This window comes from Gymnodraco acuticeps, unplaced genomic scaffold, assembly GCF_902827175.1.
Source record: "Gymnodraco acuticeps unplaced genomic scaffold, fGymAcu1.1, whole genome shotgun sequence".
In the NCBI taxonomy this organism is placed as follows: domain Eukaryota; kingdom Metazoa; phylum Chordata; class Actinopteri; order Perciformes; family Bathydraconidae; genus Gymnodraco; species Gymnodraco acuticeps.
This window is the reverse complement of record NW_022990764.1, coordinates 970053-1228257: the sequence shown is the minus strand read 5'-3', so window position 1 is coordinate 1228257 and position 258205 is coordinate 970053. Positions and strand designations below refer to the sequence as shown.

General features: G+C 41.2%; 10 protein-coding genes and 1 non-coding gene across 22 annotated transcripts; 5 read left to right on the top strand and 6 right to left on the bottom strand.

The window, feature by feature from the left end:
- Positions 1 to 801: 801 nt before the first annotated feature.
- On the bottom strand, positions 802 to 47902 carry galnt13 (UDP-N-acetyl-alpha-D-galactosamine:polypeptide N-acetylgalactosaminyltransferase 13). Of its 5 annotated transcripts, none has more exons than XM_034232375.1 (13): positions 47705 to 47902; positions 41543 to 41833; positions 32614 to 32782; positions 30310 to 30476; positions 23893 to 24100; positions 22375 to 22545; positions 21638 to 21755; positions 20872 to 21052; positions 18211 to 18350; positions 16412 to 16510; positions 15545 to 15697; positions 12210 to 12417; positions 802 to 4562 (listed from the first exon to the last, which is right to left on the bottom strand). In XM_034232375.1, the coding sequence occupies exons 2-12, from the start codon at positions 41682 to 41684 to the stop codon at positions 12232 to 12234; spliced, it is 1734 nt and encodes a 577-aa protein (XP_034088266.1). In that variant the 5' UTR covers positions 41685 to 41833; positions 47705 to 47902; the 3' UTR covers positions 802 to 4562; positions 12210 to 12231. The 5 variants fall into 5 exon arrangements, with proteins under 5 accessions (XP_034088266.1, XP_034088265.1, XP_034088267.1 ...); XM_034232374.1 differs by having other exon boundaries at positions 47472 to 47901; XM_034232376.1 differs by having other exon boundaries at positions 15545 to 15679; positions 47472 to 47901.
- Positions 47903 to 51888: 3986 nt separating this feature from the next.
- rprma (reprimo, TP53 dependent G2 arrest mediator candidate a) lies at positions 51889 to 52855 on the top strand. The gene has a single exon (XM_034232417.1). It carries the CDS (start codon positions 52119 to 52121, stop codon positions 52425 to 52427), a length of 309 nt encoding a protein of 102 aa, XP_034088308.1. The 5' UTR covers positions 51889 to 52118; the 3' UTR covers positions 52428 to 52855.
- Positions 52856 to 79574: 26719 nt separating this feature from the next.
- Positions 79575 to 94096, top strand: prpf40a (PRP40 pre-mRNA processing factor 40 homolog A). Its single transcript, XM_034232437.1, has 26 exons — positions 79575 to 79601; positions 81303 to 81431; positions 82826 to 82909; positions 83313 to 83331; positions 83435 to 83454; positions 83551 to 83592; positions 83724 to 83834; positions 84147 to 84267; positions 84527 to 84551; positions 84738 to 84944; positions 85175 to 85280; positions 86731 to 86795; positions 86892 to 87056; positions 87993 to 88101; positions 88239 to 88389; positions 88543 to 88676; positions 89360 to 89474; positions 89736 to 89827; positions 89953 to 90069; positions 90866 to 91003; positions 91161 to 91256; positions 91342 to 91428; positions 92818 to 92911; positions 93008 to 93069; positions 93158 to 93313; positions 93501 to 94096. Exons 1-26 carry the CDS (start codon positions 79599 to 79601, stop codon positions 93588 to 93590), a joined length of 2538 nt encoding a protein of 845 aa, XP_034088328.1. The 5' UTR covers positions 79575 to 79598; the 3' UTR covers positions 93591 to 94096.
- Positions 94097 to 94255: 159 nt separating this feature from the next.
- On the bottom strand, positions 94256 to 145491 carry fmnl2a (formin-like 2a). 4 transcript variants are annotated; one of them, XM_034232434.1, is made up of 28 exons: positions 144845 to 145490; positions 130338 to 130421; positions 126531 to 126611; positions 119308 to 119384; positions 116538 to 116621; positions 115317 to 115472; positions 109078 to 109186; positions 108802 to 108878; positions 107863 to 107956; positions 106526 to 106600; positions 105545 to 105655; positions 105085 to 105234; positions 104420 to 104521; positions 103964 to 104276; positions 103673 to 103864; positions 102995 to 103015; positions 101949 to 102073; positions 101649 to 101851; positions 101103 to 101337; positions 100916 to 100984; positions 100750 to 100830; positions 100539 to 100668; positions 100289 to 100452; positions 100092 to 100193; positions 99302 to 99397; positions 98755 to 98875; positions 97865 to 97984; positions 94256 to 96052 (listed from the first exon to the last, which is right to left on the bottom strand). In XM_034232434.1, the coding sequence occupies exons 1-27, from the start codon at positions 144956 to 144958 to the stop codon at positions 97893 to 97895; spliced, it is 3258 nt and encodes a 1085-aa protein (XP_034088325.1). In that variant the 5' UTR covers positions 144959 to 145490; the 3' UTR covers positions 94256 to 96052; positions 97865 to 97892. The 4 variants fall into 4 exon arrangements, with proteins under 4 accessions (XP_034088325.1, XP_034088324.1, XP_034088327.1 ...); XM_034232433.1 differs by lacking the exon at positions 97865 to 97984 and having other exon boundaries at positions 144845 to 145491; XM_034232436.1 differs by lacking the exon at positions 102995 to 103015 and having other exon boundaries at positions 144845 to 145489.
- Positions 145492 to 148016: 2525 nt separating this feature from the next.
- On the bottom strand, positions 148017 to 151603 carry sumo3b (small ubiquitin like modifier 3b). The gene is made up of 4 exons (XM_034232398.1): positions 151447 to 151603; positions 150041 to 150169; positions 149813 to 149884; positions 148017 to 149150 (listed from the first exon to the last, which is right to left on the bottom strand). Exons 1-4 carry the CDS (start codon positions 151465 to 151467, stop codon positions 149085 to 149087), a joined length of 288 nt encoding a protein of 95 aa, XP_034088289.1. The 5' UTR covers positions 151468 to 151603; the 3' UTR covers positions 148017 to 149084.
- A 274-nt stretch (positions 151604 to 151877) lies between these two features.
- On the bottom strand, positions 151878 to 155706 carry pttg1ipb (PTTG1 interacting protein b). The gene is made up of 7 exons (XM_034232354.1): positions 155515 to 155706; positions 155101 to 155162; positions 154819 to 154927; positions 154086 to 154188; positions 153637 to 153702; positions 153225 to 153271; positions 151878 to 152759 (listed from the first exon to the last, which is right to left on the bottom strand). The coding sequence occupies exons 1-7, from the start codon at positions 155615 to 155617 to the stop codon at positions 152716 to 152718; spliced, it is 534 nt and encodes a 177-aa protein (XP_034088245.1). The 5' UTR covers positions 155618 to 155706; the 3' UTR covers positions 151878 to 152715.
- A 921-nt stretch (positions 155707 to 156627) lies between these two features.
- Positions 156628 to 225782, bottom strand: myo10l3 (myosin X, like 3). Of its 4 annotated transcripts, none has more exons than XM_034232349.1 (42): positions 225500 to 225782; positions 211074 to 211172; positions 197144 to 197302; positions 192886 to 193073; positions 192582 to 192716; positions 191995 to 192119; positions 191860 to 191873; positions 191636 to 191720; positions 191440 to 191484; positions 191013 to 191119; positions 190616 to 190745; positions 189552 to 189670; positions 186959 to 187105; positions 186100 to 186200; positions 185684 to 185750; positions 185046 to 185138; positions 183934 to 184002; positions 182141 to 182223; positions 181925 to 182033; positions 180680 to 180760; positions 178250 to 178374; positions 176107 to 176221; positions 173500 to 173606; positions 168446 to 168880; positions 168309 to 168339; positions 167365 to 168216; positions 166281 to 166404; positions 163793 to 164036; positions 163563 to 163658; positions 163266 to 163359; positions 162766 to 162821; positions 162508 to 162650; positions 162131 to 162325; positions 161821 to 161978; positions 161283 to 161406; positions 160653 to 160950; positions 160337 to 160544; positions 160025 to 160161; positions 159757 to 159880; positions 159221 to 159676; positions 158382 to 158573; positions 156628 to 158284 (listed from the first exon to the last, which is right to left on the bottom strand). In XM_034232349.1, the coding sequence occupies exons 1-42, from the start codon at positions 225518 to 225520 to the stop codon at positions 158180 to 158182; spliced, it is 6396 nt and encodes a 2131-aa protein (XP_034088240.1). In that variant the 5' UTR covers positions 225521 to 225782; the 3' UTR covers positions 156628 to 158179. The 4 variants fall into 4 exon arrangements, with proteins under 4 accessions (XP_034088240.1, XP_034088241.1, XP_034088243.1 ...); XM_034232350.1 differs by having other exon boundaries at positions 167365 to 168183; XM_034232352.1 differs by lacking the exon at positions 191440 to 191484.
- Positions 225783 to 236328: 10546 nt separating this feature from the next.
- glb1l (galactosidase, beta 1-like) lies at positions 236329 to 241810 on the top strand. The gene is made up of 16 exons (XM_034232397.1): positions 236329 to 236530; positions 237104 to 237273; positions 237362 to 237512; positions 237605 to 237665; positions 237752 to 237846; positions 237928 to 238108; positions 238211 to 238269; positions 238363 to 238484; positions 238701 to 238741; positions 238854 to 238972; positions 239076 to 239150; positions 239656 to 239745; positions 239865 to 239978; positions 240117 to 240248; positions 240835 to 241062; positions 241138 to 241810. The coding sequence occupies exons 1-16, from the start codon at positions 236465 to 236467 to the stop codon at positions 241339 to 241341; spliced, it is 1908 nt and encodes a 635-aa protein (XP_034088288.1). The 5' UTR covers positions 236329 to 236464; the 3' UTR covers positions 241342 to 241810.
- Positions 241719 to 246802, bottom strand: ankzf1 (ankyrin repeat and zinc finger peptidyl tRNA hydrolase 1). Of its 2 annotated transcripts, none has more exons than XM_034232394.1 (16): positions 246702 to 246802; positions 246224 to 246372; positions 246004 to 246122; positions 245769 to 245871; positions 245463 to 245674; positions 245258 to 245367; positions 244986 to 245139; positions 244239 to 244461; positions 244042 to 244140; positions 243754 to 243921; positions 243504 to 243638; positions 243107 to 243389; positions 242903 to 243014; positions 242651 to 242818; positions 242513 to 242577; positions 241719 to 242151 (listed from the first exon to the last, which is right to left on the bottom strand). In XM_034232394.1, the coding sequence occupies exons 2-16, from the start codon at positions 246345 to 246347 to the stop codon at positions 242025 to 242027; spliced, it is 2202 nt and encodes a 733-aa protein (XP_034088285.1). In that variant the 5' UTR covers positions 246348 to 246372; positions 246702 to 246802; the 3' UTR covers positions 241719 to 242024. The 2 variants fall into 2 exon arrangements, with proteins under 2 accessions (XP_034088285.1, XP_034088287.1); XM_034232396.1 differs by having other exon boundaries at positions 243754 to 243918.
- A 2868-nt stretch (positions 246803 to 249670) lies between these two features.
- On the top strand, positions 249671 to 249743 carry trnak-uuu. Its single transcript has one exon. It is a non-coding gene; the product is annotated as a tRNA-Lys (tRNA).
- Positions 249744 to 250203: 460 nt separating this feature from the next.
- Positions 250204 to 252118, top strand: LOC117556828 (low choriolytic enzyme). The gene is made up of 9 exons (XM_034232371.1): positions 250204 to 250272; positions 250359 to 250401; positions 250483 to 250542; positions 250648 to 250803; positions 250932 to 251049; positions 251240 to 251418; positions 251603 to 251684; positions 251764 to 251897; positions 251990 to 252118. Exons 1-9 carry the CDS (start codon positions 250213 to 250215, stop codon positions 252004 to 252006), a joined length of 849 nt encoding a protein of 282 aa, XP_034088262.1. The 5' UTR covers positions 250204 to 250212; the 3' UTR covers positions 252007 to 252118.
- Positions 252119 to 258205: the final 6087 nt, after the last annotated feature.

The window sequence follows — 258205 nt, the reverse complement described above, 5'->3', positions numbered from 1 at the left end:
GTAAGGTGAAACTAAACTATGGTTGCAGACAAATTGTTCTATATATTTTCTAAACACTATTCCTTAACCTCATGGGGTTCATTTATTAGGACTTAGTAAAAGACAACTGCTAAGAGAAGACTTTCATACATACAATATAGGTGTCTACAGACCCTATGATTGATTTGGAGAAAAACAACACACATCATTTGAAACCAATAGTTTTAGAAATATTTGTAGTTGAACTGAATAAAATAGGGAATAATAGAGCGTGTAATGGTTTTGAGTCTCTGGGGATACAATATATTTGTACACATATAACTACTGTTTCTGAGCTTAAATTAGTCCATGTTTTATATAGGCTACTGGCGTCTATAATTGTGCAGCCTCCCTGGTGGGAAGCTCTGGATGTGTTGAACCTTTGAGAGCCACAGTGACCCACAGTAAGCCACAGATAAGGTCTCCATTAGGGCTGTTATTTTAAAGCATCTCACCCGTTAATGGACTCCCCTGGCCCAGCTGCAGACCCACTATCTTATCCTCCCAGGCCCAGTTAACAAGCCTGGGTTTGGCTTCCTACAGGTGTGAGACAAGGCCCCTGCTGAGAGTGTGGCGAGACACTCGTGTGTTGTCGGCTCCACAGCAACTATTAATATACCTCTGCAATAGGCGCATTCACACTGCGGTACTTTTCCCACAAAGGTTCATGTGAACTTAGTTAATGTGTACTCTTTAGTTCTCATAAACTAAGTACAGATCGCGTTCATACTGGAAAAAGTCCCTGGGGGTGGATTAGGCAAATGAAGCCGCTGACGTCACTTGTTGGCTACCTTGGTGAGCATTACAAACGTTTATTGAAAAGCATTAGTGAGGTGGCAAAAAAACTGAAAACAATGAACACTTTATATAATGAGAGTTATTATGATAATAACACTTCTCTGTTGTGAAAAAAATGCTTCAATATATTTATTTAGATTTACCATAAACTAAACTGACATAATATTATATTATAGTATATAGTAATACTTTTATGTAGTGTTTATATTTGATTAAATATTAAAGTCGTCATTTTAAGAAACAAGTTAGCTCTGCTTAAAGACCGGAATGTGTTGTTTCACACTTGGTTTTAGTACAGGTTAGACAGAAAAAATATAACCTTTGCAATGTCAATTTTTTCACAGCATGGATTTTAACAGAGGAAAGGTTTTACAGCTGTTGCCCATCTTTATGCTTAACTAAGCTAATCAGTTATGGCTTGTAATTTGACATTTTAGGTACAGTAGGCCTACAGACATGTTAGTTCCCGGCAAGAATGTTTTTTCTCTGAATGTCAAAAAGTGCCTTCAATCAATCATCCATTGAGAGAAATTAATCAACACATAAAGTCATTTACCTAGCAAAACTAACAAATATTAGTCTGAAGATGCGTGCCTTTTTCTTTTTGTCCTTTATTATTTGTTAAATATTAGGGTTTTGGACTTTTTAGTTTAGAGAAGGTTGTCAACCCTTCATGTCCTTCACGTGAATTACCAAGATGCGTGGTGCCTTAAGCTTGCATTGGGACCAACAGGCTTTTCCCTCAATTTAAATGTCCACTTCATTAACAATACTCAACAACAAATTATAGTATTAAATGGAAAGAGTCCTTTTCTGCCTTTTTGTCTCTGATATTTCAAATCTTTTATTACAGAAAGGTGCTATTATTTCCCTTCAAATACCTCTCACTGACATTGTTAAAAAAAACGCCTTATTGACCTGTCAATTGCAAAAGCTTGAAAGACCTATAGCAACAGTAACCAAGAGGGGCAGTGTCCTGCATTCAGGAGAATTTTGCCTCTTACAGTACATTTGAATAAAGCCAGAGTCTGAAAGGTCAAGCCTTCCTCAATAACATGTACATTATAATGTCTCAGAAGAACCTTCATTAGCTGGCAATGGCCAGTACCTTTACAAATACTGAACAAAAGGGGAAGGTAGCATCCTATATAATGTAGTTTTTTTTGTATGCTACTATTAAGGTTAAGGCAAAATGTACAAACAGGTAACATCACTTTGCAACCAGTACATTGAAACAATACAGTCCTATTTTAACACCATGCACTTTGAGATAATGAAAAACAATAAATGTATCTGTGTAATCTGAAAGAGTTGATTGAATTTGAGTCTGGATGCCAAGCAGGTACTTGGCAAAGACTCAGTATTCGAACAGCATTGATAGTATTTCCCCATTAGTTGATCCCTCATGTCCGTTTGCCTGACGCCCTTCAGGTGGTCTGAGGATTTGGCTTTGTTAGTCCGACGATTATTTCCAAAACACACTGCAATTTCGATAGGTAAGTACTGTTTTTTATTACCGTACTCCAAATAAAGCACAGCAATACCTTGTGATCTTTAAACTATTCCATTTTTTTTTTCTCAGAGGAGTGTTCAAGTTTAACCGCATCTTAGAAAAATAATTGGTTCTGTATGTACAACAACAATGGTGATATAAACATGTTAAAAGTATTATACAATAGCATTTGTTGCCTGATCCTTATCAAAAATGTAGTGAAAAACTACATTTGCACATTTTAAACGTTTTGACTATACTGTTACTAAATTATTGATTGAGCATTAATATGAAGGTGACGTATTCATGAGATATGACAGTTATTTAATATCAATTTCCATGTTTTTGCTAGAAATTAAGAAAAATATTTGAGATTCTTTTTGTTTAATCACCAAAGTAAATCAAATGTTTTCTGAAACAAATGATCCAATAACTGAAACAGCTTTCTAAAGGCACACGCAACTATCCTGCTCCAAGACATCATGATTCCTCAGGATTTTGGTAGCAGGAATCTGAGAATGTCATTACTGAAGTTTTCAGATAGCTGTGATAACACTGAGCCGTTACAGTGTTTCAGAACTCAGTCGTTACTATTTAGGGGAAATTTACATTCAGTCAAAAAGCAATTATGTATATTCTACTCATAGCAGAGTCTCTAATACTGTACTCTTAATTACTGTACTTCGAACAGACCCAAAGTGCTGCTTCACATCTTCATATTGTGGTTCCCGTTTCACTTAAATTGAACCTTTTGATTAATCTGGGAGGATGTTATAGTTACACTCTTGTGTTGCATTCTCTTAAATTTAAGACGGTTTAAAAATCTTTAGCTTAATAATTTGTTTGTATCTGACTCATACTGTCTGTTTTACACTATGTTGCCAGAATACCAAAGGAAAATGGAAAAGGTTTTCCCTATCTTATAATAACACCAAAAAAGGCTCCGATATCAGCTAATCCATATGTTATTATCCGCCTATATGACAGCTTATAAGAGGAAACCGGGGTAAGAAATTAAAAAGATATGTTTGAGGTATTTTAGTAATGCACACTAGAGAGCACTGATAAGTAAACCTTGTTTGTTTCGTAGATAACCTAATTTAAGGATGCTGAAAAAACGTTTTTTTCATTAGTTTAAAGTCAAACAAAAATAATACTGTTTTTAAATGTATCCTTTGTGTTTGTTTGACTTTGAACTTCTTTAAAAACAACAATTATGAAGTTCCTCACAGCCATGGACGCTGAAGGTGTGATACCGGCCCTCAAATGTCAGTGCCCAGCTGTCGTGGGACACACCCGTCCAGCTACACAATGTTTCTACAAATGTATGTCCCCAGAATATTTACCTCTTTTTATAAAATGAAAAAATATACACAAAAGCTGTAGTATCCTTATATAGTTATATGATGTAATGTCCTTGCATCACGATGAGAATTCAAATTTCAGCTCGCCTTTAAAACCAAATATTAATGCACAACAGCATTATTGGATTCTTTAACCCTCAAATATCAAGATAGGTTTCAACTCCTCAAATCCAGTATTGGTCCCGGCTCTATAAACAACATCACGTTCTGTTATTGAATGTACCTTAGACACTGATATGAAGAGAGAATGAGCAGCAGTCATGGAAACAGTCTTGAACAAAGCACAAGGAAGGTCATTTCATTTACAGTGCATCACAGAGACGTGCCTTGCTAGATTCTTGTTTTAAATGCTCTTCTATTTTTGTTTTGGTCCAACAGCTAAGCTAAGTCTGAGCAGCACAGTGGACCCAAGGCTAGCAGCTGTCTTGACACAGTGTGAGTGCTTTGACGCAAATGTTCTCCATGCACAGACCTCACACAGCTTTTCTCCCGGCTCGGACCTGATGAGGTCCCCAAAGTCGTGGCTCGTCATGTCGCCTTACCGGCAGGTGCAGCTTCTCTGACACCTGCGGCTAGCTGTGAAAGGAAACGCCCCCATAATGGAAGATAAGCCGCTGATGCCTGGATCTCTGTATTTGTTTATACAGGAAGAGGCGTATGTTGTGCTGTGGTAGGAGCCACCTGGCGGGGGTGAGGAGAGGCTGGTTAGGATAAGGACAGAGCGGCGGGGGGGGGAGGTGAGACAGGGGTCAGACACTCAGGGTCATGTTTCGGAGCAGCCACTGCTGAGAGCGGCTGCCGTTGCAGTCTTTCAGGGTGGGGACCATCTTGTCCTCCTCTGACGGCATGTCCAAACACTGGTTGCTGTTCACGTGCAGCAGGGTGAGTCGCTGGAGAGGGAAAGAGGGAGATGTCAACACGTTAGCGTAGATACATAAACAAATACTTTCAGTTTTTACATTTTTCTGTCATTTCCCCTCAACCTGGAGAAGGTGGAAACTGCTTGGATGTTTAAGAGGAACCTTCAAAGACACACTTCCAAATATTGATTTCCCGTATTTTACAAAAACATTATTTTACCCAAGCAAATGGCCTGAGCTGACACTCTAAGACTGCAGCTGGGGCAAGAAAAAAGCCATAGGCACAATAAGAGAGCAGGATGTTCTGGTTGAGTTAAAGTGAGAGTCGTGCCCATTGTTCAACACAACATGCACTGACGCTGCTTGGAGAATTGGGGCTCCTGTCAGTTGTGAGGCTGTGTCACAGCCACTTTACAGGAAAGATTTCTCTGTGAATCGCTGTTGAGCATCAGAAAATGTCAAAAAAGGCACTAGCCGCAGAGACTAGCTGCATTACATGGACATGATGGATATGTCAAATCGTTGTAGTAAAATGGCATAGCAGTTTCCTGTAGATTTTGGCTTGGAGTTTGGAGTTGGCAGGTTAAATGTTGGATAAAAAGCAAGCAGAGATTGGACTCAGGGGGGCAGTCAGTGTGTGGGACAGAAGACTACAGTAGGAGGAGGCCTATGTCCAAGTAGCTTAAAATATTAGCCACAAGACTAATTTATAGATATGTTATATTATTAACTCTGCAACAACTTATGCGTTGGCCACTTTGAGGCAGCACTAATATTTATTTTAAGTCAGTGACAAACAAGTTAGCAAAGAGATGAAAGACACTATAATTCTCTACAGAGGTGAAGTGAAGCACAGCCTAGGGTGCTTTTAAGCATTCTGATCATGAAAACAACCAAAATAATTTACTTTGTTATGTGCTTCTGTGGGAAACAAAAAGTTATTAAAAGTGACACCATTATTGGTAAAAGTAATAATGTCAGATTAGGTACATTTGGAAATTGCTAGTATTTGTAGTTATTACCAAACAGAAAGTATGGGCAGTCATTTATTTTTGCATAAGGCAAGATACATTGTTCATTTACCTGCATAAAAGTTTAAAATGAGATAACAATCAAAACAGGCACCCTTTAACACTCAACCCCCATTGGGATATAATATATATTTTCTTTATGTCATTAATAACACCTGGATGATCGACAGATAAACTCATTGTCTTATTGTTAGAGCAATATTACTAATACTAACTAGAGAATGCAATTCCTGAAGAAATTGCTAGTGGGAATGCTTTATGCTGAAAAGCTGACGCTAAACTGCTATGCTGAAATGTAATGTGTAAGAAGAAAGTGAAGAATTTAGATTGAAATGATACATGAACACTGGGGGCTTGAATGTGTGATGAGAGAAGAAAAGAAAGTAAAAAGGCTTGGAAAAGCAGCAGAATATTTGACTAACTTGATGGTGAATGATCTGTCGCCATGCCAACGGCATTTGATGACATCCCATAATACGCTTAGATGCGTTGATGGCTGCATCGTTACCAAACCTGTGAAGTTTTGGGCCGTTTGGAGCATTTTCACTGAAGTTATGAGAAAACCGTGTTTCATGGCGAGCATTGTGTTGCCGCCATGGCAACGACATTTGAAGAAATCTCAAAACTGTCCCGTAGATGTCTTCACGGCTGGACTGTTAGCACACATGTGAAGTTTGAGCACTTTTTGAACATTTTCATAGGAGATATAGCGACATCGTCTTTTATGGCGAGGGATGCATTTCCATGGAAACGGCTTATGATGAAATCCCATAATTGACGTAGAGCTGTTGAGGCATGGAGAGGTGATATACAGGTGAAGATTGTGGGACGACCGGACCGTGTCCATTGGAGCAACAGCGACATCGTGTTTTATGGCGAGGGATGCGTTTCCGTTTTTTTTTTTAATCTTTCAAGCTACGAGATGTTTTCCTACGTTTGTCATGAAAAATTATGTCTCAGGAATGTAGGGTTTGGGAATTATGGCAGGTTTAAAAGAAGAAAAAAAATATATATATATATTATATATTAAATCTGTCTTCCACTGTGACACCACGCACTCTAAAATCTGAAGAAGGCCTCTTTACCAAGGTCTGAACAATGTTTAATATCTATAAAAGTAAGAATCAGATTTAAAAGTTGTGTTACACGAATAATGTCAGAAGGATGTGTGACATTTTAAAGTTGGAATGAGGTTTCTGAGTGAAAGTATGAAGGAGCAGTTAGCAGTTGAAGAAGGAGCAGTTAGCAGTTGAAGTTGCATGAAGATTGTTGAAGTCTGAAGAGTTCTCCATTGACTTCCATGTTAAAAATGGGATGTATCTCTGGAATTACGTATGAAAGTTATGAATGATAAAAGTAATAGCCATTGATTCCCAACCGAGCTGAATGTTTTGATGTTTGAACGGAGTTTCTGCGATGTTCAATGTGGGAGAAGAAGCAGCGCAAAATAACCTGGCGGAATAATAAAGAATTTTGTGCGTAGCATAACAGATAGTGGTGCTGTGTCAGCATTCCCACTAAATAATTAAAAATATTGGCTCAGACTGAGGGACTATCTTTTGAGGGATATACACTGAACAAAAATATAAATGCAACACTTTTGTTTTTGCTCCCATTTTTCATGAGATGAACTCAAAGATCTAAAACATTTTCTATATACACAAAATAACCATTTCTCTCAAATATTGTTCACAAATCTGAAAGAATCTGTGATAGTGAGCACTTCTCCTTTGCCGAGATAATCCATCCCACCTCACAGGTGTGGCATATCAAGATGCTGATTAGACAGCATGATTATTGCACAGGTGTGCCTTAGGCTGGCCACAATAAAAGGCCACTCTGAAACGTGCAGTTTTGCTTTATGGGGGGGGGTCTGGGGGGGTCCGAAAACCAGTCAGTATCTGGTGTGACCACCATTTGCCTCACGCAGTGCAACACATCTCCTTCGCATAGAGTTGATCAGGTTGTTGATTGTGGCCTGTGGAATGTTGGTCCACTCTTCTTCAATGGCTGTGCGAAGTTGCTGGATATTGGCAGGAACTGGAACACGCTGTCGTATACGCCGATCCAGAGCATCCCAAACATGACGACGAGCATGCAGATGAGCTTCCCTGAGACGGTTTCTGACAGTTTGTGCAGAAATTCTTTGGTTATGCAAACCGATTGTTGCAGCAGCTGTCCGAGTGGCTGGTCTCAGACGATCTTGGAGGTGAACATGCTGGATGTGGAGGTCCTGGGCTGGTGTGGTTACACGTGGTCTGCGGTTGTGAGGCCGGTTGGATGTACTGCCAAATTCTCTGAAACGCCTTTGGAGACGGCTTATGGTAGAGAAATGAACATTCACGGGCAACAGCTCTGGTGGACATTCCTACTGTCAGCATGCCAATTGCACGCTCCCTCAAAACTTGCGACATCTGTGACATTGTGCTGTGTGATAAAACTGAACATTTTAGAGTGGCCTTTTATTGTGGCCAGCCTAAGGCACACCTGTGCAATAATCATGCTGTCTAATCAGCATCTTGATATGCCACACCTGTGAGGTGGGATGGATTATCTCGGCAAAGGAGAAGTGCTCACTATCACAGATTTTTTCAGATTTGTGAACAATATTTGAGAGAAATGGTGTATATAGAAAATGTTTTAGATATTTGAGTTCATCTCATGAAAAATGGGAGAAAAAACAAGTGTTGCATTTATATTTTTGTTCAGTGTATGTATATTCAAATGTTCATGACCTCAAACACTGCTGATATTCTTGGAGTTTCCTCAGCCAACCTCCCAAATGTATCACCTGCTCCACTCCCCATTTTGCCCTCTCTTTTTAATCAGTCCTGTCTTTTTACTTTTCTCTCATATAAACGAGAAAAGGTAGAACAAAGCCCAAGTGCTTTTAAAATGTCCACACTGGAAAAGCACACCTGTTGTGATTAGTTGAACAAAAGCACCACATTAGCAAGCATATAATACCCTCACCAACCACTGGAGGAGAGATCTCAATGGCCTTGATTAACCTTTTATGTTCATTCCCTCCCAAGTAACACGCTTCCGCAATTTCGCTCCTTACTAGAGTCTTTTTTCCTCAACCTAATAGTTGCACGTGGAGAGGTATAGAAGCTAAGGTTGCATAGGAAAATTATGATGTAGCTGGTATTGGTAAGATTTACTTAAAAGTAAAATGTTAAGTGATACTAAGAACCCATTAAGTGTTCTAATGTCTGTGAATGAAGGGATTCAGAAGAAATCTTGAAAAGAAAAAGAACAAGAGAGTTCCACCAGTCTGCACCCAGTTATCTAGGGCAGTGGTTCCCAACCTTTTTTCCCAAGAGCCCCCCCAAATGACTCCTGTTGGAAGTTGCGCCACACACACACACACGGGGGGGGGGCAACAGCGGTAATTAAAGTTTAAAAGTCTCAAAAATGCTACAACTATACTGTCACAAACTAGATGAATGTGAAGTATTTTGTTAAAGGAGGATGAAAGCGTAATTTAGGAGCACTATTGGAGTGACTTTGATGGTTATTGGACTCAGGATTAATTCATTTGGATTCCCGCTGTATGAAGAAATTAAAGGAGGGATTAAACTGTTTAAAACACATGCTCAAAGTAAGCCGGATTTTGCCGATGTGTTTATGTGGATTCAAAAGTCGTAAATAATCTACAAAATGGAGGAGACCGATCTGATCGGAGCAACTGTGACAAATAATCCAACTGAAACCGGCATGGACAATGACTATGTTTTAAAAATGCGCTTATCCAGAAAAGCCCGGTTTGGATGCTTTACGGGCAGAAGAAACATTTCTATTAAAGAAAGAATTATACATGTTATGCCTTTAATAGCTACTAACTTGAATTGTTATTCAAATTAATCAATTATTTTTTATATTTTATTGTAATGTAGAGACAAGGCTTTTAGTGACAATCATGTATTGCTTTAAAAAATAATAATAATAATAATAAGTCTAAATATGATATTTGGCCTCAGATGATTTGAGGCCTGGCGCCCCCCCTGCGTTTTTTGCCCCCCCCCCCCAGGTTGGGAACCACTGATCTAGGGAGTCATATTCATACTAAGCAGCACAGCATTAAGTTAAATAAACACCCTACAAACATCCCTAAAAACATTGTGTTTTTGGCATTAAAACATGAACACTGGCATGATTTATCTTGTGGTTGAATCCTAATTATTCATTAAAACAAGAATGTACTTTGACTGTTGACAGAATATATTCAGACTAATGAGCACACAGAGACACTCAGCCCATGTTTGATCTTAAGCTATAAAACACAAGGGCATGACATTCCCTGCCTGGATACAAAGAAGTGCGCGCACACAAACACACACACACACACACACACACACACACACACACACACACACACACACACACACACACACACACACACACACACACACACACACACACACACACACACACACACACCACACACACACACACACACACACACACACACACACACACACACACACACACACACACACACACACACACACATCTTTCCTGAAGTACATATTGCAGACCACGCCACGGGACACATTTGTTCAAACACAACAAGAACAAAGAGAGCAGGTGGTGTTGGACCTTACACACCTGCCAAAAAATGAACGAGTAAGAGAAAGGAAGCTCTTCACTACATACATTTTAAGTTTGTTAAGCAGCTTATTTGAGGATAAGAAAAGAAAACCAGAAAAAAATATCACTCCTTTTTTTGCGAATTTGAAATCAATATGCAGTATAATTCTCTTTAAAATGTGTATTCATACTGCATATGGAGGTATATCTAATCTATAAATCATAAGGAACTGGCTTAGGCAATAATGAGAAATCACATTTTTCTTTTATTCAAAGCTACTCTATTGGCAGAGATGACAGAAGAGGACTGTAACAGCAGAGGGTAGAAAAAACATTCCACATTAAATGAAAATACTATAAATGGTGAGGTATTGTCCTTTGCTCATCATTATGTCATGCTTCCTTTGGGGCAAAGAAAGCTCCCGTCTCAGCCTCGCAGCAAACCAACTAGCCTCTGCAAGTCGCTGAGTGTGTGCACAGCTGAGACCGGCTAATTAAATGAGAACGCTTCCTAACCATAAGCCAAGGGTGAGGAACATCATCCTCTTTGTCACCAGGCAGCGCGGTGGACTCGCTGAAAGACAGAATACATCCTGGTTGACGTGATCTTATGCTGAAGGCTGGTCTGCTGTTTTTGTGGGAAATACAAAAAACAGCGGATACCTTTTTTGTCTGGAGTCAGAAAACAGTCTCACTCGCTCTAATGGTGCCCTGCTATTGTGTAGGTGCTCTCCTCTGATGCTGGACATAGGACCTCGGAGTGTAAACAGCAAATCAGGCCATCTAACAGCAGGTCATTTTACTGCCGAAACTCTGACACACACCAGCAGCCATGGAGCTCCTTACCCAATTGACCCTGCTTGCACACAAAAACTGTGGCATGCTACAGTGAAATTGCTCTTTAGCTTTTTGAGAGATACAGGACTCCGTACAGGACTCCAAGGCACAAACACCATATAACAAAGAAAGCGAACTAGGATACAAAGACCGGAAAACTGCAACCCTGACACAGCCAGAAAATCGTCAGCCAAAACATTTTCCTTACAAAAGCATTTAAATAAGCAAGCCGAGTGGTGAAAAGCACCGATAATACGAATTCATTGGTTTTACAAATATGTACATGGCACACAGTGCATACAGCTGCTTCAGGCCAATAGGAGAGTGTCCTGAGAGGCCAGTGCCATGAAAGGCAGGTTCACAATGAAGGATCACTTCAAAAGAACTTGTAAACAATGGTGAGTCCATTTTAATCAGCCCTGCCTGTAGATAATCAGCTAAAAATAAATCATGCCTCCATCTCAGGCATCATTCACCGAACGCTGGCAGGAAAGGGGGCAGCTGCTGGATTTTCACATCAAAATAAAATATTTATGTTGGAAAATAAATGTCAAATGAGATCTAATTTAGCATGAAATCTGGTTAAAGGTCCTCGCTGTTAGCATCTTATACACAGAAACATCGTGATGGGACATCTGTCACTTCTTGATGTGCCTCTGCCCGGTCTTCATACGTTCCCCCTGAAAGGTCAGCGGTAAAAGCTACTTAATCTCCAGGCTGAAGACTTTTCTTTTTGTCGCTGCTTTTAATTGAACTATTCATATCTTAGACTGCACTGTAACTTTTATCCATGTATTTTTTCTTTTAATGTTTATTTTATTAGCTTTTCTTTTTAATGACTGATTCTAAATGCCATTTTCTTAATCTCTTTCATTTTTTGTAAAGCACTTTGAATTGCCTTGTGTTGAAAAGTGCTATATAAATAAACTTGCCTTGCCTTGCCTTGCCTTAATGCTACCTAAAACCATTTCCATGCACATTCTGACTAATACCTGAAAGATCAACAAGAGATCAGAACAACAAGCTCTGCATTCATCCGCCCTCACTGAAAAAAAACAAGAAACTAAACAATCCCATAAAAACGAAAACAACAATCAGCTACAAAGGTGACTATTAAACCGGAACAGGTTGAACTAATCTACTTCTAACAATGCTAATGACAAACTACATCACGACACGCGACTAAACGACCACCACTTGCCTAATTTTTACTAACCTGCTCACCTCAAGCCCTACAGCTAGAGAAAATAATCAGTGGGACTGAAGTAAAGGTGTTGAGCGACTTCCTGACGTGTGTAGTTATGGAGGATCCAGGCCTGTAAGGGACTGCCGTTACAGGACTCCACTGTGGGGCCGTAGGTGCCGTCCTCCAGGCGGCTGATGGTCAGACATGATTGGGTGATGATGTGGAGGAAGGTGTGCTTCTGCAGCAAGCCCGGAGTGATAGGGAGAGATGGTATTGAAGGTAAATCCAAGAGTCATGAATTATTGTTAAATCAATCCATCTGTTCCTCACTGCCCACTTTCAAGTTTAATAACAGGTGATTTGTTCAAATAGAAAAGTTGTGTTGTTTATTTAAGGTGTTTGAATCCTGGACTGACGCAGTTTGATCATGGACCTGTATCAGGTGTACAATTCACAGTATGAAACCATAGATCTTCAATATATATGAATGACTGGTGACTCAGATATCAATACATCTGAGACAAATTAACCAGTGAATTAGCACATCAATAATTATAACTGGTGAAAAAAACTCATTTAAATCTGAGAATTAATTTCAAATTCTGCACAGTACAGATATAAATAGATTGTGTTAAACTATAACAGATGTCAATGAACAGCAATGTTTGTTGTTTTGACATGACCCATTTAATATTCGGTTGAATAAAAAACAATGTATTTTTTGTTGTATGGATTTTGGCATATTGCTGGTTTCCTTTTAAGACATTTTTCTCAATGATTGATTTGGTAATGAGGTTACTTTTGGCTCAGATGTTTTGATATTTGCTCCTCCTTTTTGATTGAAGGATACAACTAATCAAGTGCTGCATTCAAGACTAAGGACACTCTGAAATGTCCAATGAAACAAATATGGACATATCCACATAACCTTTAGATATGTACAACATGACAATGTAATAGTTGCATTTATACTGTCAATGAACAGAATACAAATCATTCACATCTAAATGTTTTTACATCTCTGAATGCGACATTAGTATAAAGGAGTTTTATATTGTGAATTTGATGCCTGAGAAAGATCAGTAATGATAACTTTATATCTCTACTAAACTCAGTGCTGCTCATAGTTTGCAGAAATTAAACTTGTTTCTACCCCACGTGATTACATTCTTCCTAATTTAGATTTTCGCAGAGGACGTGTCTTTGTGGGTGACACAACCTGACAGCTCTCCTTGGCAATACAGTATTGCCGACAATAACAGTAAAACAACTATCAATCTCTACTATGCTAATGTTAATGTTACATGTATATGAAGGATAAACGGAAGGCCAGGATACATTTGTCAGATTATTCTATTTAACATTAAACATTAAAGGTGGGGTAGGTACGTTTGAGAAACTGACTCGAGATACACTTTGTGTTATATTCCATGGAATGCTCTTAACATCCTGATAGCAATGAATATCTTAAGTGCTTTGACAAGAAATCCATAAAAAAATGTCACCTGTGGAAGCCGTAGTACTGTAAAAAGCACGACTAATCATTTTAGCCGGCCCGGCTAAAATAACTGGATGGCCTACCTGCCTGTCAGCCTTCCATCTGTGCACAAATTTATCTCGTGCCCTCATTGGTCATGTGCGCGTTCGTGTGTGTTGGAGGAGGGGCTCTGTAAGGAAGTGGCATATTTTTTCCGGCTGTGTATTTTCAAATTCTAGCGCATTCGAGCTGGTTTCTCCAAAATGACCTACCCCACCTTTAAGTTATATTTATGTGTAAATAAAGGAGAGAGAACATAGCTCGATCCTGGCTGAAACAGCAGGGGAAAAAGAAAGAGGGCAGTCTGTCACAGTCGTGAATGAATAAAGCAGGACCATGGCAGAGACAGGTATTTCTATGAAACTGAAACTGATGAGAAGATGAAATGTTAATGGTTCTGTAGTCACAAAGGATTCAGTCCCTGTCCATCACACTGGGGCTTAAAATAACCGAGGCCACTGACAGCGGTGAAACCCCAATGCTGTTTACGACAGAGACCAGTCCTCTTCGTTTATGAATTATTCAAGTTCTTCCATATTAAGAATGCTCCCAAAGAACAAAGTGTAATGAAGGGATTTCTCCGAGGGTTTGTTCAGTGCTGGGTGGAAAGGCCTCCGGGCCTCCTCACCTTGTTACAACTACATGTCAGCTATAGTGCATCTCAATCACTGATAAATGGCCCTGTATTCAGCTCACTCTTCTCCAACCATCGCCTTATGCTTCAGTAGAGGAAACATGAATTGTTAATATAAAAGTTGCTTTTTGTGATGTACAATCCATAATTGACTATGAGTTATGAGTCAACAAGGGGAGTATTTTAGTCCTTCTTTGAGATCCACATTTTTCTTTTTTATATTTAAGAGCCTTAAATTGACTCTACATTTCATAATGAATGTATCCATAACCAGGAATATAAGGTAAAAATGAATCTGCTGTTTAATATGCAGAATTCATTAGCTTTTTCATTAATCTAATCCTTATTTTCATGCTTCTATTAATAAACGATGAGTCACTTGTTGGATGTGTATGTTTTTGTTTAAGTGTGTCTTACAGGCCATAGGTCTGTTATGTAACACACTATATCAGGATAAAGGTTTGTTATTCTACCTGGCAGGTGTTTTATTATTTTTCCCCATTGAATTTACTTTAATTAGGGTTGATTTAATGGCAGCAATATCTCTATGTATAATGCAATACAGTCAAACAGCAAATGTTCCACTCCATAATGTTGAGTCTTAACTAAATCTAAACATCATATATTTGTATATCGTATCAGACTGCATTCTTTACAGGAGGGGTGTTGTGATGGATTCAAAATAGAATTCATTTTAAAGAACAAATAGAAATCAAACATCCTTTAAAGATTCAACCTCCCCTTTCTGCCAAAAATAATAAACCATAAATCCTCTACTCTAAAAACCACCAACACAGAATTATGGGATAAATCACAACACTGGAAGCACAGCACTCAAACTATGGGGCAATATTCAGGAACGATGACTTGAACAGCTTACCTCAAAATCATATTCCCACTTGCCAACATACTGAGTGAGAGGAGAGAACATGAGAGCAGAGACTCAGCAGCTGGGGTTGACAACTGCTAAAAAACGGACATACAGCGCCATCTGGTGGAAGCAAATGTATATTGCTTCTCCCACTTTGCACTACCCAAACCCTCACGATGACATAGGCAAAACAAAATCATTCACTATTTCCTCCAAGTCCTTTTTCGAAACATCAGTCAATAGGAACCAAAAAATGCCCCCCTGCAACAACACACAGCCTGGTTATGGCATTATTTGGCTGCTAACGGGAATATGAGTCCTACCTCGGCATCATACTCGAACATCTGATTGCCCTTCATGTGGTGACACTTGAGCATGACGACAGGTCCATTGAGGCGGGATACATCCAAACAAAGGTCGTCTGTCCTTATTTCTTTATCCGCCGTGTAAGAGAACACCTGAAAAACAAGAGGCCTCTGTCAGAAGAGGAAGAATCAACGTCATCACTAGGCTTTCTAGAAATGTATATGATCATTGTGTCTTTGATCAAGGGATATTTGAGTGATTTGCACAACATTTGTGATTTTATTTGGATTTAGAGCTTTTGTTGTGCCAAACCTGATTTAGATTGTGTACTGTACAAAAAGAGTGCAGTTTCAGTGATGTATACTCATGTAGTGTCTCGTGTAGTGTAGTTATTCAGAATAGCCCATAACAAGAGTTGCAAGCAAAGAGGGAACACTGTTCAGACGAGAGTACAATTAAATACTTGGCACAAACCATCCTCAAATGCCAAAGACTTCACAATGGCCGACAGCAGTGAACCAAATCAACAAAGGACTAAAGAAACACGAAAGAGAAACTTGGCAAACATCCCAACTTGAATTGTATGGAAAATCTGTGGATTGACTTGAAAGTTGGCAATTCACACATACTTTGCCTCCAGTGTGATTGAGCTCAAGCTTTGGAGCAAAGACAAAAGCTCATGTTTCCAGGATAAAGCAGTATCAAAGGCTTGGCTTTGTCAATGTTAATCCAAAAGAGATTAATCCTACATTCCACTAAGAACAATTCCTCTTTAGGCACATTCCCAGCTATTGTTCATAGGACAATGTGTGTGTTGTTGTACAAACAGTGTTGTAAGACTACAAACAATACATATTTTTGTTTTAATATATTTCTTCACTCACCTGGTTTCCACCCATGCCATGACAGTTGAAAAAGCCAACTTTCTCGTTCTCCTTTCTTCCCATGTTGTCCACACACTGGTTGGTCTCAACATTTCTGATCTACAGGAAGGATTAGAAAAAAAGGTTCTCTAATGTGAAGTTAACTTTCTATGTCTAGTCTGTGTCTTTAATTTCATACGTATTAGCAACCTAACCAAACAGAAGCTAGTCGAGGCCTGCTTAATATTTCTCATTAAAAATGAATAATCTTTTCTACACCCCTATTCTTTTGTGAGTGTTCATTAATGTCCTGTAGTTTATTGCTACCGTTTCAGTTTTAGTTCTTGGTTAAAGCTTTACTTTTTTAGGTTTCTATATGCAAAAACGGCAGACATTTTCTGATTCGGATACGTAATGAACAGTATGTGAGGCTTGTCTTTGTTTATGTATCGTTGTAAAATTAATGTCTTTGGATTTTAGTTTGACAAGTGAGACATTTGAAGAAAGCCGTCTTAGGCTCCAGGAAATCATAGCTGGCATTTTCTATCCTTTTTTTTACATTTTTTCTAGGCAAAATTATACCATAGTAATGAAATGTTTGTTAGTAGAAGCCTCAAATCCTCAATATAATTGATATTGTGTCACCAAGTTATCCAAATTCTACTTTCTATTGTCTTTCCTTGCTGAAATGCAGAAGTGAACTCACTGACTTTACAGTCCACTCAGCTTTCTAATGAAGTCATACATTCTAAGGCTGAGCTGGCTCTATATGTTGCCTGAGCGTCTTAGTATAGCTGTCGTGCAGGAACAGGACGGCGTTCATAATTAAGTTATATCAAACCGAATGGTTCCAGCTGTTAAAGAAAGGCTGACTGTGTTATGGAGGAAGAGAAATCAGCTGGGAGAAGTTAGAGGAAGACGAGAGCTGAGGAGCTGCAGTGGCTAAAGAGAGAGAGGGAGAATCAAGTCGTACTGCAGTACAGCAGAGAAAAATCCCCTCATCCTCAGCTGTATGAATGTTGGAGGATTACAGGCTCATTTCAGTTCTTCCACTGATGTTACTTTTAAATGGCTCCCATCTATTGTACAGGTAGAGCACTGCATGTCAGCACGGAGCCATGGGCATCGAGAGGCAAATCCAGGCCACTTAAAATCTTTTCTGTGTGAGGGGGAACTAACGATTAGAAAGGAACTCAAACTTTCAATATCTTCAAAACAATTAACCATGAATTCTCAAAGCTTAGCTGCAAATTATCGCAGTTCCCACAATCCCCTTTCTCATTTGTAAAAAACCGACTGTTTTATCTCTGCTTAATAGAGTAATACCATTTTTTTTAAAATTATTATTAAAGGTCCTCTGTTTTCAGGTTCTAGAATAAAAAATATTTTCACACATTTTCTGGTTACATCACTGTTTGAGAGAGATTCTGACTCATATTTGGTTTTAATAATTAATATTGGTTCACCCAGCACAACACCAAACTGTGCCATGAGACTATAAAATGTATACATGAGCCTTATCTCAACTACCCAGCATTCATAGCAACAACTGTGTATGTGGCTGGGATCAATACTGCCAGCACGAACATCCCCCTGTTTGTTTATCCTAGGCATTCAATACGAACAGCTGGGGATGTTTGTTTTTATCTTGTTTGGTTCAGCCTTTTGCTGGATCCAGAGATTTTCTGATATATCTCACAGCAATATTTTCTTTCTGAAAGTGCAACCCTGGAGCTACAAGGACACATCTGACTGAATGCAGAGGGAGGCAGTCTGCATCTGATGCATTCATGGAGATCAGAGTACAAGGGAGCTCATACTTCACCAAGTGAGTAGTATCTCCTCGGGATCTGGGAGTCTGGGTAGATGTTCTCTAGATACCAGGAAAACGGTTTGCACTTCAAGGCCTCGCGAAGGTCTCTGCGGGAGGAAACGTCTCCGTAGTCCACACGCATCACGCCTGCAGACAAAATGCCAAGACAAGGATTCAAATATATGCAACACTGAACATCATTAACCAGCGTTAACCTTAGTATTTACGTGTTTTGTCCGGATTATAATTCTGAAAGAGAAAAATAATCCTGTTTTCTTGCACCACCTCGACTAAACACCAGAGGGACCCTTTATTAAAACCTTGCAAACGTACCTGAAAATACTGGCTGTGTGGGTGGACATGGCAGCATTTTCTACTGAGTAACACATCACAACCTACAGTAATTGCTGCTAAGAGGGCTTGTGAGGAAGTCAAATTCTATTTATACACCGTTTTTCTAAAAGCACGTTCTTCAGATATGCAGAAAAAATGCAATTGTGGAATACTGTCTGTCATGATGTATGCAAAAATGAAGATTGCATTATGCATCAGCCCTGATACAACAGAAGACTAAAGAATGATTAGGCAGCGACTGGGCACCGACACTTACAAACACATTAAGCAGATGGTTTCTCCCCAGAGTGCTTCTTGAGGACTCATAGCTTGCATGTAGACAGACACGGATGGCTATTTATCATGAAAGAGTGTGATTGCGATATGACAGAACACGATATTAAACAACAACCGTCATGTTAAGACTTACAGTTTGTTTATCCGTCAAACAGGAGCCTGACAATGCAAACAGCACCTTCTGTCACACTAACAAGGTGTTACACTTTAATCTGGGAAATAGACATTTCAAGGCGAGAGATAAAAGCGAAAACCTGAAGGCCACTCTTCCTCCCCTGCCTCCCAATTTATTCTCTGTGTAGGGTCTGAACATCACATGTTGCAGATGATGAATAGCCTCTTTGATCTTTAAATCACCAGTGCCGAGGAGGGAGATGCACTTTTAATAGAAGCGCTAAATGTGCCACTCCCAAACTCAGCCTGAGCAACATACTGTGTTCCTCTGTGCCAATAAGGGAGGTCTGGCAGCAGCGTGGCCCAGATCATTCTCCCTAATGTCCTGGAGGAACAGACGGCCATTGTGGGGCCACAACAAGCGGAAAGACTCATCCATCACAACCTCTCTCTCTCTGCACACCTGACTGTAGGAGGGTCTAGCGACTGTGTGGAGGAGGAGGTCACAGTTTGAGCTATCAGATCGGCAGATTACGGATGATCCTTTATAGGTTGTCTGGCATCTCAAACTCTTGACCAGAGATTTCCGGGACACCGCAAGCTCCTAAAGGGTAATCACATTACTAAGTCGAAAGATGGAAAGGTACTCATCTTTTAATCTGCACTCTTCTATTGTTCTGGTTGGATATGTGAGAGAGAAGTCTGTGTTAGACAGGAGAGCCTCAATGACAAACTCCAGTTTAGAGGAGCACTCAAAAATGTGTCAGAAGGAGGAATTAATTCATCTTATTTTGGATAGGACAAAAGCAGCAATAAACTCAATGTGAGCCAGAGTAAAAGGAGAAATATAAATTCTTAAATGAGCCAGATAAAAAAAAACAAGAAAATGGAAGAATAAAAGAGAGCAAAAATGACTTTCCTTTTCGCACCAATTTGGTAAATGTAATATCAGTGAGTATGGGAGAAGTAAAGTTGGTAATGAGGATTGTTCATATCTGTGTCTGCACAGCAGTGTGCAATGAATAATAATGACCAAGAGTCTCTTTAAATGATGATGACGATGACGACGATGATTATGAATAACACATTTATTAAATCCCTGAATGAACTATACATTCCCTAAAACTTTTAAATCATACAGAATTCCTGCCAGTTCAGTTAAATCATCCACTGAATAGTCAGTCTCCTGCCCATATCTGTGATCTGCTAACTCCCTCTCAGCATAATCAGGGCTTTGGTAAGGCCTACGGTACCCACTTTGCCCTAAAGATTACCGGGCCTCTGCTCTCCGGCCCCTCAGCTGTGGAGCTTCCTATCTGAGCCTTCAGACCATCTTATTTAGTGACCTCTTTTACAGTAAACCTTGGTTTTCTTCTTAACTGATGGCATTTCAACAATTGTATCATGTTTTATATCTTGTACATGTTTTGGTTACTGATTAGCAGTGGTGGGAGAAGCATTTTTTAAATCTCACTTTAGTAAAAAGGTACAAAAGTATAAGCATCAAAATATACTTGTAATAAGAAGTATCATAATGCAGAATGGCCCATTTTAGAATCAAATGTACTATTTTATTGGATTATAATTATTGAAGCATTAATGTGCTCACACTTTAGTTTTGCAGCTCAGAAAGGTGGAGCTAACTTCAATGTATTTATATACAGCTTGGTATAAACATACAATATGTTATTTGTTGATAATGTTAAGCATTACGGTAGTTATCTGTTATAAGTAAAGTAACTGATGTAATAAATGCATGTAGTGGAGTATAAGTAAGAGAAATACTTAAGTAAAGTTCCTCAAATTTCTACTTAAGTACAGTACTTTTTTTATTGTCACTAGTTTTAAAAAGGTGATCATAAAGTTATTATTACTACTATTTCAGTGGCACATGCACTCAGACACTGGCTCCACTGCTCTGTACCTGGCGATATGATGTAGAAGAAATCTTTGAAATCATCCATCCATACTTCCGCCAGGCGCCTGTTGTTCTTGTTGATGACTTGGCCCGTTCCTCCGGGAAAACTGTATGGGGTGGCCTTCCGGAAAACATGGCCCACGTGTGAACATGTTACAATTTCTAATGAGCCCCCGCACTGCCAGATCTGCAGACAAACACACACACACACACACACACACACACACACACACACACACACACACACACACACACACACACACACACACACACACACACACACACACAGTGTATTTTTATACAGCCCATAGCAGGAAAGCAGATAGATACATTCACATTAATTATGTAGGCAAGGAGAATAAGGCAAGGAAACAAGAGACCATATTATTCCCAAATATCTAGATTTCATGGTCTTACTTATTCAACATTTACTAATAATACTAGATGTGCTTCAAATGTGGAACTAATAAAGAAAGAAAAACTAAACAAAGCATACAATATTAATTTGGGCTGTTAATAATAAACATTTAAAATAAACTTAAAATCTCATTTTTTGTTCTATTTAGAGAGGTAAGGAAATCTCATTTAACTAAACATGCATTTCCAGGATTCCTCTTTCCTTGCATATTTTTCTTGAATCTTTCTCTTGAATTTTAAGTGGAAAGATACCGGTTAGGGAAAAGTGGATACAATAAAAGAGAGTTTGTTGACATGAATGCACTCTGGTGACATGATAACATCGAGATAGCATCCTCCCAGGTCTGTCACTCACTCTGAAAGACATTTCCAGGTTCTCTCCGCCCCAGATATCCATCCCTGGATCGTAGCTTCCTATTTCTTCAAAGTATGTTTTGTATATACAGAATAATCCTCCTGCCATGGTGGGAGTCCTGTAAGAAAAACAAACACAACAATTATGCAATATTGCCTCACTTTGTGCTCTATGTACCTCAGTGCAACTCAGAGGACCGTTATGAATGAACAAAAAAACAATTTGTTTGACAAACGGAAACAAAGCCTGAGAGGGGTAATTACTTTTATCTCTTAATTCATTATATGTTAAAGTCAACAACTAATTAAAGATATTGTTTGTTGCTGTGAGTGGTTCGCATGCAAATTACAAAGTGTGCCTAGCTTTGTGTAGCCAAAAAAAGTCAGTTGTGTTTTTCTATTTTTAAAATAAATGAGCTCACACATACTTCGAGAGTACAACTATCAGGATGCTATTTAGGCAGTTGCTTGCATCAGTGGGATACACAAAGGAAACATATCTATTTCTATCTGCAGGATAAAAATGGTACAAGAGGTGTTTGTGTGAAGAAATCTAACCATCCATGTCTTCTCTGTAGCCTGCTGCTCTCACAGATAAACCCACACTTAGAAAAAGTGTCTCTTCACCTTTCTCTTAATTGTTAATCAAAATACAACAAGCAAGTAGAAAGTCAGACGCACATTTCCCAGAGAAATGATCTAGACTTAGCTTCAAAGATTAAAGTTTTCTTTGTGTACCTGACAGGCAGTGTTCTGTCCCCCTTGCGCCGGTCCATCTCCCGCTGGGGAACAGGGTACCAGCGGAAATTCAGCTTCCAGTTGAATCCACCATAGGTCATATCTGAGCCTGCCATGTATTCAAACGTCTCGTCGCTGATGACATCGATGATAGGGCACACCACTGCTGTCCTGAAAGACACCAGAAATACAGTGTAAGATTCAAAGCTGAGATAAATGATATAGTAAAAGCGGAGTAGAAATATAGGATAAACGTAACAAAAGAAAACCAACTGAGTAATGGTTGGTCTGTTAAAAACAAAAGGGAAGCCACATGCTGTTCCCACCAGACCCTTTATTGATTATTCCACAGATTTGCTTAAACCAACAAAAGTAGTAATGGCAACATTAAAATAGTTTCAAAATATTGAATGTCAATTATCTCAGACAAAGGTAAAGTAAGCTATTACTAGTATAGGATTAACGTTACCACTAGTTTTGTTATGAAGTAATGTTTAACAGTGTATTATGCTATAGTCTAGGTTGGACACTGGCAAACAGTTATTATATAAAAATAAACTGCAATGTCTTTCCTTTATCATAGATCATATGACCATTAAAAAGGTCTAACGAGCACTGTTACTCATCTTTGCATAAGTGACCGGTTAATATATTGGCATTGAATTTCGAGTGTGATCGTGTCACGATAATGAGTATTTCTTCTGATGAAATGCACACCAATGAACAACAACCAATCGCATTTTGAATACTTTTGCAACATCTTGAAAGTGAATGTCAGATTTGGACAAAATGTTACCACAACAAACATGATGTCAATGTATCAACAAAAACAACCCTCTATCAATAATCCTGCTGCAGTAAGCATATCATATGTTCTGCTCTTCATGCGCCCTTTTTTAAAGACATCAATACATCTGCAGCAGCATTCAGTAAAAGTGTAATGGCTCCATAATATAATTTTCTTAGTAATATGATTCTGGTTTCTTCCTCAGGGAAAATGAATGTGTCTGACCTCAGTTATGAGAGGAATCGCCAAGAGAGTCGTTATCAACCCATCCATTCATGTCAATCTCATACACGGACACCGCAGATTCACCCTGTGTTGTTCTGAAAATATATAACTTAACGTTCCGATACCTAACAGCAGCTAAACATGTACGTGTCCACTATAACTTGGACTGTACCAGCGCATACTACCTCCTGATGTAGCAGTGTTAACACAAGTATAAAGCTACAGTAATTGGAGCTAGCTTTTCCTCCGAGGCAGCAGCAGATGATGTTGCAAAATGATTATCTTCCCCTATCCGCAGTGTCGGGGTCAAACTGTGTATTCATAACTGATGGTTTACCGTCCCATCAATATTTAGACCGAGCTCAAGCACATCATGATGCAACTGAAGTGAAATGTGATAATGGCAGTATTATTCAAGCATGTTTCAGGACTGAACAGGGAAAAGATTAGAGTGATTAAAGACGAGACGCTCATAGAAACTGCCCCAGAAAATTACACAACCCTACCTGTCTTCTTTGATGCGTGCCAGCAGGGGCTCCAGCCAGCCCACAGTACACTCGCAGTGAGCGTCCAGGAAGGTGATGACCTGACCTTTGGTAGCGGCCGCTCCCCTGAGCCTGGCTCTGATCAGACCTGAACGCTGCTCCATCCTCAGGATCCTCACCGGCACCTCCAGAGTGCGCACATAGTTCTCCAGCTTCTTCTTCAGGAAGTCTGAGAGAAAACAACAGACACAAAAAATATGTAATCAAGAGCAGATTAACGCAGACAGAGCTGAACGAATAGGTTCATTTCTCTATGAGTCAATCAACTGAAACATTTATAAATTGAATTTGTGATTTTCAGAAATATTGTTGACAAAAATGCCAAAACATTCCCCGGTTAAGGATTCTGAAATACTTGCTAGTTTGAACTGTTGAAAGGGCAAAACAAGAAAACTAAATGAGTCAATTTAGGCTTTTTGAAACAAGTAAATCTATCATTACGATCCCTATTTTCTGGCATATGTTGGACAAAATGGTTAATATATATCCTTTATTCAACCAGGTAAAAATTAAGCTAATACTCTGAATATATAATAGGCTGATTAATCCCAAACAAAAACAGTTGTTATTTGATACTACATTTTGATCAGATCCGTCTATTTATTGTCACCACAGCTTTTTATAGTAGTAAAAAATATATAGTGTTAATTGTTTCTTATATTAAGAGTTTGGTTGTATATTCAGTTTTGTTTTACCAGTATCCTTGAATACAGAGTTAAATATGTGACTTTAGCAGATACTGTATCAGACAGTAACTATAGGTTACTTACGTAACCCCAGTTCTCACTCAGAGTAACATGAAGTGATCTCACTATGGGATGCGCCTCATCGCGGAGCAAACAGAAGCATCAATCTCATTACGCCAATCCTGATTGGCTGGTGATCTTGACGTCAGCGTCAGGGAATTCACCCCCTATAAGTAGCTTGCGCCACGACGCATGCGTCATTCAAAATAAGCACCTCTTCTCGCTTCACCATAGCAAGGAGGGCCATCTGGTGAGACATCTCACTTCATGTTACTCTGAGAACTGGGGTTACGTAAGTAACCTATAGTTCTCATTCATAACACTCCGTTCGATGTCTCACTATGGGAAATTGTAGCTCCCGTATTGTCAGACGAGCTTATCTCGAAAATCACCAAACCAACCAGAACTTAACAGGTAGAGCTCTGACTCAACCAGGTGCCCAGCACTGCTTGAGTCACACTGGGAGCAGAACGTCCAGCCTGTTAAGAGGCGGACAAAAGTGAGCGGCGAGGACCAGCTCGCCGCTGCACCAATGTCTTTGATGGGAGACATCCTGGACAGAGCCCAGGATGCAGCCAGACCCTGAGTCGAAAGAGCTCGCGGACCCGAGGGTGCCTGCGAACTCTGACTCGTATGAGCCCCAAAGAAATTGCTTCCACAAACCAGTGGGAGAGCCGTTGCTTAGTAACAGGCTTGCCCTTATAAGGGTTAGCCCAGGACACAAGGGGTTGGTCATTATGACGAAGCACCCTTGATCTGTCCCTGTACGTGCGTACAGCACGGGCTGGACACGGCAAATCCGGCCGCTGTTCCCCGGAGGAATACAGTGAATACAGGATGCCTCAATGTCAAATGTGGTACCTGAACCAACCGCCTTAAGATAAAGGCAGGGTTGGGCTTCAACCACACTCTGTTTGCCCTGGGGCGAACTGAGTGCATGAAGACTGTACAGATAGTGCATGAGTGCCACTGGCTCGCTTGGCAGCTGCCAGGGTCAGCTTCATGTCACACTGTATTCAGATTGTACCACTCACGGGCCAGGCCCATAGAGCCAAGCGCTCTGGGTGTGGGTGAAAGATCGCCCCCCCCCGCTTGGGACAGTATGTCCCTGCGTAGTGGGAGCTGCCATGGCTGCCCGCACAGCAGCTGATATATCTCCGCTAGCCAGTACATAGCTGGCCAGTGCGGAGCTATCAGGATAAGTGTGTGGCGTTGCTCTCTCACTCTGGCCAGAATTGGGGGTATCAGAGCCAGGGGTGGGAACGCGTACAGAAGGCCCGGGGGCCAATCGTGCGCGAGTGCATCCACGCCTAACGGTGCATTTAGATCGCGCATCGAAAAGAACAGCTGACACTGAGCGTTGTCTTTCGATGCGAACAGATCCACCGCGGCTCTGCCGTAACGCACCCACAGCTGGCTCACAATCCTTGGATGTAGAGTCCAGTCTGCATAAAGTGGTATACCTCTGGACAGTAGATCTGCCCCGAGGTTCATCACTCCCGGTACGTGCGTCGCTCTCAGAGAGAGGAGACGTCTACCGCTCCATAGGATCAGTTTGCGCGCCAGTGTGTGTAACTGGAGAGAACGCAAACCCCCTTGGCGGTTAATATACGATATTGTGGTCGTATTGTCTGTCCTCACGAGGACGTGATGTCCCCTGAGGAAAGGCAGAAAGCGTTTTAGGGTGAGAAACACCGCTAAAAGCTCCAGGTAATTTATGTGCGCCCGCTGGAGGTCTCTGCTCCAGAGACCCCTCACCGGGCGACCTTCATAAATACCTCCCCAACCTGTCAGACATGCGTCCGTGGTGACCACTTTCCGTGAAAGGACAGCACCCATAGGCACACCTCGTACTAGAAAAGTCGGGTGCAGCCAGTGGCGCAGTGCCATTACGCATTTCACAGTAACCATCACTCTAGGTTTAGTTTTAGGGCGGCCACCCAGCGCTGAAACTCCCTCATGTGTAAGCATCCCAGTCGTACGACCAGGATGGCTGACGCCATGAGCCCCAGCAATCGCAGGCATGATCTGAAGAGAACATGTTTGCGCAGCTGGAAAAGAGCGAGACAAGCTCTGAAAGCTTTCACTCTTTCCGCTGACAAGCGAGCTGAAAAGGGCACCGAGTTCAGGTGTAAACCCAGGAAGAGTATAGTCTGCGCGGGGCACAACATGCTCTTCTCTGTGTTTATTATGAAACCCAGGTTGAGCAGGTGCTTTACGAGGACATTTGTCTGCGTAACAGCTTCCTGCTCCGACTGTGCGAGAAGCAGCCAGTCGTCCAGGTAGGTCGCCAGGCGAATACCCTGTTGTCTTAACGGGGCTATCGCGGCTTCCGTACATCGTACAAACACCCTTGGACTGAGAGACAGACCGAAGGGGAGTACTCTGTATTCATAACAGATCCCCTGAAATGCGAATCTCAGATATTTCCTGTGTGGGTAATATACTGGGATGTGAAAATACGCATCTTTCAGGTCGACTGATGTAAACCAGTCGTCTTGTCGCACGAGCCGCAGCAGAGATGTGTGAGTGAGCATTCTGAACTTATATCTTTTTAGATATTTGTTCAGAGCCCTCAAATCAAGTATTGGCCGAATTCCGTTCCCTCCCCGTTTGGGAACGAGGAAGTACTTGGAATAGAAGCCGCCCTGACTCTGCTCGGCGGGTACAATAGATATAGCTCTCTTTTCTAGGAGTGAGAGAATCTCTCTCTCCAGAATATGGGCTGACTCTCCTCGGGCCTGCGAATGCAGAATGCCCGAGAAGCGAGGGGGAGTGACAGTGAATTGGAGTCTGTAGCCCCGTGTTACTGTCTTGAAAACCCAAGCAGATGATGTGAGCATCTTCCACTGCATGCTCCTTAGAGCCAGTGGAGATGTCACATCTCTTCCCCTCTGAGTCTCTATTTGTTGTGTTATGGGGCCCTCTAGTGTCTGAACACAGTGGTGCCCCTTTTCGACAATCCCCACCGACACTGCGCATGCGCATGACGGTGGTGCCTTCACAACCCCAGCCGGCACTGCGCATGTGCGTGACGGTGGTGCCTTTAAAGCCCCAGCCGGCACTGCGCATGCGCGTGGCGGTGGTGCCTTCACAGACCCACCTGTAATCCGCCTTTTGAGAGATGCCGTAGCTGCTCTCAGAAGGGGAACAGTTGACGGGCTGTTTATTGGTTTTATTGTTTTTCTTTTCATTTTTTTGAGCTGCGCCCTCGGCCTGAAGCCTGGATGTGTCAGCGGCAAATGTTTTATGACAGAAAAATCAACAAATGTGTGACATGTGTTTGTGCGGACTTGAGGATGGTGTTGAGGCATCTCTCGAGGCGGCGGGAACACATTTAGAGCTGGGGAACCGTGGACTTCCAGCTCTGTCACAGAGGGGAGAAGGAGGGGCTGTCACGCCGCTCGCTTCTTCTTCCTCGACGCTGGCCGAAATTCTGGGTTGGCTGCGCCTGAGCTGCAGCCGGAACCGGAGATTTTCTAGGCCAGCTCGCCCTCGTCTCCAGCCTGGGCTGGGGACTCGGGGCGGGCTGCGACCTCTGCGTCTTCGGTGTTTTAAACTGAGCCGGGTTCGAGGCAGCTTGGGCGAAGGACTGCTGCTGCGAAGGCAGCGGCTGGACCCTTCGAGGGAGGCAGAGGTGAAGTGCCTCGTCCTCCTTCTTTTTCGACTCACACCTCCTTTGCATGGAGGCGAGAGCGGAGCCGAAAATTCCCTCGGGAACGATGGGCATATCCAGCACATCCTCCTTTTCCCGGTCTGGGAGGTTGGTGAGGTTGAGCCATCTCGCTCTTTCCTGCACCACCATGATCCCCATTGCCTTGCCCGTGGCCTGGACGGCGCAGCGTTGGACACGGAGACAAATGTCCGTGACCGCTGCCATCTCGTCCAGAGTGGCTTCCCCCGGGTTACCCGACAGGTCCTCGCAGAGCTCCGCTTGGTAAGCGGTTAGCAGCGAGGACACATTCAGGGCCCTGGCGGACAAAGCTGCGGCTTTGTAGGACCGTTCAGTCATTGTGGACTGAAATCGGTCCGACTTTGCTGGCAGCGTGGGGTTCCTGCTTGGTGACGGACCCATCCTCGGTAGGCCCGGAGGTGGGCCGCTACCAGCGGTTCCATGGGCGGTATGCGGAGCAGGCCGAGCTTCTCCATTCCGTCACAGTCTAGGGAGGAGGCACCCTGGATTGGGACCTTGTTGCTGAAGGGCCGGTCTCTCCACGAGACCGACACCTCATCCAACATCTCCGGGAAGACCGGAAGGAGTTGCCTCTTCGTCCGCGCTGCTTGGGGAAAATGTTTCCCTTCGTAGCGGGACCTGGAGGTCTCCTTGGCCATTTCAGGCCACGGGATGTCGAATCTGGCCGCGGCGCGTTTACACATGGCCTGCAGGTCCATGCTCAGACAGGGCGAAGCTGGTGTGCTATCGCCCGGGAGAGCAGCCTGAGCCGATGACATGAAGATGTCCTCTTCATGTTCATCCGACTCGGACAGGAGGAACACCGAGGCGTCCTCTTCGTCCTCATCGTAGTCCAGCTCGAGGACATCCTCCGCGGGTGAGACCATGATGAGGTCTAACCGGGAGCCCCAGCTCGGTAAAGCGTGGAGTCCCGTTCCCGCGTGTCTTGCCGTCACCGGGTCCCGGCCTGCCAGGGCGCGGGATTCCGGTTCTGCAGCCATCGCAGATAATGAGCCCCAGACCGACACGGAGAGGGGTTCACTCTCTGCGACGGACGCCCCCGCGTCTTGACTTCCGGCCGGCAGGTCAGTGGACATGGGGGGGGTCCTGCTCCGACAGGCTAGCTTGGCGTTCTAGCCGTCGGCGGAGGCTCTTCACGGTGAAGCGGACACAATGTCCGCACGAGCCGGGGTTGTCGATAGCGCCTCGGGCGTGTTCCAGCCCGAGGCAGGACGAGCAGACCTGGTGTGTGTCTGTGCCCGAGATCTTCAACCCGCAGCCGCAGAGTCGAGCCACCGAGTCCCTGACTCCTCTGGTGTGAGGGAGAGAGGCGTCCATCTTGTTCGCCTCGTGGCGTGGAGAGGATCCGCTCTCAACAGGTAAGTTGGGAGAAAAAAGGTGTTACCACCCTGTCCTTAATCCGAAGAAAAGGACGGTGTGGGTCTTTTATTCCCGGAGAATACTGACTGGTGTGACAGTATGCTCCTTTAATTCTTTCCTCCTCCGTGGGGAAGAGAAAAGAAAAAGCTTCCTCGCTACCGTGGTGTCGATAGTGAAAAAATCAGACCTACCTTACTTTCCGGGGAAAGAGAACGGCGAGGTCGATTTTAATACTAACTGGCGTTAGTATTACCGTCTTCTTGCGAAGCAGAAGGAGTAGCCGGCGAGCGCCCGTCGACCGAAATGGTTATATTTGGGTTCAGTCTGTGGACCGTTAAGCTTGTCCGGCTACTATAGAGATGTGCTCTGAAGCGAGAAGAGGTGTTTGAATGACGCATGCGTCGTGGCGCAAGCTACTTTAGGGGGTGAATTCCCTGACGCTGACGTCAAGATCACCAGCCAATCAGGATTGGCGTAATGAGATTGATGCTTCTGTTTGCTCCGCGATGAGGCGCATCCCATAGTGAGACATCGAACGGAGTGTTATGAATGAGAACTAGTAGAGTGTAGATTACCAACCTCGCTCGCTGGCGTCGTCCACAAGCACGATCTCCGCCAACAGCTGTCTGGGCGAGCGGTTGATGACACTGTGAACCGTCCGCAGCAGGGTGCTCCACGCCTCGTTGTGAAACACGATGACAATGCTGGTGTTCGGCAGGTCGTCTGGGTACAGCTTCGTCTTACAGCTGAGGAAGCAACAGAAAGAAAAGTAAATCAGTTTAAGTGAACATGTTGAGAATTTTACATCACTGAAATCATTTCCTGTAGTATGCTGCCTAGAGTGCCACATTTCAAGACCCTGTAGAGTTTTAGGCAATGATATATTTTGTATTTTTTAGTATTTTCTTTATATATGTAAATAAACTATAACCAGCTGGTTTGAAGGGGGATGCGACACCCCTTGTTATCAAAATGACCAAAATGCATTTCTCTTGTTAACCTGCCCTCTGCCTCACCATGTAGCAGAGAGAGTGCAGGATGAGAGGGGCTGTTTAGTTTAATATTTTTAGTTTAGTCAGTCCCATCTCATTGATCCTATATCTGACTGAGGTTTTTGTAAGTTAGAATACTGTGGCTCTGAAACAACTTACTGTGCTGTGTATCGATAAATCCATGGAGCTGTCTGTGGTGCTGAAGTAGTAGAGGGATTTGGAATCACTAAACCTAAAATATACCCGTTCTGAATTTGGTAGTCTAAGACAACACTGCTGTTTCCAAACTGCTGTCACAGTGGTTCTTTATACCCGCAGCTCTGTATTCTATGAAAAGTGAGTGAGAATCTGAAGGTTTCCTGCCCTATCCAATGCTGCCATCAGTGCAAAAATCTTGTCATAGGAGATTCACTGACAAATATCTCTAAGCAGTAGAAAAAGTAAAACCTGTGTTGACAGCAATGTCAGCAGATCCTCATCTTGATGGGTTGTCTGTCATAGCTTTAGAGTGAAATTGTTTTGAACTTGGGACGACACAGAAGTGGATGATGTTGAATAAAGAAGTACAGAAGTGGAAAAAGTGGACTGCCAGGACAGGAGGAGGGTAGGGGGAGGTGACGCAGGGTGAAAGAAGCCATCGGAGCAGACAACATTTCTAGCTCAGTCCTGTCGAATCAAAGTGACAGCGTACGCCGTAGACTGACACAACTAGGCCAGGAGGGTGCCTTCAAGGCATAGTGTTATCGCCGTTCAGACGCAACGACTGCCAACTCTGCATGACTCCGGATCATTTTCCCCACACACCTGGAGACATTTTGCAAAGCTAAGCTGAGTTCTGTAAGAAACCTGCTGTGAAATGTATACTGAGTGAAGGATGGAGCCATAATGGACAGAAACAAAAGTGTTGCAATAAGCTGAGTGTTCACCTTTTCTCAGTAAATGAGGTCTTCTTTTGCTAGATGCAAGCAATCTCCACTCCATCTTATAATTTGTGTTTTCTTGGTTAGACAAGAATTGCATTAAAAACTGTGGAACTGTGAGAAAAAATAAAATGTTGTGGCTTGCTTTTCATGGTGTTTCTAACTGGCAGAACCTTTTGCATTCAATTAATGAAAGTGCTGAGGAGAACTGGTGTTCACTTGGAATATTTGAACATGAATCACTCGGATAATGTTTCTACGAGAGGTGAATGACGCTGCATATCATCAGCCTGAGATTAATGGGCTCATGTTTCAAACAAATTACTCCTTGGATTTTCATTAAGTGCTCAAGTGGATCTTGAGTGACAGTAAACAGTCCAATTCAAATGTCAGACATAATGGTCAAACCTGAGGGATCTGATGGACTCTGCATTGAAACAGTGCCCATAATTAGAGATGCCTATCCACATTAGATAGAGTTATTAACACCAATAACATCTCATAAAAAAACAGTTTAAGTTGAATTATTTAATCATTAGAATAACATTGTTTTGATAGTTTAGAGCATTTTATCTGCATCACTTGAGAGACTCTTGATCAGAGACAGATCCCTGCACTTCTGAATACTGAAGACTGAACAATTTCCATTTAACCTGGAATACAACTCTACCCACATTAAAGACTAAAATCCAAAGAAATAAGCAGAAAGCATCAGTCAGAAACTACTGTGCCTTGCAATGGGTAACAAAGGAACAATGATTGCAGGAAGCGAAGAAGCAGGTTGAGGGTTGTGTATTGCTGTTCTGTGGATATGTGGATATGTGTGTGTGTGTGTGTGTGTGTGTGTGTGTGTGTGTGTGTGTGTGTGTGTGTGTGTGTGTGTGTGTGTGTGTGTGTGTGTGTGTGTGTGTGTGTTTTAAAGTGTCATTAGTTGTGTTTGCAAAATAGATCTGGAAGACTAGCTTACGCACCCGTCCAGCCTCACGTCAGGCAGACTCCTGTTGAGTGCGATCATGTCGCTGGCCATCAGGTTGAACTGGTTAATCTTAAAGAGCTCCTTCATTTTCTCCTGGTCGTTCTTGGGAATGTTTACTGCCTTGCCCATTTCGCCTGGGCCCTCGTGGCTCCGAGATATCGCCGCTGTAACAAAGCAGAAGCACAGCAAAAGAATATCTGATGAGAAACCAAACACATTTTTCTTTTACATTACATTGCATTTAGCTGACGCTTTTATCCAAAGCGACTTACAATAAGTGCGTTCGACCAGCAAAATACAAACTTGAAGAAAACAGAATCATATAAGTACATCAGGTTTCATAGAGCAAAAACATTTCAAGTGCTACTCAACTGGCTTTAGGTAAGCCAGCCCTTTATTAGTATATAAGTGCTTTGTTAATAGTTCTATCGCTCGAAGTGAAGTCGAAAGAGATGAGTTTTCAGTCTGCGCCGGAAGGTGTGTAAGCTATCTACTGTCCTGATGTCAATGGGGAGCTCATTCCACCATTTTGGAGCCAGGATAGCAAACCCACGTGTTTTTGCTGATGGGAACTTGGGTCCCCTTCGCAGCGAGGGTGCAGCGAGGGTGCAGCGAGGGTGCAGCGAGCCGTTTGGTTGATGCAGAGCGGAGTGCACGTGCTGTGGTGTACGGTTTAACCATGTCCTGGATGTAGGAAGGGCCAGATCCATTCGCAGCATGGTACGCAAATACCATTGTCTTGAAGTGGATTCTAGCAGTTACCGGAAGCCAGTGGAGGGAGCGGAGTTCTCAATAAGGAAGGTGAGGAGTTAATATCAAACAGCATTTGTATTAAATCACTTTGTCCTGTATATACAGTCCATCTTTGATAAGGAAACAATCTGAGAAGAACCAATATGTTGTGAAAGCCCACTTTATTACAAAGGCTCCACATCTCCTGTGTAAATGGGGCTCTGAGTAATAAGTACTGACTGACCTCCGTGACCACAGGCTGTTGGCAGAGCGCCCTGTTCAGACCAGTGGAGAGAAAAGTTGTTGTGGTTTTTTCAAGAACTTGTGTTTGGCAGTATTCGACTAAAGACATTTTTAGTCAACCAACACTCGAAATGATTTTGTCTGCAAATCCAGTAATAATAATAATAATAAATTATATTTATATAGCGCCTTTCAAGGGACCCAAGGTCGCTGTACATGGTGGACAAACAAAACAAACAGACAATCAAAGGGCAAACAAAAAATAAAGGAAGCCGGGGGACCAGGAACGGGCTAGGGCCCGAAGGCCAGGGTGAACAGGTGTGTTTTTAATGATGATTTGAAGATGTCCAGGGAGGCAGCATTACGGATCTCGGCAGGAAGTGCATTCCAGAGAGTGGGGGCCGCAACACTGAACGCCCTGTCACCAACAGTTCGGAGGCGAGAGCGGGAGATGGAGAGTAGGCCCGTGTCTGAGGACCGCAGACCCCGAGAAGGGGTGTAGGGATGGAGGAGGTCCGATAAGTACTGGGGGGCGAGGGTATGGAGGGACTTGTACGTGAGGAGGAGTGTTTTGTAATGAATCCGGGACTTGACCAGCAGCCAGTGTAGGTGGATGAGGGTGGGGGTGATATGTTGCCATGGGTTGGTGCAGGTGAGAAGCCTGGCGGCAGAGTTCTGGACGTATTGGAGCCTGTCCAGGGTTTTGCTGGGAACCCCGGACAGGACTCCATTGCAGTAGTCCAGACGGGATGTGATGAAGGCGTGTACAAGTGTTTCTGCCACAGAGTCAGAGAGTGAAGGCCGGAGTCTGGCAATGTTTTTGAGATAGTAGATGGCGGATTTGATAACAGATTTGATGTGCGCCTGGAAAGAGAGGGTGGTGTCCAGGATGAATCCCAGGTTGCGGACTTCAGTGGACGGGGAGATGGAGCAGCCGTCAATGGAGAGAAGCAGCTCTCCAACCTTCTGGAGCTGCGCCTTGGGAGCCACAATCATGAGCTCTGTTTTATTGCTGTTGATTTTGAGCAGGTTAGATGACATCCAGTTTTTTATGTCCTGTAGGCAGTTGACAAGGGATTGAGGGGGGAGCTGAGTGGACGGTTTGGTGCAGAGATAGAGCTGTGTGTCATCAGCATAAGAGTGAAAGCTGAGACCATGTTGGTGGATGATTTTACCAAGTGGGAGCATGTAGATGGTGAATAGGAGGGGTCCAAGCACAGAGCCTTAAGGTACACCTTGGTTGACTGGTGCCGGAGGGGAGCTGCAGTCACTGCAGTAGTTGCATAAATCGACAGATCTATCCAACTAAACTTCTCAAAAAATAATTGTTCGTCTCATTTTCGAGGCAGAAAGATTGTAAGACATAAAGTATGTAAATGTTGCAATTCTGTATGTTTGTTCTTATGATGTCCAAATAAAAAAAAGTAAAAACAATTGTTCAAAGCACAACATAAAATATTAGTTAACCAAGACCAAAACAAAAAAACATTCATAAACTCAAACAAGGAAGATTGCAAAAGTTGAATCAATAGATTATAAATATAGTGGTGTTTTTGACTACAAATGAAGATTTAATAAATAACATGAGTAGGAGAATTATCAACATCTGCTGGGAAAAAAACAAGTCTCTAATCTTGCCTACCTAAATTGGTCCATGAAAAAAGGGAATGACCTTCAGATACATTCTGAGAAATCCCTTTTATATTGAAAGAATTGGGCATGGTTTATTATCGGTCTCTTTAGGCTCGGGCGAGTGCAGCAAAGCCTGCTAGCTCTATCTCTGTACACTTTGTACATTGTAATTTTCTATACTGGTAAAAAGACAGAGCATAGAGTTTATTTCCTAGATCAATGTGCGTGTACCAAACCCATGTGTTCATTCATGTGCTGCAGCATGTACTGTCAATCAATCAATCAATCAATCAATCAATGTTTATTTATATAGCCCAATATCACAAATGTTACATTTGTCTCAGTGGACTTTACAGTTTGTACAAAATATCAGTATGACAATACGACACCCTCCGTCCTTAGACCCTCACATCGTACAAGGAAAAACTTCCGAAGAAAACCCACAGTTTAAAGGGAAAAATGGGAGAAACCTCAGGGAGAGCAACAGAGGAGGGATCCCTCTCCCAGGACGGACAGACGTGCAATAGATGCCGTGTGTAAATTGAAAAGATAATACATTTGCAACATAGGTAGTCCAAATGTTTGGAAATGCATGTGTGTATAATAGGAAGATGAATCCACGAGGATATCCATCCAGGACCTATGATCCAGGACCACAGCCACGACTCAAGATCCAGGGCTCGCGATCCAGGACAGAGGAGCGCAGGATCATCCATGACTCCGGATCCCGGCGTATATAGACACCAAAAAGAAATACATTTGGGGAAGCTGGGTTAATCGGAACATGAGAGTACACAGGTATAGACAGAGAGAAGGAAGAAGTAAGATGTCCCCCGACAAACTAAGCCTATATCAGCAAAACTAGGGGCTGAATCTAATCAGCCCTAACTATAAGCTTTATCAAAAAGGAAGGTCTTAAGCGCACTCTTAAAAACGGATAGGGTGCCTGCCGCCCGAACACAAACTGGAAGCTGATTCCACAAATATGGAGCTTGATAAGAAAAGGCTCTGGCTCCCATTGTACTTTTAGAGACTCTAGGAACAACCAACAACCCTGCATTCTTGGAACGCAATGCCCTAGTAGGACAGTAGGGTATAATGAGTTCTTTAAGGTAAGATGGCGCCTACCCATTAAGGGCTTTGTAGGCGAGAAGAAGAATTTTAAATTCTATCCTGTGTTCTATAGGGAGCCAGTGTAAGGCAGCCAGAACAGGAGTAATGTGGTCCCTTTTCCTAACTCTGGTTAGTACACGAGCTGCAGCATTTTGAATCAGCTGAAGCGACTTGACTGACTTCTTGGTACACCCTGATAATAAAGAGTTACAATAATCCAGCCTTGAAGTAACAAATGCATGGACTAGTTTCTCTGCATCGTTTTGAGGCAAGATATGCCTGATTTTTGCAATGTTACGTAGATGGAAGTAGGCGGTCCTTGAAATTGATTTTATGTGGGCGTTAAAGGATAAACCCTGATCAAATATAACACCAAGATTCCTTACAGTCTCACTGGAGGCCAAATTAATGCCATCCATAGTTAGTATATCCTTAGATAATTTGTTTCGTAGATTCTTCGGGCCAAGTACAATAACTTCAGTTTTGGTCGTGTTTAACATCAAAAAGTTTAAGGTCATCCACGTTTTTTAAGTCCTTAAGGCAGTCTTGAATTTTATTTAGATGATTAATTTCATCAGGCTTGATTGATAAATATAGTTGAGTATCATCCGCATAACAATGAAAATGTACAGAATTATTCCTTATAATATTGCCTAACGGAAGCATATATAATGTGAACAAAATAGGTCCGAGCACTGAGCCCTGTGGCACTCCATGGCTAACTTTTGTTTGCGTGGAAGATTCATCATTGACACGTACAAACTGAGAGCGTTCAGATAGATAGGACCTAAACCAGCCTAAAGCAGTTCCCTGTATGCCAACTAAGTGCTCTAGTCTTTGCAATAAGATATCATGGTCGATAGTATCAAATGCAGCACTAAGATCGAGCAAAACAAGATTAGAGACAAGTCCCTTGTCAAAGGCTATTAGAATGTCATTTGTGACTTTAACCAGAGCTGTCTCTGTGCTATGATGTGTTCTAAAGCCAGACTGAAAATCTTCAAATAAATCATTGTTTTTTAAGTAATCACACAACTGTTTTGCGACCGCTTTCTCAAGAATTTTTGAGAGGAACAGAAGATTGGAAATAGGTCTATAATTGGCTAAAACCTCTGGATCGAGGTTGTGCTTTTTAAGAAGCGGTTTTATCACTGCTACTTTGAATGATTGTGGAACATAGCCTGATAATAAAGACATATTCATAATATTTAATAAAGAAGTGCTAATTAATGGAAAAACTTCCTTCAACAGCTTAGTTGGAATTGGGTCTAACATACACGTTGATGGTTTAGAAGAGAGAATCATTGAATTATAGGATGAGCACATAATATGAACATCGTATTCCTTTCAATAACACTTACAATAGAAAACATGATGCCATTCTCACCTGTATTGTTAGGCTTTCTCGCACATCGATTGTGTGAAAAATGTGTAATAGAAATGTATGCTTAATCTCTTTTCTGGTATATTGTGCAGTCTAGCAGTAATATTAGATTTAATGTAATCTGTAAAAAGAGATTATACATTTCCAGATCTAGATTAACATATTTATTAGTCGACTTGCTACAGTGTATGCAAGATGATCATGCCTGAAAAACCTCAGCATTGCTGTGGTTTGCTGCTGCTCAGAGCCAGCTCCCATCACCAAGGTAAAAAGCCTCGCACGGATTTATGACTGTGCTCTCTTTAATAATCTCTTAGAGCTGAAGCAATGATTTCCATGGTCCCAGGTTAAGAGGATTCCCTAAGACCTCTCGTGGAGACGGCCGGATTGTAAACCCTCTTCTGATCCTGCTCTTTTGTTTATGGTGCTGCCGACACTCTCCGTTTGGAAACGGGCTTAAATCTGATGGACACAGTTCGAACTCTGAGCTGGATGATTGAACAAAGTGTCCATCAAACACATGCTCGGCCTCTCCAATCCATCAGGCTATAGCTACAGATACACACAACATGTGAATGTTAAAGATGTACTCTAAATCTTACAAGCAAAATCATCCCCTTTACAATTATTGCTTTCACCACAAATCCTAATTCGAAGTGTTATTTTGTGAATTTGTAGAAGACAGTACTTGTGCCTTAAAATTACAGAGGCAAACGATTTCCACAATGGCTTCATATCTGGTGTACAAATGAACTTCATGACTAAGACATGTCGGAAAACATTCTATTTTAACCTACTGATAAAACCAAATGTGATACACGTAACAGTCAAATGTAATATGTTTGCCATTTATGCTGCTCACTGACAACATATTAACGCTGCATGAGGCAACACATTCTTTTTCTTGTAAAAGCTTATAATGATACTTATTTTTACCAGTGTTCTGTACTTATTTCGTTTTTTCACACATTGATGCATCTTTGTAAAATGTTAGTCTAATTATTTCATTTTTTCCCTATCATCTGCCATGTCCCTTTGCTGTTGTAACACTGTAAATGACCCTGCTGTGGGACAAAATAAAGAATATCTGTTTATGACTCTAATTATTAAATCCCGTCTGAAATAACAGAGTAGCTTAGCTCACTCATTATGACTGTGAATGACTATTCATACCCTCAGCACTTTCTACATCTGTGAAATGATACAAACAGTAGGATGAAATATCAAGACTAAAACACATGGATCAGAGGAGCCTTGGGAAACAAACTCTCTGTGGTATTTTCAAGCCAGACACAGTATCCTCCTGACACAGCTCATTCATTATGAAAGATGACCATGAGCATCTGTGACGAAAACAGAAGCTCTTTCTGTCCTCGGGTCATTCAATCCAATTCAATGTCCCTGCCTACAGCTTTATCCCAAGCAATTACACTGAAAAGGTTCTCCTCACGCTCACAGGTAATGAGACTTCTGAGACACAATCACTCGCATTTTAGCGCAGAACAAAAATAGAGTGCTACATGACTCTCTGTTAACCTTTGCTTTATGTGATTCTTCAGATTGTTATTCTCACAAATTAGCAAAACATGTGCAACTCTAGACTCTCCGGCCAACATTAGCAAGTTACAACAAGTTAGCTTTCTCTTTAACAAGATTAATCTTGTTAAGGTGGACTCAGACCTGTCCTCTAGCGCTTTTATCGTAATTTACTTCCAACAAAAAGTAATGGTGCACAGTTTGGAGCTCCATCAAAAGCTTGATCCATTTTATTTTTCCTTCACATTTTACCTCACCTCTTCCCTCTGCTGATCTGCTCCGCTCTCTTATTTCCAGTCGAATGTGGCTAACATTACGTTATATATCAGAAAACCAGAGCAGGACAGGGACAAAATGTCAAGACCATGACCATGCTGCTCTGATGCGCACCTTCACCTTAACTGCAACTAAGACTGGGAAATATGTGAATATATCATCAATATTGTGATATTGGGTTGGATATTGTCTTCATAAACATTTATTCAACTGCTCCTTTCAATCATAAATCACAAAACTGTGACAATGTACTGTAAAAGATTACCAGTAGAAGTCTAATCAATTCTCACAGTGGCTGTAGCTGTCTGAGGGCAAATCTCAGACTGATGTGACATACGGTTAGAACTGCTAAATTGAACAATCCTGTTACAAGAGAGCACAACAAAAAAATACAGTTTTATTATTCTCAGAAGATTAAGACCATAATGAAAATCCAAACCCACCAACACCAAGACAGACCAACAAGAAAATGTAGTACGGTACAGTAGGTGATTTTTTCTAAAGCTGTGTCTATTAAAAGGGACCCTGATGTGTTTTGCATTATAGCATTTGTCGTTCTGTAGAGAGCACCAACAGCGTGAGAAAATAACAATTTGATCGGTCTCTCAGGAGTCAACCAAGTTTATGAGTGTGCAATACTAAATGAGTTACAATGTGGTGCAGAAAGAACAGAGAACTGAATATATTGATGCAGCAGACAAGAACCTGTTGTTACCTGGCAGCATCATTTCCTTTACGTTAAAAAGCAGCACGACTCCAAATGATTTTACCCTAGTATGTCAAGCAAACGTAAAACCTTACATAAACATGAAGAGTAGGAGCAACTGGCCATAAAGTTCCTTATAATCAAACTGAAAAACTCTGACGTTAGGTAAGGGGTGACTGCGCTAATAAGGAATTGAATGCATGCATTCCTTAAAAGGGTCATTATCAACCTGGCAATGACCAGGGCCAGATCATTCACTACCCAAGCATTGATGTTATGGTAATTAGTGTTACCTAACAAAAACACTTAAGTTATAATCAATTTGGGATAAATTGATTCCAATCTCCTCTTGCACTTTTCTTGCATTTTATGTATTTGTACTGCTATGTTGGTAATTTTCATTTTCTTAATGTTTTATGTGAGGGACTGCGGATGTAAAGTAGCTCAAAGCTAAATCTGGCAATTACACTTGGCACACATTTCATGTTTTAAGTGTTCATTAATGTGCAATGTCCCTGCCAAATAAACGAATAAATAAAAATAAATAAAAGTAAATCGAGATGTATTGTCGTCAGTTCTGGGCTGAACAGGATTAAACTAGTAAACAACACATGGAATATTAAAGAAACCAGTGACACTCAGTTCATGTGTTAAGCAAATCATCAAATGGAAGCCGTTTGAAAGTAACACCAATGTACTTTGGACTTTGTTATGGTAATGTAATAAGTCTCAGTAGCTGGCAGTTCACCTCATTCTAACCCTACAAGCAGCTTAGCAAACCTCTGAGCAACCTGCTTATGGCAGGGCATGTGAGGAAATGAACTCCTTAATAGGTAAGGTGGTTTAGTTTGATCATGGAGATCACTTCAAGGTTACAGAGCATACAGGAAAACAAACTAGATTTTTAGATAATCCTGCATTTATGGAATAAATGAATCTCTCCAGCTTATATCTACAAGATTGTTTGATGCCAAACCATATTTATATTCTTAAAAGATCAAAAAAGCAGAAAAAATAAATTAGTTTAAAAAAATGTAACTAATCAGTTAGTTTGTTGTTAGTTATTTTGTTTTTTTTGTCCCCACTCTAATAAACTGGAGTTACACAAATTCACCCAAGTTACAAACTATCCTAATTTCGTGGCCTAATCTTAAAGTAGGTTGTAAATGCAGATGCTGCCTCAAAAGCTAAATATTGTTTCTGAGGAATCTTACAATTTCAACAAACCCTGAATATTTCATAATCTATCTCCAAGTGTCTGCACTGTGAATGGAAGGTGTAGCAGGATATTTGTGGACTCACCTCGCAGGGCCGGGAGCAGCGAGCGGTCTTTCCTGTCATCACATTTGTTACACTCGCTGAAATAGAGCAGCAAGAACACATCCACCAGCACCCACACTAGAGAGGTGGTCAGCACCACCTTACAGTAGAGAAACCGTCGCATAACCTCCCCGGGACGTCAACCAGGACAGCCGAACAAGGGTCGCAGCGAGCACTCAGGAGCACTAGGACTGCTGACGGAGCGTTTGAACTCTGGAGACGGGGTGTGGAAACAGGGAGGAGACGGAGCAGGTCTGACCGAGAGGCGTCATCCTGCAGAAGGGAGCAAACATTCAATCAGAAGCTGTTCTCCTAAATCCAATGACGACAGGAATCATGATCATAATTTGAGTCTCCTGGCTATGATTCTGGATGTACATCATGACGCTCTAAAACAATCAACGCAGGCAGAAACAGGAAGTCAGCAAAATCTATGAGCGACCACATTTAAAGTGGATCAATATTCGTCTCTTGAAAAAGTGATTAGTAATCACTTCCTCTCAGACTTCACATTAATGCAATTCATAGGTATACACCAGGGCTTCTCAAACTCCGGACCAAGGTCCGGATCCGGACCGAACTGCAAATCAATCCGGACCGAACCCTGTGTTATAAAAAATAATAAAAAAATAATAATAATAATAATTTAAAAAAAAAAAAGATTCTGATGTAAATTAAAGTGGACCTATTATGCTATATTGGAAAAAATATATTGTAGGGCCATACCTATACAAATATAGGTCTGTGAAGTTTTTTGCTTAAAATACCAAACAGTTCACCCATTTTAGCCATGTCTCATACTGCTCATACCCCTCTTGTGCAGCCCTGTTAGAGAAACGCGGATTTTGGGTCCTTAGCTTGAAAAAAAAAGAGGAGGCGGAGCTAATGCCTGATCAGAATTCTACCGGAGATAAAGTTAAATTATGTTGTAATAAAACGCCATCCTGTTCTTATCCACATCAAGGATTATTTCTGAAATAGTATGAATCTCAAATGCTTTTTCTCTCGCGGGTTTATCACAAGGTGAGTTCCTTTTTTGATTTCCTGCTTTTTAAAACACATGTGCTCTGCAGTACAGGTTAGCTCTGAGTGATAGCGAGGCTTGCTAATGTAAACAAAGACGAGATTACGTCCAAAACACGTTCAAAACGCGTCAGGCATTGTTTCTGATAGCAATTTTCTGTGGGTCCGCTGCCGATTTGACGTCAGATTGGCAACAAATCTGTATCTGCTCGTTGTACCCCTGTTGTTAAAAGATTTGGGTAGCCTACGGAGGAAAAGAGAGCGGGTTTTATTTTCTGACGCTGCGTGAGTTCCCCGACGCACCGGGGACACATATTTATGTATAAAATACATCACAAAGTGCATTTTGCATGATAGGTCCCCTTTAATGTATATTGTCTGACGCGTTCTGAGAATGAACGTGCATATATTTACTAGTGTGCACGAGTGTCACGTGCATTTAAGTTAACCACAAGTTTACCTTGACTTTCTAATGCTTCTAATGCCATTTTTGCCGAGGTTCAAGGCATTGGCTATATAGTGCCATTTCTCCCACTAGTTCAAGCCATGATACTGTATGTATGTATGTATGTATGTATTGAATGTACATTTTGTTATTTTTATCATCATGCGTCGCTTTCCACCTTCTTCTCCAGTAGGACTCAGATGAGGGTGTTGCACTTTTCTTTTCCTTATACATGTGATGTTTTGGTGTTGTTTTGTTTCTTTCCGTTAACCGTCAAGTGGGAAATAAGTTGGTTTTTTTTGGGTGTTTCTCTTAGTATCCTAAGATACTGTTATGTTTGGCTGTGAAAAAAAAAAAAAAGTATTATTATTATTATTATGAAGGGCAGACCATCTATTTGTATTTATTTGTTTTTTTTAGAAAGGGGCAGGTCACATAAGATGTTATTCTTCTCCCTGCTCCTTTTCGCTCAATGGTAGTCATGTGTTGTGGCAATTATTGTACATTTGGTTTTGCGTACCATGAGCGGGACAAATAAAAATGAAATGAAATGTCTGTGTGTATACAGGGGCGCCGTTTATCGACAGGCAAGTGCTTGGACCAGAAGGGGGCCCCCAAATAAGGTAGATTAATCCAATCCAATCCAACTTTATTTATATAGCAATTTAAAACCTCCTGACCAAAGTACATGCATAGCGCGCCGAAACTGCTTCTTAATTTCAGTTTCGTTGCTCCGCTCCGGGGGTGTGGGGGGGACTTTACTGGCATTGATCCGGACCATTGACCTTGTATAAAATTCACAAGTGGACCTTTAACAAAAAAGTTTGAGTACCCCTGGTATACACTATCAGATGAGATTACAAAGCATTTTCCTATTTTATTTGTTTTTGTAGTTTAGTGGAATATGACATTACACAAAAACGTTAGATAGATAAGACATATCAAAACAGTATACAGTGTTTTACAGAACAAAACAAAGGGAATGAGTAAGATTTACAGTAATACAGATGTGCAGTTTAATTTACAATTTTGGGGAATAACAAATACTATTTGTATACATGTGAAGCAGGAGGACAAAAGAAAAGAGACAGAAGGATATAAAGTGAAAAGAAAAGTGTATACAGAGTAGCAGGTAGGCCTAATCTAAACTGTGTCATTAAAGCAAATACTATACCAGGTACTAAATGGAGAGTTTAAAAAATCTCATAATGGGGGGCACCGCTGGTTAAGGGATTAAGGGTTAAATTATGTTTGTCTGATCCCAGATTGGCCAGATGGGAAAGCTCCACATTGAAAACAGTTGCGCTCACTTTGTCATCAGAAAATTCTGCTTTTGCACATTCATCAAATCACTGTGTGGGCCAACTCAGTTTGTAGTGCCAGCGTAATCCCTGACATCAAGTTTCCTGCATACAAATGATCCCAGTGAGTTCCACTGCAGAGAGGTAAACTGTATTTTGTTTCTATTTTAGGAAAAAGCAAAACAGAAATAGGAATCAGCAGATAACCTGAGTTGAGGTATCAGAATCATATCAGAAGGTGAAGAGGTCGGATCAATGCATCATAGTTGTAACCAAGATGTAAAAGGGCATTTTACAGTTGAAAGTGTACGCAGTGGAATCCCCGTTTAAATATCTCACACACTATGTTTGGCATGTACTGCAATTTATGTCCATTATTGCTCCACAACACCAGTTCCTACATATGTGCTCAAATAGAATCATATTGGGTAATGTACTGGCCCAGAATATTTACCAGTAAAGCTCAAACACACACCTACTTGATAATAATATTGATTATAATAATGCCAACTTTATTTTGTAAAGGTTTGCACTCCAGAAGAGCAGCTATGAGTGGGGTCCACCCAAGGTTTCATTTCTCCTTTTTTTTCCTTTCATAGATTTATTTCATAGTTACTGTTTGCCTTTATTTTAAAAAGGGGGTTAATGGGTGTCATTGCCTCTGGTCATTTTCACGAGGGGTGATGGTCCATTGGAGTACACACCCAACTGCCCATATTAGACTGACCCCCAAGCCCTCCACATTTTCCATGTGAAAGGATGAGTGAATGCTCATTTCCCCCTTTGCCGACTTCTCCCACTTCATCAGTAGAGCTGCTCGGACCATCTGGGAAGCTTTCACACCAGATGCAATTTGTGGAGTCTAGATATCTCATTGGTGTGGAATGTATGCCTCACAATATTTCTGATGAAAAACAACACCATTTTCTGTCAAACAGGATTTGTACTTGAATGAAATGATAGGGTTTTGTTGACTGAAATCCAAAGCTTATGAAAGTACAATCAGAATGGAAGTGGAATGAGGGGGGAGAAATGCATTCAGCCATAGAAATCAAACGCACAAGTACCCAGTAGCCTTATAGGCATTCATAACAGAACTTTAGGCTACAATATAGATCACACAGCCCCTGCACAGGCTCAAAATGTAAGATATACTTTATTGAAATAGGTTTTTGCATACGAGTGTGCACTTATTTGCAAATGCATTAATGGATAGCAACTTTTGCAGCCTTTACATATCCAACTAGTGAAAAAATGCCTGCAGCATATTTTGTGGGAATCTAATGGATTCCCTTATCTTTCTCATACAGAGTGGTAATGATTTTGCACTCAGAACGCACACATTGACCTCTCTGCTCACTGTCTAAATGTCCATCACAGGGTCCGACACCGCTGCCCTGGGCTTACTCTTTTCTCATTCAAAAACAAGGCAGGGTGCGTACGGCTGCATTAAAGATGTCAGACAGAATTCACACAACATTTAATGACTCCTAACCCGAGTAGGTGGACGCAATCCACACTTCCAGTTAATGAGTGTATTCAAGAAAGAAAACGTCTCAGTAAAACTCTGCTGAAATCCGAGTCTGTGTGTAGCATATCACCTCCTCTCACATGGTAGACAGATGATCATTGATGATTCGGTGTGATTCTGTCTGTTTGCATCTCTAACCATCTGCTTTAGTGTGTCAATGACACAGACATGTATGGGTTTGGTACCACCAACTGCGCTGCCAGCAGCTTGCTGGAGTCTCGTCCGAAGAAGTACGAGTCAATTAGTCCGACCATCTGCAAAGAGGAATATTTATTCTCTGCTTTACACCTCTAAAAACAGGTCCCTCATGTCTTGACAAGCCACTTTTCCAGTATATTCAAGGCAAGTGTTATCCACCTGGCATTAATTGCTTTGTGAAGTGACAGTTAATTGTCCCGTTAGCAACTCCTTTTGTTGTGAAATGTCTGTCGCAGGCCTATGAGCTAAATCACAGATTCCTCCTTCAATCAATAGGAGTGCTTGTACATATGCAAATGCCAGACTGTCAACTAATTGGTGTCCAAAGCAATACAACTGAACTTGACTCTGGAACCATGGCAGTAATACGTTTGAAGACAAAGCTGGAAGAAAATACATCAGCCATGACGCAAAATAGCTTTCGGCTGTGGATAATTAAGGGATGGACTTGCTCATGGGTACTTCAGAGGATGGTAGGGATTCAAACCTGCTATCACCAGCATTTTTAGTGTCCCAAGCAGAAAGTGTAGCTGAGTCAGACATCAATACTTTTTGATTGCAGTACAAACTGCACCAAGTGGCATTAAGAACTGGAAACTTGTCAAGACTTAAAATATGGCATTGACTGATCAGTCAACATATACACACACACACACACACACACACACACACACACACACACACACACACACACACACACACACACACACACACACACACACACACACACACACACACACACACACACACACACACACACACACACACACACACACACACACACACACACACACACACACACACACATGCATTAAAAAGAAACCAAAATTAATACTGATATTTTCACATATTTTAAGTACAGATAGCATGACAATACTATAAATAGTAATACTATAAATAGTATTGTTATGTTATTTGTACTAATATCAGGTATTATATTTGCATTGAGTACCATTATTGAAAAATGCAAATCTACACCCAGCACTACAAGGCACAGCCGGTGATTACAGAGCTGATCCCAATAAGCCCATTAAGGCAAATGACTGCTACCTCTATAACCTAAACAAGACAAAAAAAGATTACATTTACCACTGTGGTGGTTTAGTAGGTTTGACTAGGCTATGGGCTATACCCACACAGACTATGACCAATGACTCACGCTACGTTAGCCTATATAATGATTATTACAATCAATGTTGCATGTGACAGAAGTGAGATGGAAAAACTGCAATTTCAAATTACAAAGAACATATTCTCACTGATACAGAGCATGGTAACCTTGATTTTATTTAATGATATAGCTTAAGCACCATCAATACAAATCTACTCTGTCATGGTGTGTAAAACCACGATATTTGTGCCCTATGGGAGGTGGTGGTGATAGAGAATGATGATAGCCTACTCAGTGCTTACCTAAATTATGGATGGAGTGAACCAGTGACCTGTTCCAGGCTCGCTCTCAGGCAACGTGTTGAACGCAGACAACATGAACTAATATACACCAACACTTAATGGCCAAATTCAACTGCGTGAATGGCTCTTGCACACTGACGTCTCGAAACGGCCACTAACCACAGTCCATCTCAGTAAAGAGTAGTCCACAATGCAGTGTGATGGTTTCCATAGGCTAAAGCCTCCCGTGGTACCTGTTTGGACTCCCTGATATGATCTGTCCCTAGTTGCGCCGCAGTAAACCGGCAAACACGACCAGTCTCCATTAATCTTCCCAAGGTGTTTCAAAGCTGATGCGGTCAATGCAACGTAACGTCTTAGTTCGCACCTGTTCTCTGACTGAATAATGTAGCAGTAACAGCACAGGCGAGATGATATTCAGCACAATCTAACCTCAGCTCAGACCGACCTTCAGAAAGCCGCGTCTCTGCTCTCTGATTGGCTGAAAGCGACGTCGCTCATGAAATCCTCTCCAAGTGGACTGTCACGCAGTGGCGGTTCTAGACCAATTTGACTGGGGGGCCAGTTATTTTCTGAGGGGGGCACAATAAATGCAGGACGAAAAAGAGAACTAGACAGTATGAAGTAATTGCGCATAAGAAAACAATGCAATACAATTATTGGTATTTGTTTCAGTACACTTATTTATTTCAGATATATCTTATAGTTATTACTGTTAGCTTCAGCTTAAGTTATAGTACAATTTTTGCACTAACACCATATCATATTTATATAAAAATAAAGGCAATGAACAGTTACATCTCTACTTTACATCTACAATTACACGGATACAATAGTTTAAATCACCTTCAATTATCGTGGTAGTCTCACGAAACGTAGGTTTCAATCAGTCTTTCTTGGATGCAACAGCCTCTGATGATCCGAGATGAAAAATGTTTGTTTTTCAAGCGCTTCAGCCGGACAGTGAAAGTGAGTGCACCGCTCTAATGGGTCCTGAGTGCACCGCTCTAATGGGTCCGACTAGAATGGCGAATAACGTTAGTTCCGTCTATTCCGTCATTCAATAAATCGTGTAATAAATCATACATTTTTCATTTTGTTGCCCCCCCCCTAGAACCGCCCCTGCTGTCACGGGCATCTGGTTAATGTAGGCGCACCCAGCGACCACCGCATACAGCATCTATCACAAAATGTGTAGTTTTTCTGTATACAATTATATATTTGTTATAATGTTACGCTGATTATGTCCATTTAGATTGTGGATTGGGGGAAACCTTCAGTACAGTTATGTTTAAGTTGTTGTTTTTTGGTTTGTAAAATACCTATTGATACTATCGATTACTCAAAACTCAGTTTCAATTGATTTATAGCTTTAAGGAAATATTTAGCTTTAGGTTTAACTTTTTGTATGATTAATAACATCCATGAATCTAGTAATTAAAATAATCCTAATGTTTCTCAAGTATATTTGTATTGTCATTGATCTTAGATTAACTATTCTCACTAAAACACTAACCCAAAGGACTACAATACAAATAATGTATTGTGTTTTATCCTTTGGACAAATATTCTCCGATACAAATCATTTCATAAATGTCTTTCAGTTCTTTCTAGTGTTTTGAGCTCAATAGGACTGTCTGCAAAAAAATAAGTGAAATAAAATAAACGTAAATACAAAAACAGTATTCTGTAAAGTTATTCGCATTCAGGTTAAATCAACACCACAGTGCACGTTTAGCAAATTAAACAGTTTTTTACACTGCAGCTTTTTATGGCAGGCCTTGAGGAAATCGTGTTGAGCATTGCTGCCATCTGCTGTTTATGATGAGAGTTGAATCAGTAGTGTTCCACAGTCTATGATAACTCTGATGTCCTTTCAAAAGTAGCCTACTGTCAAAAACTGTAGATTCACCTTTTAAATAAAGCTCTAATGTATAATTGTAAACAACTATACTACTAAAGCTGAGATGTACAATGTGGTAAATTCACTGTACTAACATTCTAACATTCATAATTGCATGTATGTATGTAGATTAACATGTTCACACGAGACTCAAACAGCGACGTCAGGGATGCAGGAAGGGGGGGGGGGGGGTGCTGAGGGGGCTGCAGCAGGAGAGTTGTAACTGCAACGCCAAAAAGTTCACTGAACAAATCAATACATAGGTTTTATTTTGAGTTTTTGAGTTAGCATTTTAGTGTTAGCAGTCTATAAAAAGCTTCACTATATAAGAGAAAATTATAATGCGGTGTGCTTCTTCTGTTGCTCTGCTATAGAAAAGATGCTCATCAGTGCAGACAAGATCAGGGATGGGAGTTTGGCAGAAAGGCGAAAGGCAGGGGAAACTGGCGAAAGGCAGGGAAAACATTTAGGGAGCATGAGAAGTCCCATCAACACACAGACCGTCAACAAACTGGCAGCATTAAAACGAACACAGATGAATGCACTGCTCTCACAAGCTGTTGCTAAAGACCAAATGACTGTATTTAATATGACGTTATTATACAGGGCCGCCCCTCCCTACACACAGATCACGCAGACCCCTCACGGATGGAGACTCATTTTGCAGAGGGAGCCTCCTCTGAAGCGCAAACGCTACACCTACAGTGTGGCTCCACTAACACCACACCGCCTCACCGCACTGGACTCAAAGCATCCACTAGATGTCAGTGGATGTCTTGGTTTCTCTTTGTTCTAGAGAGAGGGATGAACACCTTGTGTCATTGCTTTGTGCAGCTGGCTAGAACATTAGTTGAACAATATTAACCCTTTCATGCATGAATTATGAAAACTTCAGTCAGGATTTTTTTACCAAGTGTTATTATTGCTCTTGGGGCATGAAAAACAAGATTTGAACTTTAGTTTTTTTTTTAATCTAGTTTTTTCAAATAGATTTGTATATGTCCACTCAGGTGGACAGTATGCGTTCAGGGTTTGAACTGAAGAGATGTACATTTTGAAAAAATGATAAATAAAGATGTGCAAATTTAAAATTACATTATAATAACATAAGTATATTGATTTACGGCCCAAAAAGATATTGCAGATGAAGTATTTTCAAGAATAACCAGGGCCAGGGGCCAATTTGAGGCCCCACGCACAGTTATTTGATGAGTGCTAGTGGAGCCTCGCAGCGGCGAAACCGTGCCACGCCACCCTAATTGCGCCACATAAGCGCATAGGTGCGCCTCAGATGAGGCCCCCCTCCGCAAGGTGTGGCCCCCTCCACAAGGTGAAGCCCCACACAGTCTGCATGATATGCCTGTAGGGAGGGACGGCCCTGGGAACAACAGCAGCAGTACCAGTATGAATTGGAGTTGAAATGTAGCCAGTGATGCATGACGTCCACTGTAGTGGACAGGTTGTTAATCATGATTTCCTGCAAACATAAAATCAATACTTTGATAATTTATGAATGATTCCTTAGTTGTTACTTGATGTCACCACATTTTTGTATACAGGGGACGCTTTCCATAAAAGGATGTGGCTTTCTGTCGTCCATCTTGGTTTAGAGACATGTATCATGCACTTACACTGACTTGGCACTGAGTAGCAGTATGGGATGATGCAATAGGGTCCTATGTAGTGGCTGATGGTGCAACTAGGCAAAAAAATAAATGCATATACAAGAAAACACCTTGAATAGCTGTCCACTGTAGTGACCTCTATGCATGAAACGGTTAAATCATATATTTTTGTTTTGCTGAAATACTGTCTGATGTGCTTACAACACATATCTAAAGAATGTCTTCAACCTCTGCTTGTTGGTCAGCTTTTGTTTTTGCGGCAGTAGTGAAGACAGAAGTTGTTCTCTTCTGACTTGACACAGTAGAAAAAGCACGGATGCAAATAATAAAAAATTAATCATAGCTGAATTATTTTTAGTTGCTTCCGTTAACTTTCAAGGTAAGGTAAGGTGCTTCCTAACTGTCTTACTGGGACACAATAAACTACATATTGTTATTAGTAAAACCTGTGTTTATAAATTGAACAAATGAACACTTGAAACAAAGTAAGCCCTTGATGGGAGGCATTCACGTTTTTTTGTCAAAATCCTGAAAGTGTACCAAAAAGTGTGATTGTGTTTTTTTCCAATTGTGCTACACAATGATTCAATAGCTAGAACAAGTAACAATAAACCAATACAAAAGCTAAAAGCCAATCGATACTAAATAATTCATTATAAAGTCTAAAGATAGTTGCAGATGTTAGATCTTAAAACACAAACAGGACATAATGTACCTCATACAGTAATGCTTCGTTGGACACTCCTGAGACACGTGCGCAGTCTGGTCGTATGGTGGCGCTCGTGCTGTGTCGTGACACTGTCGTCATTTCACTTAAGCGTTTTAACGCAGGCAGCTACTGTCTGGCTACTTACCCGCGGGTTGGGAGGAGTCATTCCGTCCTGAAACTGGCTACAGACCACATGAAATCTCCAGTAATGTGATGCCAAAGCAGCTTGTTAAACTCCCGAAGAGCACTGTCTAACCTGACGGAACTTCTTCAGTTCTGCGCCTCATCAACATCATCTTTACTTTCCACCTGATGACACATTTCTCAGGGATTGTAACAAGGCAAGTTGTTTACTCTTTGGCTCTCGCATCTCTCAAACTCAAAGTTTGACCTTTTTCTAAAAAGTGGAAATGAATAACACCGGGTTCAACCAAACGGAGGGAGGACTGCTCAACAAGACCGAAGAGTTATTCTGCTGCAACTTTTCCTCCGTGGTGACTGATAACGGCTTTGTGCCCGCTGCTCCGGATGAGAGGAGCCTCTTCGTCATGAGGGTGGTCCAGATAGCAGTGATGTGCGTTTTGTCCCTCACGGTGGTCTTTGGCATATTTTTCTTGGGTTGCAACCTTCTCATAAAGTCAGAGGGAATGATCAACTTTTTAGTAACGGACAGGAGACCGTCTAAAGAAACGGAGACAGTTATTGTTGGAGCCTACTGACTGACGAGGACCTTTGTATAAAGATGTTAATCAGATCTGAAGTCCAGTGAAGCCAGATGGAAGAGAAAGCGATCAACAAACAAGACCCTGTTTTCATATTGGTATTTAAAAAACCTCAGAGGTGTCTTACCATGCTGGTGACTGCGGCTTAAAGGTGTTCCGTTAAGTCATTCCTTGAGGCTTTTTAATGCCAACAAAGACTCAATCATCTCCAAGAGGTATAGTGCTTTTTAAGCCTCTTTGTTTATTAAGTATTCAGTCAAGCACTGTTCAGTTGGAGCTACGTATGTCAAGCAGCATCCTCATAAAGTGGCAAAGTCTTCACATTTGCTGCTTCATCAAGCAATTATTGTTTTAAACATTGACTGTATGTTGTATGTGTTTTTGCATACAATATGCAATATATTATTCGATGTATTTATCTTGACTTCCTGGTGTTGACTGTATGAGTTTGGGCGGTGGAGAAAAACATTCTGTATTCTGTTAATTGGAATAAATTCGTACTGTAATTAAAGTTGTCCTCTTAATTCACGTATTTTTTCCCCTCCATGAATCACAACGCCCTCTTCAAGAGTGATTTAAATGTTAGAACCCAAAAGATGTAATTAAGATTAGGTTGTATGTTGTTGATATTGATAAAACATCATAATTTAGATGCAATTGAATACAACAGGAAATGTGATATATTATGATCCTTTATTCATATAAACTGACATCAAGACATGTGTTATCCTGCGTATTGGATGAGTTAAATGGAAAAATTGCTTCACACTTACAGATTTGACTGTCATTTTTCTCCATTAATAGTCCAAATGTAAACATTAATTCAATTCTCTTAACCAAAAATATTTTTTTTAATCAACCCAATAAACGTTCTACCAAAAATAAAACCCTTCTGATTATCTGAGGCGGTGGTTGAGAAACGTATCCTACATTCTCGGGTCTGGGTCAGATTGTGATTATTGCAGCGTTTTACATCCTTCCTCCTTCCTGTCCAAGCATCTGTTGTGCTGTGGCTCTGCTCCTGGCTCACCTGAACGCAGCTCCCCAGGGTGAAACCAGCAGCTTCAGAAATTACTTGTGGTGTAAACCCTGGAAGAATAAAGCCACAGAGCAATATGCTGCTGTCTGATTGCCTGTGCTCCTCATGCAGATTAAACAATTTGAATCTTGATTTCCACAAAAATGTCCTTCACCTCAGTTTCTCCCTCTTTCTATTTTCCCTGCTATGTCCCCGGCTGTCATGGACTTTTTCAATCTGATGATGGATGGATGTGGCTTGTCAAGTAACACACACTTAATGTTGGATTTAAAGGAAATCAATTCAATTTGACTTTAAGAAATCAATACAATCATCACACATTTTAATAAAATGTAATGTGAACTTGAAAAAGGATGTAATGTGTGTGAGAAGGCAGCTGATAAAACTGAAGATGGTAAAATATGTAAATGAATTCCCCAAAACAAATAAGTGGTTCATAATCTGCTTGACATGCGCGTCATTCCTCACTGGCTGATTAGTGGTTAATTATTTGCTTGTCCACCGTTTTTTAGGGGTGGGAAAAACATCGTACTGAGAGTGAACACATTTCAAACAACCACTGTGCAATGTAAAATGTAAGAGTTCACAGCATTACACTGGATTGCACTTTTGTTTGCAAGGAAAAACATCAGGTACATCTTTCAAAACAGTACAATTGATCACACCAACATCAATGGCTTAAAAATGACCACATTACAGATGTTTTCAATGTGTCTACCCCATGGACGTTGAGCCAGGACATTATATTCTGTACATTTCTTAAACTATTTTCAAGCCCTTTTTGTCTTGCCTTTTTCTAAACCCCCCAAAAAGGCTACAGCACAATGGCAACCTTAAAAATGTAAATTACAAGTGATATGTATACAAGTATAAAATCACATTTAGTACAATTACTCTCATATATCAAGCTCTTACGTCAACGTTCACTAGCTTTGTATGGTTAACCCATTACTGTGCAATAGACTTTATGCCTCATTTTTACCATATGGTATTTGGAACAGTGCTAATAACTGATACAATATAGCCAATTATCTAAAACAAATATGTTATAATAGAGACAGTAATTAAGACTTTAGTAAAAATACAAACTGAAACTGAAAAAAATCCATTTAGCTTTCTAAATCACACAATAAAAACTGATTCCTATAAAAAGGTCATTAACCTAAATAAATGTTGCAGAAAACTAAGAAAAGCTTTAACACAATGCCAAAGGGAGAGTTACTTTCTATATGTCACACCCTGTGTTTCTCTCGGCTTTGTGTGATTGCCATCATGAGGGAGGGCCAGGAATAGCTCCAAGGAAAATGTTGAGGCAGTTTAATATCCAGCAGAGAACAATCTTCTGTCGGCAGCTGAACAATTGTTGGTTCATCCTGCGGTGTCTCCTACACATTTTTCAGACAGAATTCTGATGGATTTTGGAGAGGTGGATGTAAAGTTGGAGATTAAAGTTTTTTAAATAATTTGTAGGAGTTTACTGTGGATAGTCAGTTTCTTGATGGACAGTTGGCAATATCAACTCAAACACCTGTCCCACACCAATGCTCACAGAGAGATTTGGGTTGATATTAACAGCAAATAGTCATCTTTACCCCTGGCACTCTTTCTGTCAACAAACTGATAGTCCTCTGCAGTGCTTAAAATCATCACCTCAGATATTTCAGAATGTGCCGTGTAGTTTATTCTGCAAAAACCAAAAGCCAGGGTATTAAAGAAACATGGTTTAATTAAATAGTATGGTCCCACATTTCTCTCAAAAGAGAGAAAGTGCTGTGGGTCGAACAAGACCAAAAAATTCACATTTTGCTCTTGTACTTGCAGTCAGAAGATTCTTAATTTAAAACCAACAAATACATTTATTACATAGTGCCCAATAAGGTTAGACTCTTCTTTCTAGGAGTCTTTGGTGATTAAACCCCATTGTGATAATATGTAAAAAGTAAAATATGCATATTGATATCCTACTTGGCCGCAACAGACTTGTAACAAAAAATAAAGAATTATTCATGGTACAAATGCATAGGAAAATAAATGCATCTTAAGTTATGCTTGCATGAGGTCCTACATGAGTGGTTGGCAGAGGAAATAGCCATGCTAGCAAACACTCAAAAAGGTTGGTCGACAAGCACTGAATCCATGGCCGGGTGCACACATGCTGGGAATGAAAGTATTGTAGCCTGGAAGGTGTGCAGGAAGTAGGAACATCAATGAAGATGACCAGTTTATTTCCAAGACGGTACAAGATCGCCTCAGGATTAATTGGAAATATGAGAAACGGTTTGCTGGAGAATGATTTGGCATGAGTTCTGCAATATGATTCTGATCCCGAATCAATGGCCAATATGTTAGTTCTTGCCTTCACACCCGATACCAGAGCAGGCCCAGCATGATAGATTCTGAAAGCTATGGACACATATGACAGCATTTCCCTGGGGGTGGTCCTATTTTTCACTCGTGACATTTTAGGATGAGGCTCATAATGTATTTTCCTTGGAGTTTTAAATGAAAGAAGATGTTTCAGCTAAGGGTTCAATACTGCTAACGAGAGACTGGAAAAGAGGTTGTGTGAATTGCATCATACTGACATGACTACTGTAAGAAGAGAGGAAAAAGTTTTTAAAAAGTTTTACAAAAACAATATGATGAGCTTGGGGATATCATGGCAAAATGTGATTAATTTAATGAGTCAAAGATGGACAGCCTCAGCTGATGGAGTAGAAACTGTAGCAGGAGGCATAGATTTGGGAATACATTAGATCGCAAAGAGATCTTCCTGACTGAACTTCTGCTACGCTTCATATCACCACTATAGCATGCAACAAACAGCATCACCGTACTTTAGAGCAGGTCTACTGTATGTAAGCCGTGTTCAACTGTGACAGCATCTGCAGGGTGTTGATTGTAGGCTAAAAGAGGCTTCGGGACCTGGCTTGCTCTCATGTGATTGGCTGTCGAGTCGGGGTCCAGTCGATGATCTGGATAGTGACAAAGCTCCAAATAGCAGCAAGGCAGCCACAATCATCTCCCTTGTTTACTCTTATTCTCCCACATTTCCTCATCCATCCTTCCTCTGCTCGCTTCTTACATTACTTCTCCTACGACGTCATTGGAGAAACACATCTCTTATATATTGTTCCATTACATTGTGGTTGTTTTACGTTTTCCTATACTTTTCATGACAACGCACACCATATTGATTTTCTACTGTGGTTCTTCCAAAGCCAATTTTGGCTTGAATTACATTGTTTACCCCAGTGGGAACTACATTTGTGAAGGGGACTCAATATATATATTTTTTTTATTGAACGCAGGCTGCTGAAATGCTGACATTTCCATCAGCAGCAATTTATTTTTGGTCTGAACAAAGCTCTTGCCGACATCATGTGAAGTCGGCATTCTATGACAGCTGCAGTAATTGTGGAAGTCAAGTTGTGATAAATCCATGAAGACTGGTTTTAAAGAACACTCCATTAGATGACATGTTTGAATCCAGTGATCAGTCATGGCTGGGTTGTACCGCTAATTGTTATTCAAACATCACAGGGATTTAACATCTGAGCAAACCTTCCAATAAGACTTTCCTGTAATCCATTGTGTTTGTGTGTGTGTGTGTGTGTGTGTGTGTGTGTGTGTGTGTGTGTGTGTGTGTGTGTGTGTGTGTGTGTGTGTGTGTGTGTGTGTGTGTGTGTGTGTGTGTGTGTGTGTGTGTGTGTGTGTGTGTGTGTGTGTGGACATTTTGTGGGAACCAAAATCTGTTCATAGGAGACAGAAAGCTTGTCCCCACAAGTCATTACATTTGATTGAAAGACTATGTTTTTTGTTCAGATTAGTTCAATTAGAGTCACACCTAATCCGCTGTACGCTACCTGTCAAGCATTAAATGATAGGGAGACAAAGTCAGAGGCTTACCAGTGAATGCATTAAAGTGTCTAACAACCTGAATATCTAAGAGCCAGTTGCATCAGCTCTTTAGGTTCAAACTGAGCCTTGTAGTAACATTATGGTTTTCTGTATGGAGACTTTGCATCAATAAATTAAAACAGGCTGCACGACAACATCTACTGTAGTTCTTATACTGCCAAAAGTTCTCACTCAAGTTAAACCAAGTCCCAAACCAAATGACAAAACTAGCTTATACTAGCTAAGAGTATGCGAGTGAGTAAAAGAGATAATGAAATATGGTCAACACATTTAAACAGAAACACTTCACTTTTCTTTCTTTACAAAATGGGAACAATTAAGTAAATCTAGTTATAAAGAACATTGATAACTTAGAAGGGATATACTAACCAAAATCTTAATGTTTGATACAGGAAGAGCTGGTAAATCCTAATTCAGAAATGGCCCTCCGGAGACCTAAATGGAATAAAAAAGCAGATGTGATTATTGACATAATGTTTCACATTTTGATAAGCTCTAGTATAACATGTTCCTTAAAGTCAAGTACAGGTTTACCTGTCACTGTCCGTCTTTGCCCAATAGGGAATATTGCAGGTCATCACAAAGTCACAGATTTAAACTTGAACTTGCTTTTTATGCTAACTGTGTTTTCGCTGTGTTGGAGCTGGTAAAGTTGCTGTTTGTTCACATGCTAAAGACCTAACCTGCATAATCTATTGTTTACTAGTGAATAAACCAGAAGTTTAGATCAACATTATCGACATTATACCAACATTTAAGGCTACCTCTTGGCAATGGTAACATGTCCCACATTGTTCCACAGAAACACACTGTACGTTCTGCATCTGTTCACCCTAGGGTGGGGTTTCTTGCCAAGTCAAGGAAATGAATGTAAAGTTGTCAGTTCAAGAAACAAATGTACTCTTGTAATAAGACAATTCATTAGATTTTCTTGACTAAATCATTTCCTTTTTTAATAATGTTTGACTTTTTATGCAACGGTGACATGATGCAGCATCATTAAAGAGGACCAGCAGGAACTCATTATTCATTGTAGTCATTGCAGTGTTGCTTTCTTTAGAAATAACGGCTGCGATGATGTGATATTGATTCTGAAATCCATTTCAATTCTTGTGTGAGCGTGTTTCAGGCTTTATTGACCTTCTAATCATGCAGCTCATGGCAGCTTCATCAGCTTCAGCACAGCCTTGTCTTTAAAAGCAAACTATTACACTAGCTTTTCAGGGAGGGTTTCTCCATACACCATTACCACAAAAATAATAACCTCTTTCCAGAAAACACTCAAAAGCAGGGATGGAGTTTCAAGTGTTTGTTTTTCTACAACAAGAAAAAACTTCAAAGCAGCTTTCAAACACAGCGCTGAAGATTGTAAGGACTTTGCAATAAGTGTGATATATAAACCATTTTATTGGGCAGGCACAGCATTTCCCACTGAGTCAGTGTACATTGCTTTCTAGATATTTTTTATATCAGTGAAATCATAATCACCTGAATTATTCCCCATTCACCACGTTTTAAAGAGCTTCAGTTGACAGTTAGTACATTTTGTAATATGCACTTCAAGCATACTTCAGCTTTTATTTTGAATGCCCTTGAGCCTGAGTAAAGACGCCATTAGCTGTAATTTTTTTTTGATCCACCTCGACTTCGCAAATCACATTATTTAATGCATATCAGCCTGTTAGCTTAGAGATGGCCATCAATAATGTATGGCATGTGTGAGTAGAAATGTATCCCAATCATTCAGCACCCTATTTAATAGAAAGTTTCATATTTAACTAACAGCTTGTCTCGGCACACATGACCCATATTTGTTTGCTGTTTATATCGGATGTCATGCATGTTCGGTTACTAATGTTCTCATATTTTCTATGCCACAATGTTAAGCTTAACCAAGCCTCTTTTTATGGCTGTATATGCTAGAGGGGCTAACCATACATTTTCTCACATACTGAAAAGGCTGTCATGTCAAGCGATATACAGTGGAAATGTTGTAAAGCCCTACATCACCTGATTCTATATGCTTCTGTCTGTGTGTAACCTTTGGACATTTTCTCCTGCGACAGTATTTCTATTTTCAAGTTGACCCAGTGGCACTTTTCTTCCTTTAATAGTTTGCTGCACCACATTTTCCAGACCTGTCACGACAACTCAAGTGTATATGGACATCTATTTTACATCAACTGTTGAAAAGGTCTTCGCAACGATTGTGCCCAGAGCTCTTTGTGTTGAGCTCTGACAGGTGGTTTCAGTGGCCATGGAGACACCTCAAGACCTCAGCTCTACACCTGGCTCACACTGGCATCACAGATATGTACTAATCGAAAGGCTTTATGCCGCCATCATCAACATCAACATACAGTATCTTGCTCCCCTGAGAACTGACTGACACAAAGAAGCTGTTTCACAGTGGATGGGGAAAAAATCGATTGTGTCCAAAGCAGAACAATAAAGAACTGGCTGCTGCAAAAATCGAAAGTATCTATCTTATTTTGCTCACTATAAAACAAATTAATAAATAAAAAACATTACATCTTTCCAGTACTCTTGACTGAGCAAAGATACACTGATGAGACGCATTCGCTTCAGACCTGACTGTAGAAATCAGTGTTGACAGTTCGGACCTGCCTGCCAAGTAGTAGTGTCCTGCCTGCCTGTGTTTCGCACTCAGTGCCCCAGCTGTCAGCTGCACTCAGTCACTGTACCAGTTAGGAAGCACCTATGGCTAAGCCATCCTTAACCACTACATACAGCATGTCCTCTTCTGATCATCCTCTCAGATCATCGTTTCCACACTTTACTCGCTTCAGAAGTCATGCATAATGAGACTTTTGACAACTTTGTAACATATAAAATCATTTCTTGAAAGCAGATTATAGAAGGCTTTACAGTGCAAAGAAAACCCTGAACACAGGAGCACTGAGTTCATTAACTATGGCTCAACTGTGGATATAGTATGAACATGAATCTGATTTGCCAGCTGAGCGGTGTCCCGTGTTTCTGATATGTTGCTATACCTTAGGAATTCATGCCCACTGGTGCACCTCCTGCTTCTGTCACAGCACATGAAAGTAAGCCTGAGAGCTATATGATAAAACCTCTACAGTGTCATGACTTATTATTGAGCTTCCTCAAATTGCTTCTCATAGTGCTGCAAGCTCTTCCTCCCTCAGGCTTGGCTCCATTATCGCCTGGCGCTGTCTGCAGGTGCTCTTTGGTCACATCACTGACTTCATCCATTTAGGCTATGCTTCAGCCTAGCTCCAGAGAAAACAACTATACGACATGCTGCTGATGATCTCCAAACTGGCAAATCAACCATGGGAACACGAACACTGTCACAATAATACACTGTGTAATGCAAGTAATAAAGCTCAATTCTGTGATTTCCAATGCTATATAGGCAGGAATCAAAAAACAATATCAATCAACTAACCAAACTTTCTTAATATCCCACGCCCTTGTGGATGAGAAAAAGGACTAACCTGTGTCATATTATATAAAGACAGAATACTGAATGCAGAGACATGTTGAGCAAAGATAAGCAGCTGAATTGACTGAACAGATCTATCAAAAAGCAGACGAGATACAGGGAGACAGAGAGAGAAAAGTTAAGATAAGAAACTTATATCAAATGAGTCGGAAAAGGAGCTGAGTTATGAAAATGTTACTCTGTGACAATGATGTTATCTAAGTGCAGAAAAAGAGTTGCAATCACTCAGTGTCAGAATCATCCACTCCACTTCACAGGCTGTGTGTGACTTCACAGCTACTGAACAGGATGACATTCGAAAATGTCACTAATATAACACAGACGGTCGCAGTTACAGTCGATATTTGGGCAGCAGCCAAATAAACTGACTATTATTTACAGTATCCATTCATGCTAAATCTGTGGTTGTGTAATTTCTCAACTCTACGGGCCAAAATAACGGTGAATAATATAGGAAATATATTTTGGTGACAACTACAAGCACCCCGATAAAATCCATATTTCAGGGTTCTTTTGTTATCTCTACTGTATGGTGTGTGTGCGCAATAAGGTCAGCATCACAGGTGCAGAAGTGTTGCAGCAGTGTGTTTGAAATGACATCCCAGCCTAGCAGAGCCACACCTTACGACACAACAGCTGTCTCAAAGAATCAGCATCCGGCCCACCACACTGCAGGAGCTGCTTCAAAAGACCTCGGCTGTTCTGTTGTCCTCGCTGCTTATGCTTACAAATTAAAGGTCAGCTGTGTCACATGACCAATAAAGTCCTGCCTGTTGGAGTGCGTCAGGTTGCATTATCTCAGGTTAGCAGTCCCATGGTCTCACAAAGTTGATTTTCCCGGCTTATTCAAAGTAAAAAATGTCTTTTAAAATACCAACAGTAGTTTAACACACCCAAATTATTTCCTTTCTATAGCGGTGCCACGAATGACACCAGTGCCCCTTAAACATCGTCTGAAATCCAACATAACATTTTAATTAATCATCACAAACATGGCATTTAGCTTTTAAGTACCTCTTATTAAATGTACTAAATGAGCTGCACACTGCAGCATCTCTGAAGCCCCAGTCATCCAATCAAGCATGTATATGCAGATATGAATAGCCTATTCATTCCTATATGTGACCTCATTCCATTTACATTCAGACTGAGCTGGAGAAGCACTCATTTAAATAAAACAAAGACTGGTGTAATATTGTGGATTACACACACAGCTGCTCGATCCGCCACATAAAAGGTTGGACCTCAGGGCTTTGCACCTGGCTAGTGTCGGAGACGCTTTGATCTATTTCTCTGCTTGTTTCCCCCCGCTTTGTAACCATTAAACAGCTCTCTGGAGAGGAAATTGATTGTGATTAGAAAAAAGGAAAGAGCACCTTTGTGTCCAAACAGACTCCTAGCTGTGTGGGTGGCTTTTTCAGTTTAGAGACCAGCCGTGGCTGTGATCCGATGAAAACATCAACATTAAGCAAGCTAAATCCAAGAATCTATTTAAAGCGTAAACGTGGACTGTCGCAGTTTTTTAGGAATATCTCCATTCAGGTTCAGTCAGAAGTAAAGATGTACATAAGGTGTGGGAATAAAGGTGTTCAGAGTGCTCACAGCCTGAAACGTCACTGCTGCTGTGAGGTGTGAGAGCGTCTTGTGGCTGTCATTAATCTGAGTCCTGTAGTCGCAGCCCATCTCAGCAGCTGCAGCTGGTGTGCACCATTTTAGCCTGACTCTCTGACACTGACACTGACTCTGACCTCCACCCCTTCACCACTTGCAGACCTGATTACATCCCTTGACAACGCCTCAGGGCTTCACCTGCTGATGGTGCCTTTCACTACACCTCTCATCCCACATTCACCTGTCAATGGGACTTGCTCTGGTGCCTGACACAGAGCATCTGTCCCGTCTGTGTCCTCTTCAAACCCGTTAAAGTCATAGCTGCTGAAGTTTTATTAGCTTGTTGCCAACCTAAAATTACATTGCTTGGCTCAGTTCAATGTCGTTAAATTATCATGGTACAGTAAATGTGAATCTACAGCCAGGAGATGGTTGTGGCTAAATGCAACACATTGATAATCAGTCCAGTCAAAACACAATGAAAAAACAAACAATATTGCAAACATTTTTTTTTTAAATGATGGATGTAAAGACATTGAATATTAGCACTGTGATACACTGCATCCTAACCTTCAGTAGTTTTGCTTCAGTTCACCAGCAGTAAAACATGCCAATTATTAACACCACACATTTGATTTAGATGGTAAACTCTTATTTGGTTGTAATCTGACATTACTTAATTTATTTTCAAACATTTTAGCACAGCTAACACAAGTATTTGTTTGTATTAATTACTTACTTTGTCTTTGAGTTACTGTGGCCGTTGGGGGAGGTTACTTCCTGGTTCAGAAAAAGGCGTGGCTGAGCGCCAATACTGCAAGCAGCCAATTGGGACAGATTGGGACAAATCAACTGCTTCCATGTTAAAGGGGAGATTTGGGGTTTTTCAGTGTCCTTTGTGTATTCTGTTCATATTAATTACGCCATGGTTTTCACTTGGTTTGGCCAAGCCAATATGCTCCTTGGTTTGTCAGGTCAGTTTATTGAGTTAACAACTGATGTCATGTTTAATTTAGGTATTTTCTGTTCACCTCTTTTATAGGCCTAGTTATTAGAGATTTATGGTTTATAATGTTTTCTTTAGATTTGTGGTTAAATAAAAAACCCAGTTTATTTAAACAACTCCTGTGTCCTGTTGTCTTACTGCTTGGTCCCTGACAAGCACACAATAGTTGATTTTGCCAACTGCCATTTGTATTATTGAACTACTGAAAAACATCTGGTTGATCCTTTGAGATCATATTCCTTGTATATGTTTAAATGTGTCATTTTATCATAAGAGTTGTATAATTCTTATTCTTTATTGATTTTTTTATTAGAATTGTACTGTGTCGACTGCCTCTGAATTGTGTTTCTAAATGCATTTCTATGTATATTATTTTAGTTATTGTTGATAATGTCATTATATGTTGTATGTCAAGTTGGACCTAAATGGCATCAGCCAATGGGGATCCTAGAAATGAAATTATTATGTAGTTTATTCTCTACCTAAGACATCTATTGCATGCCTGTCCATCCTCTGTTGCTCTTTCTCAGGTCACATCAATGTTTCCCCCATTAAAGGTTTTTTTGTGGGAGCTTTTCTCTATCTGGAGCAAAGTAAGAACAGATGGTGTTGTATGCTGTACATGCTTTGATCTATTTCTCAGCTTGTTGTGCCTGCTTTGTAACCATTTAACAGATTAAATTGATTTGTGATTCAAAAAGGAAAGAGGAGAAAAGCGTCTTTGTGTCCAAACAGACTCCCAGTTGTGTGGATGTTTTTTCTGTATAGAGGGTAGCTGTGGCTCTGACAGGCGTTGACGTCAACAGCTGAATCTCAAAGTGTAGTTTCAGTGTGGAAGTGGTGCCACAAGCATGTTCACATTGTTTTGGTTCAAATCACATTCATGCTTTGAGTGTGAGGGAGCTTTAATGCGGACTTAATCACAAAATAGAAATAAAAGTGTGTAGAGTGCTGACAGCCTGCTGATGTGAGGCATGAGGGATCTGAGAACAGTGGGTGTCCTATACTGTTCAGATTATAAAACCCCTTCAGAAAAATGTGTGATTTATGACATTCGGCTAAATACATAAAATTGACATGACTGGATTTATCTATACTTACTCACACAATTCAAGTTTGTAACAAAAGTGTTCCTTTAACCAACAAATCAGAAAATGTTAAACTCATTGTCTGTTCTCATTGCTTGTTTCTTGATTCAAACAGTTGTCACATTACTCCAACCAAGCCCTGTCCCATAGTTTACGTTTATATGAGACAGAATCAAAATCAATGTGTATGAGTTCATGGGATTTTCCACTGCTGTGAACAGCATCCTGCAGCTTGTCACGTGTTTTGCTCAACTGAGAGCAGATATATGCTAGATTTATAACAGCCCAGACATCTGTAGCTCTTACAACGGCAAAAACAACCATGAATCAGCATTCAGCAGAGTGAACCTGACAGGTAAAAACATTCCTACATGAAGTCCCCTCAGCTGACAGCGGTCATGTCGTGGCGACCCCAGGGCACATCAGAGCGCCCCAAAACAGGCAGCCTCTGAGGGGGGCTTCTTCGTCATATGTCAGACATGCACATTACTTTGTCTGGGTATTTGAGAGATAATTTGGAGAGGCAAATTGGCTCCCAAAGGTTTTCTCTAAAAATAGCCCAGTCGATGGGGTGCCTTGCCACATCAGGTTATTTTTACACACCAGATGTGATGCACAGGGAGTGTCATGGCACCAAATTTATGAAATAGGCTGAAATCATTGCCACCTCCTTTCATCTTCGTAATCTCAAGATGATATCAGTACAAATCAGTGGCTGTGGCGAAAGGACTATAAATGCTGTTTTTTACTCAGGCATGATGTTATATATGTGTCTTTAGGATGAATGCCCCCTGACAGCTGAGTGACAGTCATCACCCATGAAGGCCTGAAGCAATGGGCATATAGGGGTCGGCCAAACTCCTAGCACTGTCAATACATGCAACACATACAATAAATAAGTACACGCGCACAAATAAACTGTCAGAAGAGATGCTGGCTTTCACAAAAACTCCTGGGAGCGAATGACAAGCTGTCTCTGTTACAGGCTACCTCAGATGGTCAGCTGCTGCTGGATGAAAGCCTCGAAAACCACAGGTGACATTTAGAAAATTGTTCATTTCATGATGGAAATGTAATCACAGGATATGTCAGCTGCCAGATTCCTGTTGTAGAAAGGGTAACATTGGGGCTTGTTTAAGCAGTAAAACACAAGAACTTTATGATGAATAATATCATAGCTCTCTTCCATTCCCTGCATCTTTCCCCATATATTTGTCCCTCTGGTTTGTCTTCCATCGTCTCCTTTGTACCTTTTTTCAACTCCCTGTGAGTGTCACTCTCTCTGGGGTCCTCAGCGTCCCTCTGCTTGCTTTCAGCTTGCATTTTGGTGACAGCAATGTCAAAACACATCAGCTGTATCCCGAGAAGTGCAGGTTTCAGAGCCACCAGGCTCTACCACCTGGCCCCGTGAATGCAAATGGTAAATCTCTCACGGGGATTACAGACACTCTCATCTTTCCCTAAAACCTCAACATTAAAGCTGCTCCCTCTCCCAACAGAATACATGCATTGTTTTTGTAATCAGTACCTGACAGACTGCTCCAGGCTAAGAGGAACATAAATTGAACTCTAATAATACCCATAAATGCGATAATGTGTTTACTGAAGAATGATGGGTGTGTAGATAGCAAAGTACATAGCAACGAGACCCCCAGAGACAAGAGCATGAAGAGATGTAAAAGGAACTGCCAAAGCAAACGGGTAATGTGATTAACTTTGCCATTTACCAGCAGCAACGTTTTCTCATGAGAGAGATCCCTCCTCTGTTGCTCTCCCTGAGGTTTCTCCCATTTTCCCCTTTAAACTCTGGAAGTTTTTCTCTGGAAGTTTTTCCTTGTACAATGTGAGGGTCTAAGGACAGAGGGTGTCGTATTGTCATACTGATATTCTGTACAAACTGTGAAGTCCACTGAGACAAATGTAACATTTGTGATATTGGGCTATATAAATAAACATTGATTGATTGATTGATTGATTGATTGATTGATGATCGACTGTGTCTAAACAATGCACCCCTGTTTGTTTGTGCAAACGTTTGGTAATCTGTCTGCAATTAAACATTCTCATTGTGGGTGAACAGAAATGCACATCGGGCAGAAACAACACCAGTGTACGCTGCTGTCCAGTGTCTCAGTACAGGTAAGCCTCATAATCCCCATTTTATTTTTGTGGCATCCAATTTCAGAGGCTCTTCTCAAAATACGTTTTTTTGTGCGTACTATAGCCTAATGGAAATCTATAAGCATAGAAGAAGACAACTGCTGCTTTAAACCATGTAAATGACATCATGTGGGTGAGTAAAGAAACAGCCAATTGTGTTTGTGTGGTCTATAAAAAGCACATTGGTTGAACTGTGAAAACTGATACCTCATTACAGGTGCAGTGCTTGGGGGAGGGGGAGGGGTGCAGATTCTGAAGTGGCTTTATGAGTCACATTAAATAAATTAAAGTTCAACCTACATCATTTTAAAATATTGATAAGTGTACAGTTTAAGAAAAGCATACTAACGATGCTGTGCTTTAATTTGTAAACTTATGAATGGATCAACTACGTGTTATGTGATCGGAGTCGTTCAAAGGGACAATAACTATCATATAACTCTTCAGTTTCCCCCGGCTCAGTAGAGCATGTCAGTGTCGTGGTGATCTCATCAACAACGTTTCCAGACACAGCAGGCTGCTGTTATCGCAGAAGCTCAGATAAACCTGCTGTGTATACCTGCCTAATATCAGACAGACATTAATAATAACTATAGCTAAAGAGACATATATTTCCCCAAGAAGTTAATGGAGACCGTAACAGGAGACATTTTGACCTAAATACATGAGATCGCCAGAAAGTAAAATGATAATGTGTACTACATAGACTAGATTAGGTTGGTCTTGATGACAACTCTACATTAAAGGTAACAATTTAATGACATTTAGTTTTTTAATTATAAACTGTCATTTCAAAATCTTTCAAATTCAATCTTTTTAACGTTCTGCCCAAAATGTTATATTCTTTGTACAATACGTGACAAACTCTGCTATAGCGATGACAGCATTATTTGCCTCCTCTAATGACAGCTACACCTCAAAACCAAATCTGTGGATAAATTGATTATCAGACAGATAAAACATCTCTTTCTATACAGGCTGAACAAAGATCCTAAAGACATGATCTCTTAACGTAGATACTATAATTAGCTGTAATCAGTGTTCTCTGATTTCCTAGAGGGATGGGAGCGTGACATGCTGTGTGAGTTTGACAACTGTCTCGCTGTATTAGCCTTTGAATGCAGACTCTGATTACTGGCAGGTTGGACAGATTCGACAGAAGGCAACTGACACTTTGAGATGAGCCAGGACAATGGAGCAGATCTGAGAGCTGGATGACAAACATTCAGCTGTGGCCTGTGTCTCTCTCTCAACACTAGTTTTCATCTGGTTGAAGCATCACATGCAGAGACAATAAATTACTGTTCAAAGGACTGTTCTTTCCTTTCCATTGCTTTATAACTGAATTAATGTCCCCAGTTTCTGACCTTTACTTCCATGTTCAGGTCTGGAGATAATAGGCATCACATCCTTCAAAGAATCTTATTATGGAAATGAGAATGTTAGTGGACTTGTGAGTGGGCTTGCAGATTTAATAAGTGACTCTAACAAGTAGCTGCTGCCACTCAAACAATTAAGCCACCATCACTGGTAACGCATACCATTTCAATCAGTCCTGAAAACAGATTTATGTTAATCTGTAACTCATAACTAACTTTGTTTATTTTAGTTCATTTTGAGTAAGTAAAGGTAAACACCTTTAACGCATCTCTCTGAGAAATGTATGTTGATATAAATACCCTTTTATAGGAAATAATGTATATGTATAGTTTTATCTGGTTGTTTCTTAAGACATCAAAACCTAGTATTTATGCTGTTTGTATGATTTATCGGCAGCAACAGGTCAATGCTGTTCTTTAAATACTTTTCCATACAGAATGGGACATATATGCTTGCTCTGAGGGTCACACAGGACAACTTATCACAAAATATTGCAACATTTCACAAAATAAAAACATTTTAAAGGAAAAAAACACATTTTGTGCAAAGTGCAAGCTGGGAGGCCTCACGTATACCTCCGACATGACCCAAGAGGAAGCCGGCTTTGTCACCTTGGTGGTTTAGTGAACTTTTGTTGCATCTTGGGATTAAGTCTGAGGTAATCGATTCCTGCCTTCCCTTCGAATGGACCAAGGAGTTGGTAATGGACGATGGACCCTAGATAGCACTGCTGCGAGGGAGTGTGACGTGGAGTGAATGAATCACATTAGTGCTGTAAAGACCTTCAGAATCAGCACACTGTTGTAACACACCATTCCCAAACACAATGAGTCTTTATTTTCTAACTTCTAACTTATGTTGCTGTTGTTGCTAGTTATTCTTTGCTTTTAATGTAGCTGTTCCATAAAACACTAACTGTTCTTTTGATTGTTTTCATTAGCTTCTGCTTTCTTACTACCTGAAGGCATCTGTTGTTTTGAGCTTGTGTTTAATATCTCAGTGATATGGGACAGCTGGGTTCGGCTCTGTATAGCACAGGAGGCTTTACTGCACATTCCCAAATAAATCCAGCACTGCTGCTTGGATTCTCAGGGGAGCAGCTTCAGGAGCAGAGCCTTCACCAATTGTTTACCTGAAACTGTCCTATAGCTTCTGACGTAATAGTCTGTCACCTACGCTGCTGAAATAGTTTGCTGACTGCACTGAATGCAGCAAAATTGGCATAGGATTAACAAAAAATAGCAGTTAGCATAGATTATTTACAAATTCGAAGGGACTCTCTGTAACTGCTGTAAAGAGAGTGTTTTGTGAAATGAAAGCTATTTATTCTTTAGTAGATTTCCTGAGCGGCACAGCGCCCGCTAAAAGGCTATGGTTCCTTGTAAATATGCCTTCTTCATCATTGAAGGTAACATAATTTTGTTTTAAAATGCAGAGTCCTATTTACAATATCACTAGTTATGTTTCTTTGTTTGTGACGGCATAAATGACATTTGCATTGATAAAACCATGCTAGTTGGCATAGGTAATTTGGTTCAAGACTGAATGGCTTTGCTTGACTGCAGTTATGGCATGTTTGACATAGACTGAGATGTTTTGAGATGTCCACTTGTTTCCAGACTGCATTCAGTTTGTAATGGAGCTGAAAAAATGATATTTTAGTGCTGGGCTATCTCTCTCTTGTAGCCTCTGTACTGATTAATTCCCATGGCAGTAGGCTTTAACTATGTACTGGAGCTGTGGAGCAAACACAGACATCCAGGAGTCCAACACAAAATATTGAAGGAAGAAAAAATACATCTTCTTGAATTGTCCATTTGTGTACCCTTAGTAATAGATGTTTACTTGTCAAACCAGGAAAGCACTCAAGTAATACAGGCCACTAACTGAGCATGCACAAAACCTAAAGTTGTTTGAATAATCAGATGTATTTTTAAAGAGTTTAGGTGCAACTGAAAGGTATTGCAAAATGTGACATTTTGCCTGCTTAACGTGACAAACTTTCATTTGTATACTATCCGCCATATCATTTTGTAAACTGTCTTTTGCTTCTCAGTCATCTAGTTTGGATGTTTGAGTATATCCTGTAGGCTCACCTATAATTGAATAGCTAATCTAAAGGGAGGCTACATGGGAAATTCTCATGTTTACAAAACCCACAAGTAGTTTCAACTCATGTTAACATTTCACAATTATTATAAATGTTATGTTAGTATGCAATTTTGAGCCAACCCTAGTTTGTTGTAATGTAAACTTTTTAACAGCTACTTATGCACAAAGATCTTTGCTGAGCGTTGCTAAGTGTCAACAAGCCAAATAACTTTGTACCATAATTTATTTTCCTCCTCTCACTGAGCTGTTTACTGTCTTTATTCATGAGGACATAATGGTGCCATCGGGTCATTACTCTTTGGAAACTACCTATCAAGATGATACAGTACGTGTCACCTGGTGGAAGGTATACAAGATTTCAGCTTTGATACACTTCCTAGCCAACTTTCCTAGATGTTTGAGGGAGGTCATTACATATACAAATTACATATACGAAACAACGCAAAAAAAAAAAGCTGCAAATACAAAACGCTGCAAGAAAATGTTGCAAATAAAGAAAAAAGCTAGAAGAAGCTAAAACACAACGAAAACCAGGGGACACTGAAAAGTAATGCTCCCACGTGGGGGCCGGAGCATTTGTTTCTTTTTTTCTTTTCCTGCAGCTTTTGTTTATTTGCAGCGTTTCAAGTTGATATTCATTTGCATGTGTTTTGGCACATTTGTTTTTTTATATTTGCATAGTTTCTGAAGCTGCAGTGCATTTTTCTTCTAATTGAAATATTTTGGGCCATTTTTGCGTATTTGCACCTGTCAGCCACCGTAGAATTGTCATCTTGTAAGTAGTAGTGACAGATTCTGCAAAGCAACAGAGATAGTGAAGACTCCAAACACAGCGTCACACACATTTGCAATCTAGGATTTGATATATTGAGACACTCAAAAGAAGAACCGGACGGATATGTATAAACCTAAGTTAACTCAATTTTAGGACTATTTGCCTGCTGTGCAACATGGTTCATCTAATGTGTGAGTTAATCAATGTGATGCAATTGTACCACAAGAGACATTTCCTTGTTTATCTTAATTGACTGTTTATAAAATCCAATATCCAATTAAATGAAAATCTCCATCAATATATTTTCCTGGCTTCCTCATTTAATTCAAAAAAAATCTCTGAAATATCTCAAAATGTATATTTTTTCCACTTTTTTCCACATTCAAAGCAACCCTTTGTCAAGACAGATTTAATTCAGAGACTATTCAAAAGAGGCCTCGAGATGAATTTCTATCAAACAGAAATCCCAAAAGCTGAGTGCCTCAGAGAGATCTTGACCCTGAAGTGAGAGTGATATGACTCAAGCCAAGGTAGTGACAAACAACTCGGCACTACTCTTTTAATTAAGTGCCTATCTGAAGTCTGACAGGACAGACCTGTGATATCAGAGCTTCTGAGAAACAAGCTTTCTTAAAAAGAAAAGCATTGCTCCATGTTTGAAGTCAACAGGATTGCAGCAGGCTAAATGAGAGCCAGCGGAGGGATGGCTTCAGCCCAACTGTTTCCTGGAGATAAGGGAGAACAGAGCATTTGGGATGGAGCAAATTAAATAAATCAGGCAAACAGAGAATGACAGTTTAACATGATATCTAATTAGCAATCAGGTATTGCCAGATGCAGACAAATTCAGAAGGGCACAATTCCCCACACCAGTAGCAACTATTTCTTATTGAAGGAAAAAGGATAACTGGACTTTTTTAAAAAGGTTTTAAAGAAGATATAACATTGGACATAACTGGAAATATAAACAGTATGTAACTCATGGCGCTAATGCAGTTCTCAGTGCAAACAGCAAATAATGGGTCAGGAAGGGATGTGTGCTGAATTGATCATGTGATACTAATGTAGAAATGTAGGACCCTTTCACTACGTGGCGAGAAATTGCTTTGAATCTTGGAATAATTATTATTTTAAATCTCAATAAGAGCATACAACATGAGATTGGTTCATTACTGAAGGCATCAATTTAATGAGATATCAAATGTGACACACACATGAGCTTCAGACATAAAGGCATTATTTTGTGCCTGGGCTCACAGTTTCCATCAGGTTTTTGGCATTTGATTAATGTGCAGCAAACTCTGCATACTCATTACAGATTGGGAGCAGGTGCTTTCAGCTAAGTGAATATCATAATGCTCATTCAGTCACACCACATCTGGGGGGACAATGTCTCCGTCTGACTCATTGAGGATCTCATAAGTCCCAAGGAGGCTTTGAAATTGAGTATACAATGTAGGTCAGAAAATATAGCTGCAAGAAAAAACTCCCTATAAATATTTTCAAAATGTTTTGTATGGAAGGCATAAAATAGATCTCTCCTTGGTGGAAGAGCTGCTACTTTAACTAAATAATCCATCCAAACCTTCGCTGGCTTCCTTCCTTAAAACTCCCTCACCTGACTTACGGAGGAAAAGTGGGCCACACCACCTCAAACCTATGTTCCTGATGACCACTGATGACAGCCTTTAATTAGCTGAAAACAACAAGTGGGTGGTCTAACAAGCTAACACAGCAATGTATATGCTGTGAGTGATATTTCATTTAAATGTGCCCTTGTTTAATTTACATTTTAATGATGCATACAAGAAAGGCCACTCAGACAACAACACCTTGCAAAAAAACGTTTTAGTTATTTTCACAGCACTGCTGTTTTTTTTACAAGGTGTAAAATGTCAGTTAATTAAAAGTTGTTTATTTAATTAAAAGTATGATTCGGCCTAGCTTTGAAGTGTCACGTGATGTAAAATGATGCTCATATATACAGACATGCTAGCGACTCTTAGAGGCTGTACTCAGGCAAAGTGGCTTCAGTAATTAGTATATAAATATTTGCTTATTAGCACCGAACACCGAGTAAATGAAATCCATTGCAATGACACGTATTTGGTAAACAATCAAATTAAGTATCGGTCAAATACATATGTTGAGCTAACCGTAGCATTGGAGTAATGTCAGCAATTCATCCTCAAGAGGCCATGAATAGTTGTACCAAATTACGTGGCAATTCTTTCTTTTGCTGTCATTCAATTTCAAATAAAACCACAAACTTCAACCTAATGTCCTGTAGAGGAAAGTTCTCTGCAAGATACACCGTCCTCACCAGAATACATTGTCTTGGGACCATAAATGTGGAAATGGTAACATATTTAAATCAAGTGGCTAACAGGTCCCTTGTTTGGCTAAACTTGGTTTGATCACAGTTGTTTTGCCAGAACAAAAACTTTAATATGAAGGCCTTTTTATTTCTGTCAATTCAATACAGAAAACTTACATATATTCAAAGATTTTAAGAACTGCAGTTAACGTTTTACAACCAAACTTCTAAACAAATAGTTTTCTTCTCTTGTTGACCAAGTGGTCAGTCTTGCATGTCTAATTGTTATTGCCAGATGTGTGAAAGCATTCCAGTGTGTAACATAATTCTTCTTCTTCCATAACAGATGTGAAATGGTGAAATTGTTTATTTTTTATATTTTATCTCTCTCCTGTTTGCCAAGTGCTTTGGGAATCAACAAGGTGTGGTGAACCTGGCGTTGATGCCCCATTTTACAGTACACTTCCCACAGCGGCCCCCATCTGGGATCTGTGTCTCACTCCACACCTGATGTTGTTTCCCCACCTGATCTCAGCACTCTCTCAAAAACAACCACGCTCAGTTTCACAAGCAGATGTCACATGAAACCTATAGACAGTTCATATGTTCTCCCTCGGATTGTTTGCACAGTTCCGAGATGACTAAGACACATTTAGATTCATAAAGTTTAGTGAGCATCATTATCAGCATGGCGTCATTCTGTCTGATTGACAGCTAGGGTATTACACACAGACAAATTAGCTGCAGCTAATTGACCGCTTATTCATGTGTTGAAGACAACATTCTGTGAAGAGGGGAGGGATTGCATAACCGCCATCACATTAAACACAAGTCAATGTGCTAATCAATTCTGTATATTTTTCTCTTCCTTTGAGTAAGAAAGTCCTATGCTGTACCTTGGAGATAGGACTACTAATATCAGATGGGTTTATATGGACTTTTCTCTTTAAAGCTGTCTATATTTCAAAGTAATCTTGCAATTGCAGCATGGAGAGTATGGTTAAAAGCCAAAGCTGATCCAGAGATTACAATAACCTACTCACTCTCCATTGAGATCCAGTGGCTAAAATATTTATCCTGCGTTTGAACATAAGTTCCCATGAGTATTAGTATGTTGCACTTAGTGGAGCGCTTATGTTTTAATTAAACCTGTGGTGTTCAGTACAAAGCTGTAATGCATGGCTGCAAACTACATACATTTAAATAAAGTGCCTTTCATATTAGATATTCTACAGTGCTGTTACTTCTCAAGATACAAATATGACACTTTTAACAACATCACTAATACAAAAAACAGGTGGTTACTTAGTTTAAAAAGAATTTAAGAATACTTAAAAATGTTATTTGAACAGCACCACGGAAGCACTCACAAGCTTTCTTCAGAAAATAAAACATCAAATAGTAGCAGCCTTATTACGATAGGACAAAACACGACTTGTTCCATGCAAGCCACATCATTTTCCAGCACACAAGACAATCAGGAAAACAAATTGCAGCAACGGGATATTCTTTAGGACATTGGAAACTAAGGACATGGAGCATGAAGTCCCTTTTTGTAGACTACTATTACACATAAATCCCCTAGCATCATCTTTGTGCTCCTGCTGCTCCCCCCTTTTCTCTTGCCATTTCTTCTCATTACAGTCCACAGACTCAGCCAGTGCTCACAGCTGGACATCAGTCCTCAAATTTAAACCACTCATCATATTCACTCCCACCTACAGTATATACGTCAAACGTGAAACCATATTTAATGCTATAGGTTCAAAATGGAGAAGGCTAAATATATTGCACGTACTGACTGATTAGGATTCAGAGCAATTCAATTTCAGTAACTAAAATAGCTTTTTAAATAATTGTGATCCTGCCGTGTATGCATTTCAGCAAGTACAAGGTTAAGTTCACGTCCATTAAAGGCAGTAATTTAAATCAAACCTGGTACAAGGCATCAGCCGTAAGCGAGTAGGCGTGTGTGTGTTTGTTTGCATGTGACACTATGTTTTTATGTCCATCTCTGCTAAACACACGCAGCCTTTTCTGAGTGACAACCTGTCAGCAGATGCCATGCACAATTCATTTTCTGACAGATGACAATGCCTCTCAGATGCTTTCAAAGTGCTCACATAGTCTACTGAACAACGCATTCAGTAAGTGCTAAGCATAGCTTCAAGTTCAGATAAACCAAGGTCCCAGGTGTCCAAGTTGCTCAGATGACAACACTTTTTTTAAAGATTTCATAAAGAGTAGGACTGGCTCAACGTAAAGTGTCTGACATTTACAATGACATTCAGCCGTCATGTCTCACTTTATTTTTTAGCTTTGAGGTCATTTTTAAAGGTTTTTCTTTTATCCCAATCAGATAAAGCTTGAAAATGTGATTTATAATGTGTGAGTCTGTCTGTGTTTGTGCGTCACTGCAAATAGGAAGTACAGTAGACCCTTTGACCTAAACGACTGATGTCCATAAAATCAGGATCTCTTTCAGAACAAGAGACTGTGAATAGCTGGTACTGCAATCAACAGCTTTGTGTGTCTGAGCGTCATAATTACAACCCAGAGAGGAATTTCACCAAGAAAAATGTCTCGACTCCTGACACAAATTTGCTGTGCAGAGTTTAATGTAGCCAAGGTTCACATTTGTGATGCAGTGTTTTATATAAATTAGTGCCATGTAAAGTTGCACACAAACCAGTCTGCATGTAGCATGTAGTAAATGTCTAATGTTTAGCTCAGAGGTCATGCTGTCATTGATCATGTGGCACAGTGGTCAATAATTACCCAGAGGACAATTATGCTTTCAGACAAAACATGCCCCCCTCAAGCAACAAATACAAAGAGATGGAGAAGTCATTTCCAGATCTCTGTATGCTACAGCAATACATAGTACATCATTCTTAAAGATAAACCACACTACGCAATGTACATGTGAACAACAAAATATTAACTACATAAAAGAACATTTTATTAATCATTAAATAAAAATGTTCCTTTGCAATGATTTCCTCACAGAAACCTTTGTTATGTAAAGGATCTGTAGTTGAAAGAATATGATAAGAGACTCACATGACCTCATTAAGATCTGTTCTGCTCCTTTATCTTTAAAGGGGGAATTGAAAAAGCATGCCGCAAATGTATGACTGAGTGTTGTTGGTAGTTAATGTGGCCGTTGTTGACAGTAAGCCAATCGTTAGATGTCAGGAGAGCTGCCTGTAAGGCAGGTCAGCTGCATGCAGGACTCAAAGCTCACTGGGTGAAATGGCCAGAGGCAAACATTGACTGCCTCATATATTGTCAATCAATCACACACACCACAATGAGGCACGTGTAAACTGTGGAGAACACTAGGCATGTAAAAATACTGCATTTATCTACAGTGTATAGAAATGGTTCCAGCATTAGTATTGTCTAAAAGCTCATTGATCATAAATAAAAGATGATGGTGAGATCAATACAAGTGTGAGTGCAAACAATTAAGCCAGATTGATATTTGATTTGTTTGAGACTTTTTTTATTCACTCCTATTTGGAAAATATTTGTCTCACAAGTAGTCCGTCTACTGTGAGGTCCGGACATGCTTCGTGCTGAAAATGAGCGCACCTGCTGTTCATATCAGGGATAAGACTTCAGACTGTGTAGTTTTTAGTGTTTTCCTAATTATTTCCTCTTGTGTATAATTCTAACTATTTAAAATATAAAATGTCTTCTAAATCATTTTATGGAAAACGTGTTTTGTTGAGGTCAGAATTGCATTTATTGACATTATGCAATTAATGATGAAGCTAAGGTAATTTTCTATGTAATGTTTGTCATAACATCAAAAACTATCAAAAATTAGCATACTAACTAGCTTAAGAGGAAAAACTTTTTGGAGTAAATGTCTCACTCTAAAACTGAAAGGCCTAAACAACATGCACTTATAACTAGGGCTGTCAAACGTTTTACAATTTTTAATCAGATTAATCACAGCTTGAAAATTAATTAATCATGATTAATCACCATTCGAACTATGTCCAAAATATGCCATTTCTTTATGTATATTGTTGTGGGAATGGAAAGATAAATGAAAGAAGGCGGGATGTATGGGGCGGGCCATTCTGCGCATGCGTTAAATCCGTTAAATATTTTAACGCAATTAATTCAAAAAATTAATTACCACCGTTAACGCGATAATTTTGACAGCATTACTTATAACATTTCAGTTTTTTCTCCAACAGACTTAAAGTTCAACAATGTTTTTAAATAATCCTTCTTCTTAATCATTCAGTCCATCTGAAAACATTTGCATATGCAACAGCGCCGATTCATGGCTTGCTTTATGTTTGTTTGTTTCCCTAAAGAAAGAAGTGATGCTCTGTGGTTGACTGACTTCCATCATTATGTTGAAGCTCTATCCATCACTGCTCCTCGCTGTCGCCTTGTTGTCTTTTAGGCTTGTTAAGAGAATGGATAGGGAATTCTCCTCCACTTGTCAGTAAATACATCAGAGTGTATTGCAGTCTACCTCGAGTGTGGCCTCATCTGTTTCCCATCTCTATGGTGTATGCTTCACACTCCAATAGAACTTTGAATCCCAGGGACAACACCACGGTAAACAACACAGAGGAGCTTATAGGTAAGCTTCACATCTGTAATATCTGCTTTCCATTTTAAACACATCTTGAATACATGCAGTCACATAATATATCCAAGATTCTACTGAACACAAATAGCAAAAAACTCAAATCTATTTGTTCATAGGCCATCTAGCTAATTTTCTATTTGAATAACTCTCATAATGGTTGAGCTACTGCTTAACCCAATTGTTTTATGTGAAAAAGATATTATATGACCGGACTGCAGGAGCAAGACAACGGGGAAGAATGATTGCCATATGAATGGCACTTAAAGAGGGGGAAAGAAAAGTGAGTAGACTGAGACATTTCTAATTTGCCACCATTATTGGGAATCATTCCAGCTATATAGTGCCAGGAGAACTGTGTTACAGAAGACAATAATTGGAAAATCACCACCACTTCTCCAAATGATCCCCAATACACCAAGGTAATTTTTCTGTGTCTGAACACCATGCTACTCCAGCTCCAGAAATGGACCACTGTGATAAGAGCTTAAATAACAGGAAACAAAATGATTAATTGTAACAGGATAAATAATAACTTTGTTGGCACATAATTCTGTATAATGAGCATGTCAGTACAGTAAGGATTGCAAATAAGGGAAAACATAAAATGTCATATTGACATTTAAGAAATAGGCTACAATGTGACACTGTTCCATCATTATTAATGACGCAGTACAAAGGTACACTTTTCATGACTGTAATGGAAGATAATGGAAATAATCTTTGCAAGCTGTATAAGACTACTGCATGCACTTGTTAGTCTGGACAAAAAACACCTCTTTGTACACAGTAAATTGCCCTATTTGGCTATTGTACGTTAATGTGTTTTTACTGAGAGGAAGGAACATCATGATCACATTCTCACAGTTACACACATTTACACCTGGAAGTTGTCCAGAGCAAGCACAGTCTAATCTGCTGTCCACTCAACGGGGATCTTTCTATTTTGAAAAATGTTTTATTAATTAATTTGACTAGATCTGAATTTGATTTGCATTTGATTTTATTGGACCTTAATTATTCAATTGTATTGTATTCAATATTCAATGAATAAATAATTACGTATGTCTATGAAATAAATAAATGTAGGCCTATCTATAAAATAAATCCTGCAAGAAACACATGAAGCAGTATACAAATGTTTAAATATATATAAAAAGTTAAAAACATAGATTTCTATAAGGTTTTAAAGGACATGTTTAGAAGGTCTTCTTTAATTTAATTCAGGGGAATCTTGATTGTTTTCTGAATATATGCCGTTAATAACTGTATAATATACACCTGGCTGCTAAATCCTAAGAACTGTTTCAGGATGTGTATTTTGAAAAGTATGTAACTTTTTTTATTTTTTATTATATCATAATTTAGTACTAATGCATGTAACATATGTAGCATTATGTAACATTAAGCTATCTGTGGCTCTTTTTCTGCTGTAACTATGTACATTTCCCCTCTGTGGGACTAATAAAGGTTGATTCTGATTCTGAAACCCAAACAGCATGGTCACAGGATTGCGCATTTCTGCACATTATTGACGCAGGATGACGCTGCGGAGTGTTTACCTTTGACCTCTCTTGGTGGAGCTAGTTGAACCAATCGCTGGGCTCGTTGTTGAGAAGTTTCTCGGAGGTCCATACCCCTCGTCAACATGGTGAGTACAATTCATTCAACAAAATAGCGTATTTACAGTAAATTAAAAGCCAGTAACTGTGAGAAGTGCATATGTTGTTATTTCGTGTTTAATACATAACCGTCTATTTTTCTTCATGTTGCCATAATAATGTTTAACGTCCTATAGCATCAGAGGTTAGCATGTCGTGTTAGCGCGGAGCTAATATAGCGGCACACACATATCATCATGGTTCCGACTATGTCCTGGAACTAGTATCACAATAAAATAAAGGTGGACATCACTTACATGTCTATAAGCTTGGTTTATTTATATTATTTGTAAATACGTCTAACGGTGTTCATAAACTTAAACCAAATGGTTAAAAAAAGTGTTTCGTTAACTGAACAGTTGGCTAACTAGCTTTGTAACTCACGGAGCTATACCAGTCTATGAGCTATACACAAACCACTATTATTCTCCAGGAGTTAGCCAGTCTGTAGTCTTTCATTACGAGCAGAATCTTACACTTGCAGTTATCTAACAAGTGGGCATCACTCTGGGGCAATTATGAGTTTTTGTTATTTTATACAACAACACTGTTATGTTATTATTGAGATTTACGCCAAATAAAATGGACAAATGAAAAAGTAATCTTCTGTTTCACAAACACTGCTAACATTATAGCTAATGATAAGTTAGGAGTTTCTCTGGTAACGTTTATAATTCGTGGTATTGTGTTACATTGGACATAATTGTATATAAAGTTCCATATACCTTAATGAAGTCCAATATGAGCTTGAATAATACAACTTTTTCACAAGGTTAGTTTATTTGTATAGCACATATCAGACTAAAAGGCAATTCAAACTGCTTTACATAGGCAATAACACATAAGCATTAAAAACGAAATAAATTGAACAAATAATATTTCATAATAGAGATTGAAATTAGTTTAAAAAATAAATACAGATTGTGCTGCAAGAAGTGCTGAAGTGCAATGATATGACCTCTGGAAAAGCAGCAATAACAAATAATGGTTTTCAGCCTTGATACAAAACAAACAGGTTTGGGCCGAACCTCGGATATTTAGGATGTTTGTTCCGGGTCTGAGGAGCATACAATCTGAAATATATATTATAGGTTTTTGCACATGAATACGTTTGTTCAGCCAACTCACACACATCCTCATGAACCAATACTGTTGAGGTTTTGTTCAAACTGTTTTTGAGAGGTGTTTCACCCAATGGTATTTGTGGAACCTGTATTTGTTTGGTGCTCTTGAGTTGTTCAGCCTTGTACAGCCAGGTGTTTATTATTTGTTTATAAAAATGTGGAATAATACTAAATTTCTTAACCTTATTATTTAGGTAATGCATGTCATGATCAAGAGTTGTTATTATTATCTTAAATATGCAACTGAAATATTGTAGCAAACAAATCTAATTTGCCAAAAAAAAATATTTAAAGACACATTTGAGTTCACTAACTCTGTGTGGTGTTTCTTATTCATGACAGTCATCATCGGACGCCAATAATGGCCCAAGCCAAGCGCCACCTTATCCGGGTGTACCGGGCCCCCCCCCCATTTGTAAGTCAGTGACAGATACGTTTATGACAATTAGCTTTCCACCTCTTGTTGCCAGTCGTCATACAGGGTTGAACTTAGAGTGGTAAATATGAAAGGTCTTGATTCATGTTTAATGTAATCTAATGCATCTCTTCTGATACTCATTGGTGTAGATGGGACCACCAGGAATACCGCCTCATTACCCACCCCTCGGGATGCCTCCCATGGGACAGCGTCCGCCCAGCATGACTCCTATGCCTCCTGGTATAATGCCACCAATGGGGGCCCCACCAATGGGACAGGTGAGTCTTGGAGGAAGCTTGTAGGTTTTGTTGAGTTTGGGTTTGTTAGTTCTAAGAGATCGATGGCCTGTGTGTCTGCTGCTTCTCCCACACCAGAATGTATCCTGCTCCTAATGATGCCTTTCAGGATACTAACGTTATGGACTCATCTTCTGATGAATGGATATGACTGATCTACCCATCTGCCAAATGTGCATTCATTATTCATGTGCAGTATTTGTCAACAGAGCTAGAGAGTGCATTTTATTTATTGTTTTTATGGTGTAGTTTTATTTATTCAAGATTTTTAAATCTAAATTGTTTTTTACATACTACTTCAAAGGACTTGTGAAATAGAAGGTTACTGTTATTTTGATGGGTGTACTTGCGCTTCTTTATTATCATTATATCAGGGGCTTCAAATGTTTTGAAAATGAGAGTAAACCATTTATTGCACTTATATCTGGGACAATATTTTGTCCAACAAAAGTAGTTTGCGTACTCATGACTTAAACAAGGGCCTACCACCTGTGCTTCAACTGAAAAAGCCAGATGACCGGTGTAATCACTCAAATGAAGAAAGACAATTGGTGATGAAGTGAGTCTGGTTGACGGTTAAAGATTGATTCTCCAGTGTAACTTTTGGCTAGTGTCCGTGTGCACTCGTGGATTTTCCTTTGCAATGTGGGATTTTAACTTGCATTACTGTACAGTTGGTTCACTTTTCGTCTTTCTTAAATGAAAATGGCAGCTTACCTGGCAAAATGGACGTCTCTACTTTACAACCCCCATTGTGTCGGGGTCTCGTTATTACTTTGGTGAGCACAATGCGATCATAACTGAAAGTCAGTGGTCAAGAATAAACAGAAAACAAATCCTAGTTGATATAAAGTAAAGTTCCTTCAACATATTTTAGTTACTATAATATAATTCTGCACTGCTAATGTGTTAAGCTTTACAAACATCAGTTGAGAGAAGATGGTTGTTGCTGATTCATTTAGCACTCAGACCTCTTTTGAACATCATTGAGTTAGTCACATTTTTGTTGTTGTAATTATTCAATTATTCTATTTTTAAAACTAAGATAGGTTGCATAGCAAGCACATGTGGTCCTGTCATGCATATAAATAGGTGTGATTTTGTGGGGGGGGGGGGTTGTGTGAACAAGGTGGCAGCACCACAAGTCTAGAAAGGTGGCGAGAGGATGGGTGTGTTGCCGCTTCACAGATTGCAAGCTGTGGCATCACACCATTACATCAGCACGGCAGACTCTGTCTAAGTCTCCCCAGTTCCTCCCCAGTTCCTCCACTCAGACACCGACACCCTGCCTGTCTCACGCTGGGTCTTAATGCTCCTCCCTGCACTGGGTGGTATGGAAATGCCAGATGAATATTTCATGATACTTCTTTTTTTAGATGCCAGGCATGATGCCTCCCATGATGCCAGGGATGATGATGCCCCCTCGCATGCCATCTGCGGCTGTACAGCCAACGGGACCGGTAACTCTCCTCCCTCCTTATTCCATCAGTGCTCTGTTTCACACTTCTTCAAAATACACTACAATGTGTGAAACTAAACATAATAAAACACACGTACATTTTTCTGATGGGTTAACAATTTATGTAAAAGAGCAATCTGATTTATTTATTGTGACAACATCCAGGCCATTTTAGAGATTGTAAGACATCTACTTGATCATCACAATTATATATTCGCATCTCGAGGGTGTGGAGTTTCGTTCTAATCATGAAAGATTAGTCAGTCGCCGTGTATTGTGAATGATGACTCTGCTATCCCATCCGAATTCATCATTCAGTGTTGGAGACGCGTTGATGCCAACTTCTAGTTTTGTGAGTGTTTCTTGGAGAAATAATCCACTAATTAAAATGGTCTTTTCCACAGCCTGGTGTTGACTCCGCAGGTAAGCTCCTTTTTGTGTCACTTTACCTAGACTTCATTTTCTTGCGTATGTTGCATTCATTAAAAAGAAACCACGTCTGAAGTATTTATTTGTATCCTCACAGCTGCTGCACCTGGAACAGCTGTAAGTGCAACATCATTTTAACAATTCAGAATGTATTTATAGTTTTAATCATTACTTCCAGTCTAACATTTGTAATCACTTATTCTGTCCCTGCAGAGTACCACAAATGGATCTCCACATGAAGATCAGTTAAAGAAGGTTTGCGCAAATATATAAGAGATAGATATATATATATAAAAAAAACAATTGACCAATATTAGGTTGGGCCTGCTTTGTTTCTTTTTGTAACACTGAAGCACTGACTTATTTATTGTGTTTGTCCCCGTCAGAAGTCCCTGTGGACAGAACACAAATCTCTGGATGGGAAGACCTATTTTTACAATACAGAAACCAAGCAGTCCACATGGGAGAAACCGGAAGATCTCAAATCTCCTGCAGAGGTACAAACACTCTTCTCTTGCACAACACCAATAACATCTTGTAATGTTCCTCCGAGAACCTTTTGTTTACTCGCTTTCATTCACATAATGTTTTACAGATTGAAATCCTATCTGTCTATTTGTTGGCAACTGTGTACATTTATCAAAATTAATTCAAATGTACTTCCAGAATCAGAGAAATTCAATTAGATTCCCGATGTCTATTGTAATAAAATGGTTATAGAAGAAGTTATGGATCACAACATCACACTAGTTATCTCTGTGCTTTGTAACATACCTCAAATACGTTTCTTCTGTTTTGTCGTCTTTTAGCAAATGCTGTCTAAATGCCCCTGGAAGGAGTACAAGTCGGACGTAGGGAAGCCTTACTATTACAACTCTCAGACGAAGGAGTCCAGATGGACCAAACCCAAAGACCTGGAGGATCTGGAAGGTAAAGAGCGGCTCTCTGATGTCAACCCTGTAGATAGAAAGGCAGTGACCGTCCATGCTGCGCTCACTGGAAGAGCCTGTACCGGCCTGATGAATGGTTGTTAGGCGAATATCACATTATAGGGGGTGTGGGCATCATTGATGTACAGACACAGGAAGCACAAATACAGGGCATTTCTCTCTGGGCTTTTCTCTTTATCTGCAATACACTTTGAAATGAAACAAGTACCCTAACAGCTTTCTCCTTTTGTCTGTTCCAGCTATGATCAAAGCAGAGGAGAATGGGTAAGCACTTCCTGTTTACCATTGGTTACTCCTTACTGCTGCTACACTATGTATTATATACAACAAATACAGCGGTTATTGAACTTTATTTCTCCCTCTGCAATATTAAACATTCTATTCTCATGTAGTATATGCCCGTCAGCTATTTTGTCCTGCTCCCCATCATGTGGTGTGGTGTGATTTCAGCACGGCAGAGGCCATGGCTCCTGGCACCACAGCAGCTCCTGCAGATAATGCAGCCGCTATGGCAACCGTAATGGAGGTGGAAGCTGCAACAGCGGTCTCAGAGGAGCTATTGGCTCAGGCTGCCATGCATCAAACAGCTGAGGTCAAGACTTCAGACGCACATGTGGCTCCCTCTGAGCTCTCCGCCACCACAGAGCTCACAGCCAGGTAAAGAGACGGATACTGTCTCCAGCACTCAGACACCATAATCATCAAGTCACATAATGGCCCTGGCTTTATGTGCACAGCACTCTTTCCACGTAATGGACTCATGGATGAGCAGGTCTATTTCTGTGGCTCATAAATCCATTCAACCCATTGTGATGAATGCGTAAAGTCTTAAATGCTTCATGCAAACACGGCTGAGTTAATGCATTAACATCTGCTTTTGCACTCAGCGTTGAAGTCATAAAAGAAGAACGGCCAGAGCTTCAGAAGAAAACGTACAAATGGAACACGAAAGAGGAAGCCAAGCAGGCGTTCAAAGAGCTGCTGAAGGAGAAGGTGAGTCCGGCCGTCACATGGGGTTAACATGGAGGAGAGCCAAAGGCCACACAGTGACAGTGTAGAGGAGTAATGCAGTGTGTAGGTGTGGGTGGGTACCTGCAGTGGGAAGGACACAAACACCCATTTCTTAAAGAAATAAGAGATTTTTATCTGGAAGGCTTGTTTTTAAGGTTCTTTTTGATCTCGTGTGTTTACCAGCACATACTAGACAGTTTGATCTAGATCTAATCCCTGTCCCCCCCTCCCCATGAGCCCTTGGGAGGTCTCCACTCAGTTGTTAAGCCCCCCCCCCTCCTGTTGCTGCGGATGTGTTGTGCAGCAAGGTGGCCTAGCACCACCTACCTCCCAACGCTGCTATATTTAGGCTCTTTTTCATTTTGTGCACAAAGCTCTCCTCTTTGCTGCCATTTCCTTCAAGATCGTAATGGCTCTGTCTTCAGGATTAGCTTCATTGGATCAAAGGCAAGGGGCTGGCTGGGATTAAGACAGTGAGAGAAGGTGGCATGCCTGAGTGCGTTAGAATTAGGGTTGCACGATATTGGAAAAAACTGACATTGCGATTTTGTTCCCCCTGCGAAATGAAAACATACAGGAGTTGAAGAAAAGACCGTTTTTTTTTCTTCCGCAAACCATCCTTTCTTGAACTTGAATGCTATACAATTGGTATTTTTCTAACTATATTTAACCGGATGAAGGATTTTAGTCACGGACGTCTGGATCTTAAGTTATCAGAGCAACTAGCTGAGCTAGCTCGGTTAGCAGCGACAAACTGCCCTGGAGAAACACATGAAACGACTTTATTCAGTGTTTTGACCTTTAACACCCGGTCCGTTTGCTTTGGAGATTTGATTGTGATTGGTGGTTTGCTGTGCATGCAGAGCCTGCGTGTCACTCACTCAAATACCCCTGACATGAGAGCCGCGCAAGTTGTCCTTTAGTAGCAAGCAGCAAAATAATTGTGACGTGTTTGAGTTAATTTGCCTACTTAATATCGCAAGTCCTACTTATTTATTTTTTTATCGCATGTCCTGCGATGTGAATATCGCGCATATCGTCATGACACGGTATATCGTGCAGCCCTAGTTAGAATAACTGTGGCGATTTTACAAGACAGAGGCGTGCGCTGGAATCAGTTGATTATGGATGGAGTCGCTCCCTGAGATGCAAGAGGCAGAAAAGGCCCTCACACAAGTCCTCGTGGCACTTTGAATGATTGCCTCTCTACACCTCTTAACCAGCCATCTATTAGTAATTAAGGAAATGTGTTGACCGCCATGAGATGAAGCAGCTCATTGTTCCTCTGCCTGCCCTACATTCTTCTTCTAACAAAGGGCAATTCAAAAAAACTATTTCCCCTTTTGTCGTTTGAATATGTTGGAAATGTAACATGTTGCCAGTTTAAGAGTAAGGGTCATCACGATCTTGAGTTGTACTCTCTGTTTTTCAGGGTGTGTCCTCAAACTCCTCCTGGGAACAGGCTATGAAAATGATTATCAATGATCCTCGCTACAGGTACACTTTCCTCCTGGGACCAGTTCATCCTGTTTACAAAAGCAGGCAATAACACAGTGCCCATCTGACCTTAAATTCTCCCTTTTCTTGTCAAAGCGCACTTCCCAAACTGAGTGAGAAGAAACAGGCATTCAATGCCTACAAAGTCCAAACGGAGAAGGAAGAGAAGGAAGAGGCCAGGATTAAATACAAGGAGTCCAAAGAGACCTTCCAGAGGTTCTTGGAGAACCACGACAAGATGACTTCCACCACCAGATACAAGTAAGGACTGCCACGATCTCACTGAGGGGTTGTCTCTATTGATTAGTGGTTGGCTGGATGGTCTATATGATTATGCAGATGGGTCGGTGAAAGGTCAAATATGGGTCCTCCATCACGCAGTTACAGCACGCTTCCTCTTTAAATGCTTTGACCCGTTAGCTATTGTCACGCTGTTTACATTACATAACGTTGCTCATTTAGAATTTAGAGAGTGAGAGTGGACTTAATGAACACTGTGATCTGTTGATGTTGGGGCTAAGGGTCTTTTCCATTGAATTACACACATACAGGCAACGGAGAGGTTTAATCTACAACTTCATGAAGCATCTTTCTACCTTTTAAACAAACGAGGTAAAGGGGGGGGGGGCATTGGTCTTGCGTGAGGTGTGTGAGTGTCATAGTGACGGACGGGTGACCTTGGTAACCAGCCGCTTCCAAAGATATGTGTGTCTGTGTGTGTGTGTGTGTGTGTGTGTGTGTGTGTGTGTGTGTGTGTGTGTGTGTGTGTGTGTGTGTGTGTGTGTGTGTGTGTGTGTGTGTGTGTGTGTGTGTGTGTGTGTGTGTGTGTGTGTGTGGTGTGTGTGTGTGTGTGTGTGTGTGTGTGTGGTGTGTGTGTGTGTGTGTGTGTGTGTGTGTGTGTGTGTGTGTGTGTGTGTGTGTGTGTGTGTGTGTGTGTGTGTGTGTGTGTGTGTGTGTGTGTGTGTGTGTGTGTGTGTGTGTGTGTGTGTGTGTGTGTGTGTGTGTGTGTGTGTGTGTGTGTGTGTGTGCCAAGTCTCAGCGCACATCCTCAAAGACTCCTATTTTCTTATTTACATCCAACTCATTCTCACAGTGTCCATCTTTAGGCCCGCACTACGCATCAAACAGGCGTGTTTAAAGTACATTTGGCCGGTGAAATGCTGCCCTCATGTGGTTGATTGTGTGTTTGCTATGTAGGAAAGCAGAACAGATGTTCAATGAGCAGGAGGTGTGGAGCTGCGTACCGGAGAGAGACAGGCTGGAGATCTACGAAGACGTTCTGTTCTACCTCGCTAAGAAGGAGAAGGTGAGGCTGAACTCCCTCAGAGTCTGTGAAGACATCTTCATGTTCATCATAATGTTGTACTATTATTCATTATTATTCGGGGCTTTGTAAACAATGGCACCATTAACATCCTGGTTCTCTCTACAACATGTTTCCAGGAGCAAGCCAAGCAGTTGAGAAAGAGAAACTGGGAAGCTCTGAAGAACATTCTAGACAACATGGCCAACGTGACATACAGCACCACCTGGTCGGAGGCGCAGCAGTACCTGCTGGACAACCCCACCTTCGCTGAGGACGAGGAGCTGCAGAGTACGAGAGCACAAATGCAAACCTTTATTTACCGACTATGAGACAGTGTAGAGCTTTCTATCTCACTTTATTTAAAATCACCACAGTTCTCTTGGCTCCGTGTTTAAACTTCTCCCAGTTGTCCCTGCTGACGGTGTGTTTCCCCGCTGACAGATATGGACAAAGAGGACGCCCTCATTTGTTTTGAGGAGCACATCCGGGCGCTGGAGAAGGAGGAAGAGGAGGAGAAACAGAAGACTCTTCTCAGGGAGAGGAGACGACAGCGCAAGAACAGAGAGTCTTTCCAGGTGAGGGGGAATAGAGGGTCAAAACATGAGCATCTTAACACTCACAAACGGACAGTCAGTGAGTCAGAGAAAGGCATGCTTCATGTCCTTGATTTACTCGGTGCGCTGCCAAACGTTTGGAAACAGGCTGATGCTCGGCTGCCTGTAACTTGTGTTCATCCAAACAACTCTGCACTGACTCAGATATATTCACTGTCCTCAGAGCTCTTCATAGCACGTTGTTCTGCAGTGGAAGCGTTTATAGGGGACACTAATCATTAGTTCAGTCGCTATCAGGCAGCAACCCTCAGGTCTTTAAAGTGAATCCAATGAAAAACTGCCTTAAACCTTCCCCACTCAACTTCTCACTGGATATATTACTTTAGTTAACATTTTCCTAATGAGTTTATGGTCTCAATCGTTAGCTTCGAGTCTTTTTGAAATTTTCATTTTATAAATGATGGCCCCATTTAGGGTGAACAGGTAAATGTACAGAAAGAGACTCCTATTTCATTTAGATGTTACATTTCTCACGTGCAAACGTTCATAATGGCTTCAATCTTACATAGTAGTGTATTCTGTTGCTGTTTAAGATCAATAATAATCTAAGTCCACCTCACAGAATGGACCCTTCCCGTCTGTACCTCCATTGTCTTTCATTTGCTTCACTTCACTTGAATTTACATTTTGTTGTTTTCTCTCAGAAATTCCTGGACGAGCTCCACGACCACGGTCATCTCCACTCCATGTCCGCCTGGATGGAGATGTACCCGACCCTGAGCTCTGACATCCGCTTCGCCAACATGCTGGGCCAGCCGGGTAGGACACACACACACACACACACACACACACACACACACACACACGCTCGCTCCACACCTGCAGCAGGTGGATGTGACATGCAGACAACCGCACATGACATGACCACAGAAATAAAAGCACACAGCATGTAAATACTGTATGAACACTACAGTGGATTGTTATTTTCCTTCAGTTTACATTTGTTTTTATATTTCAACACAAAACCAAACCATGTACACACACATTCCTGTTTAGTGAGACTTCTCCTCCGTCCTGCAGGCTCCACTCCCCTAGATCTGTTCAAATTCTATGTGGAAGACTTAAAGGCGCGCTACCATGACGAGAAGAGGATCATCAAAGATATTCTGAAGGTAAGATCGGTGTGCCTCTTTATATCTGTCCCCTTCAAATCCGCTCACATCAGGGTTTCTGTTGAGATATTTCGTTATTTTCGGTCCAACAACCTGCTCATGTTCCTCTTCCTTTGCGCTGCCAGGACAAAGGCTTCCTGGTGGAGGTGAACACCAGCTTCGAGGACTTTGGCTCCGTCATCAGCTCAGACAAGAGAGCCACCACGCTGGACGCAGGGAACATCAAGCTGGCTTTCAACAGTGTAAGACTGCTGTCCGACTGACGTGTTTCTCACATCATAGCTCCTTAAAGGTCACCTATTATTTAAAATCCACTTCTTCATGTCTGTTATATATAAACATGTGTCCCCTCTGCGTAAAGACATTCTGAAAGTTTCAGACAGAAAGATCCGCTCACCTTTTGTCCTGATCCATTTAGATAAAAACCTGTCTGAAAATGAGCTGATCAGATTTTGGCCACTTTATGATGTCATAGTGATTTTTTGGCTTGTGTAAGCATCAGCCAATCACAAACCAAGGTAACCCCCCCCCCCCCCCCCCCCCCCCCCCCTTATCACCTGAATCTCCTCCTAGAGCACCATTGTGTTCTTTTTAACCAAATATCTCTCAGGGGGGAGTGGCTCCTTATTTTCATCTAAAGTAACAGACCCAGAATCAGCACTTTTGAAACAGGGCTGAAACAGAGGGGATTATGGGTAATGCTACAATGATCTGTTTGGTGTTTGGAGCCAAACACTTCAGAGACATGTTTTGTATATATCTGAGACCTATAATATATTGATGAAAAACACTATAATAGGAGACCTTTAAGAAGAACCCAGAGGCTGGTAAACAATTACATTTACAGGAAAAGTATTGAACAACTTATCGTAAGAAAAATGTATTTTATTTCATCTTGAGCATGGGTTATCTCTGTCTTTGGATGTGATGCTTAAAACTCACCTCTCTGTTATCTCGAGGGCTTTTCTTGTGCTTTTCCAACTTGTATTGTTTTAGAATTGATTAGATGAACTCATTTTCCAATCTTTGTCTTTGTAGTTACTGGAGAAGGCTGAAGCCAGAGAGAGGGAGCGAGAGAAGGAGGAGGCCAGGAAGATGAAGAGGAAAGAAGCAACCTTCAAAAACATGCTGAAGCTGGCCACCCCCCCCCTGGAGCCCGAGACCACATGGGAGGGAGTAAGACCTATGGAACAACTCTTATGCTTTAAAGCACCAGCTGATTTGTGTTTACATCGCTCTCCTTAATCTTCAGTTTGCATAGACTGCTCATAGCACCAGGTCGTAGGTCATAGCACCAGGTCGGTTTACTGATCATGATCTGTGATGATTTCAGGTCCGAGACAGATTCCTGAAGGACTCTGCGTTCGAAGACGTGACTCTGGAGTCGGAGAGGAAGAGGATATTCAAAGACTTCATGCATGTCTTAGAGGTGCGTTTGTGGCAGTGGGAATGAATCATCTTGGTGACAAAGTTTATTACCAAGGCATGTCTTCACCCCGTCTCTTCTTCTACAGCATGAATGCCAACACCACCACTCCAAGACAAAGAAGCACTCTAAGAAGTCCAAGAAGCACCACAGGAAGCGCTCCCGCTCTCGATCGGTTAGTCCTCGCCGCGCACACAGATCCCTCCGCCTTCCTCTCAGGCTCCTCTTCATGCCTCATTAACCTCTGCTTCCCTCCACCTTCATGTCTCCACATGTCTCCACATGTTTCCTCATGTCTCCACATGTCTCCACATGTTTCCTCATGTCTCCACATGTCTCCACATGTCTCCTCATGTTTCCTCATGTCTCCTCATGTCTCTTCATGTCTCCTCATGTCTCTTCATGTCTCCACATGTCTCCACATGTCTCCACATGTCTCCTCATGTCTCCTCATGTCTCTTCATGTCTCCTCATGTCTCTTCATGTCTCCACATGTCTCCACATGTCTCCTCATGTCTCCTCATGTCTCTTCATGTCTCCACATGTCTCCACATGTCTCCACATGTCTCCTCATGTCTCCACATGTCTCCACATGTCTCTTCATGTCTCCACATGTTTCCTCATGTTTCCTCATGTCTCCACATGTCTCTTCATGTCTCCTCATGTCTCCTCATGTCTCCACATGTCTCTTCATGTCTCCACATGTCTCCACATGTCTCTTCATGTCTCCACATGTTTCCTCATGTCTCCACATGTTTCCTCATGTTTCCTCATGTTTCCTCATGTCTCCACATGTCTCCACATGTTTCCTCATGTCTCCACATGTTTCCTCATGTTTCCTCATGTCTCCACATGTTTCCACATGTTTCCTCATGTTTCCTCATGTCTCCACATGTCTCCTCATGTTTCCTCATGTCTCCTCATGTCTCCACATGTCTCTTCATGTCTCCACATGTCTCCACATGTCTCTTCATGTCTCCTCATGTCTCCACATGTCTCCTCATGTCTCCACATGTCTCTTCATGTCTCCACATGTCTCCACATGTCTCTTCATGTCTCCTCATGTCTCTTCATGTCTCCACATGTTTCCTCATGTCTCCTCATGTCTCCACATGTCTCTTCATGTCTCCACATGTCTCTTCATGTCTCCACATGTTTCCTCATGTCTCCTCATGTCCCCACATGTTTCCTCATGTCTCCTCATGTCCCCACATGTTTCCACATGTCTCCACATGTCTCTTCATGTCTCCACATGTTTCCACATGTCTCCTCATGTCTCCACATGTTTCCTTATGTCTCCTCATGTCCCCACATGTCTCCTCATGTCTCCACATGTTTCCACATGTCTCCTCATGTCTCCTCATGTCCCCACATGTCTCCACATGTTTCCACATGTCTCTTCATGTCTCCACATGTTTCCACATGTCTCCTCATGTTTCCTCATGTTTCCTCATGTCTCCTCATGTCCCCACATGTCTCCTCATGTCTCCACATGTTTCCACATGTCTCCACATGTTTCCACATGTCTCCTCATGTCTCCTCATGTCTCCTCATGTCTCCACAGGGCGGCTCAGAGTCTGAGGACGATGAATACCACAAGAAGAAAAAGAGGTCGCAGTCCAAGTCTCCTTCTGAGCGCTCGTCTTCTGGAGAATCTGGTGAGTGGCTTTCAAAGCTCCCATATATTCATTTCCTCAGTGACGGAAGAAGTGCACCACTTTGACATGTTACTGACATGTTGTGCCTCTAACCAGAGAGAAGCTACAAGAAATCCAAGAAGCACAAGAAGAAGGGAAAGAAGAGGCGCCACAAGTCTGTAAGGAACCACTCCCAAGTGCATGTGTTGTGTTTACGTGTATGTACGTTGTGTACGCTCGTGCACTAATGGTGACTGTAACCACCAGGGATCGCCAGACACTGACACTGAGAAGAAAGGGAGAGAGCGCGACGGGAAGCGGGAGAAGGACTTGGAGAAAGATAAAGAGAACGACAAGTCCCGAGGGAAACCTCGCTCGGACTCTAAACAGAAGTCCCCTAAAAGAAAACCAGTTAAGGAGGAGGTAGGTTTCCTAAACGGATGAAATATATTCTAACAAAGTGATATTTGAATAGCTGTTATTGTGACCATGTATGGTGTTAGCCAATGGGCGAGGTCATCACTATGACTCAGAGGTGGTCGTGTGAAAACTCCCAAACGTTCATCTTTACACCAGTTTGTGTTTCACTGAGTCTGTGTGTTGTGTTCAGGGCGGCTGGGATACGTCAGGCAGCGAGCTGAGTGAAGGAGAGCTGGAGAAGAGGAGGAGAACTTTACTGGAGCAGCTGGATGCCCCCTGATGATCACATGTCATTGTATTGGTACACTTACAACATGCATTCCCCTCCGAGCTCCTGACTGTCCGGGGACTGAGTGGTTGCATCGCTCTCCGGTATTTATGGGGTGTGCGAAACTGAGCTTAAGCTTATTTGGTGACTAATTTGAGTTCAGGAAACTGATCAGCTGATCAACCTTTCATTGTCAGGTTGTCTTTTTGTTGCTTTCGTTAGTTGTTTTTTTTAGTTGACTGTAGCTGTACATGTTTTTCATTGCCAATCATTTTTATACTCAATTAAAAGTATATCCTGAATGTCACACTGACTGTTCTTCGCCTGGAGAAGTAGTGGTAGAAGGAATAGTTCTAGGACAACATGTCTTTCATAATCTCTTATTCATCCTCAGAGATAATTAAACCGTTTTTTTTATCTGGTCTTAACTGCAGCGGAGTTGTCCATTAAGGTTTTAATGGGAGTGTCTGTTCAAATGGAAATAGTCGTGAAATGCAATAAAATACTGGTTCAATGATTATGTTTGTAAATGGATTTCAATAAGGTCAAAGGCTCGTATATCACACTAACAAACCCTCCAGTGTAATTCTTAAAAAAAACATGTTATTCAGTATGAAAGTCATGTAGTGATAGCTTTCCCTTCATTACGAACATTTCAGAAAGAGGAGAAAATCATACCCAGGGTAAATAGTTTATTTGATCATATTCGTTGAAAATCTCATATCACCTATTTTTAAAAAACAAAAGTTATTTTGACATAAGCACAAACTGCCTAAAATACATTTCTGGTGAAAAAAATAAAACATGCCAGTATTATCCAGTTAGATGTCGCTATTACAGACAGTGAAGAAAACAAAATGGAGATGAACGGCAGCACGTGATTCTGTGGAGATGATGACAGTCACTGAGCCTCAAAACCAGCTGACCACAGGGTGACTAATACAAGTTTATTTTAGATACGTCTTTTATGATTAAGAGGTTTAATGTACCAACACTTGAAATCAGAACGTGCTGCATGTTCCTGTATCTGAAGTTGATGCTCCTGTCAAACACCAGTCAGCAAAGTAATGATGTGAGATGATTCAACTACTGAGTCCGGCTGCATTTGGCTTAATTAAATATACAAACAAAACTATAAGTTAAAAATAACATTCAAGTTGTATAGCACAAAGCAATGAAAACTTTTTGTTTAAACAATATGTACAATATTAACCATCAGGTAATGTGAATTAGGTAAAAAAAGAAAACATGGTTTGTAGCAAAATATCTGTACATTTAGGTTTACTTTGTGTTGAGTACTTGTTTTTGACCGAAGACACACATTAGATGAAAACATGAGCTTTAAGAAATCCTTTCAGTGGTTAAATACTATACATTAAAATTACAATAAAGTGAGTAGACACAGTAGCCTGGAATATAATCGATTTGTAGAAAGAAAAACCGTTGACAGATGAAATGTAAAGTCCAGTTATGACAATGAGACAGGGTTCAGCATATTGTGCAGTATTTACGTTTGGTATAAAATGTTTTCAATGTTGCTTTACAGGCTCATTCTCTCCTGATTCGTTCCCAGAAACCAGACAAACTGCTGTGCTGCTACAGAAATGCAACATTTAAAATGGACGCTAGAGTTTATGAGAGCACTCATTGATTTTAGATCGACAAATTCAGTCTTGATCCATTTACTGAACTAACAAATTATGCACGAGAAGTCAGCATCTGCCTGATATGTAAAATTCACTTTACTTTTTCATTCTCTTCTCATACTTTAGTAAAACAAATGACTTTTCTGATAACCTCTGTCAGGCCTGGAGATAAAGAGTGCAGGTTGAGCACATCGTATTGTAAGAGGAATGTAAAAGAGCACCGGAATGTACCGAGATAAAACAGCATCAAACCCAACACGTAAAGATGTAATATCTGTAACAGCTAAAGGGAGCGCGTCCCATACATTCTACATTACGTTTCCATCTCTTTACGTGGCTCTTAAGGCCACTGCAAGTCCAGTTTTACACATCGTCAAATTAAAAGCCAGGTCAAGTGGTATTGCTCGAAGTGGGAAATATTAAAAAACAGTCATCAGACAAACAAGACGGTGTGACATTAGCACACAATAAGTTCAGGCACTTGGCTTGTCTAAGGTTTCAACCTTTAAGACACTTTCAATTCAGTCCCATACGTCCCAGTCCTTCATCGTGAAAAGCTGCTGCTACGCCACAGACATGGAATCATTCTTATGTAATATATATACATACTCATCTCTGGTTGCTACACTCGTCATCTTTCACTTATCGTCCTTCATTCTACATCCAACATCCTGTCTTACACATCCTTGCCATCCCCCCCAGCACATGCTCGTCTCCCTCGTCACACGACCACTTCGTTGTTGAGCGGCCGCAGGTTCTGATCATCGAAGCGTCTCCTGACACTCCTCCGCACAGCGTCTGCTCGCCTGTAAGGCTGATTCCTCAAATCTGAGGAGGAAGAAGGGGGGTAGGACGGGGGGTGGGGGTGGATAAAAGAGCTGTCAGTCATCTAGTTGAGGTGTTTTGATGAGCCAACATGCTCAGAGTGCTGGCAGCCTGTCTGTCAAAGCAGCATGAGTTCTACACAGAAGAGAAAAGGCCTTGCAGGTCAGCTGTCTCTGTGCATTACCACGGAGACAGGCTTAGGGTTTTTGACTTAGTAGAAAACCTTCCATGCATCTGGGGAAACCCCAAGATGCACCTTCATCGTAAAAAGGATGAATAAACGACTGAAAAGAGTAGCTATTTTTAACGTTAGACATTCAAGTTTAATGTTATGAAGGAGTGAAAGAGAGGGTAGAGGTATGTGGATCCTAATTGAGAAGACAGTAAAAGAAGAAGGGAGGTAATAAAGGGATGCTTGCCAGGTTTGGGACACATCCACCACTACAGGTTTGCTACTGGACGAGTTCCTTACCCTCGAGTGGACATTGGGAAATTTAGTAATATTATTCTTCTTTAGGGCTAGATAAAGAGAAGACAAAGTGGAGGTTAGAAATGGAGGAGGAGGCTGACCACAGCATGTCAGCCTGACATATTCACACCGGCTTTGCTAAGACAGCACTGAGAGCAAAGCAGTGGCAGCAGGCTGCATGGGGGCGGGGCCAGAGGAGGGGGGGGGGCAGGAGAGGAGAAAGAGCAGGAGAGTGTTAAGAGGAAGGAGTAGAGGATCAAAGCTTCTATCTTTTCTTTCTGTGTTATAAACTCAGGCTGCTTTGCGGAGGCGCTACCAGCAGGACAGAGAAAGAGCCCGTTTCAAACTTCCAGTACAAGGCAGATGTGAACTGAAACAAACAGCAGGATTCTTACATTCAATAGCAGATACACCAAAACCCAACCAAAGCATGCAAGCCTCCAGAGGAATGGATTACTAATGCATAATTACTATAAACAAGTGGAAGCCGGGCTGCAGGTTAGTAGCACACACACACAGTGCAAAGAGATACCAAAGAAATAAAGAGTGCTGCAATGTAAGTGAGTATTCATATGAAGAAGTCATGCAGAGTATTGGTGAGTCAGACTCATCACAGTGAGGTGAGCAGTCAGCAGGAGCAGGCAGAGCGTGTGGGCTAACAGTGATGCATTGTGGGAAAGAGATTAAGCAATCAGCATGCGAGAAGCTGCAACAGTAATGATATGTGATAACAAACATCCATTTATCATTCAAACACACAGGAAAGCAAGTTATAATGCCACAGGCACTTGGAAGATCTGTCATACTGCCATCTAGATTATGACTCATGAATAATATATATATACAGAAACGCTTTATTAAATTAGATCTAACCAGTGAAAACTGAATATTATTTGATTTATGAGTATGTGTTTGTTTACAATCAGTGACCACTAGATGGCAGTATGCAGCTAAGCACTTGATGAGAACAATTACTCTTCACTAATTGTAATCTCCTGTCAGTGCAGATAAGAGTAACCTTGGAGACCATTTCCTCTGTGACATTATGGTTTGCCATAGTTGATAAATGATAAATGAGGTGTCACACTTCATGCAGGTGGGCAGAAAAAACTGTTATACCGACACCACGTCATTGTAAGGAGGGAGAAAACATGTGAACACAAACACACACACACACACACAAAGGCGTGTGTGTAAAAACCATGAGATCGGACTCAGTGCACAGTTGGGTCCAAAAGTGTGAGGGGAGGTGTGTGACGGTTTAAAAAAGGGAGGAAATGTGTCAAGAGGCATGCAAGGGAGGAGGAGAGAGAGACATAAAGAAGAAAACGTTTTGTTCCAGCAACCTTAGAGAAGAGAGAGAGTTCTACAAGCTTAGTAATGGTACTCCTCATTGAGGGCGGGCTCGCAGAAGAACCGAGAGCCGCGCTTGGCGGTGCGGGCGGTAAAGGGCACTGTCTTCAGAACTGCATCGAGAATAAGGAGGACAACAGCCAGGACAAGACAAGACAAACACAGTATAAGAGAAGCAGACTCCTACAGGTTTTAGCACTGGTTAGCGCTAAGCAATATACAACAACAGCATCGGGAGGGGCCGGGCTAAATGTCTTTATGGGAGTTCATTCTAGCAGTTAAGGCTCCACTGAAGGGACTGAAACAAACTTTACCATTCACTTATTCTGGCTTTGTCTGTTAATATACATCAAAGTTATATTGTTACAGAGATAACACTAAAAAACATTAACATTATTCCTGTGGTGGAAAAAGCCTGAAGGTAGTGTTAAGCCACAACTCAATGTAAATATACTCCTTTTTTTAAGTAAAATGTTCTTAAAATAAATTCTACTACTGTCCATGTCAGTTTAATCGCCCCTCAGAAGACTCGAGATGTATTCATGTACATCTGATTAAATAATATTGTACGATTTAGTCCCATCCCGGCCCCGTCTATGTACAGATGTACAGTGTTACAAAGCAATGACAGAGCAGACAAGATAAGCAATGATCATAGAACACATTGAGCTGAGTGTCAGTGCATGTTTGTACTCATTAGGTTACCCTTTAGTTCTCAAACATCTGACAGAGCCAAAGTCATTGAGTTAGTTGGTTTAGATTCCCCTTGTTAATGACTGAATGTATGGCAGTAAAGAGGACCTTCATGCAGAGTGCCCTGTACTTTGAGTGTGTGTGAGAGAGTATGTATGAAGGGAGAGCATCCAGGCCTGTGTGTCGTTACCCGTGATGATGTCCTCTATCGCTCCATCTTTGCCTTCGTAGACATGGCGGCTGTCTTTCACCTGTTTCTTCCTGAGCTCCTGGATCAGCTCTTGCTGCTGCCGCTTGCCCTTATGAGGAGACTGAGGAGAGACATTGTTAAACATTTATTAATAAGTTATACTCTGAGTCACAAGTCAGTCATTTCTACAAGTGATTCTGCCACTCGTAATTTCCCTCGGCTCAGATCATAGTTCTTTTGCTTGAAACATCCTCTGTAAATTAGTGCATGTGTAAGTTTATTAAACCATTAAGGGAAGTTAACGGCTGATCCTGAGTCAGTGTGATGTGGCTCAGCAGGGCGTCAGACCCAGATATAACTGTACCCAGCAGGCTCCGCTAATCCTGTGATCAGGAGGAGGGAGGATGAAGAGGTAAGGGGAGGAAGAGGAACCGGCTTACCTTCTGCTCACTGTGATCCACTGTGGCCTCATCAAAAATAGGGCAGAGGGTATAGGGAGGGAGGGGATGTGAGAGAATAGAGGAGGGGGGTTAAGGGAATGACTTACCTTGGTGTCTTCCTCCATCATGGCCTCCTGTTCTAAAAGCTTCTCCATCAAAAGCTGCTCCTGTCTCTTTTTATGCTCATTGTCCTCTTCTGCTTGCTGAGGAGATGAAAAGAAAATGTCACAGTTACGAAATGTTGAAATATACAACTGTGTACGTTACAGCAAAGTATGCTGCGGAGATGATATGAGAAACTCAAACAATGCATGTGCTGCTCAAGCTGAGATTCTATTTCAGTATCATAAATGTGATTAATGGAGTCCTTACTGTGGTTAGGATTAGAAGAGCACTAAAACATGGTGGGATGTTTTTGTTTTAAGTTTGACTTTAGATTTGTGTAGAAGAAACGGGCTTCTCTTTGTATCCCCACACTGACCCTCCCTAGACGCTGCTGTGACTTAAAGGGGAACTCTTCCAATTATACACTTCAAAGACTGTTTACAGGTCTTGGGCAGTACTACTGTGAGGAAAAAAGTGATATAAGCCTTTTGTGGCCACAAAGACAGCTAAAGGGATTCTAGCGATGTCCCTTAAGGCAGCGTCGTTTGGGGCTGAAGACTACAAGCTTAGAAAATGACAGAAATCAGGGGGTGTAAAGAAAGAAAGTGTATCATTCCTGTAGCCTGCTCCTCATCTCTACTTGAGGATATTTTTGGCCACTTCTAGCATAGCTCAGCTGAATAAAAGACTGTCCAATATGAGTTTGAGGTTATCAAAGTATTGTTGGAGTCTTCTTGAAAGTAGCATGTGTCATTTTGTGTCACTCCTATGAGGGATGTTTATGGAACTCACCCTGTAAGCCCTAATAAATCGCACAAACACGGGGAAGAAGACGGAGGGTGGCGTGGTTTTGGAGTTCTCCCCGAAGAACTTCACTGCCTCGTCAAAGGCATCCTTTCAAAGACAGACAGTTGACTTGGTTAGAAAACACTTCACTACAATAAAAAAAAGCGATAGAGCCGTAACATAGCGAGTTGTGTTTATATTACCTGTGCAATCTTGGCATCCTCCTGCAGCTTCTTCAGCTTGTTCTCATTGTGTGTGATGAAGTCTTTGAGCATGGTGTTGTGTCCGTGCATGCTGTACTCTCTCTTGGTCAGCTCCATGCCTCTCTGCAGCTCCCTCACATCCATCAGGACGTTGTCCAACGACACTGTGAACAAAAGCAGACATAGATGAGTGCACAGGAAACGTATAAATGTGTGAGAGGCAGCAAACACATCTGACTGTCCGGCTCACCTGCTGCAGCTTTCTCCACGTAGTGCAGCTCGTTGTAGAAGAGAGCAACCTGAGAGTACTTCTCTTTGACTACGTTGGCTATGTAGTGTAACAGCGTTAGCTTACGGTCTGTCGACTTGGTGTCGAGTAGCTGTAGAAGAAAACAACAAACTTTAGAAAACATCTGTGCAGAAAAAGGGAAAGGCTTTAAACTCACAGAGAGGAAACTGACCAAGTCTAAACTTTGCAGCTTGAATCCGTACACTGCTCCTCTTTTGCTGCTGTTCATGTAGTTCCCGAGGGCCAAGATGATCTGGAGAACAAGAGAGAACACTGTAAGCTAAACCTTGCAATCATTTCAACATTAAGTTCAGTCCACACACAAATGATTGATTTACCTCTAGAATTTTCTTCAGCTTCTGTGACGACTTGATAGAAACAGAAGCTGCAATGACTGCATGGATTTGCTGTGGGGGAAACAAAGAGGAAGGCATGAGAAGATTTGCATTAACTTTCTATAGTCATCCCAAAATAATGCGCCACTTTTTGTATAGATATAAAAGGGTTAGAGATCCCAGTTCTCACCGGCGTGAGCATCTGAATGCTCTCACTGAAGTTCCCGATGAACGCCATGATGGTCATCTTATTCATGAGCCTCTCGATCTTGCTGAACTGCATCATGAAGCGGTCCTCGCCCGTCAGGCTCTCCAGCGGTTTGCGCTCCTTCTCAAACTGCCGCATGACTTTCACCTCATGCTCTGTCGGCTGGAAGCGCATCAGACACTCAACGTAGTCCACCGGCAGAGTGCGCAGGTCAAAGCTGAGAGAAGGGCAGAAAAAGACCATTTAATGCCATGTGGTGTTGGATAAAAATAAAAATGATTGATGATAGGAAAATAAAGTCACAATCAAATAAGAAAGTGAGAAACTTGTAAAAAGTAAATAATTATATTTTCACAACATTTCAGGTAAAAAAGGTTCATCCAGAACTGAATTTATAATTAAAAACAACAATTATTACAATCTTTACAATCATTTACAATATCTTGTTTTAGAAAAGTACATGGAAGAGAAAAATAAGCATGGAAGAACACTAGAAGGATCTGGGTCTTTTATTTTGAAGGGGCTTACATCTGAATGGCCTTGGAGATCTCCTCGGGACTCTTGCCCACTTTCCTCAGTGTGATGGCCAGGTTCTTGGCTCTGTTGGAGTCCAGCAGCGTGATCTTGTTGGGCCCCTTCTGGATGACCTTCTGTTTGCTGGAGGTGAGGTCGATAGCCGGGCCCTGGGCTTTCGTCTTAAACATCTCCTCAAACTCGTCCACGTTCAGGTCCTAAAAGACGTGCATAAAGACTCTGTTAATGTTCTGTTATCATAAAATGGGGTCAGATGTGGACTAAAATGGCTGCTAGCCGAGGGCAGACTCATACCTCGAGTATCCTCTCGTCATCGATCTCATTGAAGACCGTCCCGTTGATCTGGTTTGGTTTCAGGGCGACCCAGTTAAAGACGGGCATACGGAACTTTGTCTTGATGGGTTTCTTGATCTTAACCGCTGCACAGGAAACAGAAGAGTTAACACAGCGTCCTTAAACACTGAGAGTACACACACTCACATTCACACACGTGCAGGTGAAGGGGTGGACAGTGATTGGTGAGATGACCGTTTCAATTCGGAAAGGACACAACCCTACTACAAGTTGATCTATTTTGATTTTATTGTGAAAGAACGCTTCCTTAATTGAAACAAAATGAGGTCACTTGGTCAGCAGAGTGCAGCAGCCTGTTGGTAGAAGAATACGTCTAAAGGGAACACCCTGTGCAGTAAATGGATATGCTGAGGATTTCCTGCACTATTTATCGCACAGATTATGGCTATTTGTGACCACCTGGGCTGATTCACTGGAGCTGCACAGCGAGGTGGCGCCCTGCTTAGCCACAGAGACGAGGTGTCAGCAGGGACAGAGATAAGGCCGCCACGAGAAGGTAAACAGCATTCCAACTCTGGTACTCTCTATCATCAGCGTGCCACAGCAGGTCACTCTGTTTCAGCATGCAAACAACACTGTGAGATGTGGCGATACTCCATTCATACAAACAAACACATACACTTTAACAAAACTACAGCACGGTGTGAATCATGCAGGATTTTGAAATATGGTATTTTCATTGTTTGAAATCATCAGAATTGTTCACAGGAAGTCTCAACGCAGAGGAAAACAGCTGCATGACGTAATAATTCATGAAGTCAAAGTGCACAGATTTTTGTAATATGTGGTTCTGAAATGCTGCCAAGCTCATGTTAGAAAAAGAGATAATGTGTTTGAGAAACGTGAAAAAAAAGGGACATGAATTACACAAATGGGACTTTTGTTTGTTTTCTACTGAGATACAAAGACTGAAAATACCATTTTCAAAAACTTGTGATAAAGGAAGGGAACAGAACAAAACACCGAACACGACAAGCAGAACCTACAGGAAAGTTTGATGGGTCCCTCTGGTTGGCAGAAAAAGAAACAATCCAAAGATAAATCGTTAAGAAATTGGCAGAGTTAGTGAGAAAGTACACATGCTCATCTCAAACACACAGTAAAGGATGTATTTGTTTAAAATCAAACTTAAAAGTGTTTTATTTGACTGACATCACTGTTTTGGATCTCAGTAAGTTTTGCTTACGCATGCACACCTCGGAAAATGCACCCACATCTACATGCAGTAGAGAGAAGTCTCAATGAGTCACATGGGGGTCTGACCTTTTATTGATCAATAATCTAAGCAGTAGCATGCCTTTTAGTACATTTGATATGCAACGTTCATTTAGTAGGTTAAGTTTCAGACACAAAAACTGTCAACTGTCTCAACTCTGATGGGCTGATGGGATTGTACTTGTCTGCTATTTATTAAACATACAAATACATATAAAGACTAACTTTGTTGAACAAAAGGTAATCAGTTGCAAAAGGCTTATTAAAGCCTGGACATCACTAAAGCCTCCCAGCAGCACCTCCAGCCTTTAAAGTGTTTCAACCTTTTAAAATGAGCAACGGGGGAAAGCAGTTGGGAAATGAGTCTAATATAACTGAAAATAGCAAATAAAACACACAACTCACACAGAGACACACACCTGACTCAAACGTGTATGAGACGACCTTACCTGCTAACCCAGAGTTCATGATGACAGTGGGCGTCCCACAGCCGGGCAGTGGGGGGGCTCCAGGAGGAGGCGGAGGAGGTGGTGGTGCTGAGAACTGTGAGAGCGGGCCTGGTGGAGGAGGCGGAGGGGGAGGCGGGGGAGGAGGTGGGGGAGGAGCTGCTGCTGCAGGGATGGCTGACGGTCCGTTTGACACTAAGAGAGAAGAAAGAAGCTCAATAACACTTTTCAACAGACATGCAAACTGTGTATATTATTTCAGCTTAAATGCTATTAAACTCATTTTAAACCCACATGTGCCGTTCAGTGGCAGTGGGGGGGCTGGAGGAGGTGGAGGTGGACCCGGTGATACGACCCCCATATGATTGGGACCGTAGGCAGCACCGTTCCCTCCCATCACAGCACCCGGCAGGCCCTCTGACCCCAAGGGGGGGGAGGGCAGGATGGAGATGTCTCCGTCTCCCTTCTTGTGGATCTTGATGGTGCCTTGTCTCTCCAGCTCGTGGATCTTCCTCTCCAGGTTACTCTGCCGCTGGATGGCCTCGTCCTTCTCCTTCAGCACCAGCCGCAGCGAGTGCACCTGAGAGCTGGCGTCTTTGTACACTTCCTGTGTGTGAGATGGACGGACACAGTGAGTTAAGATTAGTTAAGGAAGTATTTTCTAACTCGTGATTTGTGTTTAGTGTTTATTGTGTGTAATAGTGAGTGTCTAATGGAAACCTAAAAGATACATGTGAGTTTGAGACTGACCCTGATCGATTCAAGGTCCTTGTTCCTTTGCATCAGCTGCTTCTCCAGCTCCACGATCTTTGACATGGCCTCATTCTCCGTGTCCAGCAGCTTCTCTGTCATCTAAAATGATAGCCAGGAAATTAAGTTGTTGCGGTAGCAGCTTCCAACTAAATATGTTAACATAGACACCACATTTTGAAGACTTCAAAGTTCTAAATGTTACATAAAGTATGTGTCCTTATAAAGTGAGTAGTTATTGAGATAGATCGATCCTATATTCATCCCAAATTAGGAAATGATATTGTTATAGCAGCAATGTGTTCAGGCATTAAAATACTTAAAAGTTGAAATAAAGAATAAACATAATTAACTATAAATGAACATAAACAGCAAATATATACATATCAACAGCAGAAAACTAAAATATCACAAAGAATACACAATATAAAATATTCTGGATAAATTAGAATGCTCAAAATTAAATATATTGTAATTACCAACATGGTAGCAGCATCTAACTCAATATGTTAACATACACTACAGATTTTAAGGAATTCTAAGTGTCCTTATAAAGTGAGCACTCTGTCTTTTTAAAGTGTCTGGCAGTTAAGGGAAAGCATGAGATCATAGTAAATCCCAGGCTGACATCCTGGAATCTAAATCAAACAGTGGGGGGCTCTCACATGTGACATGTTCTCCTCCAGCTCCTCCACACGCTCCAGCGCTGCGTTTTTGGTCTCTGCATCCTCCAGAAGGGCTCCCACGTCAAACACGTTGTCCAAGTAGGCCTGGATCTGAACCTGCAGCTTGTCACTCTCTGTATGCTTTAGTTTCTGGAGAAAAATGCACACAAAAGTAAAGATATGATAACATTCAGAGAGTTAGGGAGTGAGAGGTGGGAGACATTTGCTTCTTCAGTTCACCGCACTAAGCCGACATCTCAAACCCCGAAGCTAGCATTGATCTCATCTGAGACGAGGATTTAAAGAACTGACAGATATTTCTTCTGAGGTAATGGAAAACACATTAACTGCTTCTCTGTGTAATGACAACCTCTGCTCTGTCTGGGCTGAGCTGAATATCAAGAGCGGGAGTGTTTGGTCTGTCTGTGAATGTGTCCGACAGCATTACGTCTCAACTCACGTCTAAGTAGTCGTCCAGACACAGCTTGGTGAAGTCGAACTGTAGGTGAACTCTGAAGTTCATGTCCTCCACTGAGTGCACAACTATGTTGATGAACTGCATACAGGCCACCTGTGGAATAACAACAGAAGAAAGAGTGAACTAGTGAACTGCAGAACAGGTTTTTTTTTAAATCATGCATATAATGTGTGTGTTAATGACACTCAGCCTCTGTGAAATGATGTAATGCTTATTATCACATCTAAGGCCTTTAAATATGGCTTCCACTGACATTGTGTGTATAAAGCTTTATTATTATTATAGCTGCTTTGCGGGTAGAGAAGCTTATCTGGCAGATAAAGAGGATCTGAAAAAACTAATTAACAAAAAGAGCCAGTTCAACTCCATTGCCTGCCTCATGGGAAGCTGCGTAAACAGATCCAGGAGGCTCTTCTTCCCACAGTGTATGATGCACACACACTTCTTCTCACCCTGACATGGCTTAATGAGCTATCGGAAAGAAGCTCTGTTGTCGCTGTGTGACATGGCAGCTTTGACAGACTCTGTTTGCTTTACTGCTGCTGTCAGACGACGGCCTATCAAGGGACTGTGAGTGGACTTGTGAGATGAAGTCCTTCACACACGGCATCTGTTGGATTTCACTCACGCGCACATGCAGTGTTTGCCTCATATCAATTAAGACACTTAGATGGACACACACATTGAGTAACATACGGTCCAAGTTGGCACTTTCTTCACAGCGTCTTTTAATCTTATCTGCCAGAGCAATTAGCACTCTTCTGCCTGGAAATGACAGACTTGGCAGAGCTTATGGTCACTCCAGTTTGATGCGCCACATATCTGCGGTTTGTGCAGTGATGACTTAAATTAGAGGGCTCTTACAAAGACTGATAGCCGAGTGTGTATCTTCAAACTGGAAGCAAAGCTGCACTCTTTGTTGGGTTATTGTTCAGTTGTGTTTAAAATGTCTATATTTCATACCATGAAGTCGATGTTGTTGTCCTCGTTTTTGAAATACTCCATCAGCCTCTCAAACCGCTGTGTCTCTATACACACCTGCAAAACAAAACACATCTCACTTATTCTATTTATTGCAGTTTAGGTGTAGAGAGCAACCAGAAGGCATTTATGCACCAATCACTGCCTGAGACAAAAACATTTTTCATTTGTGCTTTAACTTTTGTGATACACACACACAGTGACACTAGATGAATGCTTTTCCATCAATATTAACGAGAACTGTTATGTCATGGTCCCTTTAATATCACCAATCCCAGTCAGAAAACCAGAGGTTATCATTATTTGGTGAAGATGAAAATAAAATACTGCTTAATACATCACAGCTCTCCATGACCTCAGATATGTATGACCTGCTGCTGGAGTGCACCTGTATTCAATATTGGGAATTATGGGAAAACTTGTATCACATGTACTGTCGTAATTTTCCCATGCTTATCGGAACTGGAATTTGGGAGATTAAAAATAAAAAAAGGAGAGATGCTCTGCAGATCAGACCGTTCATCTGGAGGGCAATGAGGGAGATGGAGCATGATGAATAATTGAGAATGAAGGGAGGGAGGAAGAGGAGGGTGCATATCCAAAAACCTCGGAACAATGTTTGAGTCTCAGCCCCTTCTTCATTCACAAGATATCAAGTCAGTACAGAGGGCTTTTTTTAAAATGGACCACCATAATGTGCCCTCAATTCACTACAGAAAGATACGGAAATGTGAACGAGTTCTCAAATGCTTCCAGCAGCCTACACTATCATGACACAAAGTTTAATCTCATTAGTAGAGCTGCGTTCTCCCTTAGCTTTCTTCTCCTTCTAATGCCATTCCCACTGAGATCAACACTCAATATTTCATTCAGGGCTGTAAATATTGCATTAACTGCAGTCGGACAATTTTTTGCGGGTCCTATGCTATAAAGTTTGGCTGTTAGCTCCAACGCCCTTCACACTCTTTCCTCCAGCAGCCAGAATACCTTATCCAGACAGACATGGGTCAGCCAACGCTGTCTTTTGCGTATTTCTGCTATTTTGAGCTTTGATGTGTCTGCTAAATCTAGTTAACACACTTTAATTTTTTTCTCTGGTAGCTAAGTGTGTCCTGCTGTGCTATTCAGCTAAAGTAGAGTATGTAATCTGTTGACAAAGAGCTCATTGATTATATGATGCTATCCTGAGGAATCTGCTGCTCTCACATCTGCCGGCAAAGCATTCCTCCAGGGCTGAGTCACCGTTTGAAATGCACAGTAGAATGTAATGACATATCTGTCTCCTTAGACCCCACTTTCCCTCTCCGTGCAGCTCGTACCTCCTTAAAGTTGTCGAACGCAGAGAGAATAATTTCATGGCCTCCTCTCACGAGACAAACTGCCGCCAGGAGCTCCAAGACTAGAGCTTTAGTTCTGCAAAACAGGGAGATAAATAAAGACGAGGATGGTTAGTAAATGACAGCCAGCACTGCGGCAACCTGTACTTTAACACAGAGCAAACAACGCAGAAAACAGTGTGATTTAAGATCCTGCCAATGCTGAAGTTGTAGTTTGGATATATATGGGTGATAATTACAATGTCTATTATTTTGTGTATATATATCCTATATTAATTAGCCACATGAACTAACTCTTAGTAACTTGGAAAAAATAACTCTGTAGTGTCAAACTTGAGAGAAACAAAATAAAAGAAGTCCATATTTTTGTATCTTATCCACTACATTAAAAGGCAAGTTTAAAAAAAATATGTGTGTGTGTGTGTGTGTGTGTGTGTGTGTGTGTGTGTGTGTGTGTGTGTCTCCAGTCTATTCATGCAGGATTTATCTGCCTGGATGATATGATATGTGGCAGGTGATGCGAGCGGTTTCACATCCACTTTTGAGGAAATCCTTGAGCCTCTGGGCACAAAGTGCACACACACACACACACACACACACAGTTTGCTGTCTCTGTGAGCAGCTGCCCGTGTGGTGGAGTGTGCCAGAGGTGCCCTGACCCGTCTGTCGGGATGAATGTGCCCGAGAGCTACAAAGAAACTCTCACTCTGTTCAGGTGCACTGAGACTAATGTTTGGACTCTGAATGTTCCATTATGGGTTGGGGTCTGTTGTTATTATATCTGGATTTGTTGAGCTCTAAATGCTATACAATTCCTTTGAGTGAGATATTTCCTGTGTCTTTCTTGACAGGAAAAGAGCAACGTAAACAAATCCAAACACGTAAATAATAATGGAAATTGTGATTTTCAGTTTAACTTACCTTGGGTTTTTGTTGTTGAGACTTAGTGCAATTTCATTCACAGCATGTGGGTGGGACATGACCATGTTGAAGCCATACTAGGAGATGAAGAGCAAACAAGACAGAGAGAGACAGATACAAATAAGCTAATTAACAGAGAGGAAGAGCATGAGGTGCATCCCCCTGCATAATAAATGAAATGTAGAGCATTAGCAGTGGGACAAATTGAATTTGACTGCAGTTAGATAAGTGTGCTTTGGTCCAGAGGGACATGCAGTCTGTGTGCACAGGACTGACCTGGTAATTCATGATAGCACGAAGGCACATGATGCAGACGTGGACATCATCTTTCTTGCAGACCAATCTGGAGTTTTTCAGAGTTCTCCGGCTCGGCAGTGTGTTGGAGCTATATACAAAAGATAGAAAAGACATTTAGTGATGAGAGGAACATTTTTTACCAAAAGAAAAAAGGGACAACCTTTGAGTTTCTGAACACAAACAAGAGTGCACGAGGCCCGGATAAATAAGAAAACAGATGCTATTTGTGAATGAGTCTCCATCACACACCACCTACTTCACATAGGGAGGCTGTTAAACTGCCACACCACGTTACATTAACACACACAAAGACCATATAATCTACAGCCTTCGCCAGGGGCAACAAGATGCCCCCTTTCAATTGTTTTAAGTGTATGTCCTTAACAAAGATATCACTTATAGCTAACACAATAGAAGCAAGTCATTTGCATGCAACACACTGACTGTGCTGCTTTGTGTGGACAAAAACAAGGCTTTTTTTTCTCCTGGTGCAACTCTCACAATAAGAAAAAGAATGCTGGAGCAGCAGTATTACTGAATGATATGCAGAGCCAGTCAGAGCTAAACGGTTTATTTTCAGACTTTTGTCACGAGGTTCAATTACCGCCCTGAGTTCTGGGGGGAAATGTGTCTTCAGGCTACTGATAGACACGGGCCCATGCCTAAAGGCCTGACTTTGCTGTGTGTGTGTGTGTGTGTGTGTGTGTGTGTGTGTGTGTGTGTGTGTGTGTGTGTGTGTGTGTGTGTGTGTGTGTGTGTGTGTGTGTGTGTGTGTGTGTGTGTGTGTGTGTGTGTGTGTGTGTGTCAGCAGTTCAAAGACAGATGTAGAACTATTTTTGAATCATGAATGTTTGTTGATGTACAAAATGTTTCAGTTCACCATGTCTTAAAAATGTTGTCTAATGTTTACTTTGTTAGTTTGTATGTCATTTAAATAATAAGCATTCTACTTGTCATGTCAAGCAGGATGTGGCAACAATCCTAAAAAGGTGTTCTCCCGGAACACATCCAAACGGAGGCGTGGCACAATTTTGAGGAAATGAGTAACAATATTTCTTAATCTCAAAGTGATGATAAATGATAATGCAATATGTTACACCTTGACCTGCTTTGACTTGACTGAAATTGCTCAACTAAACTTTTATATCAAACACTGCAACTTGAATATGACTCCAAGCAGGAAAGGAGTTGAAAACTGAAGGAAGAGGAGAGCTGAGAGGACAGCTTTATTCTCTTCAATCAGAGAATCCTTCCCTGAATGTGAATATTTAATGTAAATTCCCAAAACAGCTTGTGCACAACAAATAACACCACAGGACAACACCGAATACTACATGTATAAATATAAGATACAGGTCTAACACAGCTATGTATTTCCAGCACATTCCATACCGTCGTATTTCAGAGCACTTTGGACAGCTCAGTGTGCTTGGTGTCCTTCAAGATGGCAGTTTGAAGAAGACATATACAAGTATTAATTTGACACCCATTAGATCTTACATTATTCTAAAGCTAAGCTAAAGCGAGATAAGCACAATAAGGGACAAATATTCTGTATTATGGATATTAAAGAATTTATAAACCACAAGAGCAAATGCTTCAAAAACTATTAGCAGAAATCCAAAATACAGAACATGATTAGAGGCTACCTAAACCTAGTAAAAGCCTTCACTTTTACAGGGCTTTTGTTGAAACTAGGCTAGCTTCTGCACAGAATGGCATTTAGGGAGCCACACAAGCAGCACACAGGCAAGAACAATGAGGGAAGAAAAACCCATTTGCTCCGAGGAGAGGAGAATTCAGTCTTGAGCACGGGAGGGGAGGCTGGCGGTACAAATAATTCACATCCCCGACACAGACAGCGGGACAAATAAACTGGGCAGCACTAGCAGGGAGGTATAAAGTACAATGAGGCAGGGGAATTTTGTGTGTGTGTGTGTCTTGGGAGGGAGCAGGGAAGCAGGGTAAAGCTGCAGAGAACTGTGAGCCAGCAAGGTGAGAGACCTGCCTGCTGTTGATGACTGGCAGACAGAGGAGCAGATGACTATAGAGGAACACCAGGACAGAGCAGAAGAGACAGTCAGCCTCACTGAAGACACTGTTACACACACTGTAGATGCTGATGATACAAGGGTACATCCGGAGGAAGCAAATGTGTGGGTGATAATCTGATATGGGCCAATATTGATAATATAGGTGTAACAATTAAAAAAACAATGAGTTAAAGAATAAATATGTCCTGATGATGATTAAACAAGCCATCACTGTCTGGAAATCATTGCGGATTAAAATGTGTCATGATAGCTTAAATAGTGTAATAGGTGCGGCTTTCATATCTAAGACTATCTACGACTGATTGCAAACTCTAAATAGATCAAAAACACTGTAACACAGGAGAGCAAAGGAGAACAAAAATACCTGAATGCCACATTTACTTATTTCACATGTGTTACTTAAAGTACTTTTGAGACAATAGGCAATGGAAAATAAATTTTGATTACCATTGTTAGAAATTAAAATCAATGTTTTATGGCATAATGTACCTTAAACATACCGTCAGTTTAAATGCTATTTTATTCTGAAAAAAACCGGAAGTTCTCAATACCAAGCTTTTATTCTGAAAATCCTTCATGACGACATCCGGGACTACCGTCCATTAGTATCATTAAAGTGGCTATTGACGCCGTTAACATGTATTACATATAAAGTTATGAAAGAGATAAGGAGGAGAAAAGGCATGTGGAAGTAAGCAATGAATGTAAAATGTCGAAATCCTCGGTTCAACGCAATATCGGACACAGAAGAACGAGGGGGGAAGTCCCCCTACGTCACCACAGCCCCCAGAGAGGAGGAGCGAACAGCCAGCAAGCGGGAAATACGAAGGGCCCTTCTCACTTCGGTTAAAATGGATTCCTTGCGTCGTTTCCCTGCGACTAGTCCCTCCCACCAGGGAAGCATGGAGGGACGCAAGGAAACCACGAGAAGCATGGAAATTAGTTTTAAGAGCAATGGGACGTCCTTTCCTCGGAGCGTCACGTGAAGCGACGTCCGTTTGTGATGACGCTGCACAGCTGATCGTCTGACAGCAGCTCTGTCCCCGTTATTTCCACACACACCCCCGCCTCTGTTAGTACACATTTACTGACACAAACATTTGTATCATCTGTTGTAGACCCAAATAAATTAAATTAAATATGAACTCATTCTCAAAAAATGTAAACGCTATTCTTAAAATGTATAAACGAACATTAGTTGGATTAATATTGATTAGAGTGCACAATAGAAATAAAATAATTGAGAGAAGAAAAAGAGATATATTATCTATCAAAACCCAGTTAGATTAACATTCATTGGATTGCACACTTTGTTTGGATATGTAGCAAATTAACATTTTAAATAGCACTTAATGACTCACTGAATGGAAATGACAATAAATGAAAATGTAAAACGAAAAAAGCGATCATGAAAATGTTTCCAAAAAATGAATAAAATGATTTTTGCCCACTTTGTTGTTCAGATATATCACATATTTATAACTAAATGATACATTAATTGAAACAAAACACGGTATAAACTGAGGAGTGACTCCCGTGAGGTTCATGTATTTTCTTCACTCCGCTGGGAAACTGCTCTCATGTCAAGAAGCATCAGATCAGTGCATGCACTGCCTCGTCCAATCAGTGAGCGATACACAGTAAGGGTGCGGGGCGAGTGTCTGAGGATGTCATCGAAGGATGGTCTCGTGGTTCCTCGGTTATAGCTCCTCCATTATCGCTCCTCGCTCCTTCGGCAAAAATAAGGCCATTGGGACGCTACTCAAGATGGCGCAGACAAATCATCCTCCGGTGAGACCGAGACCGAGGAGCGAGGAAATGAAAAATAAGAGAAGTGAGAAGGGCCCGAAGGCTGAAGTCGAATAGTCCATTTAGCTTAGGAACCTTCCTAACGGAGTGAAATGACCCGGAAGTCCCTCAGTGGCAGCCATGATAAGTGCCGTTCGAATTCTCTGGAATGATAGGAAAGGAGGTTTCAAACTTCCTTTATAACCTCCTTTAGCTTAGGAACCACTGGACCTCCCTAACCGAAAGGAGAGGAGAAAATGCTGCCCCACAATGCCTTGCAGCCGCAGCATTTGCGTCACACAACACCAGTCGGCCGTTCACGGAAACAAACGATTATGACGGAGAAATTATATCATGAAAGTTACGGTGCTTATTAAGCATTTTAAAACGTATGTGGTAAGTTGCCAAAGTGCTTTGTTTTGAACGTTCATCAGTATTATAATCAAAAAGAGAAATATGAACGTTAGTTTTTACTGAAATGATCAAATAAAGTCAACATTTCACTGAGCTGTGTGGGGTTTGTTCAACTTTTAAAAGATGTTTGAATGGTGATTTACACAGTGATAGGTGTTAAGGACTAACGTTTATAATAAATACATTTGTATTGATTTTAAGATATTTTCATAGTTCATACAATCATACGTATTGGGATCATTTGTATTAATGTGGACCGGAAGGAGAGGGTGACGAGCATAAGTTTCACTTTCCTTTTTTATTTCAATTCCAACTTTGGTCATGAAGAATATGTTTCTCTGTTGTCCACGTTCATAAAGCAAAGCAACAGCATCAGAGCACGGTGCAGAGTCTCTTGATGAGTCTGTCGTTCTTATTAAACATCCATGTTGTAGTCCACTGTATAGAAAACATTAGTTTCCATAGTTTCCCCACAGCAGCAGACGCACAAAATGACGTCTGCTGGCGCATCATAAACACGTCGGATAGTGAAAGTGCATTCGGATTCTCTAAAGTACCCCAGTCTCTTCTCCTAAGTCCTTTTGAATTCTCCTATCCACTATCCCTTAACCCCGTGACGTTTCACTCAGAGGTCAAGGAATAGGAGATAGGGTTAGAACTTAGGAGCTGATTTTTAAACTATCCGACCGCAACCGAAGGCTTGTGAGGTCTCTTCTTCACGGCCGCCACTGCGAGAGGAAGCTGCAGCCTTTCGCTCCTCACTGAACCAGGGGCGGTTCTAGGGGGGGCAAGTGCCCCCCTAACACTGACCTGTGGCCCCCCTAACAATGAAAAGTTTTTTTGTTTTTTTTTAATGTATATTTTCTGGTACTCGGTTTGCCAAAAATCGCAGGATTTTGTTGCTGTAATGTGAGATTGTGCAGACACCCTTATGTAAAGTAGAGATGTAACTGTTCATTGCCTTTATTTTTATATAAATATGGTGTTAGTGCAAACATTGCACTATAACTTAAGCTGAAGCTAAGAGTAATAACTATAAGATCTATCTGAAATAAATAAGTGTACTGAAACAAATACCAATAACTGTATTGCATTGTTTTCTTATGCGCAATTACTTCATACTGTCTAGTTCTCTTTTTCGTCCTACATTTATTGTGCCCCCCTCAGAAAATAACTGGCCCCCCAGTGGCCCCCCCAGTCAAATTGGTCTAGAACCGCCACTGCACTGAACCATCTTCTGCTTGTAACATTACCGCGCTTTTTATTAATTAAAGTATACATTTGAACCGTCTCCTTTTTAAAGCTTCTCTCCTGGACGCGAGAATAACGAACATAGATAACACCATGCAAGGATAATACTAAAGAGGCATGTGCCTCATTGGATCAATGGTGCTCTGTGTACAGTGTGTTCAAGTTAACCTCTTCAAACTAAAGGATTAGAGGTCACAGAAGTCATAGTGGGTGCTGTACTGAAACATCAAAGGCATGACATGGAGGATTAGTGAAATAATGCACAAATTAATGGGATTTATTCTTCAGAGCATACATTAGCATCAACTTAAAAATTAACTTCTGTGAAATCTTCTGCTCGGGATTTGGAGTTAATATGTTTTTTTGGTGTTCATAAAAAACAAAACAGACTTGGTCCTTGAACAGATGTTTCAGTCTGTCACATAAACACCTGCTGTCATGTGTGTCATCATCATGTGCAAAACCAGCCTGTGTTTGACAATCCTAAAAACCTAGACAAATAGAGTTTGCCTTATGCTGCAGAAATGTGTCTTAAGCCATTTAAAGTCTTACAGACCTCATGACTACATAAAAGGGCTGCTGAGGCATCATATGGTGTGACTGGATGCTCCAGATAAACACTTGGTACAGTAAACTACAAACACAGAAATCACACAAACACACATGGGCATTGGTAAATCTTCTTAACCATCAATGTGTGTGCTTATTTACCGTATCGTGGAATGTCGCCCAGCTCGTGTGATGCCATTCCCACTGAGAGACGACGGCAGGGTGCCTCCTCCATGCAGGTCTTCTATAGAGCGGCTCCAGGGCTTTGACTTGTCCATAGGAGCATCTGGGTTGTTCTCATCACAGTCTCCATCAAACCTGTTGCACCAAGTAAACAACACATATAATAAGAAACTACACAGTATGCATTCACTTGCCAATAGTTCAAGCTTTATTGAAGCCATTACAATATGGTTTTTTGAAAACAATAAAAACATTGGTAATATATCAATAATTGTGTGTTGTTTTTAGTAAATGTCTATAAGGTCTGATTTTACACCTTAAAACAAACTTTATATGAAACGTAACAGTAACTGTAAAACATTCAACAAAGTTACCAGAAATATTTATTGAATAACATCACTGTATTATTGCCTGGCATTCATAAAAGTACCTTTTAGCTACAGTAGCTAACTAGCCTAGCTAAGACAAACAACTAGCTAAGCTCAACTAACCACACTTCTGTCACGAGCAGCTAACATAATTAAATATAAATGTATATATAAATAGAGACATCTGCTAGACAAATTACCTATTGGTCCCATATAATGTATCTCACATATTGGTCTAGCGCTAATGTGTGCCAGGAGAGGTGAAATGTTCTCGACTCCAGTGCTAACGCTAACATTTCAAGTTTTTGGTTTAGAAATAATAGTTAGGCTGAGTGTCTCAGGTTTTGTTGTACTTGGCAGAAACATTGGAAAGAGCTGGTAGTTACAGCATACCTGCTACGATCCATTTCACTTTTTAGACTGGTCGTTTCCATGACCTTTATACTGCAGTGGTGGTACTGAGGGTAAACACACTTTTACGGCTAACCATTCATAATGTGGACAGACCATAATAACATATGGTGAATTAGGGAGGCTGAATTAACAATTTAACTGCCTGGTTCTTTGGCCCTGAACAGGGACCTTGTGACTGACTAATAATCACACCATTAACCCATGAATAGAAGCCTATGGTTGGTACAATACAACGTGCCAATGTGTCAGCAATCGGCCTCGAGTGACTCAGTGTTTCTGACAAGCAGGCAGCAGAAGCAGCAGCATTAGTGGTGGTGGAGATGCATCAGCGGCTGTGCAGAATAGCAGCATTGTGCCACTTGTGAGTTCTGCATATAGACTATAGTTAGTTGGAAAAAAAGCGCTGGTAGTGACTTACGTGACAGCATACTGTGCAAAAGAAAGATACTCCACCAGCACGTCCAGGCCTTTGTTATCCTCATTTAGGAATTCCCTCACCCACCTGAAGAGAAAGAGAAACACAAAAGTTTATCAGCACACAAAGTCTTACTAAAATACATTTTAGAAAGGGCACACCTTCAAAACAACCAGAACCAGAATTGTTTAATATTGGGGGCTTTGCAGTTGAATGGATTTCAAAAGCTCATTGCTGTTGGGTTAATCTTAGCTTAAAAACTCATTCTCTGAGTCTGGAAAAAAACAACACATGTTTTTAAAAACAGAACATTTAAAGAATGTTATATTCTTTTTACTTGTATGTTACCTGCCAAGAAACCCAGGCATGTTTTTATTAGCATGCGTGCTCATGTGAATATTTAACATGTCTAGTAATTGACATGCCTCTCATTCAGCATTTCAAAAAAGACAAAATGCACCAAAATAAATAATACAGCAAAAGTACTGCTGTTACAATAACGTTGAGATATTTTTTAAGTGCCTTTTTGTTTAGCATAATGTGTTATAATATTCTATGCCGGCTTTAACCATACCTGACATTGGTATACAGATGTTTTCAGATTATTCTCCCTCTCTCTCCCTGCATGTCTCCCTCCCTTTGACAAGAGGAATTGTAATGACCCGTTTGACCGACTTCAAAGCTTCCCGGCTCAAAGCAGCAAACATATCCAGCATGGAAAAGCCCAGGCATCCGAACACATACAGAATCTCATTATTGAGTTTACTCTGTTGCTGTTTCTCTAACCTCACACATAGTTTGCAACTGTTGCACATGCCATCAGAATGATCAAAAGCCCATTCTCACCTCTCTTTACAGACACTGAAATGGGCCTTTCTAAGGCAAAGCTCCCGCTACCTTTGGCATGTGCTGTTCTCTCTCCATATTTATAAGCAGAGCGAGTGGAATCACAGAACATCTTTAATTAATCGCATCCTATGAGGGTGCTATTTACTGGAGCCCTGATGGCTTCGATAGGCCTGATTGCTCAGTGATTAGAGACATTTAGAAGACATAAACATAATGACAAGCGGGTGGGCTTGAGTGGTATTGATCAGATGAAGATGTAAGGTTAAACTGCTTTAAAAATCCAATAGCTGTTTCTTTATTAGCTCCCCTGTGGTGTAACTATATGGGAGTGAGTAACTCTAATGAGAGCGTCCAGTAAAGCGGTGCCTGGTGGGGCCTTTAAAAAGGGCTTGTCGGGACACATGGTAATCATTACCACAGGACACTAACTAACAATCCTCCCATTCACCAAATGTTGTTGACCACTGAGCAACATGTGAGGAGCTGGGGGTATATTCAGCAGTGCTCGTACAGGGACAATCTACCCTTTATACATTGCCTACATGATAGATATATTTCTCTGTTTAACCTCTGAAAAGAAGCAGACGTTATTCACTGTCTGAGTGGGTGACATCTTGCTCCTTGCCAAGCCCTCCTATCTCAATCTCACTCCCTGTCATTGCCATTGTGGTAGCACTTTGTCTAATCTAGATTATTTATGTGATCTAGTTTGCCAACATAAGGTCTCTAAAAGGAATGAATCCATGTAAACAATGCGCCGACTGATTTGCCAGACGGACATCGTCTCTGGCTGTGGTTTGAGTTTATTTTGGTCTGAAGAGCTGAATCTGATCGATGTGTAAACAGTGTGTGAGAGACGGTGTTGTCAGAACAATTTGATGATTTGTGTGAGAGTCAGAGAAATACATGAATTGGAGTCTAATAATATGTGTGTGTGGGAGGGAGGAAAATAGAAAAACAGAGGGATTAAGAGATGTAGTTTAGATTACATTTATTTGAGGTCTGGTTGTGTAACCACCATATCTTTGGCTGTCACAACAGTCTGTGGCCAGCTCTCGTGGCAGCCTCTTCCTGTCCTACAAAGGGTCTCCATGTCTCCCACCTTCAGCCTCCTCCTAGCTGCTAGCCCTGGTCATCAATGCTATCAAAACCATCCTGAGGCTTCATTTATGAATAACCCGTAAACACAGTTTTCTACTTTGTGAAAAAATGCAACCAAACATTATTCTCTCATCCCTATGCTTAATCTGCATTTCTTTAAGAGTTGCCTTGATAAATGATGTCCCAGAGTCCTCCAGATCCCAGAATGCATTAGGTCTAATTAATGATTCAGAGTAATCTATCAGAGTCGTTACCTATCAGGGTCTCTAATCACAGAGATAGGCCCTATGATCTATTGCCAGACCAAACACTGGGACATTGTGTGACGCTCATAGAGATATTGATCTTTCCTTTACGATGACTACAACGCTGAATCAATATCAGCAGCAGCAGGCTGAGGCTTGTTATTCTTGAATACCTGGAATTACACACAATGCTGCTGTGTTTTTATCTGTTGGGAAACCATGATATCTTGTTACATCTGAAATAAAACACCTTAAGGACGGCAGACTGAAACACTTGTGCTTCAAGCTGTGCATCAAGAGAATCGTGTTTTCATTTGTAGAGGCTGCTCACGTGACGTTTACCCTTAACAATCAATCAATTCATCTTTTCTCAATCACCCCATGGCTCTCTGTGTAATATTGGGCATGCGCACTGAAATGAATGGGGGATGGTGGTGGTGGTGGTGCTGGTGGTTAGTGTCAAAGTCTGCGTCTCCGGGTGTCTGGAATGTCAGACTTTTTCCCCCTCAATCTAATATAACCAGGTCTGGGACATTCAATACTACACAAGCTTTACACACAATCCTGCAGTGACTCACCCTATGTGATTGGTCCGTAACGAAATTTCCAGTTCTCTCAAGACTTGGGTGGACTCCTGAACTCGCCGTCTGAATTTCTGAGGAAGGAAAAAGGGGGGGGGGGCGGGTTAATAAGTCATTGTACCACTAGTACTGTAAATCATCAAGTAGCGGGGTAAGGATGTTTTGGCGTGGAAAACTTTTTTTTATAGAAAGGCCAGACAGAGAGGCATGGACGCAACCACTGTGACATACACACGTGAAAGCAGGCAACTGATAAAGTTGGGATTGGGGTTGGGGTTTTCTTTCGATGTTTAAGTGGGCCTCGAACTTGCCAGTAACAATCCAACCGGCTATCAGAGGAGGCAAGCTGACTCATTGGAAACTGTGAATATATATTATCTTGTTTGCTCACATTTGTTCTTTATGTAGCTGTAATCCCTACTAGTACCACCGTGATAAAATCAAGTAACCTAATTGGTTACCGCTCAAGCTCGAGCAGCACACCCAGCAGCAACACAAACACACACACATTCTGTCCTGTTACTGTGGCTACCGTTTAGGAGTGTGTTACTGTGTGAGCAACGCAGAGATGGGGACTCGAGTCGCACTTAAGTCGCACACACAGAGACTTCAGACTTGACTTGGACTCCTGCTCAAAAGACTTCGGACTCGACTTGGACTCGTGTTTTGGGACTCGTGAACAATCATTGTGTTTTCTATTTTTGGCGTATTAAAGGTGGGGTAGGTAAGTTTGAGAAACCGGCTCGAGATCGCTAGAATTTGAAAATACACAACCGGAGAAAATCTGCCACTTCCTCACAGAGCCCCTCCTCCAACACACATGAACGCGCACATGACCAATGAGGGCACGAGATAAGTTTGTGCGATGGAGGCTGACAGGCAGGTAGGCCATCCAGTTATTTTAGCCGGGCCGGCTATCGAGATGTTAAGAGCATTCCATGGAATATAACAAAAAGTGTATCTCGAGCCGGTTTCTCAAACTTACCTACCCCACCTTTAACATTAACATTAACATCATGGTAACACCATGGCGACCGGCGGCACACCTGCAGCTGTACCGCTTGTAATTAGGTTCAACTATAAAAACTTCGAACAAAACGCCGGCGGCACCAACAAAAGGAGCGCACACTGCAAAGTCTGCAATATTAAAATCGAGGATGCTGGTGCAACAACGTCGAATGTCATCAGGCACTTGAAAACTCACTCGGAGAGGTCAGTCACATTAACGCATATGGACGGTTAGCAAACATGTTTAGCTCAGCATCAGCTATGTAATGTTAACTTAGCTTGCTACTAGCTTTGTAACTGAATATTTGAAAAGATGAGTGAATGTTTGCTTGTCACACTTGTTTGCGTTGAGTGGCGTTGACATCCAACTCTTGACATGACATAAAAAAGGTCGGTAACGTTAATCATTACGTTCCGCTGCCACCATCTACTGGCTAACGTTAAACGTAGAAAAATACATAGTTACATACATAAATACATCTGTCGGTTTATAGGCAGGTTACAGGTTTATTGTTGACCACGTAACGTTAATGTTACAGGTTTATCAGGTTACCATTACACTGGGTTTGAGTGAGAGGATAGAGGAATATGTTTATTTATAGTAGACTTAAAATATGTAATTAGAGACCCAGTGTAATTAAACAATACGGTTGCAGAGGTCAAATTTGAACATTTTTGTCCACTGGCCAAATGGCTAGCCTAGTGAATGTTGAAATTTTACCAGCCACTCAATAGATTGGCATTGTTATTTTTGGCTGGTGCGTGCAACATACAGTAGGCCTACCAGCCACTTGCATGATTTACCAGCATCTGGCTGGTAAATGGTGTTAATGGTAGATATCTCTTTTGGAACAGGTCATGTTTTAATATCACCAGTTCAGTATATTTCAGATAATATTGCAGCAATAGTTTTTTAGTTGCAAATGGCACAGAACAAATGTTTACTTTTAAGTACTTTTAACACAGTTTCCCTGCGGGGGATTAATAAAGTATTTGTGATACTGATTTCTGATTCTCAAGTGTTTTGCTTATAAGTTGTTTGCATTTAGCTAAACTGTGATGTTTTTCCTCATATTGCATTGCAATAGCCTGTTTAAAGTGATCATATAACAAACAACTAATCAGTACTGATACTGTATGCTAATAGATATAGGAGTGATAATAATACAGTAAATGCTTTGAATTTCTTAGATATAGCTGTGCAGTATTCTTAACAGACTGGATAGCAGCAGACAATAGAAGGCTTATTACAACCAGAAGAGACATGAGACTTTTATTTTTTAGAGACTTGAGACTTGACTTGGACTCGTGACCAAAGACTTGAGACTTGATCAAGTCTCACCCCACAAAGACTTGAGACTTGACTTGGACTCGTGACCAAAGACTTGAGACTTGACTTGGACTTGCAAAAAAAGACTTGTGAACATCTCTGGAGCAACGTGCATTAAGGTATGAGCTGCCCGTGAAACAAACTGAACAGAGAACATTAGTCGGCTCCTCTTTGATTTCAGCCTCTGATAGGAGGTTATCTGCAGGACCAAACAAAAGGCCCTTCAGTTACACAACGGCAGCAGCAAGGGAATGACGGTGATCACACAGAAGTGGAAAATCCCTGATGAGAGGGTGTGTATCTGTTGTATCACAACTTCTTTTCCCATGCCAATCAAACAAAAAATTATATTCTTAAAATGTCTTATTCTTTAAAGAGAATAATTATTTTATATAAAACATTTTTAGCGATTTCTTTTTTTCTGAGCTTACATTATAGAGCCCCAGGACACAAAAAGTCCAATAGCAAAGGTAACATATTTAGTAAATAAGTTGGTAATTAAGCACCAATGCAAAAATGTCCTTAGTTAAAATGTCTCAAATGTGAGGAATGTTGCTTTTCTCTGTTTTTGTTTCGGACTGTTGCTCGGACAAAACAATACATTTGAGGATGTCACTTTAATTTTTAAGACAAACCAATTAATCGAAACTGTTTAGGAATACTCGTCAGAAGGACAATTGCAAAGAGCAGCTCTAATTATGACCTTCCTCTCAAACTTTCTACATTTTATTTATATATATATATATATATATATATATATATATATATATATATATATATTCTTTTTACTTGGTTAATAGGTTTTCTGCTTTTATTCTAGCTAAAATGTGAGAAGAAAGTAGAATAGAATAAAAGAGAATAGTAGAGAAGAGAAGAGATCCACTCAGGGTTGGAGGGTCACTTTCCATGATGCGTTTGTATCAGGGAGGAAACAGCTCAGCCCTGTGTTAACCTATTATTAACATCCACAGAGAAGAGAGCTGTTCCCATAGCATGAGTCTCTCTTTGGTCTGTGTCTCTGGGCTTGGGCGGTGTGTGTTTGGCACACGAGGAGATGAGAAACAGAGTGTTTTTATTAGGGAGGAGCCCTTTGTGTGTTTGTGTGGAGAGCAGAGCACATTTAGGGGTACTGCGCAGGCTCTCACAGACACCCCCCTTCTTCTTCTTCTTCCACCAAACGCCCTACACTCCACACTTTAAGTACTACCAGCTGCAACACAGAGAGCAGGAAGAGAGAGGAGCCGACTGTGGGGGAAGAGGGTGAGGACGGCAGGAGGGGGGAAGAGAAGAAGAGGAGGAGACAGGGAGGGAGCAGGGAAAGGAGAAAGTGAGAGACAGGGATGTTGGTGAGTGTGAGCTCAGGAGGGGTCATCCTGGAAACAAATCAATGGCTGATACATTCTTGGGGACGAGTTGGACTGGAGTTCTTCCTCCTTGGCTGCCTATTGGCTGGGAGCTGCCCAGAGGAATGCATCGGAGCCTGCCTATGGAAAGCAGAGGCAATGACCTCCAGCTCTCTCACTGCGGCACAAAGTGGCAATTGTTTTGGGTTTGAAGAAAAGGGGGATGGAGCAGGAATTTAGAAAGAAGCCCATAACTCTTTATTTTTCTCCGTGCTCCCTTGTGCTTCTTTTTTGTCTGTCTCTCATTTTCTGTCTATCACCCCCTCTCTCCCATTATTCAGCCTTCCTATTTCACTCCCTCTCCTTTGCACTTTACTTTCATGCAACTTCTGTTTCCTTGTCTACTTCAAGCCTTTGATCAAGGCGAGGTATAGGCAGAGGCAGCGTTTCGAGGCAGGATGATTTTCCAAAATCACATGTGTCTCAGTCTTTGAGACTTAACAAGATGATAAATAAACTAAAATAAGCTTTGGCATGTCTCTCAAACTTTGAGTGGTGGAATAAAGTCCCAACAACCAATTAGCCATGCAGCCACAGATGAGTTCATAAAAAAGTAGAGGGAATAAATGTCACTTAATTAAGCTCTAGTGGACTAACAAACATTTAATGTTGTCTAGTCTGTCTGAGGTCCTTCAGCTATGACTTTGAGTTGAGTGTGAACATGGGCACCACCTCATTCAAGGAGGGTAAACACACCTATTTGTTTCTTCGCAAAGTTATTTGAGAAGATGGATAACACTGTTTCTGTATCCAAATATGAAACTACACTCAGGAGAAAGTAAGTTTAGCTTAGTGTAGGCACAAAATAAACATTACCAGAACCTCTAGAGCAGGGGTGCCCAACCTTTTTTGAACCGAGAGCTACTTTTAAAGTTGCCAGTCTGCCGAGATCTACCAGTCCAAATAGAGAGGCGTAGCCATTACTGACAGCCTACTACCAGGTAAATACACACTTCTACTTGTATTAAACTGACCTTTGTACAATTAATACTTCATAAAATACTGCAGATCCTTTATCTTACCTCTTTCTAATCTACACACATACAAGTATTTAACTGAAGTTACACAACAGTGTTGTTGATACAGAGTTTATTCACACGTCACATACTACAGTGGGTAATGTTTTCAAGAAACATTGAACAGTGCTGCCACATATGACACAGGAAAAAAAGAAAAGACTGAACCCTTTCTTTGCCATTATATAAAAATAGTGTTGCTACAAAAGTATAAATTAGGCTTACTAATAAGACAACTCAGATCTGAAGCTACACAGGAATCTGCTGCCAACGTGCAATAAAAAAGACAAAATTAATAGAATCAAACCCTTTTTTTGTTGCATTTTAGTAGAGTATAAAAATAAATGCCTTTAAAATAGGATGCAAGCAACACTAGTTTCTTAACCTGAATTGATAATAGACTATAATCAATTTAAGTTTGCATTCTTATACCAGTTTGTACAATAATTATAATGAAAGTTCAAACAAACTAAAACTTACAGCTGATTAATAACGGTATCTAACTTGAGTTTATATCATATCAAAAACCTGTTGGAATGCTACTGTTATTTTCATTACGCATCGGCAGCCAGGAATGCTTCTTTCACAACTTCGCCGTCTTTGAAAGACTTCATGTGTTTCGCAAGAACGTGACTGACACGATAAGATGCTCTGGTAGCAGCCTTGCTCTTGTTGTTGAGCCTGGTGTAAATGGACTTCTGTGCATTTAGCTGTCCTCTCAGGCCCCTCCCCTTTTGGGAGCGTAGGGCAGAATTAGGAGGGAATTCCGTCTCGTAGCGTTTGTGCACTGTTTTGAAATGCCGCTCCTAAATTACCCTTCTTCGATAAAGCCACGCTCGCATTGCAGATGAGACAGATGTACTTTGAATTGGAATAGATACAAAAATAATCATCCTCCCACTCGGAGTGAAAATTATATATTTTTGCTTCTGCCATAATTGCGGTCTTGTGTGTGTGGACTGTCACTCCTGTTGACACGGACAACGTTAGCGAACTAGTGCACTGCCCACTGGCCCACCAGCCACGCCCCGACACATGGGGTCACGCCGGCCAATCACAAAGCTTTGATGAGTACAAGTGCATTATTCTGGCACAGGAAGATTATGTTTTAGGACATTAACGATAAAACAGAATATTGTTGTTCTATTTTTAGACACATCTCGCGATCGACTGGGAATCTCCGCGCGATCGGCCGGTCGATCGCGATCGACTGGTTGGGCACCCCCGCTCTAGAGCCAATCAAATCAGATGTTTTTACAATCCATTATTTGTATGGAGATAACAATAAGTAACTTTATGTGCCTAGGTACAAGATTTAATTACCTTCAGATAGAGCAATGCTAGCAGTCTCCCTCATGTTTCCAGCATTCCAATATAACGGGTTATTTATGTATTGGCTGTTTTAAAATATCAGCCACTACTTTTAGCACACCGCAAACTATTTTGATTGTTTACTGTTAGCTAATTTTCAACTGTTTATTTGTTATTTGTATCCAATTGTTTCAAAATGAAGTTGAACCATTATGGGCTTGCTGCAAATACACTTTTTGCATCACATGGTGTCCATGTGTTATGGCTGACTCTATATGGAGATACATGTTTTTAATTAGTGTAAGCTACTAAACAATCTTTCCACCAGCCCTGACAAAACTGCTCGACTGAGGTACCACCATTGGGAATCACTGTCCTGCGCTTCAATAATGCAGGTCTGAATCTCTATCTCACACAATACTATTTTGTTTGCATTTTTAAAAAATCTAATTCAATAATTCAACAACTCTGTGTCTGCGTATGTCCTGTCATTTGAAGTAATTTGTGTGTCTCTATATGCACCTCTGCTTTTCCCCCTTTGCCCTCGTCACTATAGTTCTGTTCATGCTGCTCTAGCTGGCTTTTTGTGATGTAAAATCCCAGTCAGTGCAAACTGAATTATTAAGCCATTTGTTGTTATTCTGGCATAGTTCACTGGCTAATTTGTTTATGACAGAGATTGGTCTCCCAGCACTGTCCCCACAGCTCTCTCAGGCCAAGAAGACTTCATTTTGGCAAAGCCTGAGAGCCGGCAGATACTTTTCTTCATGGAGCTCCTCCTCTTACTCCCTTTCTGCTGCTTCCAGGCAACCACAGAAACAGATGACATAAGATCTGTTTATCATGTCGCTAAGACTCTTCTGATATCTCCGGTTAGCTCCTTCACGGCTGCAATGCAACATCAATTAAATCCCTATTTTTGCCAAATGACACTACAGCTTTGCAGATGTCTCTTAAACCTGGGCGTACCAGATAAACAACGGCCTCTGTTCTCACTAAGTCACACTGTTGACTGTTAACTTAAGTTCCCAAGCTGTCTGCTCTGAGAGTGATCCTCAGCTGTAGGGACATCCTGGACGAGAGATAGAGGGTCGGGGGGGAAGGAAGAGCTGCAGCAGTGGAACAGGATAGGCTGTTTGCGAGGGCACTCACCTTTCTCGTGACTGCTGGGTCTAGATAACTCCTCAGCTTTTGGAGGTACGTGTGAGGCGGGTTTTTCACTTGGAATCGCTCCTATGAAAAAAAAAGGATATCAAAAGAGTGAGTTGAACAATTGAAAACATGTGTAATACAAGGACAGAAGTAATACTCGCATTGTATGAATTACTCATATCAGGAGGTTCTGGTTGACAATTCAATTCCATTGCACAGTAAATAATTACACCCTCACAGGTCTGGACACATTGCCTGTAAACTGATCTTAAGTCATCATATTGAAACTGAACAGGCTTTGAGTAAACTACAGTAAACATGAGTCATCCTTCAATTGATGGGAAACCTCAGATTAGGTTCCACTTCATGAGGATCATTCTGTTGAACTTTAACAATAAACCTTGTGTGGACACCTCTGCTGTACTGTGAAAGCAAATGTATTGTTTATTAGAGAACAGGTCTGGCACAACAACATAAACTGTAATCAGATTTCCATTCTTTTATTCATAAAATATTCAAGCTTAACAGTGGTTTCTGCATCAATTATTTGGTTTAACAGGTAGATGAGAGCAGGAATGCGATGAACTCTTCAGATATGAACGTTAAGGTCATTCAGCCTGCAAGAGATCATAAAAGATCACGCTGTTGATGATCATTATTGGTTTTAATTTGCATCAACTGCCTGGGCATTCTTCAATGTGTGTGGCTGTGTGCACACCTTTCTTAAGTTCACAGCCAGGAACAGGTTTTTAGGTCAAATCCCCTCACGATTGTGCTCTAAATATAAATACAGGAGATTAGTGCTGGATTTGGATCAGTGAGTAAGCGGGAAACAGTATTTGGATCAGACTGAGCTCAACATCACAGCAGCATGTCTGGTTCAGTTCAGTGATTTCCCACACTACAGTCAACCGCAACAGAGTGTCAGAATGGGGAGCATACCATTGAGGAATAATACTCTTTATACGACACTCAAAACATATTATAAATTAAGCAATAAGCTACAACAATTGACAGGCCTTCAAGGAAAAGTCTACCTTAAGACCTATTATCTGTTCCATATCATCCATCTTTGATTTTCAATGCATACCAGAGTGTGCAAGTATCTAAACAAATAATATTTTCATCACCATTGCATTTACGATTTCATTGTTTTCTATCCTCTTCTTATCTGGGATGTCCTATTTCTGCTCTGGTTTCCAAGACTTGTCATTTAAAGACAGTGGCCATGGACTTGCTGAGAAAGGACAATGGCTGTTCAAGATAAGACAACAACATGTAAAAGGTGTTTCCTCTGTAATGAAGGATGGCCACTAACGCCAGAAACTGTTGAGCTGCTGCTATAAAATCAAATCTCCTCTCTGACAGTCCAACTTCATAAGATGTAGCCTATACTAAAAGTCTAGTAAAGGGTTATATTTTATGAATGTGTTCTCATCATTGTGCCACCTTTACAGATACAGATACTGAGAGATCAGATGGAATCTCTGGGCCACCAGTGTTATCGGAAACATCACATTTATCACTGCCAGAGTGCGTCCGTCACAAAAACAGGAAAGACAACAGTGGCGTCAGGAAAGAGAGCTGGGAGTCAAACCTATGTGAGCGATTCTTTGCTCGAGAATTATCTGCTGGTCTGCCAAATCATAAATCATATGACAACTACTGTACATATCCTGTTGCATGCAAAGAAATGTGAGGAATGTTTGGCAGTAAATGCATCAAGCAGGAGATTTTGGAACCTAGTCTGGTTTTTATGAGCACAGATATGAACAGGTTCTCACATGACATTGCTGTTAAAGAGTTTGTCAGGGGGATCTGGTTAGGATTCAATTTGAGGGGTTAAAACATTACTAATATGCTTCCCCCTCTGCACCTGAGCAGTTGAGCAGATACTGAGGAAAGGGGAAATCAGCTAAGAATCACTTGTTTGCCATTTCTTTGTAAGGGTGCTTTTAAGTTTAAAGATCCGTATGAACTTCTGTAGAGGAAAATGTGTTGTTTGGAAAAAGCCACAGGAATACAAATGTCCCAGGATTTTACAGAGATGTGTTCATTGTATAACTTTTCCTTTGTACTCTTGAATGTGTTAACCTTGTGTTCACATCAAGAGCATCCTCCATATTTCATAAACATCCCGTAATTGCCTGAAAAATGTTTAATATTTCAACCACTGGCTGCGTTTGTGGGGCCTGTTTTTCAAAGAGGATGTACCTGTCATCTATGCTTCCCTGCCTCCCTCCATCAGTGTTGCCATGGTTACATAAAGAGATTCACTGTAGCTATGACACAGAAAGTGCTTTACTCCCAGAGCGGCCTGTGCTGTCATGGGTATTTGTTTGTAAGGAAAACGAGAGGAAAGGAAGGAATAGTGAAGCAATTTTCTTGGATGTCTGAATGTTAAAACGATGGGGAAATTAAGGATCTAACACCATGCACGTCCTGGCACTTTATCAAGTAGCAAATAATTTAGATCTTCATGAAGTTAAGTTCAGTAAAAACCGGTCACTTTTAAACACGGATGACTGATTCATGTGCACACACTTTGAGTATTGGCTTTTAGTGTTCTTTCAGTAAGTTAAAGTAACCAAGACGCTTGTCATCACAATGATTTTGGAAACAGCTTAACTGACAAGAAAAAGGGAACCAACAATTTTCACTTTAGGTCTCAGAAGGGAGTCCACTCGGAACTGAAAGAGGATCTCTGACTCCAGTGGGCAGCCTGTTGGGCTCTCTTTGGTACTGTTCCTTTCAGGGTCAGTGGATATATACACTTTGAGTGGGAGGTGGTCTTGATCTCGTCTCAGTTTTTCTTCTGTGCTCAGAGAGGCAGAAAAACTCTCTGACACGGAGGTTGCAGGGTGAGTGGAGCACTCAGACCACAGCCCGCTGCACAACGCTCTCTTATTTCCTACATGCAGCGCTGACGCCTATCACCGAGTTCTTTAACTTACTAACTGATGTCTGCGCCCTGCTGCGCTACTTAACCCACTTGACCAGGGAAGCCTGGGCAATGTGTAAAGGATAAAGGCAGGGCGATGGAGCATGTGTGCTGTGGTTACGGCACGCAGTGGGACAGACCTACAGGATTATATATTTAGTAGATGTTTGAATGCTCCCTTATGGGGTTTTTCCATGTGCATTTTCCGTCCTGGCTTGACTTGGTTTTTCTTTTAGTGTCGGTCGAAATAAAGCAGATTGCTGAAATTACAAACAGCGGAACATGGGAGAAACCCAACCACAGAGATTCAGTTAGAAGCTACAACAGTACTGCGCTAAACACACACACACAGACTTTTAAGAACCCCTTTCTGTGTTCTCAACCCAGGGTCATTTGAGTGGTAAAAGGTATTTTAGTCATAATTGGCCGAGCTCAAGAAAGGTCACTGTTGCTGAGGCGAGCTGGGTGTTCTTTGACCCAACTCCAGAGATCCATGTCCATCTTGGTTGCTGCACGGCAAAAATTATCTTCCTGGTCGAATGCACTTATTGTAAGTCGCTTTGGGTAAAAGCGTTAGCTAAATGCAATGTAATAATGGACACATAAAGCAGCGCAGCATGGGTTAAACTAGGCAGGGCCAAAAGTGCCAATGGAAAAGCCTAAAAGGTAAACTGTATCAAGTGCTGATTGGTTGGTAGATGAGTGAAATAACTTAAATGTATACATAATAACCAATAGCTATAACGTTGTGTACCTAAGCTTAATTCATTCCACTTTATCCCGAATTTGGAAATGATGCAACCAATGTAGTGTGACTTTTACAGCAATACATGCCAGGATCATAATAACAAGTGACTGGAGCCCACCTGATCGCAGATAAGTTCCCACTTCTTCTCGTTGTCGTATTGTCGCAACAGTCGCGCTTTGTCTGGAGGAAGATTCATCGAGCTCTGTAAAAAAGAAAAAGGTCAGAGTCAATTGGATGTGGATAATGAAACCTCATCATTCACAGGAGTCTGGGAAAAAACTGACATCCCAGATCAACTAAAACACTATTAAGCTCAGACACAGGAGGAAAAGGTATACAAGATCATTATCTATCATTATTACTGGGATGCATGTTCCTTCACACTTTGTAATGGTCATTATATTCACACTCAAGTGCGATGGGATGGTGCTACTAGTGAAAGGTCACAAGATCTCCTTCATTAATAGGCTTCTTCCTCTCTGGAGTAAGATTGTATGAAGCACATATCATGCCAAACTGTCTGTTAAATATAACATTATAGTATGTTAATAACAAGGTGTTCACATATGCTTATTCCTTTCTCCCTTTTATTCTATATAGTGTTGTTTATATCCTGACTGTCTGTGATGCCCACATACACCCAACTCCTCTTGGTTAATACATCTTGGCTTATTCATTTGCATTTCCTACTACGCAGTTACTGTCAGAAAGGCCACTAATGAGACAATCCCAAAATGTCTGCAGAGGAGTCTTACAACACACATGGATAAAGAAGGTCTCTGTTTAATGAGAGTTAGGTTGCTACACTGAGGCAGAGGACACCCAACTAAGCTCTATTGTCTGAGTCTGGACTTAACATTTTACAACCAGGCGGCCGAGGTTGACCCCCACATAATAAACTGCATCAAATGTATTTTGAAGTCGCTTAACAGACAGTAGATTGAAAGTGATTTAGTGTGAGAACAAAAAGGGAAATAGACAAACAAGTGGTTTAAATTGAAGGAGAAAGCTTTAAACTGTGCTGTACTTTCAAACTTTTATTTCCCATCCAATTGATTGTTGTTGAGGACAAATCTAATCCGACCCATGTGTCTGAAAATAGGCCCAAATCTTCCAAAAAGTGTTACACAACACTTTCTTTATCCTGTATGATTCACCCGCCCTCGTGCAAATTAGAAAAACCTTGAAACAATTACGCAACACTTAAAATCGTACCACCTACAGCATGTAGAGCACATAAAATGCAGATATGTCAGCAAAAAAAATTGAAATAAAAACAAGTCGCCCAGGAGATTTGTTAAAAGTGCACAGCAAACACCTAAACAAAAAGAAATTGTTTAGGTGTGGGCTCCTTTGAGTCAAGGCTACAAACAGTTATAGGAACATTACATGTGTTTTAGTGAGATTCTTTCCACTGTCTGCTAGGGATCAAATAGGAAAAATAGTGGCTATCGTGCACCACTCAGCTTGTGGCTTCTTTCCTGGATCATCAGTGTGTTTTCAGCCGTCAGCCTCTACTTTGTCCTCCAATGGATTCTCCTTGTAGCGGGGGGGGCGAGAGGAAGATGAATGAGGAATATCCTGGGATCCAGACTATTTCCATGAGCGTGTAACACCAGCACAGAGCCTGACACTGAACGAGTGGTGCAATTCACAACTTGCTTAGATGTTTAAAAAGGATTTGATTTTCTAATATTGTGGGTTATCTTTTGGCTAGGCTATTTATCCACACAACTATCCTTTTACATTTTTAAGAGAGAGATCAATGCAGAGAGCTGTTCAGGAGGGGCAAGTTAGCAAAGTGTGTTGACTTGCTTATCAATGTTTTCAGGTGCAACACAATCAATTTGAAGCACAACAGTTATGTTTGGTGGTACAAATGTTGTTGTTTGTCCAGTGTACTCTGAGAGCGGGCAGGAAGTGATATTAGTATGCAGGAGATGCTGCCAGCCGGCTGATTGCTGCGGTGCTGACTGCAGGGAATAGGGAGTCTGAGAGGCTCTATTGACTCAGTCTGCCTGCTAACCAGATGACTACAGTTAGTACAGATTACAATAAAATTAGACACCCGAGTAGACAGTCAGATTAAATGACAGAAAGCCACTAAGTGTCTCCTTTTATTACACAAAAAAGTAAAAACAGGATGTTTTATTGTGGACGGTAAGTTCAAGCTTTTTTATTTCTAGACTCCTGTCTTGTTATGTCTGGATATTGGTTAACTTTTGGCCTGGAGACAAATGTGGTAATGATGTTGGTGCTGGATATGCTAGGTGCTGTGCTCCTGCAGGCTGGATGAGTGGTTTGTTTGCTGAGTCGCTGTGGGTGCACTGAGCTGTGGGCTTCCGGCTTGGTGCCGCTCCAACTAAAGCAAAGAGCCACTTCTACCAGCCTTCATTTCATCCCTTTGCTAATGAGCTGTGACAGGCACTCAGCTCTCTGAGGGTCAGGTTACCCTGCGTCTGCAACCGCACGACTTCTTGCTGTGTGTGCCGTATTAATAGGGTGATGTTGAAGAGGGTGTGGCAGACTTTTACAAACACCTAATACACATGCACCTACATTTCCTCATATGGAGGATTTGACAAGTTTGACCCATTTGACAAGTTTGACCCATTTGACAAGTTTGACCCATTTGACAGGCACAAACCAATCCACAAATTATAACATGGGATGCTACGATCAAGTAACTACACGTCAACTGATACATTAAAACTGAAGAACCCTTCAAGGACATACATCTGTGTAAGAAGCTTCGTCAACTCAATTTTAATAAAACTTCAACGCAAGAAAGATGTGTTATAAAACAAGGGTAACCAGGCAGCAACACACATTGTCAGAAACAATGATAAAGCATAAGAAACTTAAAATGATCGTGACAGCAGGGGAAATCATGGAGTTTAATCCTGGATGACCATCTCCTTTCTGTGTAATGTGAATATGCTTCCAATATAACATTTAATCTCCAGAGCAGCTGTCCCACATCTGTACTGCTGGAGAGTGAACTCCTTTAGAAACATTTGGAAAAAGCTGTGACTTTTGGCTCAAACTGAATCCTATGTCAGACTCTAAAGCAATCTAGGCTACATCTGAGGCTCACACATGGGGCCTCCCCTGATTCAGACACTAGTCCAAGTCATCTTACAACACAAAGCAAAACTAATATTTATAAAATAAATCCTAGGCTAAGTGCATAATAATGGCTCACTCACTCTATTATACACTATAGTTGAGACTTAGTATATTAGATAGTTGGCAAATGGTGTAGTGTTGTATTAGACATGAAACAATTCTGTCCAGTTGAACACAATGTATGTTAGCCTTTCTTGGTTTTAGTGTGCAAAAGTTTTGCTTAGGTAAGGAGAGTAATACAAATTAATTATAAAGACACTCAGCTGAAGAAAGTGCTGTATATCAACAAAAAAAAGAGGCATGGATAATAAACCCAAACCCTTTTTACAGGCCACGTAAATTATTGCTGCAGACTTTGCTGTGTGTGTGTGTGTGTGTGTGTGTGTGTGTGTGTGTGTGTGTGTGTGTGTGTGTGTGTGTGTGTGTGTGTGTGTGTGTGTGTGTGTGTGTGTGTGTGTGTGTGTGTGTGTGTGTGTGTGTGTGTGTGTGTGTGTGTGTGTGTGTGTGTGTGTGTGTGTGTGTGTGTGCGTGCATACCATGAAGTCGATGTGGTACACAAAAAGCACCACTATAGTATACTAAAAGGCAATCACACACACAGGTTGAACAGCTAATACACATTGTTGTTTTTGAGTTTGTGATCTTAACAACAATATACACCGTCACAAAGAACACGTGATTCTTGCGTTACTCCCCAGCCAATATAATGTTTTATTGCAATATCCCCGCTGGATAATATGTTTTTTACAGTTGAGGTTTGACAGGTTGACCAGATCCTGGGTCAGAGAAGTCATCCCCTGTTAGCTGTTAGGGGCCCTGTGATCCCCTCTCACCATGGTGCTGCTAAAGTATGCCACAGCGGATCCACTCCGACTGCGCAACTATGACAATAAGTAGTTCAACTTTAACAGCTGCTACAGATATCAATAAATGTCAATGTTTAACCTCACATCAGGCCGATCGCTCAGAAATATGTCCGTGTACATGTATCCTCTCATTAAGCAGTTTGAGTCATAAAGAGAGTAAAAATAGGCAGCTGGCTGGAAGCCCACCAACCAACCACTACCTTCCAGGAGGTCTGCGGAGGCACAGCTGGCGACAAGAGCAAACACACAGTCACATGAGGGCCTGCTTTAGAAGCAATTGCTGTAAAAATATGTACTTTGCTAACAAAAACAAGAAGCTATTTAGTAGTATGTAAGTCCAAAATAGAACATTCGGAACATCTACAATCGGAACAAATGAATCCAGTCACACTTTGACAGTAATGTTCCTGCAGTCTGGTAATTAGTTTGCCGAGTGCACTGGAGACCTAACTTATCAGCTCTGAGCAGGATTCAAAATGTCAAACAACTGTTACAAACTGCACAAGCAAACCGTTTACCTGACATGTCATAACTCAAAGTAACTGATGTATTGAAGTTCATTCTTACAGTCTGGTGTTGATGATGTTGCAGATGTTTAATTTGCCTCTAATGCTGTCAGCCTCCACAGTCAGATGGGTTATCTCTTTAATGTTTCATCATCATCAGAAAACAATAGTAAATAGTTGTTAGTACTTTACCAGAATGAAAACTGAAGTACAAAACACAAAGTGGAATGTTACATTAAAGTTAACTTGACTCTTGAGGGTAGCTGTCTATAATTGTTCTTGAACATAAAAGCAATAAGTGCGCTCAACACAAGAACAAAATACAATACACAAGGTTTCTGGTAGGCTTTTTTTTGGTTTTGGGGGAGTGATGAGATTTGAATAGGCAATTGGCCCCCGTTTCATGCTCCATTAGTCTTCTTGTTCCGATACAGAATGTGAAAACCCATCTACCACAGCATGAAAACTGCTTTAAAAAGGAAGATAGTGTCAGTAAAGTGTTGAAAACAAGCTTCCGAGTAAGCTTCTTCTAATGCACATATTAAAACACATTAACAAGAGACAGAGAGAGACTGGAGTGTGCAGTGCAGTGCCTCTCCGCCACACTTCCTCCTCTCCCGTATCTTTCAGAGCAGGGATTGATTTGTCCTCGGGGAGTTGGGCTGCATTGAGTTTGAGACACACCCACGCTCTCGTCTTTCTGCCAGCTCTACCTTTTTTTCCTGCTAATGCACCAACTCCAGAAACAACTTCAATCTTCCAGACTGAGCAAGTAGTGCTGGCATTACGTGATCTAAATCAAAACAGTTTTCTCCATGAATAGGAAACAACACAAATCTAAATAATAACAGATTGCAGCTCCTAATGGTGTAAACACGCAGTTTGCAACATCCAAAGCAATGTTCCAAGCTCAAAGTTATTACTGTTCTTTAAAACATCTCGCTGTCTTTTTATTGAGCATTACAGACGCAAAACTACAGGCCACAACAAGACAACCACTGACTGCATCAGTTATTTAAGATTAGTCATAACAAATATTTTCTAATTGCTCAATACCATGGAAATGAATGGATGCTGTACAGTTTTCTCCCAATGCTTGCTACATCAGTTCACAAAGTCCTTACAAAGTTATCCCTTTAGGCTGTGAGTTGAGAAACACCCTCACATTCAAAGTACATTCCAGTTACTTCTCTTCTCGTTTACCCTACAGGGATGCAGAGGAGCCCTGCAGAATAGACATAAGAATCAAATCATTTTCATGTTGGAGGTAGTGAGGGACAAGTGCCTTCATAAGGGAGAAAGGAGTAGCAGGGCCCTGAGGCATGTACTATCCAAGCCGAGCTGTCCGCCTCTCATTAGCACAGCGTGGATCTGTAAGCCTTTGTGTTCTTTGAGGGCACAGGTGTCCCCTGTCTGTCCTCAGATTAGTTTTGTAATCCGCAGGACCCCCTGCTCCAGCTCAGCAGCCCCCTTCAACGGGACGGTAGTGTTTATGTTTGTGAAGCTGTTCACTGGAACGGCTCTTAACCACGTGGTGAGTTCAAATGTTGGAGCCTGGCCTCTCATTTCCCCCGTTACGATCTCATTCCAATGTAATTCATTCACCTGTGTGAGGACTTAATACTGTAGTTCTGCTAACCTCACATCAGCGGGCTCTTATCACCAGCCACACTTAGGTGAAAGAAACCACTTCATTAATATCATTCTCTCCACACCTTTTCTGAAATTGCATTTTGTGAGCCATACCACAGACATGCAACACCATAGTGTATATGATTGATGACACAGTGAAATCCAGTTATACGCACAGAATACAGCAGCTGCAAGTGGGTGGAATCAAATGTAACTTCCTCTGTGCAAACGTCTTAGAACTTGAGTGTAAAGCCAAGCTTTCTGATTCAGATTGTGTTCAATACATCTTTGAGAAAAGACATTTGAACCCTTGATTTGTATTGTTGTGTGCAAACAAGCAGTGTGTTGCAAAAAGGCTGGTGTAATGTTTACATTGTGGGTAAATCCCTTTGGCTCGATAGGGAATGGCTTTCAAGCTGGATGTTGTCCAAATACCGGAAACATTATGGAGATGGTTTGAAGCAGCAGGAAGTTGTCCAAACAAAACAAGTGATACATGAACACAGATGAGTTCCAGCCAGGCCAGATGTTTAGGGGTTGCGAAAGTGTCTGGACTGAGGTGGAGTCCGTGTTTTTGTACGAGGAAAAAAAGAATATGAATAAGAAAAGTTGTTTATCTGTAAGATAAACACTTGCTCTCAAAAGGGAGGTACAATGGGTCATGGAATGAAATCATTGGTTTACTTGAATTAGTTTGGTCAGGTTTGAAGAAAACATCCTCTGATAAAGTTGGGTTACTTTTAGTAGGTGGCAGTGGGATGAACAGGACATTTATGAGCTCACAAAAAGGAGGCCGACTAATTTAACGATGCTGCTAAGTATAATCCTTTAGAGCTTTTAATCCGTTTTGTATTAACTACAGTATCCCATGACAACCCCACACACTCGTCTGTTGTGTTGTAGCAATATATTCCCCAATAATTTAACAAATTATTCACAATTTGTCCATTTCTTTTTATGTATCACCTTTAAGATATCTTATAAATTAATCATTTTTTTCATCCAAAGAGTCACTACTGTTACACAACATTACAAAACAAATATAATGACTAATATTCTTGACTCATCGCACTACAATTGTGTCTGTGGTGAAATACATGTCTGACTCTTATTCACCTTTGATTCAACATAAACTACCTAAAGAATAGCGGAGTAAGTGTAGAAAAATAAATCTTCGACTGGAATATATTATAACTAATATAGAAATATTATCCATAGAAATCCCATTGTAATGGTTTGTAGCACACCCCACCCTTTAATGATGATTGATGCAATCTCAATTGCAGGCAGCAAACACAGCAATATGCTTCTGTGATAACCAATGAAGAGATAACACAAAATGTATGCGAGGAATAGAAAAGAATATAGAGATAAACATTGAGTCAAGCATGAGTCCTTAAGGCCAGGCAGAAGTATGCATAGTAGGATACTACAGAGTTGACAATGTGCTTACCCACTGAGCGTAATGGATTATTGGATTGTCTTTGCAGACAGATGAGTCAAAACTAAAACATCTAAACTTGACATAACATACTAACTCACAAATACAACAAACTGAAGTACTCATTAGTCTACATTGGGACTTATCTTGAAACAAGTTTGTAATTGAAAGCTTGACTTTGAGTCTGCGATACAGTCGTAACAACCTCTGTGATCTGCTGTGCTTTTTGAGAGAAATATTTCAAATGTGTTTCTAACCAAATGCCAGTTAAATAAAGCACTGTTGGAAAAATAAATAAAGCCTACAAAAACAATAGTGTGCTATCAATCTTCAGACCCACTGAATACATGCTTTTAGTGTGGGGGGTCCAGGGTGAAAGATACATCATCTGTCCAATAAAGCCTGAAACAACAGACTGCTGCATTGTCTGGAGCTGTGACGGGGCCTATGTCAAACTCTGGCCGGGTCCTGTTGCCTTTGAATGTACTTTAGTGATCGTACATTCAAATGCAACAGGACCTCCCATTCTGCTCTGCAGATGTTAATTCTGGCAAGTCGTTACCTGACAAAACCTGCCTTTTTGACACTGGCAGCGTCAAAAGCAGCATATGTCCCAAGAAAAAACATTCAGGAAGAAAAAGAAACAAAGCTGTTTTAAAGTGAACTACCAAGCCCTTTCAACAACAACAACAACAAATATAATTACAAGTAAGGGCTTGGTGTTCACTCCATATAAGAATGTATCTTCCCATATTTGGATGGAAGGACGCCGTTTAGTTATTGTATGTACACGGTTGAAAAAAGTCATTGATAAACAAAATGTTCCAACAACTCAAACGTCTATATCAATGTCACAAGATAATACTGAGCCTGAAGCCACAACACACCACAGACATTTGAAGGCTGTCCTGTATCAACGGATTCTTAACAGTTTCATAAACAAAACACCCACTTTTGTGCAGCACTTTGGCAGAGCAATCTTATTTTATTAGCACAGCTGCCACCTTGGAGCACAGACAGATCCGGACCATAATGCACTTCTCCAAAGAGCAGCAACTCTCTTGCTCTTTTGTGTGGCCCTTGGATCGGTCCTGGAAACTGGCTGTGACCAACATAAAAAGGAGCAGGCTGGACTGTTCCAGGATGCATCGCTGTACACCTGCTTCTTACGCAGGAAGGCCTACAGCAAAGATAAACACAGCCAAGTCCAAAACGAAAGCCTTACTTGGGAGTGACGTCAAAAAGCTCCAGGGGAAAGTTTCTCTTTCTTTTCAAACTGTTTGTATTGGTAGCTGGCATTCAGTACAACATTGTGAAGAAAAATCTCAATGGCTCTTGCTATTCTGTAGCTGAGCCAGAACCAGGTCACTAACCCAGACTCAGAGTCCAGAGACTTTATATCAGTCCAGCACCAGAACAAGGATCGGGAACTGTTCTTTGTTTAAGCAATGTTTTAAAGTCAATATCACTTTGCTTTGTCAGTACTCACTGCCCCCCAAGATGCAGTGCAGAAGACCAAACCACCCCATAATGTGTGAATGTCAAAACTGAACAGAGAACAACAATAGTGATTGAAGCCCTAGTGGTTTTATCTCAGCAGTGCCTGCATAAGGCCAAGACAAACCTGTTCCCATATAATCAGCTGACCGTCTGCCAGCCAGGAAAGATGCCTTTCAGGCTTCGCTTGAGGGTTTCGAGCTCATATTATCACTCAACACTGCAGCAGCTCACATCTCTTCTGAGAGGCTGCAGAGGCCAGCTCACTGGCTGCTGGATCTCATCGCTCCCCAATAATTTCATGCTCAGCTCTGTTACGGCTAATTGGTGGGCATCATGGGGCTCCAAACACACATGCTTATACACAAGCATGTACGCACACACACATATTTGGGTATGTGTGGTGGCCTCTCGCAGCCTGCCGGGTCTGGGTCCAGTGCCAGGCTCCGTCTTGGGCTCTCCACAGAATAAAGAGCAGCTCTGTTCCCGGGTCTGCTGCACGGGATTCAGCCAGTGTTCACCCTCTGCTCCTCAGACAATACCCATTGTTCTGCTTTTTAATGAAGAAGAGTCGACATGGCTTAGTCACTTCCTGGGTCCCATGTATCAATGTAGGAGATGGATGGATCCTTGTGTTTCCAGAAAGGTTATGGGAGAGTTAAATCACATGCTAGAAGACGGCCTGTCAAAACTCAAACTGTCTTTCTGAGTAAACAACAACCTGCAAATCGGATGCAATATTTGCAAATGTTCGGAACACCTGACAATTACAATTCCAGTATCTCACTGTAGCTCTGTCTTGGTCTTTATGTTTAAATTCTAGATGTTTACCAGCTAGATGCCACGTGTCAGTGTAATGTCCCGTGCTGAGCAGGCAGCATACAGTGGCTGTTTTGCTGCCTAATGTGGCTTTAAGCTATTTCACGAGAACGCAAAACAAGGCAGTACATTCATGTTGTAAAATAAAAAAATCTCCACTTGAATCGACTGATAATGTTCTTAGGATTCATCTATTCGAGAAATAAATGGATTATACCAGCCTTAAATACATCTTTTATAACTTCAGTTTGTTTAATCTCAGCTAGATACTTTGTGAAAGGGTTTTACGTTGAGCTGTTGTGAGCGCAGGTCAAACACAGCTACCTTGGACCTGTCCATGTGACAAATTACTCTACAGTTAAACCTGACGGCTACCCTTGTGATTAACCTAAGGAGTACATTTCAGATGCATGGCCTCGCAGCACAAATAACAGCAACCTAGGGTGCTTCAGCCGCCTTTAAACAAAGAAGCTTAGATATAATCTGGAGAGTCTATTAAGAAGAGCAGCTACAACAACAGCTAAGCCTATTCTCCCCATATGGCATTTAAACAAGTATGGTCTGTAAACATCTCTGCCTCTTTGACAGCAGACATGATATTCAGCTCTGAGATGGAAGTGGATGGTGTCTTGGATGTGGGTACAACTTTATTTGATGTCAATTCTGTGGCTAGCTGAAGCAGAGGAGCAGACATGAGGCCTGGGCTGAATTCCTGCTACACAGAGTCATTTTCCTGTGGTTCAGCACCAAGCATATAGACTGGCTCATTCTGTACATATGAGTCAGAGATTGACTGCTGTCATTTCATGCTTTCAGCCAGTGTGACCTTATAGACCAAGAGACCCATTTTCCCCTTTTCAAATGTTGCTTATACCTCTAATGGTAGGCGTACTGGTAGCTTGGGATTGATTAAGCAATAAGTCCAGAGTAAATTGGTCTACCAAGATGTTGACGTGACCATTTGATTCACTGGGTTATGAGCGTTTTGCTGTGCAGAGTAAACATTTAAAGGGCTCTCCTCACACTAGCTCATCATCATGTGAGACCCATCTTCTTGTAGACTTGTCTCAGCAACACTATGGCAACCACAACAGAGGTAAAGACTTGCAAAAATGCTTTATATGTAACTACAGAGCCATTTTTAATAGATGTCAAATGGGAAAAGCTAAGCCCTTTAAACACTAAACAAGTTACATTTACAAGACACACAAAGCAAAGAGCTAGCAGGAATTACACACACAGCAAACAGCCCACTTAAACACTTGTGAAACAGTGAATACATTCCAGCTTTTACTTGCATGGAAATCTACCACCTTTGTTCTTAATTCTTTGTACAATTAATATTTGGGTTTACTACACCTCACTTCACGTCACGGACAAGGTCACATGTGACTCTCTTATCACTACAAGATCAGCTCTTGGCTCCAGGGATTCATTAAACAGAGACTTCAATGGGAGCTTTTCATTTAATAGAAAATGCCGCCAGTAAACGTTGTTTATCCGAAAAGTGGTACCATGCGATCATACAAAGCCATCACTGGTAAAAATTGAGACTGAATTAAAATATCCGACTGGAAATACTGAAATGCATGCTGGTGAATTGTGGATCGGATATCACACCTAAGCCTAACCCTAACTTTTAGAAAGGACATTTTCTCGTGGTTTTCAGGTTGCTGGCAGTAAGCAGGATGTCTAAAAACACCACTAAGCTTAGACATAATAAAATGAGTTAGTTTTGTATTAAACACATTGAAGTTTACAGTTCTTTCTTGACAAAACAATCTCTGCTCAAGGTCCACTTCCTCACTTGTTCCATGTACCACTAGTTCCTGGAACTTTTGACTTTCAGCGGAAACTTTTTTTATATTGTACAAAACTTAATGGGAGGGAATTGCTTCTTTTATTTGGAAACAGACAGCCTTTATATCTTTCATTATTACCGTAAGCATACACAAAAAGAAATAGAGACAGGGTATCGCACATTGATCTTTTTTGGTAGTGTCCAAAATGTGCCGGTGACACCAAGTTGCGGCCAGGTACTCAAAATGATAATGAAATGCTTTGTCAGGTTCTTGGACTGTTCCAAACGGAGGAAGCGGGAGTCAACAAGACATCCTAGTAGTGTCTTGAAAATCTTTAGAATAATACAAGTTTTTTATATATTACGAAAACTGTATTGGCATTGAAATTACTGCCAGATAAAATGTCAGGCTTCTTCATCTCAAAGTCCCGGCCTGAATTTCCTTCCCAGTACATCCCTGCTGTAGCACTTATCCGTATTCTCTGTGTGGTTACACGCATATGGTCTGCTCAGATGTTTGAGGTCACGAGTCAATATTTCAAAGGAGGCTTTTCATATCACAAAGCATGGACCCGAATTAAAATACTGTATGTCCTTGATAGGAAATTCAAGGGTTTAGTTAGGCGTGTGCTTGAATATGGTGGAACACGGCACAAGACTTTAATCCAAAAGGCTCGCCACTGCTACCCAGGGCTCGCCTGTTGATTCAACATATTAGGAGTGGAAGGTAAACAGTCGGGCTGCCATTCCCTCACGCCTAGGTTGAGGGAAGACTTGCTTTGCAGTAATTCTTAAACTAAAAGTGTCAGGTGTTTATAAAGAGGATAAAAAATAAACGATTAATGATTAGGTGAAAGGAATGATGATCAGCAGCCAAGTACACTTAAATGTTGACTCATCAGCATTGATTACCACTGATATGTTAGAGAAGGCTACTGAGAGGGGTGACGAGGTATTATCCTTATCATCTGCTAATCAAACCAAAGTGAGGTCATCAGAGTCACACAGTGCTACTCACATCAATGGAGCCAACAGCCGTCTGAGACACATTAGGGTTTGGATGGCAGTAAATAACACTAAATGATGGGATTAGAGCACTAAATTCTTCTAAAGCTGGAGGGCTTCCATCCCACCATGAGCTAAGACATCATGCTTGGCAGCAGGGGTGAGGAAGGGAGTGAGTGGGGGAGTTCCTGACATGCTGTGAGGATCTGCTTTTCTGACAGCCAGCCTACGAAATCCTCAAGTTAGACAAGTGGATTTGTTTTCTTTCTTGAAAGCATAATAAGGATTAGTTTTGTACAACATATTTTTGGATGTTCCTGACGTTTAGAAACCCATATTTAAGAATGGAAACGTCAATGCTCGGGCATACGTAAGCAAATCTAAAAGCAGGCGTGATTAAGGAGAAGGTCCAAATCCCTCTGTTGTGTTACGTCAGACCTCACTGCCCCAAAGGCTTGTCTCCAGCGCAAGATGGGATTCATCAGCTTCTGACAAGCAGCAATCACACCCCAACACCACACAGCAGCACACAATGCTTTGACTTCCACCTCAACTTGATCCACTTTCTGTAATGGGCTTACAGGCTAAAAGATCTCTGCAGAACAAGATCATTACATAACATGCATAACATTAGCAAAAGCAAAGCCCTGAACCAGAATAAAAGCAGCAAAGAAAGGTTGAAAGCAAATTCAACATTCAATCAAGCTGCTCTAAGAACCGGCTTTCTAAAGTCAAATTAGCAGCTAATGTTCATGAGAGCAGTGGAACAGGCAACAATCACGTTTGACCCACATCTTACCAGCTCTCAAATTTCACCATCACTGCACTGTTCTTCTATTTAGGCCTTTATTCACTGGCTGGGGAGCTTTGTGCGGAAAAGTGTCTCTTTCAGCAACAAGTATTTGATAGCAACAATGATGGCCTGTGTAATCATTTTGTAGTGCAAGTTAATATGGTTAATAATTATTTAAGATTCAACTTTATTGAGTACAAGTAATAAGACAATGAAATGTAGTTTACATCCAATGGGGCTTCTTACAACTATTCCCCATTAGTCAGTCAACATATTGTTGTAAGTTTTAGTCAACCATCAGCATCAACACTTTTCCTTCTCCTATTAACTGACTTGAAAGCTCTTCAAAGTCTGGAGGATCTTTCAACAACACCAGGAATGTGCTGCATTCCCTCTCAGGTAACATAATTGTTGACAGACGCTGGTTGACACTTTATGATGTGACAGATGTTTCAAAAGGAGCTGGCATGCTGGGCACTTAGAGCTTCAGTAGTGAGCCAGCGCCTGGACTCATAAAGTTCGGAAAAACTGCCATAAAAACAATCATTTAACTGCAGGTGTAACAACAACAATTTAGGAACAATTTTGTACAGAAGCATTGGAATGGACCTAGGCTGCTGAATAAGTTTGTTTGTTTGTAGCCTTTATTTAACCAGGTGAAAATCCCATTGAGATCAACGATCTCTTTTTCAAGGGAGACTTGAAGGCTATAAAGTACAGTAAACGTTCATATGTTGTGTTTGAAGTCAAGGGAGCCCAAATGAGGTGTGGATTTCAGCATGGTGTAAGGAAAGTTAAAAGCCTCAGAAACTTGTTGAGTTTTAAAAAAAAGTTACATTTGTGTGTCAATAAGTTCACTATCCTGTTGAACTACACTTTGATAAGGGTTGAAAAGTATTTGATAAGTGTTACCTCACCCTCTAATCAATATTCAAGCATTGCAACAGATGCAAATCTCTTGTGCCTCTAACACAAGTTTATTTTTGGTCGGAATAGCCCTTTTCTCTGAACAACAAAGGACATGCGTGCTGGACAACCAGCACCCACCAACACACAGCTGTCCCGTCCCAGGACAGCGAAGCATGGAGGGAACAAAGAGCAGACAGATGAAAATGGTTTTTTTTTTTCTCACTTACCAAAACGGTTGCAAATCTTTCCTCCAATTCACTAGGCTCGGGCATGGGTAGTTTCAGAGGCATGTTGTGTCCCCTGAAATCAGTGTGCTGGTCCATGCTCCCTGCGTTCCCCATGTTTGTCCAACAACTAGCCTACAAGTTTTCTCCCTCCTTCTTTCACTTGAGAAATTCTCCGCAGGGCGAAAATAAACAAAAATATCCTCAGGTCCTTTGGTTTTGTCACTCTCGCAGACTTCTTAGAGGTTTATATCCTGTTCTTCAACATTAAGCACATGTGAAGGAGGCAGCATAAAGCGACGGGTCCGAGCAGCAGCAGCAGCGGCAGAGCCCCTGGTGAGGCATTTTCACGGCGGAATGAGGAGACCTGGAAACTTCCACACCGACCTTTCTTCGCTGTTATCCGTATCTTGCACAATTTCGGCTCCACTCCCAGCCGGTAGTAATGACGACAAGCATGATTCACGCTTTTTTGCAATCCCCCCCGTCTCCCCGTCTGTTAGTAGTGAATGGAACTGCTTCGATAATCCCTCCGCTGCTGACCAGCTAGTTAAGGAGGAGGAGGGGGCTCCACAAACACACACACACTCACAGCACACACACCACCGCTGCACACAGACTCATCCCTCCCTACAATGAGTCCTTTCAGGGGGCAAGCCTCCGACTTCTTCTCGGGGCGTAGTTCCCAAAGCCGTCGCTAAGGAGATGATATTTGTTGTGTTGCATTCTGGTACTTCGAGTCCATTGTGAGAGAACTTTGGTCCCCCCCAGGATAGTTACAGGGGCTCTTTGAAGGGAATTCAAACTCTTCATGTAGGTTATGGGCTTGTAGTCAATGTATTTTAAATAATGTTAAAGCGGTACATTTGTTGCCTTTATGAATAAATGAAATATCAAACTTACATCAACTTCATTTTAGAGTTGATGATGTGAACGTTTTTTCCCCCCAGAGTAGGCCTGGCTTGTGAATTGGCAGTCTACTCTAGCCCTATCTTTAGGGACCAGAACACTTTATGTTACTGTTGTTTTTGTATCACTTTACACAATAAACACTTTGACTTTGCCATGGCATAAGTGTAGCTCACACAACATGAATGTAATGTCCCAGTAAGCTGGGCGCATCGACCTATAATGTGCACCAAAACCCTGGAACTAGCACACCTGATTGTAATAAAGCAATAATGATCATTATTGGTAACACAAGTGTTCTGATGTGAATTGTCTGGCCATTTATTTAGCATTACAATCTATTTTCTAGATTTGTATTCTATAAGCAGAGGAATTTAATCTTTGATCCTTTTCACAAAAGACAGTGATGTTTGAATGTCTACTGTAGAAAAAGTCTACTATATTATAAAATACTATTATTCAAAGTTATCAAAGCAATATTTATCAAGTAATCACTAATTTTCGTGGTTATGTAAAATCTCTTAAATTATTGCATGACAACAATTGTATGATGACAAAGCTGACTCCCTTAACACTCCCTTAAAGATCTCAACATGGAATGGGATGAAATCTGATCTGCTGACAGGGTGGGGACCACATTACGCACAAGAGGATGACATCAGCATACAGCGCTCTGGAGGCGATCCAGAGGTTCTCCAGATGCACAGTGGTTGTATTCAGGCTGCTGGACTGATTCAACAGGGGATGGTGTGTCACATCTGAGGTTGCTGACTTGAGACATGGAGGATGCAAAACACGGTTGACTGAGCTCATACTTACGTGTCCCAAGCATCGTCCCAAGTTAAACTTGTTTGCTCAGACTCCTCCCCTTGTGTTGTATGATGTGTAGAACATGTGTATGCACTTACTGGGTTATATTTACTCAGAGGATGCTGCTCATTATGGTGTTCATTCAAACTTGGTATGAAGGAAGAAGCTTGAAGATTAGAACTCATTCCAACAATTGCAAAAAAACATAGGACCAGTATTTGGATGGGAAGAGTTTGTAAAGAAACAACCAGCATTTGAGCTTGAATGAAAACTGACTGGGCTCAATTGATTCAATGTTGTTACGATCCATTATGTCATCTTAATGAGTAATGTTTATATGTGTGCTAGAGTATTACATGACATATTATTAGTTCTAATGCAGTTATTTATATATTACAGACATCTCTAAGTTTTTCTTGGGAACACAAACTCATGTAATACACTTTTCTCATAATTCCAGTCACTGTGAATGTGTGGTTAATGAACCAATTATGTTATAACCATTACAAACAAATAGACCTCACTGTTCACTGAGAGCAGTGCATGACTTAAGACAGACAATTGATGGTATGTGCTGCCTGACAAGCATCGCTGACCACAGCTGATTGTGACTCACAGCAACAAAAAGCTGTTATTCATTGACAGCAATCTAGCCAGTGCAGTTAATATCTATTTACATTTATATATGAAGCATTTACCAACAGACTCATGAGGTTTTTGAATGTATAGATTGAGGGGGCACCTTGCAGCTGCATTTCCAAGATGTCTAGGGGAATATGAGACTCCAGATATATCCACAAGGAAATATAAAATGCAAAGGAGATGCCAGAAATAAAGACAGCACAATCAGAGCTCTGTGTGAGGAGGCTCAGGGGGTTCTATTGGCTGCTCAGTTGAGTTAACATCTGTGAAATTAAGTTCTCTTAAGAGAAGACTCATGGAGTTATGGCCCTCAAAAGGCTGGAGTGGAGCAACAAATGCGTCTTTGTTTCTTAAATTAAGGGCTGGGGACTTCAGTGATGAAGTAGATGCAGATGTAGCTGAGCAAGACGTGGTCCTGTAAATCTTCAGAGCAACAATGCCCTCTAATGTATGGAGAGTGTATTGCCCACTCTGGGTAAGACCGCTGTCTGCAAATCACAACTTTTGCAAGAGGATAAACAAATCAAATAATTATTGGCTTGGTGAAATGAACTGTTCCAGTCGTTACATCTGGAAACAATGAACCCTAATTCCAACATCATACATTAGTGGCCTGAATGTGCACCTTTTGTTACAAATCATATCACCATCCAATTTAGGAACAATTATTTTTGACAGTCAGGACGTTAATTGATTTATGTTTATTTACACCCAAGATGTGGAGGTTTAAAAAAATATTTGCCCTGCACTGTGTAGCGCAGTATATATGAACTATGAATAGTATAGGTCTACACATAGACATAATGCCAGAGACTGAGTATCAAACTATATTTATTGTATACAGTATAGGGACAACAAATAATGTACAAATCAAAAGAAATATGTCCATGTCACCCTGCAAAACTAAGTGGACATATTTCTACTAACACATGAGTGCAACAAACTAAGCAACTGTTTAGATAGATTTGACAAACATTTAAAAATTGGCAGCAAAGTATTGCCTGAATAGTTTATACATTAACTGAAATATATATTGTTAGATGAGATACGCATTTTCTTCACTGGCAAAGATGAAATATTTGTTTTCTAGAGTCCTGAATAGTTGGAAAGAAGTCAATGAACACATCGAGAGAACTGTTCTGTTGCTGTGTGACGACAAAGACCACCGTTAGAGACAGTAACCCTTTACATCTACATATTATATATTAACCAAACCCTTTTATAAAAGAATATTGATTTAGCCGTTTGGTCCAGAAACATTACTGTACTTTATTTACTATTGAGTTGAGGGTGATCATATTGAGGTAAAACATCCATATGGATCTGAAGTCGCATTTGTCTTGGGCATGGATACATCAAATAAAAAAAGACAACTTTATTACATGGGAAATATGTTGTTCCTGTTTACAAAGAATAACCACAAGCTCCCATCCAGCAATTATCCTCCATAGCAATCCTATCAAGTACATGAACTAAAAGTAGTTGAGCCCCCCCCCCCCCTGAATTGAAATGCTCACAACAATCTGGAAATCTTAAAGAAGAAGAAAAGCAAGGTTTTGGCTTGTAGTTTAGCTTATGGTTTATAGACATGCGTGAGGTCATTTCAACATCAAAAGTAGTTGTAGCAGTTGTTTTCCCATTACGAGCCATATCTGATCTGAGACCTGCCCCTGGACAATTTCAAATCATCCATTAATGTGAATAAAATATGTTTCTAAATTACCCTGCATCTCATCGTTCATTTTTGGCCCAAAATGCAAAACCTTCTACCTTCTTCTATGTTGTGAACAGCCTGACCAAGCAGAGTGAGAAAAAAAAAAGGAGAAACAAATACAACAGGGAAGAACTGGTGTGGATGTTCTTTCCAGAGTCCAGGTCCAACTTAAGAAAAGACTCCCCCGGTCTGTTGTTGAAATACATCAATAGTGTCCTCATCCTCCATCTCCAGCTGTAATAACAAAAACACACATATATATATTATATATATATTACTCTACAGCCAATGCACAATATATCTCCTTAGAAGTAGAGCTTGGTATCAAACCCTCAATACTTCTGCTTTGTTTTCTGTAATTCCTGTTTGAAATGAACATTTTTAGACAAATATATTAATGTTATTTTGGGGATGGCTGCTAGTTTTTAAATATGTATATGTTCAATACAAATGGTTTTGGGCTGCACAACATATTGTTTTACATTGACATTGTGCACACGTGCTATAGTCCCATCATAGGAAGTGCAATGTCAGCAAAGTAACATGTGGCATGACAAAAGGAAAACTCTCATGTATCATTTCTCTTTACTTATCCAGTGTTTTCCAATCATTTCCTACAGTCTAGGTGCTACAATTTCTATATCAAACAGGTATATTTCTACATTTCTCAATTGGCAGTCCTGCATCTGACCAGGTGAATCAAATCGATGGTTCAGTCAGCTGCTGGGTGTGTTGGTTTGGAAGGCCTGAAGTGTAACACCCCAGCAGGGAGGGACGGTGCGCCAGACACAACTGGAAAGTCAGTTTTTCTTATATTGTGCAGCCATACTGTGAATGATGAATATTCACTCATTTATCATATCCATTGTTACAATACAAGACTAGCTTTTACTAACCTGTGAAGGTGTGTCCGTTTCATTAATTGGCTGTCCATCAAACCTAAACCTTATCTGACGAATTGACAGTCCCTGTAAGACAAAACAAACATAAATGAAATATTGCACCCAGTAGCTATAAACCAAAAATATAAACAACAGTTCGGTCATTCATCCCATTGTGATGTTATTAAGTCAAGGTTCAATTTACCGACAGGTATATGTTTCAGTCTTTCAGAATAAGCGTACCTGTCTTTCGCAGTAGGCTTTCATTAGTTTGCTGAGAGGGGTATGCCTTTTAATTTTGAACTGTACAACTGACCCATCCTGACCAGCTACCTTGAGGTTTATGTGTTCATTCTCCGTCTTCACTCCCTCCTGCAACAAAAAAACACTCATTAGCACAAAAAAAACGGAGATATGATGACATTATCCAACATCCACTCCCACATGATGCTAATGTTTATTTAGAGGGGGTCGTGCTGCTAGTGAATCCTGACGACGACCCCCATTACACTCACATAACACGATGACGAATTAAAACCACCATGTGGGAATGTATTGAAGAGTGCATTTAATTTAGATCATAATCATTTAGGAAGACAACACTGCTCAGTCTTCCTGTTTCCAACCTCTGCCTTTACTACCATGGATGTATTTATGGTTAGTACACGCAGCCACCGACCGCCATCATTTACCGTTAACCTGCCGGTGTCCGTTAGTATGAGGTGACTCTACATACAACAACAGCAAACTCATGTTAGCTTCCGTTCAAGTTTCAATAGAAAGAGCTTAGACGTAGCGACAAGCTTCGTCGTTTCAACTCCAACCCACACACTCACCTTCATAACTCCATATCATTCTTCTGTGTGCATCTCACAAATGTATTTATATCAACAATAAGTAGTATGTATTCTACATCATGTCGTTGCTTTTATTTACATGTATATAGACGTCTGCATTCACTTAAAACCTTTTCTGCAACATTTAGCTAATGTTTTTTTTATTTGACATGTTAATAGTTGTATTTACCTGCATGACTTGCACACTGGTCTTGCAACATGATCGTGTACCATTTAGTTATACTCGTTTTCTTCTTGCAATATTGAGTATAGTTGTATTTCATATACAGTATATTTATGTTGCATGGTTGGAGGAGCATTAGATTTAACTTGGAATTGCTATAACTACACTGTAGCTCCCGTGCACATAACAATAAAGCATCTGAACCTTTCAATCTCGAATCATTTGTGTCCCCCTGTGGTTAGCATAGCAAGCTAGTCCATGTTCAAACTGGCGCTGAAAGCCACAATGGCGCAAAGGGAAAACACAAATCATTCATTTCACTTGCAATCTCCGAAGCCAACGTTAACAAACCCACCCTCAATGTATGATTAAGCAACTGAGAAACGTTAGCTATCAGTAGTGGATGCTCATAATGAGGGGACAGTACAAACAAAGCGCTGTTCGACAAAAGATCCGCTATTTGGTCAACCTTTGTTTTCTCCATCGACCCGCTCAAATGCGGAGTCTGTAGCCTGGAAGCAGCTAGCGTTAGCTTAGCTGAATGTGCTAACGTTAACTTGAAACTGGCACCATTGGCAGCCAACAGCAAACACGACGTTCCTTCGAAGAGATAGAGAAATGTTACAAACCTTTGGCTTCTCTTCAGACATTGTGCTGTTTTACCGGTGGTTTACTGATAACGCAGAAGCAGGCTGTTAACTGTGAAGCGTGTTATCAGCTCCTCCGGCTCTTTCGTTTAGATCAGGAGCGCGCGCGTACTGTGATTTGAAATGTAATTCGACATAAAGGGGTCACGTGCTTCACGTTTATTCGTGAGCGCGGATACGTGAGCTAATTTGCGCGTTCCCGCGAGATAGGGAAAACAAAAGGGCCCTTCTGCATTTGACCGAAGATCCAAATAGTTAAAACAACATTTGCATTGGGACTCAGAAACAAAACACAACAAACCAAGAAGAACACATTGCTCTCAGGAACTGCAACATGAATGAATAGATAGAGAAAAACTTACGAATATTAGTTTCCTTGGTGAAGTGAGAGATAGATGAAAACACACATGAAATTACTTTCCACTGGGTTTAATAGTTCCATTATTTCTCTCAGTACAGAACAGTTTCATTTGAATCCTCTTGTTTCTGTAAAAGTCTTTGGATAAGGTGTGTCAGGGAAATTATGACATTTGTAAACTATGGAAATTGATTTACTTATTTTAAGTCACAAAAGAAAATTCAAATGTATTTATGTTATAAATCGTAGTAATAATAATAAAACATGTTATTTATATAGCGCTTTTCCTGGTGCTAAAAGCACTTTACAAGCAAGTAAAAATGGTCCCAATTGGTTTCAAACAAAAACTGCACAATAATCAAATCACTCGCATGTGGTTCAAGAAAACACATTTCTTTCATCCATTAAGTCACATGTTATAAACGTTTTATATAAAAATAAATGTTGTACTTTCAGAACAGATCAGTAAAATAGTGCGTATTACAACTCAAATGAAACTGCTGTTATTTAAGAACCACAATTGCTCTGAACTTCTCTTGAGTTGTACAAAACTAACAATGCTGCATGTTATGCAAAATAACACAGTGAGTTTGTATAGCTTGTTGGACAATATGCTTTGAACTGAACAGAATCTCATATTATGAAAAGACAAAATAAATATGAACCTGGTTTAACAGCAGAAAACAATGTGCATAAAATATGAAATATTAGGTGAAGGAAACTGTAAAATATGGTGCACACTTAATCAAAAATAAATTCAGAACATCTTGGTGACATTTTTTGACAAACACTGAAATGAAATCAGATCATCACAGTTTCATATCTTAATGTTACTGGCATCAATAAGATCAACTTAAGGATTGTTGGTGGTGGAATCATCGCTGAGGTTCTTCTTAATGATCGTCCATACGGGCGTATGGGTTTTCCTTTGCAACACCTACAAATAAAAATAGAGAACAAATCATATAAGCATGTTATGGCTTCCGGCATTGCACTGTATTGAAAGAGTTTTGAAAGTTGGATGCAAATACAATTTTCTAAAAGCAAACATATTTCTAAATTGCTTGTTTTCCCCAAAAACAATTTAAATAAAAATGTGGAAAATAAATGTACACTGTTTATGCAGAGTCATTTGTATCCAGTAGATGGAGCTAATGTACTACATTGGTTGTTTTTACATTGCTTCTTTCTCTTGATTTGTGATGACTTAAATGCTGTTTTCTTGTTTTATCGGCTCAAATGTTGTTATCTTTATCTCATGTTGTCTCTTTAATTGTATCCCATTATACATTCATTTTGCAACTGTTTCATCATTGAGTATGTAAACAAAGATATCTTTTTTTTAATTCAAAAAGTACATTTATTACCCACTTAAACTGCACAAACAAGGAAATAGTCTCACCATATTTTTGCCTGATCTCGTCATGTCTCATCTGCATTTCTGTCCTCCTGTAGGGAGAGAAACAAAGACAAATTGTTGGACAACAGAGAACAGTGGATGCCTTCACATCTAGACATTTTGAATTCTCAATGAGGATCAAAACAAAGTACTATTGTAGAGGGCTGTAGTTTATACCAAAAACCCTATTTCACATTTGATATAGAAATATTGATATTAGAAATACTATTAGTTTTCTTTAAATGTCCTTATTAATGTTTTTTATCAACATAATGATGTGGACAGTCAACAAAATGTAGTGCAGGAGACTCACTCTTATGTTAGTTGTTTTGTTATATCTACAGTATAATGACAGTACCAGTAATAAGGGTCTCTATTTTATCTTTTTTTAAATCCCGTCCTCATAGCCATTTACTTTGCTTTCTGACGGCTCTTCCTTGCACGGGTTTGCCGCTCAACCTTCACGTCTTCTCTCTTGTTCCTAAAATAAAAGAATATGTGATTATACATATATATGCATTGCAAAAATAAATGACAATAGTGAGTCTGATGTGCTTTGCATTCAGCCTAATACAGCACGTAATGGAGCATGCAACAGTTAATCAGTCTTATATTTCAAATGTATATCCATCTCCTCATCATCCAAAAGCCATTATTACATTAACAAAAGGCTAGACCACTTCTAAATAGAAAGATTAATGTTTTTTCCTCAAAACTAAGCTGCAGCTACAAATTCTGGCAGGCTTTTGGAGACGGCGGTATCAGCCTGGCCTCGCAGAAAATCAACCCATTGTGTTCCACGTCCTCCTCCTGCCATGTTAAACCACATTTCGGAGCCAGCACTTCACATGGCTTAATGCTTACCCAACTCTTTCACACTTGCAGCAGCAGAAGCAGCAAACCAGAATGCTGATGATGATGACGCCTCCCAGCACTGACATGGTGATGATCAAAATCTGGAAGTTTACTGGAAATAAAAAGGAAGATACACAGTGAAAAAGGAAGCACTGAATATGACTCAATGCATCGCAATAGACACTTCAGCTCCGGTTGGACAAAAGCAGTTGGGCTCTTAGTAGACCAGAACATTGTCGTCATTTAAAAGTGGGTTATGGTTCTTCTTTGGAGAATTGGCACTATACTCATTCATTCAATCAGTATTATTTAAAAGTACTAAACTAGTCGCATACATTTTTTTAACTATTGGTAAACAAAACAAAAGTAGTATTTGTCTGATATATGTCATATACTAGGGCTGTAATTATTTGTATTATTGATTATTATCTGGATTGATTAATTGTTTGACTTCTAAAATATCATAAAATAGTCATAAATGCCCATCAGCATACCTGAAGCATGAGTTGAGGTCTTACAATTGCCTGTTTAACATTGATTTGACTATCAAGTAAAAAAACAAAGTAGTGACAAAAGAATGCTTGTCATTTCTATTTTGAAAAATGACCCGGACAATATATTGATATTGCGATAATAATTGAAGGACACAGCGACATCAGGTTGGCATTAATGGTGATCTGAGGCCTTGGGTTGACTGAGCCTTTTTCACATTTAAGTGTAACGTAAACGTAGGGAGTCTTACCCCAACACAACCCCCATCGTGCATCATTCAGTGGACACACACTCCTGGGGGGCAAGATGTTCCTCACTGGGTAGTCCAAGCATTGTTTGGTTGGTGTACACCACAAACACTGCAACAAAAACAGCAACAAACACTGTGCTTAGGATCATATTGTTGGTCATAGTATTACTAACAACACTGAAGAAAGTTACTTGCAAAAATGTTTCAAATTTGGATCAATAAAGTACTTCTTATCTTATCTTATCTTACTATCTGTGTTTGGCTGGAGTTGAACATACTTACTGTTACATTCTGCAGACATTCAGAGCAGCTGGTGTTGGATCTCAAGGCACAGGGAACTGAAACTGACAAGTTACAGATTGTTATATAGTAGGTTATAGGGCCTAGTGACCTTCCTTTTATGGTGTAAATTCAAGCAGTTGTATAAATGGCCTAAAAAGAAAGGAAATCAAATCTTACTGGAAGTTAACATTTCTGGCCACTGGGAAAAATCCTCAACAGAGTTTACAGTGACACACATTCACATTACAGAGAAACTTAGTTAAAGTTTGTTTGGAAGCCATCACAATGAATTAAGATGATAATCTTTGCTCATAATCCATGTTCTGTTATCATGTGACCACCCCCTGACCCAGTTGTTACTGTACACAACAAAGCACAACGCCTCAGTCTTAAATAAAATAAAAACACTCTTACTCGTGTTTGGAGCAGGAGTCGAAGTCTGCGCCTCCGTGGTTATAAAAACACCGAAGAAAATGAAGGCTAAAATAAAGGCTGAAAGTGTGTTAACTCCGGCCATTGTGGAGCGAGTGGAGGGAGCTCGTGCGGACTGCGAGAAACAACAGCAACACTAACCTCTCAGTCCGGAGGGTGGACCCCTCTGACGTCATCAACCCCTGACGCTCGTCTCACGAAACAGCTGCAAACATATTTTAGTGATGCCAGGAAATAAGTTTATTGGTTGTATATAATGTAAAAGAGAGGAGATTGTCGAGACAACAGCATTTTTTGAAACAGCAACAAAAAAACAAAAAAAATATATATATGTAATTTATATATATGTAATTTGAAACGTTCCAAGGCAGTGTAACTTCTCATTTGTTTTTCCTTTGTTAAACTAGTGACCAGAAAAGCAACTGCAATTGTTTTTTATTTTTATGTTACCTTATTAAATGACCAAATATGAGGCGAACCTCTCGGAAGAAATTTCCAAATAAAAGTCCTCGTCTGGTGAAAGACACTTTAAGATAGATAAAGGTTTTTAGATATCATTGGAATTACAAGAGGCCGTTGAGCTTTATAATTGATCATTTAATTTCTCCTGCGCATATTATTAATAATAATACTGCAACTACTACTACTGTACTACTACTACTAATAATACTTTATTGATCACCAGGGGGAAATTCATAGAGCTACATAGCAGCACATCCAGTAAGTATAATCAGTCCCAAATTGACCAACCAAAACATTAAAGTGATTAACATCATAAATGCATCAATAGTTATAAAAACACAATTTAACATAATGCATTATTCTGAATGGTATTTTACTTTTAATAGAGTTCTCCACAGCATGATGATCCAGTACAGTTAATAAGAGGTCTCTTATGTATGCAGTATATTAAAATCATGCTTATTTTGGAACAAACCTCTGCTTAAGTTCTATGCTGCGTTCAGGTCACTTCGCTCAGACCGTCCCCTCGACAAAGAGAGGTACAGAACAAAAGACTTGGAATAAACATTAAAATAAAATCACATGAAACAATTTCAGTTAATTTGACAATAAGACAATAACAAACAAAACACATTTTTCAAATACAATAATTTATTAAAGCATCTTTAAATTCTGATATAAAACATTTTCTGATTTTTCTTCTTCAAAATAATCAGAAATCTCAGAAATACAGTCATCGTCAATGGCAAGATCAGTCTCTGGTGTGGCCGCCGGCAGCTGACCAGATCTCCCAAGTGAGTACGATTGGAGAGTGACGGAAGACGGTAATGCATCGTGAGGTAAATACTAAGCTCGTAATGTTTGGATCATACTCATGAACTATACTGTAAGTTGACTGGCATAGGCATCCTTTGTGTTCATTTACTTGGAAGAGAGAAACTATCTTACAAGATTAACAGAAGGAATTGAGCATGTTCGGTGTCGAGGGCAACACACAAAAGTTTGTTTGCGTTGACAAAAGATAAGAAACAGGGCGCAAAATGAAGAAAATCAATAGTTATGAACAACGTGTTTGAATCTACATGTCTGTGTCTCAGAATGCACCAATAAAAGAGAAACAAAAGTACTATGACGACTGCATCAATACATTTCCAGCATGCCAATAACCTCACTCAGACTGTTACGCTCCCAATCCATTGGTACTTCCATACATAAATACACCCACCCAAACATGGCCTTTGACATCACTGAAAAAACACAGTTAAACAATCTTTAGACACAGACACACTCAACAAGCAATATCCTACTTGTTTCTAAAAACACATCCTGGAACATCAGTTTCAGCAACTTAACCTAAAGTCTGCACACAACATACACAAAGTACTTTTTCTAGGAGAGAAGCGCAACATAGTTTTACTTATTTTAGTTATTGTGTCTTAGGACAAAATACTCGACTGCAGTGGTTATAGATGTTGCATCTCCACTGATGCAGTGGTTCATGTGGAACTTCCTTCTTTTTGTATTTATTAGGGATTTGCTTTTGTAGCACATTCAGCGGTGAAAGCCATAACTACAACTGAATCTGCACTCAATCCTTCAGTCCAGAATAATAATGAATACTTAAATAAGGCAAGCACAATAACCTGAGGGAATCTCCATTTAGGAGAACATTCATTACAATTGAGGACAACAGTCAGTCTGCCAATGAAACACATTCTTTGATCTAGTTTGGATTTATGTTGTACACTTTTGGATTCAGAAGTCAAATAAATATCTGTTGTGAAATGTGAGACAAAGGGGTAGGGTCTTTTTGATTTGTTTTTCTTTCAAATCCACAAAAATATACATGAATATACATTTCAAGAGGTGAGAAATGACCAGTGTAACTAATGAGAGGGAGTGTCATGTTTGGAGACTGTATGGAGGTTAGCAACACGGGACGAGTGTAAAGCTTAAAATGGTGCTTAGCTTGAATGTTGCCACTTTTGCCACAAGCACAAGAGCCTTTTCTGTCTCTTTGTGGAAATGAATTTCTCTGGATGGAGTTGTTTTCTGCGTTGCTACGTAGTCAGTGAAAACCTCTGAAACACAATCTCTATCGAGGAGATTCTTTTTCATGGTGCCGTCCCCTCCTCTTCTCTCGGGTTATCTTTATCTGAACATGTTTTGAATCCTGTCAAGTCCATCACCTGATCCAGTTAGTTCCATAGCTGGACACAGACTTCACACTGCAGCGCTTCTTCACAATCATGTTTATGTAGGCTTTCATGATCTTTGTGATCTCTCCAACCTGTATAGATGAAACACAAAATCAGAGAAGATAAGCACATTCTGAAATCCTGTTCCCTCAAACACACACAATCTTATCTGTGGGAAATATGACGTACCTGGGGTGTTTCAAAGAGCATTTCTCTCTCATCCACGGTGATTTTGTAGGTGCATGGCTGCGGAGCGCCAAAGAAAACAATGTGTTCATATGGATAGGTCTCTAGAGGCTTGGGCTCTCCTCTCTTGAAGACAGACACATTTTCAGCGCTCACACTCAACCAGAGGTCATGAGGGAAGCCTCCTTCTTTGCACTAGAAAAACACACAAACACAGGGAGATATAAACTTAAGACAGTATGTGCAATGGGCTGGCAGGTAACTACACACTGATCTGCTGGACCAGTATCAAGGCCTGTATGCAATTATGTCCTGAAAATGTAATACATTTGCCCTTATCCTGATCAAAAATGTTTTTAATCCCAATTAAAGGAATTGTTGGACCTACCTGTCTGTTCTGACTGATATATTTACGAATAATATATTACCTTTCAGATGGGGCGTTTTTCCCCAAAACTAGTATTGTAATCATTTTGACTGAAAATCTAAGAATGTAAAAGAGGATGCTCTTTGTAAAGTGTGCAAGCTTACAAAATGTATTATACTCTTATGAGTGACCATTGACACTGATTTTATGTTTGGCTTTATGTTGAATTTGACATTTACAACAGGATACAAGTGGTATTATACATTGTTATGTGGCAATGATGTGTTCAACTGATGATGAGGACACATGTTACCACAATATAGGCAGGACATTTGTATCACAATATTGAACAAGTTATTTCATTATGAGGGTTATTACTTTTGTTCTATTAGGTTAAGTGCAAATAACGCTTTTCAGGCTTCAAGGCTAAAACTGATCTTCTTCAACACATCTAGTATAAGTTGCGTTAACTTACCTCAACGTCAAACAGTGTGGATCCATATCCAGGCCACTCCTTGATGATGGTCATGTATTTGAGCATGGCCTGGTGCTGGTCCACCCCGGTGTGGCGGGACCACTTCTCCACGATGCTCGCCCTGGTGGCAGACGTCTCCTCCTTTATCCACATCTCCAACATCTGCTCCTCCTCCATGCGCTGCTTCTTCATTGAGCCGGTCTTCAGCCCCCGTCGCAGGGTCCCGTCCAGGAAGCTGGTCCTCCGACGCTCCAGAGTTTGGCCTGTCCCTGAGGTTGCTCCCACCTTGGTGAACTGGAGGATGCGGTTGCGTAGGCGACCCACAGGGTAGACGTTTTCCAGAGTCCAGGTGACCTTCGCTTTGTCACCGAACAGAAACTGCAGGCGCAGAGCGGCCAGGTGCTGCAGGGTCTCCTCTCGGGAGGGGAAGTGGCCGCGGGTCAAACTCTCGTGTGCCTGAAGAGAACAGCATCATCATTAGCACCGACTTGTGAATGAACCTTTATAAAAGGTGTATGAAGAAGATTAAAACACACCTGCTCAAACATGAACGCAAACTCCACCCCCTCTTTAGGCATGCTCTCCACATCCAGGAAGCAGTAAAGCTTGAAATAGAGTTTCCATTGGCCTTCATCCTCAGCTTCCTCACTGCCAGCCAGTCTGTTGGAAAAGCCACAAACCTGTCATTTACCCATCTAAATATTGGCTTTGCATATGTTAAATATCCTATGTAACAGGGGCCTAATTTTAAATAATGTTATCAAACATAATGTGTAATAAAAGTAACCAGGAATGTTAGAATACCTTTCAAATTTGGCCAAAACATCAGCCACAAGAACTCGGCTTTCCACAGCTCTGTCTATATTGTTGTTGTGTTCAAAGAGTGCAAACATGTTTCTGCTGTCCTCCATAGCCAGACCTCGGATCAGCTTCTCCACCACCTGGAAAAAGCAACACAAGATAACAATCATAATCCTCAGTTTGCATTAGTAAAACTCCTTCTCTAGCCAAGCATAAAAACAACATATCTTTATCAGAGTTTGTGTAAGGTAATCGCAACGATATCTTCCAAAAGGAACATTTAAACTAGTCTGTGCAGCAATGACCACAGCTTACCTCTCCAGCACTGGTGTGTGAGTTAATGGAGATCTTGCAGGAGCCTCCTCCGTGGCAGTACACTGTGGTGGTCATTTCCTGTCTGGTAAGCAGTGCCACGATTTCCTCTTGAGAGGGAATAAACTCCCTGTTCTTGGTCTTTTTCAGAGACTCACTAACGAAATGGGCGAACATTTCGATCTCTGTGCCGGGGTACAGCTCCTTAATCCTTTAAAAAACACAAAGGCACAAAGACAGTGAAGTCGAGGTGTCACCCCTTTGTCAGTTTGACTATAGGATTGTTATGAATCATGGCATAACCAGACATTCACTGTACCTTTTGAGGTGAAACTTGAGGTAGCGAAGGATACCTCGGCTGGGCAGGAAGGTGCAGCTCATACAAGTGAGGAGATGCCAGTGGGCGCGATTGGACAGGCTGTTTGGGTGCGGGACGTGATTGGTTTGTTTGATCAGCTGACAGTAAACCTCGTCCCTTAAAGGCCTCAAGTCTTGACAGGTCTGGAGGATTCCTTGGATGATTGGCACGGGGTCGGACACGGCCTCCATCTCCTGCAGTGAGTTGAAAATCTTCACCGCCTCATCCTGCAGGCTGGTATAACCCTTCTCCTTTTGCACTGGGAGAGAGGGACAGACGGAGGATTTAAATTCAAGCAAGGCAACTACAATTCTTTTTGATAGTAGTAAAATAATATTAGATCACTTTCAGATATTATGGTAAATATTTGCTTTAAAGGTTTATTTTAGTGCATTCAAAAACTAGGAGGCTTTTAAATGGCATAAACATATACATGCATCTATTGAGGTATGTGTCACTGTAACAAGCGAAAAAGATTGGAGTATGTGCTTTGTGTATCGTCAAACAATGTAAATAGAGTATTTGATTCTGTCAGGATTAATAGAAGTCCTGAACAGCTTGCTAACAGTTGCTGCAGGCCACTGAACTCACAGTGGACGCTGACATCTCCATAGGGCAGAGGTAGAAGAGGGGAGTGCAAAGGATGCTGGGTATATCTCAGGATGGGGTTCCTCCAGTATGTCTGCTCCACAGCCTCCACATTCAAACTGCTCTCCTGGACAAACAGAAGACGGGACCTTTAGTCGAGTGGTCATGAATTAACTTCACGACAAAGTAGAGCAATTAAAGTAACAAATAAGAGAATAGAAATATCAGTGATGAGCATTATATTTGCAGTAAACAGTTATGTGGTAGAAAAAGAGGTGAGCATTTAAGAAAATCACGGCACACACTCAGTGAGTAGAAGTACCTCACTTTACTACAGTGTGTGTCCCTGCCAAAGGTTTGCATGACTGAACATAATTGGAGTTCAAAAATATCAATATGTTAAGAGCATGTAGAGCAGAATTACATTTATAAATATTATTATATGAGACACATTAATCTCGTCAGACATTGCACACAGACAATCAGATATTGTCTATGACATTAGTAACAGAGAGAAGCACGCAGAATAATCCTTTAATACCTTGATGTCCCTGATGAGTTGTTGCGTTGGCGTTTCAATGGGAACTTTGCTGTCTATCGCTCCCTGTATGGCATTCGCCCACCGCATGGCTTCATTCAGCATTTTGGTGTAGAGTCGGTAAGAGTGTTTACGCCCATGGATTATTATATTCCAGTAACCTGTGTCAAGAAAACAAAGTCATTAGAAGCCGTACAAAATGTTTACATCTAAAAACGATCAGATACCTTTAAGAGACCAAAGCTTAAACTCAATATATCAGTATATTTCTGTCGCTCAAGATGACTGAGAATAACGTTGACTCTGAACTGACCAGTGTCCTTGAAGACTTTCTCGTCCGGCTGCACTACGGAGCAGAGGCTGTTGAGCACCAGAGTTCCCAGTTTGGAGGCGGTGCGTTCCGACGACTTGTAATAGTCCAGAGAGGTTGTAGTGAGAACAAACCAGCGCTTCTTCAGCTTCAGAGAAGAGCTTTTTGCTCCTGACTTCATCTCTTTATGTAGCCAGCCTGAGGGAAGATACATCTTGTTGTAAATATTTGTTTAATATTAACTTTTTTTTACCTAATTCATAGCATGTTGGTTTTTTCCGGGCAGGATCTTTTCAGCTAAACAGAAGTATCCTACCGCACAATTACAAGAATCAACTCTCACATCCTAAACATCCCAGAGTGTGTCTCAACTGACTGACCTCTGACTAAGAACTCCTGTCCATCAACCCGGCAGTCTCCCTTGGATTTCTGCAGCAGGCCGATCCAGTGGTGCATCTCCTCAGCTGTGTCTGTGTTGCAGTGGATCACTCGGTTAGCCGTGATGATCACAAACGAGTTTGGTCTGCAAAACAGATCACATGAACAGTGTTGTTATCCCTATATTTGATATGTACATGCTGCAGTTCCACTAAAACTGCAGTCTGAATAGATCCTGTAGTGTTATCGTTGTTCCTTACCTGTCCGGGTTGTCTGATGCACAAACAGAATCAATCAAGCCCACATCTAGTGTGCCCTGGAGACAAAAGGGACATTTGAATGACTTGTTTGCAAATTTGGGTCACAAAGGCATATTTCTGACAAACTCTTCGTTTGATACATACTGACCCCTTGATAGAGCAGTTAATCATAATAATAATCATATTGTACATACTGGTAACTGTATTTCTATGTAATGTGGCTTTCATGCTTCTCTTTCCATTATTTTGTTATCCTGTTGATTTTCATTTCATTTCTAAATCTGCTAAATCCTATTAACACCACTGCAATATTTGATTGACCATACTGTACAAAGGGACAATAATAAACCAGTGTGTGTATTTTGCTTCTTCACTTTAAATAACCATATGACCCAAATCTGGACCATCATACTTTGACTGATTCAGTTACACGCCTCATCATAACGGCTGAAAGATGTTGACTTGAGGCTGGGGCTCAGGCGAGGTGAAGCAGCACTCACCACTGCATTCTTGGGGTTGGCCTGCTCATGGTTCATCTCCAGGAGCTGCTCCGGGCTGGCGCTGTGGACCCGACTCAGCACATTGAACCAACCACTGGATGGGGTCAGAGGGAGTTCAGAATATAACAGTCAGCAAACATATAATTGAAAATGACATTGTGAATTTCCTCTGGCAACCACAAGGGGGAACTTTATCCCACACATGGATTTAACAGAGATTATGACAAAGAAAAACACCACATACAAAACAGACACAGTAAGTACATGATATCTATAGAATCTATGGATATATCATACCTGGCATCTTCTGGGGACTCAGCATAGATGTGGTAGGTCCTCTCGTCAGTCACAATATTCAGTGCATTCTCCTTCTCATGATTGTCCACTATATCCCTACAGAAACACACAGTCAGACAAAAACTTATATTGTTCTGTTCTTCTTTGACACATATAATGAAACCCCCAAAATAGGTAAGAAAAGTAAAATATATATATTTGAATCCCAACATCGGAGGACAGGGTCTTACTTGGCTGTCCGGACATCGATGGTTCCTTTCAGCTTCTCTTCGCTGTCGCTCTCAAAGTACATGAGCTTCGACTCCCGCAGAACAAACCAGCGCATCTTCCAGTTGCGCCGAGACAGGGTGGACATTCCTCCTCCTTTTTTGTAAAGCCAACCGGATTTGAGGGAGTCCTGCTTGGCCCGATACCACATGAAGGTCTCGTCCTTCAGGACACACCAGCGCCGACGCCAGGGGATCATCAGACCACCTGAAGGCGGAGAGGATGTTCATTTATTAATGTTTTATAGGAAATCTCAGTGTTATGGGAGCTGTAAAACAGACACCCATACACAATCATTTAATAGCTAACAAACAGCTAAAGCAGAGAATACAAGTACTGAAACATAAAGACAAAGTTAAGCAGTAAACAAAGAAAGACTGTTTTTTTAATTGATAAAACAACCAGAAATGCCACGTTCAGCTGCTAAAATGATGTGTGCCTGCTGGGTAGTGATTTGGTAAAGCAGGGTCTATGCAGGAATCCTGAAGTCAAATGTAATACCTTTTAAGACCTTTTTTAAGACCCTTTCCATACATTTTAAGACCTCATCGCAACTTCGAGTTCTAACCGGTTACATTGGCGACACACTTTACCTCACATTTACTCTGTGACCCGCTCTATCGAAATCAGTCGGAAGTCGCAACGGCTCATTTCAAAATAAACGTGGATTTACGTAAAAAACTATTTTTTCGGGGTTCGGGTGTTTTGTTTGATTTTAAACAAACAAAGTCTTGGCTTTCAGAATATGAAACTTTTATTTCCAAAAACACACGATAAATACATGTTTGAAGCTTGTAAAGGGACGAAGACAGGCACCTCTCATTCGCAATCTGCTCTTCCGCAGCGCCGCCCCCCCTCCCTCCGGCTGACATTATGAATGTAAGAGTATAGTAATCATAGATAACACGGCAGGGTCCGTTACAGTTTGTTTTTATCTGATTTTAATTAAACAAAGTCTTGGCTTTCAGAATATTAAACTTGTTTCGGCAAATTCAGATGATAAATACAGCTTTGAAGCTTCGGCATAATTACAAGTGGAGAACGGAGTAACTTAACGTCACAGCAGGCATAACAACAGCCGGTGTTTCTCGTGAGGGTTTTCCCCGGGAAACAAACACAATACACACAAACGCAAAAATACACAAACACACACACACACTCGCGAGCTTCCCCTCCAAACGAAAATATCTTCCCTCCGTAGTATTTTGATAATTTGCTAATAATCAATCAGATCGATGGATTCCAGAGAAGAGGAAACTTTGAAGGCCTTTTTCTCAAAATGATGACTGTGACAGTCATTATATAATGTGACATATTTCGCTTAATATTTGGAGTACAAAAACAATCCTGATATCATTAGAAAGCTAGGAATCTCCTCTTTCCAGCAGTGTATACAACTCAAAATGTGTCTTCGGGGCAATGCGACTGATTTGGATGGAGCAGGTCACATATTGATTGTAAGATAGCACAACTAAACAGAGTGCAGACAGACTACTGAAGCCTCCTCTCCACATGAACTTCAACCTCTCTGTGAAGGTCAGGTTTAATGCAGTATGCTGCTTTGTTGCTTCTGTACTCTTTCATTCCAGTAGAACTCCTCAGAAACCATCAGAAACCAGTATTTGACCAATAAACAAAACAATTGACAAAACTTTGAACTATGAAATATATTAAACTTTGGTGAGCTTCAGCGGGGTAATGCCATATAGGAGCTCCCTCACAAATACCCAGGGGTCATCACCCTCACACATTTGTCATATGTTTACAAAAAACGATATATATGTTAAGACTTTTCTCGTTCTTAATATAGACTATATTTAGGGTCGATATGTGTTGACCTTACTTTAAAATAGCAGATCTCTGTGACCGGATATAGTTTGGCTTAGACCCCGGCCCCACGAGGACGCATACAGTAAAACGCATACGCAAACGCAAAAAAGTCTTCCGTTCACACGCATTCGATTCATTAACGTGTCCGTTCACACTAGACCGCTGGAAATGCTGGAAACGCTGTAGTACATATGCCAGGCCTGTAAGTGGCGCTGCTGTCGCCACAAAATACACCAAAAGCAGCGAAGAACACCCCGGAGCATGGTTGTCATGGTTGCCCTTCTGTTTATTCTCCGCGGTGGACGGCGTGTTCTCCTGCTGTATATCTCTCAGGTAGTCCACCAGCAGATTAACCCCCCCCCCCCACAGAGCGGAGGCAACGAAACTTAAAATAAGAAGCAGCATTTTATGGCACGCTATGCATGGGGCCACCTTGAGGGGGTTTCCCGACATGTTGTTTCAGTAAATAAAAGGGTGTTTCGTGTTGTCGTTGCTGTGGACCTTCTTAATACCTTGGAAAATGCCGTTTAATACTTTTTAATAGCCTTAATTTTCGCTAAATTGATTTAGCAACTTTTAATACTTTTTAAGACCCCGCGGACACCCTGTAAAGGTACTCACTCTTCATGTAGAGGTAGCCGTGGAAGTATGGAGGCCCAGTGCCATTCAGTAGATTCACTCTCCCATTGGAAACCTCTTCATCTGTGTCCACGAAGCCATCGTTTTCCTCATCGCTGTCAATAAACTGAAAGACATAAAAAGCAGCATTTATGACGAGTGCTGTATTTCAGGGATATAGCTGCACGAGCAATGTGCTTAAGAATCTGGTGTTCCACATTTGAATATTAAAACCTGTATACTTTTTTTTTCTTCAAGAAAGAACAGGCTTTTATTTTCTTAAGACTACTCAAAGTCAGAGTCTTCATTCAGTAATTTCGGTACTGAGACCAGTGCCATACATCTGTCTGATCTTGTTGTCAATCAAACCACCACACACACACACACACACACACACACACACACACACACACACACACACACACACACACACACCACACACACACACACACACACCACACACACACACACACACACACACACACACACACACACACACACACACACACACACACACACACACACACACACACACACACACACACACACACACAACACACACACACACCACACACACACACACACACACATCACACACACACACACACACACACACCCACACAGCTCTCCCTTTGACGTTATGCTGATCTGACAGTTTTATGTCTGAGCTCTCCGCTTGACTTGCAGAATCTGGGAATAGATTCACACGCTCATCAGCAGAGCCAAAACAAATAATTGCAACAGTATTTCACTGTGATTCTAACATGAGCTGAGCCTTTTGATATGTTAAGGGGGGGTTTAAGCGTGCACACATGCACACGGAATGTTTGAAATGGGGGGAAAATGTTTACTATTGGGAATCAAGATGTGTGTTTGTGATTAATGGCTTAAGTTAGATTTGACCTATAGGAAAATGCACTCATTCCCTGCATTTTTAGGGCAAAAAGTACTCGAAACAACATTGTTTTTCGGTTCAACTGCAATTCCAATCACTTTTTTAGCTAAATAAAGATACTCCAAATGGTATGCCATCTGGATTAGATGTGTAGCATTTGACAGAAATGATTCTCAGCCTATTAGTCCTCACCGAGTCCGAGCTGCCTCTGAAGGAGTCCAGGCTGTTTTGGGTGCAGGAGGATTTCCTCAACACCTCCTCATCTGTTATATGGCCGTCATTGGTGCTAGCACCCGAGCTCCCATGAGCCTCCTCAAACTCCTCCTGGTCATAGTCCGACTCTGGGTCTGGCAGGTTCTGTTGGGGCCGCTCCTCGATCACAGGCTCAAAGTCGGACCCCCTGCTGACCCTCAGGCTCGGCTGCCTTTCTCCATTAGTGACCACAGGAGGAGGAGGGGGTCTGGAGGTGCGGGAGTCGGAGAGGAAGGGGGCAGGACTCAGTCCGTTGGGGGAAAGGAGTTTTGGTGTAGCAGGAGAGGAGGCAGAGACAGGGACGGCAACTAGTCCTTCTGCAAAGTCAGGCGGAGGAGGGGGAATACTTTGGAATACTTCTTTGTCCAGAGGAACCACAGCCGGAGGAGGGAAGTCAGGCAAAGGAACACACTCTTCTTCAGCGTGGAAACCCTCATCTACCTCCTCCTCGGCTATAGGGGCTGTGGAGTCAGTGGGGTCGTGGAGGTTCTCCTCACTCGAGAGGGATGGCTCTAAACCACCAAAGTCCAGGAGCTCTAGAAACTCAGTAGCCACGCGGGAAGCCTCCTTCTCCAGTCTGAAGATCTCAGCGTCTCTCATCTGCCGCAGCTCCTCGTGGGAGACGTCTCCGAGGAGGGACACGCCGTCCTCCTGCTGCTTCTGCAGGCGCTCGATCTCTCTCTCCAGCCGCTGGATCTCCTCCATCTGCCGGCTCTCCTCCTCAGAGGTGTGACTTTGGGACTGAGGCTGCGGCAGCTCCTTATGCAGACAGGACAAGAAAGGGCAAGAGACCTAGAGAGTAAATAAAATACTTTATGATACCACATTCACATGTAATTTTCTTCCTGTTACTTGAATATCATTTAGGGAAAAAAAGGAATTACCTTCTGACAGACTCCATTTACCAGTGACTTCCTAAAAATGAAATGAAAAACACTTAGTGTGACAAGTTTACATAAAGGACAAATCCAAATTTCAAATGATGGCTCTTCAATGTGTCGCCAAGAGGGAATGACTCTACCTTTTCTCCTCTGCTTTAGCTAGAAGTTTCTGGCCTTTCTCCTTCTCCTTCATTAATCTCAGCTCCTCCTCCCTCCTCTTCATCTCCTCGTCAATCAGCCTTTGTCTCTCCTCCTCCTCCTCCTCCTCCCTTTTTCTCTTCTCCTCCTCCTCCCTTTTTCTCTTCTCCTCCTCCTGTAGCTTCCTCTCCTCCATCCTCCTCCTCTCCTCTTCTACGCGCCTTCTCTCCTCTTCCTCTTCTCTCCTCTTCCTCTCCTCTCGTTTCTGTTTCTCCTCCGTGAGATGGCGATGGAGTGATCGGGCCAGCTGGCCTCTGTGATGTTTCTGCAGGATGATGGTGGCGAAGCGCAGGCGCAGGAAGACGCGTCTCCAAAAGTGAGCGCGGTAGTTCTTCTGGATGGTGACCACGCTGGACTGAACCCTCTTATATTGTTTCCTAATGACAAGATGAAACACACACATTTAAAGTGGACCTATCATGCTATATTTGAAACATATATTGTAGGGCCATACCTATACAAAACATGTCTGTGAAGTTTTTTTTTCAAAATACCAAACAGTTCACCCATTGTAGCCATGCCTCATACTGCTCAACCCCTTCTTTTGAAGCCCTGTTAGAGAAACGCAGATCTTGGGTCCTTAGCTTGAAAAAAATAAATAAGAGGAGGCGGAGCTAATGCCTGATCAGAATTCTACCGGAGATAAAGTTCAATTCTGCTGTGATAAAACACCATCCTGTTTAAACCACGTCAAGGATTATTTCTGAAATAGTATGGAGCTCAAATGCTTTTTCTCTTGCAGGTTTATCACAAGGTGAGTTCCTTTTTTATTTCCTGCTTTTTAAACACATGTGCTCTACAGCAGGGGTTCCCAACCGCGGACTGGTACCGGTTGTGTTACTGCCGGGCCGTGAAATAGCGGTGAGTTTATCGTAATATTTTCAGAATTATAAATATATAAAAATATTGTATCATAATCTTTTTTTTAAAAAGTGTTTTTCGCACCTATACCAGTCATATTATTTCCTCCAGTAGCCTAGTTAATCTTTCACCAGAAAACCGTTGAAAATTGCTTTTATGATGTTTCCGAGGGATTCGGCGGCTCAGGGTCTCAGCCTCTCGTGCGCACGAGAAAGTTACCGGTGCGCCAAGTAGGAAGAGGCGCGCACAGGAGACAACCGTTTCATTGCAGACTGTTGTGTTTATGTGGGGAAATGGCAGTGCATACATTATTTGAGATATATTTCAAACTCGGACTTCATTTTAAGGACATGTCGGCCAGGGGTGTAGAGCTATTTGTTTAAGCACCGGATTGGCAAAACAGGAGAGTAAACCAGTCTGCCTTGATCTATGAATTCATGTCCGGGACACTCACAGTACCTGCTGCCCGCAGCTGTTTTATAGAAGGAACACCTCCTTCACTTCATGAAATGGCTGCAGCATCAGGAGGCAGCGGGACGTGTAACTCCGCCTCTGAGAAGTGCAGCACCAGCGCGCCGAGAGCTGTGCCTTTTTACGCACCGCCTTCGCTGTGTTTACCTTCATCAGAACAGCTTGAGAGTGACTGCAGGCTGCGACGTGTTAACCACACACACCTCGACACACATCTCTACACACATCGAACTGCCCGATTACTCCCCCTTTTATTAGTTTTATGAAGGAGATGTCCAGTCACCAAGGCGCATGATGTGTGTGTGTGTGTGTGTATGTGTGTATGTGTATGTGCTCTGCTCAGCTCTGTGTATTCGGTGTGTTTGTGTCTGTCCGACACCGGCATTTGTTTTCAAATGACCATGAACAGTAATTTACACACATCTTGCTAACTCCATAGGTAGCCTATATCAATTCAATTCAAAACCTTTATTTATCCAGGTAAAATCCCATTGAGATCAATGATCTCTTTTTCAAGGGAGACCTGCAGCAGTAGGTTCCACAAGAAGACATAAACAACAGAACAACAAAAGGACATCATACAGCAAAATGTACAAGGATTACAATTTACATATTTAACCACAAGTACAGGTACCAACAGCATCTGATTTTGTAGCATCCAACCGAGCTTTAAAAACATGTAGTGGTACTAGCTTGGTAATTTTCCATTCTTTTTGCAGACTGTTCCATGTTAGTGGAGCTGCACATCTAAAAGCTTTCTTCCCTAAGACAGTCCTAGCACTTGGCACATTTAATAAAACCACAGCATGCGATCTCAGGCAATAAGTACTTTCAATTCGCAGAGAGATCAGGGAGCAGATATAAGATGGTAGTTTATCCAACATGGCTTTGTAAATGAAAAAGTACCAGTGACCGAGCCTCCGTACAGTAAGTGATGGCATAACCGCCTTGGTATACAGGGTACAGTGATATATATATGCGGGTGTTCCCAAAAATAAATTAGTTTAATCTTAATCTCGATGTAGTGCTAAATGCTGTCGAACGTGCACCGGAACGAACGTCACTATCAGTTGTTTTCAGAAGATATTATGATAGTGTCTCACACACACACACACGCGCACGCACACACACACACCCCCTGGCGACCGGACATCTCCTTTATAATGCACCTTCTCCTCGTTTTCCCAGCATTCACTGGATTATCCGTAAATCATACAAACAAAACCAAAACGTTGATTTATCTGTTTTCCAATTTTGGTTTTAAAACCGAATAACGTCGGTTTTTTGGTTTTCCGAAAAACCAAAAAACGACACTGGTTCTTTTTTAAACGTTGTTAATATGTTTTGGATGCATATTGTTCTAGTATTTGTTCAGGCTGTTACATACAATTAGCCTCTGTTGCTACCTGCTGGTGGTGAGTAAATATTAAAATTGACAACCGGTCCGCGATTTTTTTTTATGCATCTGCCGGTCCTTGGCACAATAAAGGTTGGGAACCCCTGCTCTACAGCAGTGCTTCTCAAAGTTTTGAAACATTTTCTCAGCCAAGTACCCCCTGACCGACCTCGGACATTTTTGACAGAAAAAGCCTATATAAATAATTACAATATAGTGATGTTCCATCAGTGTTTGATTTATTAACTCCTTAATGCACAAATTACAACAAACTAAGGATATTTTCATCTTTATGCATGAAAAAAAAGATTTTTCCAAGGAGTTTTTCAATTGAATTAATATATGTTTAACAAACCAATGGACAAAATGATATTATATTAAAAACTATAAATACAATACCCAAATGTAACATGTTTATATGAGGACCCCCTTAGTGGTTCTAGGAATATTTTATATAAAATTGTGTTTTCTATTTAACTTATTGCACTAAGATTATTTTTGTAATCATGCATGGTATTTTTTTAATTAACCTTTTTATTTGTTTTACCTCACGTACCCCCTGCAGTACCCCAACGTACCCCTAGGGGTCCGCGTACCCCCATTTGAGAATCACTGCTCTACAGTACAGGTTAGCTCTGAGTGTTAGCGAGGCTTGCTAATGTAAACAAAGACGTCCAAAACACGTCAGGCATTGTTTCTGATAGCAACTTTCTGTGGGTCCACCGACGTCAGTTCAGATGGATCCGTCAGTTCGGATGGAAATCTGTATCCGCTCGTTGTACACCCGTTTTTAAAAGATTTGGGTACGGAGGAAAAGAGAGAGGGTTTTATTTTCTGACGCTGCGTGAGTTCCCCGACACACCGGGGACACATATGTATGTATAAAAGACATCACAAAGTGCATTTTGCATGATAGGTCCACTTTAAATCAAGAATATACACATGTGTAATCCAATATTGTATGTCACCACAAATGTATTTATGACAATGCACAGCCCTTTATCTCTCCCAATTCAAATAAACACCCTGGTGAGAACGCTTGTTTATTGTGACCTTTGCAATGTTTAGATCTTGTGCTGTCCCATTGTGGCCGTGTGGGCAGCCGTGTTCAGGCATTGCATACACACACATAAAAACAGCGCACACACACACGTGACTCACAAAAAGGACCACACACAGTGCTCTGACTCTCGGACCCGCAGCCTGGCCTAGTAATCACTCCGTGGCCTGTGACTGGCCTCAGAAAAGAGGTAATGTTACATGTAATAACACAAAGGCTTTACTTGTGTTTTTAGGGAACTTTCCTAGCCTCCGCCTCTAACATGAGCAGCTCTGAAGGGAAGGAAACTCACAACCTGAACACTCATCCGTCCTATTATACTCTCCCAACAGAGCCTTTCAGAGTGACCTTACATGTTGAAGCACACAGGTGGAGCACCGTTAGACTACAACCCTGAGGGTGTCTGCATGTGCACATTTTTTAAGCAGCACAGTGATGGATGTCGTCCTGTCCGACAGGCAGAGCGGAGAGGGGGAAAAGTTGCTGCTCAGGCTGAAACACCTGATATTTATTCAGTGAATAAAAACAACATTGACTGTTCTGCTGATTGTGAAGCAATACATTTAAACCTTGTTGAAGCTCACAGATAACTATGTACAGCATATCAAGGGTGGCCCTACTAAGCAGCATGAAATGGACAATATTTATTTTACTTTTATGCTCTAGGAGATGTTTTAAAGTTGTTAAATTCATTGTATTCCTCTCTAACTCATTAATAAGAAACAAGAGAAATATTATAGATGCCATGACTCTATGTTGTTCGTGGCTAATACATTACATCATATGGAAATATTTGTACATTTCTCAAACTGTGAAAGAACAACTGACTTTTTTTTAAAATACTTTTTTCTTCCCCTGTTGAGGGCCTAAGGACTTTTTTATTACATTCTTTGGTGATCATACTTTATTATTTCACATACATAAGACTTTCTGGAGTTCAGGAAAGTTGTAGAGATTGTTCTCCAAAGTTCTTTAAAATATTCTAAAAATACACTGGACAATTCCTGTATACCTTAATTGCACTAGATCATCTATAAAGCTGAACTTATACTGTATATAAACCCCCATAACACACACACAGACAAAAAGGGAAACATGTGCAAAGGCATGCCCCCAGCCCCCTCCAAAAACCACACGCACAGGCTGTACACCTCGATTACAAAACAAACACTGACAACTGCCACTGCCACTCAGCCCCCAACACTCACCTTGCCACATAGCTGAGGATGTGGGCGCGGATCACCATGCCAGCCCTGCGCCGCACCTCTTCCCTCTCCTTCTCCAGCCTTTGCTCCAAGGCCTCCTTCAAGAACACCTGCGGGACGGGCAGCGCCACGGCCGACAGGGAGTGACCGAGTGAGAGAGGGAGGTTGGGGAAGGGAAAGACACAGGATGGGTTAGTTCCTCTCCTTGGTAAGGCTGCAACAGAGGGCCCAAAAGAGATGTGAAGGGCCCCTTGTTGTCTGTTGGCAGCACCCTGTGCCCACTGCAGAGGACGCTTTGGTGCAGTTAAGGCTAGCGGGCTAGCTGCTCTCCCTGGCTGCAGATCAGATCAGAGGGGGGGGGACTGGCACGGGGACTGCAGTGTTGCTGCTAAAGCCGATGCTGCAGAGCCTCATTGTGTTCCTCCCTGAGCATTTCCCTACTGCTGCTCTCCTACCGCTGCCTTGGTAGCTCGACTGACGTGCACAGGCAGAAAGTCACAGTAAGGGAGGGGAGGGGAGAGGTAGGCAGAGGAGGGATGGGGGGATGAGGGGGAGGGATAGTGGCTTGTGTCCAGACAGAAAGCCACACCCCTCCTTGCTCTTGTGAAGGAAGAGAAAGAGTTTAGTTAACTCTTTCCTCTCTCCCGGAGACTTTTAAAAAGTTGGCACAGTGTCTGTGAGACATCTGACAGCTTATTCTAGACCTAAAAGCTAACAAGGAATACAAATAGAGCAGTAACATGATATTTTAAAACATAATCAGTTTCTGTTCAACCATGAAAGCAGGCTGGGATAACCAACCAGTTTATATAATAAGTCAATATCTGTCACTAGCCTGGAGGATGAACTGCTTCTATAAAGGGTGAGACCTTTGAGTTTGTGTGTGTGTGTGTGTGTGTGTGTGTGTGTGTGTGTGTGTGTGTGTGTGTTGTCCCCAGATGTTCCACTAATCAAAGGACACCGCAGCTGCAGCCGTGCCTGCCTCTGTAAAGTCTGTGAAAAGAGGAAGCTTCCTCTTCGTCCACATCCTTCCCTCGTCTGTAAAACAAATGTCTCGCAAACACACACACATATATACTCACACACACCAGACACACACTTCATGCAACATCACCCCGGCCCCTAATTCTGGGCAACACACTTCCTCTGCACACAATCAGCATGTATATAATTACACACAGATTGTTTCTCCGAAGGAAATGTAGCCCCCTTTCTGTCTCCCAGCCCCCTTTCCCACAACCCACACTACATTTCCCTCAGCCCCAAAATATGACTTTGCCATCAAAAACACAAGCATGTGGGCAGGATGACACAGACTCGGTCGTGGTCTTGTTCTGCTTGTAAAGTGGAGCAGTCATTAACAGAGACAGTCTAAGGTCAAAGTGCTGACCCATGAAGTTTTACCCACAGAGAAAAAAAAGGTTCCTGTCTCTGAAGTCAGTAATACACGGTGACTGCAGAGATTTATACTGTGTGCATGTGTGAGAACTTTAATATAGATCGGCATGTGCACATTAGTGGTTATGCACCAGTTCTAAACTTAATAAGAAACAACACATGAAACATGTTGGTCTCAACCTCTCAACGTATATTCAGCATGTGTGCAGCTGACACTATACATAGTGTGCCAGTCAGATGGTGTATTACAACTAAACTGTCCGACAAATTTGAAATGTCTCCACGATTAACGGCTGCAGAGAAACCACAGCTTAGAGCAGGAATTAACAAATGTGGATTTAGTTGATTTTAAGAAATCCTATAAACCGTTTTATTTATAGCCTTCGCATGCTGTGAAAAGTCCATCTTTGCTGAGTTCAAAATTAGGCAAAGAGGTCATTAAAAAGTTAATCATTCATTGGGAGAGAACAAGAGAACGCTTTGCTCTGGGATGGATTGTTTGAAACAAAGGGGCAGAAGAAAAAAAAATAGCGCTATGATAACTTTTCAAGATAAATAACCATCGCCACTCCAAATCACTCGCCGGTTGTTTTGTTCATCCTCATGAAGCTAACTCTTTCAGCTGAAATGAGACGGCCTCAGGATTATGGTAAGTGCCCGCGTTGGGTTACAGTAACAGTCGTTGGTGTTAGGGGTTTTACGGAGTGGCAAGTTACTCAGTGGTTGCCAGCAGGAGAGCCGAGGATTGACCACAACCGGCCACACAAACATTTGGGACATGAGTCACATCTGGGGCTGTGCAAACTGAACTGTGACACCCTTTGGGAATGACAGCAGCTCGACTTATTGAGAAAAGAATATTCCCAGAAACCCCCGCATTTACCCAATTTGCAATAGAGCAGGATTTTCTGCTTAAATTGACTGTGTGCCATATATTTAAATCCATGAAGGAAAAAGCTTAAAAACTTGATTTCTGAGAGGTTGAAACATGTTTTTAGAGGACTTAAATGACTGACTGGTGTACTGCATATTCTATCTGTTTGAGAGAGTTGGCACTTTCATTAATGAAACTATGGGGAGTAAAAACATTATTTCAGAGTCAACACTTTCGTTTTTAGAAAGAAAACTGTTGGGATAAGGTGAAAAGCTAGGTTGGTTCTGGGTTAGGAAAGTTGGTACGGTAGCTATGAGTTTGGTGTGTGTGTGCTTCACCTTTGACTTCCCCAGTTGCCACTCCGTCTTAGTTTTGTCATAATGTGAGAGAAGCTCTGAGCAGCTCTGCTTCTCATCGTCTGAGGACATTTGGTTCTTCAGAATCCTCTTATACCTGTGGAGACACACCCACATATGTTTAGTACAAATACATACATTTAGAATAAGAACAGCAGAAGAAGAATATTGGGAATTTGGTTTGTCTTATTTCAAGCTGTCCAACAGAACTCTTATTAGGTGACTCGTCAGCTTTGGTGAGTACAGTATTTTGCTAACACTGTATATTAAGGTACACAAATTAACCATCAACTAGTTTTTAATTAACATGCATATTAGCAGTATATTGGCTCTTTATTAGTCATTATAAAAACACTTATTAATGCCTTATTCTACAAGTAATAAGCCATTAGTTGAGTTTTTCCTCAATAACCCTCTAATTAGTGCTTATTTATTGCAAGCAAGGAAGTTGTTGTACATGAGTTTTGGTCTTAATATGCGCTGCTCAATATGGGCCTAATAAGGCAGTAGTACCACAAGAATAGTTATTCTCCCATTATAACACTTAACAAATATGATCTATTCTTATGTAACAAGACATGAAACTATAAGTGTTAATTGTGTCTAAATAACTCAAAATTAGGTATTTCTATCCAATAAACATGTTCCCTATTTTAAAGTGAATTATTGTTCATAACCAATAAGCTATTAGTTTGACTCTAATTGACCTGAACAGGTTCCCTATTCTAAAGTGATCTCCTCTTCACACTTTGTAAATACATTATAGCACACATCTACTGAAATTAACCTCAACAGTACATGAACAAAGTAGGCACACGTTGAAATATCTGTTTTATTAATGAACCACTAAAGAGAGGTTCAGACACATGTCAAGTTTCTCCAAGGCTGAGAACACATGCAACCTGTACTTTTTAATAAAAACAGATTTTTTTTATTTTTGATCATACTGTGTGACCTGCTTGTATGTACTTACACAATATGTGTACTGTTCTCTCTATGTGTTGTACTGTCTCCGTGTGAACATAGATTAAACAGCCAGCCAAACTCTTTTGAGAGCCAGGAAATGAGCAGCCATGCTCCTTTATTGGCTTATTTGCAGTTACTGACATTCAAACGGAGTGAAACTATATAAAAAGAAGTTACAAGGCACTTAATGATCTGATACATGCAAGTGTAACATACACAGATTAACACATAGGACTGCTAAGTGTAAACAAGGTAAATATAGCTAATGCTAGCAATAAGCATGTGTACAGGCTAGTATGGCTAACGCTAGCATGTATGCTAACGCTAGCTCGAATGCTAACGCAAATGCTAGCGCGAATGTTAACGCATTTTCTCATTGTGTTTAAACCGTTTAAACATCTCCAAATGTCATCACATAAACACAATACATGTTACTAATCCTTACAGTGTAAGTATAAGGCTTACACTTACAGTCATTGCTTTCGGATGGACTTGACCCTTTATTCTTCAGGTTGCAAAGGGAAAATTAGTAGCAGTCTACCAGTCTACTCATGGATGTCTACTGCCATGCTATTCAGTTCACTTTCTCCTACTTCCTGTACCCGGTTTCCTGTCTAACCTTCAGTACAAATTTTACAAAGATATAAATGTGCAAATATGAAACATACTGGTCAATATCACCTTTCTATTGGTAGATGAACTGTCAATACCCCAAAACATATTCTTAGATATAAATACCTAATTTAGAATTATTTATACACAATTAACACTTATAGTTTCATGTCTTGTTACCATGCTTGTTACATAAGAATAGATCATATTTGTTAAGTGTTATTATGGTAGAATTACTATTCTTGTGGTACTACTGCCTTATTAGGCCCATATTGAGCAGAGTATATTAAGACCAAAACTCACAACAACTTCCTTACTTGCAATACATAAGCACTAATTAGAGGGTTATTGAGGAAAAACTCTCAACTAATGGCGTATTACTTGTAGAATATGGTAATGCAGAATAAGGCATTAATAAGTGTTTTATAATGACTATTAAAGAGCCAATATAATGCTAATATGCATGTTAATTAACAACTAGTTGATGGTTAATTTGTGTACCTTAATATAAAGTGTTACCAGTATTTTTTATATATATTTTTCTGACCTGCTATCGAAATCCTTAAAAGTTCTCCGGACAGGGAATCCAGCCCTGCGGATCTTCACAGTTTCCAGCATCCCAGAGTATCTCAGCTGGTTCAGGACCACATCAGGATCAAACCGGTTGGCCTTCTGTAGATGAAAACAACAAAACAACATCAAAAATATATAAACACTTGAATGCCTATTTATTCTTCTGAAATGATAATGACATTATTGACAGTCTTTTTATAACTAGGTTAAGTTATTATCAGCTTTGCATTGGAGAGCTGCGTGCATACAGGCCTGATTCAGCACAATAGAAGTTTAGGTGATTATCTTTGAGTGGAAGATATGAGACAGCTGAATATAATCCTCCAGTGTTGAGCCCATAAAGCTATTCAATCCTCTTACTGCTGAGTCACATTAAACTTGAACATAAAAGTAAATTACAATGGGGAGTGCTATCATTTTACATTAACAATCAGGTTACTACAGGGAAAACACACGCCACCAGAGAGAAACCTGAACAGTGTTGAGCAAGGCCAACTGGGTAGGCCTTTCTTTCTGGAATAATCTGCTGCATTGTTCACAATTCTGTGTTACTGATGATAAAGGATCTATGATGTCGGCCGCCCTACACCTCTACGCAGCCTGCCTGTTTGCACGCAGCACAAAGGCCATTGTCACCCAGAGGGCACACACACACGCTGGATAAGCCCCACACAGGACGACAGCATTCCCCAAATGTGTCAATCTAATTGCAGGCTAATGCTACTATGCATAGAAACAGACACACTGGGTTACAAAGGCACGCTTGCATGTGTTCATAATGAAACACACACACACATAACTGTGCACCCCTCTGAGATCTGAACTCTACTCTTTAGCAGAGGATTTAGCCGGCTGAAAGGGGTATGGCATGTTGACTTGTTTGAGGGAAAACAAGCTGACACTTCCCACAGAGAAATGTTTTCCAAGTGGAGTGGGTGCATGTTAATCACACAAACACATTGTATGCGTGTGAGTGTTTGCATGCATGTGGTCCTGTCATTCTGAAGGATTAATGGAGGCACGGCTTGTTCCATCTTGAGCGACCGAGGCCAGGTGAGCGAATTCGAGGCAGTTGGAGCAGGGGACAGGGGAGAGAGGGAGACAGTTTCCATGCTAATAAGTGAGCAAGAGGGTGTGAAATGACGCACAGGGGGTTGGAGGTAAGGAGAGGACAATCCCTGCTGTGTGTAAATTAATACCTAACAATAACATGAGCTAATGCAGCTGGATTACTGAGCAGCCAATTCACTTTCATCAAGATACATAAAATAACAAATGCTAACGATCTAATATCAGACATTGGATAACAGTGCAGATTGTGAAAGGGTTTGCAGTTGAGAGTAGTGGAGGGGTAGAGGCCTATAATAAACGTCCCCCTGGCTGCACCACAGAAACAGCACAGTGGTCTTATCTTGGCATTCCTCTGACGCAGCCAGATCAGCCGAGCATCAGCCAAGCTGTGCAGCTGGAGTGGCCAGCAGTGACCTCTGACCTCTGGGCAAAGGGATAAAGTGGCAGGAATGTGCTGATACAGAGCCCTTTTATTTAAAGGTCTTCTATTATACTATTTTTAGGCATATATTATAGGTCTCAGATATATAAAAAACATGTCAATGAAGTGTTTTGAAAAACAAACAAAAAATTGAGAAAAAAATGAAAAAAGTTGGGGGAGCTTATACCTGCTCGTGCAGGAGAATTCTACCGGAAGATACTCGTCTAAATGCTGCCGTGATTAAACGCCATATTGTGTTCAAAACCACATCAAGGATTATTTCTCAAATGCAAAGCTCAAATGCTTTTTCTCCCTCAGGTTTACCACAAGGTGAGTTCCTTATATCCTGCTTCTTTACACATACTCTCTCCAGTACAGGTTAGCTCTGAGTGTTAGCGATGCTTGCTAATGTAAACAAAGACCATATTACTTCCAAAACACGTCGCGGATTGTTTCTGATAGCAAAGTTTCTGATAGGGCCGTGGGTGTAAAGCCAGCCCACATTTCCGATATTACGTCGTATCGGCTGCAAATCTGGATCAGCTCCGTTGTACCCCCGTTGTTAAAGATTTGGGTACGAGGAAAAGAGAGAGGATTTTGTTTTCTGAGACTTTGTGAGTTTCCTTACACACCAGGGACACATATTTATGTATAAAAGACATCAAAAAGTGCATTTTGCACGATAGGAGACCTTTAAAGAAGTGCAATAAGAGTATTTGCACCAAGGCAGGAGAGAATCTGCAGCAAAACTATTTCTCAAGTGAAACAATTACATGACTAAAGATTAGCTCTGAGCGATGGGAGCTATGAATAGCACCAAGAAGGTTTAACTTTGCAGGCGTTGACCTTGAAAAAAACCTGGCAGCGTTTCTGGCTCTTTTTCTTTGGTGCATTGAAATTTGCATGACCTACCTTGTCCATGTTTGGTTTGATGCAGCGTACAAAAAAGGGGTTGGAAGCACTTAGTGTGGCCATCAGGGAATGCAGAGAGTCCTGAAACACATCAACAACAGGAGGATTAATATCAAAACAGCAATATGCCTGTTAATCTATCCAAATATGTATCCTTTATATATATATATATATATATATATATATATATATATATATATATATTTATGCATGAGCTTTGGCCTTGTGGACATTAATAAATAATACCAGTCAGGTATTTCCAATCCAGTCAAGCCTCACTTTCTTTTTTTACATTTTTTACAACAGAATGAGGGATCGAAGCATTAGAATAAAAAAAATCCTCTTATCATGAAGAACAATAAAACTAGTTAACATTTAGTTGCAATGGCATATGTTTTCACTTGTTTAACAAAACAATTCTTTAAGAATTCAATAACAGACACACATAACTTGGTTAAACAATGTTTTCATTTTTTATCAATGTGAATCTAAAAGGTAGTAATACAAATTGAAATAAACCATTTCACCATAAAATGATAGTACAGTAAATACACGTAAACCCTGAAATGAACATAATTGTTAACATAAAGGAAAAGTGTGTAGAACTATTCTTGAAAAAATTTATCAAAGTTTATGGATTGAATGACATTTGATACTTTCCGTCTCTAATGGAGTATTAACCCATGTTTACTATTACACACACACACACCCCCACGCACCAACACACACTCCAAGGACCCTTGAACCCCTGTCAGCCTCGCTCTCCTCGCTGCCTCAGACAGTCTGTCTCCAGCGAGACCCCAGCCTGGCAGAGCTGAGTGTGATTGGCTCCTGGTTGGCCCCCTCACTGCCCAGCCATCAACCATAATCCCCTGGCTTTAGAAACTGTAGGCCGGGGCAGCCTGCCAAATCCTCCCCTGCTCCTTCTCTCCACACTGCTGTCAGTACATGCTAAGATAAGCCCTCCTCTGTACCCCCCCCCCCCCCCACCCACCGCAACAACCACAATTCATACATCCCATCAGCCATCATTCTCTGCAGATCAAACACACTGGCAGCATGGTCCTCCCCCCTCTGTCTCTACATGATTTATATCCCTCTTTGCGTCTGTTCGTTCACACTCATCATGCTAAGATAACAGCCTGAAAGTTCCTTATAAAGACCCTTATTAGCCCTGTTGTCTGTGTGAAGACACAATGATACAATCGTTTGCTAGGAGATAGATCATAAAAGCTTGGGCCTCACCCTGAACTGAGAGCTGACGGTGGGCTTGCGTCGGGCCGTGCCCATCTTCATGGTCTCATCTCCATTTCTGCTGCCGACACGCTCGAAAAGGTCGTAGATGAAGTCAAGCCTGCAGACACATGATGCAGAACAGGTAACGTGACTGTAGAACCGTCCATTGAAGCTGAATTATACAGCTGTGTGATCAGCATGCAGGAGAGAGAGCAATATGCTCACCTGCTGTCTTTAAGAATAAACAAGATGTCATCTCTGAAGGTGTCTCTGTTCTTCTGAAGGATCCCACGCACATCATAAAGCACCTAATACAGAGGACAGAACATAAAAAGTGAGTGATAGCACTGTTTATATAAAGATGAGGTAAAAAGGCTTTTAAGTATGTAACAGCAGTGCAAGAACTAAAAGGCAAAGATCTATTTTATTTATGGATTTTAATGACTACTTTTTTACGATGTTGTATTTTAGTGTTGCCTCTGTGTTTAGTGTCCTGTCTGTCTGTAACTTTGTGTGGTAGTGTTACCACTGACAGGTCTCTCTTGAAAATGAGACCTTGTGTCTCAATGAGATCTACACCTGTATAAATAAAGGCTAAATAAAATAAAATAAAATTTAGAGGTACAGAAAAACTAATAATATATCCTCTGTCAGCAGAAGTTATGCTATTGCAATTTGGTACAGTCATTTGCAGCTTTACCCAAATATGTAATCTAAGTTAATCAGATATAACAATATTGTTCCAAATAAGATTTAATAAAATATATTAGTGAACTGTGTTTTGATGGATGTGTACTGCAGCAAATAAAGCTCTCAGATGTGCAGGCGATTCGTATTAAGTTTTGTGTATGCTCATTTGAATGAAAAGAAATGCATGTTAATATTAAAATACAAAAAATGTGTAATCTAATCAGGCACGTGTTTGTGTTTGTGTTAATGTGTATCGTGTGTATACTATAATCTAATCCCATCCCTCATTGGAGCCATGAGATCCAAACTTGACAACACATGTTTTTATAAATCCCGACACACTAATTACAATCCATTCCTCTTATTATTGGAATAGACTCGTACAATAGGATCTCTGTGTCTGTCAGTTTTAGGTTTAGTTAACTGGGATGGTCCCATGATAGTAGGGAGAAACAAGGAAGCTTGAATGCAAAATCATAAAGGTGCACCAATCATACAACATCTGATTCCACATCTGCAACGCTGTATTTACAAAGTTCTGCCCTCAACATTTTTGTCTTTGAAACACATCAACGTTTATACTCAACCACTGCATTTTCAAGTTATGTCGAGGTATTTTTGTTGTTCCTGTTGCTAAAGATCATGTCCGAGAACAAAACTTAATTGAAAAATCGACTGCATTTCAGTGGCACCACAGGGATAATCAAATCTAAGGGAGGATGCTACTATTTTCCAGTGAGCACACGGCACCGTTTCAGATAGCAGAAAGGCAACTAAGGTCCCAGGAGAGAGAGAGAGAGAGAGAGAGAGAGAGAGAGAGAGAGAGAGAGAGAGAGAGAGAGAGAGAGAGAGAGAGAGAGAGAGAGAGAGAGAGAGAGAGGAGAGAGATGAGAGAGAGAGACTGGTCAGCTTGTGACTGAGCTCACACTCACTGAGTAGACCTTGTCTGAGGCAGCCTTCATAAGGCCTTTCTTTATCTTTCTACTCCCCCCCTCCTGCCCTCTGCAATCCCTCTCTCTCTGCCCTGATCTCTTTGGCCTTTCTCTACACTTCCGTTAGTAGTAATCCCTGTTCATCATGTAGCCAAAGGAATGAGAGGATGACGGTGAAGCAGTTTCTCCTGACTCAGAGAAAAAGACAGAGTAGGGGGGGAACATCAACATCCTGTAGCTGGTTTTGGCAAACACGACACTGCTGCTCAACATCTACGGTACTTCCCAAAGATGCTCATTCAGAAAGCTGGGTTTGCTCTGTGTGTGTGTGTGTGTGTGTGTGTGTGTGTATTTGTGTATTTGTGTATGTGCGTGTGTGTGTGTTGGTATAATTACCTCTCCAGCGTAGTGCTTGATGCCAAACTGGTGGTCGGTCACTCGGGGTTTAACATAGTACGGGTTTGTCTGAGGGAAAGCACAAAAACAGCACTGACTTTTCAAAATGCTGTTCCAAGTCTATTTAATTAGTGATAATCAGTTTGACTATTAATCAGATTAAGGAGATAGTATAACCAGAGAGCTCAGGGGCCAGCTGCAGCTGAAAGGTCAACAACACATTAAAGTCTGCAACTGATTAATATTGTCATTATCAAATAACCTGTAGGCTATTTTAGTTTCTATAATCTTAACATCTTAGTCTAGAGTAGACCATGTCAACAGAACATTTTTCAGAAACCCAGTACTTTACTATTTTTGTATGACCAAAACTCCCATACCCAATAATTAAACAACACAATGACAACAATCTCATCATGTTTCTGAATCTCTGATTTGTGCCATAAAAGTAAACATGTTTTAATAATCCCAACTGTCTGCTTGGCACCTTTACTGTTCTACCTTGAGATAAGAGAAGTTAGGGTTGCACTTTATTCCTTTTAACTTCTGTGTGGTAAGGTTGCTTTGTTTTTACATTAGTAGTATTTTGTTTGTGTCTATCACTTTAACGTATATATATATTTAAAGTACATTAATTAAACAGTTTAAATGTATATAAAACAGTCAAAAAAAAAACTGTTCTTGTAATGAATGTTCTTTTAATCAACAAAACAAGCAGTCTACGAAAGATGTCGGCACTAAACATAACCTCTACGTGAAGTTCAACAGCTATTCCTCTTCAGCTCCTTCGGCCACGACCTTAAAACTCAACATGTGTTTCAGGGGAGAGGTCAGCCTGTGTTTGTCTCACTTTGTGGGTCAGCCATAGAAAACCCTGCTGGGTATTGTGAGGACACTCTTTTCTCCTGAACACGATGCTAATCATTACATGAGAATGGCTGATCACATTTCAGTGTGGTTGTTCTTCCGTGTGAGAGCGCCTGGGGCGGGGTCGGACGTTCAACGCAGCAGAGAGGTTTAACTCTTTGGTTGAGGGGGGCTGGATCATTGTATTGTTTCCCTGGGACATGAGAAAGATGCATGTAAGTTTCCATGTGTACATGAGGACTCACTGCGTGCCGGCTGTGCAGCTTCTCCAGGAGGGTGTAGTCCGTGCCTTTGGGGAAGCGACTCTCCTCATTGATAAGAGCCAACATGCCCAGTTTCTAAAGGGGAGACAGACAAGAGGAGGGTGAAACTCAGTGAAGTCATGATGGAACTAGTTATAATCCCATTGGGGCACATCTGGCAGCTTTTGTTGTAACAATGCGTACAGGAAACAGCGTAATAATTCATTACATTTTCTCTTTTATTTACAAAAGAGGGTTCACTGAGCAGGCATGGTGTTTCGCACGTAACACATTTCTACACAGTTGTAATGATACAGCTGGAATCCTCTTATAAAGGCCAATCCAGCCAAAGTGAGAGTATAAGTAGGGATAACATTTTAGTGTAGTCTTTCACCTCCCCTAAATGTATGATTTTGACACAAAATCCTTTCTAACTATGGAGATAAAATAAAACTAATTGTCTTAATGGCTCCCTTTAATGCTACCTCGAGCTGCTGACTGGTGTACATTACTGTGCAAAATGAGACTATATAATGATAGAGTGTGAGAGGGAGGGCAGTGTAAGCACAGTGAGGCGTCAGCCCGCTCCGGCTGGTGGTTAGCGGTCGATCACAGTGGTGACTTTGCTGTCTCAGGGATACCTTTTCTATGAGATCCAGACACTCTGCGTTATCCATCCAGTCTATGGCCTCCCACTGGATCCCCTCTCTGCAAGGACAAAGACACACACACCATGTATATATATATAAATATTAACAACTAGGACGACACAATGGCTGTATTGTCCAGCATGAGCATGTGATGAAATGAGCCATGTCCAAGCTGCCGGCCCATTATACAAGAACACAACTGTCTGGGGGAGAAACTGAGCCAAGCCCAAACCTCTGGCAGTTTGCCTGCATCGCCCCGAGGAGGTCCAGCCCCCCCACCCCCATCCCCGGCTCTATCTGTCTGTGGGACAGTCTCCAGCACATGAAAAGTCAGCATACCAAAACCAGCATACAAGCCTCATTTGAAGAAGTTGATTTATTTGTTTAGATATGATAAACATCTTTACCTGTTGTACTCCAGCTGCTCCAGAGAGAAGATGTGCTTGTTGAAATACTCCTGGAGTTTCTCGTTGGCATAGTTGATGTTAAACTGTTCAAACCGGTTCACCTACAGGATGGAAGATCATACATCAGTTCTGTAGCTTAAAGATCACCTTCAGACGTGTCAGACAAGACAAATATAATACCTGATCTTTGATTGATAATGAGTTGTTCACAACATTAAAAGTTCAATAACCTTGTCAAAACATTCTTAAAATCAACTCTCTTTTGTCTTCCTCCCTTAAAATTCAGAATAATTAAACATTCAAATGTTACTTCCCTCTCAAGTTTAACATCTAGATAAGATATTTCCTATTTAACTGACAAGTCTAGTCTCAGTGTTTGTTCGTATTGGGCCTGTACTTACAGTAAAAAATAACAACTAATCACTGTTTATGTATTAGTTAATATGTTTTTGATGTCTCGGGCCCAAAAAAGGTATCTGGACTCTGCAGTGTGGTTTGATTGACAGTGACTAAACAGCCAAATAACTGTGTTCAGATTCTGATTCAAAACATTGCTCAATCTGGCTATGAACGTTTAAAAAGGTGGCCCACTGTCAAAGCATTCGTTGCCTGTGCAGCTTCAAATGTTATCAAAATATTTGACTTGTTGAAAGTGGGGTGAAAAACACCTTTTCAACAAAAATCTGAAGAAATGTATCAAATGTGTCATATTTAATACTCAGTGAGTTATAACTAACTGAGTATTAAATATGACACATTTGATACATTCACTGACAGGACTTATTGTGTTTATGGAAAACTAAAATACTCATAGTGAAAAGCCAACTGAGTAAAGCTTAAATCGACCTGTGAACTTCACCTCAAAGTTCTCAAAGCCGAAGATGTCCAGGATGCCGATGGACTTGAAATTGTTTTTGCCTTTGATCTTCTGGTTGATCCTCATTATGATCCAGGAGAAACACTGAGAATAAAGCGCCATGGCAACCGAGTCTCGCGAGTCCACCGCCTGCAAATCATGACAAAAAGAGACGAAGGTTACCATGGATACCAAGGTAGAAACAAATAAAGAAAACACAACATACAGTAAATCTCCATATACATCTCATCTATTTGATCAGATGGTGGTTAAAGCATAATGAAACGGTGTGTTATTGTGGTGAAAAAAAAGTGTTATGTCAGCATCTGTGTGCAGGCGGCAGGTAACACAGTGTCTGTTGTCACAATACACGGCCCCGTTTATCACCTACATCTCCTGAAAGTGACGCACTGCAGGCGGAATTTGTTGTTGCATTTCAAAACCCAGTTAAAACGAAGACAAATGTATAAACACGTTTTGGTTAATGACTGCCTTAAGTTTTATTATCTTTTTATTAAAGCCTAACCATGAGATGACACCTTCACTGTTTTGCCTTTCTTCTCACATTCAGAAAATGAATGACCGGAAAAAGAGAGTAATCGGACAGCTGCATTAAACTTAATATCCCTGGGTTTTTGACTGATGATAAAAGGCATTAAAATGTCAAATACATAACCTTGGACACAATACTTCCTGATATTTTTTAGACCAAACAATTAATTGACTAATCTAGAAAAGAATCTTCGGACATGTCAATAATGAAAATAAAAATTAGATGCAGCCCTAAAGTGGATTTGTGGAGTTATAATTCTTTAAAACTATCATAATTGTAGACTGGATGTTGTAATTGGTGTCAAACTGCTCATATTAAGCACTCTAAAAAAAGTCAAACTAAATGAGAAAATCTTTCACTCAGCTCTGATTTTCTCCGGCCTTACAGCCAGACACCATCCGTGTGCAAATATAAAGAGCTTGCGCTTGCCAGCTTCACTTCCTCTACAGGCATTGTGCTTGAATCGAAAACAAAACAAGAGTGTGGCGGTGTGTACTGTATTTGGGACAACAATGCTCTTGGGCTTTTGAGCAATCCATCATTATGCCCCGTCACCTCTCACAACTAACGGGTGTGAACAGAGTGCTGGTGGCTCCAGGATCTCCGCCACCGGTTTGAGAAGAATGGCTGTTTGTCCAGGATGGGGGGTGAGGGGCTAGTGCAGGCAGTCGTGGGGTGGGTGACCCCTGGCCGCTGTGAAAAGAAGCCATTCTTACCGGCTCCAGGACGGGAATAATGAAGTCTATTAAGAGACGAGCTGCTTCAAAGGCCAGGCCGAACAAGCTGCAGCAGGGCGACAGCACAGAGTCTTTGTCCGGCAAAGAAAAGCCTTCTTGTGACTTTAGAGATAATAGTAAAGGTCCATTCTGCATATTTGCTGATATTTATGCGTATGAGTGGGCCCAAGGCTTGAGCTCAGCCAAAAAGGATTATGTCATGCGTCAGAATGTTCTTGTGGCATATGGTGAAAAGGATAACACATGCAGATGCAGACTCGTAAAATATTCACAGGCAGCAGCGTGGACATTCGAAGCCTCCAGAGAATTATAACGCCAGAGTCTTGGTGCCTGGCTGCGCTGCCTCCAAGGCAAGGCAAGGCAAGGCAAGTTTATTTATATAGCACTTTTCAACACAAGGCAATTCAAAGTGCTTTACAAAAAATGAAAGAGATTAAGAAAATGGCAGTCATTAAAAAGAAAAGCTAATAAATAAACATTAAAAGAAAAAATACATGGATACAAGTTACAGTGCTGTCAATTAAACATTAAAAGAAAAAAGTACATGGATAAAAGTTACAGTGCAGTCTAAGATATGAATAGTTCAATTAAAAGCAGCGACAAAAAGAAAAGTCTTCAGCCTGGATTTAAAAGTAGTCAGAGTTGCAGCGGACCTGCAGGTTTCTGGGAGTTTGTTCCAGATATTTGGAGCATAATAACTGAACGCTGCTTCTCCATGTTTAGTTCTGACTCTGGGGACAGAAAGCTGACCAGTCCCTGAAGACCTGAGAGATCTGGATGGTTCATAATTTAGCAGGAGGTCAGAAATGTATTTTGGGCCTAAACCATTCAGTGCTTTATAAACCAGCAGCAGTATTTTGAAATCTATTCTGTGACACACAGGAAGCCAGTGTAAAGACTTCAGAACAGGAGTGATGTGATCCACTTTCTTAGTGTTAGTGAGGACTCGAGCAGCAGCGTTCTGAATTAGGAGAAGGATCACTTCACCCTCAGTCATTGGCTCTATTGTGCCTTTGACTCAGATCACTATCACGATGGCGTTATTGTGCAAGGAATCTGGCAGACAAAAAGCAGGAAATGGCTGGGAGTCACGCAAGGGATCTGGAGGGGCATGTGGGGGAGAAGGGTGTGTGAGTGTGTGAGTGTGTGTGTGTGTGTCACCAGGACACAAAAAGGAGAGGGGGAGAGGACTAGAGGGCAACAGACAGGCTTCTACTGTATGTTTCAGTGTCGCCTTCTGAACAATCCCTGGGATATAATGGAGTGCGTTAGCTGTAATGAGTATTTGACTCGTGTGTGTCGTTACCTGCTCCACGGTGAGAGGGGAGCAGATCTCCTCCCCTCTGAGGATCATGGATCGTTGGGTCAACACTTCGGACAGCTGGAAGCAGTCTAGGCCGAGCAGCTCGCTGACATTACTGACAACTGAAACACACATACAAACATGTGTATTAGGTGTAGTGTACGTATACGTGACATATGCTGTGATCCTACACAGTCTATAGGAAACTCTACTCTGCAGTCACTGTGGTTCCATGGTTTTATGGAAAAGAGGTCAGACACAGTGAACAAAGGAGCATTGAGCTCATGTTACAGCCTGTTCAGAGCTCTGTCTGCGAATGCACTGTCAATCAAACTCAGGGGCATGAGGAGTACAGCGGAGGGGTACAACATCAGCAGAGCAATTTAACTGCTTCAGAAAAAAAGAAATGTTGCAATAGATTTCTGAAAAAAAGACATTGCTTAACTGTAAGAAAATTAAAGATGAAATATGTTTCTACATTTTGTATCCAGCACTTAAGGCTGTTGTTTGCAACATTTTCTAATCCACATTTTCCTCACATTTACGAGTAGCTCATGAGATCAAAAAGCGACAGCGACCTTGGGTCCCTTGAAAGGCGCTATATAAATATCATTTATTATTATTATTATTATTAAAAAGGTTTCTTTGTCTTGGTGCCAAGCAAGAACTTGTTTGGTAAGCACAATGAGCTCTCATGATTAAAACAAATTATGTTTTTTGGGGAATGGCTTATTTTAGAAGAACTTTAATCTCCTTGGAAGTGTCCTACAAATAACTGCCATTCATCCTACTCCTCACAGCAAATACGAATTTGATAGAAAGAGCTGCTCTATGTGAATCCAAGTAATTTACTACAGGAAATATGTGCTGAATTGAATGCTTTGCTTGTCGAAATATGTCAAGACAACTTCCAAGGAAAGTATTAAGAAATGACAGCAATAAAGCATTCCCAGAAGTTCCTCCTTCAAGTGGTACAGAGAGAGGTTGGGCAAAACCAATTGTGTAAGGATAAATGTAACACACACTGCATAGTAGATCTGTAGTGTACTCTTAATTCCTTCTCTTACCCCCTTTGGAGGTGATCTGAGCTCCACCAGCCGTCATGAATTCGATGTTGCCCATCTGGAGGACTGCAGACAGCAACTTAAACACGTCTCTGATCTCCTCCTCCGTGAACTCCATCACTTTCAGGGCTTCCTGCGACACAACACAGACAAAGTTAGGCAACATTTCCGTAGAAACACACTAGAGTCATTAAGAATGTGAGAGCAGTTTTTGTATTCATTAGAAAACACTTTTGCCAATACAGCCACCATGACACAATGAATTAGCATGTTTCTCCCAGGCTCTCTTGAAATCTGTCTGGTTTGGTGGTGTTACACTCAAGAGAAAGGTGTATAGCGCCCTCTGGGGGTAAAACAAATCACTTACATGAAATGCATGTTCCTCTCATGTTCTCCTTACCATCACACTGTCGAAGAGCTGCTTGTCATCCAGACTGCTGTCCTTCATGCAGCCTGACTGACTCAGGTAGTGGTATGACTCAGGACCCTCGGACAGGAGGTACATGTCTGCAACACAGAGACAAGAGGAAACTCAAAGTTGAATACAATCTTTAACCTCACAATATAAAAAACTAATTTTTGTCATTATCTATTCAGCGATAGATTTTACAGCTAGAGATAATCTACTTCAACAAACACATTTATATTCAGTGCAAAGTGATCTTAAGCTATATTTTGTTTACAGCCTTAGATCTTTCTTGTTAAAAAAATAAATAAATTCAATCAACAAAAAGTAGTTTTACCATTGGCTCATTTGGTCAAATTGTGGATTTGTTTTTCCTTTTCTATGAATCTGATTAATGATCCACAAAACTTCAGATTTATACCTGAGTGTTGATCATGATAAAACGATGTTGGCAGTTCCTGTAGATCTGACAGAAGTAGATTTATTATAATGAATGACCTTTAGACATGAGTTACTCACCATTACAAATAAGAAGCAGAGTGTATGTTCAAGTGTTAGTTTCCAGGAAAACCTATGATTTTGGCAACTATTTTGGTCGAGAATCTTTGAAAACGTACCTCTGTGGTCTGTGTCCGCCCCTGCTAACAGAGCGTAGAAGATGTGGTAGTTTCTCTCTCCAGGATTCTGTCGAACCACACGGTTCTTAGAGAGAAAAGATTTGAAAGAGTTAGTTAAAAAAATATTTCATGAGAGATTTTGCTGATGACTGATGGATTGAATAAAAAAAAAATCCACTTGCTGATCCCAGTCGCTGCAACTGAATTTTTCAACACAAATGTACCTTTTCCAGCAAATCTGATCATTGAAAGTCAAGGAGAACAATGAACACTGACAGTCAACATAACCTCTGAAACAGACACTAGTATAGACACATGAGTTCCCTAAAGTATATCTAAGTGAAACCGTTGAAGGATACAGTCAATGATGCAGCCTCCCTGAATGTTTCCGTTTTGGGAAAAGTGAAGCTGGATGAACTTCCCGAACCGACTGGAGTTATTGTTGTACACGGTCTTAGCATTTCCAAAGGCTTCCATGATGGGACTGCAGAGAGGGGAAAACATTCAAGCAAATAAAAATACTTTTGACACACCCCATTAATGTCCATCACCTTATGTGTTGGTTAAGATGTTGAAACAGATGCCGGTGTTGTTCTGTCTGAGGGAAAGCATGCATTCTCACAGTATTGCCTAGTTTGTCACATATGTTGACCTCTATACTGCTTAAGCATCTCAAATACTTCTGATATTTGAATGGAATTTAGTATATCCATACTTAAGTATAATGTATAATCATTGCCAAGAAATGCATTTCAACATGGACGACATCCAGGGGTAGTTTGCCTTGAAGACCTCCTAATGCAGGAAAGACTAGATTGTATAAAGCTTAAGAATGAAATAATTATATAAACAAAAATGTACACATGTAAACTAGAAGAGCCCTTGGAGACCTCCACCAAGTGCCAATCTTGCAATGTTTACAAAATTGAAACTGTTGAAACAGTACCTGCTCTGGACGAGAGCCTGCTCCACCCTGGTGGTCCTCTCCGACAGAGGAGTGCCTGCTGAGTTTTGACTCATCACTGAGAGAAACTTCAGCAGCAGCTTGGTGCTCTCCGTCTTCCCGGCACCACTCTCCCCACTGATGATGCAAAGAGAAAGAGAGAAGCAGATACTGTAAATAGACCTATCAAACCTCTTACACTCACTTTTTATTGTCAACTAGGAGATTGTAAATAAGGAGATTTGAGAGGCAGAGAGCTGCTTCCAATCATTCTGTATAGGGAGTCTTTTTTAATGTGGATCCTCACCTGATGAGAACACACTGGCTGTCGTGTCTCTTCCACAGGCAGCGGTAACACTCATTGGCCACAGCGAAGATGTGAGGCGGCAGCTCCCCCATCTGGTGTTTGCTGTACTGATCGACTGCAGTGCTGTCATACAGGCCCGAAATCTGCTTATAGGGATTTACTGCTGCCAGGATTGAACCTATGTTGGTCTGAGGGACACAAAAAAGTAGACAGAAGTACAAGGAGGAAAGAGGAGATGAGAGAGGAGGAGAAAAACAAGAAGAAGAAAACATGATCAGTGAAATAGGACATGATATATAAAAGAAGAAATGCATTGTATGTTTTACTAAGTTGCGACTTTTACATATTGTACAAATTCGAATGACTGCATTAGATCTACAGTTACTTAACACTACCAGTTCACCCAGTTTAGTAGATTCACCCAGTTTTCTGTGACACAGTAACTGTAGCATGTAGTATTTTAAGCTCTATTCCTCCGTGGTTATGCGCTTTGGGGAAAGGTGACTCACTGAAGTGTGTTTGTGGGTCATCTTTCCTCAATGACATTGTTCTGTGATCCCATACAGACAGACCGCTGCAACCCTCCAAGATAAGATTATGAGGAAAACATAGTTACAGAGACTGAGGGGAAAGATTATTTTAATAAAGCCTGGGTTGTGTTTCAAGAGGGCGGTGAAAATAATCCTGGGATTGAGACAGGGTCAAACAAACACATTCAAAGTCTTGCATTCTTAAATGAAATCCAGCGTTGAAACTCTTCAGTGCATTACAGTAGATGCATTCTGTAGTGTGTGTTGTTAGCATTTTATTCCTTACTCGGCCTTGCTTGTGTTAGTGTTTTTCTTCTCATTTTCCTCTGACATGGCACAACAACAGTGTTATCTTTATAGAGCTTATACTTGGAATGCAATAGAAAGAATCTGACAGGACGTGTATGTAATGCTTCATACTTCAAACACAACAAATCCTATTGTTGCCTTGCATTAATAACAACTCCCATTCCCGGTAGATGTTTTTGATGGATTGAGATTTGTTGCACTCTGAAACGATAGTTACGGCTGTAACTACGGTTCTATGAGTCCCGGATGACCGCCAGAGGCGGTGCTTTAAGCACTGGATATGCCCATCGCGCGCATGCGCAGCTCGAGTACCAATAACAACAAAGTCACCTGTGACCCACGTGACACCGGCTATATCAGCCGGTGTCGTCAGAGGATCTGTTCCCAGAATCTTCTCGCGAGCACACAAGAATTCTGAGTGACAGGGAACTCTGGCGGTCATCCGGGACTCATAGAACCGTAGTTACAGCCGTAACTATCGTTCTATTTCGTCCCTACTGACCGCCAGAGGCCGGTGCTTTAAGCACTGGATGACTTATACCAACAATGTCATGAAGAATCCAAGCCCTTGCTCACCACTGGAAACAGCGGAGCTCGGCAAAAGGACCACGCCCAAAGAATGGGGAGTGACTTGATGACAACTGGAGAATGTGCCAGAAGACGCCCACGGTCTCCAGGGGCACCACCCTCAGGGCAGCCCAAGATGTTGAGATGCTCCTTGTAGAGTGGCATCCCAGCCTGATGGCAGGGGGCGGCCACTGGCCCCGTAAGCCTGTGAGATGGTATCGACAACCCAGTGGGGCAGCCACTGGTTAGAGGGCATAACCTCCTTTAGTGCCGCCAGGGCAAAATCAAGAGTTGCTCCTACTGCCGTATACAGGCAGTAGCCTTGATATACGCCCTTTGGGCACCCCCAGGGCACAGCAACTTCGACGTGCCGTACTCCTGAATGTCAAAGCGTGCCAGCTGGGCAGGCTGATTGAAGTGGGTTTGTGGAAGGACCCCGGGCAGGAATGCCACATTTGCCCAAAGGGCAACGCCTGAGAGTCCCACCTCGGGCATGTATTGTTTATGGAGAGGACATGCAACTCCCCGACTCGCTTCCCTGAGGCTATGGCAAGCAGAAATGCTGCCTTCGTGGGCAGCCACCTAAGCCCCACCTGGGCCAGGGGCTCGAAGGGAGGAGATGATCGGGCATCCGGCAGCAGGGGCAGGTCCCAAGCCGGAGCCCTCGGGGTGCTAGGGGGACGCTGCCGTAAAGCCCCTCTCATAAAGAGGGACACCGACCTGTGGCACCCCGCCATGGCGCCGTCGACCCGAACATGTCGGGCAGAAATCGCAGCCACATAAATTCAGAGTAGAGTGAGAACGTCCACTATCTAGAAGGGACTGTTGTCTAAGCAACAACGTACATGCTGTCCCCAAGGAACACGCACATTCTTGCCCCCCAGTTGGGGTAGAAAGTGTGTGAGTGCAAGCTGCACAGCCCTGACTTCCCTGTGCCTGTGCCCCTTGGCATCCAAGTGAAGGCTGTTCAGCCACATCTGCATGGGGCGCAACGACAGCGGGCCTAAGGGCCCAGCGGCCGAGGCAGCTGCCAGTCTGCCCAAGGGCCGGAGGAACTGAATATAAGGCACCATCTTGCCCGGCCCACGTGGAAGTAGGCATCCCTCAAGTCCACGGTTGAGAACCACTCCACCTGTGCATATGCAGTGGTCAGCATATAGAATGGCAGCACCTTCGGGAATCTGTTGATTCCTCTGAGGTCCAAGATCGGGCGAAATCCGCCGACTTTCTTGCTCACGAGAAAGTACGCCGAGTAGAACCCCCTGGGCTAAGCAGAGGGTCTTACTGGCTTGATTGCGTCCTTGGACAGAAGGACGGCCAACTCTTGGGCCAGAGCTAGGGCCCCTGCCGGATCGCTGACGACTGTCAATTAGACCCAGCCGAAGGCTAGGGGCCGGAGCTGCGGTCCGTACCTCTGGGTTAAGGTGAAAACCACCCAAGGGACGGAAGTACAGACCGCCCAGTAACTGAGCTGCTGCTGGGAAAGCAGCCGACGACCGCCCCCGGGATTTCAGGGCCCAGCCCCCCGGGCCCCTGGAGCCTCTTGGGGGGCGCCGGTAAGGCTCTGGGGCACGAGGCCCGCCTGGAAGGCGGGCGACCTGGGGCACGAAAGTCATTGGGTCGCATCGCTAAGACCTCTGCAGATCACCCCTGTAATCCGGCGGCTGAGTGCGGCTGCTAGAGCGGCCCCTGGACCTGCTGGGAGTGGGCACAGGTCTGCGAAGACCCGAGAGCTGCTGCCTGGTCTGCCTAGCTTGGGCGGCATGCTCCAGTGCCTCCAGGGCAGCTGACCTAAACAGTTCCCCTGGCTCGACTGGTACGCTACGGAGGACTCTCCTACATGCCTCCGTTAGTGGTGACTGGGCCAGTGAAACCTGGCGACGAGTCTGTACCAGCGACAAGGCGTCCTCATACAGAGGTGCGTCAGCCGAAGGAGGTGCGCCAACCGAAGGAGTTGCGCCAACCGAAGGAGGGGCGTCAACCAAAGGGGGGGGGGGAGGCGCTAGCAGCCCCTACACCGGGCCCAGGCTGAAGGGCCAAGAGGCGACTTCATCATGCCCCTATCGGCAGCTAGCCGATCCAATTTAGAGGACAGCCTGTTTCTAGTCCTATTGGGGGGAGCACACATAGCCATCGCTCCCTCAAGTCGCCGGAAACGGCCGAATTGATCTGGAGGAGGATGTGACAAGGAGAGGTGTCTGTTGGCTGCTGCCAGACGTTCCACCTCAGTGATCGCCACAAGCAGAACTTTCAAAAGAGCATAAGGGCAACTTTATGGGAGAGGAAGCGGGAACACTGTCGTCACCAGAAAGTCTAAGCCAAACAAAAAATAAGACAGCAATCAGGACAACTTGGCTGGGAGAGGGTGCGGGGACACAGCCATCACCAGCAACAAGCTGACACCAACCTGTCTGTCGAGGCTCTGCACAGCGCACAGCCGGCCACAGCTCCTGGAGGACGCACGCGGCCAGCTGCTTGCAGAGCAATCCCTCAGATCAAACGTTCAAACCTGAACGCTGTAGGCTACAAAAATGTAGCCACGGTACCCTCGCGCAGCGAGAAGATGAAAGGAACAGATCCTCTGACGACACCGGCTGATATAGCCGGTGTCACGTGGGTCACAGGTGACTTTGTTGTTATTGGTACTCGAGCTGCGCATGCGCGCGATGGACATATCCAGTACTTAAACGGTCAGTGACGAAATAGAATCTCAGTTTAGTTTGTGCTGAACATTCCAGCTCCCAGCTATATTGTAACTGCAACCCTGACTGAGACAGTGGACCCACATAGTGCAGGTACACCATGGTGGTCCATGCTATATGTTCTCACAGATAACGACAGAGGGGCCTTACATAGATGTTGTCTCTCTTGTAGCGCAGTAAGAGGTTGTGCATGATGGCAGCTTCATGCAGCTCTGCCAGTGTGGACATGTCCTCCACTCCATGGACGCTGCTCGGGTGCATCGGGTACACCGTCTCCCCGTTCAGCTCGGCCTTCTGTAGATAGATCACCTGAAACACACACGTCTAAAAAGTTAACTTTCACCATCTGGTATGTAATATACCAGCAGCTTGTACAGCAATAACACACATATTTGTGGGGTATACATTGTGTGTATTCTTTTTTTGATGGTGGTTTCAGTGAAGAGGCAACAGTTAGTCAACTATTTCAGTTGTGGATGGATAGAGAGTAAATTAAATTGTCCAAGTTCATTTTTTTAGGCAAAAATGTCAGAGATTCAGTTTGAAACTCTTCGTGTATTTAAAGATTTCTCCGTTTTTTTATGTTTATATCTTAATAACCTGTCTATCTATGGGTTGCGAATTTACAAAACAGGACAATACCGTGGTCTGGGATGGATCAGTTTTACTATTTGTCTGACATTTTATCGACCAAATTATTAATAGAAAAATAATAATCTATAATGAAAATAACTGTACAGTGCACTGTACAAAACCCTAGTTTTCAGTATTATGAATTAAAAAATCTTTTTTCAAAGGTTTGTTAAACACCCCTGAAGGGCGGATAGACAAGTTAACACAGATCCTGACTGTTCCACTGCGATAATGGCCGATGCAGGCATGAGTGACAGGCAGATCCAGGTGATGATACAGGAAGAACTGAGGTCACTTTGACAGATTGAGTCCCTGATGGGCCCCTGTCTGTGCCTGCTGCCAGCATACCTGACAGGTAGAGAGCCCCCTGTATAACGCATGTCTGGACATGTCTCTTTCATTTTTTTGATTAACTTTTTCATGAAAAATCTCTTGCAATGTCAATTATTTTTTAGGATTCAGCAGAAGAGTGAATGTGGTGATTGGAGATGTCTTTTTGATGATGTTAAAGCCCAATTTTTTTTAGAGTTTTACTTGAAGAACCAGTCTCTATAGTGGCAGTAAAACAGGAAAACAGTCTCTCATAAACCAACATAGATTCACAGAGAGTCTCGCAGACATCATGGCTATCTTGACGCTAATGGAAACAGGAGATGAGAAAAACTTCAACTGTGATGGTCACTTGATGGGAAGCAATGTTTGGATCAATACTGATGGGCAAGGAGCTGCGGCTTGTGGTGTCCTAGTGCATTACTGCTGGCTCTTTTGGCATATTCAATTGTGTCCCAGTTGGGAGCAGGCACTGGTTTCCCAGAACTGCTGAGTCAGTGCAGAGAGGCTGCTGGGAGAAGCTGCCGATTGTGTGTAGATGAAGGTTTGAAAGGGTTTTGTTTATTCACGAAAGATGAAACTCAAAAAACCTGATAAATAAAATAGAGCAGTTTTCATTTTTTGTTTGCCATTTAGCTTTGAGGCTTTGAACACATTAATGCCATATTTCTTCTGTCGTACGTATAGTAATTCAACCCATTTTTGATATGGAAATATTTATTAGTGCAGATTGAACAAAAGTGCCATCAAAAGAAAGTCTGAAAACCGTCATTTCTGTCTTTGTAGCTTTTATTCTCGTGCACTACTCCAAATATAATAATGCGACAGGGTAAACCTATATCATATAGCATATGACTAAGCAGTATAATGATAATATATGAAACTGTAGACAGTATTTGTCAGTACTTCCTTCTAAGTATTTGGAATAATAAACTGACTGGTCTGACATCCACGTTAATATCAGATGTAGATGGCCATTAGAGAATGGGTGTATGCTGAGACAAAAGCACAATAACAATGCGCTCATCAGTGGGTTGCTACATGTTTTTGTGGTATTAAGGTTTGTGAAAGGATGAAAAGCAGCATGTGCAGTGATGTCATCCATCGAGCAGAAGCTTGCGGATTTACAGCCAGATGTCCCTAAACATTCGGCCTGAACCCCACCCTCTCCTCTCTGGTACATTGGCCCTGATTCACCAGGCAATGCCTAAAAGACTAATAAATCAAACAGACGTTTCACTTATTTTACATCCTTAACCAGTGTTTTAATTTTACACTCAATTACATCACTCTTTTATTGTGATTGATGTCACGATCAACACCTGGGCTTTTAAAGCATCAAGTGTTATCATACAAAACCACGAATGAGTGACAGTGAAATAAAAGGAAAACGTTTTTATCTTAACAAACATCATTATGAGAGCTGTATAGAATATCAATTAACTGCATGTCTAGGTAATGATAGGTAGGTATGATCTTTAAAGCGATATTATTTATCATTTTTTCAGTCTTCTGTAAGTCACACTTATTTTAGAATGGTTCAAAGTAGAGATATTTCCTAGCATAGCAATATTTAGTTTGCTGTATTAGCTATAATACAGACTGAGAGAGGCTGTAGCAGCAACACCATTAAGAGTCCTGAATAGAGCAATAACTTAAGTTGCATTGCTTATGAATTAAACTTTTTTAAATATAGTGATGCTTCAAAGATAGAAAATGACATGTTGTTCATTGCATTTGATAAAACACTGTATTTAGTATGTTCCTTCACATATATAGAGAGAACTTGCTAACAACACATAATCAGGCTCTAATCTCTAGGTTCTCTCTATTGACCATGATGGAGAGATATGTGTGTCTGAAGATGAAACACACCCAAGATATCTCAGAGACTTCTGTTAGCATTCTTCACATTCCTAAAGATCACAGGTACACAATTAATTGTGGTGGCCGGGAGAAAAGATAATATACGATAACAAACATCTAGGAGAGTCTACAGATCCATGCTACACTCTCGATGTCCATGAAGACCTCAAGTTTCACAGGAGGAAAACAAATATGGCTGCTTTAGCCAAACACACAATGAGCTGCATACTTGGAAAGCACCCCTATCTCTCCTGGAGAAAAAATATAGAACACAAGAGAAGGGAAATGCCACTTTATAACTCTATGTGCCTGCGTAGATACTCTGAAGTATTTGTTGTCTGTGTCTAAATCATATGATGTGGCCTTTGATATTGATCTTCTTTGGATAATTCCCTGTTCAGATTTCACAGAAAAAGCCTCGGGGGACTTTTTATGCCCGAAACATCAGAGAAAACTGAGCTGGAGTTTATGCATCAAAGGAGGTTTCACATTCCTCTGTTTTAAACCCACTGTTATTATCTGAGCCACTGCCTTTCTCAGCAATATCTATTTATATCATTAACAATTTGTTTCCAGATGATTTACAACATTGATAAGATCATCCATTAGATGCAGCTAAAAGGAAACAAAAATGGATTATGAGAGTAGATAGGGTCGAGACAACGGCTGATACTCTTTATTATTTCCATTGCTAAACTAAGGTGCAATAATGTTACGATAAAGTCCATTTTAATGATTACACATACTGGAAATGTATCTTAAAGGATCTAGAGAGCAGTGAAGGTCCATGTGACGCTGCTAATAAAAGCCTGACTAACCCAACAGTGATGTAACACTGTCTCGTCTGTTATTGATTTCCCACTTCCAAAAACAAAGTTTGGATGCATGAATTTGTTCTGAATTAATAGTGAAAAACACAAAGTATGTCGTTTATTTAGAGCACAATTTGTCTATTTGTTTTCTCATTATCAAAGTGTTTCACATGTGGATGCAGGCCTCACTAAAGGTAACGATTTGAGTGATGTAATGACGGCAGGAGATAATCTCATGCCACTTATTATAACACAATGTGACTCGTCATTGATTAGTCAAAATGTTCACTGTACAAATCAATTCTGTCCAAATGCAGCCTGTTGTTGACACACAGACCGGACAGATAAACAACACATCTGAAACTTTTGCTGTGTTTCTTTGAGTCGTTTTGTGATGAATCATTTTGAGCAAATGAGGCTGAAAACACAGACAGTTGTTTTTGTTGCCGTTTCCTTTGCTTCTTCATTTTCTTACTTCCTTCCTTCTCTAATAAAACTGACTAAAATAAATGCACACAACATTTTGGTATTGCGTCCGGTCTGCTCCAAAAAAAAGGTATACTCAAAAATACATGGTGGATAACTCATGAAATACTTAACCCTCCGGTATCATTCGATTGGACTAAGCAAATTAGTCATTCGAGACAAAAATGTCCACTGCAAAAGACTTTGATCAAAACATTATATTAAAAGGTTTTTTTCACAACTTTTTTGGGTTCAATCTTTAAAGCAACTTCCGCCCTAATAGAAAATACCAAAACTGTAATCATCTTCAGGATTTTAACCCTTTAAATGCCATTTTGAATACACGAAACAGCTGTTTTTTTTCATGATGAAAACAGAGAAAATGAGTTATTTTCCAAAAAATACATATCTGGGGACTGGCTCTTTTTTTTTTTATAACAGTCTTGGATATGTCAAAGATTAGCAACAAAATGGATTTTTTTTGCATTATTAGTTTTTGCACAAAATCAGATTGAACAAAAAAGTTACAAATTAGTCATTCGGGACAAAAAGGTCCACTTCCAAAAACTGCTCTAAAATGACAACAGATTAATATTTTTTTTTAACTTTTTGGGTTTAAATCTTTCAATCAACTTCAGTCCTGATCAAAAATACATGAATTTGCATTTTCTATGAAAAACATGCACAAAAAGGCAGTTATTTTCCATATAATGAATGTTGGTGGGGTCGGCTTTTTTTTTTAATCACAGTCTTGGATATGTCAAAGATTAGCAACAACATTGATTTTGGTGGATAATTAGTTTTTGCACAGAATCAGATTAAACAAAAAAGTCACACATTAGCCACTCACGGACAAAAATGTCCCATCCACTCCCATTATAACCACATCTTTTGATATCTCCGCCATACCGGTATAAAATCATGCATTTTGTAATGTCAGGGTTTTATATTGGAGGAAAATAGTTAAATGTGTCCTTTTTACTGTAAAAACCAGATGTGACATTTTACCATTGAATTACATGCTTGTCATTTCTTGGTTTCTTTGCCTGTTGTATAATGGGGCCTTGCCAGCCATTGGAATACATGTATGCAACTAATATGATGTAGGTGTGTTGGTATGGATGTGGAAGAGTGGTATCAGCTGAGAAATGTGTGTGTGTGTGTGTGTGTGTGTGTGTGTGTGTGTGTGTGTGTGTGTGTGTGTGTGTGTGTGTGTGTGTGTGTGTATGTGTATACAGTGTGTGTGTGTACAGAGACAACAATATACAGTAGATTTGGTTTACAGCAAGTCGCAGTTTTCACCTCATATCTTTCTTTCTTTCTCTCTCTCTCTCTCTTTCTCTCACTCCCAAACTCATACACACTCTTACATATTAAACCTCCTTATACCTTGTATGTGTGTGAGTGATTGTGTGTGAGAATGAGACAGGAGTAAGTGTGCTCTCATGGCGTTTTGTTTTTCATTTGTGCTGTTTCATGTGTCGTTGAGGTAAACAGATGTATGATCTTGACCCAGCTTGACCTCGATGTTTTTGAATTGTTTGGAACTTCAAAGTCCTTTGATAATGTCTCTTTAGCAAACAGACATACACAGCCATACATATACTCCTTGAAGTAAATAAAAACACCTGGCTGCAAAGCCAAAGCTTCAAATATGTGAAGTTTGGCTGGATGGTCATTTCATTCCTGTGATACGCAACAAGCAGTAAGATGAAGAGTAGCTTCTCTGTGGGACAAGAGGTCTCATGCAGCCCCTAACGTAAGCTGCAGGACTCATCCTCTGAAACAGAAACACCCTGAGAAGGAGAATCTGGTGTGGATCTGCCTGAACTGTGCTTGAAAGGAGTCAGCACAAGGATAAAACACTTTTTTGCCAAACAGTTTGCCAAACAGTTCATTTATCAGATGGGGGCAGAGAAGAAGGAACAATTCTGCCCCGAATCCCACGTTGATACAGAGGAATCAATGAGGTCCTTTGCTGAGGAGGTTGAGGAGCTGCTGAGGAACTGCTGAGGAACAACAAGATGGTGATGAGGTTGAGATGTATGAAGGACTACAAAACCATTTAGATGGAAAAAGCCTGATGTTCACAAAAGTGCTTAGTGATCTCCTCCTCAATCACACCACAAAGGGGACGATAGCACCAGAGATTGCCCCAGGAGTAACACGAATATTCGTTGCGCCGCCACGTGAAGCCATGCTTAGAGAAATGATCAGATGTTTGTGGTGGAGTCTGATCGTTCTTCGTCTGACCCTTCCCCTGAAAGTGGAGAGGACACAGAGGATCCCATCCCGTAGCTGCGCTACATTCCTCTGCACTATCCTATCCAATGTTTGCTCAAACATCTGTGGCATCAACATCCCTCCAGTTTGCCACCGAACGTCCCCCATGCAGGTGTGTCATGTCGACAATACTGCTGATGATCTCAGGGGTAAAGAATAAATCAAAGAAGGATTCCACGTCATGAATTCTTATTTATGCCACTCGTAATGGCATAACGCGTGGGCCCTGAAACCAAACCTCTGGCAGCAGGAATGTAGTGCGGCGTTTCCTCGTGAGAGGGAAACCAGATTTGAAAATGTTTTGATGTCCACCCACTGCCATGATGGACACGATCCTCCGGATAGGATAGTGCAGAGGACTGTAGCGCAGCTACGGGATGGGATCCTCTGTGTCCTCTCCACTTTCAGGGGAAGGGTCAGACGAAGAAGGATAAGACTCCACTACAAACTCCACATCAGATTCTCATTCTCATGTTTGGCAAAAAAGTGTTTTATCTTTGTGCTGACTCCTTTCAAGCACAGTTCAGGCAGATCCACACCAGATTCTCCTTCTCAGGGTGTTTCTGTTTCAGAGGATGAGTCCTGCAGCTTAAGTTAGGGGCTGCATGAGCAGATACCTCTTGTCCCACAGAGAAGCTCCTCTTCATCTTACTGGTTGTTGCTTATCACAGGAATGAAATGACCATCCAGCCAAACTACACATATTTGAAGCTTTGGCTTTGCAGCCAGGTGTTTTTATTTACTTCAAGGAGTGTATGTATCACTGTGTATGTCTGTTTGACATTATCAAAGGACTTTGAAGTTCAAACAATTCAAAACATCGAGGTCAAGCTGGGTCAAGATCATACATCTGTTTACCTCAAAGACACATGAAACAGCACAAATGAAAAACAAAACTTCATGAGTATGGGCCATAGACTGTATATATAAAGGTATGGGCTCAGAACAGTCTCATAATACACACATGCACACAGAAGGATTCACACTTGTATTTCATGATCCGCAAAATGATTCAAACTTGTATTTCATGATCCGCAAAAGGATTCACACTTGTGTTTTTCAATGCACACACAAATGTGTTCCGTTTAATATACATGTAAATAAAATCCAAATACAGAAAAAAGTTTCACATATGTATTTTTGATCCTCACATATTTGTTTTCCGTTTAAAACCGCTGCACCTGCAAACACAAACAGCTTTCTGTGCATGGATCGCTGTGCATTCGTGTGTGGGTTTTTTGAGACTCCCCTGACGGTCAGCCGATTCGTACTTGTAATTTCTTCTATCTATAGCTAATCAGATGTCTCCTTCATTCTAAGCCAATCACATGAGCGCGCCCCCACGAGGGTATGATTTATTGCGTTCATGACACTTCATATACGCATTTTGCGCTGTCCGGTCAGCTCGCTAAACAGAGGGCGGAGCTTCAGGTGATCATGCAGAGCTACGTGTCTCCGTCAGACTCAGCAGCTGATCTGATCTCTCTCCCGTCCGGTTATACTTCACTCGCGTTTATGTCCATATCGATCAGATACAGCTCTCCTGATCGGCCTTTATAGAGAGAACCGATCAAACTATTAAGAGTGAATATCGGCCGATAATGACCGGCGGGGCTCCCCCCGTTGACAGTTCACTGTCTAGCACTGGCTTCGTAGTGCATTTATCGATTAGGCTAAGCTAACCTGTAGCTGCTCCCTCCACACTCACAACAACTTCATACAGACATAAATAAAGCAGCTGTATTCGCCACACAGGAAATACACATTTAAAACGGTTTTGCCTGCCGTTTTTGTGTACACAAGCATTCATCAATGGTTCGGAAAGTGGCGCTGTACCTTAATAATATAAAAGATTGTATTTGCGTGCATTTCCTGTTCGGAAAGTGGCGCTGTACTGAGAGTGTAGGTGTACTGACATTAGCGCCTGCAGGCAGGCTCCATGGACCTGTCAGCTCCGGACTGCGCAAAATGCGTACATGAAGCGCTACGTCATGAACGCAAGAAATCTACCCTCGTGGGGGCGCGCTCATGTGATTGGCTTAGAATTTAGGAGACATCTGATTGGTCAGGGGAGTCTCAAAAGTCCACACACGAATGCACAGCGATCCGTGCACAGAAAGCGGTTTGTGTTTGCAGATGCAGCGGTTTAAAACGGAAAACAAATATGTGTGGATCAAAAATACATATGTAAAACTTTTTTCTGTGTTTGGATTTTATTTACATGTATATGAAACGGAACACATTTGTGTGTGCATTGAAAAACACAAGTGTGGATCCGGAAATACAAGTTTGAATCATTTTGCTGATCATGACATACAAGTGTGAATCCTTCTGTGTGCATGTGTGTATTATGAGACTGTTCTGAGCCCATACATGAGAGCCTTCTCACACACAATCACTCACACACATACAAGGTATAAGGAGGTATAATATGTACGAGTGTGTATGAGTTTGGGAATGAGGGAGTAAGAGAAAAAGAGAGAGAAAGAAAGATATGAGGTGAAAACTGCGACTTGCTGTAAACCAAATATATTGTATATTGTTGTCTCTGTACACACACACTGTACATCCAGACACACACACACACACACTGTACATCCAGACACACACATACACACACACACACACACACATTTCTCAGCTGATACCACTCTTCCACATCCATACCAACACACCTACATCATATTAGTTGCATACATGTATTCCAATGGCTCTCAGGGCCCCATTATAAAACAGGCAAAGAAACCAAGAAATGACAAGCATGTAATTCAATGGTAAAATGTCACATCTGGTCATATACAGTAAAAAGGACAAATTTAACTATTTTCCTCCAATATAAAACCCTGACATTACAAAATGCATGATTTTATACCGGTATGGCGGAGAGATCAACATATGTGGTTATAATGGGAGTGGATGGGACATTTTTGTCCACGAGTGGCTAATGTGTGACTTTTTTTGTTTAATCTGATTCTGTGCAAAAACTAATAATCAACCAAAATCAATGTTGTTGCTAATCTTTGACATATCCAAGATTGTGATAAAAAAAAAAGCCGACCCCACCAACATTTATTATATGGAAAATAACTGCCTTTTTGTGCATGTTTTTCATTGAAAACGCAAATTCATGTTTTCAAACTGGCAGTTCAAGGGTTAAAATCCTGAACATAAGTTAACATGAGGTATTTTTGATCAGGACTGAAGTTGATTGAAAGATTTAACCCCAAAAAGTTTTTTAAAATATTAATCTGTTGTCATTTTTTGTCAGTTTTTGGAAGTGGACATTTTTATCCCGAATGACTAATTTGTAACTTTTTTTGTTCAATATGATTTTGTGCAAAAACTAATAATGCAAACAAATCTATTTTGTTGCTAATCTTTGACATATCCAAGACTGTTATAAAAAAAAGAGCCAATCCCCAGATATGTATTTTTTGTGTTTTCATCATGAAAAAAAACAGCGGTTTCATGTATTCAAAATGGCCTTTAAAGGGTTAAAATCCTGAAAATGATTACATTTTTGGTATTTTCTATTAGGGCGGAAGTTGCTTTAAAGATTGAACCCAAAAAAGTTGTGAAAAAAAACCTTTTAATATAATGTTTTTATGTCTTTTGCAGTAGACATTTTTGTCTCGAATGACAAATTTGCGTAGTCGATTTGTTACACAGTGAATTAAAGACCGATTTGAAAAATTGAAATTCCAAAATAGATCGAGAAAATAGCCTTGTTACAAAAAATCAAGCCATTTGCAACAACACAACCAAAGTTATTGCAAAATTAAAAGTGAAAAATGACCCATATGGACAAAAACGTCCACAGTGATACACTTAACCTAAATGTTGTCATTTTGATCATCATAAAAAAAAACAAGGGCTTCATTATCATGATATTATTAAGACATACAGAATAGATGTTACGTAGACATTTCAAAGGTTAAATACAAAATTAAACATATCAAGCTGTTTTAACTAAAAAATTCAACAGTCTAAACAATAGGTTAAAAAAAAAGAAATGTGGTATTCATCTTATGAATAGTTTTTTTACGGCAAACATGACTCATTCTCCAGTCCCGGGTTATTTGTCTTATGTGATAGTAAAATGAATATATTTTGGACGGTTTATCAATAAAAAAGCAACTTATAATGGCTAAAAAAAAAAAAAATAATATTATAGCTGCAGCCTTTCTGTTATTAGCGAACAAATATTGAATTGTTGGCTTTTTGGATTCTTAAGCCAGAAAATGTACCTTATTCAAGAACAAAAATGCATCAAATATAGACCAAGTGCAAAGTATCACCATAATGATACTAGCAACAATCTGAATTAAAAACTTTGTTACAGCTGTAAGGCCGCTCCCTTTTGTTTCCTCCCAGCTGAAACCACACCCCGCTGCTGCTGCTTTGTTCCACCAGGCCTGCTGAATATTCAGATGAAGGCGGCGTCGGCCTCTGTGGCTCTGAGGCCTTTAAATGGCAGATATATTCAAGCCTTTAGAAATGACACATGGGCAGATTCAGAATCACAAGCTTGTGAACACAAACACTGTCTTGTTTATCTCTGCCTGTTTCTGCCTCCTTTCTGTTACTCTCTCTGTGTCTTACAGTGAATCCTTCGGCTGAAGGGGGGTCTCTCCCAGACCCCAGAGACATGGGGGAGGATGGAGTCAGGATTATTATGGGGAAAATTGTGGAAACAAATAACAGAGAATTTTTCATTACATCCTGCTCCAAAATCAGACAATGGAATACAGCAAAAAAAAATTGTTGAGTTTATTCAGAGATACGCACAATAATGTTTGTGTGAGCATGTTATTTCTGTGGCCGCACTCGTGAACACACATCGCACTCATATAATGGCTCCATTGACCAATAATCCAGAAAAAACTGAGGGGCCATCAATGAGCCATTTCAAACCTCAGAGACGGTTTGTCTACAGGCCGGAGACGACTTCAGACCAAATGTTAAAAGCAAAGCATGTCCCCAAAGTGTAAACCAACACTTTGTTTATTGTGGTGTATCATATTGTGCAGAAGATGACTAGACCGTCTCATCCAAAACCAATTCAGGAGAGGGGCACTTTTATCTTGAGCAATAAACTAATGTGATATATAATCAAACTGACCAAAATAACGATTTAGGACCAGCAACCAACATGGGCGTCCATTATTCCACAGTGTTGGATTTACCACTGCTTTAAAATATCAGCTATAGCAATATTATGTAATGTATGTGTGAAGTAATTGATACATAAAGATTTCATTTCGGCCTCGTAGACTGACACCAATTTATGACACATTTCAGTCTCATTGTATTGTTCAGTGAGGCACAGATGACATCACCAGCAGGAGCTATTCAGTACAGGTGACAAAGCCCTCTTCCTGCTTTTCTCTACATGTGCGTCCCCTCTGGGGATAACTCACACGCTGTTAATCCAGCTGGTGCCATCTGGCAACAAAACACATACGCGCACAGACACTGATTGATGCAAACACACACAAAACAGTTATCTCATCTTCAGTGTGTCTGCTGTATCTTACTGGTCCACTCAAGCCAGAGCACACCGAGGAGGAGACAGTGATGAATGCTGATATGATGCCTAATGTGACAGCAGCCAGGTCAGCCTGATAGGGCCGAGGCATTGTGGGTAGAGACACACTCTTGAGTCTGCAAGATGAGTGCTCAGGCAGGGAGCTGCACCTTAGTCTGAGCACCGAAGCAATGGATAATGGTAAATCCCCCCACCCCCCCACCCAAGGAGAAAATGCTGCTGGGGTGCATTTACCAAACCACCTTTGACACTGCGCACGGGTGTAAAGACACTCAAGGCCGCAGACAAGGACAGACAACCAATGCTGACTCAAATACCATTTAGAGGAGCTGGGTTAAATAAAGATTACCACAGAAAGAAATGCAAATAAACCTCAGCAGATGTGTCACCCAGGAACAGGGGAGGACATAAGGTCAGCCAGCGATCCTGGAGTCAGAGACAGTCTGTTTTCAGTCTCACATTCTGAGCCATATGTTTGGCCTGATGACCAACATATCTTGAGATCACATGTGAGGACCATGAGACAGTCCAGCTTCAGCTCAGCTGTAACGCCCCAATCCTACACCCAGTGATGTCATGTTAACCAAATGTTATTTCATCCTACTGAGGTTGGTGAGAGCAACACCCACTGGATGTCTCCGGTCTTATTGAGACCACAAAGAAAAAGTGAACTTTTTCTCCCCTGTGAATCCTTTTTCTAGCTGTGATAGATGGTGTTTCAGAGTCATCCCTGCCCCTTGACTGCCCATATCCGACGTCTCACACTCAAAGAATGCCCACCGCTGACCACAGAGACATAAACACATACACTCAGGATGAGTTCATATGTTCCCTCTCTCACATCGTTTATAACTCTGTACCTTTAGCGCACCACCCTCAGCTAAGGCCTCAGCTGGAGACATCATCACATATATATACCATAAAGGGCTGAAACTAACATTGGCTTTCATTATCGATTCATCTTCTGATTATTTTCTAGATCGAACGATTCATTGTTTGATGATGTCAGTAAATAATGAGGCATGTTCTTTGCAGTTTCTCAAAGTCCCAGGTGATGTCGTTGCATGTTTTTTACATTTTTGAATTAAAATCACGATTAAAATCAACCAATTATAAAAACAGTTGGGAATAATCTTTCTGTCAATGGACTTGCTGGTTAGTCGTGTTATTGTTACAGCTCTAATACCAATGCGTACTAAAATGTATAGACAACAGAATATTTAGCGCTATATGTCAGCTGATGCAATCAACTTCCACAAAGAAAACAAATTCTGCTTCTTAACAGCTTTAAAAATTCTCATTCTTCTGCCACCCTTCTAAATGTGAACAGTCATGGACACAATTGAGGTATAATGCAGGGCGATGACTGAATGTGTTGTATGAAGAAATCTTGAAGACCAAGTCAGTCCTTGGGCCCTACCCTATTCCTTCCCGAAGCCCTGACCTGAACAAAGACCTGCGGCTGGGATTGGACAGTCAGTCCGGAGCTAAAACACGATCATGGATGATATAGTGTGGATAAGGCCTTTCCATTAGATAACAGTTGTACCGGAAGCTCATTTTTGACCTACGCTCCACATTTTTACTGGGAAACTTTTTTTTAACTGCCCATCGCCACCTCTCCTCTGCCTCCCCCTTTTCAATGCTTCTCTCTCACTCTGTGTCTCTCTTTCTCTCTGACAGGATTTCCTCCAGACACAAAGAACACCATGCACTGCCAAACAGATAAGCTCGGCCCAATGACTTGACACAAGGAGCCCATTCCTGTTACTTTATTACAAAAGGTGTTGATCCGACTGCTGAACCGCGGGATGAAACATGTGTGAAAACAATTAACCTTCTCACATTGGGCCACCCCCTTTCCCAGTTATTGTACAACCCTGTAAATTATAAATGAAAGCTGATTGGGGGCTTTACTGTACATGTACACTACACCAGCTAAAGCCTGTACGTGCATTGATATGTCCTGCATGTGTTGCCTTTTTTCTTGGCTGTAAGGGGTTTATAAAATCATGTGGTAACAGTCCTTTATAATTAAATAGCTTCATACTTTAGGCACACTGGGTCCATGAGAGTTTGGGATGTTTTATTGTGACTCGTTTGCAGCATTAAGACTTCAGCAGGAAAAATATCATCATCTTACCTTCCCATAGTCGGTGGTGAGGACCAAAGAAGCATCATCACAAGAGCTGACGGTGGAGGGGAGGAGCTGCTCTTTGTGCCTCAGCCACACACGGGCCCCCTGCAACACAATAGACAGAACAACATCATTAGCATCTGGATACAGGGCTCATATTTATAGGCGCAGTTGACATTTTGTGTAAGATGGTCTCCTGCATAATAATGTATTCCTGGAAGCTCTGAAAAAAAAAAACCCAATCGGTGTCATTATTTTTCCTCTGTTTCCCCTGAATGTCCCTCTTTGTGTCCACTTTGTCTCCTCCATGATCGCCTGTTTGTGCTTTTATCATGTTCTGTTGCTTGTACCTCTTAGAATAGTTAACAAATTGTACGGTGTCCTTGGGTGTCATGAAAGGCGCCTTAAATAAAATGAATTATTATTATTTAGAGCATGGAATACATACTTAATATTAATCAAAGGTAGTTTTAGAGACATAAAACATAACAAACATAGTCCATCTTTCGCGACTTACAGACCTTTACCATGTCTTGGATATATTTTTCTATCCCTTATTATATCAAATTGCCTCATCTCAAGTGTCATAATGTTAAGTTCATTATTTTTATATATGTGTATAACATTTCATAAAAGTCAAAACATCTCTATGTTTTAGGTAAAAATAGTACATTTGCCATCAATTATTTAAGCACCAGATGTATTCTTATTTAAATCTGCAGGACACTGTATAGGATTAAGCCAAAATGCGTTCAAACTGAACTGCAGTGTCTGATGTGGCTCACAGCTAACAATGGAGGTCTGCCACAGAGATGCTACATCAGGCTGACCTTTTTTGAATATGCAAGTGGTCTTTTGCATTACAATCACATTTCAATGACAAGAAAACGCAAGTTTCCAACCAAAAATATGTTAAGCAACATTCCTAGGTGTAATATCAACACGCCAGGTGAGTTATATCTGCTTGGATAGAAGAGACAGCAGAGATATTCTAGAAAAGCATAAAAAAAGCTTTGGATAAAAGCGTCAGCTAAATGCAATGTAATGTAATGTAAAAAGCAGGGATTACATCATCTGGTTTTCTTCCTCCTCTTCACTTTTTCCACATTTTTCTCAACATTGCACGTCCCTCTGTGCCACATAGCTGCTGCCTCACCACACTAAACTGGCACAGTTATCCTCTTATTTAACTGTCAGTGCCTTTTAGTAGAGAACATCTGTTAGCCAGGCCTGCATGCAGAGGGTGTGTCAGAGACTAAAACTAGCACTCAGTCATACACACTCAGTAAAACTGTCAAAGAGGTTTAGCAGATTGATGTTTCATCCCATAAAATAAAAGAATAGTGACCCAAGTTAGCTTGTGGCACTTTAGCAAAACACTCATGACAAATGTTTATGTCTACCATCCTTTCTTTTTTTCTATATTTAATTCAAGGAAACCACAGCAGGCTTCTTGCCAGTTGTCCCAGATCAGATCCTGGTTCCAGACAGCGATTATCAGCAGGACTACAGCTGATCTGAGCAGCCTGGTGTCCTGTGTTTGTGTATCCACGTGAAGTCACCGGCCTTCCCAGACATGTTTGTTAGCAACTCAGTAACCAGGAGCAATAACAGGAATCTGAGGCTGATTGCTCACTGACTGTCATTTCCTTACAGTGGCTCAAGATACATTCATAGAACCGGCTGTGTTTGAAGGAGTAAACATTGTAAATCTTTAACGATGAGTTAAGAAACCGCAAATAAAACCTTTGTTAAACAATAGAGAATATTGGAAATCATCTGATAATGAAACTCTGACCTTCAAATTAAACGTCTACATTTTAGGAAAGAGAAAAATAATACCACTCATATCTGTACATTTTACTACATTAAATGTAAAGCTGAAGCCAGCAGATCCTTAGCTTAGCATTAAGGCTGGAAACAGCTAGCCCAGCTGTTCTGCTTTAAAAAGGTAACAACATTTGGGTTTATCTTTAAAGCTCACCAATTCAAATATTATGTGTGGTTTGTTTAAACTGTAAAAAGGGTTAGGGTTGAACATTGACATTGTAATGTTATGATGGGTTATAAGAGTGATCTTACCACTTCACTTTCGGCTTTTAAGAAAGCCAGAAAGTGTATTACCCAAAATGTCAAGGTTTTCCTTTAAGAAGCCTGGGTGCTAATTAACCCACAATCCTTTGCAGCATGTTCAATCTCATCATTGATATCTTCAGCTGTACTAACAAAACAAAACATTTTAAATAGGATGTGCACTTTGAAGGAATGTGCCCTGTAGGTCATCCTCTCTTGTAAAAAGCTTGTCTTTGATAAAGTAAACACCATCAATCATCACGACCATTGAAGTGGCCGGAGGAAACATGCAGCAAAGGGAATTGTGTGTCCAACAGAGCATAAAACTGAACAGATCAATATGCATGGATTCCACTAGGAAACCGTATACAAGGTCACCACTTTCAGACATCAATCCTCATTAACTATTTACAACAGGCTGCCACGTGTGCGCACACACACTCTCATCCGTGGGGCACAACGTTTTGCCACCAGGGTCAGAACGAAGATCAAGATGCTTTTGTTTAATAGCTTCTATATTTACATGAAACATCATCTGCTTTAATGGTACTGAATCCCAGAAACAAAAAGGAAGTTGGTTCAATAAAGAATTACCATTCAATAAATGCAATTGATACACCGCTCAGAGTGATGATTGGTCTCTATTCTCTTCTTATTCTGTGATTCAGGCCTCCTTTTTGGACAAAGGGTCACTCAGTCCAACCAGCCAGTCTGTAAACCTACTTCCATCATCAAGGACATTTTTTCTCCTCCAGTCGGCTAATGGAGCGCAGCTAAATGTAGCTCTCTCAAACCACGGGGGAGAGCGGTGAGTGGGATGAAGGGGGTCGTGTAAATTAGGATGAGGCTGAGGGGAGGGGCGAGGCAGAGGGGAAAGAGGAAGGGTGCAGGCACCTGATAATGTCCCGCCTTCCATTGTCTGGAAAAAGAGGCAGACAAACAGAAACATCAGGACACAAATATAACAGAGGCATTCTCCAGCACGTGGATTATATCAGTTTTAATGTGAGACGATTGGTGATTTCCACACCAGCGGCCGACAGTGTCTGCCTGGTACCAGCCTGGCATTCATGGCCTATTCAGGGAAAAGCTGCTTCACGTGAATTGCAGAGGTCCAGTGAGGAGATTAATAGTGTTTACTCTATAGATTTAAGAAGATCAGCTGCTGTTATGTAACTGGAAATCACAGGGACTTGAACTCAGCAGAATGTTGCCGGTACTCTTCGTTGTTCTAGAGGCTCTGTGCATTGGGGCTGACATTATAAAGAAACATACGAAGTAACAAAATAAAGATTACAAGAGATTTTACACAGTGGTAAAACAGTGGGCAAGCCATGGCATGAAAAGCAGTGGGATGTGTTTCTACACCACATCGCGGTATTGCTTCAACTTCTGTGACGCAAATATTAAAGCACAATTTTCCAGGACTTGAAAGGTTCAGTGCTGAGTCAGAGTCTCAGAGGTTTTCCATTCCCATAAACAAAGACAAGCTCCGTAACAATTTAATGGATACTGACAGATACAACTCACCACACAGCACGCTCATTGCAAATGGTGCAAGACTTCAGAGAACTAAAAATTCCCAGTTAATTAAATGAGTCAACACTATATGGTAAAAACCAAAAGCCAGCCAGCTGGGCCATAAAGATGCCAACTCTGGCTTGGCTTCCTCCATCAGCGTCTGGGCAGTGAGCTGGTCTCTGGAGAACTGCCCACCAGCCACTATTATCTTAATTGTGCAGAAACAGCCACATCATAGTCATCGAACAGACGAAACGCTGAACTAGCTTCTTTTTTAAGAACACCTATTCGATTCTAACAATCTTTAGTAGCCAAAATGTAAAAAATATTCTAATCAACTTAAAAGGCAGTAAATTATGAACAACTCTGGCACCCCAATGTTCTCTAATATCCATTACCCTCTCAAAGCTGTTGCCCCCTGATTGTATGCAAGAAGATGATCCTAAATTTGACTTGCTTTACCAATTTACCTTTTTACATTTATACGATTATTAAATGTGTAACCTTGCCACAAGCAGAATGAGGAGGCATTCATCAAGTTTTTTTGCAAACGTCTTCAGACTTTCATGCCCTCTGTAATAAAGACTATTGGCTGTGAGCAATGAACACAATATAAAACAACATCCTGAAAACATTTGGATATTCAGATCTGTTTTAAATCAACTCAGGAATGTGTCTCGGTAACCATCAGCTAGTAACATTTCAATTGGTGGAACAATTGGTGTTTTTCTCCAGGACAACCAACAGTGTTTGTCCACTTGTTTGTGTCTTTGTAAGTGAGTGTGTGTGCCTGAAGGGTATACAAGTAGAGATGAATTGTCTCAGCAACAGATGGTCTCACCAAAGCTCCTCCCCCTTGACCCCTCCATCCTCAGGAGCTCTGTCACTAAGTCAGGAAAAAGGCAACCACCTCTGATTGAGAGCTCAGAAGTTAACCAGGTGGAAATATCCCAAACAATGGCCAGCTGGGACGCAAAAGGGACACGTGTTTCAGCTCAAGTTAAGTCCCCTTAACTTGAATCACCTGCTGCTGCAACACCAACCAATCTGACTAAACCAGTGAGATTGTGTGTGTACTGCTTGCAGACAAATAATAGAAAAGTACAGTGATGTTATAATGGAACACAGCCTTCACCGGTTTTAATTAGAAAGATAACCCCCACCACCGCGCCTCCGGTAACCAATTGTTTTAACAGCCCCATTAAAAAGCAAAGCAGAACTGCTGCTGTGACATTTCCAGCTCAAGCTCATTTCACATTCTTAATGCTGCATGTCACTGGGCACATGTAGCACTGCTGAGGCAGAACCCAGCTGATAAAAGTAACCCGACCCACCTAAACCAACCAGAGTTTGAGGCTTGAGTCTCCGTAGATTATACAATGACATCCAGCTCAGAGATTTTCTAATGAATGGGCCTAAAATATTTAAGCGCTAACACAGTACAAGGTGCAACGGCTCTTTCTCTGCTGTCTGACGTAGCAAGAGCGCAGTCGGTATCAGATGATCGTATCAGACAGAACAAAAGAGAGCTAATTAAGTCATCCTGAGTTGGACACGGATGAACAATTAGTTATGATAAGACCATTGATTGGATCATAGAATGGTTTTAAAGGGTGGTGAGTAAACGGCTGCCCAGCGGACAGCAGTGCTGCGGGTTGGCCTGAGCACTAAAGCCTGGCTAAGAGACAAGTTGATTCCTGAAAAGCATCTCATGTGTTATGCTAAGTTAAACGTAACACCGGAATGTATTGGTCTTTCACTTGTCCTTCTCGGGTGTGCTTGCTCTCATTATTTTTTTGTTTTGTGCTTGCCAAAGATCAGAATAAAGTTCTGAGTGACGTCCTCAACTTCATTGCAGATGTTCAAAAATACATATCGTTTTTATAAATATGTGTAGGATAAAGGTCCTTCATTTCATTTCCACCTCAAACAACAGGTCAGTGACAGCATTACCATAACAAAAGGAGAGCCATAAGGCCGAGTCAATAAACCTTTGTGACCTCACTGGGACAGATGTGCAGTCCAGAATACTGGCGGGATGGTTGCCCTGCTTTTAGGGCTATACAAAGTCTAAAAAAGGAAAACATATCCATCCTAGTTTCTTAAATCTTAGGAGATGTCCTTTTTCGACAGTCCAAAATCTAGGAATATTCAGTTTAATATAGAATAAAGACAGCATATTTATTGTTGTATTGGAAAGATGTGGGCAATAATAAAAGGCACAGGAATGTATTTAGACAGAAAATAAACAGGTAACAATGCAGGACTGCTGTTGTCCATCAAAAGGGAGAAAAGCCACATTTAGGGATTGAATGAAATCCCCTGCATGCTGATTGCGTGGAACGAGGACAAATACGCCAAGTAGCTATGAGATTAAAAAAATGGGCCGACTGCAGTTGGGAGGGGAATCAGGGACAAGGTCCTTCTGGTTCTTTGGCCAAAAGCTTTTAATTTGGGCAAAAGCTGCACGTCCACATAAAGTGCATATTTCATATTTGTAAATTTTTAATACTCTTCTCCCATGTCATGCTTTTCCGGTTATTACCCGTCCCCTTGTGTGTTATGAAGGTTTTTATGCATGTAAATGGTCTGCAGAGTCACAAACCCTCAAAGTACACCCTGTAGCGAGTAAAACTCTAACACAGAAAATACCTGTCTGTGCTGCCTCAGAAAGCCTCGTTGGAGATTTCTCTTTTTCTTCCTGGGTACAGTGACGTGCCCATACCCAAATGGACCCATTGGTCCAATCAGTGGAGCTCCTCACACATACACACACACGCTCTCTCAGCGACGAAACTGTGACGCGCTGGGGGGGTGCGGGTGCTAGTGGAGCCTCGCAGATGGGGGTGCTGCAGCCCCCTCAGCACCATAAATATAAATCTATTCTAATATACCTCAACAATGGAATTATTATCAGTAGAAATGGCCATGACATGGGACCTTTAAGTACCGTTCACAAGAGCTCTTCAGTAGAGCTTATTGAGAAATATTTCTCGCACAAATGTTCCAAGCCCTCATGCACCCGTCTGGCATCATGTTGTATATAATTACTAACCAGTGTAAAGAATAAATTAATGATACAGTGATTAAATTCAAGAGTGCTTCTGCGAGCCCCTGTTACATTTACTTGTTTCTTTGTGTCCTCACTGCCACTGTAAGGTCTGCCTGCTGGTGCCCACAGGGGCAGGGGGTGAGGCGGGGCAGGGGGTGAGGCGGGGCAGGGGGTGAGGCGGGGCAGGGGGTGTGACCGAGGGAGAAATCAGATGATTAACGGCAACCTTCAACATCTGTGCTGCACAATGTATGAATTAATGATGGAGGGAGCAGCTGATTAGCTAATGGAGGAGGAGGAGTCCCGTAGGGAGCCGGGTTTCCCCAAGTCTGGGGTGGGGGGGTGCTCAGAGGGAAAAAAGGGTGTGTTTCATCAATTGTCCTTGACTCCCAGGAGCTGCCTGAACGCCCGCTGAGGAAGATATAAACAGACTTAAAGAAAGATGGCCCTGAGGCAGCCGCCTCACCAGTTAACCCAGTCTTCATTTGCATATTCATAGACTGTTTTTGTTAAAGCAAAACGTCTGAGGATGATGATGTTATGAATGCAACTGTGTGACTACTGACTAGGTTAATGGGAATCAAACACATGCTAAACACAAGCAATCTTAAGCATACTACATGGAGTTTCAACATTAATCTAACAGGTTAAGCAAATGTATGAACGTTTATTGGAGATATTTAGATAACATATTCAGTCTATTGTGACATTTAACCGTTACAAGCTTGACATCTTCATATTTCAGAGGACATAAGAAAAATACTTGTTTATTACTTAAAAGCATCAATTGATTATCAAAACATTTACTATTGACTCATAGATTCGTCAACCAATATTTGAATCTCTGTTGATGTGTGTGTGTGTGTGTGTGTGTGTGTGTGTGTGTGTGTGTGTGTGTGTGTGTGTGTGTGTGTGTGTGTGTGTGTGTGTGTGTGTGTGTGTGTGTGTGTGTGTGTGTGTGTGTGTGTAAGAACAGTGTGCCTGCATGCATTTGGTAGTGTTTGTATGTTTTGTCTTGCTGGGGAGTTAAAAAGCCCCTCCCTCTGTCATCATCTGTTGTAGCTAATCTGCTAAATTGCTAATGAGTATATTGTAGAGAATTAGCATAACAAATGATGTCTGCAGGAGCACAGAAAGAAGAAGAAGAAGAAGAAGCGGTGCACTTGACACTCTGCCACAGACTCCTGCTTTGCATCCTTATCATGAGTGCACATGACTTTTCTTCCATGTTCTAGAGTGATCAAAGCATCAGTATGACCCTGTGCTCAGAGCTCTGATATTTCTTTTATCCACAGAATAGGATCCAGGATGGGACGCAGGGGTAAGCATAATGTGATTACTGCCTGTTTGATTGGATTGTGAGCTAAGCTACATGACTGTATATCACCACCTGGCATCCCTACTCCTGTCTGAAATCTACACATCTCACCCTCTCGGAGCTCATGTGAGGACTGTTTTGGAGTCACACAGCAGGAGTCCCAGAGATATTTGAGGAATGCTGCTCAGTGAGGACTGTCAGAGGCTGAGCATGTGTGTGAGTCAGTCAGCTGGGCACGGGTCAGTGGGGAAGTGGTTGTAAAGGTTGAGTGCATGGCTCCAGTTACATTGCCTTTGACCTTCGCTCGTACCTCACACAGTGCCAGATTGATTATTATGGCTTGTGGGGACCCTCCTGTCTTCCACATATTGTATCTGTCTAGAAATGTGGTTATTGCGGACGGATATTATTGATTGAATAAATGGCAGAAACCGTTTTTTCTCAGATCTGAGATACCTGGTGTGCTTGCTTTTTCTCGGTGGTATAATATTCTAAATTGAACAACTGGATGTATTCTGGGCTTCCCTCACCACGTTGTCAATTGTGATGAATTAAATCAATGAAGTTCAGAAAAGAGGCCAAACACACAGATCGGAATAAACAAGTTGCTTTGAGATATTGATTAGAAATTTGCATTTTATATTATTTTGCATTTTAAACCAAATGATTAATCCATCACCCCCCTGTAGCAAGCCGAGTAGGCAGATTAATCGATAATGGGAATTATGCATATTTCAATACTGTCAGAGCAGTACCTCCATAGACTTGCTGCACAAGCACATACATGACATTTAAAGCTCTCGATTTATTATAATGGTAAGGAGGGAGGGAGCATTGGAGGGAGGGAGCATTGGTGGTCAGTATGACGTAACGGTCCAAATCGATTGGACACATTGGAGATATGCATGAGGTTGTGCAGCATTAGATTGTTCAAGTGCCTCAGTCCAGGAACGGATAAACAAAGATTAACTTCTACCTCCTCTTCCATGCTGCGGAAATCTGGAGGTCATTTCATACTGGGTCGGAGGATGAAGGCTGGGTTCAAGTGTGAGAAATAAACTCAACGTCTTGAAACACCCGGAACATTTCACCACATGCGACTGTCAGTATCTCAGTGTACGATCCTACAAACAACCTCAGGCCAAACCACACACACTCATGCCCTAATAAACAGACTGGGATTGGATGGGAAAGCTAACAGGTCATGACTGTGGATGGTGCCATGCTGTGTTGTTTTCGTCTTTTAAGCACCAAGGTGCCAGTTAGACTCTCCAGGCCATGGCTATGCTCATGCACTGTGAGATGTGTGTTTAGGCCCGGCGGGGTGTTCCTCCTGCAATTAGTCCTGAAATGACACCCGTAGCAGCAACCTCATCACGAGGTAGTCAACAATTTTACTGTTTTTTAAATATTTTTCACCTTAGGCCATGCTCTCCTGTGGTTATGCAATGTATTTTACTTAGACACATAGGAACATTTAATATGGAGGTAAGTGTGTGGAGACATACTCCATCCTGGCTGCCTCTGTGCGCAGTAATCATAGAGGGCTAAAAAGGGAAAGTCAACATCTGGCCCGGGAGCAGTAATCACAGGTTGGCTGTTATTAAGCTGCCAGACACAACCTTTGAACTGAGAGGATTTAAGCGGCACTCATTACCAGCTCTCTGTGTCTGTCAGGTAGGGCAGCCAAGGTCAAGGCCAACGGACATCCATTTATTATTACTGTGAGAGGGGGAAGCCGTGACGAAGAGTAACGTTGGTTTTCTTTATGTAAGAATATATTTAAAAAGTAATTGATTTCTGTGGAGTTTAGAGTCCGGATTCATCTGCTGGAGATGTACAGGAGCATTATAAATATGAAATCTTAAAGAGACATGAGAAAGAGATAAGATTTAAAACACAGACAGTGGCCACACACTTCATATGACAGCTAAATCATTCAGACATCTTCGAGATAACACAGATCAGTATGTTCTGAAAAGTAGTATTTCAATACAAAAAGAATCGTTCTGAAAAATGCGCTTGTTTTCTTTCTTGCTGAAAGATAAATGAAAATACAGACAACTCTTTGTGCACTGCATGCTACATTTGAGGCTATGAGTCAGCAGTCTAACAAGAACAAAATGTTGTATTTAGTGCGCTTTGAAGCGGTTTGTATGTGTATTTTTGATGTGTATCGACAAAGCCATGCTAGCTGTCTTTTTTTAGTCTTAAGATAAGCTACACATTTAGACATGGGAGTAGCATGGAACTACTCGTTTTATTCTCAGAAAAGAAGACCAATAAAAATATATATATAGCTCTGTCCTTGAAGAAATTGGCCACTCATACTATTAAAAGTCCCTGCTGTTCTGATACTGAACCGGTCAAATAAGTCAAACCATGAGCTGCTTTTAGTCCAGGGTGACCTTACTGCTTGTACAAAACATGCCTCATTTTTATTTTACATTTACAGATAAAGCAGACAATGGTCGATGATGTTCTCTTTCATCATAGCCTTGTTGAAATGACAAAAGATGTGTGATTTGCCAAAGTGTCCCAAGGTGATTTATATTTCAAAGAATGACACACCCAGGACAGCCCACACAGGACAGCCCACACACACACACACACACACACACACACACACACACACACACACACACACACACACACACACACACACACACACACACACACACACACACACACACACACACACACACACACACACACACACACACACACACACACACACACACACACACACACACACACACACACACACACAACACACACACACACACACACACCAACACACACACACACACACACACACACACACACACACACACACACAACACACACACACACACATACACACACACACACACACACACACACACACACACACACACACACACACAGGGCGGATGGGAAGGAAGGATGGGTGTTGGGGAGTAGATTGATCGTTAAGTATGTTTTATGAGCTGAATCTTGTTAACATAATGTTGACTTTTTCTCAACACCTTGAGAGACTGGAGGAGAGGAACCAATGAGGTATGCCAACCAGGATCAGACTGGATGTCAGTGAAGGACAGCTATTAAAAGGAAGAGGAATTAAAGGAATCGTTTGATGTTTTCAGAAACCCATTATTTGTGAACAAAGTGTGGAGAGATGAAGATGTTCTTTTCCCCTTAACACAAATACATTGGTGGCTTTGTCTGAAAAGCTTGGTGATGTAGCATGTTTAAGCTAAAATCAACAGCATGGTGTCAGCGGGAGGTTATCACAGCACTGAGCTCCCCGTAGACCGGGGTCAGGTTACTGATAGAGACACAAGAAATGCAAACACAAGCAAAGGAGGTGAAAAGGCTCGAATCAGACTTTTAGCAAACAGTTGACTCACGTTTTGGATTTCAAGCGGTGGTTCCCCAACCTTAACTGCCTTACCTAACACCAAGCATCTGTGTCATTATCAGCAAGGATTATCTATGTAATTTGGTGTGTAGTCAAACAATGCCTGTTGGTAATTAGTCTCAGCGCTCTTGTGACAGATGAAACCACCTCCAGACTGTACCAAGCTGCAGGAGTTCTGCTGACGCACACATAAACCACTGCCTTAATAATACCTCCCTCTGTTCTCAAACAGCCACCGCTGCTAATTCACCACAACTTCAACCCTGTCTACAGCATTGTTTCAAAGTCCCCTCATTTCATTAGTTTAATTATAGGTTAAGACAGGGAACAGTTTAAGGAATGCAGGATCATTAGGCATTTCTGAGCTTTGCATTCCTTCCATCCTTCCTTCCTTACTCCATCAGCTGGACGTTAGAGCAATGGTTCTCAGCTCTCTAAAGTGGCAGCTGGAGGAAGTGACAACTGGGCAGAAAAGACCCTGGGTAGAGAAATAGTCCACCCTCCGAAGCCGGTTGGCCTTTCTCACGTTACCCATTTCAACACAGAATGCTTACCGAGCACGCCGACCCACGGCTCCGGCTTCAAAGCAGCAGACATAAACAGCATAGGGCTGCGACGGATGTTTCAGGATGGGGGAGAATGTGTTCATGTGTTGGGCGGTGGTGATGGTGTGAAACCTAAAGCCTTGTCACTACACCTCTACAATACATGGATGACAGGCTGCCCATGACCGGGAATGTCAGGGGTCAAGGCTGAGAATCTGAGATTCCCTGTGTCAGAGTATCTTTAAGAGCAGGAATTCAGTGTGTTATGTAGAGAAGGAGTTACCGGGCGTTGAGAGGTCCTCATGTGGCTTTACAGTGTGGGGCAGCTGCTGCTATAAAAGGAACTGATTACCAATTTAGAAAGGCACATAACTTCCTCAACAGGATGCTCCAGAAAGAAATAACATATTTAAGGGGTTCTATGTTTAAACACGCATACACAAAGCCACAGGTGTGGGAATATAAAGGGATGCCCTGACGTTTAAACAAAGAAATCCACGATGACCAAGCCCAGCCTCCTGGCAGAAGTCAGAGGGCACGAAAAAGAGACTACAGGTATTATGTGTGTTTAGTTGGCCATGTCTATGAAGAGGACGGGTTGGGCGTTGAGGGGAGGCTTCGCTGAGGGATTTATGGTGTTGGGTCAACTCCTGAAAGGAAAAGGCCATGCTGATGGGACAGGATGAGCTTTTACGATGATCCTGTGCCACTCCTTACTTTCTAACCCCGCCATCATCTTGTGCAGGGGATTGACTCTAGACACTAGATTAGATCAGAGCAACACAAACTGATACACTGGTCAGCGTTCATTTGAATTCATCTACAAATGAACTCTGTTTCTTCTCAGATCAAATGGCAGAGAGTATGCAAAGGTCGAAAAAAGGATATCTGTATGTGTTGACATCTACATCCTGTAATCTCTCCAACTGATTGATTCATTGGATGCACAGAAACAAATTGTGTCTAAGATTTATCCTGAGTCGAGTTTAATCCTCGTCTTACTTCACTTCCCAAATTCCTGCTTAATTAAATCCACACTGGTCTCCCTGATAAATGCAGGAATCTGGTTCCTTAACCCTAAAGTCCTTTAGAAAACCAGAACAGTTCATTTACTTTAATGCAGTTTTTCATTCAAATGTGAAACAACCACCCCAGATACTTCTATTCCACTGCTGACTAAAGTCAAACTATCATCTTTAGTAAATACATTTGAATGACACCTGAATTACCCCAAAAAATTACATGAATTCAGGAATATTTCCATCCATTTTTAATAGAATATAATCGTTTAATGTCATTATACATGTAAACATTTTTAAGGATGAGTTATTTTCCTGGAATAATCCCTTCCTCTTTAAATACTTTTAATGTATAGCTTTGGTCAAACAGATATCACTGTTGTGTCCAAGGACGAATGACATCCTCTAGCAGTCTGATATTATCTGCTTGAAACAGCATAATCCAGGAGTCACCTCTGAGACACACTGCACCTTCACTGAGTCACAGATCATCTCACCATCTGAGGCGGAGTACTGCTGTTGTAGAGATACAGCAGGTGAGTGGAGGGATCCACCACCAACACACACTGTCTCTTTTTCTGTGAGTGTGTGTGCCCTCGTCTTAGTCAGAGGAGGATGACAAAGCAGACCTATAGCCAGTCTCTGCACAGTGTGTGTGTGTGTGTGTGTGTGTGTGTGTGTGTGTGTGTGTGTTCTAGCATTACTATACTTGTGGGGACCTAAATCTGTTTGCATAGTCACATGTGGGGACTGGCTTCCCTTATGGGGACAAATTGGAGGTCCCCATGAGGGGAATCATTAATTTTAGGGTGAAGACTTGGTTAGGTTTAGGATTAGGATTAGGGTTAGGGTAAGGGTTAGGCATGTGTTGGTTATGGTTAAGGTTAGGATAAGTCTCCAGGAAATGCATGTAAGTCAATGTAATGTCCCCTAAAGTGATGTATACATGGTATGTGTGTGTGGGCTGAATTGCAGATGACACATCCGCAGGGCACACACTCTTCTTCTTCTTTTTTACAGGCACTGGATTGGCTATTATGAACTAAAGCTACAAAGGAGGAAAAAGATAATGACAAGGAGGCTGTCACATGAGTCCTGTTTGTCTTTGTATTTCAGTAATAAGATTATCTGAGTTGAATTAAAGAAGAGATTACAAAGTCACACACAGAAATACTGTAACAGAGGCTTGTTAGGGAGTTAGAGTTCCCATTACAGCTGCATCCTGTACACCAGCCCAGTGCTATAGTCTGGTATTTCAATGCAGGGGAAAGCATTAAAAAGACCACAAACACAGCAGAATAAATGTTCTTAATAGAGATGAATCAACCAACACTTTACAGACGCGTAAACTCAAACTAATCTCAAAGCAGCCATGGACAGGCACGCGCACAGCATAACAACAAAACAAAGACCGTCGAGTGCTCAAAATAATGACAAAAGTCACGTTAAAAGTAGAGAGCAAAGACAAAAACAATGTTTAAGTAAGGGCAAAGCGGTTTCTTACCTCTATAAAGAATGTATCCATTATTACTGAGTGCCCAAAGCTCACGTCCCTTTGTAGTCTGAGTTCAGGGTACCACGGTAGAGGAGGAGAGGAAGCTGTATTCCCAAATTATTTCCATCCGCGTCGCTAGCATAAAGAAAAGTTCTTCCCTCCGTCCCCTCGCTCAAAACTCTCGAGTCATCTTTCAGTCCTGTGTTGCTACACTTCGGAGTTTTTCTTCACCGTTTGTTGGGTGTCCCGTGAAGCCTGAGCGGTGCTGTGTTTCTGCTGTCTGCTCGTTTCAATGAACCCGGCACATTATGCACAGAGGCGGGGCCTGCAGGGTCACAGCCCCCCCCCCCTCCCACAGCATACGCCCTCTTTGTGTACATCCCTACATAAGGCCTGATGGTTTTAAAGGATGTGCACATTTCCCCTGTTCAACACACACACGGTTACTCCTTTAGCAATACAGGATGATGTAAACAAATGCAGGAATTGTTGCAAAATGAAAAGCAAGTCATTTTTTGCAGCATAGTGAATTTAATCGCAGTTAACCATGAATGGTGTATGTGATGGATTGAGCATAAGAACCATTATTTAGACTTCCCCTTTGGGAAAAATAAAATGAGAAGGAAGAGGAAGAGGCAGACCAGAGGGAGCAAGTCTGCTTTGTTTAAGTCAATGATTGTTTACCAAGTGGGGTGGTATTCAGGACATGTGCAGTTTTTTTTAGTGTAGGCCATTAGTCAATGCTGCACAATTCAGGCATGTCCAGAAACTGACTGGGTTATTGTGGTCTAGGCTAGTGATTCTCAAATGGGGGTACGCGGACCCCTGGGGGTACGTTGGGGTACTGCAGGGGGTACGTGAGATACAATTATTTTTTTTTAAAGTTAATTACAAAAATAATCTTTTACAATTTTACATAAAACATTCCTAAAACCACCAAGGAGGTCCTCATATAAACATATCAAATGTGTGTATTGTCACAATAACATATGACTTAAATTGAAAAACTCCTTGGAAAAATCTGTTTTATAAAAGTGTTATGTTATTTCTTCTCATGCATAAAATGAAAATATCCTTAGTTTGTTGTAATGCATACCACGAAGGAGTTAATACATCACACACTGAGGGAACATCACTATATTGTAATTATTTATATAGGCTTTTTCGATCAAAAAATTTCGGGATCGGTCAGGGGGTACTTGGCTGAGAAAATGTTTCAAAGGGGGTACATTACTGAAAAAAGTTTGAGAAGCGCTGGTCTAGGCGACTTAAATGCAGTTTATAGTTTATTTCAAAGTGTCAAGTACTGAAACGTTCTGCTGGTCTGGTTGTGCAGTTAGCATTTATTTGTTCGAAATAGCCAATGTAGATGTAGACCTGTACATGTTAGCTATAGCTAGCTCAGGGTGCCCAGCTATGTGGTGGATTGTGGTGGTTATGTAACTGTAATAGGAAACGTTTCCAAATGTGTCAGATTTTCTTTGGAGGGGGCTACTTCTGTTCCCTCACTTCTGCTATAATAATTACCTTGTGAGAGTAAACAATCACCTTCATGTCATGATTCTGTTCATGCTGGTACATTTAACAGAAATGTTGTATTATCCAAATGTTTCTCCCCAGTCAACAGATGGAATAGTACTGGTCGTCAATTAATTCAGAAGGGAAATGCACAAGCTCTTTAATCTGTGACTTTATGCCAGTAAGATCAGCCATCCTCTCATGACCTGTGGATAGTCAATCTAATCTATAGTCATGCAAGAGATCCAGGCTGGCAATGTGGAGCAATTGTTATGTAACAGTGTTGACTGTGTGGCACGAGATGGCAGAACTCATTCTCTGACATGTATTTAATAATGTTTATTACTAAAAAACTGGCTCCTGTTGGATTTACTTTACTTTGTAAACTCTGTCGTTATTCTCATATTCTAGTTTTGGTGTCAAGGTAAATGTGTTGATGGAGTTTTGTTGATGTATTTACAATAGTATGTAGTTTAACCCTACAGTACAGTACATATATATGTAATAAATAACATACAGCTAATGCTCTTTGATTTATCCTCAAATTAATAATGTTAGGGTGATCTCTTTTTGAATTTCTGAATGTAATGATTTTAGGACCAGTGAAGTTTTCTTAGTTAGCTTTAATGTATTGAATTGCTATTTCCAGCATATGAGTTTGTAGTCTATTTGATAAAGTTTATAAATGTTCTTAAAAGTAAATATGTTGCTTATGTTGGTTGAATTCAGTTGTATGACTATCTTCACAAGTCATATAGTTGCACAGTCATGTATTGTTCTCATCATACACAGTTTAGTTCTTACAGTTTAGTACTAACAGTGTGCTTGCTGGAGGTTTGGGGATTTGTGATTGTTAAACCTTAATGGGCAGCAGCATTAGGGAGAGTATTTTATCCTCAAATCAGGAATGAATGTCAGCTCTGTGAGTAGCCAAGGTGGCATTCTGTGGATATTCAGCATTGCACTGACTAAGCATTGCCCATAACACATTTGCCAAAACCAAACAATGGTGAAATAACTGCTCTTTGTTTCAGTCACTAATTTGACCCCTCAATGAAAACAGTGGCAAGTTGTCAGGCAGAGCGGTGATTTAAAAGTAATGCTGTCTTTCACCCTACCTGAGAGGACAAAGAGAACAAGAACAAAACATCCATTTGGTCATCGAGGGACCGGGGGAAGGGACGGGGATCATAGGCCCTGCTGTTGACTCCTGCTATGGTCTCAACTGCCTACATATGCTGGTTTGATCCTTAATAGGGGGACAAACTGTGCAGGTGAAGTGTGACCGTTGCTTTTGAGGTTGTGTAGGGAACTCGACATTCAAAACAAGTGGTGGACCATCACAACTGGACAATGAAAAGAGGAAAACAACCTCTTTTTGATTCAAAAGACCAAGCAACATTTTTATTGTAAATTATACAGTCAGTGTCAAGAAAGTATTTTAAAAAGTGCAGTTTCTTTCAAGGTTTTTTATTAAAGAATTGAGGAGGTTGAAATATCATCTCTGACCCTACATTCCTGAGGAACATACTGAAGCAGATACCAGGCATACCACAGACTGACGATCAGCTGAGAGTCAGGTATGCAGGGCTTATGCTGAAAATTATAACCATGAAGAGATGTGTTTCCATAATGTTTACTTATTGTCACAATCCTAATGTCATGTCACGTTTTTAGTTTAGTCTGTCTTGTTTTGTGTGTTATTTTGCTGTTCTGTTCCCACCTGTGTCTTGTTATCCTGTCGTTAGTTTCCCTGGTGTGTCTGATTGTCTAATTGTGTTCACCTGTTGCCCTTGTGTTTCTGCCTCCCCTGCCCGGCTGTTTCTTGTCTCGTGATTACCCCTCCCTGTATTTAGTCTTGTCTCATTGTTTGTTTGTCCTCCCTTCACGTCATGTTTCTTGGTTGTCTCTCTGGTCTTCCTCCATGTTTCTCACGGTCAGTTTTTGTGTAGTTGTTTTCTGTTACCGTTTCAAGTTTTGCCATGTGCTTTTAAATAAAGCTCGCTTTTGTTTCAAGACCTTTTTCCGTTTTTTGTAGTCTGCATTTGGGTCCTACCTTTTTCCACGATTCCTAACAGAATGAACCGACCAACAATGGACTCTTTTTATTTGGACTTGGTCTCCCAAGAGTAGCCTACACTCTTCAGTGTCATTATGCTGAATGGAGTAGATAGAACCTCGGCTAAAAGGGACAAAGAGGCTGTCCTCAAAAGGCTCAAATGGAGGTGGACAACGTGCCATGGTTGAGAAGCTCGTTGCCTGAGTTTCTCAGAGTTTTTTCTCGTAGCCCTGAGTGCCAGTCTCCATTCTCTGACCCTTTCTTGGGATCCCGCCTGGCGTTTGGAGGTCCACGGAGCCTCCAAAAGACCTCTAAAAGACGCAAGGTCAGGAAGCCAGCTTGTAATCGGGTACCGGTCCCAGCAGCCATGGTTCCGGCTCCAGTGCCGGCCCCAGCAGCCATGGTCCCTGCTCCAGAACCGGACCTTACAGCCATGTTTCCAGCTCCAGAACCGGCTCCTTCTCAGGTCCCCTCTCGAGTCTCTTCTCGAGTCACCTCTCAAGTCTCCTCTCGAGTCCCCTCTCAGGTCCCCTCTCGAGTTCCCTCTCAAGTTCCCTCTCGAGTCCTCTTTCAAGTCTCCCCTCGAGTTCCCTCTCGAGTCTCCTCTCAAGTCACCTCTCGAGTCCCCTCTCAAGTCCCTACCCAATGTCCAGGTTCCGCTGGGGGTCCTGCCAACTCCATGTCCTGTCCCGTTGGGGGTCCCGCCGACTACTCTTCTGCCGGGGGTCCTGCCAACCCTATGTCCTGTGCCGTTGGAGGTCCCGCCGACTACTCTTCTGCCGGGGATCCTGCCAACCCTATGTCCTGTCCCGTTGGAGGCCCCGCTGACTACTGTTCTGCCGGGGGTCCTGCCAATCCTATGTCCTGTGCCGTTGGAGGTTCTGCTGGGGGTCTTGCCAACTCCATGTCCTGTCCCGTTGGGGGTCCCGCCGACTACTCTTCTGCCGGGGGTCCTGCCAACCCTATGTCCTGTGCCGTTGGAGGTCCCCCCCACTACTCTTCTGCCGGGGGTCCTGCCAACCCTATGTCCTGTGCAGCCGACACCTGTTTAGTCGGAGGTCCTGCCAACTCTATGTCCTGTGCCGTTGGAGGCCCCGCCGACTGCTCTTCTGCCGGGGGTCCTGCCAACCCTATGTCCTGTGCCGTTGGAGGTCCCGCCGACTGCTCTTCTGCCGGGGGTCCTGCCAACTGCATGTCCTGTTTCGTTAGGGGTTCCACCGGATTTCCTGCCAACACCTGATCCTGTCCTGTTGGGGGTCCCGCCGACACCTGCTCCGCCGGGTTTCCTGCCAACACCATGTCCTGTCATGTTGGAGATCCCGTCGACACCAACTCTTGCTCCGTCCAGGGTCCCACTGACGCCGGCCCATGTTCCGTCCAGAGTTGCGTCTACGCCTGACCCGCTAGGGGTTCCACCAGCTCCTGCCCGGCCCCCTGAGTTCCCCAGCCGCGGTCTTCGCCCCCGAGCCCGGCCCCCTGAGTGCCGCGGTCTTCGCCGTCGAGCCCGGCCCCCTGACTTTCCCGGCCGCGGTCCTCGCTCTCGAGCCCGGCCCCCTGACTTTCCCGGCCGCTGCCTTCGCCCTCATGCCCGGCCCCCTGAGTTCGCCCGCTGTGGCCTTCGCCCCTTTTTTAACTCTGCCTTGCCCCCGGGCCGTCCGCCCGAGACTTGTCTCTTCCTGTGTTCCCCTGTCGGTTCATTGTTTGTTTGTCCTCCCTTCACGTCATGTTTCTTGGTTGTCTCTCCGGTCTTCCTCCATGTTTCTCACGGTCAGTTTTTGTGTAGTTGTTTTCAGTTACCGTTTCAAGTTATGCCATGTTTTGCCATCAGCTTTTAAATAAAGCTCGCTTTTGTTTCAAGACCTTTTTCCACTTATCAGTCCTAGAGAGACAAATGCAACTAGGAGCTCAGTGTATCATCACTGAAAACAAGAGAAGATAGAATTGTAGGGATATGTAATGTCAACAAAAAACATTTTAAAATGCTTGCCAGTTAATGAATGAATAGGCTGTAAAATAAAGAGCCCTAAGGCAACACTAACACAGACCTACTGTCCAACCATTCCCACTTGCTGCTATTACAGCATGCAGTACATTTGAGATCTGATATCTGTGACAGCAGAAATGGTCCCTATGGCCAAATTAAGTGGCACAAACAAACAGAGCCAGAGGTTTTTTGTCACATTAAAAATGTACTTCTCCAACTGAGGTACCAAGCAAGGGTAATGTGACCAATTCAGATCAATGACTCCATTATTTAAACGTCTGATTAAGCGTGAAAGAGGAGCATGACATGTGAGGAGTTGTGTATTTGGAGGACTAATGGAGACAGAGAGTCTGTGATGACCCTCCTATTAGCAGACAAGACCTCAGGCAAAGTCATTCAGGTCGGTTGAAGGACCCTTTTGCAGCTTCGAATAACAATAATAGGAAAGTCTGGCTTGAGCACATGTGATGGTGGTCCTGCTGACTGAGAGTGACTGTTTGATAAGTCTCTACCCAGCCATGCACTGTTAGTCACAACCAGACCATGATAATCACTTAACTGTAGGTTTGATGACGTAAAATAGCACCCACCCATGAATGATTGCCTGAATCCAGAGTGCCAACAGAACAAGCATTGATCATTTATATCATTATGGAACCATCTGCTTTTTATAGTTTATGCTTAAAGAAAAAAAAAGTGAGAAACCGCAAGAGAAATATAAGTTCAATGTTATGTAAATCAAGAAAGGTCTAAAATATGAAATGAATATTAGGTTTAACAAGTTGAAGAGCTTCATTGTGTCAATGGATATCATGACAAGTTGAAGCTACACATTAGAAGATTAGTCAAGCCACGCATGAGACTAATGATGTAATGATTCTTGTTGTTGAATTTCACTAATGAAATTGATGTGGTCATTGCTTATTCGTCTTTCAGGACGGGGGCCGCTGTGTCAGAGGAGCAGTGGATTATTGGACACACTCAGGGAACAAAGCAAACAAAGAGGGAGGGAGGAAGGGAGGGAGAGGTTATAATTGATTGAAACAAATGTAGTTTAGGTAAGATGGATGGAAAGAGGTGAGAGGAGAACGTGGACTTTGAGATAAAAAATAGAACATCTGACAATATCATAAACAAAGGCGATTCAATCTTTATCAGATCACTCTCGCTGGCAGCATTACATTAATGTGTAAATCTGGTCGATGACAAACACTCGTGCCACATTTATTAAATTATGCTGCGGATCCTGTGACACCACAGAGCCAACAGGTTTCCAATTGAAAGCATTACTCACACCTACGTCTACAATGTCTCTGTTTATATGATAGAGGGCACAAGGTGATGGGACAAACATATAAGTAATGCAGTATGGATTTGTGGATTCAATTACCACACATATTTTCAGTAAAATATGTATTGTTTTGTGTAGGATGAATAAGGAAATGTGTAAAGGACTAAAAGGTAAAAGACAACACAACAGAATAATAAAAACACTGAGGGTCCTTTATGATACATCAATGTGTAAGTAGTAACCAAAGTAGCTGCTGCGACTACGGCTTGAAATAAAGCAAAAGGATGAGTGAAAGTTTATGGATTGACAGTCAACATATAACTAGAAAAGTAGGTGGAAGAGCGGAAGAAAGATTCTCATCACTGTGATTCATTTGGCCTAATGAGGCTCTCCATCAGCTAAAATGGTCATCCGGGTTCAAGCAGCAGGATTTCAACATTTCTGACCACAAAAATTCCTCCTCAGAGCTGCCTGCACCCCAAACACATACCATAGGCTGAGGAATGAGGCCCAGCTCACACACTTCCCATGCTCCCCCGCACTGTCAACTTCCTGTTTGTTTATAAAGCTTCATATTACAATGCTCCCACAATAACATTGTACTTTATTTCCTTGATCTGTACCTATATATGGATTTTTGCTTTAAGAGAACTGGAAAAATATGCCAAGGATGCACACCACTGCTGAGGGAACTCAGTTATAACATGCCGCTGAACCTTTGTCATGTAAGGATGTTGTTGTTTATTGTTTAGTTTCTCAGCACAGTTTTCTCTCAGAGTCCAGAGTATCAGCATCAGTGAGCCCAGCACTGACTCACTGGCCATTCATAGCCTGAGAAAACAGAGACGGGACATTCCTCATTATATCCTGAGCTTGGGACTGATATGGAGACCTGCGGGGAATTCTGCAGCAATGCCTCATATCATATGATTCAACGGTGTGAATCACAGACAGCTCAGCATTCAGATTTCCCCTGAATCACTAATCAATAAGCTTTTCCTTATATGTTCAGAATTTGACAGTGGTGGTCCTTATTATGGGAGGAGAGTTTATTACAAAACATACATTAGGACATGAGCAGTTTTATTTCCTCCCTGGGAGAGGTAATGTGTGAAACACAAAAGCATTGACAATGTGTCAGGGGTAGACTTGATTGAAAAAAGTGAAAAAATCAATGAAGTTCAATGCAATAAGGAAGGAACCAGCTTCTAGACAGCGCATTTTTGCAAGCAGATATGAAAGAAAAAAAACATTAATTTATCAGGACGCCTATCTCTGTAGGTAGGCTATGTGACGAAGTATTGAAATATTCACCATAATGTACGCTACTGCTACTATTTCACAAGTAAAAGTGTTAATTTCATAATTTCCAGTGGAAAAGTTGCAAAATAGCTCCTGGTATTATATATTTCATAAGCAGTATTTTAATTTTGAATTTGGTGAACTTTGAGCTTAAAACACACTTTTGGGGCCAACACATAGTCTCAAAGCTTCACAAAACCATGAGTCCTTCCCATAATGCTACTTTGAGGGGTCTTTCATTTCACTCCCTGACAAACGTCACAATTAGAAACACAAACTTTTTTACTTTCTTACTATCTGATAAAAATATGTTATATTTTTTTATATATATTATATCAGGTCTAAAAAACTAACCCAGGTCCTGGTTAAAATTCAGACTTGACAAAGTTACACTCAGGATGTAGAGCTGTTGTCCATTAACCAGCATGTTGATGGTTGGATTAACAGCGCTTGTCAAAGTGTTAAGGAAGAGGCCCAATAGTGTAAAAGCAGCGTAATATTCCATATAAAGAAGTGTAAATTGGTGTGCCCCTTTAACATCAGCTGTTCTAAATGAACTGAACTGTATTTCCGGGAGGTGGAAGGTATGTAGAGGTGGGGGTGGGTGAATACACCTGCCACCAGCAGAAACAACAAAGAGGTCTTATTTAGAGGGTTGGAGGGGCAGAGGGGATGCTTCAATCTAATTACAGACTCAGGGGAGATGACTTCATCGAGGTGACGCCCGACCCTAAGGTGAGTGTTTCTCTGTGTCTCCATCACAGTAGGGACAGGCCTCTCCAATTACTATAGGAAGGTCTGGTCTGTACCTATATGCAATAATTAAACAGCTAACTACGGCGTTTTGAAAGTCAAATAAGGAGTATAAAAAACTACAATGTAGTGAATGCAACCTGATCTCATTTGCTAATGTCTGCAACTGCAGTAATGAGAGTCTCTCTCTTAGGAGTTTATATTAGTCTCAGTCACTTCCTTTAGACTTCCACTCTTGCTAAAGTATCAAAGTAAGTGGTGTCCTCAGTGCATTAGTCACTAGTTTTTCTTTTGCGGTTTAAACATCCATTTTCGACAAGCTCAGGGCCTTCAAAGATGGGATACTCACAAGCTCTCCTCAGGCACTATCACATTCATAACCAAATTACAGGCCCATGTATGTCGTTCCTCCTCTCATTCCCAGGACAATTGACTGTGTCTGACAGTGGGCTAATGAGCCACAGAGCCATAGTATTTCTCCTATCTGCAGTTTAGATCTGTTGCCATTAGCAATTGTGCGCACCCAACCTTTCAATCTTCTTAAAATGGAGATTGATGGATAAAGAGGCAGTGCAGGAAATGAGATTATTGTATGGACACTCATTACTGTTGCGGGGGTGGGACTGGAAAAAGGAGAAAAAAACATCTGGAAAAGTGTGTGTGTGTGTGTGTGTGTGTGTGTGTGTGTGTGTGTGTGTGTGTGTGTGTGTGTGTGTGTGTGTGTGTGTGTGTGTGTGTGTGTGTGTGTGTGTGTGTGTGTGTGTGTTTAGATATGAAAACAATGACAGGCCAGCAAGCAGATGCAGGGGTTATCAACCCAAATTAGCGAGGTTGACTGCTTTTTGTTTGCAAAACAGAGATCCATAAACTGGTGTTCCTGTTATACACACCAGCTACTCCAATACCACTTAACTAACCCCTACTTTCTTGAACCATAATGATGTGCACGCCATCATTAATGTGTACTGGAAGAAACTCAATAAAGCTTAGTAGGCCTATAAAGCGATATTTTTTACCACTCTAAAACTATGAAATGGCCTCATCTCTGGCAGGATCACAGTTTACGTTGGTCCTCATTAAGGCATTGAAGCGCCATCTAGTGCTCTTTAAAGGAATGAGACATTAGCAGACATTCATGTGATCAGAAGATTAACTGCAAATGTACTTCATATTATCCTTTTTAAATATACTTTCTCATCACAAATGAAAGTGTTGGTTGCAGGGTTCCAGTTTTAAAAGTTATATGAATAAAAATACGAGTTAAATGATGAAATGTTGAACTTTAACCATCATTCAGACAACATGGAAGACGGACAGAGGAAGGGCCCTGTCCTGCAGCTATAATAAAGCAAACCTTTCCTGAACTGATTGCTTTGTTACCTTGCCATGCCAAACACAATGGAACTGTTCTTTACCTACATAATGCATAGTATAACAGCACGTATAGCGACAGCAGTATATCACATGATGGCTATCAGTGTTTTCCTTAACCCACACAGGACATGTAGGACATGTTGTATTATACATTTTATCATTTTTGATATTTGACCTGTATGACACTCTAGCCAGCTTTAAAGTTGTTGCATAACATGATGGACATATGCAGGAGAATTAGAGTGCTACTTATTTCAGTTGTTTTTCTCTAGAACAGCGGAACCATTTCTGCTTGAACAGCGACATCTATAGGTCAAACTGTAAATCGTTTTTTAAGTTTGAGGTATACTTATTTTCACTATCTCGAATTAGAGGAAACAATTTTCATAAATTATTTCTGTTATTTGGTATTCACAAAAGAAGGAATAGAGGACTATTAATTAAGTGTGTCGTATTTTTCCGGGTAAACTAGTGTACATACAGCCGGGACGAGTCTGAGGGGAAAACGGCGCTCTTTAGGACCCTGCAGATACCCAACGAGAATCACGTGACATTGCTTTAGCGGGCAGTACGTTGATGCCGTTAAAGCGCTGTATGCAGCATAGCTTAATAACTAATATGAAGTAGAAGTTTAATACTTTCTGTTAGTGATGACTTAGTTTTGGCTTCACTTTTCGCAGCAAGGCAGCGGACATGGCTGTTGGTGTGTTACTCTTCGTTGCAGTAATCCTCGCCTGTTTATCTGCCAGTGGAAACTTGGTAAGAAAGAACCTGGAACTTGACTTCTTGAATTAATAATGTGAGTGATCACCTGATCACTCACATGTCTGTCATTTCTGCAATGTGTTTGGTTTTACCACTTAAAGTAGAAACAGTAAACCATTTTATCTTTGTTTAATACTTGGGAAACTCTTTCAATTCAAAGATTATTCAGACAACAGATTACTCTTACATCTTTACTTCTAATACTTAAAAAATCCTGAATTCACCACATTACACTATGGCACATTTTGGCAATAGAACATTTGTTTTTATATTCTATAATATTAATCTAAATGTAAGAGGAACCAAGGGATGAAAGCCTTCACAATCAAATAAAAGTAAAACAATTAAATATGTACATCCCTTTTAAAATGTTGTTTAGTAAAAGGAAAACAGTGAATACAAGTACAAGTAGGTCTTCCTCCACATTTTTATTTAAGTAGGCTACAGTACTTGAGAACATTCTAGTTCCTTCCACCACTGATTGTATGTGATGGAAATTAAAGAGTGAATGCAGACTTCCACCTGTTTTTAAAATACAACTTAAAAAGAACATGCCATCTCTCTCAGGTGTCTGGAGAAAACTCCTTCTCTATAGACTACAAGAACAACTGTTTCCTGAAAGATGGAAAGCCTTTTCAGTACATCTCAGGCAGTATTCACTACTCCAGGATCCCAAGGTACTACTGGAAGGACCGACTCCTAAAGATGTACATGACTGGACTGAATGCTATCCAAGTGTAAGTTCAACACATCATATTTGTAAATACATCTTCTATTATGAGGTATGCTCTTTCTATTCTGTAAAGTTACTCTGCCTCCACACAGATATGTACCCTGGAACTTCCATGAAGTGGTGCAGGGGGTCCAAAACTTCACAGGGGACCGAGATCTGGAGCATTTTTTGGATCTGGCTAATCAGACAGGTCTGTTGGTCATCCTGCGTCCCGGACCGTACATCTGTGCAGAGTGGGAAATGGTGAGAAATTGAACTTTTGAACAGCTATAGAAACAAAGTTAGTTCCCTATTTTGAAAAATAAGTTAAAACAAAAATGTTGTCTTAATATCAGGGTGGATTGCCAGCGTGGTTACTTCAGAAACCAAACATCGTGCTCCGCTCAGCTGACGCAGGTATAATATGCACCTACTGTTAGTTTCCTTTTGTCTTAAAAAAAGCAACAAAATATTCCATTAATTTGCTTTTTCTTGTCATACAGATTATGTCCAGGCAGTCAGCAACTGGCTTTCTGTTCTTCTGCCCAAAATGAGGCCGTGGCTGTATATCAACGGGGGAAACATCATCACTGTCCAGGTACAGCGTTATGTTGCTAAGTTTATAAGTTGGCAATTCAATATTGATTTGAATTTGATTAATCACCTTCTTGGACTTCAGGTGGAGAATGAATATGGAAGTTACTTTGCTTGTGACTACAACTACATGCGTCACCTGCGGGCACTGTTTCGCTTCTTTCTGGGGGAAGACACAGTCCTGTTCACCACCGATGGAAACACAGACAAGGACATGAAATGTGGGACTCTGGAGGGATTATATGCCACAGTTGACTTTGGAACAGGTCGGTACTGTGTCAAAAATAATCAACCATAATAACATTGTTTACTTTCTGAAGTTATTCATGCGCAAAGATGTAATTTGTACAATTGTTCCCCTCATACAGACACCAACATAACCAAAGCCTTCGACAGGCAAAGGAGGTTTGAACCTCAAGGTCCACTGGTTAGTTACACATTGATCCACAGATTTGAACATGCAGTATTAACTCATCAATCTGAGCATATGGTGTAAAAGTATTTCCAATTTATGCTACAGGTGAACTCAGAGTTCTACACTGGCTGGTTGGACCACTGGGGGGATCAGCATGTTGTGGTTGATGCTCAGAAGGTCAGCAGAGTGCTAGCAGAAATGCTAACATTAGGGGCCAACGTCAACATGTATGTCTCCTCTTCTCTGTAAACACTTTCCTGGCATTGTTCTATATTTTGTTATTGTCATCAAATCACATGGATATATATTATTGCCAGCCTTTTCCTTAAAATGAATCACTCAGCAGTTAAATATAGAACTGCTCCCATGAGGTGAATAAGTTCCATGTAATGAGCTCAGGTTTCCCCCGCTAAGTAACTCAGTCTACCTCTCTCTCTTCTCAGGTACATGTTTGAAGGAGGCAGTAACTTTGGTTACTGGAATGGTACGTGTTTTGGTTTTTCATAATCAGTTGGATAATCTCAGTTGAACACACGATTTTGATGGAGATTAAAGCTCAGTTTATGATGCGTTCATCTCTTTGTAACTCCCTGAAGGGGCTGATCACGACACGAGGTTCCGCTCAGTAGTGACTAGTTATGATTACGATGCCCCGCTGTCGGAGGCAGGAGACCCCACAGAGAAGCTGTTTGCCATCCGAGACGTCATTAAGCAGGTACCACTGATCGAACCGCCACCCACTGAGGTTCATAACATTGGTTCATAACATTGGTTCATATGTCTAACATATGACGAATGGATCTCTGTTCTTTCCACAGTTTAGAGATATTCCCTCTGGCCCCATGCCACCAGCAACTCCCAAGTTTGCCTATGGCTTTGTGACCCTGAAGAAGGTAATATCATTTCAGCTTTTAAAGAGCAATAAGCATGTAGAGACACAAAGGTTGTAGCTGTTAGATTATCAAGCTCGATCAGATGTTTTGTGGCAGGTGATATTGCCATATTGCTTCCGAGGAAGAAATATGACGTATAACTTCAAAACGTTTATAATGTTGTTAACATGAAGGCTACATCGCATAAACTGTAAAAAACCTCCTAGTTACGTTACAAAAGATGTGATAGAGCACTCAACTTAATGAACTCTGGTCTATAATTTGATAAGGTGCCGACGATTTTGAAAAAAATTGGCGTTCCTTTCTGGACTAAGTTGAATTTCAGCTTTCAATCTCCTCAAATTGTATTTGTCGTCCGAAAGTTTAACAATTTAAATCCCTCCCTTTTTATGTGTGTTTCTTTAATTTGTTTTAATACTGTCAGTTATTTACCAATAACCAAAATGAAAGAAAAAAAGTGTGAAAATGCCAGAGGTTGCCGTAGTTAATCTCAACTCTTTCCCAGGTTGGCAAAGTCAGCGATCTGTTGAACACCATCTCACCTGCCGTGCCGGTGAAATCGCAGCATCCTCTGACGTTTGAAGAGATGAAGCAGGTATGGTGTAGGTCTGAAGGCCACAATAGAGGAGGGGGGACTAGTGCAGTAAACCTCTTGAAACATGGAGAACTTCTAGACTGTTTGTGTCTGCAAACTGTCATGTCTATTGTGTGCAGAACTATGGATTTATGCTGTACCGGACCACGCTGCCCCAGGACCTCTCCGAGCCCACGCCACTTATCTCTCCACTGAATGGGGTTCATGACCGTGCATATGTGTCCGTCAATGGGGTAAGCCTTTACAATGATCTTTTGTTGTCTAGCCAATCAGATTTTTCTGTTCAGGTATAGGGAAAACACAAGTGATTGTTTACAAAATCTTGTGGAAATTCCGATTCTTACTGATGATGTGTGTGTCCGTGTGAAAAGGTTTTCCAGGGTCTGTTGGAGAGAGACACTGTGCTGGTGATGAACGTCACTGGACAGCAGGGGGACACTTTGGACATCCTCATTGAGAACATGGGCAGGGTGAACTTTGGCAGCAAGATCAATGACTATAAGGCAAGAAAACAATGTCTAATCCCATATCTTTTGTATTGGTTCCCACAATTACTTCTTCATTTAGTTGGCATTGTCTTTACTCTCACATTATTTGGGGTTCCACAAACCTCAATACTGTCTTGGTAAAACTCATAGTAATCAATCCTTTGTTTTGTGTGTGTTTTGGCCTCAATAATGGCCAGCAAATAAAAAAGTATTGATGTAAATAATCACCTCTTAGCCTCAAACTAAGCCTGCATACTTGAAAAATAGTCATTAAATATATAAAAGAACCATCTTTTTTTTTTAAACAACACAATTATAAAGTTGTATAACAATAAGAGCCTCGAGTGCTCAAACTCTCAAAGTGAAAGGATTCAAACAATGTTCTCCATACCAGTTTTTCTCCAATTAAAGTTATACAATGGAATCTCTTGCTATTACATAACCAACACATGAACGGTAGGATTGACAGCCATAAAACCAGTGATAGTCGCTGATAGTTAGGGTTGGTCGCAAACCACAATGCTTTATGAAACATGACATTAGGTGTAATCAAAATGTGCTTACACAAAGTGTTAGATGGTAAAGAGTGTTTGTATTGCAGGGCCTCGTGAGCAACCTGTTCCTGGGGAAAGATATCCTGACTGACTGGCAGATCTACCCTTTGGACATCGATGGAGCCATCACCAGTGGCTGGCCTCATTCAGACAGTGGAAAGTCTTCACCTGCCCCTCAGAAAGACCCTTCAGTTGGACCAGTTATCTACATGGGGACTCTGCAGCCTAACGGCCTTTCCTGGGACACCTTCCTCAAGCTCAATGAATGGACAAAGGTAACAATTTTGTTTCCTATGTTGGTTTACCTTATGATTACAGTGATACATTCATTATCATTATTTTTAAATCAGGGTCAGGTTTGGATCAATGGTATGAATCTGGGACGATACTGGCCAGCAAGGGGCCCCCAGCAGACTCTTTATGTGCCCGGACCCCTGCTCAGCACCACCCAGCCCAACAACATCACAGTGCTGGAACTGGAGCGGGCCCCAGCTCACCTACGGGTGCTCTTCATGGACCGGCCTCAGCTCAATGTCCTTGCTGAAAAGCCTTAACAGAGCACAGAATGTATTGCGGCCACCGAAAGCTCCATCTTCTACACCCGCCATCTGTCCTTTATCTAGGTTCACAAAAGATATTGCGCCAACGAACGATATTACAGCACAAATACGGCCATGCATATTCACAGCCGAGTTTAATTTGCCTTTTTCTGCAGATGGAGATGGAAATAATAATCTGTTTAAATGAGGCCTTATTTTGTATTCCCCTTTGAGGTTGCTTATAGAATTAAGCTGTTTGTTTTTGTCTGATTTACACATGCCTTTTGTGTATCTGTCCCTGAGTTTTGTATCAAAATATGGTCTCTACATTCAGCTGTAGGAACACAAATATTGCCACTTGTGCCTTTGGAAAAATGACAGTGATAAACAAGCAGTATTCATTATTTTTATTATATTTGCTTTTGAACCTTCTCCAAAAGGTGCAGATACTGTGAATAAAGAGTACATTGATTACAAGTTGTAATACGGTATCCAGTTGTCTGAGATAATTGCCAAAAAAAAGAAAATATTTAAAATGTATGTTTGGTATTTGAAAATGAAACGAGCACCCTGGCATGACAGCCATATTAGATTTCAATGCTGCATCGACGCTGCACAAATCCACTTCTGGTCTTGATGAGGTAGCTCTCTCACATTTAAGATTTAGTGTTCTATGGTTCTATTATTCTTTATGGTTGTTAGGTCTTGCCTTGAACTGTGTTGGCTTTACGGTGTTCCTGGACACAGCGAGGGGTGCAGAACGAATACTCCAGGTACTGAAATGGGACCTTCCCAAGCAGAGACTCTCCACACGACCAGCACCTCCTGGGCACAAAGACAAACAAAAAAGCACACCAAATTTAGTTGACATTTATAAAACCTTTTTTTTTAAAAGCACTTGATTTGAGCATAGAGGCAATCTAGGTCCTCACCAGTGTCTGATATACCAGCCTTAGGAGAAAACTACTCGACATACGTGTGCTAGTACATAACTCAATGAGGGCGCTCTTCTATAGCATGGACACCATACATACAAGCCAAAGACATTGGAAATAACAATAAGGCATATTAACAAAGCACCTGTTAGATCAGCCATCATTATTTCCAGTATTGTTGGTAATGTAAATGTAGAAGCATGAAGCATGTAGAAGCTAACTCAATTAGAGGATGGCTCTAGCGGACTCACTTGACATTGGAGACTCCTGTGGCAGCTACTTGCTCTGCTAACCTCTTCTCAGCTGCCAGAGCTCTCTACAACCAAGGAGAAAACAGTTAACACCTTAATCATACCATGAACATCAGTGATAAACTGAGAATAACTCACCTTTTCCCGATCAGTCAGAGATGCAAACCTCTTCTTTTCCTCCGCCTCCAACTCTTGTTTCCTCTTTTCTTCCTTCTGCCCTTTTTCTCGCTGTTTTTTTATCGCATTTTGTGCCTTTTTCTTTTCCGCCTTTTTGGATTCAATCTCTGCTGTAAGCGGCCCAGGGACCTTGAGGTGTGCAAGTGTTAAAAACAAGTGCTCTTTCATTTGAAATGGGGTACATGTATAAAGGTTAGCGTGGTACTTTCTTACCTGTGCCTTGCTGTAGTCATATTTGTCAGGATTCTCACCCATGTATTTGCGAAAGACATTCCTTGTGTCTTTGTCAGTGGCGACAATATAAGGGGGCTGCCCTTTGTTGTCTCTGTAAAGGAATATTGCAGAAATTATGTTATCACTTTCGCAAATGATAACACTAAGATTGTACCTTTACTGTAATTATATTATTTAATATACCTGCAAGCTGGGTCTGCCCCTGCATCCAGGAGCAGCCGGACCACCGCCTTCTGCGCAGCTGCTGAGGCCACATGCAGCAAAGTGAACCCCGAGGAGTCGAGGGGCTTATTAAGGAGCGTTAGAGGACTTTGCACATCAAGAGGGTTGTTCTCCTGCTGCTCTTGACTCTCTGACGTTTCTCCAGGTAGCTGAAGGAGTCTACATAGAGCGTCTACATCCCCCACCTTACAGGCTGTAAACACTTCGTCCCTCAGGCCATACTCCGAGGAATCATCAGCATTTTCTACAGACACAGAGATAAATAATACCTTTCTCAAACTTTACAGGTGTGGCAGGTTGTACGATTGAGAAACAGGTGCAACATGATAAACAATAGTATTTAGGAGTACATATTTACCTTCCAGTTGTTTTGTACTCTTTGCTTTCCTCTTCCTCTTGTTCTTTGATTGCGTCTCTTGAGGGGTGTCTTCGGCTGGTGTATCCTCTGGAACTTCCTCTGGAACTTCCTCGTCTGCCTCTATGTTACTTAATTCTGTCAAACATGGAGTTGAAATGTCATAAACCTTGCAGAATGTGATGTGAAGTATTCCTCAGGTTTCTAAATCAGCTACATCCATCTATGTGACATTACACTGGCGCAGACCTACCCTCGATAGGCAGCTTGGGTTCCTCCTTTTTCCTCCTCCTTCGCCTCCTGTGCCTGGAGGGATATATTTCATACTCTCTAAGGTCCAGAGTTCCTATGGTCTGCTCCACCATCTCCAGCAGGATCTCTCCACCCTCTTCTTCATCAGAGCTATCATGGTTTTCTTCTGCTAATGCCAAGAATAAAGTTGAACAGAAAGTAAATCTCAAATCATTATTGTAGGGGTATTTGTGCCATGGTATTTTGTATATAGTCTAATAGAGTGCAAGCCCACATTGTACATGCTTACCTTTCTCTGGACCTTTATCTATTTGTGCAGTTGGTTTGAGGGATTTCTTCCAGGCCTTCTTAGAAGGACTGTAGACTGCAGTCATGTCTGTGTCTTTTGCTGCACCAAGATATTTAGCAAACAGTATTGATTATACCCTGTCTGTATGAGAATGAGCAGATAACATGTCATTATTCCAGAGATATAATTCAGCTTACCGTAAATATGGACGGTTGAAAGCACATCATGTACCCTCTGTGCCTCTCGAAAGGTTGCCCTGCGTGTGGGAAAGGGGAGAGTGTGGATCCTGGGATCTTTTTTGTCCAGCGGAGCAGCACGGCCTCCGAAAAAGGCGCTTTTATTGTAGCTGGGTGCTCGTACAAATATGGCAGAAGCCTCCTTTAGGTGTTCAGCCCAACAGACCAGAAGATCCTGTATCTCCTGCGAAAGGTTATATAAAACGTTAGCGTGTGTACATGAAAAACTTGATCCCGCACATTTTAATTGTGTGTGCAGAAAAAAACTCTCAAGAATGGACTAAGCCAACATATTTCACTTTAAAACTTTAGATTTGTTATCATTTATAAAACGCTCTAATGGAAACATTAACAAATAATAAATGGAACTGTACATGTAAAAGCAGAATTGTTGTTGTCCATTTTTGGGAATTATCCTACACTAAGCATTTGATCACTTTAAACGTACCTTTGAGAATAAGGAAACTTTATAAAAATTCTGAATAAGCAGCGCCAATGCTATATAAATGTGGCTCACAAAAGTAAGCACAGTTGTCAGGAGGATGGCTACCCTCACCAGAACTGTATTGGTTCTTTAGCTAAATGTATGTTTTTCAGCAGAAAGCACCATCAGTTTCATGGATGATCATTATAAGCCATTTGACATACAGCACAGTAACATCAGCCGTTGGGGAAATATTTGTCTCTTATTTTTTACTATAATCTTACCTTGACTAGCGCCGCCTCATTGTATCGCCTCAGAGCAGCTCCTGCAGATTTGGGCGCGTGGCTGCGGTTCTGAGAGTCTCTGAGTCCCTGAGCCGTGCCTCGCTTCGCTCTCACTGTGTATCGGTGGAAAGTCTTGTGCTCAAGGACTTCTTTTCTGTAAAAATAAATACATTGTGTTGGGCTAATGCGCACAGATTTCCTTTTCATTCCAACCCTGGTGTGTAATCTCAGGTGCTGAAAGCAAACAAAACAAAAAAAAACTGTCCACTCACCCTTGGAATACAGCACCAGCAAAGTGGCCTCCACCTGTCATGAGAATTACCCACACAGTCTTCTTACTTATGGCCTTCAGGAAGATCGCTGCATCTAGCTCATCATTTGACTGAAATATTTAGACAGAACATGAATTAAAATAAAAAATCAAGTCTCTTAATACACATCACAAACCGTACGGTACTTAGTGTACCTGCTGCTCACCTTTCCCTGCAGAATGCAGCGGTACACTGATACATATTGTTCGGCTGAGTTCTGGAAAAACACCTTGCTGGAGTGCCGGCCATTAAACAAACTGGTTTCAACTGAGCTCTCATTATCTGTGCCAGTGACGTTGCTGCTCGTTCCCCCACTCTCACTATCTGAGTCGTCTTCATCTGAATCGGACTCTGAGCCTGAGATACTTGACATGTCTCCTGTAAAGCAAGAATGGAAAATCAAACAATTGTAACAAAAAATACAAGAAACCATCGCTTTGGACTTTGGTTTTACGGACTTTGGTTTTCTTACCAGCTCCGGTCTTCCTCTCAAACTCCTCAGCTGTTACAGGCGGCATTGCTGAAATCTTTAGTCTCAAGTTGAAGCGATGCCAGTCAAGCTTGTAGTGCTCAGTCTGTTTAGAAAAACAAAAACATGTTTTACTCAAATGATAACCCATACTCCAGTGCAGTATTTAGTACATTAACAGATCATTATTTAAGTGGTAGAAAGTCTCAATAGATAAGAGTTTGTAGTTGTCTGTTACCTGTTCCTCACGACTGATAAAAAGGCACTTGCAGGCTGAGCAGACCATCTTATCTGACACTTCTCTAACCAGACTGGACTCCCGCTGTCTGTCATCCTCTGGGGATCTGTCTTCCAACTCTTGAGAGAAAAACAAACAAAGTTAGGTATCAAAACAAACAGAAAACTAAGGTATTTTACTTGTTTTTACAACAGAAACCACAGCTACAGTTCACACATACTGTCTGAGGCTGGATCAGTGTTGACAGCCTGCTTCAGAATGGGGTTCACTTCTCTCAGCCCAATGAAAGCCTCATCCTCTGGGCTCAAGTGAAAGATGGAGTGATGCTCGTAACTCGTCGTCATTGTTGTTTTTAAAAAATCACATCACCTGCAAAGTTAGAAAAATAAAAACAGATAAACATTGTCCATTTATCCTCAATAATTAACTGTATTAACCTGTTGTTATGAGCTTAGTTAAGCTCTGACAACATTACTGTAATAACCTGGCGTACTAAAAAACAGTTTGATTATATTCTGAAAGCTAACGTTATCTTAGCTGATGTAACTGTAACCATCTGCTCTTTGAACCACACGTGTAGTGACTAATAGTAGCCATTATCTTCATTTAACGATCTCTACCTTCTTCTACTAGTTATAATAGTGTGTTACAACTAGTTGAAGTTACAATTAACTCACTTAAAAATAGCAAACACTTACCATAAAAGGGTGTCACGGAGAGCAGCGCTAACGATGTGTTGCCTTGCATTTCCTCATGACATATTTACGGAAGCCCGAGAGCGTCAAAAGCGCAAACGAGAAACAGAGCAAAGGTTGAAAACTCATTTATTGTCCCAACAGTCTGTGGTGAAATACAAATACGTTCACTTAATAACTTTGTACAGAAAAATATTATTCCACTTTATATTTTTTGAAGAATATTTAAATGTTTCTCCTTTAAATGTTGCTTTGCATATTTATTTATACAAAATATAAATCAACTAAGAAGATATAATTAATTATATATATGTATAGATTACATTGTGTATTGTACTCACTTGTATATTTGTGTCTGTATTTATTGGGAGGTTTCTGATACACCAGCCAACACTGGCTTTTTAAACTAATAAATCTTCTTTATTTTTTACATATTCTACTGCTGAATGAAGTATTTTGACGGTGGGAGGAAAAGGTACAAATATATTAAATAGGAGCGTTTGTGAGACAATATTAGAACAGAGACTTTATTAGGTGCAACAACAAATATATACAACAATTCTAAATATCAAATGCAATAAAAAAAAATAGGCCTGTAATCTGCAAACATTATAATTTTGATTCACTTGGATTTACTTTAGTTTCTCTTTGATCTGGTGGTTGGAGTTTGAATCAAAGTTTGTGCTGTGGGAAAGGAAAGATAGAATATTATAAACTACTGTTATCAAATACAAGTTAACCAGATTGTAGACACTCTCCATTCTCTCCTTACCAGCCATATTACGAGCTTTTGCCTCTGCCAGACGCTCTTTCACCTCCAGGATTTCAGCAGCGAGGCTTTTTGCCTTGTTTGTGATGCGCTCGCTCCTTTCCTGCAAATCATTCCTTTGATTTTTGAAAGATAATAAATAGAGTCAAATCATTCTGTTATAGGTCATCAATTTAGGTTTATCTCAAGTTGCTCTGTCTATGCTCATAGAACAATACATTACCTGTCTGCAGAGGCTTGACCATTCAGTTGTTCAGAAAGGTGCTTTTCGTCTTGCAGCAGATGACCAAATGTCACCAATGCATCAACAACTTCATGTTTTTCAACCATCAAAACAGCTCTCTTCTTCATTTCTCTCTTACTGCAAATCAGAACAAGACTCATTAAGAAAATATAAACAACACACAATCAATAATGTATGTATATGTATGTAATGTAGTGTTGATTCATCCTTTAATAAAACTAAAAGCTGTTGTGTAGCAGGTATGGACATTTAAGAGCAATTCAGGTTGATTGTGTACAAATAAATTAGTGTCCCTTTCCTTAAAAAACACATTGAATACACCTTGTTCGTGGCAGACATTGTGACACTGTCAAAGCAGTAATAGAATAGCTATGATAAAAACCATACTTTTTGGACAATTACTCAAACCAAGCTATTATTAATTTAAGCAGTTTGTTTCCCTTCTGCCTTTTCTGCAATGAGTCAAAAATGTTCCTGTGAAAAAAGTTGAATTGACAGGTTGCTGTGTCTTTACATTTGGTAAGCATATTGCATACTATGAGTGCATAATTACCAGAGATGGAAAATAAAGATATTACACTCAATTAACACAAATCATCTTTATAAAGTAAGTTAAGGGCTTGCCCTTGACTTAACTTTCCTGAAAACCACTTGCTGTTTCAATTATAATGCATTGGATTTTTAAATAAAATATAACCATGATGATGAAATGTTTTCTTGTGTGAAGTAGTTGCTAACTTGGTAAAAACAAAATGGGCATATCAAAATAGTGAGAGAAAAAACGCTGAGTGACGTATGCTACAACGTCACAGGGAGGCCTCAGGTGGAGACAAACGGTTTAATCCTGGGAGACTAATTTAAACTTCAACAAACTAACGTAAAATACTTGGTCAAAAGTAACGTCAGGCCTACCAGTGAATTATGTCTTCCTCGGCACGTTGTCTTTTCTGCTGGACATCCACCAGTTTGCGTTTGTTTTCTTGGATGGCATGCTGTAGCTCTCTGGTCTGCCGCTCCTGCAATTCAACGAGAAGTCACTTACAAGGGTAACATACTATTTATCCAACGTCAATACTCACTATCATTTAGGCAAGTTGTCAAAGCAGTTTCTTTATATAATGCCATTATTCTTTGAGATGTGCAACTTTAGTATAACGTATTTCGATAGCCTACGACATCAGACCTTGCTAATCAAGCTAACTTTAACTAATTAAGCTAGCTAACGTTAGCTTCAATTTACCCTTGAATTTCCATTTTGCGACATAAGGGAAGGTTTAGAAAAAGCGGTCATGGTATGTGTAAGAGCAGAATTAAAAGCCCAATTCCAAAACACTCTCACTACGTGACGAAGTGAACACCGTCTGTAGTCACACTTGAAGTTAAACAAGGGTCACTTATTTCGGGTGGAGGGTGAAAGAGCAGCAAGCTTTGGGACGAACTGCCCTCTCTCCAGTAGAAACAGGGAATGCCTTAAAAACGGTTTGAAATCAGCCTCCCCATGACAGAAAATAACAAAAATAAAACTCTCAAAATCTTTGGTGGTCAGTTTACAGTCCCTGTACACATACAACACTATAAGACACGAGTATATGATCCTCAGTAAAGAAAATACGAGTTAACCACGATGTTGTTAACATCTTTATGACGATTTTAAATGTCAATTATTTTGCGCATTTTACAATGTAAATGTTTGCAGTAACGTTTTGTAAACAGCGCGTTTCATGACGGACACACACATCATTGATTCCGGTCATGTAGTGGTGAAACCAGGTGCGATTCAGACTCGCTGTCGGAGGGCATGATAGCCCGCTCCCCCTCCACACTTGTTGTATTGGAACAGCACTAAATGTGGTGGTGGACCCTCCGCGCGAAAGGAGTGATAGTTTGTAGGGGTGTGGTGTAGGGTTTTGGAACCCCTTCCGCCGCTTTAAATAGAGCACTTCCGGTGTTCGTGTCAGAGCCCGGATAGCTCAGTCGGTAGAGCATCAGACTTTTAATCTGAGGGTCCAGGGTTCAAGTCCCTGTTCGGGCGGTAGCTTTTTCTTTTCCACCACTATTTTAGGAAGGTGTACATCTTTATTTGTATTAACATTTGGAATTTGTGAGAGTAAATCATGTGATATTAGCAACGTAGCAGCGTAACAAAGTAGATAGAATACATAGATAGATACACTCCTGGTATGTTTTTAAGACACCCAAAGACAAAAATTGCCCAAAAACCTTTGCCAAACATTGAACCATTTAATTTAAAGCTAGTCATTGAAGTGAAGCTGTTATTACCCACAGTGAGACCTTACATTATCCCCAAGTTGGAGTTGTTGTTTGTGAAAGAATCAAACTAATTTTGGGATTAAACTAGCTCACAAACAAATAACAGTAACCTGGTAATTTACCTGAGATAATCATGGGTATTATCTATGGACAGTGATTGGGAACACCTATAAAGCTAGGAGTTTGTGAAGGTAGAATGGCAACAGTGAAGACCTATCAGACTGGTAAAGATGGAGCAGATTATCCTCTTGTGCCTGATTTCTACCTGTATTTCGACTATACATGCTCAGGTAAGGGGATTGGAGTGGGACTGCGTTGTAACACATTTAACAGACTGCAACAAAATTGCAAACAACATTCTGTTTTTCTTTTGCAGAAACTTTTGTTCAGCCCAAAATGGGGCCCCATTGGCTATAAAGGTAAGTGCAATTTGGGTTTGATCTAATGTTAATATGTTATAGCAGTGATAATGCACCAGCTGACGGCAAATTATTTTTCAGAACATGATGCCGATGATATGACAGCAATGGATGAAATCATAAAAGCTAATGAATTTCAAGGTAATTTGAAAACCCTTTACTTGAATTGTTTTGTAGTTAACACGACAAACAACCTCATCTTGCCATGTGTAAAAAAAATATAATTTTAATTGATTTCTGTCTCAGCTTCCCGTCTCATAGACGGCTCTACCACTCTCAGAGAGGGAGACATTGCTGTTTCTTCTGGAAGGCGCTCTAAAGTTTGCTTTGCTCGTAGCTGCCTCTGGTCTAAGTCAGTGGATGGACATGTCTACGTTGCATATTCGCTTTCACCTAAATACTGTATGCTATTTTAGTTTTTTAAGTCTTAACAATTACCACACTTTACAGTAATTTTCATCTTAAATACATAGACTTTGAATGTGATGATTGAATAATTGTCTGTTCATTCTGTTTAAACAAATGCACAGCTGAAATGGAGACAAAGATGATAAAGAAAGGAATGGATGGCGTAGAGAAAGGAACCTGTGTGAGGTTTGTTCCTCGAACGCACCAGCGAGACTACGTTGAAATCCAGCCAAAGACTGGGTGAGAACCTTTGCTTGGAAACTATTAAACCTGCGATCATTGTTTGAATACATTTGGCAATTATTAAAAGAGCCCCATTTTAAAACTTGAACTACAATTTAGTTTTGTATTTCTTCCTGTATGTTACAACACTAAACTCACTTATTTACTGTAAATTGTTTAATATTTATTGCTGTGTGTGTTAATCCAGGTGTTGGTCCTACCTCGGTTCGCGTGGTGGAAGACAGACTGTTTCTCTTCAGAGCCCTGACTGCCTCCGGGTTGGAGTGATCTCCCATGAATTCATGCATGCTCTGGGCTTTGTGCACGAGCAGTCCCGCCTTGATAGGGACAACTATGTCACCATCATGTGGCCAAACATTTGGAGGGGTAATTTCAAAGGGGCGGGAAGGGCGGTGTCATTGAGTAATGAAATCTCCACAAACGATTTATCAAAGCATATATTTAATTAACTGCATTTCTATAAACCTTTTCAAAACATAGATGTTCCACTTATTACATAAAAACAACAAAATAAAATGATGGTAAGATATTGTTTTTCGATTTCCAACAGATCGTTTGAGGAACTTTGAGAAATTCAAGACTGACAGTCTGGATTTACCTTATGACTATGGCTCAATCATGCACTTTGGAATGTAAGTAATAATTAAATGTAGATAACTCAATATATAATAATTTTGTTTATGAATTATGATGTTAAATGTCTATGTTTAGGTTTGCATACTCTCAGGATGGCTCCCCAACCATCATTCCTAAAAACAACCAGAACAGCAAGGACATAAAGCTGGGCCAGGCATCATCTCTCAGCCGCATTGACAAGATGAAAATCAACAAGCTTTATAAGTGTGGTAAGTACCAAACATCCTTACCAAACCTAGTAATTAAACATATTGCTAAATGGGCAGATATTTTCAATCACTTTTTTTGTGTCTCTCGGCAGGTACCACAGATGAATAGGACCAAACTGAATTGAGGCGATACAGGAATGTGTCGAAAGTTTATATAAAAATCTAATGTCAAATCATAGAAACAAATTTCAATAAAGATTGATTGAAGCTTTCTATCTGCATTTCCTCTGTATGCGTGCAGTCAATTTGTTTAAACAAGACATGTTTCTTATGTTTAAAAGGGTTACAAAAGTGAGAAGAAGTCATTTAAATGCCCTTAAAACCAAATATACACTATATGTAATTTGATTAATCAATAACAGATGACTTAATTGTCAAGAAAATGAAATGTCATCCTTCTTGCGTTGGACATGCTTGCATGCATAAAACTGCAGTAAAATAAATAAATTGACCAATTAAAGCATGGGTCATGTGATCACATTACACAATAAATAAAGTAGTATTTAATGTAATCAGCACACAAGCAATATACAAAAAAGACTCAATGTTATTCAACTGCCCAACATAATTCTTAAAGGTCTCCTATTATACTCTTTTTCATATTATAGGTCTTGGATATATACAAAACATATTTCTGAAGTGTTTGGCTCGAAATACCAAACAGATCATGCATTGTTTCAAAAGTGCTGATTCTCTGTCTGTTACTTTAGATGAAAATAAGGTGCCACGCCCCTCTACGAGATATTTGGTTAAAAAGAACACTATAGCCGCATTCACACCAAGTACTTTGCTGTACTTAGTTCCCAGCATTTGGTCCCCCCATGGAACTAAGAGCAGATGGCGTTCACACCGGAATAAATCCCTGAGGGAAGATTACGCAAATAAAGCCGCTGACGTCACCTCTTCTGATTTGGGTTTACTGGCAGGCCGCAAACCGGAGTTGGGGGAGAAGCCTTCCGAGTAAATCGCCAGAACGCCGACACCTCCTCATCACTCCACTATGGGCTCAGAACAGTCTCATAATACACACATGCACACAGAAGGATTCAAACTTGTATTTCCGGATCCATACTTGTGTTTTTCAATGCACACACAAATGTATTCCGTTTCATATACATGTAAATAAAATCCAAATACAGAAAAAAGTTTTACATAGGTATTTTTGATCCTCACTTATTAGTTTCCCGTTTAAATCCCCTGAACCTGTAAACACAAACAGCTTTCTGTGCACGGATCGCTTTGCATTCGTGTGTGGGTTTTTTGAGACTCTCCTGACGGTCAGCCGATTCGTACTTGTAATGTTTTCTATCTATAGCCAATCAGATGTCTCCTTCATTCTAAGCCAATCACATGAGCGCGCCCCCACGAGGGTAAGATTACTTCATTTACGCATTTTGCGCAGTCCGGTCAACTCGCTAAACAGAGGGCGGAGCACCAGATGATCATGCAGAGCAGCGTGTCTCCATCAGACTCAGCAGCTGATCTGATCTCTCTCTGATTGATTGATTGATTGATTGATTGATTGAAAAGTGTATTAACAGCTTGTATATTGGGTACAGTACAGTACAGCTCAAAACATACAATTGTTAAGGGGATGCAGACCAGAGAAAGACTTTCGTCTTGTTTACATCAGGGTCCCCCATTTCCAATTCATCATATCATTTAAGACATATTTGACATACAGATGGCTTATTTACAATTTACATACAGGTGGTTTTTTACATACAGATTGCTTATTTACAATTTTCATTTTAGATTTCGTTCTAATACATCCTAACCGGACATTAAAGACATACCAAGTCTACAGATATACAGTTAGTAACCAGTGGCGTTTTCTCCCGGAGGCCAAGGGAAGCCAGGCTTCCCCTGTTTTTTCGTATTGTAGTTATAACTTAAATAAATAAATAAAAACACTTTGTTTTGTTTCTGTAATTCTACTTTCCTGTGTGTTCCTGCCGGACCGTCTCTCCGTCTCTCCCCCATTCTCATTGAGTATTTTACAAAGAGTGAAACAGCGCCCCTCTAGATGTCATGGTGAAACAGTAGATTGCATTCACTGTTGCGAGAGGAGGCCAGCAGAATCTAGCTTCCCTTGGTGAAAAAAAATTGAGGGATTAACCAATCAGATAAGGCCCACGTGATGCCCCTGCCAACCTGTGATTGGTCAGGGCCATGCCAGGGGAAGCCAGCCGCCTCTAGCTTCCCTTCAGGGGCGGCTGGCGGCTGGCGATTTGATTGGACACTGCCATCCAATCACATCAACATCAATTTGAATACTGTAACTGTCATCACCGCCGTTAGAAATGATCAAGCAAATGAAGCATTATGGAGGGAGGAGATTTGGCGTACTTAATTAAGCATAACTTCACTAAACTTCCGCTACAGCAGCAACTAAACATTAAAGCAGATGGCAGGACAACGCCCACACTCGAGCTGTGTACACAGAGGAATAAGGGATCTAATCGGACGTTCAATGAGGACAATTATGTCCGCACGGAGTGGCTAACTGGAAGCGCTAAACTTCAGCGTCTATTTTGCTGGCCATGTCTTCTTTTTGACAAGGGTTCGTGCTCCCTGAACAATCCTTGGGCAACTTCAGGATTCATCGACCTTGCCAACCTGTCACGGGCAATTGAGAGGCACGGTAAATCTAAAAATCATATAGATTGTGCTGTGAAATTAAAGCTTTTTAGACGCGTCAGGATTGACGAGGCTCTGGATGTAGCAAGAACCATTAGCACAAAGAAGCACAACGAACAAGTAAAAAAGAACCGGGATATTCTGAGGAAACTCATCATTGCTGCCCTGTACCTTGCACGTCAAGAGCAAGCATTCAGGGGACACAATGAGGCCGCTGGCAGCTCTAACAGGGGCAATTTTGTAGAGCTGGTACGTGCATTTGCAGAGTTTGACACTGCACTCGCGGAGCACTTGGGATCGTCAACAGTCTTCAGTGGTATGTCAAACACCATACAAAATGACATAATTGAGAGCATAGCTCGTTGTATCCAGGATGAGACTGATAAAGAAATACACATTTCTCCTTTCATTGCTGTACAAGTGGATGACACATCAGACATCTCCAATAAGTGCCAACTCACTATCATAATCAGATATGTGAATGAAAAAGGCAGTGTGTGTGAACGTTTCCTCGGGTTTTTTGATGTCAGCTTAGAAAGAGATGCAAAAGCTGTAACATCAGTTGTCATGAGAGCCATCGGGAACTACAGCCCAACAAACAAACTGATTTGTCAGACTTATGACGGAGCAAGCTGCATGAGTGGACAGCACGGTGGCGTTCAGGCTTTAGTGAAAGCACACTGCCCCAATGCGCTATTCATCCACTGCTATGCTCACAAATTAAATTTGGTTTTAGCACAAGGCACAAACAACATCCAAGCAGCCAAACTGTTTTTTGCCAATCTCGATGCCTTCCACAATTTTTTCTCACGTTCATGTAAGAGATCAGCACTACTGTCTGAAGTTGATCGAGCTGTGCGTGTACCAGGGGGTTCTGCTGTGAGGTGGAATTTTAAAAGCCGCGCAGTACACGCCATCCATGAAGGACGCGGGTCGCTCTGTATCGCTTTTGACAGGATAATGACAGAGCCGGGATGGGACAAAGAGACCATTGCACAGAGTGCTTCCTTGAAGCAAAAACTTGAGGATTTTGACTTCACCTTCCTGCTCGGGGTCTTTCAGTCCATTTTCGGCCTCACAGAACCACTCTTCCAGGTTCTGCAAAGCAAGACAGCGGACATAAAAAAATGCCAGGATCGGATCATGAGCACTCTCAGCGCTCTCAAAGCCACAAGAACAGATGAGACATTCAGTCGCATTTACGATGACACGGTCAAAGCAGTCGGCGATCCTGTGCCCCGACGTAAACGACGTCGCCGCGGCTGGGACGACCTGGAGCAAGGGTTTAACCAGCACCAAGAAGGAGACGAGGAAACGGTTGTGTCTTTCCGGCGTCTTTACTTCCAGATTGTTGACGGCATAGTGTTGCACATGACCCAAAGATTTGCAGATATGGAGCACCTGCACTTTTTTCGGATACTGGAACACACATCATTCACATCGTTCTGCAACCCTGATGCATTTCCCAGCAGTGAGCTGGCTCAGCTGATCAACACGTATCCATTCTTTGATGAGCAGAAGTTAAGGAATGAGCTGCACACGCTGTACAACAACAGGTTGTTTCACAAGCCACCAGGAGAGCTGATACAGCTTCTTATTGAGGATGACCTACAGGGCACACTCTCCGAGGTCTACAAGCTGCTCCAGCTCATGCTCACGATACCAGCCACCAGCACATCAGCAGAGCGCTCCTTTTCCTGTCTAAAAAGGATCAAAACGTATCTGAGGAACACGTGTGGACAGGACAGACTTGTCAACCTAGCCACAATATCCATTGACTCTGTTGTTGTGGAGGACCTAAAGGCCGCTGGGAAGTTCTATGACATTGTTATTGACCACTTCGCTACCATGAAAGACAGGAGAATGGCCTTCCTCTTCAAATAGGGTGAGTGAAATGCACACCCCTTTCTCTCTGTGCATACCTGTTGCCTGAACTGCCCGTGTAGCTATGTGTGCAATTTCTGATGTGGTTCTGTTGGTTATTGTGCATTGCTTGCCTGGATTTAGCTGCAGGTGTTCAGTCTGAAGTAGTTGTTTTATTGCAGTTGTTTAATTAGCACAGGGTGCTGCTATCCGAAAATCAGCACCGCAGATAGCATGCCATATAGGGCCCGATCCCCTGAATAGATGAGATTGTTTATATTTTTGTGTTACTTTTGGACTACGGACTGAACTAATTACAGAGACGAGGACTGTTGCTGCACTTGCAGTGTGTGTTAGTGTAACAGATGTAAATATGCAGTGGGGTTTATTTAATTTAATTTTGTATAATCACACACATTCTGTGTTTTATATTATTGTATTCTGTGTTCTTCATTTTATTGAATGTTAAATACCTGGCAAGGTCGGAGAGCTGTGCTCAGGAGTTTATTGTTGTGAGGACTTTAATTTCCTTTCTTTGTGATTTTACTTTTTGTATATATTGTGTCCCTCACGTTTCCTCTTCCCTTTTTGTAAACGTTCCAAGCAATGAGAGGAGTCACTGAGGGAAATGTATGTAAAACTGATCATTGTATCTGTTATCAGATTCAGACATTAAACAGAGATCGTCTCAACTTTACGCTGACTCGGCGGGTCTCGTCCATTATCAACACAACGCATACTGATACTTTGATGTGAACGTAAAACTTTAAAGGTCTCCTGATTTAGTTTGTGAATGAATGCTTCTTATTTATTAATTACCGAATCTGCACTGCGCATTGAGCGGCTGGTATTGCATTGGTGGGGGGAGGTTGGCATAAATTAATAAGAAAATGCTTAAATTAATAAGAAAATGCTTAAATTAATAAGACGAGAGAGTTTCAGCTGGAGAGTGCATGCGGACCTGTCGCTTAGATAACAGGCGTGTACAAGTCCTGCATCTGTATGATACAAATGTGTGTAAAATGTTACCGGGCGCTGTAATCACTCATCTGGTTACGTTATTGACCACCCCCCCCCCCCCGACCCAAAAACATTGGCTTCCCCTACATTTTTCCCCACCCCACGCTACTGTTAGTAACAGAGTCTAAAATGCGAGTATATACATAGATGGGGGGGGGGGAATCTGTCCATTGAACGACAGGTTGAGATTTGTACCATTACCGGGGCCATGTTTTGCAATGCTCTCCCCCGAAGGTGCTCTTTAAGAGAGGTTTTGAAGGTAAGTAGTTTTACTTTCCTTTACAGTTGTGGGAAGAGCGTTCCACCTTGATGTGGCATAATTGCGAAACGTGTATTCCCCCTTTTTTGTGCCAAATCTGGGTTTCACATGATTTGTGGAGCTCCCTCTGGTGTTATGATCATGGTATTCCTTGACCTTTGGGAAGAATGTTGACATGTACATGGGTACCATAGAGGTGTAGTGGATCTTGTAGATCTCTCGCGTCCGGTTATACTTCACTCGCGATTATGTCCATATTGATCAGATCCAGCTCTCCTGATCGGCCTTTATAGAGAGAACCGATCAAACTATTAAGAGTGAATATCGGCCGATAATGACCGGCGGGGCTCCCCCGCGTTAACAGGTCACTGTCTAGCACTGGCTTCGTAGTGCACTGATCGATTATTAGGCTAAGCTAACCTGTAGCTGCTCCCTCCACACTCACAACAACTTCATACAGACATAAATAAAGCAGCTGTATTCGCCATACAGGAAACACACATTTAAAACGGTTTTGCCTGCCGTT

Excerpts from the sequence above, each read along its gene's own strand:
- sumo3b (XM_034232398.1), bottom strand. The coding sequence starts at position 151,467 with ATGTCTGAAGAGAAGCCAAAG. Across the intron at positions 149,885-150,040 it reads AAGCCTACTGCGAAAGACAG|GGACTGTCAATTCGTCAGAT; the intron begins GTACGCTTATTC and ends TTTGTCTTACAG. Across the intron at positions 149,151-149,812 it reads AAACGGACACACCTTCACAG|CTGGAGATGGAGGATGAGGA; the intron begins GTTAGTAAAAGC and ends TTGTTATTACAG.
- prpf40a (XM_034232437.1), top strand. Across the intron at positions 84,268-84,526 it reads AGACCTGGAGGATCTGGAAG|CTATGATCAAAGCAGAGGAG; the intron begins GTAAAGAGCGGC and ends TGTCTGTTCCAG. Across the intron at positions 92,912-93,007 it reads CTCGTCTTCTGGAGAATCTG|AGAGAAGCTACAAGAAATCC; the intron begins GTGAGTGGCTTT and ends GCCTCTAACCAG.
- myo10l3 (XM_034232349.1), bottom strand. The coding sequence starts at position 225,520 with ATGGATACATTCTTTATAGAG. Across the intron at positions 184,003-185,045 it reads AGCTGCACAGCCGGCACGCA|ACAAACCCGTACTATGTTAA; the intron begins GTGAGTCCTCAT and ends GCTTTCCCTCAG. Across the intron at positions 180,761-181,924 it reads CCGTCAGCTCTCAGTTCAGG|GACTCTCTGCATTCCCTGAT; the intron begins GTGAGGCCCAAG and ends GATGTGTTTCAG.
- glb1l (XM_034232397.1), top strand. The coding sequence starts at position 236,465 with ATGGCTGTTGGTGTGTTACTCTTCGTTGCAGTAATCCTCGCCTGTTTA. Across the intron at positions 239,151-239,655 it reads GCTTTGTGACCCTGAAGAAG|GTTGGCAAAGTCAGCGATCT; the intron begins GTAATATCATTT and ends ACTCTTTCCCAG. Across the intron at positions 239,746-239,864 it reads CGTTTGAAGAGATGAAGCAG|AACTATGGATTTATGCTGTA; the intron begins GTATGGTGTAGG and ends TATTGTGTGCAG.
- rprma (XM_034232417.1), top strand. The coding sequence starts at position 52,119 with ATGAATAACACCGGGTTCAACCAAACGGAGGGAGGACTGCTCAACAAG.
- LOC117556828 (XM_034232371.1), top strand. The coding sequence starts at position 250,213 with ATGGAGCAGATTATCCTCTTGTGCCTGATTTCTACCTGTATTTCGACT. Across the intron at positions 250,273-250,358 it reads TTTCGACTATACATGCTCAG|AAACTTTTGTTCAGCCCAAA; the intron begins GTAAGGGGATTG and ends TTTCTTTTGCAG. Across the intron at positions 251,050-251,239 it reads GAAATCCAGCCAAAGACTGG|GTGTTGGTCCTACCTCGGTT; the intron begins GTGAGAACCTTT and ends GTGTTAATCCAG.
- fmnl2a (XM_034232433.1), bottom strand. The coding sequence starts at position 144,958 with ATGGGGAACGCAGGGAGCATGGACCAGCACACTGATTTCAGGGGACAC. Across the intron at positions 108,879-109,077 it reads GTGCTATCATGAATTACCAG|TATGGCTTCAACATGGTCAT; the intron begins GTCAGTCCTGTG and ends TTCATCTCCTAG. Across the intron at positions 102,074-102,994 it reads GGGACCCATCAAACTTTCCT|CGGTTAAGATCAAGAAACCC; the intron begins GTAGGTTCTGCT and ends TTTCCTGTGCAG.
- ankzf1 (XM_034232394.1), bottom strand. The coding sequence starts at position 246,347 with ATGACGACGAGTTACGAGCATCACTCCATCTTTCACTTGAGCCCAGAG. Across the intron at positions 244,141-244,238 it reads TTCAACCGTCCATATTTACG|CAAAAGACACAGACATGACT; the intron begins GTAAGCTGAATT and ends ATCTTGGTGCAG. Across the intron at positions 243,015-243,106 it reads GGGGCAGACCCAGCTTGCAG|AGACAACAAAGGGCAGCCCC; the intron begins GTATATTAAATA and ends ATTCCTTTACAG.
- galnt13 (XM_034232375.1), bottom strand. The coding sequence starts at position 41,684 with ATGCGACGGTTTCTCTACTGTAAGGTGGTGCTGACCACCTCTCTAGTG. Across the intron at positions 32,783-41,542 it reads GCTGCTCCCGGCCCTGCGAG|CGGCGATATCTCGGAGCCAC; the intron begins GTGAGTCCACAA and ends GCTTTGTTACAG. Across the intron at positions 15,698-16,411 it reads ATGGCATGGGTGGAAACCAG|AGGCCTCTTGTTTTTCAGGT; the intron begins GTGAGTGAAGAA and ends CTCTTCTGACAG.
- pttg1ipb (XM_034232354.1), bottom strand. The coding sequence starts at position 155,617 with ATGGCCGGAGTTAACACACTTTCAGCCTTTATTTTAGCCTTCATTTTC. Across the intron at positions 153,703-154,085 it reads TGCAAGTGTGAAAGAGTTGG|GAACAAGAGAGAAGACGTGA; the intron begins GTAAGCATTAAG and ends CTTTTATTTTAG. Across the intron at positions 152,760-153,224 it reads CGAGATCAGGCAAAAATATG|GTGTTGCAAAGGAAAACCCA; the intron begins GTGAGACTATTT and ends TTTTATTTGTAG.